This window comes from Musca autumnalis, unplaced genomic scaffold (assembly GCF_047663935.1).
Source record: "Musca autumnalis isolate F117 unplaced genomic scaffold, ASM4766393v1 scaffold_5, whole genome shotgun sequence".
NCBI classification, from domain to species: Eukaryota; Metazoa; Arthropoda; class Insecta; order Diptera; family Muscidae; genus Musca; species Musca autumnalis.
The window spans coordinates 117,177,996-117,421,788 of record NW_027412088.1 but is presented as its reverse complement, the minus strand read 5'-3'; the positions used below and the strand labels follow the sequence as shown (position 1 = coordinate 117,421,788).

The 243,793-nt window shown below is 34.0% G+C and overlaps 1 protein-coding gene and 1 long non-coding RNA gene across 5 annotated transcripts; one reads left to right on the top strand and one right to left on the bottom strand.

Annotated features, from left to right (window-relative positions):
• Positions 1-838: 838 nt before the first annotated feature.
• retn (retained) lies at positions 839-97,120 on the bottom strand. Of its 4 annotated transcripts, none has more exons than XM_073988440.1 (12): positions 96,517-97,120; positions 96,047-96,452; positions 38,309-38,463; positions 38,091-38,241; positions 37,748-38,027; positions 37,519-37,619; positions 15,898-15,970; positions 11,617-11,800; positions 5,740-5,887; positions 5,183-5,679; positions 2,997-3,628; positions 839-2,938 (listed from the first exon to the last, which is right to left on the bottom strand). In XM_073988440.1, exons 2-12 carry the CDS (start codon positions 96,119-96,121, stop codon positions 2,565-2,567), a joined length of 2,670 nt encoding a protein of 889 aa, XP_073844541.1. In that variant the 5' UTR covers positions 96,122-96,452; positions 96,517-97,120; the 3' UTR covers positions 839-2,564. The 4 variants fall into 4 exon arrangements, with proteins under 4 accessions (XP_073844541.1, XP_073844543.1, XP_073844542.1 ...); XM_073988442.1 differs by having other exon boundaries at positions 2,997-3,625; positions 96,517-96,855; XM_073988441.1 differs by having other exon boundaries at positions 2,997-3,625; positions 96,047-96,872.
• A 306-nt stretch (positions 97,121-97,426) lies between these two features.
• LOC141405385 (uncharacterized) lies at positions 97,427-185,624 on the top strand. Its single transcript, XR_012413194.1, has 3 exons — positions 97,427-97,519; positions 184,596-184,743; positions 185,199-185,624. It is a non-coding gene; the product is annotated as an uncharacterized lncRNA (long non-coding RNA).
• Positions 185,625-243,793: the final 58,169 nt, after the last annotated feature.

Below are 243,793 nucleotides of genomic sequence, written 5' to 3'. Positions count from 1 at the left end.
AAAGATGGATGAAGTGGATATTTTGAAAAGTGATACATTAGAAGTGTAATCTTCATTTTGTATGCTTCTACTTTTACTTTGGGTAGATATCCGTACTTTAAACGGTTTGACCGGCAATCGAATAACAACCTAAAAAAACTAGTTAGCTTCAAGTGTTTTTACCTATTTTCATTCATTTACGCGGCCATAGCTTCCGCGCAAATTAACGTTTTTAACCACATTTTTGAGCTTTGATTAAAAACACTTTGATTAAATACACCATAGTTGGTCATATTTCGTGGTACACTGCAATATTTCGCGAATTATAACAGTACAAACCTTGGCTTCATCAATGTTAAATTTTTTTCGTCATATACCCTCGTTAGTATTAAGACTGAGAGTATAGAAATCGTGGTTTCAAATCAGTTCGCGTTCACAAAATTGGATGCTGTACCCAACATTTTTATGGGAGCTTTTATATAAGTTAAAATAATTTTTAAAAAAATGTACGCACCAAATTTTCGACGTTGGACTCTTGTTACTAGGAAAGTATCGAAAAGTCATACATTAGAACCATGTTGCCAAAGGAGTATTCTGTGATTTTTTCTTTGAGCACAAGTCTGAATGTTGCGTGGTTTGGCCAGAAATCTAGAAAGAATACAGAAAAAACTTGTTTACTTCAACACATTTTACCCATGTGTTTATGTTACTACCAACACTTTCACGACTTATTAAATGGTGAACCTCAACTTCAACGATTGTAAACTGAGGGTATTAAAAAGAGTTGTTTTTAATTGTTAATATCTGTTAGAAATACTCATTTCCCCATGTTCCAAACATTGAAATACAACAACCAAAATTTCGGTATCATATTAAATACAGTTTATTTCTATTTTCAATTACATATTAAAACTACTATTGTTTAAATAAGATTGATTGTAACTACATCTAGTTTTATCCAAAATATGTACATAATATAAAATGAGAGATTGGAAAGAAAGCTAATAAAGCGGATAATTTCTCAAATGGCCTATACATGCGAAAAGGAATCGTAACAGATTGGTTGAACGCACGAACAAATCATGTTCGCTAACGAACGTTTAAATTCAAGCTAAATTCATATGAAAAGTCTAATGATCCTTCGGATGTTCGGCATTTTTTACTGTCGTATGCTAGTATGTTGGATACTTATGCTAATTTCCTTATTTATAAATATATTTAATTTGCAATTAACATTTAACAATACATCTAAGTAAGTGTCTTTTCTAGTTTTCTTTTAAAAAATAGGTCAAGCTGTTTATTTTGTATAATTCAATCTATGTATATAGTTAGAAGAGTACAAAACATGTGTTTATGTATGTATGTAAGTCAGTGATTTTTATAGAACAACACAAGTTGAGGAACGGGACAAGATAATATTTAAATGTAGCTTTAAATAAAATGTTTCATAACTGTTTTTTTTTTTCAATTTTAAGCTATTAAAGAAAATTAAAGTCGATATAGAATGGAACAATTTTACTGTATATTGTATAAACTAAAGGAAGTGGTATAATATTTTTCATTCGCTTTTAAATAGCGAACAATATATATACATATGTATGTAAGTATGCCTATAGAATACATGGAAAATGAATGGGAGTGTGGTCTTTTTAGGATACATTTAGATTTGTATGTATCCATTTGACTACGAAGACGTTATGGCTCCTTAGTTTTGCGTCGTCTATGTTGCTGCTGATTTTATTTTAATATTTAAATACTAATTTATAAATATACATGAAGTGTAACCTTAACTTAGACTTAGGTGTATGTCGTCGATGACGTACGGGTAGTAGTGGTTGGGGGTGTACGTTACACATTATTAACGTAGTAAGCCAGTTAACCGATGAGCCCACATACGGTGTCTGCTGCTTCCCCAATTAGCGTATGTTGTTGAAACATTTTATGGTTCTTGTCTAACACTAAATACAATTTTCTTCGTTTGATTCTTCAAACAAGTATAAATATTTACAAAATTCTTCAGTACTCGTTGTGGGGCTTCTCATGGAGGGCTGTGTCCGCTTTTATACATTGAAGCTTAATTAGAATCATAACAAGTTTTTGATGTGGCAGCTACCATTAGCGTGTCCTTGCAGCTGATCCCTGTTTTCTGCATGCGAACGTAAGTTTGAGTGTGCGTATACGAACGGGAGCTTTGGTATGTGGCTTGTTTAATATGCCCTTCTTTCATCAATGGATGACTAGAAATCAACCATTTGTCTATTTTGCGGTGTGTTAAACAAACAAAATAACGGACAAACGAAAGTTGGTTGGCTATGTTAGTCTGGTACTTAGGCAATTAGTAAACAGTTGTCAACATTCAAGTTGCCTTTGTTTTCAACATTTACCTCAAAGTATTGAAAACAGCTACCACTTGCCATCGATTACCTGTTTCTTATTTTTTTCCTATTTACAGATATTGCTAATTTTCCATTCCAAGTATCCTATGAGAACACAGGAACTACATTTGAAGTTTCGTTTCTCCTCTACTTGACTGGACAGTGTTGTGGAGAATTGACGAGTGGTAGCAGTGTCTATGACGACATGCCCTATGACGTTATCGCAGCCGCATTTGGTCCGTTAGTCAATGAAGGACTTGTATGGTTTGCATTTATGGGAATAGTATCGGAATCATGCATTGTCAGTTCATGAACTTGTGGCAGTGTGGTATCCAACGTCTTTGACACTTCCAGGCTGTGTGATGAACGTAGAGCGGGACTGGTAGTTTCATTTCTTGAACATAGATCACTGCTGTTTCTGTTTAAGTTTTCGTTGCTCTCCTTATCTTTGGCACTGGCTGTTGTTGGAGTACTTGTCGATGATGGTGTATTCTTGTTGGTATTGGCAACTAGAAGTCCTGAATATTTGACACCGTTCAATTCGAGATTAACCACCAGCTGTTGTTCGCCATTTTCATTTGTACCTAGAGAAATGGGTATAAATATAAATATTCCTGTATGCAAATTAGCTGATAGTCTTACCGTTACGTGTGACACGGAATTGCATTCCCGATAACAAATTCAAAGCATCTAAAGGATTTAGTGCAGAATTGGCCGGCGAAAAACTGTTGTTGGCATCATTGTCATTTCCGCCCAATTCACAGCCTTGATGTTGACTATGTTGTTTTGACAAGTGTATCTTCTTTGTGGACACGGGAGAAATATGTTCGTTGCCAGCAGACGCCGCTGACGTAGATGGTGAATTCTCTATCGCCGAATCGTCAGACTTATCATTGTGGACGCTACTATTGCTACCATGATGTCGAGGTGGTCTGACTGGCATCCCATTCAGTTGTTGTCGTTCCATAGTGTCATCATGAGAAGAGTTTGCTGTCGTGTTGTGGTCACCTTCGTCTTCATTTTCATCTTCACCTTCTGCATCAGAGTCTTGTTGGTTGTCACTTTTATAATGGAAGTTAACAGCTGCTGCAGCGGCTGCCATGTTAGTGGCATGTGGTAAATAAAAATTAGTTGGAAATCCGGCACGTTTTGCTGGTGGTGGTTGGTGGTGGAAGTCTTCGCGTTCTGTTATGTCTGGGCTAGGTTCACGTTCTCGCTCACGCTTTATAGTAGTGACACCTGGTGGCGAATCTGATAGGTTAAGAGCTTCGCTACTGGAATGAAAGGTTTTTGGCTATGGTTAGTTTCGATACGTATAAAGTGGTGAATGTTTATTCCGATATATACATAGACTAATGAATCATTAGTCTATGATGTATATACAGTGGTGAATAATGGTTGGTTTCGGTAAATTTTAGGTGGTAAATATTTGATATTGATTAATGAAATCTGTACAGTGCTTAGAACAGTGCTTCATATTGTGAATTATACCATTTTCTTAGCTTGTAAATTTGCAATATTTATGCGTGTCTGTTTGCTTTCAAAAAGATATTTCGTCAACAGACAACATTCTGTAACAATTTGTATTCATTGGTACCAATTTTTGCTATCCATTTTGTATTATTTAATAAAAATTTAACCTGTCCGTTAGGGTTGGGCGATTTGAATACCTTATTGGGCCCTTCGAGTTTCTGAGATTGTACTAAGCAAAAAAGTCCACTAGACCATATGTCTACGGTGAACATCGAGCCTCCCGATTTTGAAATTTTTTTAACGTTTTTTGGATATTTTGGCATATAACAATCAAACCATTGAGATTTTCGATCCAACACTAAAACAAAAATTCTAGCCAAGGCAATTTTTAAGAACTCTTTTAGTGTCCGGAATACCGCGTAATAGATAGATACATAATATCATACATACATATGTTCCCACAACATCCCCGAAGGGACAAGGGAGACTTCTCTCATATCAATGAGTGCACGCCGATTCATATTGGCTCAATGATATGGGACCTACTGTTTATTGCCGAGTCCGAACGGCGTGTCTTACGACACCACTTGTAGAGAAGATTTTCATGGCTGAAATACTCAGGAAATGTCGCCAGCATTACTGAGGGGGGATTTTGCCACCGTTGTAAATTTGATGTTGCTTGGCCTGGGATTCGAACCGCAGACCTTCTGAGTGCTAGGCGGACGTGTTAACCATTGTACCACGGTGGCCGAGATACATAATATCAATGTGAATAAATATTTTCCTATCACGCCGTTGACACATTTGTTTTAATGTTTTTTTTTCTGTGGAAAAGCATTCCATTGGAATGCTCCTTCAGGCAGTTTTATCCTTGTAGATAAAAAACTTCAAGTCAAAATCGGGAAGCTCCATTTTTACCGTAGAAATGTAGTGCGATTCTCTAACTCATTTCTTGAGTTATCGACAAAAATCGGTAAAAATAAAACGCAAAATTATGAATTAAAACTACAAATAAAGGTTGACAACACTCTTCCTATCGGTAGAACTTTACGACCGCTTTCTATTCGTCGCTAACTTACCGAGAAACATAGGTAATTACCGAAATTAAAAGCATTTTAACTTTAACGACAATTGTCGGTAACTCAAAAAATGAGTTAGAGAATCGCACTAATGGTCTAGTGGACTTTTTTGCTCAGTATAAAAGGACAAACTATTTTGGGTTCTTAAGTTCAACAGTTATGTTCGTTTATAAAATTACGCCTATTTTATCTCTAAATGTATACATATGTATTAATGAAGTTTTCTATCCTCTTAATTTATAATCCGTTCTAAATATGTAGACTTTCAGATCTTACCTGGTGTTTAACATTTGTTCCTTTGGTTCAGACGCTGGCGGGCTAGTATTGTTGTGATACATTTGCCATAAAGCAACTCGAGACATTTCCAAAGCATTCAAAGCCTCTCGCGGACTGATCTCGGGACTCTGAGAACGCTGTCTCTGTTGTTGTTGCTGTTGATGTTGCTGTTGTTGATCTCGCTGTTGATGCTGTTGATGTTGCTGATGGTGTGGTGATAAACCTATGCCAGCCGATCCATTGCCCATTGCATTTTGCTCCTTCTTCACTTGTATAAGCTTCAAATATTCAATCATTCGTTGCTCTATCTCTTGCGTCACCAAATTTGGCACTTGACCAAATGTGGGTGCCATCAGTCTGTGATGTGCCGCTGCGGCCGCAGCAGCTGCTTGTGCCTGTTGATTGTTGGCCGCCGCAGCATGTGTCACCAAAGCCAATGGAGACATTTGTGACATTTGTTGCATTCCTCCGGGCAATGCTTGTCGTGCCAATGGAGGCTGTAATAAAAAATATAATTAATTCATAATCCCTATTATCCTCATCCTCTTCTTACATACCATTTGCATTTGATTGTGCATCGCCTCATATTGGCCATAACTGGAACGTCGACCTTCGCGCCGATTGCCATCGATAGCTGCCTGCAATTCAGCTGGCGTACTTAAATTTTTCTTCTCACATTCGTACGGATATAAGTACTTCATATATCTGTAAGAGAAAAAAAGCGTAAAAAATAACACTTTAGTAGAGCAATTCCAAAGGTAGATCTAATCTTAGAGATATCTTCAATCCCGTCGGAGGTGGATGTGGTGTTTCGGTTTCGGTATTGATTGATTCAATGGCATTTATTGACAACAAAGGCGTAATGTTTAATGTTTACAAACAAGCGACTAACAACGACGACGCCGGTATGGGTAAGAATAACTCGAATCACATACCACCTGTAGAGCACAAGCAGCATAAACATCGTGTGCCCACTAAATACGGCAATGATAGTAGTTAATGGTCAACGTCATTAGGCCAGCGTTGTTTTTGTTGTTGGACTTCGTAGAACTCTTACAATCTTCGTGTACAAATCTCGAATGTGGAGAAGTATAGACGCCTGCTTTTGTCGATCATGGAGTTAATACATACATAATATGTACGTAAGAATACGTATGGATGCATCGTTGTTGTCGTTATGATCGTTGCTGTTTATTTTTCGGCATCTTGATCTTCAGGTGATATGTATGTATTTATGTTGCATTCGGGTTTATGCCCTGTGTTTATAATTCATCAACACATGCATGCAATATTTTGCATTTAATTCAATAAACACTTAAGAACTCAATCAATAAATGGAGAGTAGACGTATATGCATAAAATGGAAAAACTTAGGTATGCCAATGTGTTGTATGAGGGGACAGTTTTTAAAGAAAAAGTGCTGAGCGCCGTTTTATTCGCCCGTTTTTTAATTCCCATCAGGATGTCGATTTTTATGCCGTATTGAACATTTTTGAAGCTTAATATTAAGACTAATATGAATTCAGTTTAAAAATATTTTAGCCTAAAATTATGGACATCCACATAAATTTCCCATGTACAAATTTTGACGAATAAATTACACTAGAAACAAATGATACAATACAGGATTAAGCATATGTTTTCCTTCGAAAACTTTGAAGATTCTGGCATTAAGCATTTATTATAAAACTTGCTAGATGTAAATTGGGCTAAAAATTCCCTACTTTTATCTAACGGCATCCCTACTATAACGCCAATTAAATATTTACAAGAACGCATCCATTGATGACTCTTTATGACGAAGTATTGGTTTGTTTGTTGGGACTTTTTTCTGTTTTGTTGTTTAAACATAACCAAGATTCATTTGAATCTCAAGATCCTTTGTGTGCCTATCGATGTGCTTGTCAGGTTATCGATTCGTGTTCGAATGTGAATACATTCTGTGAATTATCAAGTAAATATTAGCTGGTCAGCAGTGTGAAGAAGTAAAAAATGAAAGAAAAATGTTGTTCCAAAACACTGCGTTCACCACGATTCACCATATGGACGTGAGGCATGATGCTAATTATTACAGGCATGATTACGGATAAGCTGTACATCATTGTGTGGCGTTCGATGATGGGATGAATACGTGGTTCATTGCAGTTTTAAGAAGGCCTACCACCTGGTTAAGAAAAGACTGCAAGAAAAGGGGTTTCTGAGACATAGCCAATACATTTAATACATCTTCTTTGGTATTACAGAATCCCCATTAACATATAAAAGGTGGCAACAATAAACATTTGCAATGATGAACGCTTTACCCAAGTATTTGCATGCATTCAGCCGGATAACTCTTGAAATGTCTCAACTATCCTGTCACAGATGAGTAATGCACACACAATCCAACTGCTTCCATTAGCATTTTTTAATTTAATTAACACAAATCGTAGTCAACAATTTAGTGAAATAATGCATTCTCTACCATTTGTCTACTTCTATGCATATAAGATCGCACAAGACGAGAGGCAAGGGTATCACAAATTTCATCTGCACATAGAGTACACAATAATGTGGAAAAGAGGCTGCAACAGGTACTTACTGATAGGCATACACATACATATATTCATTCTTTGCCGACGTTCACCCCACCGTTGCCCTATTAGCATTTTGTTGTGTCACAATTTTGTGAAGAAGAAGTTTATTCATTTGAATTTTCAAGTATTCGTTATTAAAATGTTGATGTTGTTGATTTAGGCACACAAAGGACTGCAACAATATTTGTTCAAATCTAGCATGGATTGCCGATACAACAACAATAGTTTACCATTGTCTGTAATAAAAATTCAAATGAAAGTGGCGGTGTGACTTAATGGGTCCATATTTATAGGCGCTTCAAGTCAAAGAGAAAAAGAGGTATGTAGAACATTGATATTTAAAAGTTATATGCTAGTACGAGTGATGAAACCATCGTTTCTCAGATATGTATAGAAAGATAATATGACACAAATCTCTTCTTGCCATGAAATCGCCTGGCGGCATAGATGCTGTTGAATAATAACGCTATTACAAAAGAAGAAGCAACAAATTTACATTTTTTGTCACAATTCAGAGTGATCGTAGCTTAATATTATCAATAGCGATAATGTTATAAATTAATTTGCTGATTTGTATTTATGGAGGATTTATCAAATTTAGTATTTATTTTTGCCAATAGATCCCAGAACATGCCCATTTAGAATGGATTATTATTATTATTATTATTATTATTATTATTATTATTATTATTATTATTATTATTAAGTAAGCAGAACATATAAAAAAATTGTATTATACATAAAAAATGTAGTTTCTCTTAGACGATTCCAAACTAAATTCGTTCGAATTTCTACTAGTCCCATTTTGACACCTTTGAGAAATAATTCCATAATTCAATATGTTAAAATAATCACATATTACGGTCCTCATTGAATAAAATAATTATACGCATAAACTGCCATAATACACGCAGAGAAAAAATATGATTGATCCAACAATATTCGAAGAGCAAAATATGTATTGTAAAGATATTGTTAAATTCCAAATGTAGTATTGTGATTCCAACAATTGGGTTTTGTTAAATCCAAAAATAGTTTTTGTCAACTGGACAATAGTTCTCTCTTTTCTTCGACAATTTTTTCTCTTCTCTCGCTATTCGATGCCGTGTTGAAAAAACAATTATGGTGAGTTTTGTTTGTATGACATGATGCCTTTATCTTTGTTATTGTGTGTATGTATACCAACAATGAGACTCTTGTTTTTATTTGTTTCTGTTTTGTTTAATTCTTCTATCTTCATTGTGCTTTGAGGTTTGGTGTTATACCGGAGATTGTTGTTATGGTGTTTAATTATTTCTTATGTTGTGGTGGGTGCTTGTGGCTTTTTGTTTGTCTTTGTTGTCAGCCAATGCAGCAAACCATGTATTGTGTTCATCAATGATTGCAATATTATACGCGACATTTATATCCAAGTTATGTGAAAAGTGTATATGAGAAGTATATACACTCAAATCAAAAATTTCTGGGCTGGTTTTCTGGGTTGACAATACTTTTTGTAAACAAAATTAGATTATGATAGTTCCTACAATCGGTATTGTTAACGATTTTTACAATATTGCGGAAATTCGAAAGTTGTTTTTGTTTTCTATGTTCGGAACAAAAGATGGTATTTTTGGATTTGGATTACAATGTTTGAACAAAACAAATACATTTTTGGAACCAAAACAGATAGTTTTGTTCCAACAAAAGCGAAAAGTATTTTTTCTCTGCGTGTAGAACTCACATTAGTTTGGCCATCATATTACAGTGGCACTCGATTTGAGATATTTTCATTGTATTATTATTTTCCCGAATTTAAATCGGTTTTTGTATTTGTACATAACACAGTAACTTTGAAGATGTGCAGACGAATCGGAATATACCTATGTACCTATACTGGCTAATTAGTTTCCCTGAACTTATTTTCTGTTAAGTTTCTGTACATAAAATATTTAATTATTAAGCTGTTAAAAATGTTTGAACAGACACACACATATATGAATTTATGTGTGTGCGGTGTGTGCTTTTGGTAAATGCGCCATATTTAACACCTTTGATTGGATGTAGAGAGCCACCCAATAATTCAATACAAACTATTGAAACGGTTTTCATTTTAAATATCAATTGTTGTATTCACATTCAAATCTTATAGATGCCGAGCACGTAGCTGTGTATGTGGGTAAGCTCGAAACAAACCATTGTGAGAAAGCGCATTTGTACTCGTACTCACGACGCGATACACTAACTGTTATTCAAGCAAATACCAATCGCCTGGGAATACATTATGAGTAGCCCCCCACTTGAGAGATACCCACACCGCACAAACATTTCAGAATGCATAGCCCGCACCACTACAAATTGTTTATACTGTTTATTAGATTAACAAATAAAAGTGTTATTTTGCAAATCAAGCAAAACCATTGGTTGGTCGTCGGTCGGTCCCCTCTGCCAAGACATATTTTCGATGAGTGTGTTTGTGCGTCTGAATTGACGACGGACCAAAATAGACGCCATTTTTATTTGCTTGCAAAAATAACGGTTGAACTTTTGTAATGAAATACAATTAAATGCATTTGAGACAAAATAGTTTGCGTGTGTGCATTTACAACCAAAGTAAGCTGTAACAGCTCTTCCATTGTTGACTCCATTGTAATAGACGAGGAGCTACAACAAGGAAGGAGTTAATTGCTATACTACCAGTAGGAAAACTAAAAATTGCGGTAAAACATTCATTGGAACTCAAGTCGTTGACACATACGCCAGGTAATGTCCGTTACACAAACTATATACATACATATGTTGTATGTATGTACGTTTGTGTTTTATCATAATAAAGGAAGCGTGCGGGCTTTAAAATACACCCAGCAACATTTTGCTTAGTGTAACGCGTTTTGCGTTTGGGTGTTGGTCATGTGGACCATAGACATAGAGACGCATAAAATCCACGACAATGTATGATTCAAAAATGATTGACTGCCAGGCAAAATGTCGATGGCAAACCTTGAATACAACGCCGCATCAGTCGTCACTCACGTACACCAATGACGTACCAAATTTATTCACATTAGTAAATAGAAATGCACTCGCCAGAACTTTTCCAATTTGCACCATTGGGGTGGCCGTCGGACAAAGATGCAGCGTAGCAAAAACCTTTGAATTATAAAAGAAGCAAAACTACATCTACATATTGAAACCGGGTTTGCGATTTGTTTTCTAGTTCTTCAAATGGATTCCGATTCGTTGTTATAGACTTTAGGAAACAACCAACAACTAAACAATCTTGGCAACAAAATGCGAATGACGAATATTAAAATGCGGTTGTCGTCGTTTGAATCCACCACCAAAATTATTTCTTTCACCACATATAATTGCCACTAACAACGCCCATGACAAGAATAGGAATAGCGAGACTTTGGCTCGTCTTAGCGTTTCCCAAATGCATCACCTGTACCGTGTCGTGTCCGCCCTTTGTAATGACAAATTGTCTGGTAAGGGATTGTCAGCGGCTAGGATTGAAATAACATTCGTCATGGCTTCGTTGTTGGTTTCCATCTTCGTGTATTCAATATTTTTATTGCTGTCAGTGAATGTTGTCTTTGTTGCTGTTAGACAATAACCGTCTGGTTAAAAACTAATTCCGCTGTGGTTTGGTAAGCCATCGACGACAATGGCTGGCTATGCACAAACAACTAAAAATATTTTCTTAAGTAGTGAGTGCGTCTGCATAATTTTCCCCATTATCATTATGGTAGAAGAAAATAAAATGAGAAAACTTCCAATAAAATAGAAAAGCAATAAAAATATAATATTTTCCATGTATACGACGACAAGTATGTAGCGAAAACATCATAGCATATTGCAAAACGTGAGTATACTTACTGTGTTCTTAGCGTAAATGCAGCACTCGTAATGCTCGATGGCAGATGCAAGCCCTTAATGATTTCTTGCCACAACTTTTTATTTATGACATCGACCAAACCTCCACGGGCAATCACCAGGTTATACAGCTCATACAAATCCAAAACTGATTTTGCCATAATTGGCAGGCGATTAATGGGTGTGCCTAAAATTAAATTAAAAATGAAAATCTATTAGAATCTCTGAATATAGGTACATTACTTTCAATTCTACCTCAGATGTAGGCATCGGGTCAATTTTATGATATATTATTTTTATACATATATACATTTATACACATACAAGCATCTACAAACATATTTATGTATATTTTCCCACAGCCTTTTACAAACAGTTAGCCTACGAATAATCTAAAAAGTAAACTGTGGTCATTAATTGTTAATATTATTGATTTCTCTCTGTGTGCTTGTCTCAATGTGGCTATGAAATATACCGCCCAGAAGGGAAATCTCAAAATGATCTGCATAAGATTTATTAGACTTTAAACACAATCGTCTGAGTGAAATACTCCCAAAATGCAATACGTTTTCTAAATCGTTTATCATTACGCGTACGTGGTGTTTAAACACCAACAATTATCTTAGTACTCCCAAATTGTTTATAGAAATGAAATGCTTGGCTCGATTTATGATGCAATTCATCAATTTATCCATTTAATGGAAATGATATTTTAATGACCTTTAAGTAGTGATCTCTAAACACCCTCACATCGAACAATTTGTAATAAAAAATCTAATTTGTAGTTTCATAATGAATGATTTTTTGTGTATTTCGTGTGCCTTTGCTTTTGTCGGACATAATCAGTCCGTTACTGGTGTTTGATGAATACGATTTTATAGACTTGTTTCTCATTCGTATTCTTATTCTTTTTATTTTCGGCCGCATTGGCATTAATGCAACATTTATGGATCTCGTGTTTCCAATTTATTTTCTTTTTTGTTTTGTTTTAGCATTATTTGTGATCTGCTCATTTGGATGGGTAGAAATGCCCCAAAGGTATCAATCAAAATATGTACCAGACATTCGACAAACAAAACTCTGCACATACCAAAACAAAATAAAAACTAAAACGGCAAATGCTGATGGACATGTTGATTGCGGAGTGTAAGTAACTGTAAGGTGAATGAAAAAAGAAACGCAAAACCAGGGCAAGCAATCGATATCGAAACATATTTTTTTTAAGCATAAACAACGAGGAATGCACCCTCCTCACAGGGAATATCAGCCACCTTCGCCAAATGGGAAGACCGACAGAAACAGAAGTAATTAAGCAAGAGTAATATAATGTACATACATACCTATGTAGGTAATAGCCTGCTAGAATGAATATAAAACCAACTAAAAATATGTGAAATATTTGCATTTGAGAGACAAAACTAAACTACACTGCTGGTTTTGAAATATGCCCTTGTCTTGATTAAAAATTGAAATACAATATACTGCATATTATAACCAAAACCGAACTCGTCGGGGGACTTGCTGGAGGGATGTATTATATTTCAATGGTGTCCAATAAAGAGAAATTGAAGATATTTATTTTACTCCCTGTCGGTATGCAAGACAGTGGAAGTGGGTGACTGAAGGTACAGCACACATTAGCGTGTCACTTCAATCAACATTTAACTAAACTGCAGTCATAATTACATTCAGCCACCAATCTTATCGGCGGCACTGCACTACCATTGCCTTTGAAAAGATGAGGAACATATGTTGTACGCGGTATGCCTATCAGACCCATAGCGAGAGATACATTTGAAACTCACTGATGTATGATTCGTTGCAACGTTGATTATCGGACACAAATATGCCACAACTTTTATCCCGAAAAACGTTTTTCTATCTAATGGATGATACGTATTTGCCTCTAACAAAGAATATCAGCATTAATGAATTTCTCTCTTCGTCATACTGATCGAAATGTCAAAATGACATTTTGATAGGTGAAACGATTTTTGAATAATGACTATGTAGGACTCCATTATCAAATATTGTTCACAAGTATATTTTTAAGACCATCCAGTTGATCTTTTATGTTATCCATTCGAAGGGTGGCATTCTACGAATTTCACTGCAACCGAGCTGCGCCCATGTAGCTATAAACACTAAGGGGGACAAGGTTGATCTGGTTGCACTTGCTTATGCAATAGTCTAACCCACCCGTTCGTCTTATTAAGAAAATAATTTTCGAATGCATCAAATGTCATAAAGAATTTAAGATTTTCAATTTGAAAACATTTCGAAATAAACTTTTATGATGTGGCACATTGTGACACATCAACTGATGGATGCAATATTAAATGACTACTGCATGACTCGCAACACATGACTGAAAGGAAGCACACCATAAAAGAGCAATACTGCTTTGAATGGGGACGAACTTTCCATGTACGTACAATTATATACACATATGTATGTACGAGTATATAATTTCATTTATGCAAATCAAATGTTATGTTGTGTGAATACATAGCAGAAACAAAACTAATAGAGGAAAGAGCATACACATAAAACCACAATGGGGACTATTGATAAATTAATGGTACATATGTATGTATGTATGTATGTATGTACCTGAGATAGATGCATGGGACATACTATATTAGATTAAAAAATAATAAGGTAAATCATGGTTTAATAAGAAAGGTTGGCTAAAGCTTTGTGTCAGTTTAATTTTTTTCTTTCGAGGGTTCATAAAACTTCAAAACAGTATACACAATCTGTGTGTGTGCTGTATGAATAATATGCCAAATAATTTAAAAAACAATCGAATTCAATGATTTTTAGAACATTTATATGGAAAAAAATCTTCAGATTTGCATTGAAACAATCTTTTAATCTTGTCCCCAATTCGATTATGTGGAGAAACCATGACACTTCATTCATTTGTCGCGTTTTTTATAAAATGCTCAAAAAAGGTATTAAAAAACAAGCCCACTTATTGATTTGTGTTTACTAATTTTGAAGTTATTGCTTTCATTTAAATCTACCTCTTTACTTTTTAATTACAAATTTATTCTTTTGAAATCCAAAACATTTTAGAGATCCGACCAAAAATACATTACTATCGATTTAACAACAAAAGGTGTAAACAATGTGTATGTTTTTCATGTGTTCTGCTATCTAACAAAAGAAATACACACACATATTTGATATTATTCTAAAGGATTCATTTAATTTACTCGCATATCCTTTACAAATCATTCATTAACATTTCAAGTCAATGTGAGATTATGACATTTAATTAACACAATTTTTTATTACAAAAACACCAACGAATACCGACAACAAAGAGAAGAATTGTCAGTCGGTTGATGTTCTTGATTGTTTTTCTTTTATTAATTTATTTGTTTCCAAAATGCCACCGTTCACAGTCTGAGTGCATTTTTCGGTTGGCTATGACGTTAAATACGTGTATGTATAGGTACGTTAACGGGACGGGCAGAGTAAAGTGAGGACGTTGTTGTTTTTATGGCATGCCTTGTGAAGTGACGAATCGTTCAAGTGTTGATCATGTCATTAGCAATCATGTTGACGTTGATATTCATAAGATTTTAATGAAATTGTACGTCCGTGTAGCCCCCTCCCCCCATCACACACCATCAGTCCTATCCTGTTGCCCCAATAATATTGGTTATATATTCAAATGTAAGCAGCATCAGAAAAAAGAAAAATATTGCGGGGGAAGAATGCTGACTTCCTAAGTCGAAATAGGCTGTTGTTGTGTGTAATGTGTGATGGGCCATCATGATTCGATAATAATGATGATGCCCAAGCAGCCCATGTTTGTCGTTGCGATGCATGCATTGCAGTAGTAGTCATTCATGTGGTTTGTATGATTTTCGAATGCATTATGCGGTCCTCCTCTGAATGTTTATTGTTTATTATACGAATGCTACAACAATAATATTTAATGCATTTATAAATAATTTTTATTGCCAGTCATAACACACTCACAATAAAAAAGTCTAAGAAATGCATCAGAAGACGCCATTAAATAAACAACATTAACATTTACAGATCTTGCTCTTCCTTAAGATTCACCTCTCCCCTTCTCATTCTGTCATTTTGATGACAATTAATAAAACTGATTCTCTGTCATTCAAAAAATATGGCACAATAATGGAAATGAACCTATACATGTACAAATATGTATGTATATGGAAATATGTATGTATGTAAACAGCGATTTCAAAACTAATGATCAAATAATTCCATTAAAAAAAATTACTTATTTTAACTTACCTCTTTTTTGCATAAATGAAAATAGATCATCAAGAAATTCTTTGCGTTTTGGGTCATCGTTGATTTCATATAGCTGAAAAGAAAATACGAAATATAGAACATAATTAGTTTTGTAAACAAACAAGTACATACATATGTATTGTTATAACTTCTATGGGCAATGTAGAATTTAATTTTACACTTTTGCTAAAGTGTTTGAAAATCAACAACAAAGTCATTCAAATAACAAAGTGAATCATTTTCGGTTGTATTGAAATCAAAATGAATCGGCATTATCCGCACAAACATCATCATGATCTGCATTACTCATAGAAAGGTAATAAGGTCGTCAATGCCGGTAACAAGATATTTATCAGTTGGATGTTGTTTACAGTAGCAGAAGGACATTGTTTTGTCTTCTGTATTGGTTTTTGTACGTGCCCACAATATCCCAGGGTATCGCTGATAAGTTCATGAATAGAAAATATAAGAGCAAGAGATCACAGCACACGACACAATAAAGGACACACGCATTCCTCATTGGTGGTTGTCAACAACGAATGACTTTAAAACGATAATTATGTGTGCCATAACAAAGGAAAAGGTGTACCAAAGATTTATGGCTCTAATTTGCTGTGATATTTAGCACCTTTGTGTTATCCAATGTTGTAGGATCTTATTCAGGTATTTGTTTATTATCTGATACCAACTCCCGAGATTAACAACCCTAATTGGACTACTCACAAATTGCCGCAATTTGTACGGAACAGGAACATTTCACCAAACCCCCAGGAGAATATTTGCATTAGCGCTATGAGTATTCATTTAACAGCGCTCATGGCCCTCAATTTCTCTAAAATACGTATCAACACCATATACATTTTGCACACACATGTTTACTGGAATATGCATGTAAATCTGTTTGTCTGCATTTATGAGTTAGCAAAATCGAAAATTATGCTTTTAACCTGTGCTTAGCTACTGGTCATGAAAAAGTGTTGCAACGCACGCACATCATTATACTCAAACGACTGTTATTTGGCAACCGGTGTTCATCCCAATGAAACCTACAATCATCAGAAAAAAATGCTCAAACAAAAACAACAACGAAAACATGGCAACGGACCAAGAATTTCGGAAGCGCCAGGAATCTCGTTTACTATAAACGTTTGTCATATTTTAATTTAAAAATTTAATAATGTGATATATTATTATTAATTGAAACTAGCCCTCAGATTTTGCCAACATTTTTTATATATAAACGTACTATAAATCCGAGAGAAAAATGTGGACAAAATGGGATCCCTTCATTTTCATTAATTTAAAAACCTCAATAATTCGTAATGAACTGTAGGCCCCTTAAAGCGGTTTCCTTTAAAATTTAACCGAAACCCGAATAATTTATAATTTATAAAAAAATTACCTGTCCCTCCGATTCTACAGTATAAGTATGTATATAGTAAAGAAAATAGAAAAAGAATAAATATAATTACTAGAATGACTTGTATTTTCGTTTTTAAATAGTAATCAAATAGTCTATTTCAAATATTGTACAATAATGCTGCGAGCATTGGAAACTTTAACGACTTTAGACTTTTAAAACCAGAAACTAAACCTGTACAGAAAAATGTATTTTTTTATTCTTCAAATCGCCTTTGGGTGGAGTCAGCCACACTGATGGTTAAACATGGAAAACCAATGATGAATTGAGAATTTAATTATAAAAAGAAGAAGAAAAAATGTATTCATTGATCAAACCATAAACATTTTATGGGAATGATCGGCTGGCTCGCTGATCGATTGCTTGTAGTCGCCATACTCTGGGTTAAAGAATTTTAATAAAACTTTTGAGTGTCGTTACTATGTCCATGACGAACGTCAACCATTTTTCGACAATACAAGGGGAGTATTCTCCGCCACATACACATCCCGTCCTAGCTGGATGATTGAATGTTTTCAACTCCTTCTTAAAGATCTCGTTCGATAGAAAAATTATTCTGCGCTACGACTGTTTTCGCACGTACAAGTTCTTAAGCTGTACATTTATTTCCTCGCTTTAGTTGAATCGATACAGCAGTTGTAATGAAATGAATAGGCTTTAAATGTTGTTGATGTTACTAAGGCTATACCACCACATAAAATGTTATTTATTTTAAGCATGTCTCGGTGAATAAGGCAAAAACTGCATCTGCTGCTGTTGGTGATGGTTTTACGGATAATGCAGCTGATGAAGATGGAGCAGATTTGTTTTGTTCAGAGATGAATTCCCAGTCAGATTCCTTAAAAGCTAGGGCGGAATGTGTAAGCTTTGTTTTGCTGTTGTTCTTCATTTTTTGCTTCAAATATTATTATTAACCACCGCTGCACACTGTGGGCGTAACAGTGTGATATCAATCAAAAGTGAGTAAGCATCCATCTGATCAGAGTAATGATCCAACAGTTGTTTGTCGTTTGGCAAAGCCAAAAACTTACCTCTTGAATTTGATCCTCAGATATCAACATTTTGTTAGGAAAAGTTTTTGTATATTTTGCGCCAAAAATACGATGTAATTTAAATCCAAATAATAGAAACTTTGTTTCTTTTTGATCACTTTTTTCCAAGATATTTAAGCTTTGTTTATTGATAAGGTTTTTCTTTGTTAATTTTAATCACATTTTTTGTTAATTATTTGAGTCAATGACAATTTGTAATGTTTGACTGGTTACTAGCCGTCACGCATGTTTATTTTATTTTTTTTTTTTTTTTGTAAATTTATTGTTGTCGTGCGATTGTAGTTTTATCCGCTTTTAATGGTCCAATGATGTTTCAATATCAAAGGTCTTTAATCGACTAAAAATAGAGAGACATACGCACAATCAACCAAATATCACAATGACGAAGGCGACGATACTCTCAGTGCCTTCAAAGAGCACAAACACACACACACACATTTGAACAAGCGCACGCACTTTCCATTCAGTATATAACACTCATCCGCACACCATTCTTCTTTCTAATCGCACACATACATAAGCGTAAACATACGCAAACTGACAAATAGAAAACCTTTATGGTTGACCTGAGTTCAAATTGTTGTAGTGTGTGTGTTATCGAATTTAAAACTTCGTTACTTAGTACCAATTTCTGTTAGAAATCGATGATGGTAACGGCTAAACAAGCTGAGGAAAAATGATATTAATGATCTTCAAACAAAAGCAACAACAACAACCCTTGTTATAAAATAAGCGACACGTTAAACCTGCTTTGAGCACACAATAAATACATATGTACACAAAAAACAACATCAACAAAACAACAACAAAAAAGAACCGATAGGTTTATAAAGGCAACAACAAGAACAAGCAATAAAAACAGAAGTATATCAAACGTATACTTTATGCAGGGTAACATTTTAGACCAATCATAAACGAAACACAGCCGACATTTTCCATAATCTGATACAGTAATATTTTTTGTGCCTCATATACGGTATAAAAGGTAGTCGTAACACGTTATTGTTGTTGTTATTTTCATTGTATGTATGATTGGAATACTACTGCTACCTCCATACTAAGCCACTCAATCCGCCACATACCTAGCCGCCGCTAATCCAGATAAGTCGCTATAGAGGATTTTTTCATTTTGTAACCGTAATTAGATGCGTCATATTCTTGGAAAAAATCAAATATTAATGTTGTTCGTCCAGTTAATTCATAGATATTATATTAGAGCCTACCTAACGTACACTGTAATATGTACATAAATGTATGTATGTAGGTACGTAAGCAAAATATGTGCTCACACACAAACACATGTTGATGAATTTAACGATATGTTAAGAGTATTAATTAATTGTCTTGTATCCTCCAGCGTTTTATACTACGTACCCACATACATACATATGTATATGTATGTTTGTATGTACATTGTGTATTAAATAAATGCCTGTTTGTGTCCAAATCGATTGATAGCTCCTTAGGTACATGTAATGTTTTATTGTGTCAAGCAATGTGTATGTTTAATGTTTTCATACGAATTCAAGTGGTCCATACTATACACAAATATATGTACATAGAATGTTTTATTACTTAAACCATGATTTTAATTATTACTATTCCAAGTAAATCCATCCGTCTGTTCTCGTTCTTGTTTAATGAGAATAAAAACGAAAGGAAAAATGAGCATCGATAATAAGGAATTGAAAATATGTTCAAGAGATTTGTCACCAAACGTTAAAGTGGTCCACTACAACAAGATCATTTTACAGCAACATGTGTGAGAAATACCCTAGATGTACATACATATTTATATATGTACATATGTATACACATAGCTTCATATTTTTATTTGAGATATTAAATCTCAAAAGGCTGTAATCATACTACCATACAATATCATAAAAACTTTATTTTACTTACATTCAGTTGCGACAAAAAAAAAATGAAAAAAAAACAATTTTTTTGAAAGGCCTACTCCCTAATTTTTTTATTTGAATCAAAAACCTTATATATAAAATTTTATGGCGATCGGTTACGTTAAACCGTGACACCTTTGTTTCCATAGTAATTTGTATGGGAACAAAGTTGAATATCCACGAAAATGCTCCAAAGGCCGCATTTAGGGTCCAAGGAGTACAAAAATAAAATAAAATCATAAAATGAATCAGAAATAGATATATCCAAAATTACCATCTAATATGCATGATGAGTAGACAGCAAAATTTTATGCAACCCCTATTTTTGGTCCGATTCATGTCAAATTTTGGGACTGGGCATTTTTTTGGCTTCTAATTACATATGCAAAATTTATACATTTTACATATTTTCTTATTTATTTTTTTATTTATTTCAAATTCACATATGAGGTATCGTTCTATGGGGGCTATATGAAGGCCTGAACCGACTAATTTAAGGTGGAAAGAGAATCAAATTTCAGCCATTTTGTCGGACCTATACTGACAAATTTCAGGTTGAAAGTTTTGTAACCCCAAGGTAGACTTACCCCCTGTTTTTGTAAAAGTTTTTATTCTTCTCACACGAATTGTCAAATTTTGTAGATCGATTTACATTCCTTAGCCCAAATGGAGAACGCTGATTTTTTAATGAGGTATTCTTAACTATATATGGAACTCATCTACGAAAAATTAAGTCTGTATGTCATCTGTGGGATGACAAAAACAGGGGGTTAATACTAAATTTCAGTCATTTCGGAGGGATATTGAGACCACAACCTTCAAAATACCAGAAATCCGGAGGTACCATTCTATGGAGGCTATATGAAGACGTGAACCTATACCGAGAAATTTCAGGTGGAAAGTTTTATACCCCAACGAAGACTAAATACCAAATTTCAGTCATTGCGGTGGGATATTGAGGCTACAACATTCAAAATACCGAAAATCGGTAGGTACAGTTCTATGGGGGCTATATGAAGGCGTGGACCTATACTGACAAGTTTCAGGTGGAAAGTTTTATACTCCCAACGAAGACTTTATACAAAATGTCAGCCATTTAAGTGTGATGTTGAGGCCACAACCTTCAAAATATCGGAAATCGGGAGGTACCGTTCTGTGGGGGCTATATAAAGACGTAGACCCATGCGCACAAATTTCAGATGTAAAGTTTCATACCCCTAACGAAGACTTAATACCACATTTCAGCCATTTCGGTGGGATTTTTAGACCAGAAATCCTTGTATATATTTTTGCATATGGTTTTGCATATGCTCATTTTATGCAAATATGTAAAAATGTGTCAAAATATGCACGATATGCAAAAATTTCTGGGCCTAATTCGTTTTATTTTGTGATTTTGTGATTCTGTCCAATCAGATTTTCTCTACGACCATCATAACCATATATGGATTTGCACAGAATTCCGCTGTCTAATGACAAACTTCTAATGCCTAAACTTCAACTCGACATTTTTTTGAATGAAAAGTTTATGATTCGCGCTATTAATAGTACTTTCCCGGTTATTTTCATTAACGGGGAAACGAGAATTACAAATTCCCAATCCAATCTTGAAGAAATTTGAAATGTCTTACGGAATTTGGTCTAGAAAAAAGTTTAGTAAATTATATTGAAATCGGTTCAGATTTGGATATAGCTCCCATACATATGTTCCCCGAATTCATGGATTGGATGCACCAATCACGCTATGCCCAATGCCCACAAGCATTCCAGAAGGGAAAAGTTGAGTTCTCCAATATCAATGAGTGTACCCTGATTCATATTATCGTAATGATATGGACCTACTTTTTATCGTCGAGCCCGAACGGCGTGCCAAGAAGAAAATGGACGAACGCCGTCAAAGAATGAACATGTTTGATATATGTTTTCAGTAGTTAACGCTTCGCTAACGACGTATTATATGTATTTTTAACTCAAAGGGAAAAAATCGATGTTGGATTTTTTATGCGGCACCCCCTTAAAGAGTTTGGTTTTGTTAGGTTTTAAGATTGCCAAAGTTTGAGCACAAACGGAATATGTTAACACGCGCCACTGGGGCCTCAAAGTTTCCACAGTAATTTGTATGGTGCCGGAATTGCTCTAAAGGCCACTTTTATTGCAATCGAAGAGAACATATTATCTGTTCATTTCTGTGGCTAAACATGTAATACGCATAAAAAACTCCGACATCGATTTTTTAAAACCACCTTAATGTACATACATATACATTTTTGGGGTAATTAATAAAATGTTTGTTGAGTTACTTGCTAGTTCTTACTGGAAGAAATTTGTCCAGTAAAATCTAGCACGTCCTTCATGAAGAAAATTCGAAAATAAAGTAGTTTTTATTACTAAATATCGAGTAACCAGACAGTGATTATATAGCATCAGCTCACCTTTATCTATACCCTATTTGTACACGTAATACACATTTTTTAAGGTACATTTCGAGACTATGAAACTTATTTGCATTTCTCATCTCAGCAAATATTTGTACAAATTGAATTAATTCTAGTAAATGCTTGTCTATTCTATTTATTTTAGGCAATTTAAACATCTTAAAATCATATTGTCAATCAAATTATTAAAGAAACAGTGAAACACTTCAAAAACGCGATTTGCTAAAAGTCTTCAGCAACATGGCCAACAATAATTGCTAAGTACGTGGAATTACTGGAGTTGAAAGGGTACATTGTAATTAAATATTTGCGGAATATCCCATGGAAATTCCATGCTAATTCATTGCTTCCATCCAAACAATTCTAAATAGATAATTAAATGATGGGAAAATACATGAAGTACAGATTAAAAGAAATTTGGAAATGTTTATACCGATGAATATTCTAGGAATATCCATGTTAAAAAATAAACGTGTAACAAGTAAAAAAAGTATCAGTAAGTTTTGCCGACAGAGATATACCCTCAGCCTATGTGAATTAAAACGTTTATCTCTTGAATTCAAACGATTCTCTATGAAAATGAACAGCAAAATTAAAGAAGATGACTTCTTGCAAATATATTAGTATATTAGAAAATTGAATTTTCAAGAGAGAAAGCTCAATCCGTTAACACCAAAGAGAACGAAGATAATTCAAAATTGCAATCAATTGACCCATTAAAGCATGAAGTTCCCTGACGACTTTTATTCATACTTTTTGCTTGTTTTAGAATGAGAATCAGCGAAATAAAATAGTTTACAACAACTTTTATCATTTATTATTTATCTTAGGTTTTACCGACCGTCCGTTATATCGGACACTATGCAATGGGAACACTTAGTGTGTGATATATTTTATTACTGTTCTTGGTTTGACGTTGTTTGTTGCATTTGAGACAAACGAATTTACTCTTTTGACTACAATAAGCACATTATCTTTGAGTTATGTTGAAGTCAAACATATGATATTTTAAGCCGTAATGAGTATTATCGATCGAGTAAACATGTATTGAAAGCAATGAAGGCAATCCATATCTTTCCAAACTTTATGTGAATTTATGTATATCGGCGGCAAGTTAGTAGTTAGCACAATTCCCACCAAAATGTGGATACTGATGTATTGAAGTTATAAAGGGCGGTATCATTGGAAATTTTGGATTCTTCCCCCCTACGACCCGCCACTCCCCCCGAAGAAGTACGTATGACTGATATCAGTCTCAAAATTTTATTCACTTTTAATCTTCTCAAAACAAATACAAATGATGTGAATAATACATAAAAATTATATTTTACAAAATATTGAAGATTTTTGCATCGTATTTGGTTCAGTTGCATATGTTTTGACCATTAAATTTTTAAGTATGTTATGTATTTTCATATTTTTTAAAATTTTTTGTTGTATAACGTGTCAAAACTTTTTATATTCTTATATTTGAGACAACGATCTATAAATAATTGCAAAAAATACTTAATTTTACTTTCAAAAAAATATTTTAAATAAAATTTCCTAAAACGTGCAATTTTGTTGCAAATGTATCGGCCACCACTGTACATTAGATTTTACAATAATATGGACGAGAATGTCTTCCGTAAAAATAGTTCAGAGAATTTTGTTGGGTTCTTTGTGGTAACATGGATCTACTCTACGTCAATTGTATTCTCTTCGACTTTGAGCATCCGCTTTATTATTCCAGAAACGTTATGAAGCCAGTTGGTTCACTGTCATCTATATACAACATATCATCTTTATATTCTACTTCTATATCTGTGTTCAGCCTTCTTCTCTTCTTCACTTCATATTCACTGGCATCGGAATCTACGCCAGTTTCATTCCCATAATGGGAGGAACCACAAAAATATTGGTCGTGTTTATATCACCATTCTATGCAAGATCGTCTAATATTATTGATACAGCCAATGTAAAAAATATTAATTTTCTCTTTATTAATACAAATTAAATATCAAACAAAGGCAGATATTTTTAACTTGGAAGGACATGAAATAATAACGTGCGCAAAACAAAAATGTTATGACTTTTATAAAATTTAATGCACTTTTACTAACCTGCCGACTAATTGGTTCGAGTTTTTAATATTTTTCTAATTTTTTTTTGCAATAAACCAGCATTATTGAAATTTGAAGGGAATTACGTCATAATTATAACTTGTGGTATGGTATCCCAAACAGTTTTATACAATGCATCGGCCTAAATAAATAATTGGCGTAAGAAAACCTCCGTTAAAACGGACGCTATGCACAAATGGGTTAAGTTAGTACGGTTATGGACTATAGGTTAGGTTTTGGGTAGGTTTTTTTTTTTTTGTAATAATGAAAATTTTTAATGACTAAAACTAATTGTGAGTAAACAAAAACTATGATGATGACAAATATGTGTACAATGTTATATAAACAATTTTATATTGTTGTTGTATATGTTAAAATTTGTAAGAGTATATGTAATACATAAGCATTACATATACTCACAACAATTACTACTTTAGTCTTAAAACTTTTAATGTAATTTTATAATCAAAGTAACCTTTGCTATTTTGTATAATGTCAATCAATATAGAAAATAAATGTATTCATTCTGCTGTACACACTTATTGAAATTAGACGTTCTTATTTAACATGGTGTCAGGTGTACCAGAATTCTAAAAAAAATAATTTTCTGGAAATAAGCAGAATGGAAGAATATAATTCGAAGAATCAAACGTTTGCTGCCGCTTTATCCACAATGGATTTTAAAGCTACCAATCTTGCAAAGGAATGGAAGACATGGCATACAAAATTCAAGATTTTTCAAAGAGCATCAAATCTGGAATCAGAGGCAGAGGTTGCGTTGCTGTTACATCATCTTGGAAGTCAGTAGTTGGAGATCTTAATTTCCTTTGATGTGGGTATTGATACAGTTAAGTATGAGGATCTAGTGCGATTGTTGGGGTGACATTTTACTCCAAAGGCAAATATTGTAATGGAAAGGCACAGATTCTTCACGTGTAAGCAGCAAGAAAATCAAACAATTGATGAATACGCAACAATTCTGAAAAATTTGAGTTTGAACTGCGAATTTTTAAATTTGAAGAATGATTTAGTTCGAGACATCTTCATATGTGGATTGTCACATAAGTACTATAATATCAAAGAACGGCTTCTGACAGAGGACAGAATTAAACTAGAAAAAAAGCAATTGAAATAGCCAACAATATGGTGTTGGCCAAAGCGAATGTGATGACATTGCAAGAAGTTGGATTTCTGGAAGGTGCTGTTAATGTTATAAGAAATTCAGGAAGAATTTTCAATTTCAAACCGAACAATGTCAAAAGTGAAAACGGAAATTGCCAAAAATGCGGCCAGAATCACAAATACAAGTGCCCAGCCAAAGGGGCAAAATGTTACAAATGCGACAAATTTAATCATTTTGCTCGAATGTGTATGAACCGAAAGAAATTTGTCAAGCAGATGCAGGCAGATGAAGGATAAGCGGATGAAAGTGAAGATAATCAAAGAGATTTTGATTTATTTGTTGGAGTTTTAAACCAAAGGGGCAAATCATCGGCTGAATGGAACGTGGAGGTAGTGGTGAAAAATAAAAAGATACAGTGTCAGATAGATACAGGTGCACAGGCGAATATAATGTCGGCAGACACGGCTGGAATGCTGAAAATCAAAGATAACCTCAAGAAAAGTGCTACGAGAATCTTTACGTTTAGTGGAGAAAGAATTCCAATTCTTGGAGTAGTTGACGTTAAGTTTTATTATAAAGAACAGGTATTTTATTCTAAATTATATGTAGTAAATATGTCCTGCAAGTGTATTATTGGTTTAGAGACCGCTACAGATATGGACTTGATTAGACAGGTTAATAATATTTCTACCAAAAATAAATTAGTTGACAAATATTCAGATGTTTTTCAAGGCCTTGGTCTTTTGCAAAAGGAATGCAATCTTAAACTTAGGGGTATTGAGCCCGTGGTTGAACCACCTCGTAGAATTCCATGCAAAATGTATAAAAGTTTAAAAGAAGAATTAGATCGCATGGTTAAAATGGGGGTAATTTATTCATCAAATGTGGAAGAACATTTAAGAACTTTAGAGATGGTGTTAGAAAGAGCTACGAAAGTGGGACTTAGATTTAATGAATCAAAATGCAAATTTTTACAACATAAAATAAAGTTTTTAGGTCATATTTTTGATAATTCAGGTGTCCGAGCCGATGACGAAAAGATTAGAACAATAGTTAGTATGCCAAGGCCAGAAAATTTTAAAGATTTGCAGAGATTTTTGGGTATGATTATTTACTTGGCTTCCTTCATAGAAAATCTTTCGTTGAAGAACAAGAATCTTAGGGAACTTTTACGAAATGGCGTCTTATGGCATTGGTCAGCTCATCATGAAAAAGAGTTTAACGATTTAAAAAACGAGATTACGAAAGCTCCAGTCCTTACTTATTTTAATCCCAATAAAGATTTGGTTTTATCGGTGGATGCTTCGAAATCTGCATTAGGTGCTACAATTTTGCAGGAAAGAAGACCGTTTGCATTTGCATCGGCATCTTTAACTGATTGCCAGCAAAATTATGCACAAATTGAAAAGGAGTTGTTCGCTATTTTATTTGGTTGTACAACGTTTCATCAATACATTTATGGGAATAAGGTAATAGTGGAAACAGATCACAAGCCCTTAGTCACATTATTTGATAAACCACTATTTAAAATTCCACCAAGACTTCAACGTTTTATGCTGCGTTTACAATGCTATAATCTCGTAGTTAGATATAAACCAGGAAGGGAATTGGAAATAGCGGATACACCATCAAGAGCTCCCCTAAGAGATGTGGCCATGGCAGAATTTAATGAGGAAATATCACTTCACGGCAATTTTATATATTCTACATTCTCAGACATGGATATAGTGAAGGAAGAAAGTAAAAAGGACGAAACATTTTTAAAATTATTTAAATATGTTAAGGAAGGATGGCCTAATAGTAGAACAAATTTGGACCAAGATGTTATGCCTTATTTTAAGGTAAGGGATGAACTAACAATTCTGAATGACATTTTATTAAAAGGCAATCAGGTTGTGATCCCAAGGAATATGCGAAGAAAAATATTGCAGGGGATTCATGAAGGACATATGGGGGTATCAAGCGTCAGACTGTGTATTGGCCCAATATGAATAGTGAAATTGAAAATCTTGTATCAAATTGTGAGGTGTGTTTGAAATACAAAAAAATCGAATACTAGACCAGAGATTTTGCCACACGAAATTGTAGATGTCCCATGGTACAAAGTGGGATGCGATCTGTTTGAATACAAGAATAAAATGTATATACTTGTCGATTATTATTCAAAGTATATAGAAGTCGAATAAATAATGGTTATAACAGTTGGAACGTGATTACCAAGTTAAAATCCATATTTGCACGGCATGGGACACCTAACATATTTATGTCCGACAATGGTCCGCCTTTTAGTTCAAAGGAATTTAAAATTTTTTGTCGCGACTGGGAAATTGAACATATTACGTCAAGTCCATTTTTACCAAGGTAAAATGGGTTAGCAGAATGGTCTGTGCAGACAGTAAAGAAAATGTTATTGAAATCGTCCGAGAGTAATTCTGATCCCTATGTGACTTTATTGCACTATAGAACAACGCCAAAAGGTAATATGCCTAGTCCTTCTGAATTGCTTATGTCTAGATCCTTACGCACTAAAGTTCCATCAATGTTAATCCATCACGAACCAAAAGTAGTTGACAAAAATGAGTATAGGGCAAAGCTAGAGACGAACTTAAAGAAAACTTCAGAGTACTGTAATAAAAAGTCCAAGGTTTTGAAGCCAGTTGGTGACGGCGATAAAGTCATGTTTAAGAAAACACCGACCAGCTCTTGGCAACCCGGGGAAATTATAGAAACATGCAAAGAGCCAAGGTATTTTGTAGTTTTAGATGAGAATGGTTCAATGTAAAGGAGAAGTCAGGAGCACATACAAAACATAGCTTCTGAAGAACCGAAAGAGCAAAGAAATGTATATAATGATAGATCAGACATTAACGAGGTAGATAGATAATCTTATTCATTGTGATATTAATAAGGATGAAGTTCCATTGGAAAATAACCACAGCAAATAAAATAAGGAAACTTATGTAACGAAAAGAGGTAGAGAGGTTAGGAAGCCAAAAAGGTTTGTTGAAGAATAATTATTTTTATCATTAATATTAAATATAATGTATTATGCTATATGATACTTGTTTGTGTGTAAAAGCGAGATGTTGTATATGTTAATATTTGTAAGAGTATATGTAATGCATAAGCATTACATATACTCACAACAATTACTACTTTAGTCATAAAACTTTTAATGTAATTTTGTAATTAAAGTAACCTTTGCTATTATGTAAAATGTCAATCAATATTGAAAATAAATGTATTCATTCTGTTGTACACACTTCTTGAAAATAGACGTTCTTATTTAACAATTGTCATTTGTATTTTCCGATGAAAACTCCTTAAGATATTGGAAACAACCCACGAATCATTGAGTTGATAATGAAACAAATTTGTTTTATTTATTCCATCAATTACTCGACTTGACCTTCGAACCATGTTATATTAATTTAAATTCCCTTTTTAAAATATTGTGGTAAATTCTGTATTCAAAGTTACAAAATTGTGCAACTGATTATTTTTCTAATTTTTACCAATTTATTTTAGAACAGTGGAAGCAGATATTTTAAAATAACCAAGAAATGTTCTGGTATGTGATGGAAAACGATTCGACTCGTTTTCGCATAAATCGAAATCGTATATTTGAATTTTGTTGAACATTTTAATAAAATTGAAAATGCATTTTAAAAATATTATTCAAATAAGGGGCTTTCGGGAAGCAAAAATGTATATATCATCAAAGGCACTCCGAATATAAACCATTTCGATTGTGCAAATCGATTCGATTCGGTTTTCATCACATACCTGGTTATTTTTGATATATGTATATCTCCCAAATGGTGTTGTAGTCATTATAATAAGGCAAACGACGACATGACAATATGACAAGCAATTGGTTTATGCGACCAAACAGAGTATGTACATGAAATATTGAACATTAACATAATAATGAAATTAAATTACGCTACATTGAAAACCCCAAAATAAACTATAATTAAGGAAAACTTAAATACATCGGGATGGTACAGTTGTATGGGATATAAGCCTTGAATACTCGCGTACATAATTACTCTCCACTAACAAAAAAGTAAAATATAACAATTGACATTGATTAATGAAAGTCAAAATGTAAAAATAACTATGGCAACAAAAACAATACATCTTTCATTGGACGCCTTTTTCTGAACGGATGATGACTGTTCCACAGTTTTCTCCCTTTGCAAGATTAAAAATGAAATTTTCAATTTAGAATTACTAAACTTAAAACGAAAAATAAAAACGACTAAAGCAACACTAGCACATCCATCGAACAAATACGGCAAAAAATAACAAGACCATACTGCAAATGGGCATTGTATCGAATAAAAAATAAGGCTGAAGAGACGACCAACAAAATATTAAAACAATCTCGTCAACGAGCCAGGCAAACATTTTCGATACGAACTCGTAAATTCATCGAATTTGTATATATTTCTCCATTGACATCTATCCTTTTCCAGTTCATACCGGGACATGTATGACAACCAATTGCAAGCTGAATGAATGTGTAGGTATGTGTAACTACATATATGAGTCTGTGTGTATCCGTATGGGAGGTGTGTACTAGTGCATAAATATCTTCCAATATGCCAAAATACAATATTTCAGAAAAATAATATTATGTTTAATACAAATATCGGTACTCTCCGTACAAACAGTCAAATGCTAACACATGTGAAATTTACACATTTGGACAGTCTCTTTATTATACTCTCCGTCATAACTTTTGTTTCCATACATATATGAACATATTAAAATGTATGGATATTCAGCCATATCCGTCTGTACCACTGTGTTTTTAGGTGCATTGGTCGTATTTTTCATATTTATTCAAAAGGGCATACAAATTTTACCGCAAGAAATGCATGTCATTCGTTGATATAAATACGCATATGTAGTTTGTTATTCTGATTGTTATATTATTCATTATCGATTATCGTCCTCGAAAACAAGAAGAGTAGCATTAAAATAATAACCAAACGCACAGAATGATGAAACGTAAGAAAAATTACGTATTTAAATGTTTTCCTAACGTTTGAACTAAGTTGGACGAGTATGTGTATAAATAAATACAACGAGCATAAAAATGAATTCAATATTTTCCCAACGTGCAAATGGACAAAGTTGGGTGATGAGAAAGAGACTAATATAAACTACAATACGTTTGTATATGAACAACCGTCATTCCCCCTCCATCAATGATGCCAAATAACTTTAGTCCCCATTCAAACATCATTAAGATTTTTAATATTTAGAGCAGGGCGTCAGAGTGTGTATGGATGGCCCTCCATCCGTGTGAATAATATTCATTATCTTCCATCTACCACTCGACTCGTTTGTACTTACACACACACTTATACCAAATACCAAAAGTAGTATGAGTAAATATTAAAAGATAAAATACGAATAATTAATTATTCGGTAACGCCTTCAAAAATACGTTGTTTATGATCCACATACGAATATCACAATAAGTGCTAATGTATTTGTTATTACCAACACATTTTTACATACAACAATAAACAGGTACATATAAATATCTACGAAACGCGGTTTCATTTTTAACTTAAAGACTGTAAATATATTTTTAATTAAATATTTCATTATAGAATAAATATGTATCAGGAAAAATGTATAAAATCGTATTTTCCATTTCAAAAAAATCCAAAAAAATTTTGACACTACATCAATGATTTTTGTTACATAGATTAAGAAAAAAATCGTCACCCCAAATCTGTTTTTGTTAACAACTTTGATCGTTGCGCGCAAAAGATACCATCGATTTAATTTTAGTAATTAGAAAAATTCTAAAAAAGTCGCGGCTTTTATATCCTATTACCGTTAACTGAACTTGTACCCTTTTGGATGATGCAAAACATATTCGATTCGCGAGAAATCAATTTTGTTAAAAAAATTTTACGAATTTCAACACGGCGAATCTATCCCTCTTTTATTTGATATACATTTTGTGAAATTCCATTTGGTGATTACGATGTAGCATCAGTTGCATATTAGGGTGCAAAAAACAATAAAATGGTCATAATATCCATGAAGTTCATTTACATTTTATGCGCATCCGATTACAATGATCACCATTAAAAAATACATCATTTTATGCCGTTTCAGTGCATCTCACTCAATTTTTAGAAAAAATCTATTATGTTTCCGGATTCGCGAAAGTTTTTAAATTTTGGTTTTCTCACATTTATCCAAGTAGAAATGACACAATCGAAACGTGTGTAAATACCCGATATTTTCAAAAACATTTTTTGCAGATTTTTGAAATTTGGGGGGTATCATATCCGCCGATCTAGTGGATGGATTTACACGCGCCGTGGCTTATTAGATCCAGAATGTAAAAAAAAACTAAATTTACGGGGGTTACCACGGAAATCGAAACAGATTTGCGAATTTTAAAGCCAAAAAACAGGTTTGTTGGACAAATTACTCACAAACATTTCGGCTTTGCGAGCAGATTGCTGTGATCCTTTGAAGGTTACACTTCCAAGTTATACATTAAAAAATGCGACTATCGCATAATATGCTTTTAGATAAATCTAGCTGCGCGTCCCGCTTAGAGCAAAAATTCAAAAAACCCAATTTTTCTGTCTTTTAAATGTCAGCATCCGTTTGTGGTAGATGAGGTGGATGTATAAAAAATCATACACTAGAAACTTCATCTCAGAAGTGTATACTTTAATTTTTTCTTTCAACATTAAGCACTACATTGTGCTATAAAACCACTAATTGAAAATTTACATAAAAACTCGTTTCTTTCAATGAATTTTTCTTATTTTTTACATTAATACGTTTAAATTATTATTCTTAAAAATCCATCGGTGAATCATGCTAAAACACTTTATTTTACCTATATGCGTTCAAAAGTTATGGTATATTACAACTGTTCGCGAGTTACAATACCCCATTCCTCAGTTTCAACATAAGTTAATTTTCTACAGAAAGGTCGGTATGATCAAAGACATAAATATAACAAGATAGGACGAAGATATAAAACTATAAAGACTAGAAAAGATGCATAATGCAAAAATGTTTATGAAGCAAAGTATATAAACATTTTATCAACCCAAATTTAAGAAGGTGATCCAAAAGGCGAATTCAGGCGAATTTAGACAGTAGCCTTCCTTTGCTGTCAACATTTTTTGCGCTAAATATCCACAAAAGTTAGAAGAAAAATGTAAAATATTCTTCGCGAAGCTTAAGTAAAGATGTTGAACACAGATATTCTTTATAGAAGTGAAATAAAAAAACAAATTTGAGCGAGCAAAAATGTGCAACATGTTTGCCGGCTCCCGATTGGCTGACACGCCAACTTTGACATTTGTTCCAGTCTTTTTGTCGTTTCTGCCATATTTCTGTTCCTGTACATTTTAGAAAAATGTCTGCGTTGATCTCCTTTTTTGACGGTTCTCTCTTTTGCACATTTTATCATTAAAAATGTTCTGCAACGGAGCTATAATGTAATTTTACGACATGTTTAAATAGCACCATGTTATTTTATACGTTTTCTACGTATTATACCGAATTTAACGGTCCAATTGACATGGAATTCTTCTTGAATAGATCCTTGAATTCATAAATTTTGTTTTTGATTCTTTAACATGAAATTTTCCTTTTTGATTGCGATTTTAAGTTACCAGCAACCTGCATTGTTTCTGTTAAGGGCAATGTTTCTATACATTGTTTCTATACATTATTGGTGTGTCTTTTTACTTACTAAATGTTGCTGAAATGTTGCAACTTTTCCTTTATACAACTGTCAAAATCTGCAACATTTGGTGTGTCTTTTTACTTACTAAATGTTGCTGAAACATTTTTTTCAGCAACTTTTCCTTTATGCAACTGTCAAAATTTGAAACATTTGTAATAATTATTACAAATTATCAAGTACGCAGACACACTTATTAGTACTAATTATTACTAATTATCACGTCAAAAGACACAGCTTATATGTGGTATCCGATGGAATTGCAATTTTCGAATTTTGAAAAAAGCCGAGTTGTTCTGAATTGTGCTAGGTTTATGCCCATTTGTGTCGTTTTTCGAAATTCGAAAAAATGGCTAAGATATTCGACAAAAAATTTTTTCGAAAAAATTTTGACAGAATTGCAATTTTCGAATTTCGAAAAAATTGAAGTTGTGCTGAATTGTTGTTGCTGTTTTTGCAGCATGAAACCTACGTAGAAGCATAGGTATGATGCTGGGTTGGCAGCCGCTGGCCGAAACACTGGTTTCGGGTCAATCTGGTACGAAAGAACCCGCTGCCGTGGGATTGCGTGCTGAATTGTGCTCATTTGTGCCGCAAAATGTTTTCGATATCTAGTACCATTTTCGCAAAAAAAAACCGATATTTTCGAATACATGACAGAATTGCAATTTTCGAATTTCGAAAAAACAAAAGTTGTGCTGGATTGTGCTCATTTGTGCCGCAAAATTTTTTTTCGATCCATTTTCGACAAAAATCGATATTTTCGAAAATATGATAGAATTACAATTTTCGAATTTGGAAAGAACAAAAATTGTGCTGAATTCTACTCAATTTGTGCCGTTAAATTTTTTTCAATATCTCTAACCGTTTCCAAGATATGGCAATTTCGAAAAACCAGTATGTTGTATGAAAAATTACTGTAATTTCTGTAATAATCCAAATATCGGGATGATCTTTTTTGTGCTGAGTTGGATTCACCGAGCACAATTTTTCGCCCATACTTTGGAAATTTGTTTTTTCGAAATACGAAAGTTGCAATTCTGTCATGTATTCGAAAATATCGGTTTTTTCGAAAATGGTACGAGATACCGAAAAAAATTTTTGAGCCTCAAATGAGCACAATTCAGCCCAACTTCAATTTTTTTCGAAATTCGAAAATCGCAATTCTGTCAAACAATTCAGCACAACTCAGCACTTTTCGAAATTCGAAAATTGCAATTCCATTGGATACCACATCTTATTTATTATATGTATTTGATTTGATATACCAATTATAACAATTGATAATCGAATTTTTTAATGCATATGCAATCAATATAAGGAAGTTGTTTTAAGACACAAGTGAAAATTCTCACAAAAATAATATTTCTATAACGAATTTTCCCTATAACGTAGTAATTCGCCGGTCCCAAGTGCTACGTTATGGAGATGTTCGACTTTACATATCGCTCATTTACTCAAAGAGTGTCACATCGCAAAAAATCAAGTTTCGAGAAAAACGCGTTTTAAGTTGCCGATTAAAACTCAACATCCCAACTTAAAAAGATTACTACACAACAAATAAAATAACCGCTTAGGTAATATTATGAAAAGAGCTAGCCACATATCATTGCTAAATTTCTGTGCAAGATCAAGTATGGTTTGAAGTGTTTCAGTGCTTAACTAAAAAACCTTTTTGTTGATCTATGCCAAACCCAAAGAAAATAAGCTGAAACTCCTTGAATTTTAGAGATATCAACATGAAAAATTGACAAAAGATAAAGAAGTCATAGTAAAAATAGAAATTGTTAACTCAAAAACGCATTTTTTAAGCTATGCCACTCTGAGCGATTTATGATTAAACGTACCGAAATTCTCTCTATTACAATTTGATTTATATTAAAATTCAATTCAGATGAATCTGATGATGATATTAAGTATCTTTTAAAATTTTGGTGGATTGCCGTAACAAACTTAAAAATATTGCAGATTTTCATATTATTGTACGATACTATGCCATTTTTACTTCAAAATATGTTCAAAAACTGCATAAAAGCATTGCCTCCATTATCCGGAAAAATCGATTATCCGTAATGCTTCCAGTCCCGACCATCACGGACAATCGTGTATTTTCTAATCGCTGAAAAAAATTTTACCAGTTCATTGTTGTGGCTAACAAACGAATTCTGCAAACATTTCTGATTTTGAATTGAATTTGAATTTTTGATTGTGATACTTACTGCTCCAATATGGATATTTGGGCCCTATAATATACCTAATAATAAAATCCGAGCCGATTTTTAAAAAACTTTGTAGAATTCGTTACGGAAACACATGCGCCAGTCTTCTATAAGGACATTTAAGTTATACTGGCTATGTGTGAAATTGATTGACCTTAAAAAGTCCAAAACCAGTCAAAACAATTTGTTAATGCATTTATGAGACAATTCCAAATTCTGAGTTTGAAAAATATTTCTTATATGCGTTTATTGCTTATGAGATTTTTTCTTATATAAAATCCTTCGTGACCAATTCAATTCTACATAACATTGCATTTAATGTATAAAGGTTCTATGTTTCAAACACCTTTTGTATGTGTTTTAAACTCGTATTTATAAATATCCCTTGCGATTGTCTTTAACAATGTAAGACCATGTGCAAAAAAAAAAACCTATGTTTCGACATATACATACATACTTACGGTTGCAAACTGAGTCGAGTAATTACGTGGCAACAATAATGTATACAATAAAATGGTGGTAATTGCAATTTCAGAGAACACATACTCGTCAATGCAACTATAGGTTTTCCAGTGTAGAGAGGGGAACATTGAGAACAAGCTTCACATTATTACCCACCACAACCACATGTGCAGAATCAGAAGCGAGATAAACTATATTATTATCCCTGATGTACAACAATTGTCTTCATCATGCCAACTGATATAAACGAATCTAGTGTTCTGATGTTAGTCCACGGCATCACTTTACAGGCGTTTAATATCCTTAAGCTGTTGTTGTTCACACTATTTATGTGGCTATTTTAATGCGGAAAATTGTAATGTGAATTGAAACTTAATTGAATTCGTTACAATAATTTGTATAACGAAGAAAAGCGGCTATTAACGCTAACACCCCATAAAGGGATATTTGGGCAAGCACTGGGAAATAATTGAAGGTGTACTATCCCAAGAAATTATTTTGCAATGAAAATGCCGCAGAAATGTTTGTTGTACAACGTTAATCAGTCTTCCAGAAATTTTCGTAAACAAAATGATTTTATTAGAATTAAAAAGAAAATAAACTTAATTTATTGTACAATATCAAAATCTACTAATTTTTGCTACGATAAAAATTTTTCCATTATGATATCGAAATAGCAAAAATTAGTAGATTCTTGCAGTTGTGTAACCGACCAAATATAACCAAATTCGGTTACTTTGAAAGCATAAATTTCATACTATTATTTTATTTTATTTTAAAATATAAATGGCATGAAAATGGATATTATTCTAACGTGCAAAACCTCTTAGATCTTCACACTTCGAATAAACATCCATACCATTTTCAGCGACGTTACAGACAGATGATGAGTTTACCCAAGCTCATGCTAAGTGCTACAATTATTGTGATGACAAGACAAAACGACTTGTACACCACCATAGAAGAACATGTTACAGAACCAAAGGTGAAAACACAGCATGGTATGTAAATTAAAGAGGTTTGACAAGAAAATAATCAAAATATTGAAGAAAACTTTAGAACATTTCTTGTTTTTTTTCCGAAATTTAAATCGACTAATGCTAATGATGCTGATGGCAGAAATCGACAAATTTTATGTTGACCATATGTTTTTCACTTACCTGGCGAACTTGTTTATACTGCTCCTCGAAACTCCAACCATTATTCTGTTGGGATGAATTTGAAGTTTCACTAGATGTTGAGGAATTTGAGGCAGGGTTTACTAAATACAGGAACAAAAAAATAAAAAGAAAGATAAATATTGTGTTAATTAGAACAAAGCTTTGCAGTGGGGAGTCTTAAACGAGTTAGAAGATTTTTGGGTGATGTATTTCTTTTTTTTTTACTTACCGTCTTTTGGGTTTGGTGCCGTAGGTGAGGTAAAGGAAAAATTGGAACTATTGTTATGGTTTCCATTTGATATAGGTCCAGCTCCTGCGGGTGTTGGAGCTGTCGGTGTACTTGCATTTATATGGGAGTTTAGGTTATTGCTGGCCTGTGCCGCCAATGTCTGGGCTGCATGCGTAAAAGACGCCATTGTAGTCGGTGGCAAGGAAAACGCTGTATTGATTGGTGAAGATAATACATTTGCTCCAAATGCAGCTGCGTGCGCCGCAGCATATTCCTGATCCTAAAGTGTGAAAATGCAACACTTTAATCGTTTTCATTACACGGCAAAGCGTTCAGAACTTACCATTAAACCCACTTTCATATCACGAACTTGCATCTTAAGCTTCTCTAATACATCATTGTGCTGTAAACTAGGTATTCCATGCAAACCACCCATACCCATAAAATTGTTTAGAGCATTTAGAGGATGATTTGCGGGAAACTGATGATGATGGCTGTGAAGTTTAATGAAAACCATTAGATGAACAAACACATAGACCAACAACCAAGAATACTACAAACCTCATTTGCATTTCGCCGTTGTGTTCATGACCACTGATGTCACCACCACCGTTACTAGTCATGGACGCATTCAGGCGAGAACTAACTCTTGTCATGTGATCTCCTTCGTCTGAATCGCAATCACGCAGTTCATCATCTGAGTGAAGTTCGTGTGACTGCAAGAGAATAGAAGAGAAACAAATAAAGAAATACTTCCAATCATAACTGCAGTAAAGAATTCGCAATATAAACGATATTAATTTGCCACATTTAATGCGACAAGTAAAACATGATGACCAGCATTTTTCTAGCAACAACATACAAAGCTTTATTATGGACAAATGCAGAATTCCCCCATTGGGAATAACAACATTACAAACAGAGACACATAACATGTGGCAAAGAGAGTATCTGCCTAAGAATCTGGGAAACGATCGACATTTAGATATTAAATCGGGCTAGCAATCGATCGTCTGATCGAGCGACCAATTTAACGATATGACACCAAGGAGCATGGCACTAACGGAGTCTGCAGTCTAGCCCTGATATAGACCAACTAGCTGGACTGTTGCTGCCACAAAAACAACATTTATGTCACATGCTGGGCTTTGTATGACGTTTATAAATTCAATGCCTTTTCTTGTTATGCGCCACATCGAAAATGTAATGAAACGAAAACGTGCTTATTGTCGATATTTGTTCATACCATTCCGAAGTGTTTATCGTCCATTCACTACGACTCCAGTATGGTCAGATTAAACCATTCATATTTATGTGAGAGTAAGTGAGTTATGCCTAGCGATTTTGAATAAAACAACTTTAATTCATTAAACACAAATGATATTGAATACTGCTCCCTCCTCTACATCTCTAAAAAGCCCTCACTGGCTGTATTCTGCTTCGACCTCTCCATATTTACTATTTGTAAAGTTTGATCACTTATTTTGAATATTTAGATGAATGGTGTAGGAGGGACAGATATTTGACTCGTTTATTTACAGATATCAATAACAAGATATGGCTGCAGCAGTTAACACATTGCGATTTGTGTTATTTAAATATTTGTTTTTGTTATCCGACGAAATAACGTGATTTCCTCAATGTAAATTGAAATTCCCGTAGCCCACAATGTTGTTGATACATAATGTGAACTACATATCGCTCATTTACTCAAAGAGTGGCATAACTCAAAAAATGCGTTTTCTGAGTTAGCAATTTCAATTTTTGCTACGATTTCTACTTTTTCTTGTGTAATTTTTTTTCATGCTGATATCTCTAAAACTCGACTAGTAACAGCTCATTTACTACGAGTTTCGCATAATTCAACACAAAAGTTTTTTTGAGTTTATGAAGCACTAAAACACTTCAAACCATGCTTGATCTTGCACAGAAATTTAGCACTGATATCTGGCTAGCTGTTTACAAAATATGGTCTAAGTAGTTGTTTTAGTTTTTGTGTAATAATCTTTTTAATTTGGGAAGTCAAAATTCTATCGCCAACTTAAAACGCGTTTTTCTCGAAACTTGTTTTTTTTTTTTTGAAATGTGTCACTCTTTGAGTAAATGAGCGATATGTGTTTCGCAACATCATTTCCTGGCCGTTGAACTCTGTTCGTAGTTTATTGAGCTTTACTAAAGCGGACTGATAGTTCGTTCATTCAGTTACTTGAAAGGCTAGTAGTCTGTTATTCATTCATTAAATCGATCAAATGAATGATCGATTGATTGATTGCTAACAAATATCGATATGTTTTTATGAACGTTTGTTTCCATAGCCCCATTTGCCTAGTATATACTGCGAAATGTTTGCTGGTCCATTGACTGCTCCATCCTCATCCCTCTATTCGTTTTGACTAAATTATGAATGAAAATATGATAAATGATTTTTTCGAACCATATTTGGTAGATTTTGTTATACTTTTCAATTCAATATGTATTGTGTGTGATTGCCGTAAGAATATATTCATTTTCACATACACACAATCCATGTGCTTTGACGATGTTTATAATCTTCGGGGCATGTGAATGCTTTTGATTTAATTGAAGACTACATCATTAAAAAAGCATGCTATGACCCGTGGTCATTCATAATCACACAAATATATCTATAAATTTACCTATAGTCGTCTTATTAGTTAGGAATGTTTTAAATAGTCGAAACACACATATTCCTACATATTCGTTTCATCCTGTAAGTGGTTGGGTCTTATAAAATCAGCTCAAGTATTTAATTATCATGAACGTGTTTTTATTATGTGGAATTAATGAATGTGTGTATCAGACCATATTTATTGGAGTCAAACCAATCTCAATAACGGGTCCAAGCATACATCATTAGCTATAGCAGTTCTCTATATTTAAGTAATCAATTTGTCAAATATCCAATTAGACAGGGTTTTGTTTATCATATTGTCTAATTTATTGGCTAAAATTGTATTTCATTTTTTTAAGTGTGCGCCAATTTTTGGAATTGACAATTTTAAGAAGTAAATTAACACTATCATAGAATTAAATTATTTGCAATATTTTAAGCAGTTCGTCAGGATTCGTCATATTTTAGTCGAACGTCCAGTTGACGTAACCCTTATTCTTTGGTAGACCTGTTCTTCCCAGCAAAATAAATTGGAAGTAGTGCAATGTGGACTAGTTCTGTCACGGCATGTTTTGATGCAGTTCAAACGGAGTCGTGAAAAAGGCACTCCAGTCCTCACATTTTAACTGCATTTGGATGCAATCCAAAGAATCACATCCACTTGTCACATTTTAACAACACCCGGATGGAGTCGTGAAAAAGGCACTCCAATTCCTCACAATTTAACAGCATCCGGATGCAGTCCAAACGGAGTCGTGAAAAAGGCACTCCGTTCGCTACATTTTATTAGCAGTTGTTAGAGATCCCTACATGTACATAAATCAGTTTGTACATCTCTACAGGCAGCGGATACATTTTACAAAAAGAGATAAGCGTGTTAACATTTCCAAACATTTGTTAATACAAACTAAATAATATTTAATTTGTGAACATTTTTCCGGTAACTCACGAGAAGAAAATTTCCGAATGGAGTGCTGTTGGAGTACATGTCGAAAACTTAACTGGTGATGGGAAGACAACCCATTTAGCAGATGAAAAAAGAACAGTTCAGCTTTGATTAAATGGAGAGCGGAGGAAACACGCATGTTTGCGATTGAATTCAATGGAGAATTTTCATAATTTGTGTTAATTTAATAAAGTTATTAATATTTTTGTTTTACACAAATAAAAAAATGATTTTTTTTGTTCTGGGATATTTTGTAATGGCTTGCACAATTTCCGCAAAATGCCTGTATCAAAACACGTGCTTTGGACTGCCTACAATTCTACCCCAAAGGGTTAGTTAAAATGCTATGCCAAAGGGTCAGTTAAAATGCAGTGCCAGAGGGTCAGTTTAAATGCAGTGCCAAAGGGTCAGTTAAAATGCAGTGCAATGGAGTGCCTCTTTCAGTAGTCACGCTCTTGTAAAAATCATGAGTGAAAATGCATAATTTGATGCACTTCCAGATCACTTGTACACATAATTTAACTGCCTCTTTGGAGGCAAACATTTTGCTGGGTTGTTATAGGTGTTAATAGATTGTGCTTTATATGTATTTTCTTAGAAGTGAATAAATTGATTAAGAAACTTTGACAGTTCGTTTAAAACTGATGACATTTTTAAAAAAACCTGGGGTAAAACAAGGTTTGGAAGGGATGGCTTAAACATATCTCTATCCACCATTCTGGATATGGCAGAATTTATACTTTCATCTGGTTTTCGGGACGTAGATCTCAGAAATCTGCCATAAATCAATATAATGGGGTTATCTAGATAAAATTTAATCGAATTCCAACGTTTTTTTTTTGTCGACAAATTTTTAATTGTTAAACAATTATGCCAAATGTATTCACGCACGCAGAAAAAAATTCAGTAAACATATAATATGTTTGGATGCAAACTTAATAATAGATTACTCGATTACATTTAAAAATGTGAAGATTTTGATGTAATAAATTTTGCACAAAAAGTACTGGTATAAGCACTCCATATTTGGGGGAAGTACAGCCCACTTTTCTAAAAATGGTCCATATTAGCCTGGACAGCTAATTAGCCACATTAGTAGTAAAATCAACTTTAAGGTTAATTGATGCACATTTTTATACAAGAATAGCTCGTGTTAGTTAGTTTATATTGTATTCCACTGATTTCATGTTTTATCCCCATCCCTAATAATATGCTTTAGACATTATTTTCCGATAAAGCACCAAAAATATGCATATTTACACATTTGGCTCTTTATAACAAAAATTATATTTATAGTAACCCCAGACATCATTCCGAACCATGCACTTCAATAGCCGCTCCATACTGGGTGTACATTTATCCTTAAATTACTTATTCACCAATTTGGTTAAGTCATTAAGGTGAAAATCCCATTTGTAGGCTTAATTATGAAGCATTTTTAAGTCAACGAAATGTGGTACTCTGGTCATTAGTATACCGACATAATGTAAAAAAATATTTTGCCGCTACCTATAAAATTTAACAAAATTTAGATGAGGGATTATTTACATACATAATTTTTAATAAGGCTGAAAAACACCCAACCTTGATGGCAGCCCTAGGGATCCTCGAGTTAGCATTTATATGGAACAAATTACATTTTCACATCGAAATCAATCGATACTACTCATTTTTGGGGGAAAATAAGTTTAAATTGCTGCAAAAATTATCCGATACGTATAAAAAACAGTTGGTGTTATTTGAATAATTTTATAATGGTACACACAAATTGTATTCCATGCCGAAAAGCTCCAGTTGTTGAAATAAGTGCAAAATGAATTTAACACATTATGTCAGCATGCTGATGACCAGGTTACCATGTTTTGTTGACTTAAAAATTCCTCAGTACGGGGCGGTAATTGTAGTCTATGGTTCGGAATGATTTCTGGGGTTACTAAAACTATAGTGTTTGTTATAAAATGTCAACAAATATGCATATTTTTGGGGCATTAACGGAAAATAAGGCCTAAAGCACATTATTAGGGATTATAGTAATACTTCGGCCCTTTAAAGGACTTTCGGCGGGAGTAAAGCATGAAATCAGTGGAATACACTATAAACTAACCAATGCGAGCTATTCTTGTATAAAAATCGATACCAATGCAAACCACATTTATTTCATCAAAATCTACACATTTATAAATGTAATCGAGCAATCTACAAAACTGAATTTATAATAATAATAATTGTTCCACAAACATCCCAGGCGGGACAGGGGAGACTTCTCTCATATCAAAGAGAGAATTTATTGTCCCTAATTAGTTAGCCGCTATATACACTAGCGGTCATCTGAATAGGTTTGAATTTTTTTCTTTTTATATGTTAAGGTATCTTCTAATGTGTTCGCATTGCAGATCCATACTATTTAGTTTTTGAGAGTCCTATACTATGCCAACATTCCCAAGAAAAAACTTGACGGTGTTGCCATATTTTCGGAAAAAATCCCAATTATAATAAAAAATGTACAAAAAAGTGACCAATTTTTGCGATCATCAGAATAGGTTTGAATCAAATAAAATTGAAAAATTGTACTATCCAAGCAAATATTGCGCAGTTTTTTTGGTTTAGTTTAGTAAAATGGAACATTCTGATAAATCCTACAACAAATTTGACCCGCTTTATTTGGAACGTGGGTTCAATTCTCAACATTGAAAATTTACCAAGAACTTTCAGATAAAATCAAGAAATATTCAAACCAAAACGTTTTATAAACTTGCTTTAAATGACTTTTTGATTTCGTTAGATCTATTCTGAGCTTCGAAAATTGTCTGAAAGCAAATACCAAGTGTAGCCATATTATTAGGATCGATAAAATAGAAAGGTCATTGAAAATAGTTGGTATTTTAGTTCAAGTTTCATTTTTTAACTATCCTTGCAGTACAAATTTAAGTATTATCATGTATCATACATGTTCGAAAATTGGTCTGGAAGAATGTTTCATCGACGACAATAAAGTAGAAAATTGTAATTCAAATTTAAGTCAAAGGGGGATGAGTTTAGGACCAAAATTGGCAATATATTAGTTGTTAGCAGTGAATTTAATAGATTTGAAGGCTAATTGAAACCAAAAAAGGCCTTTGGATGTGGCCACAAACAGGATATTGTCCTTGCAGCTATTTTCCTATAACTTCAGCATTTATTGGGAAATTCGATGAATTTTATAAACAAAACCTTTATTAATTAGAGTTGTTTAACACTCTAGCTGTTACCTCCAACAATACATAATGATTGGTACCCATAAGTTTGTGTATTTTTATCCTTGAGCCAAATTTTAGCTAATTTCCATTAGACCTTTATGTAAGGATTGATCAAAAAAGCGTATCTATAAGGCATTAATTCCTCAACCAAATAATGTTTTGAGGCCCTCAGCGTCTTAACTGCACGCAGTAAAAATTATTTTGTTTATATTTGAAAAATTGGATGATTTGCAGATATGAGCCATTTTTCTACACGCTTTGTTAAAAAGCAAACTTTAAAGAACTACTTTTGAAGTTTCCTTACGAAAATGTTTATTAGGTTTTTTCGTATGAAACACAATATTCTATTGGAACTAATCTAATTTAAGTATTTTTGAAAAATTGGATGATTTGCAGATATGAGCCATTTTTCTACACGCTTTGTTAAAAAGCAAACTTTAAAGAAATACTTTTGAAGTTGCCCTACGAAAATGTTTATTAGGTTTTTTCGTATGAAACACAATATTCTATTGGAACTAATCTAATTTAAGTATTTTTGAACGAAAAACGTGAGTTTATGTAGAAAAATATAGTAAGTTGTATACCAACCATAGTGTAATCAAAGCCGGATTATCACAAAATGGTGTAAAACAAAGTTTTAACCATTCACATTTTAAAACAATTTTGAATAGAAGTGAAATTGATTGTATACACAAAGTTAATATCCTGAGGACCTCATAATAGTTTTTGGTCGAGGAATGAATGCCTTAAAGGTGCGCTTTTTTGGCCGATCCTTTCATAAAGGATGTATATGTATGTATATGTATAAAATTCCAAAAAAAAAAATCATCAAGTTAATATACACGTAACCAAACTCATTTTTTTCGAAAAATCGTTTAATTTCGAAATATCATCAACTTGAAATTTATTTCTACAATTTTGAGAAGTTTGTAAACTGTAATTGGCGCTCTAAATGAATATTGAGAATATTAGGACCAAATTTTCTGAAAATAAAGAATAATACTGAAAAGTTGCGAATTTCATATTTGTATAGTTTAATTTAATATCAATATCAAGAACTATAAATTCAGCAGCTTGATTCTTCGTCATTTTAATATTTAACATTTCACTAAAAACTCATTAAGTAAATTTCCCATTATTTTTATCAAGAATAAATAAGTTTTGTCCTACCTGTAAGTATATCGTACATTTATGTCCAAACTAATAAACCTAACAAAAGTAATTACAATTTAATGTAATTTCTTTTAATGTCTGTGCCTGTCACATTCATTGAAGTACAATGCAATTCTACAAATTTAGAGATAAACATGCATAAGTACATATGTATATATGTATGTACGTCTATTTACATTAGAAAATGTCACCATTCCGGCGCTATTATAACATTACGATACGCCTTGCATACAAACCCCCGAACACCAAATGAGCTGGTACTGTGAAGAACCGACGTTTAAATATTTCTAGGGAAGTGTACGCAAGTCTGCCCTGATATCGGAGGTCGCTTTGAACAATGGTGGCTGTAATGTTAAGTGGTTGGTTGGGTTTTATTGGCACAGTGGCAAATATGAGAGGTTGGTGAATGTATTTTTTTTCGCTTATCACATCGCTACCTGCAAGTTATATAGGTTTTTTTTTAACAAAATACAAAACAACTGTCAATCATTTAACGTAAATTAAACCTGCACCGTTGTCATTATCTTATTGCCTATATATACATACACAATATACTACTACAACTTATACCAACATGCATCCATCACAAAATGTTTTTATGACGAATGTACATGTGTTGATACAAATGTAGTTGTGTCTAACAACTTAATACGTGTGTACAAAATGCTTGATAAAATTTCAATTAAATTTTTCCATTATTGGAAAATAATTTGTTGTCATTTTATGGAGCCATAACACAAGAGGCAACTGCGACAAATACTCCAATGATAGACGAATAGGTATACGGTGGCAATGACAATATCTATTAAGCTATCTATTCATTGAAATGGAGAAAATATCATGGACGGTGGCATAGATTTATTAATAAATACAAAAACTTAACGGAAACTTCATAATTTAATATCAAATAGGAAGAAAGCCCTTGGTTTTCGTATCCATTAAGTATTGTTCATTGTTCATGACATCCCAAAAGTTATATACAGAAAACCACATTTTATTGATCGCTCGATTTTGCCAATCGGTAGCATTAATAAGACAATGCATAAGAATTATGTATTTTCAATTTTGAGGAAACACCCTATATAACTGAATATATTTTACCTTAAATCAATATCACCTACATAATAGGCGTGAAAATCTATTTATTGTAATCCATTTGTCATGGTTAGATGAACGAAGAAGCAAACTATTTCCCCGGACCTTAATCTGTTTATCATGCGACTACCGCATGCACTGATTTGAGACTTCAACTAGCATTCATTTCCTAATGATCGTTGTTGTCCGAGGATCTCACATTTTGGGTGCCATCTTTTTCTCTTGGTGGACAAACAAAACTCATTGACAACATTGAAAAACAGGCGCAGCATGTTCAACGGGATTAGGACACTTAACTCAACATGCGCACTGCGATTTAGAATAAGTCGCACAACGAGTAGCTGCTCGAACCTCACACAAAGCCACCACTTCAATTCTTGGAATCTGTGTCCTTAATCAGTGCGACACAATAACAATTTTGAATAATCCACGGCTGACAAATATTTAGTACGAGTTTAGTAGGTACGAAAATTACACTAACACATCTTCTGACCCTGTGCTCTTTTCATCAGTCCATCCGCCATACGCAGTAATGATCAAATTATGATGCGTGTGTTTTCCCAGATTAGGGGCGCATGCGCGCACCATTTGACGCTCGAAACCATCCATCCAGGCAACAAGGGTATTTTGGGTATACATGTGTGACATATGGTACCTAAATTACGTACATATACATATGTATGTACATTCTATATGAAATACACATATTTATGTGTTTTTTATTTCATGTTTATGATTTCCCGACAAATTGCCTTGAAAACCCACTTATCAATACAGTATATATGAAAAAATTAACAATTTGCCATATGTATTATATATGTACGTGTCGTCGTTGCTTCAAGGACATACAAATCTTCATATTCCCATGTGCGTGTATTGGTATGAATATTAATTATAAAATTCTAAGAAATAAGTAGAAAAATAATTCTATTTTTTAGCAATTATTGAAAATTGTACCATAATGATAAATTATCGATTAATGGTTGATTACTACATACAAATGTATGTAGTAAGTTTGGATTGGACTATAGCAAATTTAATAATAAGGTTAATGCATCGGCATTCTGGTACAACAAAAACATTAATCTACCAAAAATAATAAAAAGATTTTGCAAACGAAAGTTATTATTACAACATTTTATTAATTATGCAGCAATCCAAATATTTTACTACATTTATAATAGTGATATTGGAGCTGATTCAAATTATGACAAAAAGTCCCAGAATTAATTAATTTAAATTATTTGCAGCGTAATTCCCTAAAAATGGGCGATCCCAATAATTGCGTAAATTATTTATTTATACCATTTCATGGATATTTCGAGACTATTTTAACCCACTTAGCGCAGAGAATTTTTTTGCGAGAAAACTTAAAATTGTTTATGAAAATTATATTTTTGAGTCTTTTTAAGCATTTTTTTAATAAATAACTTTTTTCTCTCAAACGTATAGTTTTCCTGCAATCGGGCCTTCTTTTGAAAGTGCCAAAAACTTTGGAGAATAATATAGATGTATCCTTATATGCCAATCCTTGGTTTTTGATTGAGAAAATGCTCTTACTATAGTCCTAACAAATTCCTGACTAACATTTATGATCAAATTTTTATCGCATATTTAAATTGTTCATCAAAAGTCAAAAATTACAAAAAAGTCGATTTTTTTGAATAGCTTGGGTTTTAGGCCAATTGCGTGTAAATGCATAGGTCAAATGAAGCTTTATAAGCGTGAAATGACAGACGAAAAAAACTAGAGTTTTACGCCAATTTTTGCAACCATTTTTTGTGGAGTTTAAACGACCAGTGGCTTTATCTGGGTTAATAACATACTCTTTTTAAGTCTGTTTTATAACTCTCCATCTAGAGAAAGAACAATTTTCATTCTCTTCTAAATAATTTTAATAAAAAATACAAACAACATGCATACGTTAAAGGTAGATCAGTGGAAACCGCATTACATGAGGTTGTACACCACATCGAGAGAACCTTCGACAGGAAGATGTATACACTAGCGGTATGCATTGATATCGAGGGTGCTTTCAACAACGTCAGCACCGAAACCCTTATCCAATCCTTAGATAAGTTTCAGGTGAATCGGGCCCTTAGGGACTGGATAAGCCACATGCTAAGGAATAGATGGATAAGCTGCGGGCTACCAAGAGGTCTTAATGTAAACCCGGAAAAAACGGAAATATGTCTGTTTACTAGGAAAACAAAACTGGGACACTTTGAAGAACCAGTTTTCCTAAACAAGACGATCAATATTTCCAACAAAGTCAAATATCTGGGAGTAATTCTGGATAGGAAACTTAAATGGAAAGACCATATTCAAGAAAGAGCCAATAAAGCTCATAGATGTTGGTCAACCTGTAGAAGGGCTATAGGCGCCAAGTGGGGTCTTAATCCTAAGATTACACACTGGCTATACAAAAGCGTAGTTAGACCTATTCTAACATACGCTTCAGTTGTCTGGTGGACAGCTATGGATAAAAAGTGTAATATTAAAATACTACAGAAAGTCCAACGAATGTGCTGTCTAAGTGTAAGCGGCGCAATGAGGACAACATCAACGAGGGCGTTAGAAACTATTCTATATATACACCCAATAGAAATCCAGATAAGGTATGAAGCGGCTGTCGCTGCTATTCGACTTAAAGCGATGGACGAGTGGATCAGTAAGGACCACGCAACATACCATCAAAACATTCTACAGGTAACAACGGTAGAGTCAATGGATAACATTGTATCGGACAGTATACCTGAAACATTTGTAGCTGCCTCATGCGAGGCATTAATTCCAGACAGAGACTCGTGGATCGGCGGAAATCTAGCACAAATGCCGACTGGAAACTGTTGTTATACAGACGGCTCAATGCTAGGTGGGAGAACGGGACTGGGTCTCTTTATTGAAGAACCAGAGACCGAAATATCTCTTCGTTTGCCGGATCACAATACGGTCCATCAAGCGGAGATCCTAGCGATCACAGAGTGCCTGAACTGGCTTAATGCCAACACGAGGCCAACTACTGTAAACGTCCTTACGGACAGTAAAACCGCAATCAAAGCAATAACATCCAAGACAGTAAAATTCGAAATTCCACCTACGTCAATTGTATAAACTCGCTCAACAGCTGTACTCAGCATGGCACGGTGCGTATAATATGGGTACCGGGACATGCGGGTAATAGAGGTAATGAGATAGCAAATTCTCTGGCAAAAAGGGAAGGGAATTAGCAACCGTAAACTTAGCGAACGCAAAGCCACTAAACGCGTCTCGGCTAGAGTTATAAATTTGGGCAAAAAATTCCCACTTATCCCTATGGAATAGAGAGGAATTAGGGAAAACCACAAAAATCCTATGGGGAGACCCAAATGAGGAAAAAACTAAAAACCTATTACTGCTAGGTAAAGCAGAGTTGAGTAGACTTACAGGTGTCCTTACAGGTCACCTGGGTTTACAAGCTCATCTGCAAAAAATTAATTGTGCAGACAATAGCGTATGCAGGGCATGCGGAGAGGATGATGAAACTTTGGAGCATTTTCTCTGCCAATGCCCCGCTTTCGCAAACATCAGATCCCAGTTTTTAGGGAACGACACAATACCAGATCTTAATCAGGTAATTGTAGACGACCTAAAACAATTACGGGATTTTGTTAAGGAAACAGAGTTCCTTAATTAAATTATAGTAGAGTCCCCTTCTTCAAAAAACTTACACTAGAGCGCACAACAGGCCTACTTCATGGCGTATGTGTATGTCCACCAGGACATGTGGCGATTACTCGCCCCTCTTTTCAACCTAACCTAACCTAATAAAAAAGAAGAATTGCCGACATAACAACCAAATTATTTTAAGAAAATTTTGAACGCATTGCCGGTGTTTGCATCTACCCAAAGACTGAAGTCTCAAATCCCGACCAAAGGGCGACTCACTACATCAACTTATACTTTGAAAACAAAATTATTCACAGTGCGCCTTAACTAAATTTAAATAAAAAGTGCTTACACCTGGGAAATTTTTGCGGTTTCTGAAACCACAATGGTTATAGATGAGAAAAATAAAAAAAAAATCGCCGGAGGGCTTTTTTAGGTTTTCACGATTTTGCTTGGAAACCCCATCGAAATGGGATTAAAAAAATGGTTGTAGCACTAAAAATTATCTACAAGATTGTCTCTTATGATGTTTTCGTAGGTATTACCATTTTTGAGACATAGAAGTTCAAGTTTTGACAATTTACTGACTGTATCGTCTGATTATAAAATAAGGTCATGCCTGCAATTTCCCAACTTAAACTTATACAGTGTCGGCCAAAACTAAAGCACCCCCTCAGTACATTTTTTCAAATCATATTTTTTTTAAGAAAACAAAATTATAAATTTAGTTTTTATTTTTCTTTTTATTTATTTATATCTTTATTATTGGAAAACACAAAAATAAGGAATTCAGAATTGAACAAACAAAAGTTAAAATTCAAAAAATATTTTAGGTCGCAAATATAAGCGGACAAAACTAAAGCACCACCCAATTTGAGGTACAACAAAAACTATTGAAATCAATATTTCGTTGCGTATCCTCTATCCTGGATGACACAATCACATCTTTTAGGCATAGAGGATACTAAATTATAAAATATTACAGGCGAAATAATTGATTTTTGGAAAATATAGCTAAAATCCTCAAAATACTGAAAATCGGGAGGTACCGTTATATGGGGCTATCCCCAAACGTGGACCCAGGTCCACGATAAATCCTATTTCGATAGAGCTTGCGGTTTCCAAGTAAAATCGTGAAAACCTTAAAAAAGCCCTAAAAATGTGAACTTTGACCGCGATTTATTTGAAAATCCTTCCGGTGATTTTTTTGCTTTTTCTCATCTATGAACATTGTAGGTTCATAAACCGCAAAAACTTCCCAGGTGTAAGCACCTTTCATTTAGATTGACAAAAAGGACATAACTCCCACGGAACGTCGGACGTAGGTTTAAAAAATGTGGGCGTTATGTTTTACATCAAAATTGATTTAGAAGTTCTGTCCGTTGGGAGTTATGTCACAATAAAAAATGAAAATCTGTTAACGACGAACGATATCTTTGATCGGCCCAGTTACTCGAGATATTCTTTTTAGTATATATAAAGGTGGGTCTACGACAATTATTTCGACCTGTTACAAATTTTTGTGCCAAAATCACTTAATTGTGTAGGGTACACAAATACAACACACAACTTCGATTTGAGTATAAATAAAAAATAAAAATAAATCTCAGATAAATTACTATTTGAAACCCAACATTCATAAAAAATTATGCGGATTTTTTCCTATATTTTTAAAATATAATCTTTGATTGGACCTTCATATACAGTCGGACATCTCTAACGAATCGTTGTAAAAACATGGATAGGTATTCCAACGCAAAATAACTTAGAAACTCTTCGTTCCCAGCAGCTTCCTCATAAAGAACTTCGATTATAATTCAAAGGATCTATATGGCTTCTAGAGGCAAGAATGTAATAAACAATATCTGATTGATGATATAGTAAGTCAAATTAATATACATATTCATGTCTTTGCTTTTAATTTACTAAATTAATAGACCAATACAATATGTATGATATGTTTCACTTTCACCTACCCTTAAAACATTTCCCGCACCGATTGCATGCAAGTTTTCCATTGCAGTTATTTCTTTAATTCGTTCTTTTCGACAGAAAATGAAGTTTCGAGAAGACGCGTTTTAAGTTGCCGGTTATTACATAAAAATAAAATAACTACTTGGAAAATTTGTACTGACAAATTTTAAAAAATTCAGAAAAAATAGTAATCGTCTGAATCCCATTACCACGTATGACTTAAAATTTTTATAATTGAACGTAGTTTAATACAAAAAAATTTAAAGAAAATCGAAGGGGTCGAATATCTTTAAAAATTTATTTTAAATATTAAATCGCGAAAATAGCATCCAAAATTGGACAAATATTAAAGAAGTTATGAGTATTTCTTTGAATGTAGTTTTTACAGAATTTGACTTTTTCAAAGCGCGATATCTCTGCAACCGATAGTCCAAAAAAATCTGAAAATATACTAAAATGTTTTGCTAATGAGCAGCATCACCGCAGCAAAAAATAAAGGAAATCAAAAACCTCATCTTGAAAAAGTGTCCGATTTCACTCAGAAATCCCCATATATATATATATATATATATATATATATATATATATATATATATATATATATATATATATATATATTATTTATTAGCTAGGTAGGATTGTTGTCTTTTAAAAATGTTTCAATAAATTACCATAGCGCTTACACGAAGTGAGCTACTTCATTATCCAAGAAATAGATATTTCTCAAAACTATATCATGGAATTCGACTGTTTTTAAAATTGTTTGGCATATTATTCAAACAGTACACGCAAATACACAGATTGTGTATATTGTTTTCAAGTTTTAGGGAAAAAATTTGGATGAATCGTCAACAGCAGTTCATATCTATCCATAGATGTTTAAATAATCATTAATATTGTTATACCCTACACCACTATGTGGTAAGGGGTATTATGTGTTAGTGCATTTGTATGTAACATACAAAAGGAAGCGAGATAGACCCATAGTTCCTTCTAGGGATATACATAGAATCACTTTCTGAGTCGATTTATGCATGTCCGTCCGTCCGTCCGTCCGTTCGCAACATACAGGTCGCATTTGTTGACCGATTTCGCTGAAAATTGGGGAATACCGTTTTTTTAGCCGTCGGAAGATCAAGTTCGAAAATGGGCTATATCGGTCCAAGTTTTGGTATAGCCCCCATATAACGGTACCTCCCGATTTAAGGTATTTTAAGGATCTTAGCCGCATTTGTTGCCCAACCCAGCTGAAATTTTACGTTTGAGGTTCCCAATGGCCGCGAAATTGCTCTACTAAAAGTTGTCAAGATAGGTCCACGGTTCGGTATAGTCCCCATATAACGATACCTCCCGATTTAAGGTATTTTATGGTTCTTAGCCACATTTTTTGCCCAAACTAGCTGAAATTTTACATTTGAGGTTCTCAATGGCCGCGAAATTGCTCCACTAAAAATTGTCAAGATAGGTCCACGGTTCGGTATAGTCCGCATATAACGATACCTCCCGATTTAAGGTATTTTAGGGATCTTAGCCACATTTTTTTCTTGAACTAGCTGAAATTTTACATATGTGGTTACCAGTGGCCACGAAATTTCGCCACTTAAAATTGTTAAGATAGGTCCATGTTTACATATTTCGACTGGTGTAGGGTATTACATAGTCGGCCCCGCCCGACTTTGGTCTTTTCCTACTGGTTTTATTTTCGCGAAATATCGCAAAAATAATGTAAAAATCTCATTATCCAAAAAATAGATATTTCTCAAAACTATATCATGGAATTCGACTGTTTTTAAAATTGTTTGGCATATTATTCAAACAGTACACGCAAATACACAGATTGTGTATATTGTTTTCAAGTTTTAGGGAAAAAATTTGGATGAATCGTCAACAGCAGTTCATATCTATCCATAGATGTTTAAATAATCATTAATATTGTTATACCCTACACCACTATGTGGTAAGGGGTATTATGTGTTAGTGCATTTGTATGTAACATACAAAAGGAAGCGAGATAGACCCATAGTTCCTTCTAGGGATATACATAGAATCACTTTCTGAGTCGATTTATGCATGTCCGTCCGTCCGTTCGCAACATACAGGTCGCATTTGTTGACCGATTTCGCTGAAAATTGGGGAATACCGTTTTTTTAGCCGTCGGAAGATCAAGTTCGAAAATGGGCTATATCGGTCCAAGTTTTGGTATAGCCCCCATATAACGGTACCTCCCGATTTAAGGTATTTTAAGGATCTTAGCCGCATTTGTTGCCCAACCCAGCTGAAATTTTACGTTTGAGGTTCCCAATGGCCGCGAAATTGCTCCACTAAAAATTGTCAAGATAGGTCCACGGTTCGGTATAGTCCCCATATAACGATACCTCCCGATTTAAGGTATTTTATGGTTCTTAGCCACATTTTTTGCCCAAACTAGCTGACATTTTACATTTGAGGTTCTCAATGGCCGCGAAATTGCTCCACTAAAAATTGTCAAGATAGGTCCACGGTTCGGTATAGTCCCCATATAACGATACCTCCCGATTTAAGGTATTTTAGGGATCTTAGCCACATTTTTTGCTTGAACTAGCTGAAATTTTACATATGTGGTTACCAGTGGCCACGAAATTTCTCCACTTAAAATTGTTAAGATAGGTCCATGTTTACATATTTCGACTGGTGTAGGGTATTACATAGTCGGCCCCGCCCGATTTTGGTCTTTTCCTACTGGTTTTATGTTCGCGAAATATCGCAAAAATAATGTAAAAATCTCTATGACATCTATTTTATCCTTCCGTAGGCCGTGTAAACCTTTAAAAATACATTTAAATTTTAAGATTAATAATACAATCTCACCACTGAAATAATTATCTAAAAATACGACTTGCTCAATGATCTTAAATAGTATGTGCCGTTCTATAGGCACTATGACAATTTACAGCCAATTTGGTACGAAAATCAAACTGCATCATATTATATCGACTATACTTTCAACGAGGGTCATTATGTCATTTATAGAATGCTTTTGTCAATGAGATGGATGTGTGCAATATCCGTACTTTAACATATTATTATATTCATTCTGTTTAATGGGTGACATTCTAGTGGAAAAAAGTGGATAAATGTTCTGCTAGTTCTGAGAGAGTTCATACAAATTTTATTGGAAAAATGTTTACATATTTTTCCTATAAAATTGGTATGAGTTGTGGAAATTGTGGATTCACGTACAGAGACATGTCATTCAGACATTGATATCAGTTTTTTTCTGAAACCACAAAGTTTCTACTATTTCTTTGCAATATTTGCGAAAAAGCGTTCTCAAGCGTACTCAACAAATGTTGCAAAATAGCGTTCTCTTTAGAAACTTTTCACACCACGAATTTGGGTGAACAGAAAGGTTTAAGCTTTTTACAACTGGCTGACTTCCGGGGATACGTTGATTTTGGCATTTCTTGATGTCATTTTTCCATTTCCGTACTTTTTGCACAAATTTGAATGTGGTAGCAACTTGTGATAATTCGTTTTTTAAAACCTTTACAATTAAAAAAGTACGGGAACGGAGCTATCATCATACAATCAATGATAGAATATTTTTTTGTATGTTTGCTTTTAAGACAATGATGATCATATGATTGAATTTTGTTGTTTTTCTCTTTAGAGTTGAACTGAATGATCAAAAGGTTCCTGCAAATGAACTTCTGATCATTCAACTCATCTCCGAAGAGAAAAACAACATTGATATTTTTGGTCCGAAAGATTCCAACGTGTTCACTAATCATTGTCCACTGAATTGGACTTTCCAGATAGTATAACAAATTAAATATTTGAATTTAAAGCTGCATAGTTACATATATGGATATAACCGACCTATGTATGTTGACAAATTCAAGTCCATAATATGTTGGATCTACTCTAATTTATGCGGAAACTAAGCTTAGCCAAGCTGGTCAAGTTAAAATACATATTATGTATTCTAGGTGTTACAAACAAAATGACAAGTAAATGCATGTATACATACAGTGAGTGTCAAAAATATTCGGTTTTAAATTTCACCAATAATAACACCTCAGTATTTTAGAAGCCCATGCCCAATATCCAACAAACCAAATACTTAAATAAATGTTGGTCCTGTGGCAATTAAAAAGTGTATGTAACATGGATCCATGGCAACCCTATAAGCGAGAATAACAAAGAAAACGTTGTTAACCCTGTTTCCTATGCGTCAAAAATATTCGGTTTTTGTATCTTTTGTTAAATATTTTGCCAAAAAACTGGTCATTATCGAACTTTTTCTGCAATATTAGTATACATTTTAATAATTGCGAACAGTATCTTTGTTTCTGTGTGCAAAAATATTATATTTTATAGCAAATTATTAAAATTTAGCGCTAAGGAAAAACGCTATCCCAGAAAAGAGAAAACTGGTTATATTTCCTTATAAAAACAGCAGAAATAAAGTGAAAATTTGCTTATTTTTGAATATTTAGTCGAATATAGTTGAAATAATGTGCAAAAGTCACGAAAATACAGAAATAATCGATTTCGTGAAACACATAAGCCAGCCAAAACCAAGAACTGGGAGGGAAGGTAGAGGAATCTCCTGAAAAATTACGGCTAAACCGCCTTAATTTTCTTGAAATAGGTCACTGAGGCCTAAATGACTTTCAGAAGATAGAAAATATGCGCTTCCATCACAAAATAATCGTAAGGATAAAGCCTTTCATGGCCTTGTAACACATCATAAGTCATTGATAAATACATGTCTCCTAGAAGCTCCTTTGTGCTTTATGTGTTGGAGTACACAGAAAGGCCGGAAACTTGGTGGTATACTGATTTTCCTGCTTAGGCATTCAAAACTAACTCCATTTCACCAAGTTTCTGATGTACATCAAGTTTTGAAGGTACATCAAGGCGAAACTTGAACTAGATTTTTGGTTACGTAAATAAGCCAATGGTTTGTGATGTGTTACCAGGCCATGAAAGGCTTTATCCTTACGATTTTTTTGTAATGTAAGTGCATATTTTCTAACTTCTGAAAGTCATTTAGGACTCAGTGACCTATTTCAAGAAAATTAAGGCGGTTTAGCCGTAATTTTTCAAGAGATTCCTCTACCTTCCCTTCCAATTCTTGGTTTTGGCTGGCTTATGTGTTTCACGAAATCGATTATTTCTATATTTTCGTGACTTTTTCACATTTTTTCGGCTATATTTGATTAAATATTCAAAAATAAGCAAAATTTCCTTTTATTTCTGCTGTTTTTATAATGAAATATGACCAGTTTTCTCTTTTCTGGGATAGCGTTTTTCCTTAGCGCTAAATTTTAATAATTTGCTATAAAATATAATATTTTTGCACACAGGAACAAAGATACTGTTCGCAATTATTAAAATGTATACTAATATTGCAGAAAAAGTTCGATAATGACCCGTTTTTGCCAAAATATTTAACCAAAGTTATAAAAACCGAATATTTTTGACGCATAGAAAACAGGGTTAACAAAGTTTTCTTTATTATTCTCGCTTATAGGGTTGCCATGGATCTATGTTACATACACTTTTTAATTGCCACAGGACCAACATTTTTTTAAGTATTTAGTTTTTTGGATATTGGGCATGGGCTTCTAAAATACTGAGGTGTTATTATTGGTGAAATTTAAAACCGAATATTTTTGACACTCACTGTATATATGTACCGTTTCATAGATATTGTAATGAATCTGACTGCATCAAATATTGCCAGTAGTGTTTCTGATCATGCCACAAACGAAACGATATTGCAAACGTTGCAATCTTATGGTGGCGGCGAATGTGTGCTGTTTTATTTTTATGTGCTTTTATTAACCACGCCCATGGCCATTTATTTTTATGCATGTACACGCTTGCACATACATTCATATACGTACATGCATATGTCAGGCATACACGCTATAAGATTATCTGTGACGGGCATGCATATGTGTGAGTGCTGGCAAGGGTTATGGCATATAAGAATTCATGTTTATTTTATTAGCATTTTGATAATTGGTTTTTTAATGATTCCGTTTTAGCAGCTGATTCTCTTTCTACATATTCGATTCGCTTTTTTCTTTGGCTGTTTAATTAACATTTTTATTCGCTCGTTTATTATGAAAAATTGAACGAACCAAACATGAACGTACATACATACATATGCATTGCATATATGTAAGTTTTCACAAAAGAATAAGTTCAATATACATATTAAATTTTCAGGAGAGAAAAAAAAACATCTTTTTATAAGTTTTTGCAATATGTGCCAAGTTTGTCGATGCTCTTTTGCATCCATAGGTGTGTATATGATCCATTCTAGGATCTCCAAGTTTTCCCATTCTTAACATATTTTTCTTTATAACCACAAAATATGCAAAAAATATGCAAAATATGCAAAAAATATGCAGAATATGCAAAATATGCAAACAGTTTTTGGCCGAAAATCGTCATAAAAGTCAATTAAAGTTGGAAAAAATCATCAAAACAACTTAAAAGTGTCCTAAATTAGGATTGTTGGCCGTTTAACGTCGCTTTTACCACAGTGTGGATATAAAAATATCGTTATATATATATATTGTAATACCATTTTTTTATTATTAACCTATTAAAAAATATAAAATTTGTTAAATTCTCAAATATGTTATGTAAAATTCAATATTTTCTTTGTCTTAATTTGTTGCATTAGTCTGGTTCTAACTCAAAGGGAAAACATCGATGTCGGATTTTTTATACGGCACTCCCCTAAAGTTGTTAGTTTGGTTAGATTTTAAGATTGTTAAAGTTTGAGCACCATTGGAATATGTTAACACATGCCACTGGGGCCTCGTAATTATCAAAATCTTGATTTTTTGGCTATTTGACGACTTCAGCGACTCATATCTATGAAACGGTTAAAGCTATTTGCCCGTGTTATGCATTAAATTAAATGCAATACTTTTCTTGATATTTCTTGCCGGACAACAAAATACCTAAGTAGTACTGAATTCAAGATAGTAAAGTCAATGTCCTGAACACGCCTTAGGGTGAAAATGGAGTCTATTGTGAAAAATAACCCTTTTTAGTGTTTTATTTAACTTGTCTGTTTAGTTCAAATCTAGTAACTTATTTTCCACACAGTTGTAGTTGACCAATCGAACTAAAACTTTGCACACTTCTCAGACTTGGATGACAATACATGAATATGAAACCAAAACCAATATGGATCCATTTTTTCTTAGAGCCCCCATATAGCGGTACCACCCGATTTAAAGTATTTTAAGGATTCTGTTTTAATTTTTAGGCCGAATTGGCTATAACTTGGCAATTGGGGTTCCCAATGGTACAGAAACTTCCTCACCAAAAATGTTGGACTCAGGCCAAAGTTTTGCTATAGCCCCTATATAACGGTACAACACGATTTCAAGTATTTTAAAGTTTTTATCTACATTTCGGCCTAAATTGTCTATAATTCTGTTATGAGGTTCTCAGTGGCCAAAAAAATTAAATGCTGAAAAGTTAAAAATAAAAAATTGTTAACAAAATAAGTTACAGTGTTTTATTTAAAACTAGAAAATAATTTTTAATGATGAAATCTCTCAAATAAAACGCTTGCATTTGGATTAAAAATTGTGGCAGTATTAAACGGCAAGCGTTTTATTTGAGAGAATCTATCATTAAAAACAAGTGAGCAAAGGCTATAGTCGGGACGGGGCCGACCATGTGATGCCCTACACCACTACCCCTGTGCATAAGCTTTTCACTGGTAAACATTTCTTTTAGGGAATATAATCCGACTACCACCAAACGTAATATGCCTCTTTCTCTATGGGACCCCCATAAGCAACCAAAATTTCGTGACCATCCGATCAAAATTACGACCTGTAGCGTTATTGCAAAAAATTGAAGAATTGGATGCATTACCGACTATTGTGATACCTCCCTTGTTTGACCACCTTCGCCAAACTACTTTACACCAATGTAAAGGTTATACTTTTATCTTCCATTGACAGGCTTTGCCGCTGGCATACCCCTACTAGAAGTCGAAATATTCACAAAGAATAAAACTTTGAATTTGTCTCCACATGAGATTTTCCCCATTCCGACCCCTAAATATTATCCGACTATCACCAAAATAAATAGGCTTCTTCGTCTGTGGGGCCTTCATCTTCCCCTAAAATTTCGTCACTATCCCATCAAAATTCCAACTTGTAGCGTGACTATAAAAAATGGAAACATTGGGTATATTACTGAATTTTGCAATATCTCGGTTTGCTCACTTACGCCAACATACTTTGCATCAATATAAACGAGATCTTTTCTTCTTCTATTGACGGGTATTCCTTCTGGAATACTTCAACCAGAAGCGGAGATATTCGCATAAGAATAAAACGTTGACTTTTCTCCACATAAGCTTTTCGCTTATTCCGACTCCTGAAGATTATCCGACCATCACCAAACTAAATAGGCTTCTTCCTCTGTGGGACCCGCATCAACTCCCAAAAAATTCGCGACGATCCGATCAAAATTGCGACCTGTAGCGTGATTACAAACAAATTGGAAAATGGGATGCATTACCGACTATTGCGATATCTCTGTTGTTTGAGCAGCTACGACAACCTACTTTACGTCGTTGTAAAGGTGATATTTTCTACTTTCCTTGCCAGGTTTTGCTTTAGATATACCTCTTAAAGAAATAGAGATATTGTCTTTGAAATAAAACGTTGAACTTTCTCCAAATAAGTGTTTGCCCATTCCGACCCCTGAATATTATCCGACCATCATTAAAATCAGTAAGCTTCTTCCTCTGTGGGACCCCCATTAAACCCTAAAATTTCGTGACGATCCGATCAAAGTTGCGACCTGTAGCGTGATTACAAAAAAATCGGCAAATAGGGTGCATTACCGACTATTGCGATATCTCTGTTGTTTGACCACCTACGACAACCTACTTTACATCGTTGTAAAGGTGATATTTTCTGCTTTCCTCGTCAGGTTTTGCTTTAGATATACCTCTTAAAGAAACAGAGATATTGTCTTTGAAATAAAACGTTGACCTTTCTCCAAATAAGTGTTTGCCCATTCCGACCCCTGAATATTATCCGACCATCATCAACATCAATAGGCTTCTTTCTCTTTGGGACCCCCATTAACCCCCAAAATTTCGTGACGATCCGATCAAAATTGCGACCTGTAGCGTGATTACAAAAAAACGGAAACTGGGATGCATTATCGACTATTGTCATATCTCTGCTATTTGACCACCTACGACAACCTACTTTACATCGTTGTAAAGGTGATATTTTCTACTTTTCTGCTAGGTTTTGCTTTTGATATACCTCTTTAAGAAACAGATATATTGGCTTTGAAATAAAATGTTGACTTTTCTCCAATTAAGTGTTTGCCCATTCCGACCCCTAAATATTATCCGACCGTCACCAAAATCAATAGGCTTCTTCATCTGTGAGACCCCCATTAACCCTCAAATTTTCATGACGATCCGATCAAAATTGCGACCTGTAGCGTGATTTCCAAAAAAATAGAAAAATGGGATGTATTACCGACTATTGCGATATCTCCGTTATTTGGTTACCTACGCCGACCTAGTTTGCATCATTGTAAAGACGGGATCTTCTTCTTTTATAGTCAGGCTTTGCTTTTGGAATATTTTCAACCAAAGCTGTGATATTCGTCAATATAATTAAAATCGCAAAAACAAAAATTGGGGTTTTATTTGCGACTATTGTGATATCTTCGTTGTTTGATCACCTACGAGAACCTACTTTACATCATTAGAAAGGCGATATTTTCTACTTTTATTGTCAGGATTTGCTTTTGGTGTACCCCATATAGAAGCTGAGATATTCGCTTTGGAAAAAAACCTTGTCATTTTATCCACCTAAGTTTTTTGCCCTTTCCGACCCCTAAATATTATCCGACCATCACCAAAATCAATAGGCTTCTTCCCCTCCGGGACCCCCATCAACATGCAAAATTTCGTGACGATCCAATCAAAATTGCGACCTGTAGTGTGATTACAAGGTTTAGATGGACAGACGGACAGACGGACAGACGGACGGACGGACGGACGGACGGACACACATGGCCAGATCGACTCAGCTCGTCGAGACATTCATTTTGGTATATATAAGTATGGGTCTACGACCATTATTTCGATGCGTTACAAACTTTTTGGCCAAAACCAACTTATAATACCCTCCCCACATAGTGGTGTAGGGTATAATAATTTTCTAGTTTTAAGTGCTTTTATAAATAAAACATTGTAACTTATTTTTTATTATTTTTTATTTCTTCCCATATTATCAATTTTTTGGAATGAAAACAAATGCCTTTTACATTTTGTTCATATTTAAATTTATTTAAGGGACTGGCATAATGTGATTTTGGAGCCATCTGGGTAAAGATAACTACTTGGTGATGAATTCGACTCTTTGCTCTGCTATGTCGCTCACAAGTTGTTTACCATCCTTCCTGGTAATTGATGTTCTGTGTTCAAGTTGCAGGATCTTTTTCAAGAAATTCGGAGTTAATGCATAATCTCTTGAACAACAAGTAAGTACGAGTATACCCTGTAAATACGTCTGGAAGACTTTTTCTGGGAATTTCGGCAGTTGTTCTTTTGTTAGTTTGGTTTTTTTCCATTTTCTTCTGCTTGCTTTGTTAAGATATTTGTCGCATTTGGCTCTTTACGGTGGTTTGAACTATCAGATCAAACAATGCCAGGCCAACAAGTTCAGGACTAAGATACCACAGATGATTTATCATTTTGTTATTTCTTTTATCTGATACTTGTTTCATATATCAATAAATCTTCAATGCGGTTTAGGTCTTACTTTGGACCTACAAAATATTTCTGAATTTCGTTTTCACTATTTTTTGTATTAAACTCAATTTATTGCCTCTAATCCTTTTCAAACTATTGATTATGTTTACCCAATACATCCTATATTATATTTATATAAACATTATCTTGTTAATTATACGTTTTGTAAAATCAATAACCCACACTCTCATTTATAAGACTCAGTAGTTGTCGTTTAATACAAAATAAATAAACAAAATAAAAAATTTTCTGGGCGCATTAAACCAGGCTCGAAAGATTAAAACACAAAGTGCTTCCACGACCTCTTGTTCTTGGGAAGTCAGCTGGGAAGTAGTTTTAAAACATTCTCTTCTACATCGAACTTGGATTTGTCATCGCAAACTATTTTTATAGAAATCGCGTTAATATGTTTGGTTGATGTTCGGATGTGCTGCCAAACTTGCAGTCAAAAATCCCTCTCAACAATACTTCTAATAAGTCTGTACGCAGGTACAGAAGCTCTCGACCTAACATCTGCTCAAGCTGGTAAGACCCCATTATTCTAGGCATTCGTACACTGCTAAGTCTTGTTTCTCCCCTGAGCTACTGTCAGTTTCAGGAACGCCCAGGAGTTGTTCTTTGCCCCCATACCAGATGATACCAGAACAGCAACACGTTCTTTCTGCACTGTTTTGGGAATACCTGGTAATAGTTTTCCATGCCAGTGCACGCAAATAGCATTGTTTTTGTGTATCTTAACCCTTCCTTGATGCTGTTGCGAGTATTTTTCACTGTTTATTCTCTGGAAGCTTCTAAAGATCTTATATATGTTGGGGTCCTCTCCGAGAGCTTCTACTGTAGATAAAATGATACGACTAACGTTCCTATAGGACACTTTACAGGGGTCCAGCAGCAATGACAATTTCATGGTTAAGAGTTCTTCTTGAAGTCGCGCTTGTTTATTTTCGGCACAGATGGTCCTTCAGATTCAACGAAGCGTTTAGCATCAAAAAAGACCTAGACCTCATTGAAAATCTATTGAAATACGAAAACATAGACAGAAAAAGAAATAACAAAATGATAAATCACTTGTGGCATCTTAGTCCTGAACTTGTTGGCTTGGCATTGGTTGATCCGACAATGCAAAATACCGTAAAGAGTCAAATGGCGACAAAAACCTTGACAACGCGAAGATGGAAACTTCTCCGGAAATATTCGACCCAAACTTACAAGAAACAACAGTTCGAAATTCATAAAAAAGTCACATTAACTCCGAGTCGAGCTCACCACAGATTACAACCAAGTAGTTCGCTGTACCAAGTAGTCGGCTGTACCCAGATAGTCTCCATTTTCGCCCTAAGGCGTACGTAGTCACGTTAATCGGGACACTGGCTTTCTATGTCGAACTCAGTAATACTTACGCATTTTGTTTTTGAACATAAAATGAACAGAATGGCCTTTAAGTTAATGCATAATACAGGCAAATAGCTTTAACCGTTCCACAGATATGGGCCCTCGAGAGAGACGAGATGTTCATAACTTCGAGGCCCCAGTAGCACGTGTTAACTTATTCCAATGGTACTCAATTGCCAATCTTATTCTTTAATCTATCTAAAATCTAATCTAAGTAAACAGTTCATACGGCAACCCCCGCCTAAAAAAATCCGACATCGATTTCTTCCCTTTGAGTTGAAACCAGCCTAAAGCTACAAATTAAGACAAAGAAAATATTGAATTTACATAAAATTACATAAAATGATTGATGTTTTATCAAATTTTATATTTTTGCATAGTTTAACAATAAAAATAGTATTAAAATATCATATACCCTACATCACACTGTCGTAAGAGGTATCAATAACATAATATTCTGCTAAAAATCGACGTTAAATGGCCAACAGTCTTAATTTAGGACACTTTAAAGTTTTTTTTTTGATGATTTTTCCAACTTTAATTGTAAATTTTACGACTTTTATGACGATTTTCGCCCAAAAACTGTTTGCATATTTTTGCATATTCTGCATATTTTTTGCATATTTTTTTTTGCATATTTTTTTGCATATTTTGCATATTTTTTGGCATATTTTTTGCATATTTTTTGCATATATTTTGCATATTTTTTGCATATTTTTGATATGACCCCAAATATCGAAAAATTTACCCTTAAAACGCCTAGATCCAAAATTTGAGTCCAATCGGATAAGAAATAAAAAACATGCAAAAATCCGATGTCTACTAATAAAAGTATAGACAAAGAAATCCTCTCAGTGAGTATGTTCGAATTGAGTCCGCTTAATATGCAATTTTTAAAATGGCAACAACTGTATTTTTTAACTATTTACTCTGGTAAAATGCAATATTTGGGTGGTCTTTGACCGGATCTAGATCCTCATATAAAAATATGGAACAAAATCTTGCAATTAACCCGGAAAAATTGTCTTCGAAAAATGTTGAGTTTTGGTTTGAGTCACAACGTCGCGCATAACATGAGTATTTCCTTGTCTATACATTTATTAGTCTATGGATATACATTCATAAGTATGTATGTACAATGTAAATAAGTGCGTCCGAATGGTCAATGTTAAAAAGCCAAAAACATATCATTTGGCGAAAGCCAAAAATACAAAATAGATTTTGCTTTTAAATTTGATGTGAAAACACAGTCCACAGAGATTTATTGTGGGAACCGTCCATACGAATGCAAAGCACGTGCTGATGCTGTTGTTAATGTCTCTTGCAACGGTCGATATCGAAGAAAAGTTGAACGGGCGCTAAGCAGACACACTACCCCCATCTATGTATAGGGGAAATCAGTATGAATGCGTTTGTATGTGGAGATCTAAATAATCTGCCAATTCGAACACATAAAAAATACATTAATGTTGGCTTTAGTAGTTTGTCAATATTTTATAAACAAGTTGATTGATATAAACAGCATATCAGATAAATCAAATTAATATATCGTATAGGTTTTATTGTTTATCGAAAATTAGCTTGGTGAAATAATATACAGACCATGAGCCAATACAAGGCCAGCTTAGCTGATTATTAACTTAGTCGTCAAAATAGAATGTCATTTACCTTTTCCATAGTTATAAAAACGGTGAACAATAATTTTTTTATTTATGTTTCATATATCTATCTTCTATATACAGTTGAACCTCGATTATCCGTGAATCGATTATCCGGGAACCTCCATTATCCGTGATAGAAAATAAATTTTGGACTTTTTCCATTTCTTCTATTATTCGTTATAAACTTCATTCTCCGGGAGTAAAAACACACTGTCCAATTAATCTGATTAAGCAAACAAAAGGTAAACAAACGAAAACTGGAAATTCTCCCCTATTACACAATTTGTGTATTTATGGTATCACGAAAACCATGGGACAAAGACAATTCAGATGAATCTGGTGATGATGATGATATTATGCATCCTTTTAAAATTTGGTGGTTTACCGTAACAAATTTAATTAAAAATGCAGATTTTCATATTATTGTCCAATATTATGTCATTTTTACTTAAAAATATGCTCAAAAACTGCATAAAAGCATTGACTCCATTATCCGGGAAAATCGATTATCCGTAATGCCTCCGGTCCCGACCATCACGGATAATCGAGGTCCGACTGTATATAAAAAAGGATGATGTTAGTTACTACGCTTATAACTCAAGAACGGCTGAACAGATTTTGACAATTCGCACCAATTCGGAATGGTCTGATGGCAGAAAAGGATAAAACCAAAAAAAATCGCGAAAAACTTGCAAAAATATTTTTTCTAGAATGTCAAGTTTTCCACAAATTTCTATCGAGCTTCGCGTTTGGAGTATACCTTGACACTTATTTGGACAGTTTTTGGCGAAAATTGTATATGCACCAACTGTGAGGGTCCATTGTACGCCACTGTTTTGTACATTTTTGAAAGTTGTATAGAATATTTTTATTCACAATCAAAGCGATTTTCATTTATTTTCAAGTGTCTTTTTAGGAAATTAACAGAGAAAAATGGTTAAAAGGAGAGGTCTTAGTTTAGAGTTTGTAAAGATTAGTGGTGGTTTCGGTCAGATTCCGATTGAAAAGATGAAGATGGTAACGCCGGAAGTGGTTCCCACAGTTATGAAGAAAAAGGTACAAATCCGCAAACATGGTGGGTTATTTGAAAAATCAAGAGCACCGAGCTAATTTCATTGGAAGTGAGGTTGTGGCATAAATGTATACTTTTAAACTGTAAGTAAAAACATCTTCGAAAGATCAACTTCCGATTTATGTGGTATAAAATTTAAGCTGTACCAGATATATATTGATACCAGATATATAATGATGTCCCCACTGAAAAGGAGTATGAATTCAATCAGTTTAGTGCTCTGCGGGAAGGCAATTGCAAATGGCCAAATACATACATATGTACACTGGTACTGTTGGTACACTGTATGTATGTACGAGTACATCGAAAAAGGATGATATTCATAATTGGAAAGAAAAAAAATGAAATCGGAAGCACTGGAGATTTTTTGGACGAATTATCTGATAAATATGCTTTATCGGGCGACTTAAGTAGGTAAATACTTATTAAACGTTAATTAGTTTGTGATATTAATTTGACTATGTTATTTAAGTCGAAATTAAATATAGATTGATCAAGTAATCGACAACAGTCACGTGTTAGTGTGACAAGCATCCGAAACACACAAAGAACGGCAACTAATGGAATAGCTCTACTAACAAGGATCAATGTACCAAGTACTGGATTGTACAGTCTCAGACAAAATTCAATTACCGCATTTGTCCGTGCAATTGCTCCTAATTCCGAACTTGCATTGCAAGTAGAATTTGGGAGATCATGTTAAACAGAGAAGTCAGAAAAAAAAACAGACGAAGGTGGTTACCTGATAACGATCGTATCCCTCTGCTATATATATTCAGCATTAAATTCAAATTCCTACGATAGCATTCCTTCCTTCGTATTCAATTGCTTGAGTTCAGTGGTGAAAACAAGAATTGCAGAAAACCATAGATTATGAAACGAATAGGGGCGTTATGATATTAGGTGTATACGTTAACTTTCCCAGCAATAATTACTCAGTCAGTTCCAGCAACCTCTCTCAGTGAATTTTACTCTCTCAAGCAAGAAAAATTGCAGAAAGTTATCGAACAACATTTTGCAAAAACTTGCAAGAAAGTCAGCTGTTTCCGAAAATGTATGAAATTTGTTTTTGTTTCTTTTCATATTTTACACCAAACGGAACAAAAACATAAATTTTAAAATTGCAGTTTACTTATTTAATGCTTTAATCCTATCCACACCGCTTAAGAATCTAAAGAAAATGTGCAATTGTTAAATTTTCTTGGTCAAAAATGCTAAAATTTCGAGTTGTTTACATTGAACAGGTGATTAAAAGCCAGCTGATCCACCAAAAGAGAGCGCGTTTGGAGAAATTTTTGGAGAGTTTTGTGACTGAGAACTTGCAAATTTTTGCTGGAAAAATTTGTCCCGCAAAAATTTGCAAGTTCTCAGTCACAAAACTCTCCAAAAATTTCTCCAAACTCGCTCTCTTTTGCTGGATAATTTTGTTATCGAACAGCATTCAGTAAAAATTTTTACGAATTTGCACAAATTTTTGGCTATCGTACAGACCTAATATTTTGCTTCAACTGTGCTACCAAAACGTGTTATTTGTTTAAAAAATATATCTTAGTCCCGCAAATTTACAGTTGCCTAATTTTTTCGCGGCTATTGTCAGTTTATAGGAGAAAGAGTCGAGGAAAATAGGATCACTTTGCCTCTCAGTACCTTCTCTCTTCGTCAAACTGACAATTGTCGAAAGTACAATTGTCTAATGTGCATCTGCTTCAAAGATCGTCCTAAACAGTTCAAAACAAAGAAATATTTGCCATTGAACAAGGTGATAGCAGTAATAGTATTATAAGTTTGAACCAAAGCCATCAAGTTCTGTACCTAACAAACTGCGAGACGAAGTTCGCCGGGTCCCCTAGTTTAGAATAAAATAAGAAGAAATAAACATTTAAATTCAAATGCCCGGTCATGTGGTACCCAACAACATTATCCTGTGTACTAGTTTTCCGCTCTTCTTCATGATTACGACATTTTGACATATGAAAAAAATACCAGATTGGTCCATAATTGTGACTTGAAATTTCAAATAAACTTCACACCTCTCAACAATTTTCTAATTGCATTATTACACCGACATAGGGATGTTATACATATAAAGTGTAAATGAAACTTTTTTAAGTATTTAGTAGTGAGTTAAAAACTATAAAGTTGTAGGCCCTTCCAAAGTTTCATTAGATGAATAAATGAATATTACCAAAATAGCCCAAAATTTGAAGCGTCAAAATAAAGTTTACACTTTTACCAAGCGTAGAATTTCGTATTTCTTAAACACAATAAAGGCATATTTTAGCTTTTGAACTTCTTTCCGTCACATTGGAGTCTCCAAACATCAAATCTTGTAATTTTGGCATAAATAGCCTCTATTGACCTTTCTGCAGTTTTTTTTGGTCTACAATTACTCAATTGATTTGAAGTCTAGAGACCTTAATGAGTGATTCTGGATACGCAGGAGTCCGATATAGCAACATGTAATTCAAAAATATGGGCGAACGCTTCAGGACCCTGACCATATATTACACACACCTTTGCTATTAGCCCCATTCTTCTACATTAGGGTCTTAAAATCGTTTCAATATGAGTGGAGATATTGAACCCATAAAATCCATTTATGCGAATCCCGTTATTCGGATAAATGGCTTTCATGGGTTCTGGGATATGAGAACAATATCTTACACTCATTTTGACACGATATTAAAGAGTGCAGAGGAATGGGGCTAATACCAAAGGTGTATGTAATAATGCAAACGCTTTTTTAAAAACAGCCAAGCAACAAAATCATTACCAAATAATGTGTTTTTATAGTACTTTTTGGTAGTCGTAACTACTTACAAAACATCCTACTAACCCATTATTTTAACAAGGGCATGTTGCTTTGAATAAATAGTTATTCTATGACCACTAGAATAACTAGTTATTATATGGTCACTAAAAGTTGAAAAATAAGCTAAAAAATATGTTATATTTTTGGAACTGTTGAGGTGAATTTGTTTTCAATTTCAACACACTTCATATTTTCATTTATTTTATTATGCTATCTGTTTGATTTGATCATGCGAAATTCTGATTTGTAGCCGAACACACGCGTGCCAACGGTAAGCGTTGAACACACAACCCAAGGATTTGTTGTCAGAAACACACGCTGTGTGCCACCGTACTCATTACATAGTAAGTATTGAAGTAAATAGTTATATTTTGTTATATTACTTTGTAATCGATTACATAATAACCAACGGATGCGAAATTTTGCTGGTAGTGTTTGGTAGGCGGCCATTTGTCAAAAAATTACCGAAAGTAGCTCAAGATGTGTCCTTCCAAATGAAAGAAGATCCAGAAGGTCCACTAACACTCAAATATATTTTAAGTGGGAGAAACCTGTCTTCCATGAATAACTATATAGATATTATATTAACAATTTAACCACTTTTTTGTCCACTTAACCCGCTAAATGTTATCGAATTATCACATTAAATTGCCAGCTTCTTCTTTGCCATAAACTCAAGCCTTAATTTCGCCATTTGGAGCTACAGAGCAGCTACAAAATCGGTGTTACATGAATTTTGGACAAAACAAACTTAAAATAAATTATGGCGCGCCTTAACTAACATTAAAAAAAGGTGCTTATACCTTGGAAGTTTTTGCGGATTCTGAAACTACAATGTTAATAGATGAGAAAAATCTAAAAACAAGAAAAAATCGCTGTAAGGATTTTAAATAAATCGAGGTCAAAGCTCAATTTTTTAGGTTGATTTTAGGTTTTCTTTAGGTAGGTTTGCTTGGAAACTGCAAGTCCTATCGAAAAAGGACTAAGGAAAATGTTGTAGAGAAGTTGCACTGCTAACATATTTTCTTTAGTCCCATTCGATAGGGCTTGCTGTTTCCAAGCATTATCCTGAAAACCTAAAAATGTGAACCTTGACAGCGATTTATTTAAAAATCCCAGCAGCAGTTTTTTCTGTATTTGGGTTTTTCTCGTGTTCCCAGATGTAAACACCCATCATTTAACGTTAATTCAGGCGCACCGTGAAATAAAAACCATTCCCACATTGTAATAAGAACTATTTTCTGTCGTGACTATGACAAAAGTTGTAACCCTAATCCACATAGGTCCAATTTTACGTACTTCGAAGGTGTCAGACTATTTTGGTTTATTTTATGTTGGTTTTATTAGTTCCAGCCTCCAAAATGGATATACAACAACATACATTTCAGTTGTTTTCAGAGAAAATAGCGTAAGTCATCTTATGCCAGTTTTAAATAATTTATATAAGATGGTTGTTCTTTTTGAGAGGTTATAGCAAACAAATCCGCAAAATTGTAGAGCGTTCCTGAAATAATATTAGTTAAATCTACTTAACATCACCATTTTGATAAACATATTTTCAATGTCTCTAAGATAAAACATAAAAATCTAAATTTTTTTACAAAACAACTTACGTGGATGCAGTTTTCGACTTGTGAAGTTTTCTGCAAAAACCGCAGAATTATGTAGTTGTTATTTCACGCCACCAGATCCTAACTAAAGAATTGATATAGCTTCGGCTCGTTAACATGTGGGAAATGAGTCGTAAAATTGTTTAATCACACACACACGATTAAATCGTTATAAATTAGAAATTTTGACAATGTTGTTAATCTCAACGCCACTAACTATAATATATACATACATATATGTATGTATTTCCAACGTTTTCGGGTTCCCCATCACATTTACAGTGGGTCGTCTACCACTCTGTGTTTGATCTAATCGCTTTGCCGTGCAGCAGTCAGCATCTCTATTAGAACTTGTAAATTTAGAGTCGAATTCTTTTTGTTGGTGTGATTGTTTATGTGCATTGAAATATTTCCCTACAGAATTTATGGATTTTTAAGTACCACTATTTAATTCTTCCGTATAATCAAATGAATGCATTTTGCCAAGAAAATAATATAAATCATATGATTTTTCAATTATAAATAATTGAAATTTTGTTGAAGAAAGAGATTGCGGGTAATACCCGTATAATAAAGGATTTATTTTTCGATTCCCACTAAATTGTGATTTTGTTCAATGTGGGTGGTGATGCTTGAACCGAAATTAAATGCTGACAAAAAATCACACATTTTGTGTTAATGAAATCATTTCTCTGATTTTGTGGGTGGGGAGGGCGGTGGAGCTTGTTATTTCAATTTAGCGTGTTAATTCCCAATCCGACAACTGTTTTTGTTCAAATGAATCGTTATATAAGAAAAAGAGATTTTATAAACATAAAAAGATTTTATACAGTTATAATACTTTTGAATTAATATACATAGTATAAATAACATCAATTGCCTGATTGAATCATAAGCTTTTTCTTATTTTTAAAACAACTAAATTTTACTATAAAAAATAAATTTTTTAAATTAAACTTCAATAACACAACATTTTGGAAAAAAATGCAAACGTAGTGGCCACCACTGTATTTAGGTGTGTGGAAAATAATAGCATTGTAGAACTGCTGTGTACGAAAATTGCAACACTATAAAAATTATTACGTTTAAAAATCTTTTTCTACGTAGATATATGTAAATTTTTTAGTGGTTAATAAGGCTTGAATTTAAGCTAGTTTCATTCTCTACTCGAAGAGCTCGCTACCTCTAACAGCATTGCATGATTCCACTGATATGGTGATTAACAAGTGTGATTTAAAGTATTTGGGTATCCTTGTGGTACCTGCCAACCTTTTTGAGGAATATTGATGCCTCTGGAACTGACCGCCTTTTCCCCAACTCCCAACATGCATATAATATTGACTCTCATCAAGGTAGACATTTCTAAAAAAATAGTAAATCTTATGTACTATATTTATTTTATGATTCCGTTAGAGTACCATCCACATGTGACTATGTGCTTACCCAACCCAACACAGAAAAAAATTGTAACCATTTGATAAAAAAATCAAAAATCTGATTAATAGATTTTTTTGCCAATAAAAGTAATGTTAATCGTCGATAAAAAAAATATATTTTTTTAATCGATAAAATATTTTTCGTTTTTCTTTAGTTTTAGTTCGGCTCTAGGTCCTTTTGAATAAAACAAATGTTGATTTTTGTTTTATATCTGTATTTATTTACCGATATTTCGATCGTCATCATCAGGGATTTATTTTATCTTTAAGTAAAACAAAAGACATTTTTACATGAATATAAACAAAAATAACAACTTTTAATTACTTTTTAATTGTTAAGTGGATTGCAATTTACACTGTCTTTTCTCCATCACAGGTGATTTCCAACTGAACTATTTTCTCCTTTGATATTTTTGAATTGTGTTTCTATAAATCTGCGCACAGTGTTCTGTGTCAGTTTTAAAATTCATCCTACTTTCTGTAGGGACATTAATTATGTGTAACATCTCAAGCATATATCTTTACATCTTTAAAGTTTGGCGTATGACCTGTAAGAGCGCAGTGTGCAGCAAGTGCTGTTTTTTGTTCCATAGGTTTGTTCTTGGCCTTTTGGTCCGATTTATGGGCACTAAGTCTGGTTTTGACTTTTGACATCGTGGTGCCAACGTATACTTTTTGACATGTGCTCGAACTATCTCCATTGCAACCTATTTCATATACAACATTTGATTTGTCGTCAGTTGAGAGTTTCGCCTTTGTTCGGCTGAAGAAGGTATTATTGGTATTACTGCTCTTAAATGCCAATTGGTATTGATCTTTGTTATATAAATTAGAATTTCGTTTTAGCAAACTGGTTTATCGATTTTTAACTTTTATTTGATAAAAAAAATTGTCACATATACAATAAGGTTTATTAAATATCACAGTAATAGTAGGTTTACATATAACCGGATTTAATAAACCCACTGGGTTTCAAATGTCAATTCCATTGCGTATATGTCAAATAACTCCTCATAAAGAAGGCTAACCCCGCAAAAAGCTATAATGTAAACAGTATGTTAATGTCGATAAAAATATGTTCATATTTACAAATATTTTGTTGATTTTTTTGATAAATATAAACCCAAAAGCCACAAAAAATGGGTACATACACATTTATAAATGGTGGTGGTTGCTTCTTTTATTGAAGCAAACACAAAAGCAATAACAAACGTATAGGTACATACACAATTATAACTCGTACAAGAAATAACAAATGAAAAAATGGAATGGAATAATTTATCAAAAAAGTAATAATTTGCGTCACACTTGAATTGAAATAGAAGAAAACAAATAAAACAGTTTTATATATAAATACAGGAACATCGTTGATCGCTTCACGTTAGTTGTGAAATAAAACAAATTCTCCTGTCAAATTAAAAATCATCAGCGAAAAATGGGTATCTGGAATCAAATGTAATAAATAGGTACATCATATGTATTTCAAATATATAAAATAGTATTACCATGCGATTGCTTCTTTGTCGAATAAAATATTTCCATTCTCCTTTTTCTGATTTTTGGATTCAATTTTAAAAATTTGTACCCGTCATAAAATGTATAAGAACCATTATTTTACACATAAACACTGATTTATATTTACACTTTTCGATCTGCACACAACGAATGTCTTAAATAAATTGCCACCAAACTATTGGTTAAAAAATAAATGCCTTTCTTGCATTATGGAAACAGAACATTTTTTGTAAGGTTCATAAAAACAACAAACCTGGAACTACTTTTGAAAACTTTTAGTATACATACAAGCATTCAGTGGGGCAACAAATAGATACCCAGCAAATCGTTACGATTTTTCGCTCCGAATTGAAAATCTAAACTTCTTATGTTAAATCTCCACATCACACTATGGTCCTATATCCAAATTTCTTGGCCAAAACTATTTCAACGTCCATTTTGTATTGAAATTGACTTGTATTGTATGGGGTCTAATGGATGTTTTGTGTACTATTACAATAAATCTAGTCAAGCATGTAAATATTTTCTTCAGCCAGCTCCAAGTAGTTGTGACGCAAACATTAAAATGCGATTATCTCAAAATGGAAAAATGGCATATGGAACACTTAAGCATGACACCGACGATATGTTAACAATTTTTGTTACGAAGGATTCTTATCTTCCAAGAAGTCGAAGTACCAAATTTCAGCCGAATTGGTTATAAAATGTTGCTATATGGGGGCTATGACAAAACTTCTAAATATGTATTTTAGGGAAAATCGGTTGGAAAATGTAGCTATGACCGATAAATTTCAATTGGATACTACATACAGTCATAAAAGGTATTTACACAAAAATTCTCCATCTAAATATACAAAACGTCGTTCTTTTTTTAAATATTATGAAAGTACTCATCGTCAGCTTCCCGATTCGTAATAACTTTTGTCTCACTTCTGTATATTTATGCAATGACACAACACAACAAAAAGAGTATATTTTGCAACACAAAATCTTTTTTATTTGTATACAAAGAAGTGTCAACTTTGACCATGCACCAACTAATGGCATCTATCGGTATTAACAAAAACTAACTATTTTCGGTTGAATTGAAGAGTTTTTTTTATGATGCTGGTCAAAAAAATTAAAATTTTGAAACCTCCAAAAATAGTTTTGTTACTTTCAAGTTACGTTTGTTGTAATTGATTATACCAGCTAACCAAACATTTGAAAATCTATTTCACATGAATTTGTTTGTAAACACATGGATACCTTAATATTGGGCAAAAAGTTTGTATGTGGGTCTTAACAACGTATACAAAAATATTACAAAAAAATTCTCACAGTCAACAACAAGCATCCAATTGATTCTATCTACAATCAGGTACATCTGTGAAATTTTATTTGAAATTTATAAACAACGGCAAACGTTTATTAAAATTCCAAATGCCATTTAATATTCATTTAAGTCGCTAACAAATAATCCAAATATTTGAACAATTAATTTACGTGTGAACACCATCGAAATAAAACTCAGAAATCAACAACAATAAAGTCGGGGTATTGAAGAGGGACGGCGAAAACAAGTCGACTTGGAAGCAAACATAACAAAGAACCAAAGAGTAATGTAAATTTTAAATTCACATTTGACGCTATTTGTCCGCGAAATGTTAAATTTTATGAAATTCATTCGTCTAAAGGAGGATAAAAGTGATGTTTAAAACTTTGGATAACATTCAGAATATTGTATAACTTAATACCCTCATTTATGTTACTCACATTAAGGGCTCGACACATAAGCGGCTGGCTTTCTGGCTGAAGTCATTTCAGGGAAAGGGATAAAGAAATGTCAGAACCCCATTTGAATTGGGTCGAAAGAAAGCCAGCCGCTTATGTGTTGAGGCCTTTAGTTTCTTCGAATAACAACTCGTTCATTTTATATTTTTTTTCACAAAAAAAAAAAAAAAAACGTTTTTAATACTCACATAACTTAACTAACATTTAACAGTTTCTATTTAAATCAAGATGATAAATGTATTGATGAGAGCCGACGGACAGCCAGTGTTTATTCTTCTTCGACATGTCTGTATATACATACATACCTAGTTATTTGTGGACTTTATTTGTTTCCATATCTAAAATGTCTACATTAAGGCGAAATTTACATTTTTATAAGCCCATTGAACGCTGATGTAGGTAGAGAAATGTAAATACAGCAACGATGCAGCAACAATTCCCGGTGAATGGAGTTTATTTATCAAAGCAATTTTCACAGAAATCATCATTGATTGTTTACCCCCTTCTTTAGGTGAAGTGATAATTTCTTCAAAATACTTGAACAATACCCAATTATTGTAAGACAGTATGAGAGTCGTTTCTAATCGTTTTTATTTGTATGTGACTGGTAATTGATATTTGCCTAGCTTTGAAATCAAATAAGACAAGAAAAGATGAGGGATTGTGTGGAACACAACTATTTTTGTTAGTACCATATTTAACATCCGATTTAAATCTTGATGTTGAAACTTTATTAAAATGTCTAATTATATTAGGATTATATTTATAGAAGTGTAAATAATAGTATGTACATTAATTAGACTGGCCCAAAAACATTTTTTGGGACTTCTACATCCTAATTCTTTGCGATTGGTTAACGTTAACCTTTGCCAACCAAGCGATCTTTGTTTCCATATAATTCGTATGGAGCCTACGATGGTTTTAGGTTTTTTCGATGAAATGGAAAAAATGGGGGGAGCGGTGTTAAGAAAGATCTTTTTTGGTCTTGCTAATGTCTGTGATGTTTGTGGAACAATTATTAATATACAGTCTCTACCCAGCAAAAAAAGTCCCCCCAAAATCATGTAACTACTCGCAAACCCCCTTTCTTCCCCATTATCTTTACAAGGGCATGTCGCACTCAGTTTGTAGTTATTTTATGACCACTAGAATAACTATTTATTCTGTGGTCACTAGAAGTTGAAAAGTAAGTTGAAAAAAATTCTATTTTTAGAACAGTTGATGTAGAGATTTTTTTTAATTTCATCACACTTCTTACTTTTATTTTACTTTATTTTATTTCGCTCGCTGTGCGAGTTGAACACAGGAACCCTCTGACTTCTAGCCAAAGACACTACATACTATGCCACGCACACGAACATTAAGGGTTGCTTAAGAACTTAATTGTGCAGTGCACATGTGCAACACGAACTGTTATTTTTTAATTAAAAAAACTCGCGTGCCGACAGTGAGCGTTGAACACACAACCCTAGGATTTATAGTCGGACACACACTCACTGTACCACCGTCCTCATTACTTAGTGAGGAGCAAAGTAAGTAGGTTTGCCTTGTATTTTTTTAAGAGGTACCCCATTACTTTTCAGATTACTTGTAATGGGAAAAGAAGCTTGTTTACATTACTTTGTAATGGGTTACGTAATGACTAATAGATCCGAATTTTTGCTGGGTATGCCTCTATTATCCATTATAAACTCCATTATCCGGGCGTAAAAGCACACCTTTCAATTAATTTGATTAAGAAATTCTCCTGTTTCACACAATTTGTGTATTTATGGAACCCCAAATCAAGCAAGCATAAATTCCCGAAATATTTTTATGCAGATGTAAATTCTTGAATTAATTTTATTTCATTTCTTTCCATAAACCAATATAAAAAATAGCACAGTTAAATATTTGGTCTGTTTCTGAACTCCAATAATCTACAACTTTTTACTATTTTTTTCGATAACATAAAGGAAAAATTGTTATCGTAGTAAAAATTTGTAGATTCTTGCAGGTTCTGGAACAAGCATATCATTATGCAATTGTGTACGATAATATGCCATTTTTACTAAAAAGATGTGTTCAAAAGCCGTATAAAAAGCGTTGACTCCATTATCCGTGAAAATCGATTAACCGTAATGCCCCCGGCGCCGACCATCACGGATAATCGAGGTCCTTCTGCACATACATACATACTTTTGGAATACGTGCAAAATTTTGTGGAACTTTATTGTCTATTATTGTTTTAGCTTTAAAAAACACTCATCGACTTCTTATAGTTAATTTATTCTTAACACTTTATTGTGCAACAAAATTCATTAGTTTATTTAAAAGTACAAGAAAGAGGACCGAAAATGAATAGAGACTTTGACTGAGTTTAAAAACATTTAAAATTAACAGTGACAACGTAAACTAATAACGCAGTTGTAATTGTAAAACTTCCTACAGATACATATGTATGTGCGTATATAAAATAAGCGACCGTGTCCAATTCAGCCGATTGATGGGAAGTCTCGAAGTAAATGTATGGGAATGTTAAAAGTCAGGCAAAGACTCACCACTGTGAGTGAATATGTAAAATATACATATCTATATATATAAAAGAGTAGTGAGGTGAGTGACTGACTGACTGACTGACTGACTGATTGACTGACTGATTCATCAGCGCCCAGACGAAACCGCTGAAGCTAGAAAGTTGAAATTTTGGGTGTAGGTTGCTGTTGGTGTGTAGGGGTGAGATAAGGCTGGGTTTTTGGAAATTTGACCTAGAAGTGTACGAAAAGTACTAAAAGGTACAAAATATGGTACCCTTTGTATTAGGCAAACGGTAAGAGCTAGAATTCTGAAATTTGGAATGAGGGTAACTGATGGAGAGCTAGAAAGATGTACCAAAGGGTTTTTGGAAATTCGAACTATAAGTGCACGAATAGTACTAATTGGTACTAAATTTAGTACTTTTTGGATTTGGGTGAACGGATAGAGCTGGAATACAGGCATTTGGAATGAGGGTCACTGATGAAGAGTAAGAATGAAAGGTTTTTGGAAATTCGAACTGTAGGGGTACGAAAAGTACTAAATGGTACTAAATTTAGTACAATTTGGATTTGGGTGAACGGATGGAGCTAGAATCCTGAAATTTGAAATTAGGGTCACTGGTGGAGAGTAACAAAGAAAGGTTTTTAGAAATTAGAACTAAAAGTGCACGAAAAGTACTAAATGGTACTAAATTTAGTACAATTTGGATTTGGGTGAACGGATTGAGCTGGAATCTTGAAATTTGTAATGAGGGTCACTGATGGAGAGTAACAAAGAAAGGTTTTTAGAAATTAGAACTAAAAGTGCACGAAAAGTACTAAATGATACTAAATTTAGTACAATTTGGATTTGGGTGAGCGGATAGAGCTGGAATCCTGAAATTTAGAATGAGGATCACTGATGAAGAGTAAAAATGAAAGGTTTTTGAAATTCGAACTATAAGTGTACGAAAAGTAATAAATGATAGTAAATTTAGTACAATTTGGGTTTGGGTGAAGGGATAGAGCTGGAATCTTGAAATTTGTAATGAGGGTCACTGATGGAGAGTAACAAAGAAAGGTTTTTGGAAATTCGAATTAAAATTATACGAAAAATACTAAATGGTACTAAATATAGTACAATTTGGGTATGGGTTAACGAATAACGGAATCCTGAAATTTGGAATGGGGGTCACGGATGAAGAGTAAGAAATATGTACCAAAGGTAGAAAAGTCCTAAATGGTAGTGAGTTTAGTATGATTTGGATTTGAAGACCTGGAATCCTGAAATTTGGAATTAAGATTACTGTTTTAATATAGAATTGAGATATGGAGGTAGCTTTGAAAAATCGTACTAATGTGCACGAAGTAGTACTAAATGGTACAAAATTCGCTATAATCTGTATTTGCGTGAACAGATTATTTTTGGAGTGTGGGATTGAGGTAGTTTTGGAAATTCGTACTTATGGAAAAGTGCTAAATGGAACTACATTGGCTATAATTTGGGTTTAGGTGAACGGATAGAGCTGAGATATGAAAGTACATTTTGGAAAATCGTGTACGAAAAGTGCTAAATGGTACAAAATTTGGTATCTTTTGGTATTTGCTATATGGTATAGAATTTTGTACAATTTGTGATTTTGTAAAGGTTAGAACTGGAATTTTGAAATTCGGTATTAGATTAGCAATTGGTGTTTAGAGTGGAGGTAGGGAGAAGGTTTTGAAAATTCGTACTTATTTATACTAAAACTACTAAATAGTCCTCAAATGGGTTTCAGGGGAACTGGTAAAACTGGAAAAGTGAGTTGTGGTTAGGATATATGTTGAATATAAGGAAGTAATTTTTGAAACGTTTACCTTAGTGTACGAAAAGTTGGGTAACATGTTGGTACCAAAACCGTTATAAATAGTTAAGATACTAAATTTGGTGTTGGGTGTAGGAACAAAGCTGGGATTATATAATTTAAAAATACGCTATTTGTTCAAAAAATACGAAATGGAAAAATATTTGTTATGAAGATCGCTCTAAAGTTTGAGACAAAGTTCTAAGTTTGAAAAAGTGTACTGAATATTGTCCCATTAATTTGATGTTAACGCCAAGGAGTTTCTAAATAATGTACTGAAATTAAGTAATCAAACGTGAAGTATCTTTTCAAAAAATGTTTTTTGTTCTGACCGCTTTGGTATGTAAATTAGAAAACGTGGACCAATGCGACAATTTTGTTAACTAGAAGGTGTTTACCCCCTGATATTAAAAAATCCTAAATTGAAATGCCTTCAAAAAAAATTCCGTTATATACGGTTGACATACCGGTGCACATTAAGTACAATTTTTTGTAAAGAAGTTTTCTAACCTTTCATACCACAAATTCCGGTTAGAAAATGTGCAGAAGATCTTCAAAATACTCTAAATCTTCAAAATATCTCTTCTAATAAACGTTGATTGAAGTGGAGATTTTTTAAATCAAACTTCTATATCCTCTGAGTACTCATGGTCCAAATTTATAGAAAATTGGACAATATACATTTGTTCTTCTTTAAAAATACACTAAGTCGAGAGGTACCGTTATATGGGGATATACGAAAACGTGGCCGAAAATTTAACGGACCTATTCGGGTTCTGGGCGAAAACGCTAAAGCTAGAACCTTGAATTGTGAATGTGCGTGATTGTTGTAGTGAAGGGGTGAGATAAAGTTTAGTGTTTGGAAATTCGTACTGGAAGAGAATGCTGTGTTAGTTAAGGGGTAAAACCAGGAGTCAAATCTGAAATTTGCAATATGATACGAAGTTTTGGAAATTCGAAATAAAAAATATGGTAGCTATACGGCATTTTTTATACCCTATACCACAATGTGGAAAAGGGTATTATAAGTTTGTTTTGGTAAAAATTCATGTAACACCGCGAAATATTCGTCGGAGACCCCCAATGTGGTATACCAATCTTCATATCTCGACGAGATAAAGCGATTTTGAGATGTGTGTCTGTCCGTCCGTCCGTCCGTCTGTCCATTATAAATTGTAAACACGCTCCAGGCCGCAATTATGGACCGATCGTCACGAAATTTTGTATGGAGGTCGGGTTCAGATCAGAATAGATCCCTATTCTTATTGGTGATGATCGTGAAATATTTAGCGGGTGAAATGGACCAAAAACATAATATTTATCCAATTTTCTAACGGCTCTGTAGGTCTCAATAATAGTCCGATCAACGCGTAATTTTAAATAAGGTAAGAGTATATCACAAAGGAGAAGCTTGAATTTGAGATGGCGATCGGATAATATTTAGAGGGTTAAATGGACCAAAACTTTTGTGTGAAAATTGTGAAAATTTTTAATATACAGCTTAATCTTAATTTCTGGAAGTGATATTCCGGTCAAGTGAGATATACTTGAAAGTGGAACGCTTGACCTTTCAATTGATGCCAATTATGTTGGTGTGCATGATCAGATAACAGAGTTACTGCCCAATATATTCCGTTATTTGTTTGTAGTGTAATAATAAACTCGCTAGAAGTCGCAATTATACATCAATAGTCACGAAATTTTGCACCGGGTAAGAGTATAGGTCGAAAAAGATGCCTAAAATTTTGAATGATGATCTGATATTCTTTAGCGGGTGAAATGGACCATTACTTTTGTATCAAAAATATAAAAATTTTATTTTTGTTCGATATTTTAGTTCCTTGAGGACATATATTTCGCAAAGTAGCCTACATATGGAAAAAAACTACAGACCTTTCATCTGATGTAACTTGCAATAAAGTGTTTGCTAGATAACGGGCCTACTGCCTAATATATAATGGGTTCTGTGGAGAGAACCACATTTTTATCCTATGCTACATATTGTTTCTCCAAAAGTTTATGTAACACCACGAAATATTCGTCCTAGACCCCTTATTTGGTATGCCAAAATTCATATCTCGACGAGATAAAGCGATTTAGCGATTTAGCTTAAGGCCGCAATTATGGACCGATTGTAACGAATTTTTAAGGAGGTTGGGTTCGGGCCAGAATAGAAAAGATCGTGAAATGTTCAGGGAATGAAATGGACCAAAAACAAAATTTTAACCAATTTTGAAGCGGCTTGGTAGGTCAAAATAATAACCCGCAAAATTTTAAACAAAGTTTGAGTTTATGATGAAGAAGAAGGGTACAAACCAACGTGAAGATCAGATAATACTTAGCGGGTTAAATGGACTGAAACTTTTGTGTGAAATTGGTAAAAATTTAAATAACTTAGCGGTTAAACAACGGAAGTAGTAGTACTACATAAGTGGGTTTCATTACATTTTAGTTTGTGTGAACTAAATTTTCCTTTCCTGCTACAAAAATGTCTTTGTCATGCTAGATAACTTTTTGAATTTGGTCATAAGTATTATACATTACATCTCTGATATTTGATAATAAAATTTTCACAATCATTGAAAAGAAGTTCCGTGGAGAGCGATTGTCCAGGGATAGTGGTATAGGGTATCCAATGGTCGGCTCCGTCCGACTATAGACTTTTCTTACTTGTTTTTTTTTTTAAATTCTGACTACAATCGAAAAAATATTGGCAATAAAAATAGTTCTTAGAACAACAGAATCTCCAGTATTCACCATTCCCGTATTAAATATTGTTTATATATATTACGTTTCCTTTCCGCATACGAAGTAGCGGGCATTTGCTAGTGTATGTATATGGAAGCTATACCCAAATCTCGACCGATTTCAATATAATATGGCACATTTATTTCTAGACCAAACCATTCAAAATTTCATCGAAATTCGACATACACAGCGTGTTTGGTATATCAAATGCGTAAAATCAGCCATAAATATACAAAAGCAACAAATCAAGTACCACAAATTAATTGATTTTTTCGTAGATGTGAAATACTTTTAACAAGGAATGTTTTGTGTGTCGTGATAATCTATTATATAGGCAGAGCCTCCAATATGTTACTTCTACGGTTTAAAGTAGAAAAGGATACAGTAACAACAGTTCTAATTGATCCTGGGGTGCGGAAAACAAAAGCAACAAATATCCTTCATGAGTACTTGAAAACTTCAATTTTTATATTTAGGAACAATTATAAATACTTTTGAAATAAATTTTGTGTTTTTGGAAGTACTAAGAGAAAAATAAAAGTATTTGAATTAATTTTTCCACAGGGTTACCATCATTTATTAATTTTACTATGGTTCGGGAAAAATGGGATCTTTCTTGCCTTCAAAATTGCAACTTTTTCCTAAATATAAAAATGGAAGTTATCAAATATTAAAAAAATTAATTCAAATGTTTTTATATTTCTCTTAGTATGTCCAAAAAACACAATTTATTCCAAAAGTACATAATTTTTCCTAAATATAAAAATTAATGTTATCATCGATTAACACCATAAAACGAAAAGTTGAGAAAAGCGATGATGAAATATTTGTAACTGTTTATTTGTAATTTAAAGGTGCTAATATTCATTTTTCAGGAAAGTTTGACACATAAATTTAAAAATTTTCAAAATGTGGAGTTAATCGATGTTTGCACTGAACGACTCATATGAGACCTCATTTCGAGGCAGTCCAAGCCAAGAATTCCGCGGAATCTGTCAACTTTTTCAGAAATCTCACTAAAAATGTGCATTTGTCGACGTCCAGAAAGGTGAATTATGCACAACTTCAAAGCTTTCTAGGAACCTAAGATCTGCTACCTGACACTAATTTTGTGTTTTTATAAAGTACAATATCTAAGAAACGCATAGAGGTCAGCAAGGGTCCGCTTTTAAGAGCTATACGAGAACAATTAACAACTGCATTTATCCCCCAAATATAGTTTTATCCCAGCAAAATGTTTGTATCCAAAGAAGTAGTTGAATCATGAGTGCAAGTGATTGCGGACTACATCTTTTTTCGTGAAAGAAGTCATGACTTTTACAATGGCATGGTGCAGCGAGGATACAGATCATTTTGCATCTTAATCACTCTTTTGGTATTAGTTCTTTGAAGTGAATAAATGGGCAAAACTGCCAATTATTTCATATTCCATTTCCAAAAAATTGAATTTTTTCTTTTCGCGCTACATTACCGATTTTTGGTACATAGGTTAAGAAAAAATACCCCAGTACAAATCCGCTCGCGAGCAAATTTTTGGTTGTTGCGGACAAATGTTATCGCGGTTTTACTTCTGCTTTTATGAACAAATTATTATAAAAACGCTAATTATTTTATTGAGCACAATTGTCACTAAAAAGTTATCACGATGTGACGTCATTAAGTAGATTGCATAATATTTGTAAAATGTTTCTCAGCATTCGCGGAATTTACAAAAAATTGACAAAATTTGAAATGTAATCCGAATTTTTTTAAAATATAGGTCCATTTACCCGTCAAAAATTACAAAAAAGTAACAGTTTTAAATAAAGACTTCACGGGGAATCAAATGAGACCAAACTTATAATCATCGGGATAGTAGTTAGGATATTATAGCCAAAATAAGCACATATTTGTGTTACAAAAAACTAATTTTGGTTTAGAATAATGGTTTTCACATGCATTCTAGAGTCGAAAATATTGGAAAAATTCTATAGGAGTACTTCTTTTATTTTTCTTGAAACTCCCAAGGAAATGGGCGGATTTTGCTTTATCTACATTCACATAGAAGGTTTCCCATTGAGGAAAGTTATCGGGTTGTTGAAATAAATCATCAGACTTCTTAAACGGAAATAGAATTCAAATAAACCGCTTTAACTTATATGCATTATTAAAATATGTGTAAATCGCGTAATTATCAAAATCGTTTTGTCCGCATGTGATTTTCATGTACAGCAAGACCATATCTTTTAATTTGTATATATTTTTCGAAATATAATTTGGACGCTAAGATGTAGCATCGGCTGCATCTTAGCATTAAAAAACCTATAAAACATCGCTAATTTACGCAAAGTTCATACAATTTCGTTCCGCATCCGGTTTTAGTGTCACCATGAAAATCTGCATCTATATATACCTATTTCAAGGCAATCAGTCAAGAACCGTGGATGTAGCATCACACACTATTTGTGGGATAAAATGAATGTAGTTCCCTTATCAGTGAAGTTTTTAAATCTCTGTTTCCGCAAAAAGGAAGATGCTGCACTAGTTTTTTCATAGTAGTGCAAGCGGCCGACAGAATACGCGATAAAATGCGCGATATTTTCAAAAACAATATTAGGTGATTTTCCTACCTTGGAATTTCTCCTATTTCGCGTTTTAGTAGATGGATTTTAACGAATAATGATTTATTAGATCCGCAACGTTAAAATCCAAAATTTGCAATCATGCACGAGTAAATCGAATGCCAATGGTACAAATTAGACCCGAAATATATGATTTTTAGAAATTTGTTCGCACAAAATTTTCGTATTTGGATACAGATTTCTCTGAAGCTGTGTAGGCTACATTCACGACACATATATCAAATAAATCAGAATCGTGAGTTCTTCATTCCTATATATGACTTTTTGAAAAACCTGTTTGCGGAACGAAATTATAAGAAAATTTCAAAAAACACTTAAAATCTGGCTTCAAAATGTCAGCATCATTTAATGGTAGACGCAGATCAAATTTTGAGAAGCTATACACTAGTGAGATGATCCTTATTTAGTTGCCTTCTACTTTTACTTTAACGGGAAAATAGTGAAAAGTGTGGTTTAATCACAAATCGAGAGAAAACAAAAAAAGACACGTTGGCTTCAACCCATTTTTACCCATTTTTTAACATAAATATAGCCACAGCTTCCACGCAAATCAACTTTGAAGGCCAATATTTTTTGCCAAGTCTAAAAACATTTCATTTTATCCAAAAGCATGTAAATTGTACAATATACAACCACTATTCGCGAGTTATAAACGGGTAAACCTTGGCTTCAACGATGTTAAATTTTCAATAATATTGCCCAAATATACATTCCATGGAAGGTTTTTGAATTGATTTATCTATTCGTTTAAAAATTGATTCTCTAGAAAGCATTTTCGGGATATCAAAGAAGTTGAAATCTATTAATTGATGATTACTGCATACTGTTTCAATGATTTGAAAAATATCCGGGTCAATATTTTTAAAAGGTTGTGGTATCTTTTAATGTATGTATGATTATGACCTGTTTCTCTAAGATAATTTGAATTCAAATTTTTTTGAATTACTATGAAACTTATGTTATTTTTGTTTGATCGGAAATAAAAATTAATCAATAAAAACAGAAGTTTGGTAGCAGTTCGAGCGAATTTGAATTCGAAACGTCTGAGTGAAACAGGCCATTATCTTTCAATGAATATCGTTGGACTATTTTAAGTTCGATTTGGTCGAACTTTTATACGCTGCACCATGATTTATGCAAAGTCAAAATATATATACCGTACATCTTATTGTAGTAATACTTTATGTTAAAAAAATTGGTTTGATTACTCGAAAACTCAAAAAATCTCCAAAGTGCTTCACATCCATAAAGTCATGCAAAAGACGTGATTAAGATCCAAAATATATCCAAAGCTAAATGTTATTTATTTTATTAAGTTTTTTATTTGCAAAAAGTTATTATAAATGTAAACATTGCTAAAATGTGAAATTTAACCGATTTATTTCTAGCCCAAACTCCCTATCACATTCTAAAATTTATTACAATTGGACAGATATATATCTGAACCCTTTTCAAAATTTGGCAAACTTATTTTTCGTCCGAATTCGGTGACATTTTCCAAATTTCATCAAAATTGGACAGAATTTGGTTGTTTGGTGCACCAAATACCTCAAATCGGGCGAACTGGGAACTTTATCAAAATCTAAATCAATTTCAATATAATTTGTCATACTTTTTTCTTTTGAAAATTCCGTTACCCATTCTAAATTTTATCGAAATATATATATATTCACCAAAAGCAATACACGGTGCTCTTGAAGCAAGGACATTAAAAAGTGTATGTAAAATGGATCCATGGCAACCCTATAAGCGAGAATAACAAAGAAAACGTTCTTAACCCTGTTTTCTATGCGTCAAAAATATTCGGTTTTTGTATCTTTTGTTAAATATTTTGCCAAAAAACAGGTCATTATCGAACTTTTTCTGCAATATTAGTATACATTTTAATAATTGCGAACAGTATCTTTGTTCCTATGTGCAAAAATATTATATTTTATAGCAAATTATTAAAATTTAGCGCTAAGGAAAAACGCTATACCAGAAAAGAGAAAACTGGTCATATTTCATTATAAAAACAGCAGAAATAAAAGGAAATTTTGCTTATTTTTTAATATTTAGTAGAATATAGCCGAAATAATGTGAAAAAGTCACGAAAATATAGAAATAATCGATTTCGTGAAACACATAAGCCAGCCAAAACCAAGAATTGGAAGGGAAGGTAGAGGAATCTCCTGAAAAATTACGGCTAAACCGCCTTAATTTTCTTGAAATAGGTCACTGAGTCCTAAATGACTTTCAGAAGATAGAAAATATGCACTTACATTACAAAAAAATCGTAAGGATAAAGCCTTTCATTGAAGGTGTAAATAAAAAATTAACCCACGTAGTTCAACAATAATAACCGAAACTAATACATAAGCCCTGTTCCTTTACGTTCAAGAATCTTCAAGTTTTACAACTTTTTACTCGAAAAGCGTTCCTTTACTTCAGACACAATACAATTCATATGGGAGCAGATTACAACTTTTGCTACTTTTGCCGGTTTTACCATTTTCAGAAGTAAAGGAACAGACCAATAATTAACTAATGCATGAATAGTCTTCGTTTTCTTAGTGTGAAAACAATTAATTGACAAACTGTATATGAAAAACAAAATTGAAGAAAATAAGCGAAAGAAGAATTGAAAAATTGTCATTAATCTGATGTAACGTCTGTACGATAACCCAAAAATTTGTACAAATTTGTACAAAATTTTACTGAATGCTGCTCGATAACAAAATTGTTCAGCAAAAGAGAGTTTGGAGAGTTTTGTGACAGAGAATTTGCAAATTTTTGCTGGGAAAATTTGTCTCGTAAAAATTTTTAAGTTCGGCGAGCTGACTTTTAATCAGCTGTTCAATGTAAATAACTTAGGGCCATTATTACATGTGTTCTTTTACTATCTAATGGATTTGAAAAAGCTAAATAATCCAATTTTGAGACATTAAAAATATAATTTTTATATTGAAAGTTAATTCCCGGAAGCTCATCCTTAAAATTCAATCATCACTTTTTACTTTATGTTATGCATAAGTCTCTCTGAGCGAGTCTTTCCTTTGCTAAACCACGACAGATGAGAATAAAAATAACATATGTTGTTGCTGTAGTCACGTTAACGTATATGGGTGATCTTTGCTGTCGTACACACCTTTAATCATTTTCTCTTTATACATTGGAGAGCAAGGCATATTAATAGAAGGTGCATCCATGAATTACAACAACTAAAAATGTTACAAAAACAACATTTTTATTATAGAAAATAGAATGTCGAAGAAAATATTGAATAATAGTGTCGTTCAAGAAATGTTCTTAGGATAAACATAAACACATTTCGAAAATCCTCTAAAATAGAACAAATTTGAATATGGCACATTTCAGTATACGCTTATTAGCATTGAGTTTATACAGTTTGTCACGATCAGAAACGTTGGCCAAGTAAAATGGCTAGTGGGATCGTGTCTATAGAAAGGAGTGACTCCATACAAGTTCCGAGATGGAATACACGCAGAGAAAAAATATTTTTCGCTTTTGTTGGAACAAAAATATATGTTTTGGTTCCAAAAATGTATTTGTTTTGTTCAAACATTGTAATCCAAATCCAAAAATACCATCTTTTGTTCCAAACATAGAAAACAAAAACAACTTTCGAATTTCCGCAATATTGTTAAAATCGTTAACAATACCGATTTTAGGAACTATCATAATCTAATTTTGTTTACAAAAAGTATTGTCAATACAGAAAACCAGCCCAGAAATTTTTGATTTAAGTGCATATACTTCTCATATACACTTTTCGCATAACTTGGATATAAATGTCGCGTATAATATTGCAATCATTGATGAACACAATACATGGTTTGCTGCATTGGCTGACAACAAAGACAAACAAAAAGCCACAAGAACCCACCACAACATAAGGAATAATTAAACACCATAACAAACATGAAAAGGAAAGAAGAATGAAACAAAACAGAAACAAATAAAAACAAGAGTCTCACAAGTACATACACACAAAAACAAAGGTAAAGGCAGCATGTCATACAAACACACCACAACTCACCAAAATTGTTTTTTCAACACGGCATCGAATAGCGAGAGAAGAGAAACAAATTTTCGAAGAAAAGAGAGAAATATTGTTCAGTTGACACAAACTATTTTTGGATTTACAATACTACATGAGGAATCCAACAATATGTTAACAATACATATTTTGCTCTTGGAATATTGTTGGATCAAACATATTTTTTTCTCTGCGTGTATGTCTACCCATTCATCAGGTAATCCTCCACAAAAGTTCTGCACTTTTGTGCTTAAATCAAGTTTAAGGCAACTTATCGGATCGCGTTGAAATGTATATAGCTGGTAGTTCTTCTTATCATGACATGACAATAAAATTATGTTCCATGGATCAATACTACTCGAGATATATCTCAAAAATTTGCTAATGCTTAGAGCTAGTTCTCCAGTAAAAAGTACAGTTAAGTCCAGGTTTTTACCGCAGGTAATATTTTTAGTTTCTATTACAATTGTATCACTCTTAATGGTCTGAAATCGCGTAAAATTGGTGTTCTTGTAATATATGAAAAGATATGGATTTTATTCTTGTGGACTGTGTTGGTTGATCTGTCAGTAGAATGATTAGGTCCAGTATTTATAATACCTACTATCTAATAAAATAACAACCGAAAACGAGTTTTGGGCGAAGTCTGTGGCTAAAAAATTGCTGACAGTCTTAAGTGATGGAATAAATTAAAAAAGAGCCCATTAATTTTATTCAATTCTTTAAACTTGCCTTTTCCAAATAAAATGAGATCATACTTATGTATGTATTTTAAGAAGTCGATGTCGGATTTTTATATGCCGCAGCCACCTAAAGTATTTAGATTTGTTAGATTTTAAGATTGCCAAAGTTAAGGCACAATTGTAATATGTTAACACGTGCTACTTGTGCTTCAAAGTTTCCATAGTAATTTGTATGGGGCCATTTATTGTCCAATGGATGAGAATTTTTACAGGTTCATTACTGTGGCTAAAAACGCATCCTATAAAAATTTATGAAAATCGGTTAAGATTTTAATATTGCTCTAATAGTATATTTGGCCAATTGGGGCCCTATAATATGGGTTTATATTAGGGCTGCTCATACAACTACAAACAAATTTTGTTATTGTGTTGGTTTTGAAACACAAACATTTTGATAGTTTCCCAACATACCATTCAGTCTGATTTTATAAAATTTATGAAAAACAATCCGTGTAAATACATTCTACAATTACACGGATAAGCTAGTAATTAGCATACACATTCATTATTTTCAAGAGAATCAAGTTTCGTTTATTCTCCAGTGGCTACACAAGAATTTATAATTCAAATATGATGTTTGGTTCGAGTAAAGTTGGTTTGTTGGGTTGTCTTGTGTAATGGAAAAATGTGTGTATTGGAAATTTTCATTTCAAAAACAAAAGCTCTCTTTTTCAATTGTGTGAGTGAGCAAAATGACACAAACCGACAGCAGAAGTGCGCTCTTTGAGCAGCCATAGTTTACATTTAAATCAGAATTCGGCACCTCTTTACTCGCGAGCAAGCAAAGAGAGCTTCTCTCTCCATTCACTAATTGAAAAACCATGCACTCACAACAGTGTTTGCTCAAATTGTTGTTGTTGTGTGCCTAATGCTGATTTAAATCAGTGTTCACCAACAACTACAAATGCAGCCGCTCCGTTTGAGTTGGGCACACACACGAGATTGCTAAAACAAAGAAGATGATCGGTGGTGAGAGTATCGTTGAAACTCACCACAATTTAGATTGTGTGTGTTCACACAGACACGGCTCGCGAGCCCAGTGGTGATTAACACTGATTTAAATCAGTGTTCACCAACAACTACAAATGCAACCGCTCCGTTTGTGTTGGGCACACACACGAGATTATCTATCTCTCTCTCTAGATAAACATCGTGTGCGTTAATTCATTGCAAGAACAAAGGAGATGATCGGTGGTGAGAGTAACGTTCAAACTCACCACAATTGAGATTGTGTGTGTTCACACAGACACGGCTCGCGAGCCCAGTGGTGATTAACGCTGATTTAAATCCAGCCGATTTTCACAATTTTTTGTTTAGTCACAGAAATTAACTGGTAACAAATTTTCATCGATTAGACAATAAATATGATCTTTAGAGGAATATAGGCCCATTTACTTGCAAATGTTTGCTGAATAAATTGCTTCAGTAATGTTTACCAACTTTTCAATTATATGTATAATTTCACAATTACCCAGTTAGTGGTATCACACCAGCCGATCGAATATGAAAAGTCAAATCCGTTCATAAAAAACATATTTTTGTTGAAATTTCCCCAATAACATAAAGAAAGTTTTGACACGGCATATTCAAAATTGTACGATGCCACTACCCAGGTAGTGCCATGATATGTATGTACATATGTATATACAATTGTCAAACTTTAAGTAAAGAACAACCAAAGGCCTATGTATATTTATGCCTTTGGAACGACATTCAGTAACATATCGATGCCTTACTTCCTCAACCTCGTATCTTAAAAACTTTTCAGGAGAGACAAAAAAGGTTTATCTTTTGATACATCGGCGTTTGGGTAAAAGTTTAAATGCAATTTTTAGGGAATTGAGTACATCTATGCATATTAGTAGCAATAATATGCTAATCATTTTTAGTTTAAGCATAACACGCATTTATTGAGATACGAGTTTGGGGCAGTAAAGTAAATCAAATCGTTGGGGACCCATAACAGCAAAAGTGCATGTGGTAGCGATAAACGCCGAGACACGTATCTCCTCTTTTTTGGTTTTCTATCCCGCTGCATTGTCAGGATATGATTATTTTGTTCGTGGTACCTCAACCATACACACAGTCAGTGACGTAGATAATAAATGTTATTATTCTACATTTATCGTCCACTTACCACCATAAAGTCTGTCTGTTTTTATGGTAATTATTGCATAAGCATTGGGAACCACCGCGGTAAGCACGTCCGCCTCGCACTCAGATGGTCTGCGGTTCAATCCCTCACCAGCCCTCCTATTCAGTAACTTTAGAGTTGGGCAATCTCGTTCCTTTTGCGGTTCGGTCTTTTCCGTTCCGTTCCGCAAAAGGAACTAGGTCGTTCAGTTAGTTCCATAGTTCCTTTTAGTACCAACCTTAATATGTGTAACCACACTTATACTCGTTCACTCAGTTCATATCGTTCGTTCTTCTTCTTCATCAAAACAAAAGAAAAATAAATTGTTTTCGGCTTTCTTCATGGAAGATTAAAAATATTTGAAACAAATTTACAATCGTTTTGCTAATTAAAAATACTTCAATTGTTTTTTTTTTAATTCGGCAAAGATCAGTTTAGTAAGAAATGAAAAACGAAATGACACTATGAGATTTCTTATTCACTAATAAGACAGGGAGAGAGAGACACCTGATGTTAAATGAACTGATGGAACTAACTGAAAGAGAAGAGCAAAAATAATGGGAGAAAAGCGAACGAGGGAGCAAAAGGAACTAGCTGAACCGCATAGTCGGACCTAGGACCGGTCGTTCCTTTTATGGAGTAGTTCCTTTGAACTAGTTCGTTCCGGAACGACACAACTCTAAGTAACTTTTTAACAACTTTACTCATTGTTAATTTTACAACAATTGCATTTGTTTGTTTTGTAGTTGTTACAAAAACAAAAGAAATTTTAACAACTTTTCAATCGATAAAAGTTACAGAATAGGCCTACAGAACTTCAAAATTTTCGGCGGTGGCAAATCCTCTCAGTGTAATGTGGGCTTACATTACCTCAGTATTTCAGCCATGAAAAACTCTACTAAAAAGTGGTGTCATAGCCACATATGTATGTATCCATTCCACTTTTATCTGTTCACTTAATGCCAAATAGTACTAAATTTAGTACCATTTAGTACTTTTCGTGTATATTTGTACAAATTTCCAAATCACCTCTTTACATAAAAAATATCTCAACCGATATTGACATAACAATTTTGAAGATTTTAACTTTATTCGTTCACACATACCAAATGGTACATTTTTAGTACTTGTCGTAAATTGTTCGAATTAGGGATACGCAGTGAAATGCTATAATCGGTTTTTCGATCATTCGGTTTTTGTGAAAAACTTAAAACTCGATTTTCGGTTAGTCGATTATTTGAGAGTGCTCAAAAAGTCGACTTTGTGGTTGCTGGACAGTTTAACACTTATCGATATTTCCGAAAAATCGACAGTCAAAACTGATCGTGTGTACCCCGCTTTACGGCTAATAACTAGACTTGTGTCGTTCATGAACGAACCGGTTCAAAGAAACGACTCCGTGAAAAGAACGAACGGATCCGTATCCAGCACATTCTTTTATATCGTTCATTTAGATCCCTGATGATCATTGCTGCTTACAAAATTAGCAGCAGAGCCATCACATTTAGTTTTACAAAGTTTTAAGATTTAATTTATTGAGCCATTCATTTACAAACGTTATAATTAGATATAGTTGTTATGATATTATGTAAAACTTAAGAATATAATTAGTTTTACAAACACACTCACGCAATCAACTCACAAATTTGCACACACAAAACAATCAACGATTCAGTTAGCTACAATTGTTCAGTAAATCAATGGCTCATATGGTTCATCTAGTTCTTTTAGCTCCTCTGTTTCTTTTTGCTTCTTTCGTTCATATTCAAAACAGTAACCACCGCCATTTTTTGCACACAGACAAACGCACACGAGCTGCGTCAGCGCTAGCATCACAAATTTGCAAACACACATGGCTCATATCGTTTCGTTGAACGAAAAAGAGCCAACGAACGAAGTGAAGGACCCGGATCTTTTTGGTGAACGGAATGAAAAAGATCGATCCGCTCAATGAACGAGATTGCCCTACACTACTAATAACCGATTAATCGATTAACCGAAAACGATTTTTCGTATCCCTAGTACGAATTTCCAAAAGCCCTTTAATGCAACTATCTTGGACTCCGTCCGTGTACCGTCCGCTCAGAATTCTTGCTCTATTCGTTCGCCTAATACGAAAGGCAAATTTGTTTGTACATTTTAGTACCTTCCTCTTACGAACACACCTACACTTCAATAGGAACCTCCACTCAGAATTTCAAGATTTTAGATTTAGCCGTTTCGCTTCGACGTTGATAACCAGTAAGTCGCTCAAATGGTACAAATTTAAGTACTTTTCGTAACCCTTACACTACGAATTTTCAAAAACCAAGCCAAATTTACCACCTACGCTCCAAGACTAACCCTCACCCAAAATTTCAATATCCTAGCTTCCTCCGTCTCGCTTGGGCATTGATTGTCAGTCGGACATCATTGCTCAGGTATTAAGATACTAGTTTGAGGCAGTTATGAAAATAGGAATGAATGAGATACGAGAATATATTTTTTTAATATTTAGAGAACCGCGACAACATATTGCGATAAAAAGTGGTTGCATTGTTTTGAGATACGAGGTTGAGGAAGTAAGGCATCGATATTAAGTTTGTCCTATGACTTACTAAACTTTAGTGAACAAATTTCCTTAGTAATATTTAGGAACTTTTCAATTATACAATTGTCAAAATTTGAGTAAAACAACAACATCCAGTAAAATTATTACAAATTATCGAGTACATAATTATTGGAAAATATGGAGTACACTCACATACTTTATGGTTGGTTGGTACGCACCTATTAACCCTCCGACGGCGTTTATAACGAAAAATACTATGTATTTAGGTACCGACGGATATTTCAAAAATATAGAAATATCAAAGATCAGATATTGTATTTTCATTCTTACCATATCATCGACCAGATCTGTCTCACGTTCAGGTGCACTTGAACGCCCTGCACAGTCCATGGTATTGAGTTGCATTAGGTGCAAAATTTTGAATGTTTTTCTTTCTTGGTACACACACACGAACAATAAGAACAACTCCTATTCGAATACAAAGAAATATATTTTTTCTTCACTATTCTTTGGTTTATTATTTTTGTTTCTTCGGTCCACAAGACACAAAATCAAAATTGCGCCAAAAAAATATTACAAAGCGCACAACAAATGCACGACGGCGACAGCTGCGCTTAAATCATCAAATCACTGTCATCTAACCAGCCGAGCGGGAGAGTATGTACATAGAACGTTATCACTCGCGAGAGAGTGGGAATCGAATCAGATCACTTGAGAACCGTTAGATGTTGCTTTGCTGCAATGAAGTTGTATATTTTTGATACTTATTTCAAGAACAAATTGTATAGGTATTTTATTACTTTTAACAATTCACTTTTGCACAATTGCTTTTGCTATTCCATTTCTTTTTTTCTGCATCTGATTGTAGAAGTTGGTCTTTCCACTTTTTGGCTTCCAATTGGTTTACTTTGAATTGATTTTTTGTTTACAACCGATGGATGGAAAACGTTGTAAATCTGTCGCAACAATTAAGTTAATTATTTTTGTCGTACAATTTACATTACAATTTACGGTAAATTCTATTTTTATTTGCGTTTGTTGTTGATTTCTCCTAATTTGTCATTAATCAAACAAAAACACCTTAATTCCGCACAAAAACGACGCGCCGTTGCGTGGACAACGACGATCACAATCCGAATGAGAAATGGAATTAAACAAGAAATCAACCACCAGCACATCCACATCAGTTTAGGGCAAAGACGTGAGGGGCGAAGGTGAAGTTGAAATGGATTGCGACAACAACAACAACAACAAGCATAACAACAGCTACTACCACATCAACAAAGACGACCGACGGACACCAATAACGATTTTCATTTGGTGTGTTTTTATTTGATTCGTATTGGAATCGAATTGAGAAATGAACTCTCCCATGGCTTGCTCGCGCAACCATCCCATCTCTGCTGCTATGTTTGATTTCCCTCGCTGACATTTATTGATGTTGTTATTGGGTGAAGTGTTGGTTGAGGAAATGACGGGGAGGCGCGTGCAACCACGTCGTTTACTTATTGAATTATAAGACAAACGAAAAAAACGATACGAAATGAATTCCTATTGGATCTGGTTATTTCGAATTATTTCGTTTCCAAAGTATTCCTCATATTTCAATTCCATTCATTTCGCTTCATGTTATTGTTTTGGTTTGTTGTAGACTCTACAAAAAAATCTATGATGTTGTAAATTCAAATTTTTTTCTCTAAAATATATCTCGGACACCCAGACACATTCGCCAAAACAACAAAATGTATAAATTTTGCTGCTAATTGCATAAATTGTGCGATAATACTCATATTTTCTTGGGGCGTACGTATACTTTTGTATCATTTTTTGATTTTTGTAAAATTTACCGCTATTTATATTATGGAATATACTTTTGTTGTATTAAATATTGTTTATTAGTGAGACGAAATAAACCTGTGTACTTGGAATTTCATAAATAAAAGTAATGATACATACTTTTTTAAAACCCGAGATTTATGGGGCTTACGTATACTTAAGTAAGACTGTGTAGTTTGAAAAAAATCCCGTACATCTGCTTTGAACACATACATACGTATGTATGTACTGTCAACATTTTTGGAAATAAGAAATAAATTATTGATTATTAATTGCGGCAAGAAACTATGTTTCTATGTATGTTTCAAGTTTTCTGACACTTAAGCCCATATTCAGCTCGCTCTTTTGTAAAACGAGTCTTTACTATTATTTACTATTGAAATACGCTTAAACTCCACAAACGCTTTATTAAATGCGGTTATATGCAAAGGTAATACTGTCGAAATCGCTTATAACGTCGGTCAAGGGACCGAAAAAATTCGGACGCTATAAGCGATAGACGTTATAAACGATATTAATAAAATGAGGTCACATTGTACTAATAGTGGGTATAAATATATAGGAGTACATATTCCTGTAGTGCGATTCTGTAATTCTCTACCGATGGAATTAACGACAAATATATAGCGATATTTGTCGGGAAGTGCTATTCTGTATACAAATGTCACCGATTTTTGTCGGTAATTACCGAAAATCATCGGTCAATTACCTACGAAAAAACAGTAAGGTCTACCGACAAAAAATAATTTTCATATTTTAAACAAAACAATCATTGAAAATCACATTTTTAAGAAATGGCGTGAAAAACATTTCGTGCAAATAAAATGGTAAGCAGAGATACATTTCTGTACACATAAAAAAGAAAATAGAGCTTTTTTGAGCTTTTCGGGTTAACCTCCTTTATGAGAATTTATGCGTACACGCAATGGATTTGACAATATAAATCCACTGGATTTACTAAATACTGTCGAATGTAAACGTACATTTATACTTTTAACTCCCATGTTTTAATTTGTACTTCGAATTTTTCTCAATGTAATACCTATGAACTATAATAATTTTATATCTAATAGTAATTTAAATAATTTCATTAGAAATTTGAATTATGTTAATATGGAATGCGTATTATTTCGCTTAAAATGTCATTTTTTCCTACAAATAACACGAAACGTTTAAAAAATTAGAATAACTAATATACATATGTCCTAGGAATGGGCTTCTCTTTTTGAAATAACGTGCAGCTTGCATTCCGTCATTCTACCAATATTAGAACAAAATGTTTCATCTTCGTATGTTTCGTCGTCATAACCGATAGCAAAATCCAAATTAGTTTTTTTATTATTATTATTAATTTACCAAAAAACGACGTTGCACCGGTATGTCGTTATAAATCATGTCGTCATTATAAACGATTTCGACTGTATGTATTATATAGGGTCCCAAATAATAGGCCTGTTCGATAACTTCGCAAGTAAAAAGTACTTGAAAGTTCTTGCAAATACTAAGTCTGTCTGGTTACTTTCCCAGCAAGAATTGTCCAGCAAGAACTTTCTCAGAGAGTAAGGGGTTTTTACTCTCTTTTGCTAGAAAATTGTAAAAAGTAAACAGACACCTTCCCAGCAAAAACCAGCAGGCAATCAGCTGGCTTGCCAAAACAGAACAATTTGTCCGCCAATAAAGGAAGCAAACACGTTGTATTTTATTAAAAATAAAAAAGAAAATCAAACAAAAAGTATTTTTCCACTTTACAAATTTGTTCTCCATAAAACAATACAATTAGACTATGTTATTTCCACAATAAAATTGTTTTTAATTTTCACAAACATAAATCAACAAAAAACTAAAAACATATGATTGACTGTTTTCAGGAAGAAGAAGCATTGCTAGTGCTTGCTAGAAGAAATTTGTCCAGCAAGAATTTGCAAACTCTCAGTGAAAGAACTGTCAAAATGTCTCTCTCGAATCGCTCTCTTTTGCTGGTTTTTTGTGTTAACAGACGACTTCCAGCAACAATTGGTACAAATTGTTACAAATTTTAGGGTAACCAGACAGACCTACTTGCAACTACTTCTCATTTCTCTTTTATTGAAGAAATTTGTTATCGAACAGCATTTTGTAAAAGTTTGTACAAATTTATACAATCTTTTGGGTTATCGAACATAACTAATTATTCCAATGCGTTACAAACGGAAAAACAAATCACTGCTGGTTCTACAATTTTTGAAGGTAATACCCCGGTTACACTTAACCGGATTCAAATGTCAATTCCATAGCGCAAACGTCAAATAAATCCTCTCGAAGTGGGTTAACCCGGCAAAAAACTCTAGTGTAACCGTACTATAAGTTTTTAATAATAGAATTATTAATCAGAGTGTCCAAACTAGAACGCAATTTTTAAATTTGGCGCCATTCGAAGTGTCATTGTTTGACATTTGAACAATTGTTGTTTGCTAGAAGAAGGTACGAGATTGGTACAAATGGAGCGCTACATGAATGAACAACGCATTCTCATTGCGAAATTGTTTTGCCAAATAGGTGAAAGTTTTGCGTGTACAGTTTGCAAATTGTGATCAATTTGGGTTCACAATAATACTCCAAAAAAGTCAACTGTAAAGAGATTAATGGATAAATTTGCCTAAACTGGTTCTGTTAGTGATGTAAAGACAACAACGCGCCTTCGCCCAGTTCGATCGACCGAAAATGTCGCTCAAACTCCATCCACCTCAATTAGACACCGAGCTCAGCAAATTGGTGTCTCCAAATCCACTATGCAGTGCATTTTAACAAAAGATATGCATCTTCATGCATACAAAGTTCAATCGATTCGGGAACTGAAGCCAGCTGACCATGTACAGCGAAGGGAGTTCGTTAATAAGGCATCGGAGAGACAATATGAAAATGCTGATTTTTGCAATAAAATCATCTTCAGTGACGAGGCCCATTTCCATCTTGATGGCTTCGTCAATATGCAGAATTGTCGCATTTGGGGTGAGGAAAATCCTCGAGTAATTCACGAGAAGCAAATGCATCCTCAACCTTTTTTTTATGAAAATGAGGCAAGTCAAGAGCAAACAGTCAATGGAGTTCGGTATCGTGAAATGATAACCAGTTTTTTCTTGCCTAGAATTGAAGAAATTAATGTGGAGGGCATGTGGTTTCAACAAGACGACGCCACATGTCATACAGCCAGAGAAACAATTCAATTGCTGCACCAGTCATTTCGCGGTCATGTTATTTCTCGTTTTTGAGACCAGAATTGGCCGCCTAGATCGTGCGATTTAACACCTTTAGATTTATTTCTTTGGTTTTTTTGAAGTCGATGGTTTAGGTGAATAAGCCTTAAACGAGGAAATTGGACGCTGCATTAATGAAATGCCACAGCATTTATGCAAAACGGTCATTGAAAATGTCATAAAATGATCGCGTGTGTGCCAGCAAAGTCGCTGCGGCCATCTGCATGATATATTGTTCAATACATAACCTCATTCTGTCTACTTTACGATATAATAAAGTTTAACGATTTTTTAAATATCTGTGTTTTATTTAAAATTTAAAAATTGCGTTCTGGTTGGGACACCCTTAAGTATTACATACAAAATTCCCGTACTCCTTTTTTGGTCTGTAAAACGTATTTTACATTTAGCATGTTTTATAGCACATGCATCATTTAAGTTGCAAATTCCATACAATATCTGTCAAATAAATGACGTTAACTCCCAAAACACCTGCTTTACGTGCATGTGTAAAATGCGTATAATTTTCCATCAAAATCGAACATTTAAATCATAAATAGTTTTATTGTTTACTATGGGATTCTCCAGCAAGATTTATATTGCTGAAACCCTTTTTCACTACCATTGAAACACCTCCAAAACGTGGTTTTTTAAACGTTTCAACAACATGTTCCGGCGATTGTTGTTTACTTTCTGGCTTATACGAATCTTAAAAGTATTTTGAAACAACTCTATCGTATTTTTTCGAAATTTCTTGCACCGATCGAAACGTAATCCATCGAAAACAAACCTGTTTTACGGCCAAGTGTTCATGCAGTATCGAATGCAAGCTAAAGTAGGAAATTACAAGGATGACTCTCATGCACGGAGGAAAAAATGCCTCTCTAACATATGTCCCAAACATTGGCAACAGTCCCAAACATAACATAACGCTTTTAAAAAGAAATAAATATATATAAACATCGATGAACGCTACTCCTTAGTTGTGTAATAAAACACATTTTCCTCAAAGTTGAAATCATCAGCGGAAAATCGGCATCTGGAATCAACTGAGTATAAAATACTTCCATTCACTTTCTTGATTCAATTATAAAATTTCCAATTATAAAATGTATTGAGCATTTAATTTACTAGAAAGCACCATTTCTTTAAGAAAATACAAAACACTGATGTATTCACTCACTTTACCGTCTTTACTCAACGAAGGTATTAAGAAAACTGAAGAAAAAAAAACAATATAATATTTTTTTCTTTTCCTCTTCGCTTGCTACGTTGGTTAACAACAAAGCACGAAATACACGTGTTTGGCCGCTTAGCTTCTGCGTCTCCTATTACACCATACACACAGCTCTTTATTATAAAACAGCATACCGCAGCCGCGAGAGCCCTGTTGTTACTCTCTTTGACAAAAGTCCTCTCTCCACCCATAAAAAAATATGTTGTAACATAAAAATACGTTGGTACCCAAAACCTATTAAATATAAAATATAGAAACATCGTTGAACGCTTTTCGTTAGCTGTAAACTAAAACACATTCTCCTCAAAATTGAAATCATCAACGGGAAATCGGCATCTGGAATCAAATGAATATATAATGTAATACATTTTTCAAATATATGCATGTATATGAAAAATTTATTAGTGTTATTACCAATATTGAATGCGATTTCTTCTTTGTCCAATAAAATATTTCCATTCACTTTTTTGATTCAATTATTAAATGACCAATTATAAAATGTATTGGACATTTAATTTACTGAAAAGCACCATTTATTTAAGAAAACACAAACACTGATTTATTCATTCACTTTACCATCTTTACCCAAAGACAGGGAAACTGAAGAAAAAATGCTCTCCATTTTTCTCGCTAAAAGAACAACGATAATTCATACCGTTTTTTCCTCTTTGCTTGCTAGGTGTTTAATTATGAGTTACAGAAAAAATATGTAACTGCTTGTGGATGAATAAATCGCAACAGCAACAAAGAACGAAACACACGTGTTTGGCCGCATATACACAACCGAAGCAAAAACAAACTCTTTCACCCTCCCGTCCCGCTTTTACGTCTTCTAATGTACCATACACACAGCTCTTTATTATATTTGTTTGGATCCAACATATTTCTAATATTACATACATATATTTTTCTGCGTGTTTTTCGATCTAACATTATCAGTTCATGCACGGCTTCATGTTTACTGTCACAACTGCAGTTTTTGGACGGCCTTCACTAGATTCGCCGTTGAGAGAGCGTCGACCACGATTTAGTTTATTGAACCAATTTTTTACAGTTCACAAGCAAATTACATTTTCTGCAAATGCATTTTTCAAGTCGCTATACACAACTGAACACATGGTGGTACGTCAAATTGTACTGAGTACGTTTATGCTAAAAATGTCAAAATTTCCAATGGAAACGTGAAAAGACGAGTCATTAGTCCCCCTGCTTTTCTGGAAATAACTTTTTTCCATATTACAGCATATTACAATCGACAACTTTTTTTCATCGTAGATTGTAGTATGTCTTTCATATCGAAAGGCTGCTAAAAATCCGACAAATAAATGTTGCTGACGTCTTAGCGTTCTAAACCACAATCCAATTAAATCTTTCGACTTGAAAGATTTACTACAATCTTCAATGGAAAAAAGCTAACATCCCAGAAGGGATAAGGGAGACTTCTCTCATTTCAATGGGTGCACTCCGATTCATATTAGCTCAATGTATAGTATAATGTAATATTGAAAAAAATGATTTCTAGAAAAGATGTGGGACAAATGACTCGTCTCCGGTGAAATTTCCCCCATTGGTACCGCTTTCGAATAATTTTGACATCAAATAGGCTTCTATTTAAACTTCTGTCGAGTTTTTTTCTGTAAGTACTCTATGGATTTCGAGAAATGCCTACAAAGCTATCAATGATAGGAATGTGGTGTGGGACTTCCTAGATCTTCCATTAGCGAACTTTCATCATAAATTTCTATGGCGTACATCGGGGAAATAAGGTTCCCGGGGGTGACCAACATCTAGTCTAATGGACGGCAGCTGGTCCCTTAGTACAAATGGCAGGCAGAGGCTGAGATCTCTGGAATGACTGCCTTTGAACTACTGAAGGCACTGTGGGACCCACATCTACGGCTTTTATGCAGCGAAAAGCGAATATTTGTTTATAATAAACGAGAGTACACAACACCCTCTGTATTCGAATCGAGCGACTGAAACACAGAAGGAAAACTATAAACCCTACAGAAGGCAACGGAAAACCACTGAAGTACTATTCCTTGAAAATCATACATTATCAACCATATAATACATAACACACGGCCCTAAGTCTCCGGCCAAACGGAGATGCTAAGAATCCCCGAAGGTAAATACAAACATAACCTTAAAGTTGGAACTGGGATATTAGGAGTCTATTTGAAGTCGGAAAGCTAAATAACTCCATAAGTGAGATGAAAAGACTCAATATAGATGTATGTAGTGTACCACTCTGGAAATAAAGATGGACATCACCGATAAGGCGTTGCAATAATTTGAAAGACAATATAGCGACATGCGTTGCTGGATGTGTTCCGGTGTCAGACCGATCTATGGGTGTTAAATTTATGCTAGCCCACTTAATGTAAATATTATATAAGTTTATTCCCCAATAAGTCAGAAAGGATGAAATACGTGGCATTACGAGAAGATATTGGAACAGTAGAATAGACAGACTAGTAGAATTCTGTCAAGCACACAAAATGACGGTCATCAACATGCTTTTTCTTCTAAACCCAAGAAGCCTATATACTTGGAAATCTCCAAAAAACAATAAAGAAAACATAATACGAAATCAAATCTACTATATAATAATAAACAGCCGATATTGCACATGCATAACAAAACGCTTGACGTTTCCAGGAGCAGATTCATTTCTGCTGTCCGAGAGAAGAGGAAAAATCGAAGACCAAAATTTAACGTTGAAAAACTTACAGACCCCTCAATGAAAAGGGACATAAAAAACGTGTAAATTTCACACGGGAGAACATCGATAGAGAAGACCTCGAAAATATTTGGAATAAAATAAAACACAAAGTTAACACAATAACAAAGAACAATTTAGGAAATCAAACCCAACAAAAACAAGAAGAATGAATTACTGACGAAATTATGGAGCTCCGTCTAGAACGAAGTAAACATCGGAACACCAATTTTGAAACATACTGGGAAGTTAACAGGGACATCCGAAATGCCACCAGAACAACAAAAAATACAACGCTCAAAAGAAATATGCAAAATATTGCACAAAAAGTTAAAAGAAGCTGCAGGAATACACAGGAATTTATCATCAGAAGTATTATTAGAAGTAAATAATGTTGGTACATTTGAAATATCCGAGAGAAAAAGAATTTGGAAAGATTACGTCACTAGGATGTTTACAGAAGACGAGAGGTCAACTTATGATTTTAATTAACCCGCTCTGACAGAAACGCAAATAAACAAGTGTCAAGTCGAATATGAAATTCCCAACCAAATTCCTTCAGAAATTTTAAAGTTAATAGATGGAGAAAACATATACATATTAGTCACACTTTTTAACTATATATGTATATGGCACAGGTCAATACCCCACAAGACTGGTTAAAATCGATTTTCATAACCATCCCAAAGTAGAAAAATACAATGAAATGCGATAAATTCAGACTTATAAGCCTTATGAACCACGCCTTTAAAATTTTCCTGAGAATTATAGAAGAATATATGTATGCATATTGTGAACTCCATATGAGCAAGTCGCAATTTGGTGTCAAAGAAGGAATGGGTATAAGTGAAGCTCTACTCATGATACACTCGCTGATCCAAAACTGTCGTGTTGTGCAAAGAGATGTTTTTATATGTTTCCTAGATTATGCTAAAGCTTTTTATACTGTCCAGCACCACAACAATAACAAGCTCACATAGCCCACAAGCCAATAAAAAAATAAATAAAAAAATGTTTATGGAAATTGAAATGTAATTTCATTATTGTTAAACGATATAATGTATGATCGCTTATACCCGAACAGCGAAGTGGCAAATAAAAGAAGTAGTGGTAAATAAACTCAAACATTAGGAAGTCTATAAGTTCAGAGAGTCCATGACATCAACGGCGTTCCGATAAATGCATTTTTTCGGTTTAGAGACATGAAACAATATCTTCCACTCATATTAACACCATATTAAAGGCCCTAGGAATGAGGCTAACACCAAAGGTCATACGGGCAGGTATCTGAAGCGTTCGCCCATATTTATGAATAACATGTAGCCATATTTGACTCCTATGTACACTCTAAACTTTTTCTGTTGAATTTCACAATGACAATGGTAGGCAACAAGATGCGACACAAAAATGCATAATTTCCAACAGCTTTGTTTTTAGATTTTACGCATAATGTGTTTAAAACTTTACATATTTTTGTTGCTATTTTAGACACAATTTATTGTAACTTTACGCACTTTTGTGTGTAAATTTCAATTTACGAAAATGCTCACAATGGGATTTATAAGAATTAAAGTTCTTGCACAATGTTTTATGGGGGTATATGGGGTAGATTTGCATCTACCCCATACATATTTATCAGCATTTTGAAGCACTTTGTCACATGTTTGGCATACATTTTTATACAAAACTTTAATTAATATAAATGTTATTACTTATTTAAAACACATACATTATTATACCACCACATCGGCTCAAAACAAAGAACGGCAGCAAATAAGCGCGAGCAAGTGTTTTTGCGTGTTGTTGTTATTTCTTTGGGTTATACCTACACACTTTTTGTTGAGATTTTGCTACAGCGTATTATTAAAATTAAACAGTTTGTGTTTAATTTCAAGCTAACATACATATGTATGTATACTGTTACAAATCTAAATTTTCAATACTTTATGTTTGAAATTACGCATTTCTATAAATATTTTTTTAATAATTATATAATTTTGTTAATTTTTATAATTTGTTAAAGAAATCAACATAAAAACACGGTGAATTTCATTCCAATTTTCAAAAAATAATTTAGAGTGTAGGATCACTCATTGAAGTCTCAAGACTTCAAATTGAGTACATGCAGAAAAAATTCGACAGAAAGTTAAATAGAGGCATATTTTATGCCAAAGTTACCCGAAAACGGGATCAATGGGGGAAGTACCAATATATGATGAAACGAAGTTCAAAAGGCTAGATAAGCCTTTACTTTCATAAAGAAATAGGTAAAAAAATATTACGTTTGACAAATGTGTAAGATTTTGGGTTATTTTGTTAAATCTTCATTTATACCATTTATACCAAAAACCATGCACTGACAACAGTGTTTGCTGAAATTGTTGCTGTTGTGTGCCGAATGCTGATTTATACCCTAATATTTTCTGGATTTTAATTCACCACTAAATACTTAAAAAAGTTACATTTATATTGTAAATATACATAATTATTTACATATGTACACTTTTGAACAATGTTTCGTTTAATGGGGACACCAATCTAGCTTTGGATTGTTTGTTTCATTCCAATAATGCAGTTTCAGCGTTTAATTTTCGCGTGTTTCATTCCATTTGTGCTTTTTATTTCAGAGAGAGAGAGAGTAGGAGAGTGAATCAACCTTCATTGTTGTTTTGTATGTTGTTCAACCGGTTATAGAGAGGAATGTGCTGTGTCAATATACGAGTGTGTGTGCTGTGTTATAAATTATTTTCAACAGTTCTCTTTTCTACTGACGTATTCTCACTCTTTCATTCGTTCATGTTTCTTTGCCTATCATTATAATGATTACTCAGTTTATTCATTTTCTTTTGTTGTTGTTATATATAAAATTTATTTGAACGGTGTACAGCCAATCGGAGTTCGTCGCTCGGTCTTCATCTGGTGGTTGAAATGTGTGATTGTTGTGTTATATACAACAACGTATATACGTGAATATGTGTATGTATGTATGAATTGTTACATTTGGATATTTGCGTTCGTATTGGATTGAAATTTATATCTTGTCATTATAAAAGGGGGTATGTTTATTTTTTTGTGGCTATGCTCCACAGAAGTTTCATTCGTTGGCGAAAAAGTACGTTATATTATCTATGTCTGTATATGAAATAGTACATTTGCATGTACATACATATGTTTGTATGTATGTTGAAAATGTTGCCATTTGATGGATAATAAAAAGTAATATAGCAAACATTGTAACTGACAGAACGCCCTTTACATTATAGGAACAAAGCATAAACATTGAAATTACATTACTATGGTTGTCGTTCCATGGTAAGGTATGTTGTGCTTTGTACATAAACCTATAACTATACCATTTTCAGATGTAATTCGTATTATTTTAGATTCAATTCTTAACATTTCATTTGTAATTCGAAAATTCCAGTTATAATTCGAAAATTCCACTTGTAATTCGAAGCATTCCAATTGTAATTCGAAAATTTCATTTGTAATTCGAATTATTCCATTTGTAATTCGAATTTTTATACCCTCAGCATTTATGCTAACGAGGGTATATACACTTTCATACGGGCAAAATGTGCCTCATCGAAATAATGGTTTTAGACCCTAAGTATGTTTGGACGAAATGTTTTCAGACAATTTGGAGTCGATTGAGCAATGTCCGTCCGTCCGTCTGTCTGTCTGTCTGGCTGGCTGGAGCGAACGATAACTTTCGAACGGATCAACCGATTCGATCCAAAATGTGGCTTTCGTAATATTTTGTCCAAACTTAGTTTAAGTTCGAAGATGGGTTATATCGGTCCACTCCTTCCGGTACCTCCCCCACAAAAGTTCGAAAACGTTCGGAAAATTTGTACTTACGATAATTCTTGAAAGCAGTAACCGATTTGGTCCATACTTTGCAAATCGTGAAATGTCTACCAGATTTAGATAAGGTTCCAATATGGACTTAATCAGTCCACTCCTTCGGGTACCGCCCACACAAAATTTGAGATATGTTCAGTTTAGGACCTGCTCCCGAATCGCTTTGATTTTGGTTTTAGCAACTCGTATTCACTGCCCCCATACGACGGTACAAGTTTCATCAAGAGCAAGTCCACACTTCCTGCGAAAATAGCCTGAAGGTTGCAAAAAACCGCTTTGACACCGTCTGAGGTGGTTGGAGCACAAGATAACTCTCGAACGGATCTGCCGATTCGGTCCAAAATTTGGCCTTAGTAATATTTTGTCCAGACATAGTGTAAGTTTGAACATTAACCATATCGGTCCACTCCTTCAGGTACCCCCCACACAAAAGTTCAAAAATGTTCGGAAAATTTGTTCATACGGTAACTCTTGAAGCGAGTGGCCGAATTGGTCCATACTTTTCACATCCTAATATATCTACTAGATATAGATCAGGTTCAAATATGGACTATATTTGTCCACTCCATCCGGTACCTCCCACACAAAATTTCGGATAAGTTTACTTTAAGACCTGATATCGAATCACTTTGATTTTTGCTGAAGCAACTTGCATTCGCTGCCTCAATTACGATAGTAAACGTTTTTTCAGGGGCAAATCCATACTTATTGATCAAACATCCCGAAGGGTGTAAAAACCCCCTATGGCACCATATGTAGTGGCTGGAGATCCACTTCTATAATGGTCAATGTAGATCCATTCCTTTTAGTATCTCCTCCGCAAAACTTTTGATCTCTAATCCTAATGAACATTTCTGTCGGTTCAAATTCCCAAAATCTTTAAAAACCCCTAAATACATACGTTTTTTCGGAAAAAAATGTTTCAATGTATACAGGCTGAGGGTATATCTCTGTCGGCAAAGCCGACTGATACTTTTTTACTTGTTCTATTTGTAATTCGAATTTTTCTATTTGCTATTCGCATTTTTCTATTTGTAATTCGAATGATTTCATTTGTAATTTAAATAAAAAATGATTTGAATAATAAATGGGGTACTTACATGTACATGTCTACATATACATTTATATATATAAAATTCTCCTGTCATGGTGTTCGGCTTTGAACTCCTCCGAAACGGCTGGACCGAATTTGATGAAATTTTGTATGTGGAGTTTGTAGGTCTGAGAATAGGTTTTTAACTACTTTTTATAGTGGTCAGTGGAGTGACCAGGGTACCTCCCCCACAAAATTTTTTAAGAAATCGTGAAATTAAAGTTATTTTTGAACGTTTTACTGTCTTGATCTTGAATGGTCATCTCGGAAATGGAATATCGCGGTCAACCCAATTTTTCAAAAATGTATAATTGTAGATAATATCCTTAATTTTAGTAAGCGTGACTATAAAAACGCTTTTAACCGGGGCTCCAATAGGTGGGAAAGCGCGATCAATTCCACATTTTAGAATACAGTACAACACCGATAATGTGCATTGGTCACAAAAACGACGGGCCAACAATGCGGTTCGAAAATCTAGAGTGATCAATATTTAACTGATAAATTGTAAATAGATTACAAAGGCTTACACGGAAATCCAAAACGACGGGACAGCAACGCGGAACCGGGTCAGCTAGTACATATATAAAATGTATGCTTAAGCATACACAATTATTATATCACCGATATATGTATCGGGTGCCACCGTGGTGCAATGGTATGTACACGCCTTGCACACTAAAGGTCGTGGGTTCGATTCCCCGGCCAGGCAACATCAAAAATTTCAACGGTGGCAAAATACCCCTCAGTAATGTTGGCGACATTTCTTGAGTATTTCAGCCATGTAAAACTTCTCTACAAGTGGTGTCTTAGGACACGCCGTTCGGACTCGGCAATAAACAGTAGTTTCTTTATCATTGAGTTAATATGAATCGGAGTGCATTCGGCGAAGTTCATTTCGGGCTGCGGATGTGAATGAGTGGATGCGCTCAGTTCTTGACAAATGGGAGGAACTTGGTAACGATTATAATTTAGTATTCGTTTGTGATAATTCAATATATGGAAGAACTGGTTCGGAACGCTATTCAATTGTTCATTCAACCACATTTCACGAAATAGTTTTATCTTTAGAAAATATTCCAGTGGGATCCTAAATGGTGCTATTTATAACCCATGTTTAATTATTCTTTACAAAATTATATTATTATTATCATTTTATTTAAATTTATTACTTTTATTATATCTTAACCACTCTTGTTTTCATTATTATTATTATAATATATTTCGTCACGCTAATCACCATTTTTTGTCTTTATAATTAATTGTTTTTTACAAAATACAAAAATTCATTTTCAATAACTTAATATTGTTTCTATGATTTCTGTTAAGCATTTCGTATTACAAATCTAATTTTCAAATTACTAATGGAATAATTCGAATTACAAATGAAATAATTCGAATTACAATTGAAATGTAACGAATTACAAATGGAACTTTCGAATTACAAATAGAATTCCCGAATTACAATTAAAACAAGTAAGAAAGTGAGTATTTTTGGATTTAAATGTGCAAATCTTATTTTTTTATAAAATTTAAAATAATTTAATACAGACTAAAAAGATTAACATACACATACCATTAATTTGGAAATTATAACATAAATAACGGAAAAAATACTTCGCATGGGAATGACAAATTTTCGGGAACATGCACAAAAAACACTAAACACATCAACAGTTCTCAAACAACTGACTATATTTTTCACTTCTATCGATTACCGTTAAAACTAACGGGAATTGTCGTTACTTTGACACATTACAATAAACAAAAAACCCGGTTTAAAGAATTTTTTTATTAATAAACACACTGGCGCACGGGAATGACGAAAAAATTGGGACACGACTAAAATGTCTCAAAAACATAATTTAAAAAATAAAATTATATTTATGAAATCAAAATTTAGTTGGTTCATTCTCCTAGAATAACTCGGCGTACTTCATTTATATAACATATTTTGATAAATTAATGAATATCAGTGTTTTTTGAACACAAAACGATTGGGAACACGGCACGGTAATGACGTTTTGCACCTTGCGACCAATTTCTTTGCATATAAATATGTAAAATATTTTATTTTTATTTTCGGACCTCGTTAAAGGACATTTTGTTTTACTTATTCCGTTTCTAAAAATTTAATTTTTTTCAATATTTTAACCTTAAATGCCTCGGGACACAGAAACCAGTCTTTTCGCAATATTCACCCATATACTGGTTATACAAAATTATGCCTATAACATTTATATTTTGTATACAATTTCAAAGTATCCAGTAATCTATACATATTAGGGTGGGGCGATTTGTGTGGAAGCAAAAAAACCTTAATGAGCCCTTCGCGTTTCTGATTCCTGGGATTGAACTGAGCAAAAAAGTCCACTGGACCATATATCTACCGTGAAAATCGAGCCTCCCGATTTTGACTTTAAGTTTTTTATTGACGTTTTTTGGATATTTTAGCATATACCAGCCAAACCATTGAGATTTTCGATCCAACACAAAGACAAACATTGTAGCCAAGACAGTAATTGAAAACTCTCTAATACATCGCAAAAGCATTGGAACGCTCCTTTAGGCAGTTTAGGCCTTAAGAATGTGCAAACTTTTCGGAAAATGTCGATAAATGACATTGTGCTACAAAATTTGACCCGAAAAATATTCAAGTGTTTTGATGCAAAATTATATCGTGTTGGGATCCATGGACAACGACAATAGCTGTGTCTGGTTACCCTAAAATTTGTAACAATTTGTACCAATTGTTGCTGGAAGTCGTCTGTTAACACAAAAAACCAGCAAAAGAGAGCGATTGGAGAGAGACGTTTTGACAGTTCTTTCACTGAGAGCTTGCAAATTCTTGCTGGACAAATTTCTTCTAGCAAGCACTTGCAAGCTCTTCTTCTTCCTGAAAACAATAAATCAGCCGTTTTAAGTTTTTTGTTGATTTATGTTTGTGAACATTAAAAACAATTTTATTGTGGAAATAACATAGTCTAATTGTATTGTTTTATGGAGAACAAATTTGTAAAGTGGAAAAATACTTTTTTGTTTCATTTTCTTTTTTATTTTTAATAAAATACAACGTGTTTGCTTCCTTTGTTGGCGGACAAATTGTTCTGTTTTGGCAAGTCAGCTGATTGCTTGCTGGTTTTTGCTGGGAAGGTGTCTGTTTACTTTTTACAATTTTCTAGCAAAAGAGAATAAAAACCCCTTACTCTCTGAGAAAGTTCTTGCTGGACAATTCTTGCTGGGAAAGTAACCAGACAGACTTAATGCCTTCATTTCGTTTGGGTCACTTCGTTTTATTTTTTTATTACGGTAAAAGTAGTGAAAATCTGGGTTTCTTACATTTTCAAATTTAAACGGGCATATCTTATTTTTTCCACACAGGGTTTCTTTCGATCCTTCTTCATTTTAAAGGGGTGAATAATAATATAATTTTGCATCAGAACACTTGAATAATTTTCTGGTCAAATTTTGTAGCACAATGTCGTTTATCGAAATTTTTCGAAAAGTTTGCACCTTCTCAAGGCCAAAAGGAGCCCGAAGGAGCATTCCAATGCTTTCGCGATGTATTAGAGAGTTCTTAATTACTGTCTTGGCTACAATTTTAGTCTCTGTGCTGAATCGAAAATCTCAATGGTTTGGCTGTTATATGGCAAAATATCCAAAAACGTCAATAAAAACTTAAAGTCAAAATCGGGAGGCTCGATTTTCACGGTAGATATATGGTCCAGTGGACTTTTTTTCTCAGTTCAATCCGAGGAATCAGAAACGCTAAGGGCTCATTAAGGTTTTCAAATCGTCCCGGCCTAATACATATGTATAGGAAACAAAAAAAAAAACAGATGTAACTTTCGAATCCAACAATAGCATTTATGGTCTGTTTTTCTAAGACGATTCGAATTCAAATTCGGTTTAACACCCTGTTTCTGTATGTCGAAACGAAAAAGTGTGCGAATGAAACACGTCCAAACTTTAGTATTCGAAATATGTTTACCTTTGCTTTTGCTTCAAAACAAAAAACAAATTTGAAAAACACACACGAGTTTGTTAGTATTCTTTCTTTCTTTCGACATACAGAAACAGGCAGTAAGAAATTTAAAAACTATAATACGTATTTAAATTATTCTAATTATTCCAAAGCTAGAAATAAATACAACACTGAAATTTTAAAGTGCTACACCAATTACCTAGACAAAATGAGAAGAAATCTTCATTCAAATTCTAAAAGTTTCTAAAATTAGGCTGTAAAGAATTCTGTGACACAGTTGAAATAGCAGATACATACATATGTACATATGTTCGCTCAATTGCTTCAAAGCACATACTCAACGTTTTCTTTTAATGCTAATTAATCTTATAATATTGAGCAAGTAAATTGTAGTTAACATTCTGAGGAAATGTGCTCATGAACTCTACAAGCCTCTCACTAGAATTTTCAATGATTCTTTATCTTAAGGATACTTTCCTATGCTCTGGAAATCTAGTTTTATTATTCCCTTATATAAATCTGGCCCTGGCCCTATCAACATGGATTTGTAAAAGGGAGATCAACTTTAATGAACTTATTGGAATTGACTCGCCATGTTCATACTTGATTTTCTCTAAAACATCAAACAGATGTAATTTACACCGACTTTAGCAAGACCTTTGACACGGTCCATAGAGGGGAAATTTGTGTTAAAAGTTGATCAAAAGCCCTAGAAAGCTCATTTATAGTCCGATTGATATAAAATTTTGCACAAAGCATATCTTCTGTATAAGGATTAATCCTATAGAAAATAATGAAAATCGGTCCAGATTTGGATGCAGCTTCCATATATATTCGCATCTGATATGAGATAAAAATGCACCAAAATCACTGAAATTTGACACATGCAACCTGAACAAGCCTAAAAAAACATTGCGCCAATTTTCAAACAAATCGGTACAGATGTATATATAGTCCCATATACATATATTTCATTCCAAATTTTATTTTTTTGAAACTTACTTAAATTAAATTTTTCTCAATTCACATGAGAAAAGCCGTGAATGTTTCTGAGTAATGCAAACATATTTGATAGCTGTTGGTTTAGTCTGATAAATATGAGCCCCGGTTATAAGGCGGAACAAAATTTAGTGTGAGTAAACCTTGCAATTCCAATTGCTAATCTAATACCGAATTTCAAAATGCCAGTTCTACCCTTTACAAAATCACAAATTGTACAAAATTCTATACCATATAGAAAATACCAAAAGTTACCAAATTTTGTACCATTTAGCACTTTTCGTACACGATTTTCCAAAATGTACTTTCATATCTCAGCTCTATCCGTTCACCTAAACCCAAATTATAGCCAATGTAGTTCCATTTAGCACTTTTCCATAAGTACGAATTTCCAAAACTACCTCAATCCTACACTCCAACAATAATCTGTTCACGCAAATACAAATTATAGCGAATTTCGTACCATTTAGTACTACTTCGTACACATTAGTACGATTTTCCAAAGCTACCTCCATATCTCAATTCTATATTCCAACAGTAATCTTAATTCCAAATTTCAGGATTCCAGCTCTTCAAATCCAAATCATACTAAACTCACTACCATTTAAGACTTTTCGACCTTTGGTACATCTTTCTTACTCTTCATCAGTGACCACCATTCCAAATTTCAGGATTCCGGCCCTATTCGTTAACCCATACCCAAATTGTACTATATTTAGTACCATTTAATATTTTTCGTATAACTTTAATTCGAATTTCCAAAAACCTTTCTTTTTTACTCTCCATCAGTGACCTTCATTCCAAATTTCAAAATTCCAGCTCTATCCGTTCACCCAAACCCAAATTGTACTAAATTGACTACCATTTATTACTTTTCGTACACTAATAGTTCGAATTCCAAAAACCTTTCATTGTTACTCTCCATCAGTGACCCTCATTACAAATTTCAGGATTCCAGCTCAATCCGTTCACCCAAATACAAATTGTACTAAATTTAGTACCATTTAGAACTTTTCGTGCACTTATAATTCGAATTTCCAAAAACCTTTCTTTATTACTCTCCACCAGGGACCCTAATTTCAAATTTCAGGATTCTAGCTCCATCCGTTCACCCAAATCCAAATTGTACTAAATTTAGTACCATTTAGTACTTTTCGTACCCTTATAGTTCGAATTTCCAAAAACCTTTCATTGTTACTCTTCATCAGTGACCCTCGTTCCAAATGTCTGTATTCCAGCTCAATCCGTTCACCCAAATCAAAATTGTACTAAATTTAGTACCATTTAGTACTTTTCGTACCCTTGTAATTCGAATTTCCAAAAACCTTTCTTTTTTACTCTTCATCAGTGACCTTCATTCCAAATTTCAGGATTCCAGCTCTGTTCGTTCTCCCAAACCCAAATTGTACTAAATTTAGTACCATTTATTACTTTTCGTATACTTATAGTTCGAATTCCAAAAACCTTTCATTTTTACTCTTCATCGGTGATCCAAATCCAAATTTCAGGATTCCAGCTCTATCCGTTCACCCAAATCCGAATTGTACTAAATTTAGTACCATTTAATACTTTGCGTGCACTTATGGTTCGAATTTCCAAAAACCTTTCTTTTTTACTCTCCATCAGTGACCTTCATTCCAAATTTCAAGATTCCAGCTCTATTCGTTCACCCAAACTCAAATTGTACTAAATTTAGTACCATTTAGTACTTTTCGTACCTTTATAGTTCGAATCTACAAAAACCTTGCATTGTTACTCTTCATCAGTGAACCTCATTCCAAATGTCTGTATTCCAGCTCAATCCGTTCACCCAAATCAAAATTGTACTAAATTTAGTACCATTTAGTACTTTTCGTACCCTTACAGTTCGAATTTCCAAAAACCTTTCATTCTTACTCTTCATCAGTGACCCTCATTCCAAATGCCTGTATTCCAGCTCTATCCGTTCACCCAAATCCAAATTGTACTAAATTTAGTACCATTTAGTACTATTCGTGCACTTATAGTTCGAATTTCCAAAAACCTTTCTTTGTTACTCTCCACAAGTTAACCTAATTTCAAATTTCAGGATTCCAGCTCTATCCGTTCACACAAATCCAAATTGTACTAAATTTAGTACCATTTAGTACTTTTCGTACCTTTTCCAAAAACCCTTTGGTACATCTTTCTAGCTCTCCATCAGTTACCCTCATTCCAAATTTCAGAATTCTAGCTCTTACCGTTTGCCTAATACAAAGGGTACAATATTTAGTACCTTTTAGTACTTTTCGTACGCTTCTAGGTCGAATTTCCAAAAACCCAGCCTTATCTCACCCCTTCACACCAACAGCAACCTACACCCAAAATTTCAACTTTCTAGCTTCAGCGGTTTCGTCTGGGCGCTGATGAATCAGTCAGTCAATCAGTCAGTCACTCTTTTATATATATATAGATGGCCCATAGTGTCGTTACTTTAACCGGTTCACCTCATAATGTACTTACGCGGCTAATTTTTTATTTGACCTTTAGATCGAAATATCTCGAAAATGGTAAGTCTTTTTTAAGAATCATAAAGACCAATCTTGTAGACAATTATTGAATGTACAACTTTTACTTTAGCGAGCTTTTGCTTAGTATTACCGTTTTTGAGAAAAATTAAAAAAACTGAATAATGCCTCCAAAAATGACCTTTGACCCCGAATAACTTGTTTTGCACACATGGGATCGATGGGGACTTTTAGGACGTTGCTTCTTATGGCCAACCCTAGCTCTCCACCAAAATTCAGCTTTGTGGGAATTTTTGCTATTTCCCCCTTATACGCATGTCTATTTTGAGCGGACTATGATCAGATCGAAAGGTGTGAACATAAATCAGTGTTTATGTGTAAATAATGGTGAGGAACCAAATTTTGTAATGTAATGCAAAAATCGGAAAAAGGAAAATCGAAATATTTTATTGGACGAAGAAGCAATTGCACGGTAATACTATTTTATATATTTGAAATATGATGCACCTATTTGTTACATTTTATTCTAGACGCGGATTTTCCGCTGATGATTTCTAATTTGACAGGAGAATTTGTTTGTGTTTTATATGTTTTCTTCCATTTAAATTATTAATTTTGTTATAAATTGTTTCATTTGATTTTTTTTTTTTCATTTATTTCTTGTATGATTTATAATTGTGTATGTGCCTAGCGTCTGTTGCTTTTTTGCATTTGGCATTCCATACATTTCAATAAAAAAAAGCAACCACTATTTATTAATGTGTGTATATATCTATCTTTTTGTGGCTTTTGGGTTTGTATTTAACAAAAAATCAACAAAATAATTGTAAATATCAACATATTTTTATCGATATTTACTTTGATATTTAACAAACCTTATTGTATATGTGACAATATTTTTATCAAATAAAAATTAAAAAAATCGATAATACACCAAATAGGATCAGAGGTATTTGTCATTAAAGTAAAAACTTCAAAATATTAAAATTGTGAAAGCTTAGCGCCTTTTGCATTAACTCTGATATTTTACCATAAATGCCACATTTTGTGTTAATTTAAAGCTCAGATGATTTAGTTTCAGTATTAAGCTCTCTTCTTGGAATATGTCCAACAGAAGCAGCAATATCTGACATGGAAATAAAATTCCATAAATTGGAAATTTGGATATCCCAGTGTCTTTTTCAACATTACAAACTTTTCACCAATTTTGGTAACATTTTAAAGCTCAGAATGTCTTCATTGTTGAAACCCATCCAACCAAAGGTGAGATACTCGTCAGTATAATTCAAATAAAAAATGGGAAAGTGGGATGAGCGCCAACCTATTTTGCATCATAATAAATGCGACATTTTCCTGAATCATTGACGTCCATTTTGGAATACGACTGATAAAAACGGAGATATTCGCATAGGAATAAAACATTGGATTTTTGTCCACATAAGGTGATGGTCGGATAATATTCAGGGGTCGGAATGGGCAAAAAACTTATTTGGAGAAAAAGTCAACGTTTTTTTCCAAAGCAAATATCTCAGCTTCCATAAGAGGTATTTCAAGAGTAAAACCAGTGAAAGTAGAAAATATCACCTTTTTAACGATGTAACGTAGGTTGTCGTAGGTGGTCAAACAACGAAGATATCCCAATAGCCGCTAATAGAACCCAACTTTTCATTTTTGCGATTTTAATAATAATGACGAATATCACAGCCTTGGTTGGGGACCTTCAAAAGCAAAGTCTGGCTATGAAAAATGAAAATCCCATCTTTACAATGATAGCTTCGTTCGTTCCCGTACTTCTTAATGGTAAAACTTGTAAAAGAGAGAGCTGCAAAAATTTTTTTCTCACACACAAGTTTTTGAAATAGTTCGGGAACGGAAAAATGGAAAATACCTCAAAAAAGCTGGAACAAATGTCAAAGTCGGCGTATCAGCCAATCAGACACCGGCAATCATGTTACTCGCCCAAATTTGTCGTGTAAAAAGTTTTTAAAGAGAGCGTCATTCAACGCCGTTTTTGTTTAAAGAGAAGTGAACATTTTACAACTTTTTTGTGTACGGGAACGCTTTTTCGAGTAAAATGTGTAAAAGTCGTAAAAATTGTAAAAACTTTTTAGTTCTGGAACACAGCTGATGAAAAGCAGGTTGGCGTAGGTGGGCAAATAACGGAGATATCGCAATGGTCGGCAATACATCCCATTCTTCCATTTTTTTGTAAGCACGGTACATGTCGCAATTTTGATCGGATCGTCACGGAATTTTGGGGGTTAATGGGGGTCCTACAGAGGATATACCTCTTACAAAAGAGAGATATTCGCTTTGAAATAAAACGTTGGGCTTTTCTCCAAATAAGTTTTTTTCACAGTGCGACCCCTGAATAATATACGACCATTACCAAAATCAATAGGTTTTTTCCTCTGTTAGAAAAACAAAAAAATTTAAAAATGGATATATTACCAATTAACGCGATATCTTCGTCATTTGGCCACCTACGCCAACCTGCTTTACATCATTGTAAAGATGGGATTTTCTACTTTCATAGTCAGACATTGTTTTTGGAAGGTCCCCAACCAAAGCAGTGATATTCGTCATTATTACTAAAATCGCAAAAATGACAAGTTGGGTTCTATTAGCGGCTATTGCGATATCTTCGTACGATAACCTACGTTATGATATTTTCTACTATCATTAGCAGGTTTTGCTTTTGATATGCCCCTTATAGAAGCGGAGATATTCGCTTCGAAATAAAAGGTTGACTTTTTCTCCAAATAAGTTGTTTGCCCATTCCGAACCCTGAATATTATCCGACCATTACCAAAATCAATAGGCTTCTTCCCCTCCGGGACCTTCATCAACACCCAAAATTTGGTGACGATCGGATTAAAGATGGACTCAGCTCGTCGAGACATTCATTTTGGTATATGGGTAAATCCTGCGTGACGAACGCTACATTTGTACGCGTTTTCCAGCATAAATATTAAATTTTTTTGAACTTTCCAGATAGATGCATTGAATCTATACGTGATACTTAATAGAATTTGAGAGCACTTTCGAATGCTATAAAAAATTTTTTTAACTAGTATAATTAGCGGAAAAAAATTGATTATAAGTTATTGTGACGCACGCTACAAAAAGTGGAAGTAGCTTCCGACGTTGTGGTATGTTTTCATAATTTTTAGCAAATTTTGCATAATAAAGCACACAAAATGAAAAGTTTAAAAGAAAGATGAATATAAGAGAATTCTAAAACAATTAATTTTAGGCAAACAATCTTTTATTTTTTTTTCAAAATCAGCGAACCTAATGTGACGCACGCTACGTGATGCACGCCACATTTTTTCCAGTGTATAGTAAATAAAAACCAGTGTATGTATTTTAACGAAACAATGTATATTTCTTGTAAATAACGTTATTTAAGTCATATTTTATGTTCATAAATAAGTTTATCAATCCGTATATGTTTATAAATAAATTTTATGTTTTTTTTTTATAAATCTGACGTTAGTGCGATTTCGAGCGCATTTTCGTTATATGACGAAAAATAATGTTTGCTTTTAATTCCGGGAATGCTCTTAACGTTAGCCCATCTCTCCGAAAGAATTCCAGCTCATTTTTGTATATAACTACTTCTTGGCAATTTAAAAAAAATCATGGGCATTATTAAGAACAAAATTCTGAGTTTTCACCATTTGCCAAATTTTTTTCTTTACCACAGCTTCGATTCCGTCTACTGCACCCTTTCCGTGAGTAGTTGCAAAAAATTCCACTTTAAATTGACTTGCACATCCATCAGAAAATAAATATACACTCCGTTTCATGTCAATAGCACATTTCAAATTGCTTTTTGTTACTTCATTTTAGTCGATATACGTGGAATAACCTCGGGAATGTTTATATATCTTGATTTCTAATCTTATGAAGTATCTTTCAACCAAAAGTTTGGCTTTGATAACTAACAGTTATAATTTTTTTTTTAATTTTCTTTCAAAAATCCCAAAAGTTGTACTGTTTAAATTGTTTCATCGGAATAGCACATTTTTTAATAACTTGAGTAAAAATGTAAATTTCGAATGCTTCTGTTACGATTCTTTAAAATTGGAACGAATAAAAGCTATTTTAAGTTTAAAACGCTAAAATTGGTCGAACTATGACTTTAATACCGGGAAAATAAGACCTTATGAAAGCTGTGGACCTTAATTGTCTATAATACGTTAAAAATTTGGAATAAGATGGCAGTTTTTTCTTAGTTTTATAAAAAAACTAAAGAATGAAGAGAGATGACGCAAAATAAACTTGAAATTCTACTGAAAATTGGGTATATTTGATCGAGAAACTTCAAATTTCTACGACTCCTATTTCGTAATACGGCTCAATGTTAGCATTAAGATAATTTAATCATTAAAATATCAGGTGATTGTTATTGCTCTGGGTCTGGGCCAACAAAGAAAATAGTTTGAATTTATTGAGCAGACATAAACTGGAAATATTCGTAAATTTAGTACAGCAATATTTTGTACCTTTCAATTCCATATGGCGATCAACTCCCCAGTATTGTTGGTTTATTTAGTTCTTCTCTTTTCAGAGATGCAAGAAGTAACAGGTTTTACCATCGGAAACCTGCAAATAATGATTATTTGCTTCGGGAAACGACTACTTGCTTTTCCCTATAATATTCATTATAGTTAGCTCAGAAAATACAACCTATTTTCTTTCTGTGTATAGGAAAGATCTGGTTTTTTCTTTATAGTATTTTAGCTCAGGCCTAGAGCAATAAAAATCGCTCAATATTTTAACGGTTAAATTATCTTAAGGCCAGCATTGAACCCTATTATGCAATAGGATTCATAGGATTTTGAAGTTTCAGGGAGAAATGTACCCAAATTTCAGTAGAAGCTCAAGTTTATTTTGCACCAATTGTCTTCTATCATTCATTTTTTATTATATCTTTATAAATCTGACAAAAAAAACTGTCAAATTATGCCAAATTTTTAACGTATTTTAGACAATTAAAGCCCACAGCTTTCATAAGGTCTTATTTCCCCGGCATTAAAGTCATAGTTCGATCATTCGAAATTTGCATTTTTACTCACTTTAAACCGTACAAATTTTGGACTTTTTGAAAGAAAATTAAAAAAAATTATAACGGTACGTTATCGAAGCCAAACTTTTGGTTGAAAGATACTACATAAGATTACAAACTAAGATAAGATTTCCGAGGTTATTCCACGGATATAGTAACAAAAAGCAATTTGAAATGTGCTATTTTTAAGTTTCTTAACAATTAACTGAACTCAAATCGTGACGAAAACAGAATAAAACAAAAATAGAATACGAGAGAAAGTGAAAACAGAATTAAAACGCATTTTTTTTTTTTTTGGAGAACTCAAATCGTTACGAACGCTACAGAAATTAGCTTCGTTCCCGTACTTTTTAATGGTAAAACTCGTAAAAGAGAGAACTGCAAAAAATTTGTTCTCACACACAAGTTTTTTGAAATAGTTCGGGAACGGAAAAATGGAAAATACGTCAAAAAAACTGGAACAAATGTCAAAGTCGGCGTATCAGCCAATCAGACGCCGGCAACCATGTTACTATTTTTTTACTCGCCCAAATTTGACGTGTAAAAAGTTTTTAAAGAGAGCGTCATTCAGCGCCATTTTTGTTTAAAGAGAAGTGAACATTTTACAACTTTTTTGTGTACGGGAACGCTTTTTCGAGTAAAATGTGTAAAAGTCGTAAAAATTTTAAAAACTTTTTAGTTCTGGAACACAGCTATTAATGCACTGTAATTTTTTTTATTATTATTATTGTAGATTTTTTTCTATTTCCTTAAAAGCAGGATATTAATTTAATTTAAATTTATAGATGAATTAAAAAAAAAGAAATTTCTGCCCACAGTATAAAAAAACATAATTTTTCGTGACGAACGCTACACCCCTTGGATCTGTCTTTTCATACCTAATTTCACATTTTCCAAAATAGTAAAAGATTATATTTTCGTCAAAATCTAAGAGAATTGAGTGAATAACAATATGGCTTTCGAGTTTACCACTTATGTTAACACTAAAGTAATAATATGAACTTGTAAAAAATGTACAATTTTTGTATAAAATTAAAAAACCTGAGGTAGGGTAGAATTTTGTAATAATTTTTGTGTTAATAATGATAGAAAAAAAATTTGTAACATATTTCTAAAATTAGATATCCAGTCTAATCTTCTGTGAGAAAATAAATTAATTTGGATAAAATAAAAAAAATGTGGCTGGTAGGCTGTTTCTGGGATTTGCCCATATATGTACATATATGTATGGGTCTATGACCATCATTTCGATGCATTACAAACTTTTTGGCCAAAACCAACTTATAATACCCACCCCACATAGTGGTGTAGGGCAGCGTCAGGCACCATACTTTTCTATTGCATAATTTACGGGGTGTCTTTGTGTGAGTGCATACACAAATGACCACTAAGTAATGCGAAGTGAACCAATTGACACCTTTTTATCCCCAAGTAAACGACGAGACGTCAGTTGCGATTATTCACTCTTAAATTAAATCTACCATTTTTTTCGTAAACGACGATTTGTATAAATAATTCACATTTCCATTTTCTTAATAACTTACATATAAATGCAGCATCCAATAACAGAAGCTAGTGCTGATGGACTGAACATATTCGTACCTATTATTCACATTGTTCTGGTATAAAAAAGGAATACGAAGGAAATGTAGAATTTGCCATCTTCTTCTCTCTACCCGCTACCAATGAAAATTTCAACTGTCACAGTTAGTCCAGGAATAATTCTAGGCCGAACTAGTACCAAATCGTCACAAAGTAATGCAAAGGGAACCAATTGTCACCTTTTTATCCCCAAGTAAACGACGAGGCGTCAATTGCGACTATTTACTCTTATATTAAATCCACCACTTTTTTGAACAACAACAGTATATGATTGGTATATGACTGGTATATGACTGTAAACTTGGAACTAGTACAATACTATCTACAGGTAATGCAAAAAAAGTCAATTGGTTACCTCCTATGACATCCCCATGTTAAAGTTTACAGTTGACTGTACCGTGAGGGGTCTAAAGTGGAACTAGTTACTGTAACCCTAAGAATTGAGTTACTGATGCCGAACTAGTTCATCTTGCAAGCGGGTGGTGTAGGTTGTAAAAAACTGTCAGACAAGAATGAATCATATACTCGTATTCATTACAAATGTGCTTACTTTAACATTTTCGATTTTATTTTAATAATATTATATACATTTTAAAACCATATTAGATAAGTAGTTCTTACAAATTTATACATAAGGCGTAGAAACATACAAATGTATACTACTGTCATGTGAATTTCGACATTACATAATTTTGGATGCAAGGAAGTGGTTTTCTTCTCACAAAATAATTAATGAAGGAGTAAATTAACTAGTGCGCTGTCGGTATGTACTCTAGCAATTATCCATGTGCACATTTACGTGTGTTAGTAAGTATACAAGTGAAGAGTAAGGAAATAAAATCACTCAGTCTTTGGTGATGGAGATTAATTTTATAATTGACAGGATATGGCAATCAATCTACATTTGTAAGTTCTTAGATCTGAACAGCTGAGTTGTGGTGTGGTCGATAAGGCTGAGTTTGGGAAAAATACTAAAATATATCAAAAATTGTACCATTTGTATGGCGGACAGATTAATAATCAACTCCTAAACTAAACGGCTGAAGCTAGAATATTGGAATTTTGGGTGAGGGTCACTTTTTGACCAAAGGTGTCAGATAAGGTTCGGTTTTAGGAAATTCGTACTATAACGGTACGTTAATTACTAAATATGGTACCGTTATTATTTGGCGACCCGGTAGAGTTAGAATTCTGAAATTTGGAGTATGGAATGTAGTTATCCAACATTTACCAAACGGGCTATAAAAATGCGAACTAAGCCTACAAAAAGTACTAAAATGTGCTAAATTCGGTACCACTTGGTATGATGTGAACGGATAGAGCTAAAAGTGTGAAAAGTACGGTCGAACGGTGAACGGATTGAGCTGGAAACCTGAAATTTGAAATTAAAAATAGGATTGAGCTCTGAATGTTGTAGGAATTTAGACTCATTTAGCACTCCATGCTATTAAATCTGTTGCCTTTTGCTCTTTGCTAAAATATAGAACTGGAATTCTAAATTTTTGTATTAGGATTATTGTTGGTGTTTAGAATGGAGATATGAAAGATAAATTGGAAATAACAAAAAGGGCTTAAATTTTACTCAATTTGTAAGGGATGGAGACGGAATTCTGTATTTTGGGATTAGAGTAAGGGTTGGTATGTAGCGCTGGTATATGGAGGTGGTTTAGTAAATATGTACCAAGGGTATACGAAAAGTCCCAAATCATGCTAAATTTGGTATTGAGCGTAGGGATCGATTAAGAGATAGATGTCAGATTTTTTGTCGGCGCCACCTAAAGTTTTTAGTTTTGTTAGATTTTAAGATTGTCAAAGTTTAAGCACAATCGGAATATGTTAAAACGTGCCATTGGGGCCTCGAAGTTAGTAACATGTATGGGGCCAGAGGCGAATTTTCACGAAATGGCTCTATAGGTCACATGTATTTTGTGAAGATCGGTGCGGATTTTAATTTTAGCATACATATATAGGGCCCAAATAACATAAAATTGGCCAAATATGCTATTGGAGCAATATGAAAACTTTACACGATTTTCATACATTTTTGTAGGATTCGTTTTCTAGCCAAAGCAATGAAGTGCCAAATTTTTCTCATTGACAATAATTGAGGCCTATAGATTAGATTGCGAATTTCGTAAAAATTCGACTTTGGTCCCATACAAATTACTATGAAACATCGAAAAAAAAAAACTTAACACTTTAGGGGGGTGCCGCCTAAATAACACCGACATCGATTTTTTCCCTTTGAGTTAAAACCAGCCTAGTGTATAGGGATTGAGTTGCGATTGATTTATAGAATGGAGATAAGGAGGAGGTTTTGGAAATTCCAACTTAAAAGTACTAAATTGTACTATAATTGCACTCGAAACCTTTTGTGTTGAATTTTGCAATGATAATTATAGGTAACAAGATGCGACACAAAAATGCGAAATTTTCAACAGCTTTGTTGTTGTAAGATTTCACTCAAAATGTGTTTAAAACATTACACATTTTTAGTTGCGATTTTAGACACAATTTATTGTAATTTTACGCACTTTCAGAAGTAAATGTATGCAGATGTACCCAAATGTATACAAAATTTCTGATGTTTAATAAAAATACATTTAAATACGTTTTATTTATGTATATAAAAACATAACTAATAAAAGTAAATGTATATTTAATTATGAATACAATCTGGTTGAAGAATTCTAAACTAGTATGATAATTAAAATTATTTATGACATTAAACCTTATTTTACACATTAATGCAGAACTTTTTCGGCTTTAAAGCACTTTTTCACAAATATGTTTATTCACATTTTTATTTATTTCTTATTCTAATTTTCATTTATTAAAAACACTTCACAATTTTTCGTCCGCTTCGAACAAAGAAACGCGAGCAACTAACACGTTTTTTTGAGTTTTGTTTGCTTAAAAAAAGCACAATTTTTGCTGTACTAAAATAAATTTACTACTAGTTGTGTTTAACTTCAGGCACATTCTGTTACAATTGCAGTTTTTGCAACACTTTATGTATGAAATTAAGCAGTTTGTGTTTAATTTCAAGCATATTCTGTTGAAACTACTTTTTTTGCAATACTTTGTGTTTGAAATTACGCATTTCCATAAATTGCACTATAATTTGTTAACTTGTATACACCGCCTAAAAATCACAGTGATTCTCTTTGCAATTTTCAACAAAATAATTTAGAGCAGTGTTCACCAGCGAGCTGCTACTGAGAACAAATTATCGTAACTTTCAATCGAAAACACACGGTAATGTATGCTCAGTTGCTCTCAGTACGGGCTCGCTGGTGAACACTGATTTAGAGTGTGGTTTTGTAGGACAGATGGACCTGGAAATGAGAATTGCGTTTGGGATATGTTGCTGATATAAACGTAATACAAATGTGTACGTTAAGTACTAAAGTTAGTACTATTTTGGTATTGTATAAACGGAGAGAGCTGAAATTTCGAATTTTTGTACTCGGGTAAGTGTTGATGTTCAGATAAGTATAAAGGTCGCTGTGGGCAGACTTACGGAGGTTCACGCAGCAAAATATATGTTATACATATGTTTGAATCCAAACAAATTTATGCTTTGGACTGGTTGTAAACAAATATATGTTTGCAACATTTTGTAACATATCTCAATTTTATTTGTTTGGGTACCAACATATTTTTTATGGTGGTGAGAGGATTTCTGTCAAAGAGAGTAACAACAGTGCCCCCGCTAATTTTATAATAAAGAGCTGTGTGTATCGTGTAATAGAAGACACAGAAGCGAAGACGGGAGGGTAAAAAAGTAACTCATAGTTAACCAACATAGCAAGCGAAAAGGAAAAGAAAAATAAATGGAATGAATTATTCTTGTTCCTTTTTTCTTCAGTTTTCTAAAGACACTCTTTGATTAAAGACGGTAAAGTGAGTGAATAAATCAATATTTTGTGTTTTCTTAAAGTAGTGGTGCTTTTGAGTAAATTTAATGTCCAATACATTTTATAATTGGACATTTATAATTGAATCAGAAAGGTGAATGAAAATATTTTATTGGGCAATGACAAAAAACGCATTAAATATTGGTAATAACATTAATACAATTTTCATATACTTGAATATATTTTAAATATGGATGTACCTATTTATTACATTATATAATCATTTGATTCCAGAGGCCGATTTCCCGTTGATGATTTCAATTTTGAGGAGAATGTGTTTTATTTCACAACTAACGAGAAGCGTTCAACGATGTTTCTATATTACAGTGTTTTATTTAACTTGCTTTGGTGTGTGTTTAGTTCAAATCTGGTAACTCATTTTTAACACAGTTGCAGTTTACCAATCAAACTAAAACTTTGCACACTTTTTTTTATAATTAATAGATCACGGTGCTCTTGAAACAATTTTAAATGGAAGGTGCTTACACCTCGAAAATTTTTGCGGATTCTGAAACTACAATGTTTATAGATGAGAACAATCAAAAAACAAAAAAAAAATCGACGGAGCGCTTTTTAAATAAATCGCGATTTAAGTTGACATTTTTAGGGGTTGTTTAGGTTTTCGCGATTTTGCTTACAAACCACATTTCCTATCAAAATGGGACTGAAACAAATGTTGTAGATATGAAAATTCTCTACAAGATTGACCTTTATGATATTCTCGTCGGTTTTACCGTTTTTGAGATATAGAAGTCCAAATTGGGACAATTCAAATTCAATTCAATTCTGTATCGCCCCCTTATAAAACAATGTCATGACTGCAAATTCCCAACGTAAACTTATATATCTAAAAAAATGTTACAACTAAGGATAAGTTACTTAAGCCAGTCTTGTAGAGAATTTTCAGGTCACATGTCGATACGACTTACCGTATTCAAGCAAATTCGTGAAACCGTGACAAAAAAACTAAAAATGTAAACTGAGCTTCCTTATCTCAAAAATGGTACAAGCTGGGAACAAATGATAAAGTCAATCCTCTAGAGAATTTTGACAGCTACAACATTTTCTTTAGCTCCATTTCGATTGGACTTGCGGTTTTCAAGCAAAATCGTAAAAACCTAAAAAACACCTAAAAATGTGAATTTTGACCGCGATTTATTTAAAAATCCCTACAGCGATTTTTTCTTGTTTTTGGATTTTTTCTCATCTATGAACACTGCTGATTCAAAATTCACAAAAACTTTCCCTGTGTAAGCGGTTTTCATCAAAAGTTAGTTAAGGCGCACCCTACATGACATTGTTTTATAAGGGGGCGATATAGTCAGTGCATTGTCCCAAGTTGAACTTCTATATCTCAAAAATGGTAAAAACTACGAAAATACCATAAAGGTCGATCTTGTAGAGAATTTTCATAGCTACAATATTTGTTTTAGTCCCATTTTGATAGGAAATGCGGTTTCTAAACAAAATCGCGAAAACCTAAGCAACCCCTAAAAAGGTCAACTTAAATCGCGATTTATTTAAAAAGCGCTCCGGCGATTTTTTTTGTTTTTTGATTGTTCTCATCTATGAACATTGTAGTTTCAGAATCCGCAAAAACTTCCGAGGTATAAGCACCTTCCATTTAAAATTGTTTCAAGAGCACCGTGAGATTTTATTTGTTTTTCTCTCTACAAGTATTGTATTGGCATTTTTATATTTCATATTTTTATATTTCATTTTTATATTTATATTTCATTTTTATATTTCATATTATATTTATATTTCATCCAAACAAATATTTGTTTGCACCCAAACAAAATTTGAACGTTTACAAGTAAAATATGCTACGTCGGTGCTATTAGCTGTTTCATTCACCACCAAAACAAACAGAATTTTTGGCGAACGTTTGATGTGTGAAATGATCAATGCCACCTACACTCAGCCACACACATTTGATTGCTTCACAGCCCTATCAGCCAATATCAACATACTTGGAACAAACTACGGTTTATGTTTTCAACCACCAAACGAATCATTCATTGAATCGTTCATGTGTTTTGAACTTTTTCGTTTTCTCTATGTTTTTGTGGAATCGAGAACTTTTTGCTATTCGTTTTGTTCGCACTCACGAATGTAAACAAAACGAACCAAAACAGCGAGTTCGGTCAACGTGGGTTATGTTTCATTTTGTATTGTTCCTATGGAAAATACGAAACGAAACCATTGGAAATGTTTCATAAAGTATTATTACGTACGATGCTTTGCTAGTATATTTATAAATTAATAAACTCAAAGCTGACGTATTGTAAAAGGACTAATCAAAACTATACACGATTACAATATAATTTGGCAAAACATTTTTCTGGACCAAATTCCGTCACAATTTTTAAACTTCATTAAAATTTCTTTCCAATTTTTTGTTTGGTACGTCAAATACATGAAATGGGGCGAAAATATACCCTCAGAGAAAAAATACGTGATCAAACTGACCACATCCGTTGTCGATAGCTTATCAAACCCGTTTGTGGTCGAAATGAGAACGTCGTTGTCAATTTGATAACGAGATGGTGTCAACGGTTTCGAGAATTGACAACGTACCGTGGCACGCATGTGTTCATATTGAAACCATTAGTGGTCAGATTAAAAAAAATGACAACAGCCTTGGTCAAAAAAAATGAGAACACCATACGGTGTTGATTTTGAATCAAGTTTTTTCTCTCTGTGTACATATGTGTAAGCTATTTCGAAATCTGAACCATTTAAAAAAAAAAACTAACGAAATTTCTTCTATTCCAAATTCTGTAACATTTTACAAATGTAGGGTGTTTGGACGAAAAAATATATGGGAGCTCATGGGAGAAACACTTCGAAGCAAATGGTAGCCTGTTTCTTCGGCAAAACTGTTCATGAGGCGACTGTTCCGTTTGAGCAACGTAGGACTATCAATTTTGAGTAATACACCACAATTTGTTTGCTTGTAGTATTTGGAGAAATTCTAAAAGCGAACAAGAGAAAACGAATTTTTTTTGCACCATGATAATGCGTCTTCTCACCCATCGGCCCAAACAGGGACCTTTTTGGCCGGCCAAAGCATAGAATTGATGGGTCGTCCTCCGTACAGCCCTGACTTAGCCCCCAATAACTTCTTTTTATTTCCGCACTTGAAGAAAAAAAACGTAATCAACGATTTATGCGCCAGAAGATGCTGTTGAAGCATTGAAAACCATGTTTAGGGGGTGTCTCAATTAGAGTGGAAAAGGTGCTTCGCATTGGTTTGAGCGCATGCAAAAGTGTATAAATTATGCTGGAGAATACGTTGAAAAACAATGAAATTATGAGAAATATTCGTGTTTTCATTATTAAGCCAGACATTTGTATAGATCCCTCGTATATCCACATCAACACCATTTTTGATTACACAAACTTCAAACAAACGTTCAAAGATGTTTCTATTTTATAGATATAGATGTTTCAAACCCCTAAGAATATGTTCGTATATTTGTATGCTGCTTTCGGTCATCAAAATTTATAATATGCAATTTTGTTTGTAGGAATAACTTTTATTTTTGTCTGACGTCTATGTATTTCCTGTAAAATAGTTTGCGTTCTAAAGATTCGATATTCAATTGAAATTTCACACCTCATTCATATTTAAATATGTAATTGTCTCTGTGCATAATGATTACTATTATAATAGGTTAAGTACATTTTCAAATATTTGTACACTTTCAAATATTTGTATATAAAACAAAAGTTTCGTGGGCAATTTTGGTGCGTACTTCCGCCGTTTGTTTACATAATTTGTTCATATTTGAATAGCGTATAATAACCCAGCAAAATAAATTGGAAGTAGTGCAATGTGGACTAGTTCTGTCACGGCATGTTTTGATGCAGTTCAACTGGAGTCGTGAAAAAGGCACTCCAGTCCTCACATTTTAACCGCATTTGGATGCAATCCAAAGAATCACATCCACTTGTCACATTTTAACAACATCCGGATGCAGTTCAACGGAGTCGTGAAAAAGGCACTCCAATTCCTCACAATTTAACAGCATCCGGATGCAGTCCAAACAGAGTCGTGAAAAAGGCACTCCGTTCGCTACATTTTATTAGCAGTTGTTAGAGATCCCTATATGTACATAAATCAGATTGTACATCTCTACAGGCAGCGGCTTTCATTTTCCAAAAAGAGATAAGCGTGTTAACATGTCCAAACATTTGTTAATACAAACTAAATAGTATTTAATATTTAAATAATATTTAATTTGTGAACATTTTTCCGGCAACTCACCAGAAGAAACCGAATGGAGTGCTGTTGGAGTACGTGTCGAAATCTTAACTGGTGATGGGAAGACAACCCAATTAGCAAATGAAGCAAAAACAGTTCAGCTTGGAACAAATGCAAGCGGAGGAAACACGCATGTTTGCGATTGAATTCAATGGAGAATTTTCATAATTTGTGTTAATGTAATAAAGTTGTTAATATTTTTGTTTTGCACAAATAATAAATGCATATTATTTGTTCTGGCATATTTTGTAATGGCTTGCACAATTTCCGCAGAATGCCTGTACCAAACACGTGCTTTGGACTGCCTCCTATTCTACCCTAAAGGGTTAGTTAAAATGCAATGCCAAAGGGTCAGTTAAAATGCAGTGCCAGAGGGTCAGTTAAAATGCAGTGCAAAAGGGTTAGTTAAAATGCAATGCCAAAGGGTCAGTTAAAATGCAGTGCCAAAGGGTTAGTTAAAATGCAGTGCTTTGGAGTGCATCTTTCAGTAGTCACGCTCTTGTAAAAATCATCAGTGAAAATGCATAATTTGATGCACATCCAGATCACTTGTACATATCATTTAACTGCATCTTTGGAGGCAAACATTTTGCTGGGAATATATTGTATGATTAGAAGGGTTATTCGACTTTGAACATTTTTAGATATTAAAAAAACATCTAAAATGAAGTTAAGCTAAAATATTGAGACTAAGCTAAAACTTGAGTCGGGTTGGGAAATGTGAAATGAAGAATAGAATTTGAAAGCGTTTTAATATGTCTTCATGATTTGATTGTGATTTTACATTTTTTAATATTTTTATGGGGAAATAGTTAACGTTTCATTCTTGTGTGAATATGTCCGCTTCTATTAGGGGTGTTTCAACAGAAAAGTAAGCAAATACTATAGTCGGACGCGGCCGACCATGTGATACCCTACAACTCTACCCCTCGGAATTAGCTTTCAGCAAATCAAAATTCCTTTATGGAAGTAATAAACTTATTGTAATTGTAAGAAATAATATTGTGGATTCTGTCACCTTATCACATCAAGCTTAAATAAGGTCGCTGAAAAACGTGGGTTCGATTTCCCAGCCAGGTAAATTAAAATTTTCAACGGTGACAAAATACCTCTCAGTAATGTTGGCGACATGTAAAACTTCGCTTCAAGAGGTGTCAGATTCGGTGATAGCCGATACGAATCTTGGAGCACTCATTTATATGAGAGAAGTCTCTCTTTTCCCTTCTTCGATGTTTGTGAAACAATCATATATATTATACATTATACATTTCTAATAAATATTCTGAAATTGGAAAATTGCAATTGTTTAGCCCCTTCTGTTACATCTATAAATTTTCTTTAAATATCAATATAATTTTTGGTATGCACCTAATATAATTAATATATAAGCCCTTACGAATATTCCCGAATATTCTGATATTTGACCGTGAAATTGTCTACCGACGAACACTGCTCCAATTTATTCAACACTACTAACGCTATTTATCGATCGATCGTCGTAAATTGTGCACTTGTACCAAACATATACTTGACAATGCAGGCGATTTTTGCTTTTGTAAAATCAAAAATATATTTTATATCGGTAAAAAATAACTAATAATGAATAGAGATCCAAACAATTTACATGCAAACTAATCTATAAATCTCAAAATTAATCATATTCAATTATACGCAAATGGCGTGTGGGTTGGTGCCATTACCTAAATAAATATTGCAAAAAGAAAAAACCTTTAACGGTAGCGACACCGAGTAGATTTTGAAAAAAGGTGGCGAAGCGACACATGTTGCATTGAAAGCATAAAAAATGCAATTGGACAATAATACGCTAGGGCTCCACGTTATGTGCAATAATGTAAAAACTGAGTATTTCTCTGTCATGATAGAGCCAATTTGTATCATGGGAGGACATTTTTGTTCTCTACACAAAACCCATTATATATTAGGCAGTAGGCCCGTTATCGAGCACACACATTATTGCAATTTGCATCAGGTGAAAGGTCATTAGTTCTTTTTCCACATGTAGGCTACTTTGTCGGCAGGATTAAAAATATGGACCAACATTATTTTTTATTTTTCATACAAAATGAATGGTCCATTTCACCCGCTAAATAATATCAGATCATCATAAACAATATCAGATCATTATAGGCAACTCTTACCTCGCGCAAAATCTCGTGAATTGCGGCCTGGAGTTTGATTACAATTTATAATGGACATACGGACGGACGCACATCTCATCTCATCGCTTTATCTCGCCGAGATATGAAGATTGGTATACCACATTGGGGGTCTCCGACGAATATTTCGCGGTGTTACATGATTTTTTTTCCAAAACAAACTTATAATACCATTTCCACATAGTGGGGTAGGGTATAATAATGAAGATAGAAAATTTTACCTTTACAAGTAGGTCGGCGTAGGTAGCCAAACAACGTAGATGTCTTTATATGGCATTTCATTTTTTTATTTTAATTGTAATGAAGAATATCACAATTTTGGTTGGAGACATTTCAACAAGAGTGAACAATATTAAAGAAGTGACTAATATTAAATTGGTCTCAATTTCGTTACCAAATGTGATCAAATACAAGAGATATAGAGAAAGACCTTCGTTCAGCTATCTCAATTTTCGATTAGTGGAATTTTATTTCAATGACGGATATCCCTGCTTCTGTTAAACGCATTACGATGGAAGAACCTGGCACAAGAACCACAGGTATTGATTGTTGGTTTTATTGGTCTCTGCTTCTATTGGGCATTTTAAAACATGTAATCAGTTAATCAAGAAGACCAGCAAAACTTCATATCAGTACATAAACTGCAGATAACCCACGTTATTGACTGTGGTCAAATATAATATATGTTATTTTCATTTTACTTAATGACTACGAAGAGCAACGCTAATGGAGCGGATTTACTTACTGCTCCTTTATCGTTGAATTAGGGAAAAATACCGAGATTCGGAATTCAACTTACATATTTTTATTTCAATAAGGGAATACTTAGTGGTGTGATCCGTGCTGCTGTTCGTTTTGATGGCAAAACCAGAAAGGAAGAATGACACAACAAAAGCAGGGATAAAAATCATATAAAATGTTGCCACTTAAATGGCTTAAATAGTGGTATGTTATTTCATGGCTGTATTCAATTAATTACATGATGATTATTACAACTAAGAAATAACAATTGATTTAGAAACGCACAAAAACATATTATTGAAATTAGAGGTAAACTGCTCTCTACATCTTCCCGCTCCTTCTTCTAATCTTCTAATGTTCCCTATAAACGTTTTAAAGCCATTATTGCTTCCTGAAGAAGCCTACGCTGTTTAAGCTTTGTTTGGAAGTTGTTGTCGTCTTAGCGAAGTCATCACTCTATTGTCCTAAGCGACGTACTAATCGTCTCCTTGTCCCTATGTCTATCTTAAGAATAGCCTACAAAAACGCAAGGAATGAAAACGTTCGCATATCCGCCATTTATGTGCTCTTGGATTACGTAGCGGCCTTTTAAATGAAAGTAATTAATCAGTTAATGCTGCGATACGACAATTCAATGTAAGTGTATAGAAAGAGATGAGTGAAAATTGTGAAATGGAAAACATATCCGTAACATGAGAATGAATGTTTTGATTAGTACTGAGAGGACATAATATTGTAACGTCTCTGGTTATAACACCAAATATCGGATACTCTCGCCAAGCTGTCAACTCCATAATACGTCACATAGTTTCCACTCGCAAGGTGGTAACTGACCGTCCTTTGCACCTACTAATTGAATGAGTGTGACATTTTCCGTGGGGATTGCAATTTAACTCTCTTTTCATCGGCGATCAAATTGGTGCTGTTGGGCTTACGCTTTTCCCATCTGTCGGCTAGAGTTAAACCTCTGGAAATCTTTAATGTTTGAAAGAGTACCGATTATATAGATATTGTTGGCCCAGTTTTTCGAATTTTCTATAGGACATGCATATGTTCCTACAACATCCTCGAAGCGGCAATGAGTGCACGTCGATTCATATTGGCTCAATGATATGGGACCTACTTTGTATCGCCGAGTCCGAACAGCGTGTTTTTCGACACCACTTGTAGAGAAGTTTTCCACGGCTGAAATACTCAAGAACTATAAGCCAACAAATACACTGAGGGGATTAGCCAACGCCGAAAATTTGGAGGTTCTGGTCAAGAATTGAATCGCAAACGTTCTGAGTGCAAGGCGGACTTACCACAGCACCACGATAGCTACTATAGGATATACCTTTTAAAATAACTCTACTCAGCAACAAAATTGCCGTGAAATTTTTAATATACACCTCTGAGTCTCTGTTGTGTTTCTACGATGTTTAAATACATATCATAAAGGTGAAATTTGTATCGTACTAAACATTTGTTGATTCATTCACGTTCTTGAACAGACATATTATCAAACAAGTAAGAACGGCGCTAAGTTCGGCCGGGCCGAATTTGTTATACCCTCCACCACGAGATGTATTGAAGCAAAATGGAACAATTAGTTTCCTTTCGTTTATGAAGAAGACTTAATACCTAATTTCAGCAATTTCGGTAAAACAATGTGGCTAACCTTAAAAATACAGAAATTCGGGAGTTACCGTTCTATGGGGGCTATATCAAAACATCGATCTATACCAACAAATTTCTGGTGGAATGTTTTTAGACTCAAAGAAAACTAAATACCAAATTTCCGATATTTCGGTAAGATACTGTGGCTAAAACCATTGTTGTGGCCACAACCTTCAAAATACCGAAAATCAGAGGTTCCGTTCAATGGGGGCTATATGAAGGCGTCGACCTTTACGGACAAATTTCTGGGGGAAAGTTTTATACTGTCAACGGACACCAAATACCAAATTTCAGTCATTTCGGTGGAATATTGAAACCACAACCTTCAAAATATGGAAAATTGGCAGGTACAGTTCTATGCCTGGACCTATAACTACAAATTTCATGTGGAAAGTTTTATACCCCAAATGAAGAGTAAATACCAAATTTCAGCCATTTCGATAGATTATTGTGGCCATAACCTTCAAAATACCGAAAATCCGGAGGTACCTTTCTATGGGGCTATGTTATGGCGTGAATCTGTACCGACAAATTTCTAGAGGAAGGTTTTATACCAACAACGAAGACTTAATACTAAATTTCAACTATTTCGGAGGAATATTGAGGCCACAAGCTTCAAACCACCGAAAATCGGGAGGTACCGTTCTACCAGGGCTATATGAAGGCGTGGACCTATACCGATAAAATGGGGGCTATATCGAAACGTGAACCGATATATCCAATTTGCAATACCAAACATCCTAGAAGAAATATAAACTTTTATACCAAATTATAAAGCTCTATCTTAAAAATTGCAAACTGTATCTTGGTTTCAACACACGGACGAACGAACAGACGGACATGGTTAAGTCGACTTAGAATTTTACTTTCGCCCTATTTTTTTATTTTATTTCGATGTGTTACAAACGGAATGACAAATTTATTTACACTCTCCATATTATGGTGGAGGGTATAATAACACTGTGCAACATTTTCAAGGCAATTTTGTGCAAACAACTTCTAATGCGGTTTTTATGAAAATACAGACCCAATAGACAAAAACCCTCTTTGGGTTTGTTTTGTTAGATCCGGTCCGGATTTTATGGCCCCATCTATACATGGTTAAATATTTTTAAAGCAAATCGGGGCTATATCTTTAAAACCAATACGAATATTTCCATGGCATCTGCAGCAAACTTGTAGATATGAACAAGAAGAAGGTATTTGGAAAAAAATGAACACGAATGCTTCAAATTTTATAATATATCTAAAAATCCCGTAATTTGTATAATTTTCGCAACATATGTATCTCCAAAATGGTTAAATTTTTCATAATATTATATTTGGGAAAACTATTCGCTTAAATGTAATACATAACTCTTCAGAACATATCGTTGTTGTAAATTGCCTCTATCGCGTTGTTTCTAGCATATTTTTCAACGACAATTTGAAAAATATTTCAACAATACTTGAAATTTCAAATATGAGAATAAACAGCCTGTGTGAGCGTTGTTAGAAATATGTTTTGTAGAAAGTATGATTGAAATACCGCCTAAACAACATGAAATAAGTGTTTTACAGTTTCAGAATGTTCTGAAGAATTGCTGAGCACATTATTTGGGAATTTTTTGCGAAAGGTTACTTGGTTCAACTCTCAATACTTTGGATGTAACTGACCATAATTCCAGAAATTATGTAAATTTGTATATATTTTATCAATTTTGATGCGCTAGTTGTGGTTTTTCCTAGTTCATCCGCTTGACAAGTAAGTTCTTCTACTTTCGGGCTATAATGTTACTGAAGACCGCGAGGTAAAATTCCTTTTAGTTTCTGAGATAAAGCCCGGATCAATGGAAAAAATGGGCATTTTAGTCCGGTATAGACGAGGCCATAAAATACGAACCCGATCTAAAAACACGAAACCCAACTAGGGGTTCTGTAGTCTCAATATGTACTTTCAGAAAATACCCACTAGTTGTTTGCATTTTCAGTGCTGCACAGTGTAATTGAGTTTTAAAGTTTCTTAGAAAAATCGAGTAGTCGAATGATCATTGTTTGTTACAAACGAAAACTGAATAATTTCTTTCCAACAACTTTTAAAACTATTGCTTATTTTTACTATTAGTGTTGGTGTTGCATATCGATTTGATGTATAAAGAACATCATAAGGAAAAATGGTCACTCTGTCCTTTACGTCTCCAATGCTGTCTATTTCAAAATTCTAAGGGTGAGGAGGATGCCAAACAGAACAGTGATGAGGTTAAACTTCCGAACGACACACAATAGGCTCCGAAATTATCGGACCTATGGTATAGATGGTAAAATACATATTGGCACAACCCAGGAACCTTGGACCACAATTAAATGTCCACAAAATTACAATTTATTAAAAATAACACTGAAATGAGTTGCCTCCAAATGTATTTTGTACAGCAAAAGTCAAAATGCAGTTTAGAGCATAAATTAGCGCAGAAAAGTCATTATCTAGACTTCGTGTTTTAGAAATTAATTAATTAATTAACATAAATGTCCTGATTCCTAAAAATGCCACGTTTCCCTATGATTTCCATAGAATTTTTACATAAAAAATTTATTTTTGATCTCAACTAGAATACATTTCCCTCAAAACGTCGTTTATAAAAATACAGGTTAGTTTATTTAAAAATTTATAGGCATGAGACCCTTAAAAGTGAAAAATATAAAACATTTCAAAAATGTTAATGATACTTCGTAATCTATCCAAATTGAAAGAAAATTATACAAATGTTGCAAGGGGTTAGGTAGCAATTAATTAAATACCAGTTAAAACATCATTAATAACATCATCAGTAACAATAACAACACCAACATTTCAATTTGTCATTTCAACAGTTGTTGGATGTAATTATATTTCGGCAAGGTAGGAGTTGGCACGGAGTAATGAGATTTGTTCTGCTGCTGTTTGTCTCATTTCGACGTTTCATTATTTGGGGTGTATTGAACACCCAATGCTGATGCTGCTCGAATAATGAACACCAATAACAGCATCCAAACAAATTGATGCTCATAATTAATAAAGTAAGGGAGGGATCAGAACTTATGTAAAGTAGGATGTGTCTAATATCCGTAATATTGGACATGCGCAAAGCATTCGTTATTCAAGACATGTTAACAATGTAAATTTGTTCGGTCTTGTAGGAGATGATTCGACATTTTCCACAAGGACAGTACATTTATTTCAGTCTAAATTGGTATGTAGTGGTAAAAGCTTTCATTTATATTTATATTGGAAGTGACAAACGGTCTCGCTCTTCATTAAATTAAAAATATAAATTTTTTGGTCATGAACCACGGGTTTCAGACCTGAACCATTGGAATAAAAATTCTAAAGGAATATATTTATAGTAACAGGAACGATTAATACATTTTTCGTAGTCTTTCGGCTGTCAAACCAAGTAACTCGCAAAATGTATAGAATGTCAACACTTGCAGTCAAGAGTTTGTTACACGCTTTTATTTAGTGTTTTATTATTCCACTCGGAACATGTGAGAAACTTGTACAAAGTGTTCCTTTGGCATACATATTTGCATGAAAAGTTATTTTTATACCCTCCACCATAGGATGGGGGGTATATTAAGTTTGTTATTCAAGTTTGTAACTATTCGAAATAATCATTGTAGACCCCACAAACTATATATATTCTTGATCAGCGTGCAATTCTACATCGGTATAGCCATGTCCGTCCGTCTGTGGAAATCACTCTAGCGTCCGAACGGATTGACGTAGGTGGATGAAATTTTGGGAAAATCTATTATATGTACGTAGGACTTTTGGTATTGAAAGCGGGCTTTCGTATAGCCCCACACAAAGTGACGCGTGACGCGTCCTCGTTTTAAGGAAATTTTAGAACATTTGTCCCATTTGACCACCGAATTCTTTATAATTTGGTATTTTGTGTCTCCAGAGGCTAAAAAACATTTCTACCATTTCTTTGTTTATATAGGTCCACGTTTTGGTAGAGCCCCCATATAACGCCCCATATATAGTACGCGTCACTTTAAGATATTTTGAATGTATTAGTCCCATTTGACCACAGAATCGGTTGTAAGTTTGCATTATGTGTCTCCACAGGTTAAGAAATATTTGTACCATAAAATGTGTATATAGGTCAAGGTTTTGATATAGACCCCATAGGACGATATCTCCCGATTTTCGATATTTTGAAGGTTTAAGCCTCATTATCGCAGCGAAATGGCTGAAATTTGGTATTTCGTTGGGCGTGTAAAAATTTCCCCCGAAAATTTGTAGGTATAGGTCCACGCCTTCATATAGCCCCCATAGAACAGTTCGGTATTTTGAAGGTTGTGGCCTTAATATTCCACCGAAATGCCTGAAATTTGGTGTTTAGTCTTCATTTGTACAAAACATTCCATATGAAATTTGTCGGTATAGGTCTACGCCTTCATATAGCCCCCATAGAACGGTACCTCCCGATTTTCGGTATGTTGGATGTTGTGACCTTAATATTCTACCGAAATGGCTGAAATTTGGTGGTTATTCTTCACTTGGGGTATAAAACTTCCAATTTTCTTCCAATTTTCGGTATTTTTGAAGGTTTTAGCTATACTACCAGTTTTGAAGGGTTTAGCCTCATTATAAAACCGAAATGGCTAAAATTTGGTACATAGTCTTCGTTGTGGGTATACAACTTTCCACCTGAAATTAGTCGGAATAGGTCAACGTCTTCATATAGCTCCCATAGAACGGCACCACCCGATTTTAGGTATTTTGAAGGTTTTAGCCTCATTATTCCACCGAAGTGGGTGAAATTTGATATTTACATGCCCGATTTTAGGTATTTTGAAGGTTTTAGCCTCATTATTCCACCGAAGTGGGTGAAATTTGAAAAATGTTGTTTTGTTAAAAATTTACATTTAATGCCATATTTAAACTAAATAATGAAGTTTTTCGATTTTACAAAATCGATCGGAATCTGAAGAAGCTAAAACAAAAACGATCGAAATGAAATTGCGGAATTGAAACCATTCCGATCGAATCTGTGACATGCCTGTTAGTCTTTTTCCGGGCTACAAAAATTTCCTTTCGAAATTTGTCGGTATACGTGCATGTTTTGGGGGGAACCGTATATCCTAATTTTCGGTATATTGAAGGTTTTAGCCTCATTATAACACGGAAATGGCTGCAAGATGGTACTTAGTCTTCGTTGAGGGTATAAAACTTTCCACCTGAAGTTTGTCGGTATAGGTCCATGTCTTCATATAGCCCCTATAAAACGGTACCTCCCGATTTTCTACATATAGCTCGTTCTCCACCAAAATAGCTGATATTTGGTATTAAGTTTTTGATAGAGGTATGAAACATTCCAGCCGAAATGTGCCGGTATAGGTCGACGTCTTCAAATACCCCCATATTACCGTACCTTCCGATTTACGGTATTTTGAAAGTTGTGGCCTAAGTATACCATCGATATGACTGAAATTTAGTATGTATTTAAATTGCCATGGGTGTGTAAAATATTGCAGAAGAGAATTATCAGTACAAGCCCTTTTCTTAAAATAACCCCATAGAAGTGTACTTTCCGATTTTCGGTATTTTAAGGTTGTGTCATCAATATCCCATCGAAACGGATGAAATTTAATATTTAATCTCCGTTGGTGGTATAAAACTTCCCACCTGAAAATTTCCAGTATTGTTCCATGTTTTTATATACCCCCCATAGAAAGACCCCACCCAATTTTCGGTATTTTGAAAGTTTTAGCCACAATATTAAATGGGAATAACTGAAATATGGTATTTAGTCTTCGCTGGAGTTACGAAACTTTCCTTCAGAAATTTATCGATACAGGTTAATGTTTTATACAGCCTCCATAGAACGGCGCTCCCGATGTTGTTAACTATCCAAATAAGGAATATCCACGTTTAGGTCTAGTAAGTGTTGTCCAATTTTATGTATTTCGCTCAATTCGGAAAATTGTAAATATTGGTCCATGTTTTGGAAAGAACAAAAATGTCGCCCCATATTAACTGTTTTGAAGTGAGTATTATCAGTTGAGGTATATGTACTACTCCTGGAATAAAAGGTAGTACTTTCATAAACTAAATAAAACTAATTGTTCCTAATCACTTCAATACAGTTCATGGTGGAGGGTATAAAAAGTTCGGCCCGGCCGAACTTAACGCTTTTCTTACTTGTTTCTTCTTAATTTGTTCTTCTTTAGATAATTATTATAAGTAAGTATAGAACAAAATATGGGTCATATAAAAACGTTTAATTCTTCAATCATTATTGTGATAATCTTCTTTGAAAAATGTAGATAAATGGCTTATCTACCAGAAGAAAAGAAATGTGACATATGTATTTTCACATTCTTTATAAAAATTAACAGTATTAGAGCAACATCAAAATCTCCTTCCACATTTCAGTATTTAGTTTTTATTACACCTTTTTGCAAATACTTAAACTTTCGTAAACCAATAGCAAAGATTTGCAATAATTTTCAACAAATTTTTTGGACTAAATAATACACGGTGTGCCTTAACCAAATTTAAATGGAAGGTGCTTTCACTTGGGAAGTTTTTGCAGATTCTGAAACTACAATGCTCATAGATGAGAAATATCAAGAAACAAAAAAATCGTCGGAGGGATTTTCAAATAAATCGCGATTTAAGTTCACATTTTTAGGGGTTCTTTAGGTTTTCACGATTTTGCTTTGAAACCGCGAGTCCTATGTAATTGGGGCTAAGGAGAATGTTGTAGCTGTGAAAATTCTCCACAAGATTGACCTTTATGATATTTTCGTAGGTTTTACAGTTTTTGAGATAAAGAAGTTCAAATTGAGACAATGCACTGACTGTATCGTCTCCTTATAAAACAATGCCATTACTGCAATTTCCCAAATTAAACTTATATATCTTGAAAATGGTACAACCTAGGAAAAAATAAATCATCCAATATTGTAGAGAGTTTTTACAGCATCAACATTTTCTTTAGTCCCATTTTGATATGACTTGCGGTTTCCAAGCAAAATGTTAAAGACTTAAGATAAAAACCTAAAAATTTTAACTTAACCTCTATATCTCAAAAATGGTAAAACCTACGAAAAAACCCAAAGATTAGTCTTGTAGAGAATTTTCCAATTTTTCCGGTTTCCAAGCAAAATCGTGAAAACCTAAAAAAACCCTAAAATTGTGAATTTTGATCGCGATTTATTTAAAAATCCCTCCGGCGATTTTTTCTGTCTTTTTTATTTTTCTTATCTATAAACATTGTTCTTTCAGAATCCGCGAAATCATCCCATGTGTAATCGGTTTTCATCAAAAGTTAGTTAAGGCGCACTGACCATTGTCTCAATTTGAACTTCTATATCTCAAAAACGGTAAGACCTTCGAAAATGTCGTAAAATATCACTCTTGTGGACAATTTTCACAGCTACAACATTCTCCTTAGGCCCATTTATATAGGACTCGCGGTTTCCAAGCAAAATCGTGAAAACCTAAAGAACCCCTAAAATTGTGAACTTAAATCGCGATTTATTTGAAAATCCCTCCGGCGATTTTTTTGTTTCTTGATATTTCTCATCTATGAGCATTGTAGTTTCAGAATCTGCAAAAACTTCCCAGGTGTAAGCACCTTCCATTTAAAATTAGTTAAGGATCACCGTGAATATTAATAACACTATGCGACAAGAAAAAATTAACCATATTCTGATACCGCAGTGAGATAAAAGACTAAGGCTAAGGCGTTTTTCCCCATCATGTATACTTTGGCGATTTTAGGCCCACAAATTTTTTATTTAGTTATTCACAATTTTTGTTCTTTATGACAATAGCTACAACATTGCCTTCGAGAGTAAAAAGAAAGATATGAGTCTGACAAAGTGATCCTTTTTGACTCCAAGGTCTCAAATCTTTGGGGACCATAACCGCAAAAGTGAAAGTGATGGGGAAAACTCCGTTACACGCGTCTTCTTTATTTTGGTCTTCTTTCACGTTTTGTTGTCAGAATATGCATAATTTTCCACGACTCAAAAATTACACACATTGCAATGTTAGACAAATTTGCTTGGGAACGTCAACATAATGATAAAAATGCTTTAAACTTTCTCTAAAATGTTGTTAATAAGTCCGTTTCGCCAATTCGTATCATCAAAATGAAGAATAACGTACAAAATACCTTAAATGCACTATGTAAAGACGTAATAGTCCTGTTAAAATGTATATTTGTTATTGTTATAGTATTCATAATTGATTGATATAGTTATTCTATTAAAAACAACAACGATTCATTTCCAAATATTTCTGTTTCAGAAAGTAGGCCTTGTGGTCATGTATATGTATACATTAGGGTGGTTTTAAAAAATCGATGTCGGATGCTTTTATGCGGTGTTTAGTTTTGTTAGATTTTAAGAATGCCTTAGTTTGTACAATCGTTCAAAAATAGTCAAAACTCGCGGTATTATTCGAAATCAAAGTCACAATTTCGAAGGCAATATAAAAATCATTAAAAAGATTAAAACTCGGCGCAGAATTTAAACGCAATTGGTAAGAGTTTGGTGTACATACATATATATGGTATTCAGTAGAATGGTGGCAGTGTGTACTTTCAGTTTTAAGATATAATTTTCTTTAAAATTTTGTTACTGTGGAAAAATCGACATATAGGATACAACTGTTACAAAATTATAGTTTTATATTTTAGACCTTTAAAAGTTTGTCTGAAATTCTACCACCGGAAATTTCTTCGGAATATCAACTACTTAATATACCAAGATGCGATTTTTGCTTTTTTTGAGTTATATCACTTTTTTGTAGGTGCCCTCCTTGCAGAAAAAATATTTTTTTAGTTTTTGGTTTAGTAAAGGAAATATTAAACACAAAAAGCGTCCGCTTTGAACTAAAAAGACATTTTCTTTAAAGAAGTATTCCCCATGTGTTGTAAAACTGGACAGACGTGTCGTGATCAACATTTTTGTTAATTTTAGCTGTAATACGTTATAAATAGGGATCGTGTTTTCACGATTTATTTGGTCCTTTTAAACATATCGCTCAGTTACCCAAAGAGTGGCATAACTCAAAAAATGTGTTTTCTGAGTTAGCAATTTCTATTTTTTCTTCTACTTCTACATTATCATGTGTCAAATTTTGCTGGGTTTGACATAATTCAAGAAAACAGTTTTTTGAGTTTATCAAGTACTAAACACTTCAAATCATGCTTAATATTGCACAGATATCTGGCAGCTGTTTGCAAAATATGGTTCAAGAAGTTATTTTATTTTTTGTGTAATAATCTTTTTAAGTTGGGAAGTCAAATTTCAATCGCCAACCTAAAACGCGTTTTTCTCGAAACTAGATTTTTTGAGATGTGTCACTCTTTGAGTGCGATATCTATATATCGACGCCTCCAAACAATAGTATGTTAAGTCGACTTAGCATGTTTTCAAGTTCTTTACAGTTTTATATTTAACGTCCTTTTACTTAAATTCCGTAAAATTTTGGTAATGATCGGACAACCCGAACAGAAGTTATAAACAAATATTTCCTTAGCATAGTACTGAAGGTCAAAGAAATTTCCAAACTTTAAGAGCTTGTCATGCAAAACTCGCTTTTCAGAATTAGCAAACTATTATTTGGAGGTGTCGAACGTCCTTTAACTTAAATTCTGTCTAATTTTGGTAATGATCGGTCAATCCGAACAGAAGTTATAAACAAATATTGACTTAGCATAGTACTGAAGTTCAAAAAAATTTCCAAACTTTGAAAGCTTCTCCTGCAAAACTCACTTTTTAGACTTAGCATACTATTATTTGGAGGTGTCGATATATAAAATAGAAAAATGTTTGTATGTTTGTTTGAAATTTATAGACTCAAAAACCGCTGAACCGATCTTGCTGAAATTTTCAGGGTATATTACTACATCGCCTGAAAGTAACATAGGCTATAAAAAGTTTCGAAATTCCGCTCTGATCCGGAGACATAGCATCAGAATCGGAGGTACCTCCAAAAAATTTAAACTTTGTATGCAAATATCTATAGAACGGTTTCAGATACAGACTCCAAATTTGAAATGTGTGATGGATTTTAGCCTAAAAATAGATGTGCCAAAATATATCGAAATCGGTCCAGATTTGGATATAGCTTCCATATATATTTTCGTCCGATTTCAAGTATTTGATATACCAAACACGCTACATATGTCCGATTTCAATGAAATTTGGAATGTGTGACTAAATTTGTTGCAGAAATGAGTATGCCAAATTATGTTGAAATCGGTTCAGATTTGGATATAGCTCCTATATATATTTTCGGCCGATTTCATGTATTTGATGCACCCAACCCACTATGTATGTCCAATTTCAATGAAATTAGGAATGTGTGACTAAATTTGTTGTAGAAATGAGTATGCCGAATTATATTGAAATCGTTTCAGATTTGGATATAGCTCCTATATATATTTTCGGCCGATTTCATGTATTTGATGCAACCAACCCACTATGTATGTCCAATTTCAATGAAATTTGGAATGTGTGACTAAATTTTTTGCAGAAATGAGCATGCCAAATTATGTTGAAATCGGTTCAGATTTGGATATAGCTCCTATACATATTTTCGGCCGATTTCATGTATTTGATGCACCCAACCCACTATGTATGTCCAATTTCAATGAAATTTGGAATGTGTGACTAGATTTGTTGTAGAAATGAGTATGCCAAATTATATTGAAATCGGTTCAGATTTGGATATAGCTCCTATATATATTTTCGGCCGATTTCATGTATTTGATGCCCCAAACACGCTATGTATGTCCAATGTGTAACTAAATTTGGTGTAGAAATAAGTATTGAAATCGGTGTTGATTTGGCTATAGCTCCCATATTTATTTCAATGAAATTTGTGCGGTATCTACGAGTATATCTGTAACGGAGGAAAATGTTTTTACGTTTGTTTGTTTTAAGATTTATGGACTCAAAAACCGCTGAACCGATCTTCCTGAAACTTTCAGAGTATATTACCACATGGCCTGAAAGTGTCACAGGCTATATAAATCTTAGAAATTCCGCCCCGATCTGGAGATATAGCCTCAGGATCGGAAGTACCTCCAAAAACTGTAGACTTTGTATGCTGATATCTAACGAACGATTATCGATACAGTCTTCAAATTTGGTATGTGTGACGGAATTTGGTCTAAAAATAAATTTGCCAAAGTAATTTGAAATCGGCTCAGATTTGGATATATATTTTCGGCCGATTTAATGCATAAAACACGTTTTGTATGCCCAATTCCAATGAAATTTGGAATGTGTGACGGAATTTATTGCAGAAATAAATGTTCCAAACTATTTTGAAATCTGTTCAGATTGGGATATAGCTCCCATAAATATTTTCGGCCGATTTCATGTATTTTCTACACCAAACACGCCATGTATGTTCAATTTGGACGAAATTTCGAATCTTTGACGGAATTGATCCTAGAAATTAGTTTGCCAATTATATTGAAATTGGATCAGATTTGGATATACCTCCAATATATATTTATGGCCGATTTCATGTATTTTATGCAATAAACACCTTATGTTTGTCAATTTCAATGAAATTTCAAATATGTGGCGGAAATTGATCTACAAAAAAATTTGTCATATTATATTGAAATCGGTTCAGATTTACATATAGCTCCCATATATATTTTCGGCCGATGTAAGTCCAATTTCAATGAAATTTGGAATACTTGGCGGGAATTGGTCTACAAAACAAATTGGTAAATTATATTGAAAGAATTTCAGTCAATCGAATTTCAGGAAATGTACGAACATACAAATCCATTGATACTGTGGCAAATGAAGACGACGCGGTAAACTATCCAGTTGAATTCCTAAGTTCGTTGGATCTTCAGACTTTCCACCACATAATTTAGTGCTAAAAGTTGGTGTTCCTATTATTTTATTAAGAAGCATAGATCCACCTCGCCTTTGCAATGGTACAAGGTTAACAGTAAAAAAAACTACATAGCTATTTAATTGAGGCAACGATTATTACTGGGAAGTATATGGGTTCAGATGTACTTCTACCTCGAATCCCTCTAATAGCAACAGAGACGCCCTTCAATTTTAAAAGATTGCAGTTTCCTGTACGTTTGGCATTTGCAATGACTATAAATAAATCCCAAGGACAGACTCTTCGTGTATGCGGCCTAAATTTAGCATATTCTTGCTTTTCTCATGGTCAGCTCTACGTTGCATGTTCACGTGTTGGTAGACCGGCCGATTTGTTTGTTTACGCTCCTGAAGGAAAAACAAAAAACATTGTATATCCTAAAGCATTACAATAAATACTTTACTTTAAATTTTTGAATTTGATTTCTTTCTGATTTCAAAAATCCGTAAAATTTCAAATGCATATCAATCTAAAGGGGTAGCGAAGCGCACCGGGTTCAGCTAGTAATGTTTATAAAGATCTCTTCGTGAATTGACATTTTTAACATATCAATGTTTGTAAAAATCTTTTGGCGTATCAACATTTTAGTTCGTTATAACCGTGGTTTCTTTCTAACCGCGTTCATTGGATTGGAATAAAATATTTAAAATAAGAATAGGGGGAGGAACAACGAAGTTTGTTCGTTATAACCGTGTTCGTATGTAAAATTATTATTTCAGCTTACTTTTAAATATTATATATTAAAATATTAAAATTCGTCGCTATCGGCTTGTGCTCAGAAACAGGCTTGTAAGTACTGTCAAACAGTTAGAAATTCTACTAGCGTGGTGAAGTTTTTTGTTCGTTATAATCATGGTCGTTTTAAGAAATTTCAAATCTTAAGGAAAAGTCTATGAAAACAAAAATCCGATTCTTTGTTTTAGTCCACTTTTGTATATAAATCATTAAAAATATCTAAATATATGCCTCAAAAACAGTCCAAAGTACCTATAGTGCAAATGTGAATTTTTACGAAATTGTCCTAAAGGCAACATTTATTGTCCAATCGATGAGAAAAGTTTACCAGAAAATGTTCCCTTTGAGTTAAAACCTGTCTAATATACATACATATGCGCCTTATTGTAGAAAATTAACATATGTTGAAACTGAAGCATGGGGTAATGTAACTCGCGAAAAATTGTACTATACCATAAGGTTAAAACGCATTTCTGTAAAATCAACTGTTTCAGCACGATTCACCGAGGGATTTTTTTAAAATAATAATTTGAGCGGAAGCTGTTGTCGAATTAATGTAAGAACCAGTAACAAAAGATCAAAGTCGGGCGGGCCGACTTCTTGATACCCTACACCACCATGCCTTCAATATAATTTGTCCAATGTTTTTTAAGTCGAATTAAGTCACATTTTCCATATTTCATCAGAATATATATCGAATTTTTTTATTTGGTGTGTCAACTCCACGAAATCGGGCAAACATATATGGGGGCTTTATCCAAATCCGAACCGTTTTCAAAATACTTTGGCAAACTTATTTCTAGTCCAAATTCGAATATCGAATTTTTTATTTGGTGTGTCAACTCCAAGAAATCGGGCAAACATATATGGTAGCTATATCCAAATCCGAACCGTTTTCAAAATACTTTGGCAAACTTATTTCTAGTCCAAATTCCGTCACACATTTAAAATTTCATCAAAATTGGACATACATGGCGAGATTGTTGAACCAAATACCTAAAATTGGGCAAAGATATATATGGGTGCTATAACCAAATCTGAATCGTTTTTAATATAATTTGGCAAACTTTTTCTAGTGCAAATTCCGTCATATATCCCAAATTTCATCATAATTGGACAGACGTAATCTAATTGGTGCACCAAATACCCCAAATCGGCCGAATATATATAGGTGGGCTATATCCTCATCTGAACCCATATCAATACAATTTGGCAAACTTATTTGTAGTCCGAATTCGGTGATTTTTTCTAAATTGCATCGAAATCTGACAGAATTTACGTGTTTGGTGCACCAAATTCCTCTTTCCTCCTACTTTGCTTACAAAAATACATGGACAGACAGACGGACATGCGTAAATCGACTCAGAAAGTTATTCTATGTATAGGCCTAAAAGGAATTATGTGTGTTTCCTTTTGCATGTTACAAACTAATGCACTAAGATAGGAAATAGGAAAAATGCGTTGAAGGAAACGAGTTTTTCTATATTGATTTCTAATTAGTGGCTTTTCAACACAATGTAGAGTCTAATTTGGAGCATTAGTCAAACAATACACTTCAAAGATGAAGTTCCTAATGTATGATTTTTTTAATATATCCACAACATCAGCCTCTAAGGGATGCTGACATTTTGAAGACTGAAAAATGGGGTTTTTGAATTTTGTCTCTATTTTGGAAGCGCTTAATATGTGATTGTAGTGCCCTCGATTACCCAATTTTGCATGTATATTTTTGGTTCAAATTTTGCAACTCCCATTAATTTAGTTTTTTTGGCATTCTGAATCTATTGAAACGCGTTTTGGATGTGCCATTTTTACTTAAATAAATAGATCGATACGCCTGTTTAAAATGTGCGAAAACAGATATTTAAAAACTGTCGGGAATCCGGAGATATAACAGATTTTTTTTATTTTTTTTTATTTTGGCTGGCACCAAATAATTTTTGTGGCGCACATATTATTTTAAAGGCGATAATGTATATTGCCAATTTTGATTCCGTTAACCATATAAAACAACAACAAATCACAAAATCTCGATATATGGTAATATTTTCAAAATTATCTGATGGTCAATCCAACCACAATCTGCTTAACTTTCTCAGTTTGACATATGAAGTGTCAAACACAACAGCTGTTCACTGCCAAAAGCAAATGTTCTCTCATTAGTTGTTCTGTCGCTCAGTAAGAATGTTGTAAATTTTGTTTAATTTTCATTTAAATGAATGGTATAAAATTACTAAACACAACATTCCAAACAAAGAATGGAGTAGTTCGAGTATTTGTTGACGGTATTAATGACTACAATTTATTTGTGAATGAAGATATGAAAATGTGTAGAAAGAAAAATCGGAAAGTGGCAAGAAGATATGAGTGATTGAGTTGTGTTTCATTTTTTACGTAACAAACACTTCTTGACTAAAAAGTAACTCCCAATTTTTCGTGCAAATTTTGTGCATTATTTCATTTTGTCAATCACCCAACATTTAATAATTAATATAAATCGTATGCAAGTGATCGAAATAACAAGTGAAAAAACCTAGCAAATCAATCGTACCGACATCGTAACAAAATTCGGACGATACGTCCGATATCTGATCCGCAATCGTAACGATATCTTAACGAAAGTTGTATGAAGTGGTTGACATAATTTCGGAACGAAATGTCGGAGCGACATCGGATCGATTTCGGTCCAATTTCATAACGAAATCTGAAGAAAATCCTTGGGAAATTCGGAAAGGAAATTTCTTTCCGACATTCGTTCCGAAATCGGTACAAAATCTGAACTATTTCCTCTCCGAAAAATCGTTTAGAAATCGGAACGAAATCTGAACGACTTTGCTTCCGAAATTGTTCAGACCTGATTTGTTGGGACAGACATTTGGTTTGTTGGGAATGTATGTATAATACAAACATCTGTTGATGCTGTTTCATGATGTTCTCCAACATAAACATGTGTTCGGTTTAAGTATGGATCACATGGAGATAAGTGTATTCTATATTATAATTATTTGTCCTATTATATCCTTGTCCCTTCAGGGATGTTTGTGGAAAAATTATTATTATTATTATTATATCCAAATTGGTCTTAAATAAATAAACATTTTATTTTAAATTGTATATTGAAAAATCTTTTAATGGGCAATCAATCACAAAGTTACAGTATAATTCCAATTAAAATATTACTTATTACAGGCAACCACATTATGGTTCTGCTGCTACCACGACATTTTCAAATATCTCAAAAATTTTATTATTAGAATATGATAGATGTTATGGTGGCATGAATCATATTTTTTCTCTGCGTGTACATCCACGGTTCTTGATGGATCGGACTGAAACGGCATAGAATGATATATTTTTTAAAGGTGATCTTTGAAATCGGATGTGCATAAAATGTAAATGTACTTCGTGGAAATTATGGCCATTTTACGACCCCAACATGCAATTGATGCTACATCGTGGTCGCCAAATAGAATTTCAAACAAGTAAGAAAAGCGTTAAGTTCGGTCGGGCCGAACTTTTTATACCCTCCACCACAAATTTCAGCCATTTCGGTGGATTAATGTGGCCACAACCTTCAAAATACCGAAATTCGGAAAGTACCTTTCTATGGGGGCTATATGATGGCGTGGACCTATACCTAAAAATTTCTGGGGGAAAGTTTTATACGCCTAAAGAAGACTAAATACCAAATTTCAGCCATATCGGTGTGATAATGAGGCTAAAACGTTCAAAATATCGAAAATCGGGAGATATTGTATTATGGGGGCTATATCAACACGTGGACCTATATAAACATTTTATGGTAGAAATGTTTCTTAGCCTCTGGAAACACAAAATACAAAGTTACAACCGATTCTTTGGTCAAATGGGTCTAATACATTCAAAATATATTAAAATGACGCGTACTTTATAAGGGGTCTTATGTGGGGACTATACCAAAACGTGGACCTATATAACCCAACTTTGGTAGGAATGTTTTCTGGCCTCTGAAGACACAAAATACCAAATTACAACCAATTCTGTGGTCAAATGGGTCTAATACATTCAAAATATATTAAAATGACGCGTACTTTATATGGGGCCTTATATGGGGGCTTTACCAAAACGTGGACCTATATAACCCAACTTTGGTAGGAATATTTTTTGGCCTCTGGAGACACAAAGTACCAAATTACAACCAATTCGGTGGTAAAATGGGCCAAATATCTTAAAAATTCCTTAAAACGACGACGCGTCACGCGTCATTTTGTATGGGGGCTATACGAAAGCGTGGACCTACATAGCCCGCTTTCAATACCAAAAGTCCTACGTAAATATAACATATTTTCCCAAAATTTCATCAACCTACGTCAATCCGTTCGGACGCTAGAGTGATTTCCACAGACGGACAGACGGACAGACGGACAGACAGACAGACGGACAGACGGACGGACATGGCTATATCGATGTAGAATTGCACGCTGATCAAGAATATATATACTTTGTGGGGTCTACAATGATTATTTCGAGTAGTTACAAACGTAGTGACAAACTTAATATACCCCCATCCTATGGTGGAGGGTATAAAAAGGGTGTATCAAATAAGGGACTCCTTCGCTAGAAAGGAGTCACGAGCCACGATTGGAATTCCTTGTGATTTAATATGATCTAAAAATGTTCGTCAATAGGAAAACTATAAGGCAAAAAATAAGGCATATCATCCCAGAAACGCCCTACAAACGCTGCAAATTGCGTCATATAACTTTTTAATCTTACAACATGTAAAAATGGCCACGCCGAACTTGTTATACGCTCCACCACGAGTTGTATTGAAGCAAAATGGAACAATTAGTTTCCTTTCGCTTATGAAGAAGTCTAAATACCCAATTTCAGCTATTTCGGCAAAACAAGGTGGCTGACCTTACGAGCAAAAATACCGAAATTCGGAAGTTACCGTTCGGGAGTTATCGTTCTATCAAAACGTCGATCCATACCAACAAATCTCTGGTGGAAAGGTTTTAGACTCAAAGAAGACTAAATACCAAATACCCGATATTTCGGTAAGATACTGTGGCTAAAATTATTGTTGTGGCCACAACCGAATACCGAAAATCGAAGTTACCGTTCAATGGGGGCTATATGAAGGCGTGGACCTTTACGGACAAATTTCTGGGGGAAAGTTTTATTTGCAAATACCAAATTTGTGCAATTTCGGAGTAATATTGAAGCCACAACCTTCAAAACGTGGAAAATTGGGAGGTACAGTTCTATGCGTGGACCTATAACTACAAATTTCATGTGGAAAGTTTTATACCCCAAATGAAGAGTAAATACCAAATTTCAGCTATTTCGATAGATTATTGTGGCCATAACCTTCAAAATACCAAAAATCCGGAGGTACCTTTCTATGGGGCTATGTTAAGGCATGGACCTGTACCGACAAATTTCTAGAGGAAAGTTTTATACCAGCGACGAAGACTACATACTAAATTTCAACCATTTCGGAGGAATATGGAGGCCACTTCAAACTACAGAAAATTGGGAAAGTTTGGGGGAAAGTTTTATACCCCCAACGAAGTATCAAAGTACCAAATTTCAGCCATTTCGGTGTGGTAATGAAGTTAAAACATTCAAGATACCGAAAATCGGGTGGTACCGTTCCATGGGAGCTATATCAAAACGTGGACCGATAGAGCCCATTTGCAATACCAAACATCCTAGGAGTAATATAAACGTTTATACCAAATTACAAAGCTCTATCTTAAAAATTGCAAGCTGTACCTTGATTTCAACAGACGGACGGACGGGCAGACGGACAATGTTAAATCGACTTAGAATTTTACCCTGATCAAGAATATATATACTTTATAGGGTCTCCGATGAGTATTTCGATGTGTTACAAACAAACAGTACGAATCCCCTCACAAGCCTATTTTTGGCTGTTGCGGAGATAAGTTATCGCGGATTTTATTTCTGATTTAAAGAAGAAATTATTATTAAAACGGTAATTATTTTAATGAGCACAATTGTCACTAAAAAGATATCACGAAGTGAGCTCAGCCAGTAGATTGTATACCATTTATAAAATGTTACTCAGTATTCGCGGTATTTTACAAAAAATTGAAAAATGTTTTAATATAACCCAACTTTTTTTCAAAATAAAGGTCCCGTCATAAAATTACATAAAATTTTTTTTGAATTAAAACTTCACGGCGAATTTATGCCTTGTTCATACTAATGCTAATTCGCATACAAAATTTTGAAAACGAATAACGGGTTTTGTAGTTTGTTCAATTTAAATTACTCTCCGAACGACGATAAAATATGTCCCATCTCTAACAAATGAGAGCATTTATCGAAATAAATTAATTATGACAGCAAAAATACAAAATTTAAAAATTTATTAAAAACCCAAACATTTTTACAAAATCTGCAAAACTTGAATAAAAAGTAAGCGGTTTAACGGCTAGTATACATTCATATCAAAGCTTGTCTTCTCTTCCATTGCAGTTGCATTTCTTGTCCATCGTTTCAAATTCGGGTACAAATCTAGGAACGAAAATCAAAGGCCTGCCCGAAAGTATGTACACCAAAAATTTATTTTGGCATGTCTCTCTCCCATTAATTTTGAAAATAGAAAAATTAAAAAAATATTTTGAAAACACCAAAATTGTGAGAAAAAATAATTATTAAACAGATATCTGAAAGAAAGACAAATATTTTTTCAGTTCATTTCAATTAATTTTACTCGTCTTTTGGCTGAAACTTTCTATAAAATCAGTAAATAAAAAGTACGAAAATATGAATCATGTTGCTATGAGTTGTGTACCATGTCGTATGAACGGGTTAGTTCGTGTACCTAATTATAAGAGCGAACAATGTGATTCAAATTCTGGTATGAACATGAAATAAAACAAACCAAAATTATAAATATTGTTATCATATAGGGGCACAATTCTGTTTCTGTGAAAATGTGAAATGGAAAAATTTATAAAGGAAATAAATGTCAAATGAAAAAAATTGTAAAGAAAATATTTTTCATTTCAAATTTTCATGAAACGAGATTCCAGCCCCAGAGGTATGTGACGGAAACCAATTTGACTCGTTTTCCATAAATCGAAATCCTATTTTCGAATTTTGGAGAATATACACCCGGAATATATACCCTTTCGATTCCGCAAATCAAGTCGATTGTTTATAAAAATAGTTTTCACATGCAGTCCAGAGTTGGAAATATTGAAAATCTCGGGGAGTACTTCCTTTTTTTTCTTAAATCTCTCAAGTATATGGTAGGATTTTGCTTTATCTATATCCATATAAAAGGTTACCTATTGAGAAAGATTACCGGTTGTTGAGATAAATCCTGAGGCTTCTTAAACGGGAATAGAGTTCAAACAAACCATTTTAATTTATATGCATTTTTAAAATATGTGTAAATCGCGTAATTGCCAAAATCACTTTCTGATTTTCATGTGCAGAAGGACCATACAATGCAATTTTATATATTTTTCAAAACTAAATTGGGAGGTTAAGATGTAGCACCAGCATCTTAGTTTCCAAAAACACGTAAAATGTCGCTAATTAGCAAACAGTGCATCTGATTCCAGTGTCCACTATCGAAACCTAAATCTATATATCTACTTCAACACTGTCAATCAAGAACCGTGAATGTAGCATCACACACAATATTGGAGATAAAATATGTGTAAACCACGTAATTATCAAAATCATTTTGTCCGCATGCGATTTCCATGTACAGCAAAACCATACCCTTAAATTTGTATATACATACTTTTTGGATGTTAAGATGTAGCATGCATCTTAGTAGGCAAAAACCTATTAAACGTCACTAATTTTTTGGTGATTTTTCTGCTCTGATTTCTGATTTCTCTTATCTCTCGTTTTAGTAGATGGATTTTTGCGGGTAATGAAAATTTCTGCATTCTGATGCATATTTCTGTGAAGCTGTGCAGACTACGTTGACCGCATACATATCAAATAACTCAGAATCGCGAGTACTACAATCTGTAAATGATTTTTTAAAAACCTGTTTAAAACCTTAAAATCTGGCTTCAAAATGTCAGCATCATTTAATGGCAGACGCAGATCAAATTTTGAAAAATTATACATTAGTGAGATGATCCTTATTTAGTTGGTTTTTACTTTTACTTTGACAAGAAAATCGTGAAAAGTGTGGTTTAATCACAAATCGAGAGAAAAGACGAGCAGACACGTTGGCTTCAACCCATTTTTTTATCAAATTAACTTTTAAGGTCAATATTTTTTGCCAAGTTCAAAAACATTTCATTTTATTCAAAAGCATTTCATTTGTATAATATACAATCACAATTTGCGGGTTATAAAGGGACAAAGCTTGGCTTCAACTATAATAAATTTTCAAAAATATTGTCCATATGTACAGTCTGTCGCAAAAGTTAATATGCAACATTGATATCAAAATGTATTGGGGATAAAAAGCACTATAACTTATCGAAAATAACAAACAATTAGTTTTGTTTGATAGACACGAAGGTAATACCAATGAAAAATGTACAATATTTGCATTCATTAGTAAATGTGCGGTTCGAATCCCAAAAAGCCCAACATTTATATCGCAAAAGTTAGTATGCACCGCAGAACCCTTGTGGAGCTGTGTAAAAAAATCTTGATATTTTTGAACAAAACAAAACTGCAGATTTAGTTTAAGGTCCTCAAGAGGATATTAATTAGTTTTAATGACAGTTATAGTACTTATAGTGACAAATCCAAGGCACACTGGATCGTAAAACCCAGAAAAATTGGTCATCTATAAATACAACTACTGTAGCGACAAAATTCCCGTTGTTATGCCCTGTTTATGAATCCAAGAACCATAAAATGCTCAGAAAAGCTCTTAACTTTAGTATGCACCGCAGAACCCTTGTGGAACTGTGTAAAAAAATCTTGATATTTGTTTTAACAAAACGACACTACAGATTTAGTTGAAGGTCCTCAAGAGGATATTAATTAGTTTTAATGGTAGTTATAGTACTTATAGTGACAAATCCAAGGCACACTGGATCGTAAAACCCAGAAAAATTGGTCATCTATAAATACAACTACAGTAGCGACAAAATTCCCGGTGAACCCATACTTTTGGGACCAGTCTCATTTTGGAACGTGTAATAATTCTTAATCCTTACACATAAGAACTTTCTCCCAACAAAAGACAATAGTAGTAGTACCACAATTTCTGTTTTGTACTCTACAGTTAAACTGACCTACCGGCCTTTAACAGTATCGGATATACTTCTTGTGTCTCTAGTGTCTAAAGTACCACTAATGTGTAATGTACTTCTCTTAACTGATCCATTTAGTTGTATTTTGGTCCTAAGTGAAGCAAACATTGCTTTTCAGAAGATGTTTGCTCAATCGATGCGTTATAACAGCATTAAAAACTGTGTATGGGTGACGTAGGGGATGGAAGATACCAAGCAACGGTCCTGACCGGTTTTAACATGGCAAAGCCCAGGATTTATCTTGGTCCCTCTTTCATCTCAAGTGGACACTGACCTCCCCGTGGTGTCACCTGGGGAACTGCCTTTAACACCCGTTAAAGGTAGTGAGCTAACATGTGCCGCGCGTTCTCCCATAAGAACGTTAAAAACTTGGGTTTGGGCGTCGGGCTAGTAACCCTCCCCTAGAAAAAACAGCATACTATGAAAAAACGAAAGAAAAGAAAAACAACCCCCTCTAAAGTTGACGAACCCCGCAAACGTTTTAAGGACCATGATCTGCGAATCTGCACCTGGAATGTTCGCACTCTTTATAGAGAAGGTGCAGTCTTCGCATTGGCAGACGTACTTGAAAAGTACAAGGCCGATATTACTACCATACAAGAAATACGATGGATTGGGAAAGGCGTCACAACAACACCTAAAGGTGACGCACTGTATTATAGCTGCCATGACGTAAAGCATGAGTTTGGTTGCGGATTTGTAGTTAGTCGGAGACTAAAACATCTGGTATCCAGCTTCACTCCAGTGAATGAAAGACTTGCTGCAATTCGAATAAAGCTAAATTCTTCAACATCAGCTTTATTTGCGCTCATGCTCCCACTGAAGAAAAGGACGAAGAAGAAGCATATGACAGTTGCCCTGCCCATGACATTAAAATCATTCTAGGCGATTTTAATGCCAAAATTTGAAAGGAGAATATCTTTGGCCCAACAGTCGGGAAATTCAGCCTCCACAGTGAAACATCTGACAATGGTATGAGGCTGATAGACTTTGCAGCTGCAAAAAACATTGTAGTTAGCAGTACCAGATTTAATCATCTTGATATTCATAAGGGCACCTGGCTGTCTCCAGATCAGAAAACAAGAAATCAAATTGATCATGTTGTGATAGATGGAAGATCGTTCCGTGGCGCAAACATTGATTCCGACCACTACCTTGTTGCAGCAAAGGTACGCACCCGCTTAAACGTAGCAAACAAAGTACGAACAGACACAACACGAAAGTTAGACATCGGTAAGCTGCAATCACAACAGATAGCCACAGCATATTCCACTCAACTAGCCCAATTGCTTAATCAAAGCACTCCTCATCCCAATAACATATCAGCGCAATGGCAAAGCATTGCCCACTCCTTGCAAACAGCCGCAAAATCCATACTTGGATACCAGAGGCCTCCACCAAGGAATCCATGGTATGATCAGGAGTGTCGTGCTGCCACCGAAGAGAAAAATGCGGCATATAGGGCTACTTTACAATCCGTAGCAACGCGTAGCGCACGAGAGAGATACAGGGAGAAAAGGAGAGAGGAGAAACGTCTTTTCCGCAGGAAAAAGAGAGAGACCAGCAAGGTAATTTGGTAACTGATACAGATAGTGTTCTCAGGATATGGAAAGAACATTTTTCAAAACTGTTGGTATCCAATAGCAGCGAAGACGACGAAGATACCACAGTCCCAATCCCAGAAGATGGTATTGAATGTATACCGCCCAGCCAAGATGAGGTAAAGACAGCAATAAATCGGCTGAAGAATAATAAGACAGCAGGAGCCGACGGCTTACCAGCCGAGCTGTTCAAAACCGGAGGCGACACGCTGATAAGGTGTATTTATCAGCTAGTTAGCACCATCTGGCAGGAAGAACGAGTACCCGACGATTGGAACCTGAGTATCCTGTGCCCCGTCCACAAGAAGGGAGATAAGACTATATGCCTATTGCCTACAAGATCGTGTCAGGGATATTGTGCGAACGACTAAAGCCTATGGTCAACGAGATAATTGGACCATGCCAATGCGGCTTTAGACCTGGTAAGTCCACCATTGACCAGATATTTACCCTGCGGCAAATCCTGGAGAAGACCCAAGAGATGCAGATCGACACCTACCACCTTTTTGTCGATTATAAAGCAGCCTTCGACAGCCCGCTGCGTTCAAAGGTATTCCAAGCCATGTCTGAATTTGGTATCCCCACAAAGCTCATCCGTCTTTGCAAAATGACTTTAACTGACACGAGGTTCTCAGTTAAAATAGGAAAGAACCTCTCCGAAGAGTTTGGTACCAAAAGAGGTTTCAGACAAGGAGACAGCCTTTCGTGTGATCTCTTTAACATCCTGCTGGAAAAGGTTATACGAGAGGCAAACGTCAAAAGAAGTGGCACAATCTACACCAATAGTCACATGTTACTTGCTTATGCTGATGATATAGACATCATAGGCCGATCAGTAAAAGAAGTAACTGATACCTTTATGAAGGTCGAAGGAGAATCTGCTAAAGTGGGTCTGGCGGTAAACGGTGAGAAGACCAAGTTGATGGTGTCGACGCGCAATTCGTCCATTGAGCTCGGACCGACTGTGGAAGTTGGTTCCTATAATATTGAGGTAGTAAAAGACTTCGTCTACCTCGGCACCTCCGTAAACACAACAAACGACATCAGTTGTGAAATAAAAAGAAGAATTGTATTGGCCAACAGATGCTACTTTGGTTTAAGTAAGCAGTTTAAAAACAAAGCCACATCTCGTCAAACAAAAATAACGCTCTACAAAACACTGATACTACCCGTGCTGATGTACGGCTCCGAAGCCTGGGTACTTGCGCAAGCAGACATGGCAGTGCTTGGTGTGTTTGAGAGAAAAATTCTTCGAAAGATCTACGGACCAATCTGCGTTGACGGTGAATATCGACGTCGCATGAACCACGAGCTGTATCTGCTGTATTCCAGAAAGCGAAGCAACAAATAGAGAGAATTGGAGATCTTTTCTTAGTTCGGCCTATAGAACAAATGTTCTGTAATGGGCCAGCTAAGTAAGTAAGTAAGTATGCCAATTTTCAAATAGCTATCATATCCTACAGTGCACAGCACTTACAAGGGAAGATACGACAAAAATACTTCTAGATGATATATCGAGCTGAAAGTTTTATCAATGGCTCCTAGTGTCCTGAAAATGCTCCAACAAAAATATTGCAATCCTAGGTCCAAGTTGTCGCGTGGTTCCCATATAACAAGTCAGCCTAAGTTGTGTTATTTTACTGTTACCAAAATATTGTTCAATCGAATTTGCTGTAATCCGGTACTAAGAGTTTTTATTGCATATTAAACCTCCCGAAAAATTGTCAATATTGGTCCATGATTTGCTATACTCCCTACATGATTTCTATCTCCAGTGCTTGGTGTGTTTGAGAGAAAAATTCTTCGAAAGATCTACGGACCAATCTGCGTTGACGGTGAATATCGACGTATCTGCTGTATTCCAGAAAGCGAAGCAACAAATAGAGAGAATTGGAGATCTTTTCTTAGTTCGGCCTATAGAACAAATGTTCTGTAATGGGCCAGCTAAGTAAGTAAGTAGACAATTTTCAAATAGCTATCATATCCTACAGTGCACAGCACTTACAAGGGAAGATAAGACAAAAATACTTCTAGATGATATATCGAGCTGAAAGTTTTATCAATGGCTCCTAGTGTCCTGAAAATGCTCCAACAAAAATATTGCAATCCTAGGTCCAAGTTGTCGCGTGGTTCCCATATAACAAGTCAGCCTAAGTTGTGATATTTTACTGTTACCAAAATATTGTTCAATCGAATTTGCTGTAATCCGGTACTAAGAGTTTTTATTGCATATTAAACCTCCCGAAAAATTGTCAATATTGGTCCATGATTTGCAATACTCCCTACATAATTCTATCTCCATTTAATATATTTTACGGGTACTAAAAATTTTTCAAACGGAGTAGTCATTAATAGTGAACTCAGAGTTTATAACATTACCTTATAAAGAAATTTGATATCGGGCCACTTTTGGCCACAGCCGCCAATAGGGTTACCATCGACTTTCTGTACGTTATAGGATCTAATCAACTTTTTCCGCAGAATCGCCTGTAATAATATATTGTTGGTTCTCAGTGTAGGAAATCCCTACTTAAATTTTTAATATAGATCCATACATATAGACCCATAGTTCCTTTTAGGGATATACATACATAGAATCACTTTCTGGGTCGATTTACGCATGTCCGTCTGTCCATGTATTTTTGTAAGCAAAGTACAGGTCGCATTTACTGTCGGATTCGCATGAAAATTGGGGAAGATAGTTTTTTTGACCAAAGGACGAACGCTATTTATTTTGGTAAGAATCGGTTCAGATTTGGATATAGCCCCCATATATATCTTCGCCCGATTTAAGGCATTTGGTGCACGAAACACGCTATATATGTCCGATTTCAATGAAATTTGAAATGTGCGACGGAATTTAGTCTAGAAATAAGTTTGCCAAATTATATAGAAATCGGTTCAGATTTTGATGTAGCCCCCATATATATTTTCGCCCGATTTAAGGCATTTGGTGCACGAAACACGCTATTTCAATAAAATTTGGAATGTTTACCGGGATTTGGCCTAGAAATAAGTGTGCAAAATTATATAAAAATAGGTTCAGATTTGGATATAGCTCCCATATATATTCTCGGCCGATTTTAGGTATTTGATGAAGGAAACGCGCTATATTTGTCCGATTTCAATAAAATTTGGAATGTTTGCGGCGATTTGGACTAGAAATAAGTGTGCCAAATTATATCGAAATTGGTTCAGATTTGGATATAGCTCTCATACATATTTTAGGCAGATTTGAGGTATTTGATGCACGAAACACGCTACATTTGTCCGATTTCAATGAAATTTTGGATGTGTGACGATGGTTAGTCTAGAAATAACTGTGCTAAATCATATCGAAATCGGTTCAGATTTGGATATAGCTCCCATATATATTTTCGACCGATTTGAGGTATTTGATTCACGAAACACGCTATATATGTCCAATTTTGATGAAATTTGGACTATGTGACGGAATTTGGTCTACAAATAAATGTGAAAAATTATATCAAAATCTGTTCTGATTTGGATTTAGCTCCCATATATATTTTACATATTCACAGTGGTGTAGGGTATTATATAGTCGGCCCCGCACAACTTTGATCCTTTCCTTACTGGTTTTTAAATGAATTTTTTTTCTCCAAAATTTGTCATGTTTGTAAGGCTTTTTCTCCTTAAGAACCGCGGAAAATGGAAAAACAAAGTTGACTTTCGAAAAGTTTGGAACGTTTAGAAGCGATTGGCATCTTTAAATTTCTAAAATGATGACATGAATTTTTTGATGTTTGTCGTTGGGAGTGGATGCGCCCGGTGGAGTATCACCGTAGAGCACAAAAACGGAAATTTATGTACTCCTAATATTTATTTCTGTTGGGAATATGAAAAGGGACACAATTTGTGTAAGGATTAAGGATTATTACACGTTACAAAAGGACAATGACCCCAAAAGTATGGGTTTCCTTCAAGAAATTCAAGTTTTTTTTTCAAACAGGACAAGTTGAAACTCGATCAAGATTATCGCATATTGAAACCTTAGAGCTTTTTTAAGTATTTCATTGCTTTAGAATTCATAAACAGGACATAACACCCGGAATTTTGTTGCTACAGTAGTTGTATTTATAAATGACCAATTTTTCTGGGTTTTACGATACAGTGTTCGTTGGATTTGCCACTATAAGTAATATAGCTGCCATTAAAGCTAATTAATATCTTGAGGATCTGAAATACAGATTTAGTTTTTTGTTGTTCAAAAATATCAAGAATTTTTCACACAGTTCCACAAGGGTTCTGCGGTGCATACTAACTTTTGCGATATAAATGTTGGGCTTTTTGGATTCGAACTGTATATTTCCTAATGAATATTGAGCACTTTTCATTGTTATCACCGAAGATTAAATAAAACTAATTGTTTGTTGTTTTCAATAAGTTATAGTGCTTTTTATACCTAGTACATTTTGATTTCTATGCTGCATACTAACGTTTGCGACAGACTGTATATGCCGCTCATTTAGTCAAAGAAAGACACATCTCAAAAAAAAAACAGTTTTGAGAAAAACGCGTTTTAAATTGGCGATTGAAAATTGACTTCCCACACTTTAAAAAAATAATTTCACAATTATTTTGAAAAACAAAATTTCACAAATAATAAAATAATTACTTGGACCCTATTGCAAACAGCTAAACCTAAACAACCCCTAAAAATTTCAACTTGAATCGCGATTTATTTAAAAAGCGCTCCGGCGATTTTTTTTGTTTTTTGATTTTTTCATCTATGAACATTGTAGTTTCAGAATCCGCAAAAACTTCCCGGGTGTAAGCACCTTCCATTTAAATTTGATTCAAGAGCACCGTGTCAAGGTTTGAAGTATTGTAGTAAGAAGTCGTAGAAAAAATATAAAATGTTAACTTAGAAAACGCATTTTTGAGTTATGCCACTCGTAGTGTAAATATGCGATATTCAGGTAATCGGTTCATAAACACCGGTTAAAACTCCGGTTTTAATATCTGAATAACAGGTTCCAAAATTTGGAGATCGGGATCTGTCTTTCAAAAAACATTCATATATTTGTGTTTGGCAAAAGGAGTTTCAATTATGGAACTGTACCTACAATTTTCTTAGCGATATTTTTGCATAATATTTCGAAACTGAAAAATGTCATCCTGTGGTACATTTATGACGGTTCTTGAAATAAAGTACGAAAATGACATGTAGGGAAGCGAGAAATATTCATCTCAAAAATAAACTACAACAACAGTGAATAAAGATATAAAGCTAATTGCTGACGCTGTAGAGTATCTCCAGCAAAAAAATTCATCACACCATAACTGTAAAATTCGAAAAATTTCAGATCACAGTGTAATCGGTAAATGGTAATTTTTGAGTCTCTATAACTCTTATTATTACCAAATAATTTCGAAAAATTATCGTCCAAAATAGACCTGTCGTTAGGACTTACCGATATCAGCAGTGCTGCTAACACATTTTTAAAAGTTTTAATTCATACTTTTGAGTTTTAATTCCTACCGACTTTTGTCGGTAACGAAAAAATACTTACAAAATTGCACTACTGGTCTTCTTTTATCACCAATAAAAACGCAAACAAATAACGAATTCTCCTGATATTCTTGTTTTCGTTATGTTTATTGCTAGCTCTGCTACATCAATCTACCAAGATTTCTAAATGGAATGACTGTAAGATGGTATTTCGGATTGTGAATGGACAGAAAACATCGAAGTCTCATTGGTATTAAACCTTTTTTAAAAGAAAAAGATATTCTTCAGTTAGCGTGGAAGAAGAGCTTAGTACTTTCACAAACAAATAAAAAACTAAGTGTTCCATTTTATTTCTATACAACTCGTAGTGGAGGGTATAAAAAGTTCGGTCCGGCCAAACTAAACGCCATTCCTACTTGTTGTATTTATTTTTATGCCTATAAGTATGTATATTTGTTCTTAAACGTTTGTAACACATAGTAATAGACCCAACTATGTACGAATATACCAAAATGAATGTCTCAAGGATCTGGATCGATCTGTCTGTGTCTGTCCATTTAAACCTTGTCATAACGATATAGGTCGCAATTTTTACCGAATTATCAAGTCATTTTTTGTGACATGGGAAAAATGCTTAATAACGAAACTACTATTTTGAAAAACAAAATAATTTTTAGTAGTTAGTAGGCTTTGAATTTATGTGTTCACATTTTTCTGGGAAATGGGTTCGTATAAATTCAATCATTTTTTCTATTCGCTGTGTTTGCCTTGTTCATAAAAGATTATAATATGTTCTTTTATTAACCCGGATATGCCGACGGGCAAACTAATGCAGCAATTTTCGTGATTTTCTAAAATAGTGTTATTCTGACTGATAATATTACAAAACTGAAGAAAAAATAAAGAAAAATATTTTCTAACTTGGCATATATATGTACGTATGTAAAAGACAAATGTAGTTTTATTATGTTTGGGGCATAGTCATTGGAGAATTGAGTAATAACTTGCACCAAATCACCATCAAAAATTTTTTAAAACAATTTCCTGATCACATGCCTTCCAGATTTCACTGACGTATTAAGCCCGTCCGTGAGAAGTGCAAAGCAAGATCTGTTACAATAACGCAAGTGCAATATCGTCATCGCAATCTGAAACAGTGGAATAAAGATTTCGATAAAAATCATCTTCAACACTTAATAATGGAGGAGATAAATTTTCAAATTTTCAAAATTCGCTTCATCTACTCCAGGATCTTCATTTTGTTGTTATCTAAAGTATTCTCCATCCTGATTTACACACTTTTGGCAGCACTGAAACCAATTGTTCAAGCACTTTTTCTACTCCGGATGAGACATCTCCAAAACATGGTTTTTGAACGCTTCAACAGCATCTTCTGGCGACGAAAATCGTTGACCACACTTTTTTCTTGATGTGCGGGAATAAAATAAAGACATTGACTTCCAAGTCAGGGCTGTACGGCGGATGACCCATCAATTCCGGTCAAAAATGCTTTATATATATTGTTTTTCGTGGGTACGTATATGCTTCCTGATATAATTGTCCAAAAGCTGTAACTTATACGATGGCCAACTCTAATGACTGATGGGCAATATCTATCGAAATGAATGCCGCCCAAAACAAGATCCTATGCAATGCAGTCCATTCCTTCTGGTACCTCCTCCGCAACCCTTTTGAGCTTCATTTTTTTTCAATTTCAATTTATTTCAATTTTATAACGTTAAATTTTTCAACCTTAGGACTGTATGACTCAATATGTTAACTTTGATTTTAACATCGTTTTATTTAAAACTAACTGATTTTTTTTTCTTCAAAGCACACATTGGTTTGGTTAATTGCAGTTCCGAGAATAAAAAAACAACAAAAAAGTATCAATTGTGTCACGATCAGGTGTGCCAAGTTGTTGTTTTTCCCGCTACTTGTTGTGATTTTTGACGTACAAAAACCACTGTTTAAGCAGGAATGTCAACTGTTTTAAGGTAAAAATCGCTACAGACCTATGGTGCGTATGTGGCTGTAGCGATATTTACCTCGGAACAGGTGGCATCCCTGGTCACGATCATCATAATTACGATGCATTATTCAGTGTGGAGTCTAGCATACCCAGTGCACCTTAAAAATCTTTGTGTACAGTTCAATTTTTAAATCTTTTCTAAATTAAAATATATGAGTTTTATCTTCAATTTTAGTTTTGATTCTTCGAAAACAGACTCAAAGGTACACTCCTAAATGATTACATAATTGCACAAAATAATTACCAAAATAGATATAAATACATAAAATAATTGATGCAAGAAAAAAGTTCGGGGCAGTAGGGGTTAATAATTTTCGCGTGCGGTTTTGGTATGGAGTTTTCAATTAAAAATCATTGAACATATTCACGTTGTCTCTATATGTATGTATAAGTAAATACCATATGCGAGTATTGACTTATGTTTCGGAATCCAATTATGTCAGACTTGTCATGAAAGCAACATCAAATGTGTCAAACGATCATATTAAATATACATATTTAGATGATTCTTTTGCGTTAGTCTGTTTTTTTTTATTTGTCTCAAGTAGATGACAGACTGACTTCTATTATTGCGTGCGTATCGAGACATAATTTAGTGAACTGTTGCGGAATGGCGGCGTTCTAGTTTCTCATTTCCGCCTTTTCCCATGTGTAGTTTAGTGTCTATTTTTCAAAATTCATTTCAGATTTCCACTGTTTGTCACTTAATCAATCACACAAGTTTAGTGATTGACAGGAATCCATTAAAAATAGACAAACTATGGAAATCATAAGAAAAAAATCATTAAATCCCGAAACAATCGTACGCGCATAGGTATTTATGTACAAACATTGTATGTATGTGCATATGTATATTTGTATGTATCCAATACATACTTACAATTCTGTTCATCAAAGTGTCCATATAAGTTCCTGTGCACCTACATAAATACATACTTACATACAAATGTAGAAATAAGAAATGTTGTGTAGTATTTTTTGTACTTTTCACCATAGGATGAGGTTATATAGGTTTTTTCATTCCCTTTGCTCCTCTCCCAAATATATATTTGGAAATGCTTTTATTAAAATACATGTTTACGTAGAAAACGGTGAAGAGAAAGAATTATAAGCATTTAACTAACTTACGGTTAAAATAAAGGATTTACCCCCATTATTATAAGTTTGGATTTACGGAACAGATTTATAGCTTTCCGGTTAACATAAAGTGAAAAGTGATGATTGAATTTCAAGGAGCAGAAATATCTTTCAATATAAAAATTATATTTTTAATGCCTCTAAATTGGTTTATTTTGCGTTTCCAAATCCATCAGATAGTAAAAGAACACATCTAATAATGACCCTTAGAGTCATTATTACATGTTTTCTTTTGCTACTTGATGGATTTTAAAAGGCGAAACAAACAAATTTGGAGGCTTAACAATATAAATTTCACATTTAAAGTTAATACTGAGTAGGTCCTCTATTTGTCTGTAATTTTGAACTTTGAGCTCCGAGTGAATAAAAAACTGTCATTGTAAAATTGTTCAATATAGGTCCACGTTGAGGTATAGCTCCCATATAAAAACGTACCGTCCGATTTTCGAAATTTTGACGATTTTCGCCAAATTTATAAAACAAATTGATGTTATTCTATTTCTTTAATTTATATTTCCAGACCAAATTCCGTCACACAATCCAAATTTCATTGAAATTGGACATACACAGGGTGTTTAATTTATTTACTTATTTGAGCATTTCTGCACAACAAGACAAAACATCTTATAAGTTATAGTGCAGTTTCAAAGATATAATTACAAATCCCACAAAATATAGAAAGATTTAAGAAACATATCTTCTTCTTTATTTACTCATCCGTTATTCGGATATTGGTGATCGTACAATAATATTTCAATGATACATATCGACACCTCCAGATAATAGTATGCTAAGTCTAAAAAGTGAGTTTTGCAGGAGAAGCTCTCAAAGTGTGGAATTTTTTTTGAACTTCAGTACTATGCTAAGTCAATATTTGTTTATAACTTCTGTTCGGATTGACCGATCATTACCAAAATTTGACAGAATTTAAGTTAAAGGACGTTCGACACCTCCAATTAATAGTTTGCTAATTCTGAACAGTGAGTTTTGCTGGACAAGCTCTAAAAGTTTGGAAATTTCTTTGACCTTCAGTACTATGCTAAGTAAATATTTGTTTATAACTTCTGTTCGGATTGTCCGATTATTACCAAAATTTGACAGAATTTAAGTTAAAGGACGTTAAATATAAAAATGTAAAGAACTTGAAAACATGCTAAGTCGACTTAGCATACTATTGTTTGGAGGCGTCGATATATGATATTAAGTATATATTTATAATTATTTGTTGTTACACAATGATGTTCAGCTCCCTGTTCTTAGCGGCTTGTAAAAGAGTGTATTCATCATTATAGTCGGTCCATGTCTGGATATTTTTGAGCCAGGTTGTTTGTTTTCTACCTCCTCCGCGCTTTCCGTCGATTTTTGAAACATATAAAATATTAAAAAAAAATAATCAGTTATAAAAAATAAAAGAATTATAAGAAACATAAGAAAATGATTTAGGTTAAGTAAAATAACATTTCTATAAATTATACTTTGATCACAAAAAATATGTAGAGAATGTATAAAATTAAATTGACGAACTCAAAAACAGTTGAACAGATCTTCCTAAAAATTTCAAAGTAAAATAGGGTATATACATTTATGAACTTCCGCGTTGATATGGAACGGGAGTACCTCTAAAAAATTTAGATTTTGTATGCGAATATCTATAGAACGATTACGGATACAAATTTAGAATGTGTGACGGAATATGGTATAGAAATACATTTTCCAAGTTATATTAAAATCGACTCAGATTGGGATTTATCTCCCAGCTTTGATTGTTGATTTCTTTATTTTTAAGACATTGAGGTATAAGAAAAGGTATATTTTCGGTTTCTTAAAATATTTTTATTTTAAGTTTTATATCTATTCAAATTTTAAGAAAATTACAATGTGCATATTTTATTTTGAACAGGTGTATTTTTTAGAAAAAGAAGGTCAAAAATTTAATTTTTTTCTGCATAAACATTTTTAAGATTATGTGCCTAAAATCTTTAAAATACCAAAAATCGGAAGGTACCGTTCTATGGGGGCTATATCAACACGTGGAACTTTACCGACAAATTTCTGGGGAGGGTTTTATACCTCCAACAGACGGACGGACGGGCATGGTAATATCGACTTAGAATTTTATGCTGATTAAGCATATATGTATATACTTTATAGGATCTCCGACGAATATATCGATATGTTACAGACAGAACGAGAATAATAAAAAGAAATAATTAAACAAATTAATGCACTAAAAACTAGAAAATATTTTTTCTCTTATAGTACGTATTTAATTTTTTTTTTTATATTAACCGATCGCCATAATATTTCATATATAAGGTTTGTGGATCAAATGGAAAAAATAGGGTGCAGGCCTTTCAAGATTTTTTTTTTCGTTTTATTCGGCCTAGTGTACATCTTCTCATTAATCTGAGTTCGAAGCGACAATTCCGTGCGATATTTTTTCTAAAACCCCAATTTTGTGGCCCCAATATGTATATCTGCATTCTATTCACATTTGGTTTCTTACTTCCGCATGTTTGTTTGTGAAAGAATAGAAAAATTACCACATTTGAGCAGTTTTTGCAAAGCATAGTTATACCAGATGTTTTATAGTTGACATTTGGAGAATATAGTAAAACATGAACCACCTACCTTTAGTTCAAGACCTGCCTCGTATCGTTTGATTTTTGTTGCAGCCACTTGTATTCGCTGCCCCTATTACGGCAAGTTCATACTTCCTAAGAAAATAGCCCGAAAGCTGTAAACAACCCCTATAGTACCATGTGTTGTGGCTGGAGCGCACGATAACTCTCAATCGGATCAGCCGATTCCGTCAAATTCCGATTAATTTAAGTTTGAAGAGGGCAATATCGGTCCACACCTTCCGATACCTCCCCTACAAAAGTTCAAAACTTTTTGCTAAATTTGTGCGCACAATAACTCTCGAAGGACATACGAGGCCGAGTTGCTCCATACTTTCCACATCGTTATATTTAAAAAGTGCAGTTTAAGAACTGTTCTCAAATCGCTTTTATTTTGTAGCCACTTGTATTCGTTGTCCCTATTACGACAGTATAAGTTTTTTCAGGGAAATGGCCCGAAAGGTGTAAAAAACCTATGGCAGCATATGCAGTGGCGCACGACAACTCCCGAACGAATCAGCCGAATCGAAGTTCAAAGTTGAGCCTTCGGGTACCTCCTCCACAAAAGTTCCAAAGTTTTCGCTAATATGATACGCGCTATATCTGTTGGACGGAGCAACCGATTTGGTCCAAGCATTGAATCTCCTAATATTTTGTCCAACTGTAGTTTAACATTGAAAATAGTCCATATCGGTCTTCTCCTTAGGGTACCTCCCCCACAACAGTTCAGCATTTATGTTTAAGTGAAGTTTAGGGTCTTTTCGAATATCCTTTGACAATTTATTCCAATGCAACCAAATGTGTGCCACCGTGGTGCAATAGTATGTACCGCCTTGCACACTGAAGATCGTGGGTTCGATTCCCCAGGCAGGTAACATTAAAAATTTCAACGGTGGCAAAATACCCCTCAGTAATTTTGGCGACATTTCCTGAGTATTTCAGACATGTAAAACTTCTCTACAAGTTGTGTCTTAACACACGACGTTTGGATTCGGCAATAAATAGTAGGTATATAATTGAACTAATATGAATCGGGGTGTACACTTTGATATGAGAGATGTCTCCCTTGTCCCGTATGGGATGGTTGTGGAACAATTATTATATTATTATAGTCCTTGTGTCCTGTTTACAGCGATATTATATTTTTCATGGGCAAGTCCATACTTCTTGACGTAGTGGTCCAAGTTATACGGAGACCAACTCAAATGACTGGAGGGCGCGCTATCTATCGAAAAGAAATGACTCCTAAAATAAGATTCACTTACGAAATGGGTCATGCCGTTGCATTTCTTAAGGTACCTCCTCCACAACACTTTTGAGCTTTAATCCAAATATATACTATTCTCGGAAAGTGATTTTGATTGATTGGGAAAATGATTTTGATTGTGTAACCGGTGGTTGATCTGTCCATAGATGTAAGTTGCAATTCACACAGGCTGTCTCTGTCGGAAAAACTTTCCACCATGAATTTGTCGGTATAGGTCTACACGCACTTACGGATTTTGAAAGTTTTATGCAGTGGTACAAAACATTATATAAGGTACAAAACATCCATTGCAAAAAATCAGACGTATACTTCCACGTTTTGCTAGAGCCCCCATGTATGGTACCATCCAATTTAAGATTTTTTTGATGATTTTAGTCACATTTTCTCACCGAATTGGTTGTTAATTGGATTTTTTTTTTGAAATTTTGCCTGTGAGGGCTAAGATCATTTTTAATGATTTTTTATTAATTTTCTCGTTTAGAGTTAAGCTTGATGATGGGAAATTATTTGCAAGTGAAAAAGGAAAGCCAAAGACTCGAACCCACATAGTCACCAAATTACGTTACCTGGTTTCACTGGTGGTAGCCATTACATAGTCGATACGTCTGAAGATCTACTTTACTACCAGTGAAACCAGGTAACGTAATTTTGATTTTTGTTTGTTTTCAGAATATAAAAAATACGTACAAATATCGTAACCGAAGACGTAACCCACATGAAATCTGATACATAAAACTAAAATACATGCTCCGGCAAATTTTCAAGCTTTTACTTTGAAAAATAAGGATACTATTTAAGAAATGATTTTTCTGTAAATGGGATAAAATTCCAGATGTTGTCGTAAGGACGGATCCCAAAACGAAGCGTTTCGCTTGATAATACTCCAAATACCCTTTTGTGGGTTAAGTCTTCGGCATTTATGGTGAAGATATATAGGTTTTATTCTAACCCCCGGTGTTGCTCAAGTTTATTAATTTTGATGGATTTTTGTAAAATTTTCACATCGAAATTGCTGTGATTTTTGTATTGTATACAGTCAGAGGATAGAAAGAACAACGATGACGCCCGATGTAATCTCCTTTAAAGAGGGTTGCTACATTTTCCTTCTGAAGTGGATGTAACTTGGTATTTTGGACTCTCAATGGGTAGAAAACAGCCACGTTGAGGAAGAGCTTAGTAGTTAATAGTTGTTCATATTTATTTCAATATGTACAGTGGTGGTGGAGGGTATAAAAATTTCGGCCCGGCCGAACTTAACGATCTTCTTGTTTTTTTTTTTTAATTTTTAGGTTAATAAAAAAGTGTTAATCATGTAATTTATATTTCTATAATCACAGCCTTGCATCTAAGAGTTCGTTTTGAATATTCATCATAAGTTTTGATTGATAGTTATCCTTTTTATTTAAGCAAATTGTTGTCGTTTTTCCCAAAAATCTGCATCTTCAATCGTGTGATATTAATGTATACATATATATGTATGTACGTTCACGTATGCATAGATACGTACATCATGGAAATCGCTGCTGGGGTGGCAGTCAATCAAAATGTTTTTGGATACTTTGGGCTAACCATGCGCATCGTTTTATGTCAGAGATTAACGATTGCAGCCATTAATTCAAATAAGAGAACATTAATGGTCTCCTTTGATCGTTATGTCTGTTGCTTTTATTTTAAACGTTTGCTTGGAATACTATAAAAAGTGTATGTTTCAGATAAATTTCAAATTTAATAAGAAAACTGAAATGTATTAAAATATACATTGTTGTTTAGTACCAAACTTTCATACGGATTTAAGCCGATTTATGCAAAAAGAATCGGAACTAGTAAACCAAACCCGGCGGCATTCGCTTCATTTTTATTTTTGTTTCCAATTGAAAATAAAAATATTCAATTATTTTAGTAACACTACTAACGCTCGTTCCAATGTTGACATGGATTATGAATTTATATAAACATATGTATGTATGTATGTATTTCCTTGAAATAGAATGTTCTCACAACGTTTGTGTATCATTATTGTGTGAGAGGTTCCGTTTCTCTGTTCTCTAAATGTTTTCAATCATCGTCGAACACTACATTTGATTGATTTCTAAAAGGCGGGGTGAGCGATTTTGTTTTTATACTTCATTCGACGAAAATCGTTTTAAAAAAGATCATTAAATTTGAAAGAACGATCGATTTAAAAGATCTGTACTGGGTGTTCGTATATGTGTGACTGTAGAAGCAAGCAGATATTAAGAGTAGAATTAAAACAGAACAAATTATTCCTTTTTATATTAAAACGATTTTTATGATCATTAGCATCGAAAAAATATTATTACCGTCATAAAATCATTTTAGTTTGAAACATACAAATGATCTCTGCTGATTGATTTCTCGAAATGCAAAAGCAAAACATCACATTAATTAATCGAATGATTTCGGGTGTATTTGTGTGTGAATGGTTATGATTTTTGTGTAGGAAATTGGTTTTGGGTTTCTTCTTTTTAAGTGCAACGACAAACAGAACGAAGGGAGATCCGTGCATTAATGCTATTGCTACAGAAAGAAATCACATTAAATTGTATTCAGTGGAGTGAATGCCACACACAACGACAGTATCGCGTTCATTCGACAACATTGGAGTGGTTCGCATCGTATTCGTAATACACATGCATGTTTTTATGTAGTACTAGCTGACTAAGATAAAATATAGTCGAGTGCTATAACTATTTTAACTTCTTTTTTAATATTTTAACGTATAAATATAGGAGATATGAAGGCGTTCTCTACCCATTCAGAGCTGTTATGGAGCTACTATGGTATTTTTGTATTTTTCAGAGGGTAACACTCCTCCTAAAGCCTTTTCGACTATAAATACTCCTACGTAGATTATATCGCTCATTTAGTCAAAGAGTGGCATAAATCAAAAAATGCGTTTTCTGAGTTAGCAATTTCTATTTTTTCTACAACTTCTACTTTATATTGTGTCAAATTTTCATGCTGATATCTCTAAAACTCAACGAGTTACAGCTCATTTACTACAAGCTTCGCATAATTCAACACAACAGTTTTTTGATTTTATGAAGCACTAAAACAATTCAAATCATGCTTGATCTTGCACAGAAATTTAGTACTGATATCTGGCTAGCTGTTTGCAAAATATGGCCCAAGTAGTTATTTTAGTTTTTGTGTAATAATCTTTTTAAGTTGGGAAGTCAAATTCCAATCGCGAACGTAAAACGCGTTTTTCTCGAAACTGGATTTTTTGAAATGTGTCACTCTTTGAGTAAATGAGCGATATACTCTCATACTATTAATTTCTCTTTATTTCTACATATTGGATTTAGATATACCTGAGTGAATTAAATTAAGAATAAAACCAGGTTTGAGAACCTTAAGCTTTAGGATAGTTGTAATTTATTTTATACATGGGACTTATTGTTTCCAGGTCATATACATATTAACATATTGTGATATATTAAATTACTCTTAGGAAAACTCCCACTTGTATTAATAATTTTTAGTCAAATAATGATTTAGATATATCATAATAAAACAAAATTCTTAAGAAGTCTTTCAAAGATATGATATTTAATAGCTGTAGCCTTGGTCAATTCCTTCCCAACTATAAGTACTTGTGTTTATAATGATGGTTTCTACTAAGTCTCTTCAGAATTTCATTGAAATTGGACATACGTAACAAAAAATGAAGTCGACCGAAAATATATCTGGCACATTTATTTTGTGACCAAATCCAGCCTCACATTCCAAATTTCATAAAAATTGAACATACATAGCGTGTTTGGTGCATAAAATACTTTAAATCGACCGAAAATATATATGGGAGCTGTATTCAAATCTGAACCGATTTCGATATAATATCTCACATTTATATCTAGAACAAATTCCGTCACACATTCCAATTTTCAGCGAACTTGGACATATATAGCGTGTTTGGTGCAACAAATACAGGAAATCGGTCGAAAATATATATAGGAACAATATCCAAATCTTAACCTATTTCGATATAAATTGGCACATTTATTTCTAGTACAAATTCCGTCACACATTCCAAATTTCATTGAAATTGGACATACATAGCGTGTTTGGTGCATAAAATACAGAAAATCGGCCGAAAATATATATGGAGCTGTATCCAAATCTGAACCGATTTCAACATAATTTGGCACATTTATTTCTAGACCAAGTTCCCTTACATATTCAAAATTTTATTGAAATTGGACATTAATAGCGTGTTTGGTGCATAAAATAAGAAAGTCGGCCGAAAATATATGTATGTATATGGGAGCTAAATCCAAATTTCTACATCAAATTCCGTCACACATACCAAATTTGGAGATTGTATCTGTAACAGCTCTAAAGATATTTGCATACAAAATCTAAATCTGTTGGAGGTATATCCGGGTCTGAAGCTATATCTCCAGAACAACGCGGAATTTCAAAAAATTATATAGCCTATTTTCATTCCAGGCGATGTAACAATGTAACCTAAACATTTCAGGAAGATCGGTTCAGCCGGTTTTGAGTCTACAAGGCACAAACAAATTAAAATTTTTCCAAGTAAGAGTTGAGTTTTTATAAGTATTTCTCCATGAAAAGTAAGGAAAATCTCAACAAATGTCAACCTTCTTATAGAAAATGTTCTAATAGGAAATGAAAGTGGCTTTTCAAAAACGAAAGTCGTTTAGAGACATTTCAAACGAAATGTCGGCTTCCCCATAGAAAAAATTACATCTAATGATGTTTTTTACAACAGTGGTAATTTTCAGCTATTTTCCTTTTCGTTGAAGGTTTCATTTAACGAAAATTTATCTTCCATACACTTTCCTTAATGAAATTGTAATCCATTTTAAATAAAACAATAATTCCAATTCGTTAAATGTATACCCTTATGCGAATAAGAAGACTTTATTTGTTATCATATTTTTTAATTTCTTTATAAATAAAATTAATAATAATTATAATTTTTTTTCATCCTAATTTATAATTTTTTTTCATTCATTCATTCTAAAAAAGATGAAATCTAGCTAAACTTTGGTTTTTACAATTACACAAAAAAATTTATATAAATATAATTTTATAAGCTCAAACATTGTGTTTTGTTATATTTTAATAATTTAAACATGCATATAAATAAAATTACTTAAATACTTGTTAAAAAAAACGTACATTTTTCTATTTTTTTACATATAGATATCTACATTGGAAACCCTCCACTTCTCAACACCCTCTCTTACCACCAAAGTAAGAATTGCCACAACTAAAATTGGCAAACGTAATTTGGGGCTAAATATTGGTTGTATGCCTTTTATGTGATATGATCTGAAACTCACCATAAATGCCCGAAGACGTGCCTCGAAATTCGTTTTTTTAATTGAATCTAATACAAAAAACTAAAATTTCAAGCTTCTACGTTCAAAAATAGCGATCGTATTCAAGAAACAATATATCGGAAATTGGGATAACATTGCAGATGTTGTTGTATTGACGGATATCATGTCTATAAATTATTGGAATTTCATAAAACTAATATTTTTCACATTCCATATTATTCCACAAAATGGATAGTTTCTCACAGAAAGTATAATTCTTGGAAAAAAGTTTGGAGTCGCTAGAAATTCATTGAAAAAGAAGATGCTGTTTCAAACTTTTGTTTTTGAAATTTATATTTATTAGGACTTTATTTTTCCAAATTTAACAAAATACCACACATTTTAACAATTGTTGTACCGCCTCTATAAGCTGTGTTATATTGTAAAGCACGTCGTTCATATCTTTGATATGAAGAAGTTTTTATGGGAAATATTTTTTTCTTAATGAACATTTTTTTGAACAGGTAGTGGTATCAACAAATTTTCAATGTTATGTCAAAAATTTCTTTATGTTATTGGGGAAATACAACAAAAATAATTTTGACACTTCATATGCTTACAGCTGGTGTGACACAACTACCTGTTCAATTTGCGTATTGTTTAAATATTGTATGTAATTTTGTATATTTTTACTAAAATTTTGTCAATTGGGAGATTTATGAGTATTGTTTAAATGGCGTATGTATTTTTGTACCCTAATATTATATTCACCCTAATATACACACCGAGATGTTTGCTTGTTGAGTTAACACTGTTTCTGTTGATATTCAGCAAGTCGAATTTTTTGTTATGTTGCTGTTGTCTTCTTGTTCTTTTGTTTTGTTTTGCCGTTTCGGCAATAAATTAGTTTTATCGATTTTTTTATTTTAATACACAATGCGATAAGTACACTTTTAACACCTTATATAAGTAAAATGTTTAGATTTGTTTTACATGTTTATTAAATACGATGTTATAATTGTTTAATGCATGCATTGTTATTTGTAATGGACTAGAACTTTTATGTAATTTTGTGTTTATTGCATCCCTTAAATTGTTTGCTTTTGTTAATGAGATATCATTTTTGTCCATCTCTGGTCAATATTTATGATCAATAAATGGTCCTAATTTGTAGATATATTAAAATCTACTTCGGACCCAGCAAAAACTCCCATTACCAAATAACGGGTTTATATAGAACTTTTTGGTAGTCGTAACTTGTATTTACATTATCAAACTTTCTTGTCCTTAAGCGAGAGACTTTTTTAAACTAAATATTTTGACGGGTTTTGACGCAACAATTATTTTTTTTAGTTAAACTCGAAATTATGGTTTTGATAGTTCACCATTTTTATACCTTCAGCCCTTAGGCTAGAAAGGGTATATGACGAAAAGTCCAAAAAATTTAATATTGATGAAGCCAAGGTTTGCACTATTTTAATACGCGAAATATTGCAGTATACCATAAGATATGACTATAGTTGGACCAAACGAAGTGGTTTTGATCAAAGCTCAAAAATGTGACTAAAAAAGTAATTTGCGCGGTAGTTATGACCGCGTAAATGAATAAAAATAGGTAAAAACACGTTAAAGCAAACGAGTTTTTTATGTTGTTATTCGATTGCCGGTCATAACGTTTAATTTACGGATATCTGCCCAAAGTAAAAATGGAAGAATACAAAATGAACATTACATTTTTAATGTATCATTTTTTGACAATCTCCACTACATCCACCTTTTATGGGTGATGACATTTTGAAGCCAGATTTTGGGTATTTCAAAAAACCAATAATAGTATTAAAGTACTCGCGATTATGCATAATTTGATATGAATATTGACTATGTAGATCCCACGGTAATCTACTGCCAAAGGCCAGAATTTAGTGCGATATTTTTTCTTTTCTTTTCAGTATTTACAATATCCCATTGAGTGTGCTAGGACCCCAAGACATTTTAGTTTTTTTTTACGGCACGGATCATATAAATCATTGATCGTGAAAATCCATCCACTAGAACGGCGGAACGCCTCCTGCAAAAACAGAAAAATTTGCGAAAAATGTTTTTGAAAATATCGCGGATTTAATCGCGTTTTCCGTGGATTGTTTCTTTTTCAAAGAAGAAACTGACACATCACTCTCGTTTTTGAGAAAATGGCGGTCTAAAAACTTTAGTGACATGAGTGCTGTATCCGATTTATCCCAAAAATAGTGTGTGATGCTACATCCACGGTTCTTGATGGATTTTATCGAAATAGGTTTAGATCGATATATTTTTTCATATTTGATAGTGAAATCGGATGCGCTTAAAAAGTGTATGCACTTTGTACAAAATATAAGCATTATACAGTTTTTACACACTTAACTGCTGACGATGCCAAATCTTAACGGCCAAAGTAAATTCTGGCAAATGTGTACAAATGAAAAGAAAAGAAATCGCTGTATTGGTAAACCGCATGCGCATCAAGTAATTTCGAGGATTTCGGGATTTACACGCATTTCAAAATGGATATTACCCGATACAGTTTTATTTCAAGATTTAAAGGAATTTAAAGTAGCCCAAAATTAATTTGAACGTCCTCCATATCTTCTAAATTTTTTTCAACTAACTCAAAATAAATTTTGAAAAAATATTTTCTCTTACAAAAAAGTTATCAATTTGCACAATATATGTTTTGTTTTTTCTATATTATGCAAGCCGATAAACGGATTTGTAATGTTTTGGATTCATTTGAATCTTCGCGATGTTCAGATTGAATTCTTGAATTCTTTTCCGATTTCCTCGAAAATTTGCAACTCCTTCACTAAAGTTATGGGACCTCAGTAATTATATAGTATTTAGGAAACCATAAATTAACAATGTTTCTAAATATAATGAGTAGCGTTTTTATAAGATTTTTTTCTTATAATCACAATAGAAACCGCCATAACTTTGGCGCGCAATAACCAAAACACATATGAGAATGGGAATTGTTTCTCAATCCATGTACCACAATCTTTCATATAGCTCCAAAAACAAAATTTGACATTTCCTCATATACACTTTGATACGACCAAAAATATGCCTCATCGAAATAACGGGTTTAGACCCCAAGTATGTTTGGACGAAATTCGTTTCAGACTATTTTGGAGTCGGTTTAGCCATGTCCGTCCGTCTTTCTGTCTGTCTGGTGCATACGATAACTTTTGAACAGATCAACCGATTCGAACCAAATTTTGGGTATCGTAATATTTTGTGCAAACTTAGTGTAAGTTCGGTCCACTCCTTCGGGTACCTCCACCACAAAAGTTCAAAATGTTTCTGTAAAATGGTGTGAACGATAACTCTCGAAGGGAGCAATCGATTTGGTCCAAATTTGCACATCGTATTATTCATTCGATATATAGGTTGGTTTCGAATATGGACTATTTTTGTCCACTCCCTCCATTTCTGAGGGGTATTTTGCCACCGTTGAAATTTCATGATGTTGCCTGGCCGTGGAATCGAACCCACGACCTTCAGCGTGAAGGCGGGTGTGCATACCATTCACCACGGTGACACCCTTTCAACTTTTATACTAATCCAAATTTTTGTCGGCAAGTTCAAATGTCCATAGGCTGTAGGTATATCTCTGTCGGCAAAGCAGACTGATACTTTTTAACTTGTTTTAATTCTGTTTCGCTTAAGGATAAGATTATTAGGTCCTAAATGATCCCACAACACATATGCTGATCGGTTTATACTGTTTCGAGCTACAGTTTGCGCCGCAAACATACATAGAAATGTAGCAGCAGAAACAAGTTAGAAAGTTTCAGTCGGTTTTGACGAAATGTATCTGCGAATATATACCATCAGATTATCATTTTAACGTTGAGTAGGGCTGGGAATACAGTCGAACTTCTCCATAACGAACCACTCATTTTCACCTATCTTAACCTCTCTAACTTCCCTATAACGAAAACTTCTCTATAACAAATTGATTTTAAAGCTCACACAAAATAACCTCTCTATAACGAATTTTTTCTCAAACTCATTTTTATTTAAGTTTACACAATAAATGAGAAACAAAACAATAAAAAAACAGACTGAGCCCGGCTGGGATTTGAACCCACGTCCTTGAAAACATATCAAAAAATGTTGTCACGGCGTGTTAGCGTTCAAAGCCAAAACTCATAACTTCAAAGGCAGCGCAAAAAAGCGTTTGTCGTGAAGAAAATATATTTCAGCGGCCAAATATCCGCGTAAATGTATAAAACACATTTGCATTTGAAAACCGAAAAGATCTAGGACAGAGAAGCCACTACATAGTCGATACGTCCGAAGATCTGCTTTACCACCAGTGAAACCAGGTAACGTAATTTGGTGACTATGTTGGTTCGAGTCCTTGGCTTTCGATCATCAAGCTTAACTCTAAATGAGAAAATTAATAAAAAATCATTAAAAATGATCTTCGCCCTAAAAAGGCAAAATTTCAAACAAACATCATTGACCAACACTCTTTTTATTGTAATTCACACCCAAAAAGGGAACTCTTAAAAAATGTGTGAAAAACGTTACATTTTCAATGACTGCTATGCTGATATAGAATAAAACATTCTCCGAAGGTACAAGCGTTAGTATATACTAAAAGAGAACACAAAAAAAAAAAACATTGTTCACAACATTCCATACGGGACAAGGGAGACTTCTCTCATATCAATGAGTGCACCCCGATTCATATTTAGCTCAATGATATGGGACCTACTGTTTATCGCCGAGTCCGAACGGCGTGTCTTAAGACACCACTTGTGGAGAAGTTTTTCAAGGCTGAAATACTCAGGAATTGCCGCCAACATTACTGAGGGGTATTTTGCCACCGTTGAAAAATGTTTGATGTTGCTTGGCCGAGGAATCAAACCCCCGACCTTCTGCGTGCAAGGCGGGCGTGCATACCATTGCACCACGGTGGCACCCAGAGAACACCATGTTTATCAATTTTTTGTTAAGATTCGGAGAGTGATGAATCGGACAAAGGTCAAGAAATTTCTGAGTTGCCCTCATTTTCCAAGTTATAGACATCGATTAGTATAATAACATCGAGTATAATAACAATGTCCTTGTCCTTTTTCTTCCATTCCTCATTTTAAACAATTTGTGGTAAAGATAAGTGTCAAAATCAAAAACAAATGAAATCACTCAAAAATGTATTTATATCTATTGGTATACACACTTTTGACATATTGTATTTGATTTTCCGACCTTCTATTTGGTATTAAAAATGAATAATTTTCACTAGCTCGAGGTCATTTGTTCAAATTCTCTCTTTATTTAGCAGGATATCCTGAAGATGCAATCTAACTTATTGCGAAATATAGATAAAAAAAGACATAATTTGAACAAGTAACCTCGAGCTAGAGAAAATTATTCATTATTAATACACACTTTTGTTTACTTTTTCCTCATTAATGTGGGTCAAATTAAACAATTTCCCCGATTTCTCTATAACGAATATCATTCACTCGAATCCGACTCCACAGACCTTAATGTAACGGTACCTCCAGACATTCGTATTTTGGGGCTTTTAGCCACATTATTCAACAGCAGTGGCTAAAATTTGGTAGTCTCCGTTGCACAGTGAGAAAATAATGCAGGTCTAGCGTGCAGAAAATAAAAGTCGGTGTTTTATTGTATGTATATCCATAATTAAGATAAGAATAGCTTTAGATTAAAATGTTTACTTCATTTAATGATATATTTGATCGATTTGTATTATTTATAACTTTTTGATATAACATACCTCCCATAGGGCGGTATCTCCCGAATTACGTAATTTTGATGATTTTAGCCGCATTATCCAACTGAAATGGCTGAAAGTTGGCATTTAGCCTTCGTTGTGGGTATAAAATATTCCGACAGAGAATTGTTGGTACAGGTCCACTTTTTGATATAGCCCCTATAGAGCGGCAACGCCCGATTTTCGTTACTTTTAAAATTTCACCCACATCATCCAACCGAAATGGCTGATTTGAATATATATAATTAATGTTGTAGGGTGTAATAAGAGTTAAAAATCACCCCATTCTGCACTTTTTGGTAATAAAACTTGTATTTAACATTTTTTTTTGGGGACCAATAACTACATTCATTGTTGCAGAGAATTGACTTTATAGATTCACGTTTTGATATAGCCTAATACCAATTTTCGGTATTTTGAAGGTTTTAGCATCATTATCCCACCGATATGACTGAATGTTAGTATTTGGGAGATACACAACTTTCCTCCAAAAACTTCTTTCGTAAATTCTACTTCATAGAGAAAACAAAAAGTAAATAAAAAATTAAGTTTCAGTGTTTTATTTATAAATTCACTAAAAACTAGAAAATAATTTCTCGGTTAGCCTCAATAAGTATATTCTTCCTCATGATGGAACCTCTCAAATAAAACGCATGCCGTTTAATTTTGCCACCATATTTAATTTAAATGCAAATTACGTTTTATTTGAGAGAACCACTGAGAAGTCCATAACCAAATTACAGTCAATTTAGACCGAAAATGTCGATAAAAACTTTAAATTGCCTGAAATTGGGTAGTAAACACATCAAGTCATCCGAAAATAATTAGTTTTTGTAATTACCGATAGATGCTGTTAGTTGGAGCAGTGTGAAAGTCGGCACTTAATTGTAAAAACAACAAACAAATGGTGTAAAATAGACACTTTTTGTTGTGTTGAGTCGCTGCATAAATATAGAGAAGTGAGACCAATGTTATAATGAACCGGGAAGCTGGTGGTGAGTACTTTCATAATATTAAAAAAAGAACTAACAATTTTGTAAAATTAGAGTAGTAAAATCCCTCTTTGTATGTATGTTGAAAATTATTTTTTACAAATATTTTTAAAATATATTTAGGGCCATTATTATATGTGTTCTTTTACTATCTGATGGATTTCAAAGCGCAAAATAAACCAATTTGTAAGCATTAAAAATATTATTTTTACATTGAAGGTTAATGTTAAGAAGCTCCTCCTTGAAATTCAATCATCACTTTTAACTTTGAGTTAACCGGAACGCTAAATATGTGTTCGGTAAATCCAAACTATAACAAAAGAAGACTTATAATAATGGGGGTTAAACTTTTAAAATAACTAAAAAAATAATTTCTTGTGTTTCATAATAATTCCATTCACACACAGAAATTTTAGGAAAAAATGTTTAATTTTGCCAATCTCTCAAATTAATTTCAGATATTACGCAAATTAACAAATGACGCACACCGAATCCATTCAACATTTAATGCCAAATCCTTGACGTAATCTCGGTGACAATGAGCAATAATCAAAATACTACCACCAGTTTCATTAACGAAACGAGATACAATTATCAGATATGTGTATAATCTGTCTATCTGCACTCAAACAAACCGATCTGAAGCACCGGTTTACTGACTGTAGATATTAAGCATAGTGTGGGAGATTGTTTTTCATTGGCTAAGGCAATGAGGCGTTGGCGACGACTACAACAAGTTGCTATTGATATTATTTTTGCTTTCCCTGTCGAGCGTGTAGGCATCTATGATAATTTAGGTTAGTATCGTGTAGCGAATGAAGAAAATATGTGTTTGTGTATGAATGTAGATTAAATCCGTTTTTGTTTTCTTTTCGTTTCATAAGTCACCTGTCAAAACAAATTAATCGGATTTTTCATTTTGCATAAATGTAGCCCCAACATGAAAATAAAAGCGAGTGGTTTGTGGTGTTCTTTTAATTTGATGTTGGGTGGCTCCCCTCTGCCTTTCGATAAAATTGCTTTGGAAATGTTAGAGAATAAACTAAAATGCTTGTATTGATTTATAAAATACATATGAAAAAAAAAACTGCTGATGCTATTGTTGTATGATGTTTGATTCTGTCTGGGGATTTTTTATTTTGATAATAAATGGACAGCGCCAACTGCAACTGCTGAAAACATGTTTGTTTGTTCAAAATATTTTGATTCCAGTGATTTCGAATATCGTATTAGATTATAAAACGTGTTCAAGAATTTTCACACAACAGCAATTTCGATAAATTGTATCTATATTTTGCATGAATTAGACTAATAGACTTTGATTAGAAATTGTTAAGTTCTTTCTTCTACAGCAGTGCAGGGAAGGACAATTTCTTTGAAAGTTTAGAATTATATTCTATATTTTTATTTATTTTTATAATATTAGTTTATATAAAAAATAGATACTATATTTTCAATAACGGTTTTTCAATTTCAATTTTTAACGGTTTTTTCATTTTAATTTGATGTTAAGTAATTACATTAAAGGGTAATTCATTGATTTTTTTACTTTTTTACCCTAAAAAATTTAATAATCCTTGGCCATCAATTGAGGTTAGACTGAAATGATCTCAAAGAGAAAATTTACTTTTAAAAAAATTGCTGGTAATGACAGGGGTTATTCGTCTTATTCAATGAAGTGGTTCGCGATTTGCTGCATGTGGAATTTTCAGTACCATGTCCATTACATAATTCGAATAGTCCCGATAATTGAGATGTCGCATACTACGCTCAATCGTGTCTACGATATAATGATCTATTGGGTAGTTAATATTTGACACAAAATTGATTTTTGGAAATACCTTTTCTATTAGGCTAATAATTGTATCAAAACATTGAAAGAATCGAACCGGTGCCATTTGAAGTTGTACCAGTATATTCTCCAAATTTTGAACTTAATAGATAAGAGATTTTCAAAAATACAATTTTTGTTCTTATGGAGTGCAAAGCATTTGGATTTCTATAGATTCAAACAAACAAACCATTCGGCATATCTACGGGCGAATAGTTATTATCGTGGAAAGAGGTGTCTGAAGGTAAGGTAGGCATTAGGGCTATAACCGCAAAAATACCACATCAAAATAAATTCATATATGTACATAAATTAGAGTTTGGGAATTCCCGACTTTTTTCATTCCCGGGAAATCGGGAATGCAAATATCTCATTCCCGGGAACCCGGGAATTCCCGGGACTATGGTAATTCGAATTCATGGGGCATAGACGTGACAGATATTATTCCTGACTAATTAGCGGAGGTTATATAAAACATCTTTTTCCAACTACTATCCTAGCAAAGCTTCCTTGGTATCAAAGAGTGCTGTCCGATTATATTTTTAAAGTAAACTATATTGTATGTTCTTCTTATGATTCGAAATGCGTGTTGATCATATAACAAATCCGTTTATAACGAATTTTTACACGGTTGACCTTTTGGGTACACGGCTTCACAATGGCAACACGTTGGCACCAATGATATAGAGTCGTACCTACATGAACATATGTACATACCATTTTTATTACTGGTTTCCAACATTATACGCACATACACATTATACAGTGTTTTATATTGCAAACAATAATTCGAATGGATCACAGCTTTTATATCTTAGCCAATTAATATCCTTCAAGAATGTCACCAATAAAAATTTATACTAGAACAACCATAATAAACTAAAAACAAGTAGGAAAAACGTTAAGTTCGGTCGGGCCGAACTTTTTATACCCTCCACCACAAATTTCAGTCATTTCGGTGGCCACAACCTTCAAAATACCGAAAATCGGAAGGTACTGTTCTATGGGGGCTATATGATGGCGTGGACCTATACCTACGAATTTCTGGGGGAAAGTTTTATACCCCAAATGAAGACTAAATACTAAATTTCAGCCATCTCGGTGTGATATTGAGGCCAAAACCTTCAATATACCGAAAATCGGAAGATATCGTCCTATGGGGGCTATATCAAAACGTGGACCTATATAAACATTTTATCGTAGAAATGTTTCTTAGCCTCTGGAAATGCAAAATACAAAGTTACAACCGATTCTGTTGTGAAATGGGACTAATACATTCAAAATATATTAAAATGACGCGTAATTTATATGGGGCGTTATATGGGGGATATACCAAAACGTGGACCTATATAAACCAACTTTGGCAGGAATGTTTTCTACTATATTTCAAATATTAAATAACTATAAGGCAAATAATATATGACTTATACATGAAAATACAAATACCCGTATTCCGGGGAATTTCAAGAAATTTTCCCGGGAAATCCCGTTAAAAAAAATTCGGGAATTCCCGGGAAATCCCGGGTCGGGAATTCCGGACCAGAAACTCTAACATAAATTCAAATAATTTCAAAATATCTACGAAATCTAGACAATGCGTAGAAAAATTTGAAACCAAATTGTGGGTATACAAATTGCATATTACAGCAACAAGAAAAGAGAAAAAGTTATTGTTGAAATATTATTTCAAATACATTTTTTGATTTGAGTAGAAAAATTAAAAAAAAATTTTGGTAATTTTTCAGTAATTATGTAAAATTTTCTATAAATTAAATATTTTGATGCCCTATATGGAGTTTTTCTTATGTGGTCTGTTCAAAAGTTCTACAATTTTAGGGCTAAAATTTTGCCAAAGGTAGCAAGGCCAAATTGCTAATCTTTTCTAAGATAAAGGCCCAATAAATGCAAAAAACTGTAGTTTTAACACGGTTTTGATGAGGCCATAAAATCCGAACTGGATCTGACAGGACAAAACCCTACTAGGGTTTTTGTAGTCTCAATATGTACTTTAAAAAATGCATACTAGAAGTTGTTTGCATTTTCAGTGTTGCATGGTGTAATTTATGTATACTGCTAAAACTTCATCATGAAATGTGGTTTACCATTGCGAAAGCTTTGTTGCTTATTGTGGTAACTTATAAGGATAAGGAATTAAAAGCAATATTGAAATTACAATCATTCAAAAAATGTGAAAATTGAAACCTGTTATGCTCTAATTGGTTAAAATCAGTTGATGCGCATTTGATTTTGTATACAGCAAATCAATCTCTATCAATATCTATGCACATTTCGATGTTTCACTCAGCGTTCAAAGTGTGCCGTCAGTTGCATCACACAATGCAAAAAAACCTTAAAGTGTTTAAAACCCGCGCAAAGTACATACGATTTCGATGTACATCCGATATCAGTAGCACCCATCAAAAAAAAAAAAAAATACGTCAATATACACCTACTCATTCTATTTTGGGTAATTCACCCATATTACTCGCGTATATCTGTAAATGATGACACACGTTTTCGCAAATATTATAATCGCGTTTAAAGAATTCCACTTACCTAAATTTTTCAAAGAAAATTTTGTCAAAATATATTTTTTCAGATTTTGCTGTTTTTAAGGTATGTATATCCGCCGTTTTTGTGGATTGATTCGAACGCGGAAGGGCTCATTAGATCCTTCGCGTAAAAAGACTAAATTCACGCCGGGTTCAAAGGAAAATGAATGACGCATTTTAATTTTACACGCAAAAAATATTAGATAGATATTAGTCCCTTTTAGAAGGCAATAACCGTCTGGTGCTAGGGGACTTCAATGGTCATCACGAGCTTTGGCATTCCGTCCTAGATAATGACCAGAGGGGTACAGCGCTGGCCGACCAAATTTATAGCTCTACGTTTTGCACGTTGAAAGAAGACGCTCCTACGAGGATTAGAGGAAACTACCACATCTCGCCAGATATCGCCAATCCGTCATTTCCCTTAGCTCAGACCACCTCCATATCATCGTCTCCGCTGATTGGCAACGGTTCAGAGAATTGCCCACCCCCTCAGATCCTCGGGTAGCTGAGAGAACTTTCCGTGACATCATCACTGCAGCCGCCGCTCGCTACATGCCTGCTGGTCGAATACCAGAAATAAGACCAAATTTCCCAGCAGAGGCGACGGGATTAACAAATGAGCGTGATGAGCTTCGTCGTACGAATCCTGAAGAACCAAGAGTTAGGGAGCTTACTCTTGAAGTCAACATGCTTGTAGGCGAACATAAGTGGAAAAAGTGGCTAGACCACCTGAAGCAATGCAACATTTGTACAGGATTAAGTAAATTGTGGGCAACGGAACAGGATTAAGTAAATTGTGGGCAACCGACTGGTTTAAGTCGTCCGCGCAAGCCATAGCTATTTGCGATAAGATCAAAAGTAGGAACAAGGTGCTCAAGTCGGTGGCCGCCAGCACTTGAGGAGCTGACAAAGAAACCTTGTTGACCACCTACAATGCAATAGACCAGTCTGTGGTAACTATGCGGGGCCAGCGTGGTCTGCAAAGGTTAGCACTACGCAGTGGAAGAAGATTCAAACTTGCCAGAATGCTACCCTGAGGACTGCAGCAGGGTGCCTCCTCATGACACCAGTGGACCATCTTCATGAGGATACGAAGATTTTAACCTGTGCGTCAACACAATAAGATGTTGTCGATGCAGTAGGTGATTGGATGCTATCGCAGTGAGCATCCCTGTCACGATTTAATGGACAGGCTTTCTCCGCCCAGGCACGTCAGGAGAGATCTTCATGATCTAGAGAGAGAGGTCCAAAGGTATAAAAGAGAATCTCTAGATTAACGAGCCTATCAGGCAGGCTTGGATAGCATTCACACTGACATGGTTGCACAGGCAGTGCAGGGATACAGTGTGAATGCCGTACTAGGAGACCACCCCCATTCATCGCAGCAGAAGAACGCCAGCTGCCATGGCAAATCCAGTGGTTTTACCCAGTTAAGATCCGAACAATGCAGCCGACTCAATTCGTATTGGGCCCGAATTGACGCCACCATACCCAACACATGCCCGCACTCACCTGTCTCCTGATTTCTTATGGACGCAACCAGTCCAGGTTGCAGAATTCTTGAGTCTGGATACAGAGGAACCAGATGATAACTGAAATAATACACGAACGAACATATTTGCGTTGCTACAACAACAACATCAAACGACTTAAAATCACGAGTTCTGTATTTCTATAATCACTTTTGAATTGCAGTGCGTCCGGATTATTAAAAAAAAAAAAAAAAAAAAACGAAATTCAGACTTCAAAATGTCAGCATCAATGCAGTAGATACATATATCGAAAAATCATACACAAAATAGCTTATTTAAGAATGAATGAAAAAACTAAACGAAATAACTGAATAACAAATCGGTTCAGGAACTTTTTTTGATGGTAGAGAAATTAAGACAGCGCATTTCTTCATATCTCTTCATGCTCTACACGGCTGTATGATGGCATTTTCGATATCCGCAAAAAAATGAACAATAATCTTCCATTTGCTTCTCGCACCTATATCATAATTAAATTTGGATGAATAGTACTTCAAAGTAGCTGTTTTTATTATGTTTACGCCCGTCTTCTTGTAGTACGATATTTCTGATTGAAGTCTAGTGTTTTAAAACGCTTCCGTCTTAATGAAGTTTTGCATGTTGGAATCAAACCAAGGCTTCGGGTGTGAGCCAATACTTTGTATCTGTAGCACTGTATATACGAGTAATATTATCTTATAAAAACAAGTGAGCAATGGCTATAGTCGTGCTTATGCCCCTGTGCATAAGCTTTTCACTAGTTAACATTTCTTTTAGTGAATATAATCCGACTACCACCAAACATAATATGCCTCTTTCTCTCTGGGACCCCCATATATATAATATAATAATACATCTCACAAGAATTTTGTTTACGTTTGAACAAATTTCGACGAAACTGATCGTTTGTTAATGTGACATATTTTCAGACCATGTCTTTGATTGGGTATTATTCTAATTAAATTCCCGGTAATTTATGTGGAATGCCGATACTCCCTACCTATTTAAGACATTAATAAATAAGGCATCAGCAGCGCGTTATAAATATTTTGATATGCATAGCTATACAGGGCCCAAAATACATAAAATCGCCCAAAACATGCATATTCGCGATTCGACTTTCATTTTTTTAAGGATTCAAATTACTTTGAAAACAAGGATCGCTCGGGTGGCACGGTTTAACTTTAACCAATCGTCATAAATTGTCATATACTTACAAAGTTTTTGGATCAAATCGAAAAAAAAATTAAGGGATAGGATTAAAAACAATTTTTTTTGGTACGCCCATCATCAAATGTGTATAACACATCTCAAATAGGACGTGTCACAAAGATGCTTATTTTGGTGAAAATTTTTATCCACCAGTGACTCTTCATTTTAACGAATGATGAGGATTGAGGTTGGGTTGCAAAGGTGTAGTATACTTTAATACTTTGCACCGAGAGGGTTTTTTGTCAGCGGTCTTAAAGAACTTGAACTAACAATTTTAAAGCAGGGAATACCCTTTAATCCCCAAAAGCACATTTGATAGATTATTTCTGGGCTAATCTGATGATATGATAAAACACGGTAGACAAATAGCAGCTTAGGGCCAGAAGTGGAAGGAAATTTTACACGAATTAAGAAAGAAATACAGTATGCAAAGTTCATATTCGTACACGCCTAAAAAATGAGTAAAATCGTTATTAATTCCATATTTTATGTGCAAATATGAAATAATTGATAGGAATTACCATAACGAAGAAAGATTTAAGAATAACAAAACAAATTTTTAATTTATTCCGGCATTTAGGTATAGATGGCGCCTGTCTGGGTGGCAAAGTTCGTATTCGTACACCTTTGAACACTATATACATATTTGGAGTTTTTAAGGATTTTGAAAACAAAGTACTGCACATTTTTGTTCTTTTCTTCTTTTGGAATGCCTCTGCTATCGAAATATGTAAAAATAACGGTAATTTTATTACAAATTTTGCATGAATAAAAAGTCGGACGAATATTTGAAATAATTAAGAAAAATGCGCTAGATATGATTAACTATTGCAATTTATTCCCGATTTTTGGACGAAAATAGCTAATAGCAGTCATTCTGTAACAATATTCAAGGTCTAATATGAAAATAAATGTTGTCATCGTTTGGAAATGCAAAGGAACGTAATCCGGGCTTAGGTAAAGTAAACACATTTTTTGGTTTTTACTTGGTGAAAATCGCAAGTTTCGTTTTATATTTGACATTAAATGTATTGAAGTTTTAGAATACGGTTTCGAAAATCATTTTACGTCAAAAACTGTGAGAAATTATGAAGAAAAACGAAACTGTACAAGTTTTCATACTGTCCGCGTACGACTGAAATTCTACGCTTACTATGAACGAGGGTTATGGCTGCCAAAATTGGGAAAATAATGGTTTTACCTCTTAAAAATTATATTTTTTTACCGAAGGACCCAAAATGAGTGCAAAAATGTCAAAAGAATGAAGTAAATTGTCCAGGAAAAACGTGGGTAACCTTTTGAAGAAATGCATTATTTTCGGGGAAATTTTCATCCTTAAAAAATTATTAGTCATCGTAATTTCCGATATGTCTTGACATAAAATGATTTTCGAAACCGTATTCTAAAACTTCAATACATTTAATGTCAAATATAAAACTAAACGTTCCATTTTCACCAAGTAAAAACCAAAAATGTGTTTACTTTACCTAAGCCCGGATTAAGTTTCTTTGCATTTCCAAACGCTGACAACATTTGTTTTCATATTAGACCTCGAATATTGGTACAGAAGGACTGCTATTAGCTATTTTCGTCAACAATTCAGGAATAAATTGAAATAGATAATCATATCTAGCACATTTTTCTTAATTATTTCAAATATTCGTCCGACTTTTTATTCATGCAAAATTTTTAATAAAATTACCGTTTCTTGTACATATTTCTATAGCAGAGGCATTCCAAAAGAAGAAAAGAACAAAAATCTGCGGCATTTTGCTTTGAAAATCCTTAAAAGCTCCAAATATATATTGCTTATAGGTGTACGAATACGAACTTTGCCACCCACACAGGCGCCATCTATACCTAAATGCCCGAATAAATTAAAAATTTGTTTTGTTATTCTTAAATCTTTCTTCATTATGGTAATTCCCATCAATTATTTCATATTTGCACATAAAATATGGAATTAATAACGATTTTATTAATTTTTTAGTGGTGTACGAATATGAACTTTGCATACTGTAGGTTATATTTATGTCAGCTTCATTTAAGGTGATCATATAACCTAAAAATTGTCTCAAACTGTTGTAACATCTATAATACTATTACTAATCTATGTATATATAAAATAGAAAAATATTTCTACGTTTGTTTGTTTGTAATTTATGGACTCGAAAACCGCTAAACCGATCTTCCTAAAAATTCGAGGGTATATTGCAATATTTTTTTACCAAACACGCCATGATTATCCAATTTTCCTGAAATTTGGAATGTGTGACGGAATTATAGAAATAAGTATGCCAAATTATATTGAAATCGGTTCAGATTTGGATATAGCTCCATATATATCTTCGACCGACTTCATGTATTTTATGCAGCAAACACGCTATGTATGCCCAATTTCAATGAAATTTGCAATGTGTGACGGAATTTGGTCTAGAAATAAGAATGTCAAAATAAATTGAAATCGGTTCAGATTTGGATATAGCTCCCATATATATTTTCGACCGATTTCATGTATTTTATGCACCAAACGCCATATGTGTGTCCAATTTTAATAAAATTTGGAATGTGTGACGGAATTTGGTCTAGAAATAAGTATGTCAAATTATAATGAAATCGGTTCAGATTTGGATATAGCACCCATATATATCTTCGACCGATTTCATGTATTTTATGCACCAAACACGATATGTGTGTCCAATTTCAATGAAATTTGGAATGTGTGACGGAATTTGGTCTAGAAATAAGTATGTCAAATTATAATGAAATCGGTTCAGATTTGGATATAGCTCCCATATATGTATATTTTCGGCCGATTTCATGCACCATACACAGCACTGAACGGGTTGAGAACGCTTTCTTATCTCCTTTATTTGTTCATTAAAGTATTAAAAATGATGACATTTAAAGTTAATATAATTATAGTTATTCCTATATATATTATCTTAGTCAGGGTAGCGAAGCGCACCGGGTTCAGCTAGTGTAATGCTAAATTCAATGTTTATCATTTTTAATTAAAACATTTTTTATGGAAAATTTATAAATTTTATTACGTATAAATATATTTGTTTAATAACACCATGACACAAAATGGAACTCAATGTCTAGAGGTGGAAAATTCTTTTTGGAGATAAAATCCCTTGGTGAGTATATTAAGAACCAAAAAGGAATTTTTCGTCGTAGGTCAAGTTTCTGAGATATCGCATGATGAACTTTTTGATTGTCTCCCTATAATGTCTGAGAAAATAGCTTTATATCTCTGCTTGGAGTTATTGTAGCTTTGTTTTGAGATTACATGTCTGCAGTCAAATCGAATGGCGAATCTTTTCGTAGAATATTTTATCCTTGTAACTCAATGTTCTAGAACTGCAATTAGTAAAGTTTTAATAGGTGAATTAATTTCATTTGATTGACGTGTCTATAAGCTTTTTAATAGTGTACATAAAGGTTTAATCGGTTACTTAAACCCGGTTCAAAAATAGGCTTTAAAGTCGAAATATCCGGTTCAAAAATTGAGATAACCGGATCTATCCTCCAAGAAAATTTTCTTTTGGCTTCTTAATATACTCACCAAGGGCTTTCATCTCCAAAAGGAATTTTCCAGCCCCCAAAAACGCTGCTGCACAGTGTAATTAAATGCAATACTTCATTCTTTTCACTCTTTCACTTATTCTATACAATTTATTGTTTTGAAAATGGTATTCAAAATATCCCATTCAATTGAATAATATCCAAAAAAAAAAAATATGTTTTTATATATACGTTCACACTCGTAGTCCGACAGTTGGATAGATTGATCACTCCTACACCACTCTTGTTTCGTATTCCGTTGAATAGAAATGTATTCGACCCAAATAGATATATGTATTGGTATGATGAATTTATATCACAAAAGTTGTACTCTCAGAAAATAAAGGGGATCTACAAGAACACATCGTTCTCGCCAACGAAAATATAAACAAAGATATGTCAACCGCTAGGTGGATTAATTAATCAAATTTGCGTTCTATGTTTTTTTTTGGTTTACTAAAGATTTGAATATGAATCCATCACATTTACAATGCTATTTATCTTTGTTTTCAAAAACGATTGTACATTCCGTCGAAAACTAACACTCTCACACACTTGATATACATACATATGATATACATACATATGATAGGTATATGTATAAATTTGTGAGCTCAGTGGCGACAAAAATACAAATTCATATTCTACATTAGGCATCATTTTGTTATGATACATTTGAATAATTTTGGAATTGGAATTAAACACTGTTGGAGTACGTAGGAAAATAGTCGTAAAATACCAAAGTTATGGCATAGACTAAAGAAAGTATAGACGAAGATATCCTTTCACTGAGTGTGAATTGAGTCTGTTGACAGTGCACTCAATTTTTAAGGTTGCATTATCAATATATTTTTAAACTATTCATTCTGGTGAAAGACAATATGTGGGTAGCATTTGGCCGGTTATACATCCTCATATAAAAAATCCAACAAAATCTTCTAATTTGTCCCATAACATTGTGCAATTAAGTGAAAAGACTGCGCGGTTTCTGTAAGGGCGACCCCTAGAAAAAAAAACAAGCACATTGCAATTTCTCTGTCTATTCTTTAAATAGTCTATGGTTATGGGCAAATTAAAATTTTGAATTTATCGACAATTGTTGTCGAGGATTGGAGCGTATTGGAGAGAAAATCGGTAGTTATTGTTTCCTTGACTATTATCTTTTGGCCCCATCTACTATATCGAAGAATTACCATCCCTATTTTTCTAATCAATCTGTAACCTTTGAAGCAGAACCGCAAAAGCAATTATAAATAAAATAAACCAAAGTTTAGACCGCCAGCGTCTATAAATCTAACCGAGTGTTGTGTTGTCTATATTCATTAAAGTGTTGTTGTTGCTCTTTGGACAACACTTATTTCGGTTCTGAAAATACTCTGAAGATTTAGAACACCTACAAGTCCATACTGTAGGGGTATCGGAACTTGTACATGGTCCTTCAAGCCGGATCATACACATATAATGAGTGTAATAGCGGAAATGACGTCATGCGCATCCTATTTTCAAACACAGCGAATGAATCCCTTTTATTTAAAATACACTTTGTGAAATTCTATTTGTCGACCACCAGTTGCATATTAGGGTCAAAAAAGAAAACATTAAAATTACCATAATTTCCACGAAGTCCATTTGCATTTTATGCGCATCCGATTTCAATGATCAGCATTAAAAAATACATCATTTTATGCCGTTTCAGTGCAATCCATCAAGCATCTCACTCTATTTTTAGAACACAATTATTATATCTCCGGATTCCCGATAGTTTTTAAATGTCTGATTTCGCAAATTTTAAACAGATGTAAGGATCTATTTATTTAAGTAAAAATTAAACATCAGAAACGCGTTTTAATACGCGATATTTGCTTAACCATTTTTTGCAGATTTTCGAAATTTGAGGGGTATCATATCCGCCGACCTAATTGAAGTATTTGGACGCGTCATGGCTTGTTAGATTCAGAATGCAAAAAAGCTAAATTCACACAAGTTTTCACGGGAATCGTATGACAGTTGTGAAATTTGAACCAAAAAATAGTTTTTTTATCCTATGAAGGTTACACTTTCGAGTTATACATGCAAAATTGCGTAATCGCGAGTACTACAATCACATATTAATCGTTTAGATAAATCCAGTTGCGCGTCCAAAATAGGGACAAAATTCAAAAAGCCTCATTTCAAAATGTTAGCATCCCTTAAAGGCTGATGTAATGGATATAAATCATACATTGGGAACTTCATCTTTGAAGTGTATTCTTCAACTTCTTCTTGGAACATTAAGCTCTAAATTCTGTTGAAAAGCAACAGAATTTGGAGTAGCTGAGAGCGTCTTCTTTAATATCTCTAGTATTTGATCAATTTCGGTAACACAATTAAAAAAAAAAAAAAAACATTGTTCCACAACATCCCATACGGGACAAGGGAGACTTCTCTCATATCAATGAGTGCACCCCGATTCATATTTAGCTCAATGATATGGGACCTACTGTTTATCGCCGAGTCCGAACGGCGTGTCTTAAGACACCACTTTTGGAGAAGTTTTTCAAGGCTGAAATACTCAGGAAATGTCGCCAACATTACTGAGGGGTATTTTGCCACCGTTGAAAAATGTTTGATGTTGCCTGGCCGGGGAATCGAACCCCCGACCTTCTACGTGCAAGGCGGGCGTGCATACCATTGCACCACGGTGGCACCCACAATTAACAACAATTAAAAGCTCAGAATGTCTTCTTAAATATTTGTCACGTTTATTGAAATGCTCCCAACAAAAGCTGGGATATTCGTCATTATAATAAAAATCTAATAAATTGGCAAATGGGATGGTTTAGCGACTATTGCGATATATCAGTTGTTTTACCACCTATGTATGTCAATCTACTTTACATAATTGTTAAGGTGACATTTCTACCCCTCAACTTGCTCGAATTCGAGAAGAGTTCCACTCGCGAGTGGAATTCGACCGAGTATTCGAAGCTCTGGTTAAATTGTGACTTTTACTATGGACAGGCAGATGGAATACCGGGTACGCAACCAAAATCATTGTCCCCAAATGGGGGTATTTAGGAGGTTTTCGAAATTGTGCGACCTTTTTTGGACGTATAAGCTTACCGACATTATGGGACGATCAGTAAAATAAGTAACTGAACCTTTATGAAGGTCGAAGGAGAATCTGCAAAAGTGGCTCTGGCGGATAACGGCGAGAAGATCAAGTTGATGGTGTCGACGCGCAATGCGTCCATAGAGAGCTCGGACCAACTGTTGAAGTTGGTTCCTATAATTTTGAGGTAGTAAAAGACTTCGTCTAGATCGGCACCGCCGTAAACACAATAAATAACATCAGTTGTGAAATAAAAAGGAGAATTGTATTGGCTAACAGATACCCGTGCTACCCGTGCTGATGTATGGTTCCGAAGACTGGGTACTTGCGCAAGCAGACAAGGCTGTGCTTGATTTATTTGAGAGCAAAATTCTTGGAATGATCGACGGACCAATCTGCGTTTACGGTGAATATCGACGTCGTATGAACCACGAGCTGTGTCTGCTATACAACGACAACGATTGCGTTGGCTAGGACATATTATAAGAGTGAGTGAGGATGAACCCGCTAAAAAGGCGTATAAATGCGGGCCACATGGCGATGCACGCAGAATTGGCCAAGACTTCGAGGGGGCAAACAAGTGGAAACTGAGTTCGAAAAAACGCTGTATTCCAAAAGGCGAAGCAACAAACATAGAGAAATGGAGATCTCTTCTTAGTTCGGCTTATGGAACAAATGGTCTGTAATAGGCCAGCTTACTTAGCTAAGTATGAGCTTGCCGACAAAAATATCGAAACTTTTGGAGTATTATCTTACCTATTGTAGATTTTCCTAATAAATGCGAATGTTCTGCTCATAAATTTGATTTGGATTTAAGCGCACAAGTTTAAAAATTTGCGGAAAAGGTATCTGAAAGAATGAACCGACATAGTTCATTTTGGAAGTGGATATTATTTTCGGAACCATTCCTTTCGCGCCCACCAGCCATGTTAATTGTTCAAAAGAAAAGTCGTTTAATATGTCGACCATCGCAAACATGGAGTAGAATAATACGTTGATAATGAATTTATGAGAATAGGAACTACATTGTATATGACCTTTTGTTGCCAATTACACCTAATGAACAGAACGTCAGTTTTTGAGCAGAATGCAGAATTGACTTTCTATTCTGCCACTATCAACCGTAGCGACAAATATAACAATTGCATTCCCATTTTACTAGTTCCATTTCTTGACGGCATATTTTTAGATACAAATGTTGGGCATTCGCACACACCATTGACATTGTTGTTAATATTTTATAAAACAGAATTGAAATCGTATATTTTGTATAAACGAATGCGGTTGCGACTGCAAACTTGTATGGCTTCGAAATGCCAATGAAAAAACAAAATAAAAATAACACTAATCGATTTTAATAACAACAAAATCAATTCTCAAACACACCACATATTCTCACAGACACCCATACAAATGTTTTTTTTTGTTTTCGATTTATTTTCACAATTGCGACATATGCGCTAGATAATTGTTGGGTGGAGGGGGAACGGTTTAGTACGTACCAAAACTCATATAGGAAGCACCTCTTAATCAGATTTAGTACAATAGACTATTGCCTCAAGTACTGGTCTACCGGCACCACCACTCAATTTCAACAACATACTTAACAAATAATTCGCACTAAATCCAACCACAATCCTTTTCGACTAAATATCTATATGTCCAAACAATTCCAATGTAGTAATGTAGTGTATATGAATGTGTCGTCAAAGTTGACCATATGAATTACAAGACGACAAGTAGTCGGGGAACTAAGTCAGTTGATTACATTGGTTGCGGTGTGGTGTACTTATCTGTGAAAATCAATCATACCATCTTCAAGGATAAATGGGGCTCTACGTGTCGAAAAGGCGAAAAGAAAGAAAAGACACAACAAGAAATTATAAAAGGATATTAAATTGTTAAGAATCCTTACAAGGACTTACGAATGAAGTTGCAATTACAAACAATACCTTTGTATGCGATACAAACAACTTCGGTGTAATATTTTTCCACATCCGAAAAGGAATTTTACACCCCACTGCAGTGGATATGAAAACCACCATTTGAACAAGCATTGTTTCAAATGATGGATTTACAATTCCATTCACTCGTATTTGTTGTAGTTGGTATGTCATTAAATGACAATCGACAAGAATAGATGGTGAACGCACAGGAGCGGAAACCTTTCGGGCCTCATTTATTAATACAATGAAAAACAATTAAAGACAATTGGGGTTATTCTGAACGTAAATTCCCCGTGAGTTTTTTACTCTCTCCCTTAAGTAGAAATGGTGAAAAGACCAAAGTCACGGGGAATTTTCTTTCAGAATAAGGCTGAATTATGAAATTTCTAGATAATGGGCAATTTGAACATTGAAATATATTTGTCTATGCATAAGAAAGTCTGCCCTGAATATTCCAAATATAACTATTGTTATAGCCTACACCACTATGTGAGGAGGGTATTATTATAGCCTACACCACTATGTGGGGAGGGTATTATAAGTTGGTTTTGGCCAAAAAGTTTGTAACGCATCGAAATAATCGTAGACCCATACTTATATATACCAAAATGAATGTCTCGACGAGCTGAGTCGATCTGGCTATGTGTGTCCGTCCGTCAGTCCGTCTGTCCATCTAAACCTTGTAATCACGCTACAAGTCGCAATTTTGATCGGATCGTCACGAAATTTTGGATGTTGATGGGTGTCCCGGAGGGGAAGAAGCCTATTGATTTTGGTGATGGTCAGATAATATTTAGGGGTCGGAATGGGCAAAAAACTTATGTGGATAAAAAGACAACGATTTTTTCCAAAGCGAATATCTCAGCTTCTATACGGGGTATACCAAAAGCAAAACCTGACTATAAAAGTAGAAAATATCACCTTTCTAATGATGTAAAGTAGGTTCTCGTAGGTGATCAAACAACGAAGATATCACAATAGTCGCAAATAAAACCCAAATTTTCATTTTTGCGATTTTAATTATAATGGCGAATATCACAGCTTTGGTTGGGGACTTTCCAAAAGCAAAGTATGGCTATGAAAGTAGAAGATCCCATCTTTACAATGATGTAAAGTAGGTCGGCGTAGGTGACCAAATAACGGAGATATCGCAATAGTCGGTAATACTTCCCATTTTTCCACTTTTTTGGAAATCACGCTACATGTCTCAATTTTGATCGGATCGTCACGAAATTTTGAGGGTTAATGGGGGTCACACAGATAAAGAAGCCTATTGATTTTGGTGATGGTCGGATAATATTTAGGGGTCCTAATGGGCAAAAAACTTATTTGGAGAAAAAGACAACGTTTTTTCCTAAGCGAGTATCTCAGCTTCAACATGGGGTATACCAAAAGCAGAACCTGGCCATGAAAGTAGAAAATATAGCCTTTCTAATGATGTAAAGTAGGTTGTCGTAGGTGATCAAACAACGAATATATCGCAATAGCCGCTAATAGACCCAACTTTTTTATTTTTGCGATTTTAAAAATAATGACGAATACCACAGCTTCGGTTGGGGATCTTCTAAAAACAAAGTCTAACTATAAAAGTAGAAAATCCCATATTTACAGTGATGCAAAGTAGGTTGGCGTATGTGGCCACATAACGGAGATATCACAATAGTCGGCGATACATCCCATTTTTTCATTTTTTTTGTAATCACGCTAAAGGTCGCAAATTTTGATCGGGGGATCCTACAGAGAAAGAAGCCTATTGATTTTGGTGATGGTCGGATAATATTCAGGGGTCGGAATGGGCAAAAAACTTATTTGGAGAAAAAGTCAACGTTTTATATCAAAACGAATATCTCCGCTTCTAAAAGGGGTATGTCAAAAGAAAAACCTGCTAATGAAAGTAGAAGATATCACCTTTGCAACGATGTTACGTAGGTTGTCGTAGGTGGTCAAACAACGAAGATATCGCAAAAGCCGCTAATAGAACACAACTTTTCATTTTTGCGATTTTAATTATAATGACGAATATCACAGCTTTGGTTCAGGACCTTCCAAAAGCAAAGTCTGACAATGCAAGTAAAAAATCCCATCATTACAATGATGTAAAGCAGGTTGGCCTAGGTATCCAAATAACGGAGATATCGCAATAGTCGGTAATACATCCCAATTTTTCACTTTTTTGGAAATCACGCTACAGGTCGCAATTTTAATTGGATCGTCACGAAATTTTGGGTGTTATTGATGGTCCCACAGAGGAAAAAACCTTTTGATTTTTGATAATGGTCGGATATTATTCAGGGGTCGGAATGTGACAAAAAAAATATTTGGAAAAAAGACCAACGTTTTATTTCAAAATTAATATCTCCTTTCTGTAGGAGGTATATCGAAAGCAAAATCTGGCAAGGAAAGTAGAAAATATCACCTTTACAACGATGTGAAGTAGGTTGTCATAGGTGGTCAAACAACAGAGATATCGCAATAGTCGGTAATGCATCCCTTTTTCCATTTTTGTGCAATCACACTACGAAATTTTGATCGGATCCTCACGAAATTTTGGGGGGTTGATGGGGGTCTAACAGAGAAAGACGCCTATTGATGGTTGGCATACATCCCACTTTTCCATTTTTTATTTGGGTTGTACTGTCGATGCACTTAAATGCGTTTCAAAAAAATTGACCTGTGTTAATGAAGACATTCAGATCAGAGGCCCAAAGCTAATATTTTGAATTTTATTAGTCAAAAGCTTATGAACAGGGGTAGTGGTGTAGGGTATCACATAGTCGGCTCCGACCCGACTATAGCCTTGGCTCACTTGTTTAGATTAAGGTTTTTTTATATATTATGAAATTATAACAATTCACTTTAGAGAAAACAAGTAAAAAAGTATCAGTCGGCTTTGCCGACAGAGATATACCCTCAGCCTGTGCAAATTGAAACACTTTTTTCACAAAAAACTTATGTATATAGGGGTTTCAAAATTTTGGTCGTATGAACCGACAAAAATGTTGATTAGGAATTAAAGTTCAAAAATTTTGCGGAAAAGGTACTTAAAGGCCACATAACGGAGATATCACAATAGTCGGCGATACATCCCATTTTTTCATTTTTTTTGTAATCACGCTAAAGGTCGCAAATTTTGATCGGGGGATCCTACAGAGAAAGAAGCCTATTGATTTTGGTGATGGTCGGATAATATTCAGGGGTCGGAATGGGCAAAAAACTTATTTGGAGAAAAAGTCAACGTTTTATATCAAAACGAATATCTCCGCTTCTAAAAGGGGTATGTCAAAAGAAAAACCTGCTAATGAAAGTAGAAGATATCACCTTTGCAACGATGTTACGTAGGTTGTCGTAGGTGGTCAAACAACGAAGATATCGCAAAAGCCGCTAATAGAACACAACTTTTCATTTTTGCGATTTTAATTATAATGACGAATATCACAGCTTTGGTTCAGGACCTTCCAAAAGCAAAGTCTGACAATGCAAGTAAAAAATCCCATCATTACAATGATGTAAAGCAGGTTGGCCTAGGTATCCAAATAACGGAGATATCGCAATAGTCGGTAATACATCCCAATTTTTCACTTTTTTGGAAATCACGCTACAGGTCGCAATTTTAATTGGATCGTCACGAAATTTTGGGTGTTATTGATGGTCCCACAGAGGAAAAAACCTTTTGATTTTTGATAATGGTCGGATATTATTCAGGGGTCGGAATGTGACAAAAAAAAATATTTGGAAAAAAGACCAACGTTTTATTTCAAAATTAATATCTCCTTTCTGTAGGAGGTATATCGAAAGCAAAATCTGGCAAGGAAAGTAGAAAATATCACCTTTACAACGATGTGAAGTAGGTTGTCATAGGTGGTCAAACAACAGAGATATCGCAATAGTCGGTAATGCATCCCTTTTTCCATTTTTGTGCAATCACACTACGAAATTTTGATCGGATCCTCACGAAATTTTGGGGGGTTGATGGGGGTCTAACAGAGAAAGACGCCTATTGATGGTTGGCATACATCCCACTTTTCCATTTTTTATTTGGGTTGTACTGTCGATGCACTTAAATGCGTTTCAAAAAAATTGACCTGTGTTAATGAAGACATTCAGATCAGAGGCCCAAAGCTAATATTTTGAATTTTATTAGTCAAAAGCTTATGAACAGGGGTAGTGGTGTAGTGTATCACATAGTCGGCTCCGACCCGACTATAGCCTTGGCTCACTTGTTTAGATTAAGGTTTTTTTATATATTATGAAATTATAACAATTCACTTTAGAGAAAACAAGTAAAAAAGTATCAGTCGGCTTTGCCGACAGAGATATACCCTCAGCCTGTGCAAATTGAAACACTTTTTTCACAAAAAACTTATGTATATAGGGGTTTCAAAATTTTGGTCGTATGAACCGACAAAAATGTTGATTAGGAATTAAAGTTCAAAAATTTTGCGGAAAAGGTACTTAAAGGAATGGACCGACATAGACCATGGGGGTGCCATAGGGGGTTTTTACACACATCGGGCTGTTTTCTCAAGAAATATGGACTTGCCCCTGAAACAACTTTTACCATCGTAATTGAGACAGAGAATGTAAGTTGCTTCAACAAAAATCAAAGTGATTCAATAGCAGGTCTTAAAGTGAACTTATCCAAAATTTTGTGTGGGAGGTACGGGATGGAGTGGACAAATATAGTCATTATTCGAACCTGATCTATATCTGGTAGATATTATGAGAATGTGGACCAAATCGGTCACTCCCATCAAGAGTTATCGTGCGCACAATTTTTCCGAATATTTTCGAACTTTTGTGGGGTAGGTACCTGAAGGAGTGGACCGATATGGCTTATCTACAAACTTAAAGTAAGTTTGGAAACAATATTACGAAGACCAAATTTTGGCCGGAATCGGCATTTCCGTTCGAGAATTATCTGGCGCTTCCACCCATAAACATTGTGTCATAGGGTTTGCTTTTCAACTTTCAGGCTATTTTTTCAGGAAGTATGGACTTGCCCCTGAGGAAACGTGTACCTTCGTATAGGGGACAGTGAATACAAGATGTTACAACAAAAACCAAGGCGATTCGAGAGCAGGTCCTAAACTGAACTTTTCCGAAATTTTGTGTGGGAGGTACTCGAAGGAGTTTACCGATTGAGTCCATATTGGAACCTGATCTAAGTCTGGTAGAAATTTCATAATGTGCAAAGTTGTGCAAATGTGCAAATCGGTTACTCCCTTCAAGAGTTATCGTACGCACAAATTTTCCGAACATTTTCGAACTTTTGTGGGGGAGGTACCGGAAGGAGTGGACCGATATAATCCATCTTTGGATTTGAACTAAGTTTGGACAAAATATTACGAAAGCCAAATTTTGGACCGAATCGGCAGATCCGTTCGAGAGTTATCTTGCGCTCCAACCACTACACACAGTGTCATAAGGTTTTTTGTAACTTTCAGGCTATTTTCTCAGGAAGTATGGACTTGCCCCTAATGAAACTTACAGCGTCGTATAGAGGACAGCGAATACGACTTGCGTAAATAAAAATCAAAGCGATTCGAGACCAGGCCCTAAACTGAACTTTTCCGAAATTTTGTGTGGGAGGTACCCGAAGGAGTGGACCGATTGAGTCCATATTGGAACCTCATATAAGTTTGGTAGAAATTACACGATGCGCAAAGTATATACCAAATCGGTTATTCCCTACAAGAGTTATCGTGCGCACAAGTTTTGCGATAATTTTTGAACATTTGTGGGGGAGGTACCTGAAGGAGTGGACCTATATGGCCCATCTTCGAACTTAAATCGAATCTGGACAAAATATTTCGATACCCACAATTTGAACCGAATCGATTGATCCGTTCGAGAGTTATCGTGCGCACCAGCCTGCCAGACAGACAGACAGACGGACGGACATTGCTAGATCAACTCAAAATTGTCTGAAACGGATATCGTACAAACATACTTGGGGTCTAAAACCATTATTTCGATGAGGCACATTTTTGGTCGTATCAACGTGTAAATACCCTCTTTAGCCTAAAGGCTGAGGGTATAAAAAATTAAAATGTTCAGTACAGACTAAAAATTAAAAAGAAATGGATCATGATAGTCTCTTGACTGGGACTTTATCAAATTCGAGGAAGAATAAGTAATCCTAATCAAATAACATCAATTTTGCTTATATTTCTTATATATTCACGCTTGGCAAAATGACACGTATATCAATGTACATGAAGAATTAAAAAATTTGAGGATGCAGGCAGTTTTTTTTCAATCCTGAAGTTTGAATTTACATACATATGGTAAAACCAAATTTCCTTTACAATTATATTTGAAAAAAATTTAAAAAAAATGTTGCCGGAAAAATTATGGTTTCAAATCTGCTCGCGTTCACAAAATTACAAAATTGGCCGATGCGCGCAAAAGTTATAGCGGTTTTTATTCTATTAAAAAGAAAAAATATTTTAAAATTTCTTATTTGTTGCATTGAGGAAATGTATGCATATATCAGTAACAGCATTTGATATCCATCCGTAGATGCACCATAATTTCTAAAATTTGTTTTTATTTTCGCGATAAATTAAACGAATTAAAACAAATCTGGGAGAATATATAAATAATAATAATAATGATAATAATAATAATAATAATATATATAATATATTTGTTATTATATACCTCTAAAAATTAATAAAAAATACGTACACAATCTAGACAACGCGTAAAAAATATGAAACTAAAATTTATTGGCTTTATAAATTGCATATTATAGCAACAACAAAATAGAAAAAACTTATCGTTAAATAAAAAATATTATTCCAAATATATTTTTTGGTTCGATTAGAAAAATTAGAAAAAAATATTTGGGAGTTCTCCAACTATTTCGCTAAAATTCCATACAATAATTAATGTATACTGATAAAACTTCATCAAGTAATATGGTTTACCATCGCGAAAGCTTAACTGCTTACTGTGATGACTTATAAAGATAGGAAATAAAGAGTAATATTCAAATTATAATCAATCGAAAAATATGAAAATTAAAAAGCCTGGTATTCACGAATTAGTTAAAGTCGGTTGATGCGCATCCGATTTTCGATACAGCGAATCAATTTCTTTCAATATCTATGCATATTTCGATGTTTCACACAGCGGCCGTCAGTTTTTACCTAATGTAGTTTTGAGGTCCTGAACTTGGTGATATATTTTTCTGGGGCATTCTGTACTACAGTCAAATAACAGGTTTGGTGACGACGAAAACTCTTAAATGGAGTATGTATATAATTTATTTGAACTTACATATACGAGGGCGGTTCGGAAACTTCTTAGCCTATCAATAAAAGAGAATAGTAAGTTTTTCAAAAATATTTTTATTTTTCAATATAATCTCCTAAAACTTCAATACACTTAGTCCGACGCTTTTCTAGCAATTCTATCCCTTGATTAAAATTGTTTTCCTCAAGGTCTTCAAAATAGTGGTTTACAACAGTAATTACATCTTCATTTGAGGTAAAAGGCTTGCCAGCATGGAATTTTTTTAAATTTGGGAACAAGTAAAGGTCACTGGGAGCTAAATCAGGAGAATAAGGTGGGTGGTCAAGCAACTCGTACTTTAATTCGTTGATTTTAGCCATTGTTAAAACACTCTTGTGCGCTGGTGCGTTGTCTTGATGAAAATTTATTTTTTTGTGTTGTAAGCCAGGACGTTTTTCTCAAATTTGTACATTTAATTGATTCAAAAGGTTGCAATAGTACTCTGAATTTATTATTTTAGCCTTTTGCAGATAGTCAATCAATAAAATACCTTTGAAGTCCCAAAAAAACGTTGCCATAACCTTACCAGCCGATTGAATTGTTTTTGCCTTCTTTGAGGCACTTCCTCCAGCTTCAGTCCATTGTTTGGATTATTCTTTTGATTGACTGTTAACAAATGCGGCACCCACCTTGCAGAAAGCTTTTTCATCTGTAGTTCTTCATGCATAATTAAATGGACTCGATCATTTGAGATGCCCACGATATTAGCAATTTCACGCACTTTTATTCGTCGATCATTTAATACCATATCATGCACTTTGGCTACAATTTCTGTTGTTGTTGCTGTTTTTGGACGTCCACTACGTGGTTCATCTTCAATGCTTGTACGACCACGTTTAAATTCAGCAACCCAATTTTTTACTGTTGTATATGAAGGAACACTTTCACCTAACACATTCACCATGTCATTATGAATTTCTTGTCCCGATAAACTTTTTTATGTAAATATTTAATGACAGCATGCATTTCTAATTTTTCCATTGTAAAAAAATTGCAGATGCGCCTTTTTTGAACACCTCGTAGTAACATTCCTACCAAATATAGAACAAGTTTGAAGATGGAATGTACCGTTTCACGCCTTAGTATACCTCCACCAATAAATTTCAAAATTTGCTATGCGTGTAGACCTACGGGACTTGAATAAAAGGATTTATTTATTTTATGGAGGAAGCCCACATTTTCCAATATAAGGAATTCTGACTAAGAACGCTCATAATTTTACGTTTAGGTAAGAATTCTGTACTTCTTTCTTTTAATTAAATAATTTAACAAAGCCTTTTTTATCAGTAAGTCTAAGAAAGTGGTATCTAACGGTCTTGTCCTACATTATTTCCCTTCCCTGTCACAGTAGTCGGTAAACCTACTGAGTACTAATTTAAAAAAGATTATCAGTAATTCTGCAAACTAAAAAACTGTGACCGGGACCACAATTACCAGAGCTTATATAGAGTAACATAGGGCAGCTTTGTGGTGCGCCTTCGCCAGCGCCGATTTTATTGATGCTACATAAAAACCGTACAAACCTTAAAAACTAAATTTAAAATATCTACAGAATCTAGTCAATGCGTAGAAAAATATGAAACCATATTTTTACATTAGGCAATTTTCCTTGAGGCAATTGTCAGTTTGTTGGCGAGAGAGGGTGTTGAGAGGCAAAGGGTTACAATACGCCTCACCTCTCTCACCATCACACTGACAATTACCGCAAGGAAAATTGCCTAATGTAAATATGGACTAAGCAACTAAGCTTTCGTGATGGTAAACCATATTTCTTGATGAAGTTTTGCCAGAATACGTTAATTATTGTGTAGGAGTTTAGCGAACTAGTTGGAGAACTCACAAATATTTTATAAGTTTTAGAAATTAATGGCCTGTTTCCCTAAGATGATTCGAATACAAATACGTTCGAACTACTACCGAATTCCTATTGTTGAAGGAAATTTTTATTTGATTGAAAACAAAAATGAATCAAATATTTTTCAAAAAACAGAAGTTAGATAGTAACTCGAATGAATTTGTATTCGAATCGTCTTAGTGAAACAGGTCATAAGAGTAATATTGAAATTACAATCATTCAAAAAATATGAAAATTAAAAAGCCAGTTATTCGCGAATTAGTTAAAATCAGTCGATGCGCATCCGCTTTCGTATAGAACGGATCCATATCTACGTACGAATGAATATTTCGATGTTTCACTCAGAGGCCAAGGTGTGCCGTCTGTTGTATCACACAATGCAAAAAAACTTAAAGCCGCGGCACATACGGTCCGTTGTGAGACGCGTTGCGCGTTGAAAACAACCACATGAAAAATGTGTAAGTGATGCCAAGTTTATTCTTGAAGTTTTCATGTGGTTGTTGTAACGCGACGCTCAACGGAAATACGTCAATATACACCTATCAAATAGATTTGCCAGACAGACAGACAGACGGACGGACATTGCTAGATCAACTCAAAATTGTCTGAAACGGATATCGTACAAACATACTTGGGGTCTAAAACCATTATTTCGATGAGGCACATTTTTGGTCGTATCAACGTGTAAATACCCTCTTTAGCCTAAAGGCTGAGGGTATAAAAAATTAAAATGTTCAGTACAGACTAAAAATTAAAAAGAAATGGATCATGATAATCTCTTGACTGGGACTTTATCAAATTCGAGGAAGAATAAGTAATCCTAATCAAATAACATCAATTTTGCTTATATTTCTTATATATTCACGCTTGGCAAAATGACACGTATATCAATGTACATGAAGAATTAAAAAATTTGAGGATGCAGGCAGTTTTTTTTTCAATCCTGAAGTTTGAATTTACATACATATGGTAAAACCAAATTTCCTTTACAATTATATTTGAAAAAAATTTAAAAAAAATGTTGCCGGAAAAATTATGGTTTCAAATCTGCTCGCGTTCACAAAATTACAAAATTGGCCGATGCGCGCAAAAGTTATAGCGGTTTTTATTCTATTAAAAAGAAAAAATATTTTAAAATTTCTTATTTGTTGCATTGAGGAAATGTATGCATATATCAGTAACAGCATAGATTTGTCAAGAACCGCGGAGGTGCCGCCACATTCTATTTTGGGTAAAACTCCCATATTACTCGCGTATCTCTGTAATTTATAACACACTTTTTTTCTCAAGTATTCTAATCGCATGTAAAGTATTCCATTTATGAGAAAATAATCAAAGAGAATCGCGGTTCAATGCGCGGAACTGTCAAAATTTATTTTTGCTGATTTTCCTATTTTCACGGTATTTACATATATCCGCAGTTTTAGTGGATGGACTCAAACGCGGAAGGTATCATTAAATCCGAGACATAAAAAAACTAAATTCACACGCGGTTCAATAGAAATTGAATGACACTTGTAAATTTTACACGCAAAAAATAAGTTTTTTAAGATCATTTACGCTTCAAATTTTCGACTTTGGACTCCAATTACTGGGATGTTCGACGGAGCACACTCATGAGATATACATTAAACGACGTAAAATCACGAGTTCTACAATCCTATTATGAGTTGTGAATATTATCATGTTGCGCATCTGGATTATTAAAAAAAATTAAAAAAAAAAACCGAAATTCCGGCTTCAAAATTTCAGCATCAATTTTAGGATGCAGTGGATGCATATATCAAAAAATCATACACTAGTATCAGGTTACCCCATTCTTTGAGCATAGGTCTATAAAATGTAAGATTAAGCCAGAAATCGGAACGCAACATAAAAAACTTGTTGACTTAAACCATTTTTTCTACATTGATGCCAACACAGCTTCCACGTAAATTAATTTTAATAGTCGACATTATGGGATCCCTCCTAAAACACTTCATACTATATAAAATATGTTAACAGTTCGCGAATTCTGAAAGGGTGAAATTCGGATTCATCGATTGTAAAACATTTTTGGTTTTTTCCATACATAATTTTTTATTGCTGGGTATAAATAGGCAATGCGTGCAACAATTATTTTTTAACTTCTTTAATTTCGTAGCTCTTTTTACACAAAAATATAACTTCAAAGAGATCTTTTTACACAGAATAAAATATTATAGGCAAAAATTCATTTATTTTCGCAACAGGAAATCATTTATGAGGAAAATGGTCAAAAAGTCATATCCCTAGTGTACAATCTTTAAAATACGTAAAATCGGGAGGTGAATTCATATGGAGTACCTAACTATCTACTTGGTTTTCTACCTTTTTGGAATACGAAATACAAAGTTACAGCCACTGCAGTAAAAAATCGGTATCGTTACCTTCCAATCTGAGAACCGGCTGTACGAAATTACAGCAACATCGTTCCGGGGAACTGTTAAACCTCTATAAATCTTAAATTGTAAATTAGACCTATTTTGGTCGGGAATTGCCTAGGAAAAGTTGTGAGTTTATCGAAGATCTACAATTTTCCCTTTATGTAGCATCAAAGGCTGGGGAAGGCAAATCGGTGGCGAAGCTGCCCATATTAACCTACAGATTTTCAATACAAAACATTATAAATTTTTGATATTTCTTGTTGCCGTATAAAAATATCCTACGGCCTATTCTCAGACTTACATGTTACAAACAAATGTACAAAGGCATAACATGCTTTAACACCATATAAAAATGTATGTACATATATATTAATATAGGTTTTGAAATACTAAATACGTTCAAGACGTATATTTATGATATTGGGCCCCATTTATACAATCCCGCAACTACTGCATGATTGTTTCCATTATTATGAAGAATATGAATATCATAGGCATTCATATGAATACATTCATTCATGTCATTACTACTTACGAACGAGCACAGGAACTTTTGTGGATACCAGGTCATAATGAATGTAATGTAATCCGATATGAAGAGAGGGTGCTAGACAGGGCAGTTTTCATTTACAGAAACAGGTTGAGTGGGAATAGTAAATCCATAAGACTCAAACATTTCAAAAATATTAAATTGTGTATCTTTTGGCTGAAAACAAAATTAAATATTACCGTTCACACATATGCCCCCCATTTATGTCAATGAATATGCAATGCTTGAAATTTTACATGTATTGTCATCAACAATTTTTATCCAATTATGCGTAATAGACACTTTCGAAATTTCACAGACTGTGGATACAAGTACGTTTAAATTTCCATGAATTGTCCCAGGCACAGTAAACATATTTTGTTTAAATATAAAGTTTACCGTAATTTAATATTTGTGTACGATAACTTTTCCAGAAATAACAAGTCAAACAAAAGTCAAAATTGAATTTAAAAATAAAACAGGGCAGCCCGAATTGCGTGTTCGCTGTAACAATCAATTCAATAGCTTCCGAAAACAATTTGACTTCTTTATACTATAATAGTTATAGCGAAACATGAAGAATTTTTGAAATTTTGTTTGGGTTAAGGTAATATGTTAGGGGTTTACTTAACCTTATAATTTCACATAATACTAGACTGATTTTTAAATCTGTGAGTTTTAATTAATTAAATTTAAATTTTCTTCTAATGCTGACATTCCCCGCAAAAAAACTAAATCAAAAGCGTGTATTGCTATCAATAAAATAATATGGGGGAGTGTAAATTGGCTGTGGTATCATAGATGGTGAAATATGCTGGTGTGTTAGTTCACTGTTTCAAAGAGAGTCCATAATAAAATAACACTGGTCAAAGGTCAATAAATGTTTTGTGACCATTCAGACAACAACTGACAATTTAAAATACTTATAAAATACATAGTTGTTGTCGACTTGGCGTGTGATCTGTCACATAGCATATTCCGACCAATTTAAAATCATTTTAAATTTTATGGGTTTTTAAATATTGGAAATGAGATTGTGCTTATTGAAACGCAATAAATTAAAAATAATTTTTGTATCGCACATGACGAGTATTTAATTGTATACCCTTCCTTTACCAACGAGTCGCTGTATGGATGCAATCAATTTTAAAAATACGGGCTTTATTAAACATATTCAACTACTCTTAAATTGTACACATTTAAAAGATTTGAGTTGAATAACGAATTTTGATGGGCTGGTTGGTAGCATTACGGTTCACCTGTTAGTTATTTGAAAACTGCACCACATTGTGGTAAAGGTATTGTGTTTTTGCATTTGCAAAAGGAAGCAAGATAGACCCATAGTCAGCGTTGCCGACAGTTTTTGGTCAGACATCGTCAAAAAACTGTTCCAAAACTAGGGTTGGTTACCGTTTTTTCACAGATATCTATGTCAACAAGACTAACTACATAAAATAATATACAACCCACAGCAATAAATCTAATCCAATCTTACTTAAATACCACTATAAAACAGCTTCAGAAGATAAGAGTTCTCCCTATGGTTATCGAGTTTGCAGTAATGAAGCAAGTGAAAGCTTGAATGACAGTTTTGCTCAAATATTGTTTGCTTGACAGTTTGACAGTCCATGTTTGTGTCATCCACTTACATTTTAGCTGTTGAACAGTGAGAAATCGATTAGCAGGAAGTGAAGATAGCTGCTCTCATATTTTTTACACAACGAGGTAGATGCAATTCTCATTATGTGTCGAAAACGTTTCAAGGAAAATGTTCATCCACTTACAATCCTAAACGAAATTTTTCAGCTGATATAATTCGATGGTGAAGAAAATCACCAAACTACCTGCATTCCAGATATATACATTAATATAGCCAATCTGACTGAAACTCGCTAAAAACAATAAAAAAACACATAAAATCGAGATTGCCACATTGTTTCTTTCGTGAAATTTCGGTCAAAATTTATGCTCTGTTCCTTTACGTGCAATAATCTTCAAGTTTTACCACTTTTTACTCAAAAAGTTTTCCCTTACATTAACGATAAATCGTAAAATTCGGCAACACTGCCCATAGTTCCTTTTAGGGATATACAAAGAAAGAATCACTTTTTGAGTCGGTTTATACATGTGAATCTGAAAATTTGGGAAGATCATTTTGTAGCCATTGGAAGAACGCTATTGGTAAGAATCGGTTCAGACTTGTATATAGCTATATATATCTTCACACTATTTGAGGTATTTGGTGACCAATTTTAATGAAATTTAGAATGTGTGTCAGACTTGGACTAGAAATAAGTTTGTTAAATTTTATTGAAATCGGTTCAGATTTGGATATAAGTAGTTCCCATATATATTTGCGAACAATTTTAGGTATTTGGTGCATCACCTTCAGTGTGTATGTGCAATTTTGATGAAATGTGTGACGAAATTGGTCAAGAAAAATATATTCATTCGTGCAAAAAAAGGTTTTGATAATTTTTGTTTAATTAATTTACATTCAATTGATGGCCAAGGATTGTATCAGACCATATTGCAAGGCAATTCAAAGCCTTCTGTATGTAATTTGCGCCAAGAATTCCGCGGAATCTATTCACTTCCTGAGAAATCTGAGGAAAAACGTGCATTTATCGACGTTCAGGAAAGTATATTGTGCACAAGAACAACTTCAAAGGTTTGTAGGTTCTCAAGATTTGCAATCTGACACTAATTTTGTGTTGATTTTTTAAAGCGCATTACCTAAAAAGAATTAAGCAAGAGTCAGCTTTAACGAGCTATACAAGAAGTTTGACCTTAAATAATGGCATTTGACTCCCAAAAACTATTTTCTTTTCTCTAAAATATATCTCAGACACCCAGAGGCATTCGCCAAAACAATAAAATGTATAAATTTTGCTGTTAATTCCATTCCCATATTTCCTTGGGGTATATGTAAACTTTTGTTTTTTTTTTAGGTTTTTGTAAAATTTACCGTTATTTGTATTATGGAATATACTTTTGTTCTATTAAATATTGTTTATTAGTGAAAAGAAATAAAACTGCATACTTGGAATTTCATAAAAATCACTACTAACCCTAATACCCGAGATTTAGGGGGTGTATGTAAACGTTTGTCCCTGACTGTATATTAAATTCTGGTTCTATTACATAGACATCACTAGATCTACATAGACATTAACGCTTATCTATACCGTAGTGCAAGGTCCCACTTGCCACGGAATTTTAAGAAGTATCTTGTTCCGTCGGGGGTTTACGTGGGAAATAGGTTTTATTCCTATGGTGGAGGATATAATCAATGTATATATGTAGTAAATATCATATTATTTCTATTGGATAAATTAAAAAAACATTTCCTTTCAATTAAATCTCTGTCCATGCATTAATGATTGATTACATATGTATGTATTTAACCATGTGCTCTCCAATATATACGGTTAATTTGGGATGCTATTTAAGAAAATTGGTTTGCTTGACTAAATTTCAAACAATAACGAATATCAGTTGAAATTTCGTCAAGCTATGATATACACATACATATTTATCTTCATATGTATGTATACAAATGTCTTTATTAGCCTGGTATAATGTTAAATGTGCGTCATTTTAACAAATGACAGAATTGTCTTCATCTTATTGTCATTTATGATTTCATGGTATCAGCTTTAATCTCAATTTGTCCATAATTACAATCGAAATTACATTCATTCAAACACAAAGTGACAGAGCTGCAGCACGGAAAAACATGATGCCTTGTGGCCCATTGAAAGGCAACTGTTTCGGGCTTTGTTATGGCTGTATGATAAATGAGATTGGTGAGGCGTGTTGTGTGTGTTGATCTCTGCTTTGAATGACAATGAGCATGACAATCTCAATAGCAGTGTTGTTATTATTTTTCACTTTATTATTGTCACCTCTTTTATTATGCCTTTAAGTCGTCATCATCACCATCATCAAACAAACGCTCGACATAGATCTCCCATGTAAGGTTACGGCATAGAGATAATATCTGATTCACTGTTTGGGGATGTACTCAAACGCATACCTTCGGGTTTGGTAAACGACAACGTACAAATGGATATGATGTGGTCCTAAAATCTTGTGTTGATACTGGTATGCGATTGGTATCAAAAGTCAGTAGTTTTGAATGGCAATGAAAGGGATACAAAAGGGGTGATAAATGTTGTAATGACCGCAGATTTAAATTACGTTTACACAATGCAACTCATTGTACAAATATTTGACTTTGACAAATTGTTTTTACTTAAACGTGACTCGGGCCGCTGCAGACCTTTGAAACTGTATCACGATGACAATGTTGTATGAAAAAAAAATGTTAAAATAATTATTCGATACGTGGGACAATTCTTCATATTGGAGTAAAAAATTCTGAAATCAATAAACACAAACACACCCTGATGTCTACTTTTACTTTGTATTTTGAATAAATTTGATTTGCATGTCACTGAGATAGAAAATACGTACGTATGCATATGTATTTAAAAATAATATTTCAAAGAAATTTATGATGATGTGATCCATTTTTACTGTGTTTTATTTAACTTGCTTTGGTATATGTTTAGTTCAAATCTAGTATCTCATTTTTAACACAGTTGCAGGTGACCAATCGAAGTAAAATTTCGCAAACTTCTCAGATTTAGATGACAATATACGAATATGAAACCAAAACCAATATGGGTCCATTTTTTCCTATAGCCCCCATATAACGGTATCACCGATTTTTGATATTTTGATGATTATATCTTCATTCTTAGGCCGAAGTGGCTGTAACTGTAACAAAGTTGTGGACATAGGTCCAAGTTTTGGTATAGCCCCCATATAGCGGTACCACCCGATTTCAGGCATTTTAAAGTTTTTATCTACATTTTCGACTAACATTGGCTGTAATTTGGTTATGGGGTTCTCAGTGGTCACAAAAATTGCAAAAGGTTAAAAATAGAAAATAATTAAAAAATTAAGCTACAGTTTTATTTCATAAATGCATTAAAAGCTAGAAAAAATTTTTCGCTTAGCATCATGATGGAATCTGCTTCTTCTTTATGATGGAATCTCTCAAATAAAACGCTTGAATTTAAGGTTGTAAATCCCAAATAAAGTCATTTTTCATGCATTTTTTTCCAAAAAAAAAACTATGAAACTGTTTTCGTTGATTAAAGATCACATCTTAATCTACTTCCTGAAATTTTCTTGTTGGAAAATATTACGTAGTTTTGTGGTAATTGGCCGTCTACCAAACCTTGATTTTATTAAAACGTTTTGGGGTGCCATCACTAGCTCGAAAACTAATGAACGGATAGTCATATATTTTTATATGCTTATTTAGAACATAAAGATCGAGTCCTTCATTGATCGAATTTTTAAAAAAATATTAGTTTTTACTGAAATGGTGGAACCAAAAATCCATTTTTTGGCTTAAAAAACGAATGTTTTTGTACCCTACACCATCATGTCGGGAGAGTATTATAATTTAGTGTTGGCCAAACACTTGCTAATGAAAGTAGAAAAGATCACCTTTACAACTATGTGAAGTAGGTTGTCATAGGTGGTCAAACAACAGAGATATCGTAATAGTCGGTAATGCATCCCTTTTTCCATTTTTTGGGCAATCACACTACAGGTTGGAATTTTGATCGGATCCTCACGAAATTTTGGGGGTGATGGGGGTCTCTCAGAGAAAGAAGCCTATTGATGGTTGGCGTACAGTACCGTTCAAAATAATAGCAGTGCAAGTAAGACAAGTAAAATAAACATATTAAAAGCTATTCATTTATAACTTTTTACAGTTGAAAAGTATTTTGGAATGAAAATAAGACGAAATACTGACAATATGTGCACACATGTGGATCATCACTGCCTTTAGTGCACCACTGCAGCCTAGATGGTCATAAACATAAAAAAAATAAATTTGTGAAGGAAAAACTTACCACATAGTGGAAGATATCGGTCATATTTTTTAAAAACTATTTGTAATGGTCGAAAATCATCGTACGTATCCTCAAAGCAACTAATATCCATAGCACGGATACTATTTTTGGAATTTAATATAAAAATAATCTGATAAAGCGAAGGAAATAAGAACAAATCTTTTGGAAACGTGCTAAAAACCCACTATTATGGATTGGTATGGTCTTCATGTTTGTTAACGAGAACTAGAGCTACAAGTTTGCCAAAGATCCAAAAATGAAAATCCAATCAGTTTCCGAGATATGAAACCAACATCTTATAAACATAAACTAAGATTAGGCGGCTGTAGATGACGCAATTTTTAAGATAGAGCTTTGTAATTTGGAAGAGAAGTTTCTATTACTCCTAGGGTGTTTTGTACTGCAAACGGGCTATATCGGTCCACGTTTTGATATAGACCCCATAGAACGGTACCACCCGATTTTCGGTATTTTTAAGATTTTAGCTTCATTATCACACCGAAATGACTGAAATTTGGTACTTAGTCTTCGTTAGGGGTATACAACGTTCTCCCCAGAGTTTTGTCGGTATAGGTCCACACCTTCATATAGCCCCCATAGAACGGTACCTCCCGATTTTCGGTATTTTGAAGGTTGTGGCCTCAATATTCCTCCGAAAGGGCTGAAGTGTGGTATTTAATCTTTGCTGGGGGTATAAAACTTTCCCTCGGAATTTTTGCGGTATAGGTCCCTTCATATATCCCCCATAGAACGGTACCTCCAGACTTTCGGTATTTTGGAGGATGTGGCCTCAATATTACGCCGAAATGGCTGTAATTTGGTGTTTAGTCATCATTTGGGGTATAAAAATTCCCATATGAAATTTATGGGTATAGGTCCACGCCTTTATATACCCTCCATAGAATGGTAGATCCCGATTTTCGTTAAACAAAGAGTAATGTTTTTCAAAACGAACTGACAGTGTTGCCAAAACATTATTTACTCTCTGTAATAGAGAGTGATAATGACTTAAGCAATAAATGAGATTGAACCTTCAAACAATGAACAAAACAAACACTAAAATTGTGACAAAATTAAACGGCAAGCATTTTTTGGGAGATTCCACCATGAAGAAGAATATACTACTTGATGCTAAGCGAAACTTTATTTTCTAGCTTTTAATGCATTTATAAATAAAACACTGCAGCTTAATTTTAACAATAATTATGGGCCAAGAAGTTGTTTACTATCCCTTTTCCAAAATTTATATAAAATATAATAAAAGCGTTATTCGAGTATCAACACTTTTATTAAGAAAGCTAAAATAAACACGAAACTCATATTTTCGCCACCTCAAAACATTTGCAATTGATATATTTTTGTGGTTTAAACTTTTTATTTAAAAATCTGCACATCGGGAGTAGAACCCGGGCATACAGTGTGCAAGGCGGGTGTGCTATCATTGCACCACAGTGGCACCCAGTGAATCAAATTATACACTCCCAATACAGTCTATCTTTACAGACGTTTACTTAAAAACTAAGGGATTTGTAATACTTTTTGTGTCACATTCATTGCACTCACCATCTTCGGTTGAGGGTCCTTTCGTTTTTACAACACTCAATGTTACTTTGAACTTTATTGCTGCCTAGTCATACTACATTAATATTGTTAAACATGATAGGTAAAATTTTCATGTTAAAAGGGAATTTGCTAAAAATCTACTTTCATGGCTGTTTAAACTTCAATGTCAATTCAATTAGACGTAAACGTTGTTGTAATTTATCATTCCTCAGTTCAGCATCGAACATTGACATGATAGATGATTGTATATTTTTTGCCAGTCAAGGAACGTTGAAATATTTAATCTTCAATTGAAATGGTTAGCATTGTATTTAAACAACGATTAGTGTGAACTTGTTTATGTTGCTACAACCTGTCTCGATTCTCATCATTACAAGGATTCATCCGGTAGTAGATACACATTGGCTTGTCTAGTGCAGGGACTACAAATACAATTAAAATGCAATAAAACAAACACTGACCAAATGAGTGGAGGAGTTAATTTGTAACAAATTTTTTATGGTGAGAACATCTGTTAAATGCCAAACCACGTACATACATATGTATGTATACATGTATATACATGTTGGGGAAACATCGTTTTAGCATCTTATTTTTCATGTACGAATAGTGATGCAAATCTATCATTGTAATTATAATACATATGTATATATTAATGTCAATTCGGACAAAGAAAAAAAAATGAGTTAGACAATTTTTGCTAGAACGTTAAATATGACAGACAGTTGACCATTCGCACATTAGGGACAGTGTATTTGTTCTATAGAAGTAGGAAATTTCTGATAACCTTTAGATAAATATTTTCTTAGATCAGAGCAAAAAAAAAATAGTGTCGACAACGGGAATAGTGACAACTGGACCTTAATACTAGTGTTTTAGTATTGGGGGCTTTGCTTTATTAGATTCATGTCTGCTAATTGAAGAAGTATACAGAAAATATCACAAATTAATGATATGCTAACATAATGGGTCCTGCTTGTCGTCCTTATGAAACTAAATGCTATTTGCATGATTCTAGTAAGTTTTTTCTGTAATAAGGCGATGAACGATATTCGTCAACCTCACTTATACTAAGAATATTTCTGTAACATTTTTTGGTTATCGACAAATCAGTAAAATTTAAATGCATCAAAAAAGTAAAAAAGTATCAGTCGGCTTTGCCGACAGTGATATACCCTCAACCTGTATGAATTGAAACTTTTATCTATGTATTTAAGAGGTTTTCAGATTTTGGACGTATGAACATGCCGACAAAAAGTATGTTTCGATTGAAGTACCTCCAAGGATGTGGATCTTATATTCGGAGTAACTCCTTCAGATAGATAGTCACCGTTGGTCACCGTATATCTAAGAGGTTTTGGACCACGATGTCAGGAAACATGGACTTGCCCACGAAAAACATAATATCGCTGTTGGTACACGCAGAAAAATATATGTTAGAAATATGTTTGGATCCAAACAAATATTTGTTTGGGACGGATTGCAAACAAATATATGTTTGTATCCAAACATAATTTGTTTGTGTCCAAACAAATATATGTATGTTTGCAACATTTTGTAACATATCTCAATTTAATATGTTTGGGTACCAACATATTTTTTATGTTAGAACATATTTTTTATGGGTGGAGAGGATTTTTGTAACAACAGGGCTCTCGCAGCTGCGGAATGCTGGTTTATACTAAAGAGCTGTGTGCACGGTGTAATGCGTAAAACACGTGTGTTTCGTGCCTTGTTGTTTTTAACCAACGTAGCAAGCGAAGAGGAAAAGAAAAAAAATTGTATTCATTATGTTGGTCTTTTTAATTAGTGTTCTAGAGAACATCGCTGAGTAAAGACGGTAAAGTGAGTGAATAAATCAGTGTTGTGTATTTTCTTAAAGAAATTGTGCTTTTTTGTAAATTAAATGTCCAATACATTTTATTTTTTATATTTATTAATCATTTGATTCCAGATGCCGATTTCCCGCTGATGATTTCAATTTTGAAGAAAATGTGTTTTATTTCAAACTAAGAAGAAGCGTTCAACGATGTTTCTATATAATTTTTTTCTTTTTAGAAGTGCGACTTTTTATAATTTATTTCATTCAGTTTTTCTTTTATTAAAGTGTGTCATGTATTTCCTTGGAATTTTGTATGTACCTATGTGTCTTTGTTGCTTTGCTTTTTTTATTCCCTTAGAGAGACCATTTTTTTCTGTGTGTATAATTTTCCAAAGTATCTACGAACAAATCCAAAACTCCACTTTAAAAAAATGTTGAACTTTTTGGGGCTCGGTTCAACAGATGTAGCGCGTGCCAATTTAGTAAAATGTTTTAACTTTTGGGGGGAGATACTGGAGGGTGTGGACCGATAGTATCAATAACAGAATTACGATGTGCAACATATGGACCAAATCGGTTACTGCCTTCGAGAGTTATCATGCGCACTATTTTAACAAAAAGTTTTGAATTTTTATGGCGGAGGTACCATCTTTGGACTTAACTAAGTTTGGAAAAAATATTAAGGATGCTAAATTTTGGACCGAGTCGGCTGATCCGATCGAGAATTATCGTGCGCTCCAGCCACTACACATAGTGTCATAGGAGTTCTCTGCACCTTTTGGGCAATTTCCTCACAAAGTATGGATTTGCCCTTGTACCTTCGTAATGGGGCAGTGAATACAAGTTGTTGCAAAAAGCGAACTTTTCCGAAATTTTGTAAGAGAGGTACCCGAAGGAGTTGACATATATAGTCCTTATTCGCGCATGATCTATATCTCGTAGAAATATTACGATGAGTTATCGTGCGGACCATTTTAGTGAAAAGTTTTGAACTTTTGTGGGGAAGGTACCAGAAGAAGTGGACCGATATGGCTCATATTCGATTTTAAACTTAGTTTGGACAAAATATTACGAAGGCCACATTTTGAATCGAATCGCCTGATCCGTTCGAGAGTTATCATGCGCTCCAACCAGCCAGACAGACGGACGGACATTGCTAAATCGACTAAAAATTGTCTGAAACGCATTTCGTCCAAACATACTTGGGATCTAAAACTAAAAAGTGCATATAGTCTAAAGATTGAGGGTATAAAAGCTATCAAAATATTACTGATGAAAAGATGACGATCCCGTGATTGGTGTACCGAAATTCTGAACGTGGACGACCTACATGATGTTCTAAAGGCTATAGAATATATTAGAGAAACCAGACTGGGCACTCCACTACCAACTGAAAAGAAGAAGAAGAGCAGTGCAACGACATATCCACGGATGACTGGCTGCCAGAGAGACCTTGTCTGATGATGGAGAATCTAAGGAGACTTCAAAAACATTCAATGACTGCAAGCACGGAACTGCCAAAGAAGTTAAATATACAAAGCCCTACAAAAGAGCTGCGGTGTTTCTCCGTGGGAAAAAATCCGAATTTGCGTTCTGATAAAGAGTCTTCTTCGTAAGAAGTAAACTCAGGTACATGCATTTATAGTAATGAAGACGTTAACTACTAGTATGGAGAGTATGTCACTGACAAAGCCACACCCTTTTCTTCAGCCTACATGTCGTTTGAGGACCCGGACCCACCCAAACTGAGTCTACGCAAGATGCTGAACGAAAACGAGAAATGTGTAATTTCATTTTGGGATGTGTCGCCCAACACTTTTTTTTTTTTTTTGTTTTTTATTAAATTCAATTTTATTTATCTACATTACTTAAATATTGCCCCAGCGCCATTGAGGCATTATTGAGGCTTATTTTATATTAATATTTCATTTTGTTTTTAAAGAACGGTTAGCATTACTTTAATTACATCAAAAGGAATTGAAAATAAAAATGTTATTATTTATATGATTTCAGATGAGTTACGTCAGAAGCATTCCTACATTTGTTGACAAGAAAGACTTTAGTTCAGTTTTAAAGTGAGATATTTGTGATTGATTCTTAATGTGATTGGGCAAATGGTTAAATTCTAAGCATCCACTATGTTCAATACGTTGTTTTGTCATTTCCAAACGACATCTTTTAACTCCTAAATTTGTACAGTTCCTCGTGTTTACCAAAGTTTGATTGGCATTGAATTGAATTGAGTTGAATCCAATATTCCTTACAGATTTATACATATATGTCAGAATCTGTAATTTATAGCATCCATACAATGAAAGTACATCTCTGCAAACATTATTATAAAGATCGTACGTTGGGTATAATTGAGGCAAGTTAAAAACAATCTTTAGAGCCTTATTCTGCGTCCTTTGAAGTGACTTCAAGTGAGTAGTTTTCTTATGTGCATATATAATTGCCATATAATTCAAATGACTTTGCACTAGTGAATTATATAGTAAGCGTTTGGTTTTAATATTAAACTTATTTCTGAACTTTCGTAGAATTCCAATAGCATCCCACGTCAGATTGTTTTGCATATGTATGCCTAAGTATTTTACAGATTGACTTTCAGATATGCTTTTTCCTCCTATGGAAACATTAAAGTTGGAGTCAATTTGTGGACATCGAGGTCTAAACCTTATTATTTTCGTCTTATTGGGATTAATTACTAGTTTATTAATTCTGCAATATTCCATTAAAACTTCTGCATCATGTTCCATTTGGGCCTTTAGAACCAGCTCATGATTATATGGATATAAGAGGGTTATATCATCCGCATACATAATTAATCTCCCATATAGATTTAAATTCGATATGTCGTTGAGAAATATAGTAAACAACAAGGGGCCCAGAACACTACCTTGTGGAACTCCGTGTTCTACTACACCAATGTCTCCTTTTATTCCGTCTACTTCAACAAACTGTTTCCTGTTTTGGAGGTAGTTTTTCACAAGTTTGAGCTCTTTGCCTAGAATACCATAGTAAGGCAATTTTGTAAGTAGGATCTCGTGGTCAATTAGATCAAAAGCTTTGGAGAAATCATACAAGACCGCACCAACTCCGCCGAAGTTTGCATCCAGACTTTCACAAATTAGGTTCACAACATTGACAACAGCTTCCTGGGTCCCGCTGCATTTTTTAAAACCAAATTGCATTGAATACATTTGCCCAGTTTGCTCCAGAAAATCTGATATCTGCTTATGAATTAACTTCTCGTATAGTTTGTCTATTAATGGTAATAAAGCTATGGGTCTAAACTCGCAAGTTTTATTAGCATTTTTTGATTTGGGAATTGGGACTATTTTAGCAATTTTTAGGACATCAGGATAAATAGATGTATCTATTATTTCATTAAAAATGACAGCTAGATGTTCGCTGATATGAGTTTTTGATCCAATTAATACTCTACCACCAATACCATCATAACCGGGACATTTACTGGTATCAATATTTCCAATCAGTTCTTCCATTTCTGTTTTATCTACAGCTTTCAATGAAAATATTTCTTGACATTGGCTTAGGCTGTCTAGATCATTGCAGTGATCACTTTCTCGACATGTAATGTTATCTTTTAAGATCTTTGGAATATTTAAGAAATATTCGTTAAACATGTTACACATGACTTTGCCATCATTAACAATTTCATCCGTATCATTTCTTAAACATATTTTCCTCCTTTCCTTCCTCCCCAAGCATTCATTTAAAAACTTCCAAGATTTACGAGGGTTTTCACTTATGTTCTCTAAATTGTGGCTCATATACGAGTTCATGCTTTTTTTACTAGCTATTTTTATTACTCGGCTTATGTTTTTCAAAGTATATTCCGTTGCCGCATCTCTACCATTCGTTCTTCTTTTGGCCAATAATTTATCTTTAAACTTCCTTAACGCTTGGAGATTATGATTTTCCCATGGAGTCAATAATGATTTTGATGAAACTTTAATTTCTTTGATCACGGTATGTTCTTTTATACCTTCTGAGATAATCGAAGTGATGTTCTTCATATCAATCGAGGGGTTGCCGGTGTAATGAAAATTGGTGGAATTATTTCGAATATGTGTTATTATGCTATTAATATTCTGTTGCTTAATAATTTTTTTAGTGACCTGAATATTTGTTAGGTTACTTTCTAATTGGCACCATATGACATTGTGATCCGATAATTCACATTCTATCGAGTCAATAATCAATCTATCAGCCACATTGCTATACACATGATCAATAGATGTGTTACTACAAGGCTTTCAATACAAACATCAGATGTGATTCAATATTTGATTTAATTTGATCATATAATTTACGAGTATGTAATAAGCTCCGAATTTTTAAATTAGGAATAGAGATATAACTCTCTCTCCAATCTGATAAATGTTTTCGGATCATATATACACTTGAAATTTTCTTTTGATTTGATTAGAAACAGCTGAAATGCTTAACTTAACTGAGTTACCCTAGTAAAAATCCCAACCGGTGTTGTGGAACAAGGATTATTGAGTAAAATTTACAGAACATTGTGTAGCTGGGCGCATGCGACAGAACTCGACATTGATTGGGATTCATAGAAGACGAGGTTTAATAAGTATCATGGGTGAGTTTTTCCGAGTCTATAGGAGGAATGAACGACGAGCCTAGGTTTCGAGAATACTCTCCAATGACCCAAAATGAATTCAAAGCATAAAAAATCAGATGACAAATGGACAGACTCTGGCCTTAAGACTCTAAACATCCTAACGGGGACTCATTTTCCAGGTTGCAAGCACGTCGCAACCTAAATTCTAATAACCGGAGCTTAATAACCTACAGATATGAGTGTAATGCTAAATTTCTATGGAATTCAACATTAAATGCTGAGATCTTTGAACCGGTGATTACTGTCAAACTGTCCAGCAACATCAAACAATTTTGTGGATTCCTGATGACTGTCAAAAATGAACGAACATAACTGCAAGCAACCGATTATTTGAGCAAAAGTGACAGTCAAAACTGATAATGTGCACCCCACTTTAAGCGGGCGGGAATGACACTTTTTTGTCCACACCATCAAACCAGCAAACAACCAACAGTTGACTGTCCATCATCCACAACATTTTTTGTGGTTGCCTGATGAATGACGAAAATGAACCACATCGGCAAGCAACCGATTATTTGAGCAAAGCTGTCAGTCAAAACTGATTGTGTGTACCCCGCTTTAGGACAGACGCAAAAATGGGGTTTTAATTTTTGACCACAATGGAAAGACCCTTCCTCAATATATTTAGAACTTACAATTGGTTTATAAATAATATATAATACTGTGTTCAGAGTTTTGCAATAAAAATGCTTGGATGTGGATAGGGTTCCTTTGCTCACGATTCTTTTGCTAACAATGGTAAATGAACTAACTTTTTCAAAAACTATTATACTTCCCTGACAAGGCCAAAGTCCCCTTTAAAATAATACCAAATTATTAAACAAATGGATTATATTAAATTATAATGGTCTTGAAGATAGCCCCATAAACATTAATACTGCACTTCAAGTTGTTATCACTTCTTAATTGATTAATTTTTATTTTCTTCGAGTGCGATGCGGTGACTCGGTCATATTCCCCCATCAATAGGTTTGATAGGGGCTTCGTTATCTTTGCGTAGTTTTTATGAAGCAGCGGTAGTATACCGCCAAACCTAAAAATGATCTCAGCCCCCTCAAAGTGGTGGGCTTGGGAAAATTTCTATTTCGTTCAACTTTTTCAGAGCTTGTTTTAATTCCTCTTTGGGAAACAACGAACCCCAAGTATTCTACCCCGGTTTGAAAGAATTTAGATTTTTCCGAAGATACCCTCATTTAGCGTCAAAAAGACTTCTCAATACCACTTCGATGTCGTGCAAGTGCTGTTGTTCACTATCTAAGAATATGATGACATCGTCAACATAGACGAAACATCTCTTCCCAATGTGATCCCTTAACACGTAATCTATTGACAAAATCCGAATAGGCTAATGGATACGGGTATAGTCTAGAATATACAGGGTCTTCATCTTTTTCTTCTTTATTTGCAAATTCTTTTTCCGAATGTTAGCGACCAATACAATATAAATATTTTTTTTTATAAATACATATGCATACAATATTTGTTTATAGATTGTTCAGTATATCTGCAAACGCAGCAGTAGTGGTAGTATACCGCCAAACCTAAAAATGATCTCAGCCCCCTCAAAGTGGTGGGCTTGGGAAAATTTCTATTTCGTTCAACTTTTTCAGAGCTTGTTTTAATTCCTCTTTGGGAAACAACGAACCCCAAGTATTCTACCCCGGTTTGAAAGAATTTAGATTTTTCCGAAGATACCCTCATTTAGCGTCAAAAAGACTTCTCAATACCACTTCGATGTCGTGCAAGTGCTGTTGTTCACTATCTAAGAATATGATGACATCGTCAACATAGACGAAACATCTCTTCCCAATGTGATCCCTTAACACGTAATCTATTGACAAAATCCGAATAGGCTAATGGATACGGGTATAGTCTAGAATATACTGGGTCTTCATCTTCTTCTTCTTTATTTGCAAATTCTTTTTCCGAATGTTAGCGACCAATACAATATAAATATTTTTTTTTATAAATACATATGCATACAATATTTGTTTATAGATTGTTCAGTATATCTGCAAACGCCTCTCTATCTCTAGCCTTTAATAAAAGAGTTGTAATATCTCGGATGCCAGTCCATTCTGCAATGTTATCGATCCATGTTGTCTCCTTTCTTCCTCTAACAGGTCTTCCTTCTGTCTTTATGCGGATTACATTTTGCAAGAATTTATATTTTTGATTTCGCATTATATGCCCCAGTGCTTCCTTCTTAGCACCTCGGCATTTGTTATATGGGCTGTCCAAAGAATTTTGAGTATTCTCCTGTAAATCCACATCTCAAAAGCTTCCAACCTTCTTATATCAGCAGTTTTAATTGTCCATACTTCCGTTGCATACAATATCACTGACCAGACATATGTTTTGATAAAACGAATCTTTGTGTTAAAATTAATGTCATGACTCGTAAGTAGTCTCTTTCTTCTTCTTTATTTGCACATTCTTATTCCGAATATTAGCGACCAATACAATTTAATTACAATTATCATATATACATTATTTGTTTTCATACATTATTTATCAAATCTGCAAATCCCTCTCTGTCTCTCGCCATGCTTAATAGATTTGTGACATCTCGAATACCAGTCCATTCCGTGATGTTATCAAGCCATGTTAACTCTTTTCTTCCTCTAATGGGGTTTCCTTCAATTTTTATGCGGGTTATATTTTGTAATAATTTATATTTTTGATTCCTCATAATATGTCCCAAATAAGCAGTTTTTCTTCTCTTTATGGCTGTGATGAGTTCTCTTTCGCAATGCATTTTCCTCAATACTTCAGCATTTGAAACATAAGCAGTCCAAGGAATTTTTAATATTCGCCGATATATCCATATTTCAAAGGCTTCTAACTTTTTAATATCGGCAGATTTCACTGTCCACAACTCCATTGCGTACAGTAGGACTGACCACACATATGCTTTGACAAATCGAGTCTTCGTTTCAAGATTGACGTCATGGCTGGTAAAAACTCGCTTGTATTTCAGAAATGCATCTCTCGCCAACTCTATTCGGCATCTTATTTCCTTCGAGGAGTCCCATTGTTCGGTAATTGTAGCTCCAAGATAATTAAAAGTCTTAACTCTCTGTATGTTTGAATTGTGTATTTTTTATATGGCGTTATTGTGTTCTTGTTTTTTGCTTATAATCATAAGCTTCTCTGGCCATCTCAATTCTGCACCTTATTTCATTTGAGCACTCCCACTGTTGTAGCTCCCAGATATTTCAAACTTTTCATTCTGTCAACGTACATAGGTGTTGTGAACTTTCAATGTTGCATCATTGTGGTTATTCTTTTTGCTTACAACCATGAATTTTGTTTTGCAGATGTTAATTTTCAGACCGTATTTTTCACTGGGTGTTGTGAGCTTATTCACAAGATTCTGGAGTCCAGATATGCTATGCGACAGTAAGGTTGTATTATAAGCATATCTTATGTTGTTCAGAAATGTTCCGTTTATATGAATGCCGATTGGGATTTTGTTTATCGATTCTTGAAAAATTTGGTGTGAATAGATATTGAATAGCAAAGGTGGCCATATGCATACTTGTCTCACTCCCTCAGATATATCAATACTATCTGTCATTTCCCTGTTCACTTTTACTTGTGCAGTTTGATGCCAATATAGGCTTTTAATACATTGTACTTCTTTCTGGTCTAGGCCAATGGAGATGAGGATGTCAATCAACTTATCGTGTAACACTGTGTCGCAAGCTTTTTCGTAATCTATGAAACATAGAACTACATATGTGTTTTTGTGCGTTTTTACATTTCTGGACCAATGTTTGTATAGAAAAAAAGTGCTTCTCGGGTTCCCATACAGTCTTTAAATCCGAACTAGGATGATCCCATGGCTTTTTCGCACTTTGAGTATATTCTAGAGTGAATTACCCGTAGAAAAATGTTTAGGGCATGGCTCATCAGACTTATAAGTCTGTGTTCGTTACAATATTTTGCATGAAATTTTTTCGGAAAGGTAATAAATGTTGCCTTTAACCAATCTTGCGGATATCGGCCTGTATCATATATATGGTTAAATAATTTTGTTAAAAGTTTGATATTATCTTCATCTATTAACTTTAGGATTTCCAAAGGGATCTCGTCAGGGCCACAAGCTTTCTTATCTCTCAGAGTGTTTATAGCAGTTTCAACTTCTCTTCTACTGATTGAAGTTCCAGTAAGAGGTTGCTGCGCCTGTTGTTCAAAAGATGATCGGTGTTCATCTGTAAACATTCGTTTTATGTAATCGCTCCAGGTAGTCTTCTTTTCTTCTATACCAAACACAGGATCATTATTATCATTATATAATACTTTTGAATGAGTTTTGCGGATATTTCTTTTAGTTTTTTATGGAGATTAAAGTCATCGTGATGGCTTTTTAATTTTTCAATCTTCTGACATTGTTTATTCAAATGGTTATTTTTTTGCTTTGCGTATATCGGATTGGATTTCCGTATTTAGTTCCCAATACATTTCTAAGTTTATATTTTAAAATTTTCGCCTCTCTTCCATCATGTTGAGAATATGCTGTGTCATCCACTCCTTCTGTTTAGGTCTTTTGTCGTATCCGAGGGTATTATCCCCTAGGGGTTTGAGCGTAGTCCTTAGCGTGGCCCACAAGTCGTCCATCATTTCAGTATTTATGTTTCTAAGTTCTTGATATATTTTAACGCAAAGATTTTCTTTCAAGGTGGTATTTTCAAGTTTTGCCACATTGAATTTACGACGAATCTTCCGTTTTTTATTTATATCAATTTTTGTGCGCAATTGCATCATCAAAAGTTTGTGGTCTGAAGGAACATCAGCGCCTGGATATGTTGAGCATTTCTTAACCGAAGATCCGTATCTTGCATTAATTAATATAAAATCTATTTGATTTTTCACAATATTGTCCCTTCTATCTTGTGGCGATTTCCATGTGTATAGTCGTCTTGGGGGAAGGCATAGCATCATCATTTTATGTTGTTGACAAAACTGAATTAGTCTATCACCATTTCATTTCTTTTGCCTAGACCGTAGTTTCCTGTTATACCTTGGCACTTTTCTGCTCCTATTTTAAAGTCGCCTTGAATTATTGTAATTTCGTTGTTTTTTGTCATTCTTAATAAATCATCGATTTCTTCGTAAAAAGCTTCAATTTCATGATTACTTTTGTCCGCAGTAGGTGCGTATACTTGGATAATGTTTATATCAATTGGTTTACATTTAATTTAATACTCGTAGTCCGATCCGATTTAAAAATGAAGCCCGTTACACATTGCGCTATGTTACTTTTTACTATAAGTCCCACACCGCTTCTGTGATTTTGGTAAGAGTTGCCAGAGATGTATATTTTTACGTTTTGGGAGCTAAATTCGCCGCTTTGTGGCTACCAGGTTATCACTAAATCCTCAGAAAAGTTTTGCCTGACGGCTATGCTGAAGATTTGTAAGCCATGTAACAATGAGTGGCTCGACGTACATAGATTCGAATTCACGGCTTACTGTGTTAATCCGTTGTTCAATGGACAGCATGACACTCAATATATTATAATATCGAAATTATTGAGTGTTCAGTTTTCAGAACAACTGTTCTATAAAACAAAATTACACTTTATGATGGCAATGTTCCAAACAATTCCTAAAACTTAGTCCGTCAATCTTTTTCAATCGCCCACTTTGTTTATTGCCAATATACAGTATATCTGAACTGCATTGTTAACATATCAACCAAAAGTACATCCATAACCCATATCCACAGATGTAGCGACATATGGCCTCAATATTAATAGTGGTAACAAGGTGTTGAGAGCCAACTTTAAACGATAACATTTTAAACTTGAACAGGAACAAGTAAGTATCGTTGTTGCCCGCCTCTTGTTAATCGTGTGTCAAGTCAGGCGAACTGCTGCCTGTCTTATGCGAAATTGAAAGAGAATTATGATTTCATATTTATGTACTTTTGGCCGATGGCTATATTTTTATTAATTGAATATAAAACCTTTGCTATTGCATATGCATACATTTACATACATACATATCCATGGCTGTGGATACAAGCATTGCAGCAAGACTCTTCGAAAGTAGACAAATTTTGAATCGTATCCAAACTTCACCTTACAACCTTTTGCATAATAGATTTAACGATTATGAGATTCTATATGGTGTGGATTAACTTGAAATGGCATCGTAGCAATTCTGTACATATTCAAACTAAAAAGTAAATATAAATGTTTGTTGTTAATTTCAATAATAAAATATATCGAAAGACATAAAGTATAAGCAATTAAGAAAACTATAATCTACCTTCATTTGCAGACCTCTTTAAAACAAGTGAGCAAAGGTTATAATCGGGACGGCGCCGACTATGTGATACCCTACACCACCACACCTGTACATAAGTTTTTCACAGGTAAACATTTATTTAAGGGAGATACTAAAGTTTTCACCAACCCTAACTTTTATACCAAATTACTTAGAGCTAACTAAAACAAAATGACGTAGGGCTAACTTAACCAATGTAATTAATAATTTTATATTTGACCATTGCCTATAATCTACTAATTGAAAGCTTTGTAGAAGAGAATCAGAGGCATTTTTCAATACCTTGGTATTAATTTAAAACTCAGGTGGCCTAGTTTCACTTCACAGAAGAAAAATATCTGCATTGGAAACAAAATTCCGCAAATTGGAAACTGGGATATCTGAGCGTCTTTTTCTATATTTCTAGTACTCAGAATGTCATGATTATAGGTCACTTTTGTTGTAATATGTTCGGGGTATTCGTCATTAGTAGACATCGGATTTTGCATTTTTGCATATTTATACCCTCAGCATTTATGCTAACGAGGGTATATACACTTTCATACGAGCGAAATGTGCCTCATCGAAATAATGGTTTTAGACCCCAAGTATTTTTGGACGAAATCCGTTTCAGACAATTTGGAGTTGATTTAGCCATGTCCGTCCGTCTGTCTGTCTGATTGGTGCGCACGATAACTCTCGATCAGCCGATTCGGTCCAAAATTTCGCTTTCGTAATATTTTGTCCAAACTTAGTTTAAGTTCGAAGATGTGTTATATCCTTCCGGTACCTCCCCCACAAAACTTCTAAAATGTTCGGAAAATTTGTGCGCACGATAACTCTTGAAGGGAATGGCCGATTTGGCCCATACTTTGCAAATCGTGAAATTTCTACCAGGACCCAATCGGTCCTCTCCTTCGGGTACCTCCCACACAAAATTTCGGATAAGTTCTCTTTAAGACCTGCTCTGGAATCACTTTGATTTTTGTTGAAGCCACTTTCATTCGCTGCCTAAATTTCGACAGTAAAGTTTTTTCAGGGGCAGGTCCATACTTCTTAAGGAAACAGCCCGAAATATGTAAAAACCCTCTATGCCACAATATGTAGTGGCTGGAGAGCACGACAACTCTCGAACCAAATATTGAGTTGGTCCACACTTTGCATATCGTAATATTTCTTCGAATATTAGATGAAATTCGAAGGTGGTGCTTGTAGGTCTACTCCTTCCGGTACTCCCCCTACAAAAATTCGTAAATATTCGCTAAAATGGTACACGATATCTCATAAACAGAGCAACCCATTTGGTCCAAACTTTTATTCTCGAAATTTTTTGTCTAAACTTAGATAATAATCAAAAGTGTGCCCTATCGGTCTACTCCTTGGTGTTCCACCCACACAAATTATCAAAATTTTAATGCGGTTAGGGGTCTGTTCGAGGATTCCATGAAAATTTTTACCGAAGTAATCCTAGTGGTCCTGAACCAACTACCAACTGAAACGACAGGTAGTCGTGATATCTATCGAGGGGAATGACTCCCAAAATAAGACCCACTTCCAAAGTGGACTATGTCGGTTCATTCCTTAAGATACCTTCCCCGCAAAACTTTTGAGCTTCTATCCAAATCCATATTTTTGTCGGTTCATACGCCCAACATTTTGAAACCCCTTAAATACATACGTTTTTAGGAAAAAAAGTGTTTTAATTCACCCCGGCTGGGGGTATATGTCTGTCGCCAAAGCCGACTGATTCTTTCTTACTTGTTTTTAATAATAAAGATACGAAGAATTCTATAGCAGGGTCATATTTTTTATTTTTGTTGCATATTTTGCATATGCACAAAATATGTAAAGAATATGTAGAATATGCAAACAGTTTTGGACCGAAAATCGTCGTAAAAGTCGTAAAATTGTCAATTAAAGTTTAAAAAATCATAAAAAATCTTCAAAGTGTTCTAAATTAAGATTGTTTTCCATTTAATGTCGATTTTTTAGCAGATTTTTATGTTATTGATACCCCTTACCACTGTGTGGTAATATTAAACTATGCATAAGTACCTATATAATTTGTTAAATTACACTGTGAGTAATTTTTTGAGTCATGTTTTATTAACCATATTCTGACTCCACAGTGTGATAGAACACCAAAAATGAGAAGAACTTGTCTCACCGTTTTTCCCTATCTCATCAACTTTCGCGGTTATAGGCCTCCAAAGGTTTGAGGCTTTGATGTAATAAGGGTCATTTAGTTAGGGCTATATCTTCCAAACCGTTAGGAAATTTGAATTCATCTCAGAGGCAAAGTTGTAGCTCTTGTCTTAAAGAACAAAAATTGTGAACACATACAATCCATCAAACTTCCTCTGCAAGGTCAAAATCGCCATGTTCAAATTTCGAACTCTGTATAGACGGTTCTTAAAGGTCAAAATAGCAAAACAAATGTGATTTGTATCCTGTTTTCTCTGGTTCCGGTCCACTGATACTAAACAGTTCAATATTCAAGAAAACAACCAACTACAATAATGTAGGAAAGGCATCAGTTAACAACTTTCTGTAAGATGCGAAATGTCTATGAATGTTTCCTAATGGTAAAAATAGCAAATATCTTTTGAAAATATCCAATTTTTATACTATTTTCTCCGACTCTGGTCCAAAGATACGCAACCGCCCAAAAATTAAGTCAACTACAAAAATGTACCTTAGATTTCAACAAACAAGTTTCTAGAACAAATTAAGATTCTAGGAACGATTCTTCAAGCTCAAAATTCGATTATTTTAGATCATTTTATCCTGTTCAGGTCCGTAAATAACAAACCTTTCAAATTTCCTTGAGTTTTTAACAATTTGTTATTTCCAAACCTGAGCAGGGGGAATGTTAAAAATAATTTACTTGTTCGTGAATTTCAGACCTATGAATCATTCCTATGTTCTAATAAGTTGTTTATTGAAATCTTAGGTACATTTTTGTGATTGACGGCAACCTTAATTTTTGGACGATTCGGTATCTGTGGACCAGAATCGGAGAAAAAAGTGTAAAAATTGAATATTTTCAAAAGTGTTTTGCTATTTTTACCATTAAGAACCGTTCGTAGACATTTCGCATGTTCCAGAAAGTTGTTTACTGATGCCTTTGCTACATAATTGTAGTTGGATGTTTTCTTGAATATTGAACGGTTTAGTATCAGTGGACCAGAACCAGAGAAAACAGGATAAAAATCCCATTTGTTTTGCTATTTTGACCTTTAAGAACCGTCTATACAGAGTTCGTATATTCTAGAAAGATGTTTATTGAGATCTGAGGTACATTTTTTTGTTTGCTTCAAATTTGATCGGTTTGATAGCTGTATAACAAAACCTGAGAAAAAAATTTAAAAGAAATTTGAACATGGCGATTTTGACCTTGCAGATGAAGTTTGATAGATTGTATGTGTTCACAATTCTTGTTCTTTAAGACAAGAGCTACAACTTTGCCTCTGAGATAAATTCAAATTTCCTAACGGTTTGGAAGATATATTCAAGGGACTGACATAATGTGGTTTTGGATCCATCTGGGTACAGATGACTACTTGGTGATGAACTCGACTCCTTTCTCTGCTATGTTGTTCACAACTTTAAAGTTGTTTACCATCTTTTTCCAGAAATTCGGAATTAATGTTTAATCTCTTGAACAACAAGTAAGTCTCACTTGTAATTAAGCCCGGTATACCTTTTTCTGGGAATTTCGGCAGTTGTTCTTTTGTTAGTTTGGTTTGTATATTTCTGGAGAAATTTCCAACATCTTCTGCTTGCTTTGTTAAGATTTTTTTTTAGCATTTGGCTCTTTACGTTGGTTTGCACTTTCAGATCAAACAATGTCAGGCCAACAAGTTCCTTTATCTGATATTTGTTTGTGAATGCCTTTCGTATTTCAATAAATCTTCAATGCGGTTTAGGTCTTGTTTGGGAACTAACAAATATTTCTAATTATCGTTTTCACTATTTTCTGTATTAAACTCATTCTATTGCCACTATTCCTTTTCATCCTATTGAATATGTTTACCCAATATGTCGTATATTATATATATATATATATAAACATTATCTCGTTCATTCTACGTTTTGTAAAAGCAATAACCCACACTGTCATTTATACTCAGTCGTTGTCATGTAGGATACCAAATAAATAAATAAAATAAAAAACGTTCTGGGAGAGTTAAACCAGGCTCGAATAATGAAAACACAAAGTGCTTTTACGGCCTCTTGTTCTTGGGAAGTCAGCTGGGAAGTAGTTTTAAAACATTCTCGTCTACCTCGAACTTGGATTTGTCAATCGCAGACTATTCTTATAGAAATAGCTTGAATATGTTTGGTTGGTACCCGGATGTGCTTCCAAACATGCTGTCAAAAATCTCCCTCAACAATATGTCTGTGCGCAGGTGCACAAGCTCTCGACCTGAGCTACTGTCAGGAACGCCTAGGAGTTGTTCTTTACCCCCATGTGATACCAGAACAACAACCCGATGTTTCTGCTCTGCTTTGAGAATACCTGGTAATAATTTTCAATGCCAGTACACGCAAATAGCCTCGTATTAGGGTATCTTAAGCCTTCCTTGAAGTTGTTGCGTGTATTTTTCACGGATTATTCTCCGCTGTTCACGGATAAAGCTTCTAGAGATATTATATTTGTTGGGACCCTCTAGGAGAGCTTGTACTATAGCCAAAATGATACGAGTAACGTTTCTATAGGACACCAGCAGTCCAGCAGCAATGACAATTTCATGGTTTGGATTTTCTTGAAGCCACGTTTGATTCTTTTCGGGACAGATGGACCTTCAGATTCTACGAAGCATTTAGCATCAAAACAAGGCCTAGACGTTATTTAAAATCGATTGAAATACGAAAACATTGTTTGTCAATATCACTAAAAGGAAATAACAAAATGATAAATCATCTGTGGTATCATAGTCCTGAACTTGTTGACCAGGCATTGTTTGATCCTACAGTGCAAAATACCGCAAAGAGCCAAATGGCGACAAAAATCTTAACAACGCAAAGATGGAAATTTCTCCAGAAATATTCGACCCAAACTTACAAAAGAGCAACTGTCTACATGGCGTAATTAAAAGTGAGACTTCTTGCTTTTCAAGAGATTAAACATTAACTTTGAATTACCAGGAGGCGCAAAGGATGGTCTGAATGAGATAGCAGAGCGAGGAGTCGAGCTCATCACAGATTACAACCAACTAATTACAAAGTACGAACAACTAAAACAAGCTCCAGATAGCTCCAAAACCACATGATCTCAGACACTTGAATAAATGTAAATAAGAATAAAATGTTAAAGACATTTGTTTTCATTCCAAAAATTGATAAAAAAAGAAGAAAATTGGGTTTTTTACAATAGACTCCATGTTCGCCATAAGGCGTACCTAGTGATACCTAAATAAGGTAAAAAACATAAAAAATGTATTCAATCAGTCGATCACCTTATATTGGGAAATATCAAAGTGTGGACCTACGTTTTTGGTGGAGAAGTTTTCTGACCACTGGGAACCTCAAATTTCGAATTGTAGTTACTTGGGTCTAAAACTGTAGGTAAAATCCAAAAATCGAAAATCGGGAGGTACCGATGGACCTATGTTGACAGTTTTTCGAAATACAGATAGTTCGGTCAAAAATATCGAAAATGGGAAGACACTGTTTTATGGGGGCTATACAAAAACATGGACCTATGTTTACAATTTATATAGGGGCCTATACCAAAAAATTGACTTATATTGACAGCTTTTGGTGGAGATGTTTTGTGACTACTGGGAACGTCAAATGTAAATTGCAGGTAGTTCGGTTAAAAATTGTAGCTAAAATCCTCAAACTACCGAAAATCGGGAGGTACCGTTATATGGGGGCTATACCAAAACATGGACCTAAGTTGGCGGTTTATAGTGGAGATGTTTTGTGACCTCTGGGAACCTCAAATGTTCAATTGCAGGTAGTTTGGTCAAAAATGTAGTTAAAATCCACAAAATACCGCAAATCGAGAGGTACTGTTATATGAGGACTATACCAAAACATGGACCTATGTTGACTGTTTTTGGTGGAGATATATTCGTGATTACTAGGAACCTCAACTTTCAAATTACAGGTAGTTCCGTCACAAATTTAAGATAAAATCCTTAAATTACCGAAAATCGGGAGGTACTGTTATATGGGAACTATACCAAAACATGGACCTATTTTGACGGAGATATTTTGTGAACACTGGGAACGCCAAACGTGAAGTTACAGGTAGTTCGGTCAAAAAATGTAGCTAAAATCCCCAAAATACCGAAAATCGGGCGGTACCGTTATATGGGGGCTATACCAAAAAGTAGTCCTTGTAGCCAATCTTCGAGCTTGACCTGCCTATGGAAAAAGACACTCGGGTGCAAAAATGTAGCGCTCTAGCTCAGTTATTGCGAACGCTAGAGTGATTACAACAGACGGACATGGCTAGATCGTCTTAGAATTTTATCCTGATCAAGAATATATCGCTCATTTACTTAAAGAGTGGCATAACTCAAAAAATGCGTTTTCTGACGTTTTTTCTACGACTTCTACTTTATCTTGTGTCAAATTTTCATGCTGATATCTCTAAAACTCTACGAGTTACAGCTCATTTACTGCGAGTTGCCTATAAGTCAAAACACAAGTTTTTCGAGGTTATGAAGCACTAAAACACTTCAAATCATGATTGATCTTGCACCGAAATTTAGCAATTATATCTAGCTAGCTGTCTGCAAAATATGGTCCAAGTAGTGATTTTAGTTTTTGTGTAATAATCTTTTTAAGTTGGGAAGTCAAATTTTATTCGCCAACTTAAAACGCGTTTTTCTCGAAACAGGATTTCTTGAGATGTGTCACTCTTTAAGTAAATGAGCGATATATACTTTATATATGGTCGCAAATGATTAGCTCGATGTGTTACAAATAGAAAAACAAACTTAATATACCCTTCATACTATGGAGGAGGGTATAAAAATGGTATTATAATACCATATATAATTTATACCCTACACCACACTGTCGTAAGAGGTTCAATAACATAATAATCTGACAAAGATTGAAGATTTTTGATGATTATTTCCAACTTTAATTGAGAATTTTAAAACTTTTATGACGATTTTCGGCCAAAAATTGTTTGCATATTCTGCATATTTTTTGCATATTTTAGGCATATTTTTTGCATATTGTTGTTTTTGATATGACCCCAAATATCGAAAAATTTACCCATAAAACGCGTAGATCCAAAATTTAGGTAAAGAGTGTGGAATCCAGCGACGGCGTCCATGACACAACAAAAAACATGTTTTTGGACGATTAAATGGCATTAGAAACAAGTAAGAACGACGTTAAGTTCGGCCGGGCTGAACTTGTTATACCCTCCACCACGAGTTGAATTGAAGTAAAATGGAACAATTAGTTGCCTTACGTTTATGAAGAAGGCAAATACCAATATTTCTGTAAGATAATGTTGCTAAAACCTAAAAAAGACAAAAAATCAATAGGTATGCTTCTATGGTGGATATAGGAAGACGTGGACTTATACTAATAATTCTTTTCTGGAATATTTTATAACCCCATGGAAGACTAAATAACAAATTTAGGGGGCTATATAAAGGCGTGAACCTATACCGACAACATTGTGGGGCAAAGTTTTATACCCCTAACGAAGACTAAATACCAAATTTCAGAATTTCCAAATTTTCATCGGAGGAATATACCGAAATATGAAGGCGTGAACATATACCCACAAAATTCAAATTTTAGCCATTTCGGTGTGATAATGAAGCTAAAACCTTCAAAATACCGAAAATCGAATGGTACCGTTCTATGGGGGCTATATCAAAACGTGGTCAAGAATATATATACTTTATAGGGTCTCCGATGAATATTTCTATGTGTTACAAATGAAATGACAAATTTAATTATACCCTCCATATTATGGTGGAGGGTATAAAAATAGAATATGTAAGGTACCATATGGTAGACCACAGACTCGATCGAACAAACGGTATGTATAATTGCTTTGACTAAGGAATCTAAGAAATTTCGTTTTACAAAACAACGTAAGCTTTAGTTGTAATTAAAGCGAATAGTTCCTTGAAGCCCAATCCACTCGGAGGTCCTGAATGGAATCAGTTTATCCAAATTTTTTATCGTTAATTCTTTCTGATACAAATATGTTCAAAAAGTACGGAAGATGCGAAAATTTGCAAAAAAAAAGTCAATCAGGTGCAATATTTTTCAACAAAAAAATTCCGAAAGTAGCTCAAGGTGTGATCGATCGATCTAATAAAACAAACCCTTCTGAAAAAATTTGGTAGATTTCTTGTAAACAATTCAAGCAAAATATAATTTTTTGTGATCAATAAGTGGCCATAACCCCTTAATGTTCTATTTGATGTAATTTTATCTAAGTGCAAAATCGTCATTTTAGACAAACGCCAAATTGGCGATAAATAGCCAAATTACATTATGTTAAATTCAAGAGCCATTCACTGAAGAATTATGGCAAAAATTGTCCTATCTTGTTGTATTTTTGGTATGTTCTAGAACTGCACGAATCTACTATTTTTACTATTTTTTCACATAACATAAAGGAAAAAATGTTATCGTAGTAAAAAATAGTAGCTTCTTGCAGGTTCTGGAACAGAGCATATGTCTTTGCTTTGTTACAAATTATCGAGCACACGGACAGGCAAATTATTTATTATTTCATTCCTTTAACTCCCTCTGGAGCATGGGGCACTAACAATAACCGTTTTCCATCTCTCTCGATTTGGATTTATATATCTAAGTTGATCCCAGGTCTAAGTTGATCCCAGGTCAACATGGAACGTCTCCAGGTTTTCTTTGGCCTTCCAACCCTTCTTCCTTCTTGGCTGAACGGATTCCAGCGTAGAGCTTGGACAGGCATATTGTTTAAAATTCTTTTGTTTTTAAAAATCTTTTGTTTAGTCATGTCCGTCTGTTGTAATCACTCTAGCGTTCGCAATAATTGAGCCAGAGCACTATATTTTTGCAGCTGAGTGTCTTTTTTCCATAGGAAGGCCAAGTTAGAAGATGGGCTATATCGGACCACTTTTTGGTATATCCCCCACATAACGGTATCTCCTGATTTTTAGTATTTGGCGATTTTACCTACATTTTTGACCGAACTACCTGTAATTCCACGTTTGGCGTTCCCAGTGGTCACAAAATATCTCCACTAAAAACCGTCAAAATAGGTCCATGTTTTGGTATAGCCCCCGTATAAGGGTACCTCCCGGTTTTCGGTATTTTGGGGACTTTATCTTAAATTTGTGGCCGAACTACATGTAATTTGACAGTTGAGGTTCCTAGTAATCACAAAACATATCCACCAAAAACTGTCAACATATTTTCATGTTTTGGTATAGCCCCATATAACGGTACCTCCCGATTTGCGGTATTTTGTGGATTTTAACTACATTTTTGACCGAACTACCTGCAATTTAACATTTGAGGTTCGCAGTAGTCACAAAATATATCCTCCAAAAACTGTAAACATAGTCCCATGTCTTAGAACAGCCTCCATATAACAATACCACCCTATTTTCGGTATTTTGAGGATTGTATCTACATTTTGCGACCGAACTACCTTAAATTTGACGTTTGAGGTTCCTAGTGGTCACAAAACATCTCCACCAAAAACTGTCAATATACGTCCATGTTTTGGTATAGGCCCCTCTTTACCTCTTTTTTACCTTATTAAGGTATCAGTGGTCACAAAATATGTCCGCCTAAAATTGTGTACAAGAAAAAAACAATTAGTCCGCTTTAGTTCAGAATATTTTATGGTGGAGGGTATAAAAAGTTCGGCCGGCCGAACTTAACGCTTTTTTACTTGTTAATTTGAGAGATCTCATCATGGAGAAGAATATACCTATTGAGGCTAAGTGAAAATTATTTTCTTGTTTTCAGTGCATTTACAAATAAAACACTGTAACTTATTTTTTAATTATTTTTTATTTTTAATTTTTTAATAAATACATTTTTGATCACTTCGATCCCCATAACCAAATTACAACCAATTCAGGCCAAAAATGTAGATAAAAAACTCACTATATCTCAAATCGGGTGGTACCGTTATATGTGGGCTATACCGAAACCTGGACCTATGCCCATAATTTTTGGTGGGGAAGTTTCTGTACCATTGGGAACTCCAAATGCCAAGTTACAGCCAATTCGAGCTAAAAATTAAGGTAAATAATGGACGCATATTGGTTTTAGTTTCATATTCATGTATTGTCATCAAAACATGAAAAGTGTGCAAAGTTTTAGTTCGATTGGTCAACTGCAACGGTGTTTAAAATTAGTTACTAGATTTGAACTAAACGGACAGACAACAAAGAAAGTTAAATAAAACACTTTAAAAAGTGATGGAATAGGCCTCCTGGAGCAAAATTCTTGTTCTATGAAAATTTGAAATGAAAAATATTTTCTTTATAATATTTTTCATATCTGTATGTCGAAAAAAATGTGTGCGAATGAAACACGCCCACACTTTAAAATTGTTGCACAACCATCCCATACAGGACAAGGGAGACTTCTCTCATATCAATGAGTGCACCCCGATTCATATTAGCTCAATTATATGGGACCTACAGTTTGTCGCCAAGTCCGAACGGCAGAGAAGATTTATATGGCTGAAATACTCAGCAAATTTCGCCAACATTACTGAGGTGTATTTTGACACGGTTGAAATTTTTTATGTCGCTTGGCCGTGAATCGTTCCTACGACATTCAGCGTGCAAGGCCGGCGTGCATACCATTGCACCACCGTGGCCCAAACTTTAGTTTTCGAAATATTTTTACCTTTGCTATTGCTTCAAAATAAAAAGCAAATCTGAAAACACACACAAAAGTTTGGGCGTGTTTCATTCGCCCACATTTTCGTTTCGACAGACAAAAACATGTTGTTATTATACCCTCATCATTTATTCTA

Excerpts from the sequence above, each read along its gene's own strand:
- retn (XM_073988440.1), bottom strand. The coding sequence starts at position 96,121 with ATGCAACTCAATACCATGGACTGTGCAGGGCGTTCAAGTGCACCTGAA. Across the intron at positions 11,801-15,897 it reads TTCATTTATGCAAAAAAGAG|GCACACCCATTAATCGCCTG; the intron begins GTAAGTTAAAAT and ends ATTTAATTTTAG. Across the intron at positions 5,680-5,739 it reads TGCACAATCAAATGCAAATG|CCTCCATTGGCACGACAAGC; the intron begins GTATGTAAGAAG and ends TTTTTATTACAG.